Source organism: Vulpes lagopus, chromosome 5 (genome assembly GCF_018345385.1).
Source record: "Vulpes lagopus strain Blue_001 chromosome 5, ASM1834538v1, whole genome shotgun sequence".
Classification (NCBI taxonomy): domain Eukaryota; kingdom Metazoa; phylum Chordata; class Mammalia; order Carnivora; family Canidae; genus Vulpes; species Vulpes lagopus.
Window position 1 is genome coordinate 34,620,928 of NC_054828.1, and position 288,358 is coordinate 34,909,285.

Consider the following 288,358-nt stretch of genomic DNA (forward strand, 5'->3'; position numbering starts at 1 on the left):
ATGATATTCCATGAGCAGAGATGTTTTTTTTTTTTTAAATTTTTATTTATTTATGATAGTCATACAGAGAGAAAGAGAGAGGCAGTTATTGATCAAACTTCTTGTTTACTGAAGACCCATAGGTCTCAAAGTACACTCTTTCAAAATGCAGATGCCACCAAGGGAAGATTTTTGCTGACCGGTGATCTGGCAACAACATACTTGTCCAGATTGGCAAGTGTATTAGTCTGCTCAGGCTGCAAAAACAAAATACCTCACGCTGGGTAACTTAACAATTAGTTTCTCAGAGTTCTGGAGATCAGAAGTCCATAATCAAAGAACTGGCCAATTTGATTTCTCTGTCTCTCTAAAGATTTATCTATCTATTTATTTGAGTGAATGAGTGAGTGGGTGAGCAGCGGAGAGGTGGGGTGAGGGGGATGGGAAAATGCAGGGGGAGGATGGGAACAAGCAGACTCCATGCTGAGTATGAACATGCAGGACTCCATCACAAGATAATGACCTGAGCTGAAACTAAGAATCACAGGCTTAACCAGCTGAGTCACCCAGGTGCCCTCCAGATAAAAATATTCTTGACTGAAGTTTTCTTTTTAAAACAAAAGTAAAAATTTCAAGTATAACAAGGATGTTGAAAAATGCATACATCGAAAGCTTGTACCTTAACTAAGTTCTAATAAAGTGAAACCCTACGCAACTAGTAGCCCAGGGCTGTATCTCCTAACCCCTAATCACTTCCTCACTCCTTGTTCCTCGAAGCAACCATTGTTCTGACTTACGTACCGTAAATTGGTTTTGCTTGTTTATATGCTTCCTATAAATGAAATCCTATCGTATGTGTACTTTTGCATCTGGCTTCTCTTTGAGATTCAAACAGGAGATTCAGATATTATTGCAGGTAGCAGTAATTCACTAATTTTGATTGCTTCATGATCCTTCATTGTGTGAATACATCAAAATGCATCCATCCTTTGTTGATGTACAGGTGGGTAATTTGAATAATGCTGATATGGACATGGTTATACGTTCCTTTTTGGGTGTGTGTGTGTGCATTTCATTTTTTTTTCTATTGGATGCATTATTTTAAAATAGTTTTTCAAAGTGGTCATATGAATTCCCTAAGAACTCATGAAATTAAGTAACTTCTCACATTTATTAGCCATTTTTACTTTTTCTGTTAAGTAACTTTGAATTCTTTACTTTGTGAAATATTGGGTTAAAAAAGTATTGGGTTGTTTCTTACTGATATGTAGAGGTCTTTTTTTTTCTTCTTCTCAGAATGTGAATGAACTCTTTGGTAGTCTATTGCCCTCTCTTTTCTAATTTGCTTTTTCTTTTTATCCTTATTCACTTTATTTTGTCATTATTCATTCTCCTAGTTCACTTGGTTTTATTAAAGTGGAAGCTGATTTCGTTTATTTTTAATCTTTCTTTGTCCTTTTCGTAAACTAAAAGTATTTAAGACAATGATTATTCTTCTGACTACTGTGTTAACTTTTCTTGTTGGTTCTGATATGCAGTGTGGTTTTTTTTTTTAAAATCATTTTCTATATGGTCTGAAATTTAAGTTTGTATTTTCACCTTGAAGCAAGAATTGTTTAAGAAAGATTTTTAAAAACTTCTCTTTTAGTGCATTGGAATCAGAAGATATTGTTTATACTACTTCTACCTTTGGAAATTTATTAACCTTTTGTAACTTAATGATCAACTTTATGGGTCTTAAGTACTTGACAAAAAGACATTATTTATATTGAGTGAATAGAAATTCTATGAGTATTTATATAAAATATCATACAATCCATCAGATTTATTTTATTAGATAAGTTTTTATAACCTTAATTTTCCTTCCTATGTTTGTTTATGGACTGAGATGAGAGTCTGGGACTGATGTGCTCTTTCTCCCCCTACTTCTTTTTAAAACTCCTAGAGATTTTGTTTTATGAGGATTACTCTAGAGCTCATAGATGTTCACATTATCTTCTTTGAGATTGCACCTTTGGCATAAGAAAAATACTATCTTGCCTCTTTGGATCTTTTTGGCCTGAGTCCAATTTTGTGTAATATTCAGGTTATGATTTTTTTTTGGGGGGGTGGTATGAATTTGCCTAATTTGTCATTTTAACCTTTCTGAGAATATATATTCAGCATAGACTGCAACTACATGTTGTGATTTGATCTTAATCTTTCTTTCTTACTGTTGGCCTCTGTACTCTGAGTATAAGTTGTTCTTTGTCAATTTTTTTAAGCTTAAGTGATATCCTTTATCTTCAGCATCATTGTGTCTGTGCAACTTATCTTTCCTCTGTTGATGTTTATAATCACACATGGTCACAACATATAACATCATGTTCTGTTATCTTATACTCCTTTTTGTTTTTGTCTTACAATCCATTGAAGCAGTGGAGACTATGCCCCACTAGTTGTGTTATGATTTTTACAGTAATTTCTTGTTTGGATGAAGTTAAGCTTCTACTAAATTGCTTAAGAAAAGTTAACACAGGGGAGCCTGGGTGGCTCAGTTGGTTAAGCATCAGACTCTTGTTTTTGGCTCAGGTCGTGATCTCGGGGTCATGAGATTGAGTGCCACATCTGGCTGCTTGTTCAGTGTGGAGTCTGCTTGAGATTCTCTCTCCCTCTGCCACTCCCTCTCATTCACGCATGTGTCCTTCTGTGCTCTTCCCTACCTCCCTGCCCCCCAACTGAACACTGCTGTGAAGAAGTTTGAGGCCAGGTTATTTTTACTTTTGAATTTGTGACTGTCTTTTTATGTAACTACCCCCAAAGTTTGCTGTGAAGTCCAGAATTTTTATTAGGATGTATCTTAGTATTGACTGTTAAGAGGCCCTTCTCTTTAGGATACAGTGTAAACTTTTGATAGATAGACTCAAACTTTTTAAGTATATCTTATTGTAGAAATAGACCGCCCAAATGAGAACAAACAAAGACTATTTACTTGGAGCTTGCTCTAGAAGAAAGTTGACAACTTGAGTTTCACAGAGACTCAGAGTTGGACAGAGGAATGGGAAAGCTTTATGGTGCGGGGAGAGAAAGGGAAGCCCTCAGGTGTGCCCTGATTGGAAGAGGGTTTAGGCAGGAGGAAACTTAGGTGAACTAACAAGAAGCAGGCATCCTATGTGATGGGCTTGGGGAGCATATTTGGCTTTCTTTGATGGTTTCTAAATGAGGCAAAAATTGAAGCTGGAAGTTATTAAGTCCTGGTTATTTTGGGCTAATTGCTAAGAGGGTTGTTACTTGTTTTCTGGGCTGCGGAGAGTGAATCAGTTGTATTTTAATGGATAGCCTGGATATTATCCATTTGTTAATGCACTCAATTTTTATTTTTAATTCTTTTAAACTTCCACTTTCTCTTTCATTTCTCATCTTTATATCTCATAAAGTGAGTTCTTTTTTTTCCCTTTTCATTTTTGCCTTTATTTCTATGATAGCTTTACTTATTTAAAGATTTTATTTATTCATGACAGTCACAGAGAGAGGCAGAGACATAGGCAGAGGAAGAAGCAGGCTTTCTGTGGGGTGCTTGATGCAGGACTTGATCCCAGGACTCCAGGATCATGACCTGAGCCAAAGGCAGATGCTCAATCACTGAGGCACCCAGGTGCCCCTGATGGCTTTATTTTTATTTCTTGTACTTCATTCCTGAATGCTACCAGGCCATATTTAATCTTTTCCTTGTTCCATTTTTTTCCCCGAGCTCTTGTGTTGGTGCTTTGTGCTCCTGTTTAATAGGAGGAATTGCTTTATTAGGTGTTTTAGATTTCCATCAGTTTTTCTTCATGGCAACACGGTTCTGTATTCATTGCCACTTGCTTTTATTGATAATTTCTTATTTTTTTTTAACTCTTACATTATCTTACTGTAGGTCCTATGCTTTTAAAAATACTCCACTTGAAAAGTGGCAAGTTATTCTGGACTAACTAAATATGTAAGAGAGGAGCCAAAGCTATTTGGTTGACTTTTATGATCTAGGATTTTGTGTGTGAGCTAATTTAGACTTTACTCAATAAAGACAGTCTGAACTATGACTTTTTATTCTTTATTTACTATTATTTTTAGTGTAGAACTATTTTCTTGTGATGCCATAGACCTAGACTGAAAACATGATGTGATTCTTTACCAAAGCATCCTGTTTCTGGGGTCTCAAAGTTTAAATATCCCTATCCTTCCTATTACTAACACTTACTACACTAGTACTAGTTAGTTACTACAACATTTACATTGTAGTCTGTGTCCCTCACTGTACATTCCTCACTTGAAGAAATGTATGTTGTCTCACACCTCCTGGAAGTTGTAGCTGAGTCTTCCTCTTCAGAATCTTTTCTGTTCCTTCCTACATGGCCCCTTCTCAGTCAAGACTATTGTTTGAAGCTCTAGGATATTTTGGGGGTGGGGTGGGAGTGAGAGTAGGGACCTGAGGTTTAAACTGTCTCCTGGTTTTTCTGAAAATGGCCTTTATTTTTTGATTTGTTCTTGCCAGTTCTGGATAATTTTGTATCATTTCCAGGAAAAGAAGAGAGAAATATTGATTCTTTATCATCATGTTAGATCATTTCAAGATTGCCCCTTAGGAGACACAGGAAAGCTGGCATCTGGAAGTGACTGGGGCTCTCCCTAGGCATGGCTGACTGAAAAGAAGGGAGCCCATCACTCCTGTGGCCAGATCAGTCCCTCTTTAGTCTGATCTGTGCTTCCTACTTGAGCTGGCATTTTTACATCAGAAGTCTTCATTAAAAAAAAAAAAGTCATCTTAACTATAAAGCCTTTAGGGAAAGAAGTTATTATTATTATTATTATTATTATTTACTGTCAATTGGCAGAAGATAGATTGTGAATCAGTGTTAGAGTTAGTATTTGGGGGAGAAATTAGGAAGTAAAGTTTAGACTTTGGTCATGCTTAATGGGTAGCATGTGCTAGAGAACATATTTAAAACTTCTTTTTCCCTTAAATCAACTTTTAAAAAACATTCCAAATCTGGGCTTATAAGAAAGATTGTATAAGAGATTGTAATCACTGGGATGTGAATTTGTGTATGTGAGATTTATTATTTTTTAAAAGAGGCCCCGAGAAGCCACGTGGCCCAGAAAAATGTATCCCTTAGGGACTTCTCTTTCTGCTTGACTTTGAGAGGTCAGCATTGAATCCCTTCAAGCCTGTTTGTTTAGTCTTCAAGATTTTTCTTTCTTTTTTTTTTATTTTAAAGATTTGATTTTTTTATTTTTTAAAGATTTTATTTATTTATTCGTGAGAGACACAGAGAGAGAGAGGCAGAGACACAGGCAGAGGGAGAAGCAGGCTCCATGCAGGGAGCCTGATGGTGGGACTCAATCCCGGGTCACGCCCTGGGCTGAAGGCAGCGCTAAACCACTGAGCCACCCGGGCTGCCCAGTCTTCAAGATTTCTGGAAGCGAGGCAGTGCACTAAGGATGAGTTCTAACCAGTTTTGAGGTGCCTATGAGCTATTCTTATTTGACTCTCACAGTAGTCTTTTAAATACAAAATTTATGAGAATTTTCTGGCTCTACACCCGCCCTCCTCCCCAGTGACAGACCTGTTGATGATTGATAGTAGCTTTGGAAGTCAATACCATCTATTAAGTTAAAGCCTAAGATATGACAATGAGGTTGAGGGATCTTTCTGTCAGTCCTGAACTTTTGAATACAACCTCTTTGCTAAGGTGATTGATCAGAGCTGGGGTCTTTGAGTAAGCCTCAGAGTGGGGGAAAGTGATCAATGTACCCAAAAAGGTAACATACTCAACCTTGATCTTCTCTTTTATGGGCTCAGTTTTTTCTTTTATTCTCTTTTGACATGTCTGAGCATTTTTCCTTCAATATTTAGAATTGGGAGGAAGGGAGTAAATAGACTACTTGGATCTTGAAACTTTGTGCAGTTTAGCTTTTATTCAGAGCTATGCACTCACTGCAAGGTGTGCTTAGGAATAAAATGGTATTCTGATTTTCATTCTGCATTCATTCCTTGTGAATACCTCCCTAGAACTTCGTTGGGAAAGGTGGGGATAATTAACAGAGCAAGAGTTAAGTCATTGTCTTGTCCCTGACCATTGTAACATCACCATAGCATCTGGCACTCCCATTTTAACCTCTTAAAGTAACCTCACTGGGATGTTATAAAGACCAGGGTCATAGAAGACTGCAGGAATGGTGGTGGTGGTGGGGGGCGGGGAATGCCCACTAGCTGGGAAAGAAAATGGTATAGTAGAACATGGGGCAGTGGACTAGAAGAGCCTATGTGTGAGGATGTGACTAGGGAGGGGCTTGGTGGTCACAGAATATTTTTGAAATTAATGAAAGCTCTCGTGAAAACATAAATGTGCTAGTTTAACAATATTGTTTCCAGTCCTTTAGTGCCTCCCATTGCTTACTGGGAGGATAAAATGTAATCTTTTTAGCCTTGTCTTCTGTCTTGTCATATCTCCACCCTCTTGTAGGCACAATGATATTTAATTCCTTAAGATAATCAAATCCTATATTAAGTCCAGGCCTTGGTATCACATGAACTATGCTGTTTTAGAATGTTTGACTCACTTGGCAAATACCTGCTTACCAGATAGTCCCCCTCCCCTTAAATTGTCACTATAGGGAAATGTACTTTTAAACCCACAAAACTCCGGTGTACAACTAATGTTAAGTTTCTTCGTTTCTATACCTCATCGATCTTAACGTCTTGTTTTGCCTAATGGCAGGAAAAGCTACAGTCTTGTTATGTTAGTCCATTAATCTAGTCACTTCTATAATTTTCTCTAATTGAAGAATTAATCATTTCAGATACTTCCCCATTTTGGGGGCCACATTTAATTAGGAGGGGTGCTTGCAAGTTGTCACAGCATTTGGGAAAGCATCAAGTCCCTGGTATTTAACCATGAGATCCCTGTTTCCGAGATAGCTTTTTGGCTTATTTCTGGTCATGGAATCTATAACTCTGGCTTCTGTCAAGGTGTACCATTGTGCTTGGCTGAGGGGCAAGTTCAAGAGAACTCACCATGTTTTCATACCAACCACTGCAGGGCAGTCTACTACCTGCCCTCTGCTTATATGAGGCTTTTTCTGGTCATGTGACATCCACAGGCATGCAGACTTTTTCTTTCACAGCTAACCCCTGGGAGTCAAATATGTAAATTGGTTCTTTAATTATTCTCATTTTGAAGAATTGTCATGGAATAATCTGATATTCTGCCTCCTTTAAGGTTTTGCTATTGATACTTAAGTCTGGGGTTTTAGAACTCAAATCCTTTTTTCTGAAGTTCAAACACTTGTCAATGAAAGTTTTGTTTTTTAACCTGGTTTGCTCTGACAGACTTAAAAGTCTATTTTGAAATTTAAAAACTGGGACGTCTGGGTGGCTCAGTGGTTGGGTGCCTGCCTTTGGCTCAGGTCGTGATCCCTGGATCTGGGATCGAGTTCTACATTGGGCTCCCTGTGAGGATCCTGCTTCTCCCTCTGCCTGTGTCTCTGCCTCTCTGTCTCTCTAATGAATAAATAAATAAATAAATCTTTAAAAAAATTCAAAAACTGAGAATGGACTACTTTATCTTAGTGTTCTTGCTATAAAAATTCTGTTGCTTTTTAAACTATTGAATGTCTCTGTCCAGGGGAGAGTCACAAATGAGATAGTAGACTATGAAGGGAAGTACTTTTTTGAGGGAATGAATCTACCATGGAAGCCTTCCTCAATGTCAGGACCAGATCAAGCCCCCACGGTTACAGGTTGAAATTACATGCTGAGGTGATGTGTATCTCTAATCACAGCAAGGTCCATGTGTGCCACCAAATTGAGTTTCATAAGAAATCTGGGACTGTCTGTCTTGTTCACCACTGAAACCTGAGCTCACAGCGTAAGACTTGGCAGAGAGTAAGTGTTGCACAAATTTTCATTAAACTGTTGAATAATCTGGAGTGAAGGAGGAGATAACTCTAACAGCAGGAGGGTTCTGGTATCAAGGGGTGGGGGTAGATAATGAATGGACAAATGTGGGAAATGGCTGCAAGTAGTTCTTCAAATAGTTGATTGGAGCAGTGATGCTTGAATATTGTTGTGGAACCCATTGGATCTTTGTGCTTTGACTAAATTTTAAGTAGACGTTGAGTTGGGAACCCATTCTGGGATAGTAGTAATACGAACATAATGAACAATGGGGAAAAACACCACCTCTGCATGTGGGTAGCACTATTTGCATCCACCTGGGTGCTCTTTACATAATTCTTGCTTATCGCCTCTCCATATTCCCTAGACATGAACTGAATGTAGTTCTGACTCACTACAGAGGGGGGCTCTGTTACCATGGTGAGGACAGGGCTTTGTAAAGTTCTGTGCCTGTCTGTGCTGCACTGGGTTAGAGGTTCCCTACAGAACCAGCAGGCTTGCTTGAAGAAAACAAATAAGTTAAAAATAACAAGCGGGTAATTCACTTTCTCATTTTATCAGGTTGTCAGGAAATTTGTGTGTGTTGTATGTGTTTTTATAATTTGAAAAGCATTTCTGAATCTTTCTTGTCAGAATTGATTATTTTGGGACTTTAAAAGCAATACACTTAGAACAAAACCAAAAAATCCTGACTTGAAAGCAGATGGTGAGATTTCTTACTTGTTTGATTCTCAGGGAATCCTGGCACATTTTTGGCACTCCAGAAAGAGGGATAATGTCATTAGGGTCACTGTCTCAATTTATCTTCTCCAGAGAAGGACACAAGGAAACTGTAAGCAAGGCTTATCTAAATCTCTGCATGACCCAAGCACCAGAAGTTGGTAGAAGGCAATTAGCTTTGCAAATTGACATCAGTGGTGGAAAAAAAAACCTTTTGTAAGATAGATTCATAGGCCAGAAGGGGACCTTTAAGGCCAGTGACCTAGCTTTCTTCTTTTACAGATGAGGAAACAGACCTAGAGTGAGTTGACTTGTTCAAGGTGACACCATTAACTACTGATAGAGCTGTGATATGATTACTTAAACCTCTGCTCAAACTTGTATTAGCCTACAAACCATATAAGGATATTAAAAATGTAGATGCTGATTCAGGAGATCAGAGACCTAGCCTGAGAATCTGCATTCTCAGATTGCACTTTTGTGCACTTTGGTGATATGTTGACAGTCTTGTTTCCAGGGCAATACTGATTTCTTAGGTAGCAGGGACCTAATCCTAACCCATTCTGGACTACCTCTTTCAGACAATATGCTAGGTTAAGGCAAGGAAGAAGGTTCTAGATCGTCATACACAAGCTCTCACTGGATCATGCTGAGACTGCTCACTAAATAGGGGATGTACTATAAGGTCAGGTTTATGGGCTCTGACTGTTTAGATCTTGCCTTCACCAGATCCTGTCACTGTTTTCTTCTCCCATGGGGCGGGGTCCTGGAAAGATGGGATACCTGTTACTTATGTAAAGAAAAATTGTGAAAGACTCACAATGGATTGTGTGAATCTCTGGAGTCTCCTCTCATTGTCTTTGAGCTGCCTTTTTTTTTTTTTTAATCTAAATTGTGGAACTCAGTGTACTACAAATGATTTTTATCTATAAAAAAATGCAAATGAAAAAAATGTAAATAATATGTATCCCATGGAATGCGACTATTGCCAGGTGGATATTGACCATATCTATCTGTAAATTCATTTCAGCATTCCTGATGGTCTATGTGTTTCTTTGAGTTCTCCTTTGAATTGATTGTAACATCATATTGTGTCACTAATAAGTATTTGACACATGCTTATTTTATCTGTGAACAAGAAGTATAGTTTTTATCCTTTCAAAATTATTGTTCTTAAAAAATCACTTAATTTAAATATCTTCTCCAAAAGTGGGGAGATTGAATCTGCTCTTTAATGTGGCAACTTGGGATTTTTATTTTCAACTGTTGTATAACATTTAGTGTCTTACCATCTTATGGAGCCTCAAGGATTCTAAGTTACTGAGGAGACAACTAAAAGAGAAGTAAATTTATCTAGGGACACACAACGAGGATGTGGAAGAGCAAGGACTTTTCCATTTCCTTATTACTACCTTTTGTTTGTGTGTTCACATGCCCCAGGTCTTCAGTATTGGCCTGATCTATGAAAAGGGGTCAAGGAAAATGAGAAAGGTTTGTGCCCTGTCATGGATCTGTTTGTATCTTCTATTGTCTACCTCAGGCCTGTCACCTGCAAAGATGTAGTGTCAACTAAATGTGTCTCTGAAGCTTAATGTCTCCATGCCACTGCCGATGAGCATGGCCGTGGTGACAGTGATAGCGATGATAAAATTTCTTGGAATGAGTACATGCTTTGGAGCCAGGTTGACCTGAGTGTCAATTCTTTTCTGTTATTTACGGGTTGTCCTACCCTTGACAGAATTGCTTATCCTTCCTGGAAATTTTTTTTAATCTGTAAAATGTAGCACAATTTCGTAGAATTATTGCAAGAAATTTGAGATAAGATGAAAAGCACAGTGTAGTTTTTAGCCGTTATTTATCAAATGTTCTTTTCCCTTCACTTTTGTCATAAAATATATTCATTTATATTCAACTCTGTTTACTCAGAAGAGCGTCAACTGCTCAATGACCTTTATTGGACACTTATTATGAATCCAGCCTTGTGGTGAGGACCATGGGACATACAGAAATGTAAACATTCCCATTCCTGCTTTCAGTGAATGCACAGCCTAATTAAGGAGAGGGTAGTACCAGACCTCAGACAAATAGACCTCAGTGCAGTAAGGTTTGGAAAAGCAAGGCATCTATGAGGGCTAGTATGGGTGATTGTGGGCACATCATAAACAATGGTGAGGTGGTGGGAAGGGACATGGTAGTGGTGGGAAGGGACATGGTGATGGAAGGGAATTGATAAAACTAGAGAGAGAGGATGGTGCTGGGGGATAGTGGAGCACAGATGGGGGAAGCAGATCTGTGCTGGCCTGGAGAGGACCTTGGGTATTGAGCTAAGCTTGAAGGCTTAATAAACAAGTGACAGCCAGCCCCTGGAGGGTTTGAGCAGAGCAAAGAATGTGCTGTGCAAGTCTAGACTTTGCCTTCTGTAGCTTCTTCCATGGGCTCCCTTTGTTGCTCTTATTCTCCCCACACCACTTCTAGAAGACAGATGTCTTCATGCTACTCTGACACTTCATGCTACTCTGACACTGATTCAGAGGCTGCCTTTGAGGAATTAGGAGGAGGAGGCTGCTGTGAGAAGAAATGACAAGTTAAATGCCCCATGGAGGCAGTTCCCTTAGATTTCAGGCACATTACATTTGCTTCTGAGTGTCTACTCTTCTGATTACTTTGAACAGGAAGATGTTATCTGTAATTCTTCATCATAAATCTGTTTAATTTTCTTTTTTTCCTCTGTAGGGACTCAATTTAATGAAAAGGTATAATTTTGACTGCTAAAAAATTGAGCTTCACTGCTCTAGTCAATATTTTTCATTACCATTGTCATTTTTAGAGAAGCCTCTTGATAATGAATTGCATATGAGCCCTTTGTAAGGATTTTGACAAAATTCCATTGGAAATCAAGGTAATTTTGATGGGTCAGGGACCAGAAGCCATGGGCTTTGGGTAAAAGCCAATGAGGGCAAACTTTCCTAATATGGACACCTCATGGCCGAGGGCTAGTGTTGGTGTAGGATACGGTATAGTGGGCAGATCATCAGCGCTGTGTACGTGCATTCCTCGGCAAGTAAAGTGGCAGACATTGAGCCTGGAGCAACAGTAGATAGGAAACCTATACCTGAACCAGGTGTGAGGGGGAGATGGCAGGTCTTTTACAGAGATGAGATACAGAATGTAATTGATGTGTGATATTGATGTAAACAAAGCCAGGATGACTATTAGCCCCTAGAGTGACCAACATGATAATGAAAAATAAAAATAACATACCTATGAGTATCTTGCATACACTAAATTTTTATTCTTATCCATGCTAAAAGGTCAATGTCAATAATCTGATTTATAAGGATAATGACAGATATGGGATTAAAATCCTAATCTTTCTGAGGCCAAAGGACGAGCTCTCCACAGCATGGCACTGCTCTCAAGGAAGACGCTTCTAATGGAAGAGCTCTTAGCTTGAGGTGAAACTATTCTTACCTTGGGATTCAGAGGAGTCCCAAGGAATGGTTTGTACTCTCCAATAATCTGTTTGTATGGGGAGCCAGGGAACTTCTGGAAAAGAATTTCTTGGGAGGAGGATGGGAAGGAATTGAGGGGAGGAAAAGGGAATGAATTAAGTCTTGTAAGCCAGGGTTGGAGTCCTTCAGCTGAAAGGGAGTGCTAGTTTTGAGTATAGTTAGCATGGACGCTCAGCCCATCCTCTCATCCAGTCCTGAAGATATCAGAAAGATAGGGCTAAAAGAAAAGACTGGCCGAGTAATGCCACCAAGGCCACCATATATCATTAGAGGCAAAAGACTTTCACTTTGGGACTTAGTTAGCAAAGTATATATAAAATTCAGGGAGTAGGATTTTTTTTCCCCTGTTTTTTTAGGAAGCTAAATTGGGACCACAGAGTATTTGGAGTGCCGGTAAATTCTACCAAGATGAGCAACCGTTCTTCTCACATCTGAACTGTCCATCTTGGCAGCGGAAAAAAGCCTTTGGTAGGTACCAGCAGGGACAGCAGGACCCTTGTCAAGGTAGAAATGCTAGATATTGGCAGAAAAAATTGAGAACAACTTTGAATTGGGGGGAAAAAAATCTCTTCAGTGGATTTTTAGGTGTTGTATAGTGCCCCCTTCCGGATTGTTTGACTTTCTGAGGTGTGCATCTTTCATTGTCTTTGAACTTGTATGGTTTGAGCACTCTCCATGACCCATATGTGTCTGCCCTGATTCTCCATTGTGATGGTGTAATATATTACTGGTTCCCTTATTAACAAAAATAAAAGTTTTCATACAGATATGTCTTCTATGGGTATGTGACTTATGTTTTTAACCTTAAAAGTTACCCTTTAATAGCTTCAAATGTTTAGCAAACATACCCAAATATCACAGGTGATGGGTCAAACTTATTCGCATATGAGGGTCCTGGACTGTTAAAGGTGGGGGAAGGAGAGGTTGGACTTCACTTCTTTGAATTTCTTCTCTGCCTTTTTGGATAATGTTCTCTCCCTTGCTGGGTAGATTTGAAAGGCTTTTGTGATACTTATTTTTATTTATTATTGGGATGGTTGGGTGGAGGATAAAGTGATGCTGGGAAGCAAGAGCCTTGGTGTGGAGCTGAGGGAAGAGTGTGTGTTTTTGAAAGGTTTTGGATTAGAGAGGCACTCTATGAACTGTAGGTATGAGGACAGTGGATGGGAAAGAAAAGGACCTTCAGGAGATCTATCCCCATCCACAGTATTTAATAAACTCAAGTAAAGTTACTTTGAAAACACATTATGGATTACTAGACCATGTCTCTTTAGCTGTGACCCCCTCTCTGAGTATTCCTCTGCATCAGTCATGGTGATGTTGGCTATGGTAACACTTGGGATGACATGTCCGTGGTGTGCTTTAGTATAAATAGATTTTTTTAAACTAGGAAAATGAACCTGTTTACCATTCAAAGAATGATAGTTTGGGGGTCTTGATTAAAACCTAGAAAACGATCCTATTTTCCTTTTAGCATTCCATTCATAATTATCCATTTTCCTCACATTTTAATAGTGCTCCTAGATGATGATGCCATGCAGCAGCAAATTCTGAATATTTGCTATTGCTTTAGGTCATCTAATTACTAATTTTACTGGCCACATCTTACTTGTTATGGATAAGATCTCCAATTTCAATATTGTTCTTTTCTTGGACTAACCAAGAATAAGTGACTAGGACCATTATTTTTTTCTTGGCAAATCTTCTAAGCTACAGAAAACATAACCTTGGTCTCAAAAGTTTCCAAGAGCGTTAGGAATGAGTGACTCAAAAAAGGAGTCCCTTCTCCGTCTGAGCACCTCCCTTCCTGACTGCATACTGGGGACCAATTTTTATACTTTTGACAAATAACTATGGATCAAATTTGAGAAGAGATCCTGCTGGTCATCAGAAGCATCTCAAGGTTGGACCATCTCCACCTATCACATATGGCATTCCTACTGTAATAAACATCCTTTGGCTATAAGTAATTATGTGAATTTAGGTAATAATCTCCCTAGGTTTCATTTTACTAGTATGTAAAATGAATGGATGATTTCCAAACTATTTTGGAGCTTTTAATGGATTTGCGGCATAAACAATAGTGATGAAGATCTCCGCATAACTCCCCAGTATACCAGAGCCCACTGCAAATCTGGCCATTGTCTTCAAACTTCTGTTTACTAGAATCAGATTAATTAACTTGATAGAGCAGTTCTTCCCACCTGAATACTTTGACTAATTATGGTTTCTCTGTAAAGAAGCCCCAACTCTTAATGGAAATGTGGGTGCCCATGAAGGCCAAGACCAGTAGGCCAATGGAATGACCCCAGTTATTGGGACCAGCCGTTGGTGCAGGGTAGCACTGGTCACTGTCCCAGAAGTGATTCTGGAGGTAGTTTTGAAGTTCCACAGAACCCAAGTAAAAGATCAAGTAGGCATGGGTGCCTGGGATGGGAGAGAAGAGGCCATAGAGGGTTCAGGAAGAACACAAGCAAAGGGGATAGGCAAGATTCCTCCACTCCCTGTCTTGCTTAGGGACAGGATTGGCTGGAATCAATGATCCAGGACAATCCTGGCTTCCTCAAATGTTCTATTGCAGTCTCTTCAGGTCAGCTATACCCACCTGAAACCTGGGGGCAAGTCCAGATCTCAGTCACCTTGAATAGAATCACAACTTCTTTTTCTAAGCCCTCTGATGGTCACTGAACAATGGCACCCAGACATTGAGATGTGTAAATGTTGTTGGAAAACCAACAGTTTCTGGTGATAAAAGAATTGTCTTTCATTTATTGTTCCATCATCTCCAACTCCCAAAAGGGCTTAGCCTTCCAAGAGCACTACATAATTGCCTGCCCCAGTAATAAAGAGGTTATATTCTCTTCCGTTGTGATAGCAACAGAACATTTTTGGAACTTCAGCTTCCCTCTGGCTTCTCCACTGCACTGTGTGTTGGGGAGGAAGACTGGATCTGACTTTCTTTGCCCAGTTCCTAAAATTCCCCTGTACATTTGCTCCAAAAAAACATAGATGAAGGGTCAAAATCCTGTGCTAACTTGTTGACAGTAAAGTTTCTTTCTGGTTTTGCCTGGAAGCACTTGTAAACCACTTTCCGGGAGAATTAGGGTTTAGTTGCTCCAATTGTCTCAGGCTTTTAGAAATACTTGCCTCTCCCTTAAGTCTTACTTTCCCTGTTTGTTTCCTATATTGGTAGCACCTGCCCTTAATTCAGCTTGCCATTCATCTTTCTGCTGGCCTAACCTTCCAGAACACATTTGTACCATCTCTAGGCCATTGGGATTCAGCATAAATTTCTTTTGCAATAGAAAGTGGGTGGGTAGGAGTTGGGAGGTGGTGGCCACTGTCCTTCTCTCTTCAGGTTTCTTTTTCTTTCAGGTCCCACCAGAGGAAACAGATACCAAATAACTTAGCATCCAAAATGGGGATGCTTGAGTTGTCAACTGATAATTATTGATAATTACGTTCAGAAAGCAAGAACAAACCAGAGCCAGCCCAGGTGAACAGAGATGTATAGTCCCACGCCAGTGGACTAGGCACCTGTACTTGGGCCCTTGGGCTTTTTATTTTTTATTAAAAACTTTATTATTCATGAGAGACACACAGAGAGTGAAGCAGAGACACAGGCAGAGGGAGAAGGAGGCTCCCTGCGGGGAGCCCAACATGGGACTCGGTCCCAGGACCCTGGGATCACAACTTGAGCCAAAGGCAGATGCTGAACCACTGAGCCCCTTTGAGCTTTTTATATGCCATTCTGGCTGTATAGAATGTTCTCCCCCTACCCTCCCTGGTTAGCTCCTGTTCACTCATACTTTAAGTTTTAATCTCTAGTAATGACCTTTCTTTTCCCTGACTCCCAATGCTGAGTTAAATGCCCTGCTTCCGAAACTTCCCCTTTGCTATCTAGGCCATCAATGCCATATTGTAATGTTCTGTTTACAGTGAGGTCTCTCCCTCATGAGTATGTACCCAGGACACGGGGATTGCACACTATTAACCTTGTTTCTTCAGCATAGCACATAGCTTGGTGGTTGCAGCTAAGTAAATATTCATTGAATATTCAATGAATGCTATGCTGATTTTTTTTTTTTTTTTCTCTCCTCTCACCCTTTTCTGGTTCCTTTGGTCTTTCATGTCTCCTATAGTATTTGCCTGTATTTAGTTTTGGCTTCTTTCTTTGGTATTCCCCTCCTTGCCTTTTGTACTTCGGTCAAGCTCATCCTACTCTTTTCTCTTCCCTTTCCTCAGCTCTCACTGTGTCCTGTGTAAGATGGCTCATTTTCTTCTTCTACCTTTTCCTCTCTTAAAATGTGCCAACAGTGAGTAAATGGCTCCTTCTCTGAAAATGCACCTCCATGGGGCACCTGGGTGGCTCAGTTGGTTGAATGTCTGACTCTTGATCTCAGCTCAGGTCTTGATCTCAGGGTTGAGCATTCAGGCCCTGCACTGAGTTCCACACTGGGTGTGGAGCCTACCGAAAAAAGCCAAAACAAAAAAAACCAAAACCCGTCCCAAGAATAAGGGTCCCCATGCTCTGTGACTGTGAAATAAAAGGAATGAGAGCCCAGACCTTGTCAGCTTGGAAGATCTCGGCTGCTATTTTGAGTTGGGGATAACTTACTGGTTTTAGGCATGTCTGTTGATGCATCTTTACCTCTGCTACTGTTCCGCTGCAGCCTGGTATTTTTAATGCCAGTAAGTTTGAAGATTGCTGCCAGGAAGATTTCTGTTTGTAACACTAAATTTCTTTTGAATCTTCAGGCATTCTAGATTTGAGACGTAGGTAACATCGTTCCTGGCCTTCTTGGGCATCAATAGTCCCAGACCAAGGGAAAAGGAACTTGTGCGACACAGTTCTTCCTTTAAAAAAAGATGAGGCTGGGTTGGAAGGAGGCTATTTTGTAGTAATTCAATTATTTTTGCCCTGTGCTTCTTTTTAGTTTCCACTTTCTAACTTAGTCATTCTCCCTATGATTTGGGCAATTTTGCTCTTAGCACTTAAATGCTTCCTGCCTTAATTCAGAGTCACAAATCCTATATCTCTGTTAACCTCTGACTTACCTGAGCTTCTTTGCTACCTTATATACTTTAGTTCCAAAAACTAAGAGCTCATCCCTGGTGTACTGGGGCTGGCAGGCCGTGGTCCATGTGAACTAATCTTGTGCATCTCTTCTCAATTCTGCATTTGGTACGTGAAATCTACTCTAAGGGCTGTATTGATACCATGAAAATCCACACCTCGGCAAACTTAGAAGTCAAGGAGTATGTGCATGTGTACGCACATATGCACTTGCCTTGTTATTAAACATTTGCTAGCATTCCATTGACTAAGGCATCAAAATTCTGGCTCTGTGTTGTCCAAAATGGTAGTCACTGGCCATCTGTGGCTATTTTCTATTTAAATTAATTAAAATAAATAAGCTACTTAAAAATAAATGGAGAATTCATTTCTTCCAAGCCACATTTTAACACTCAATAATAACATAGTGTTAGTGACTACTGTATTGGTCAGTGTAGATATAGAACATTCTCGGATAGCCTTGATTAGCTATTCTGTACCTGTCAGACATATGGGGTCATGGTTCAGCCTGAGGGAATAGGGTTAGAATCAAGTATTAATAGTCCCCACAGTAAATACCAACCCAAGGTACCTTACACTATAATTTGTAGGTTAGGGGTCAGGAAACTTTCTATAAAGGCCATATGGTACATAGTTCACTTTGTAGGCCATAGGGTCCCTATTGTAACTACTCATCTTGGCTGTTGCAGCACAAAAGCACTCATGCATAGAACAGACGTGCTCATTTTTTGGATGTACTACCAAAATTTTGTTTATAAAATAGGCAATAGGCCTGCTTTGGCCTACGGGCCATAGTTTGCCAATCTTTGATCTATCTAACCATCTAGTTTCATTCATGGAACTTTAAACATAAATTTGGAAAAACAAATATGGATATATCTTAGAGTTTGGAAACTCTTTCTACTTTTAAAACTTTGTAAAATTTCAAACAGGTGGAACTGAAAAGAATAGTGAATCCCCATGTACCCATCCCTCAGTTTCAATAGTTATCAATACAAAGCACATTCTATCTTGAGGCCCTTTATAGACTCTTCTTTAATGAATGATAACATGCTGTGTTAAAATGGGGACCTCTTTATTTATTTATTTAGAAAGGTTTTATTTATTTATTCATGAGAGACAGAGATAGAGAGAGAGAGAGAGAGAGAGAGGCAGGCAGAGGCACAGGCAGAGGGAGAAGCAGGCTCCATACAGGGAGCCCGACATGGGACTCAATCCCGGGTCTCCAGGATCAGGCCCTGGGCTGAAGGTGGTGCTAAACTGCTGAGCCACCAGGCTGCTTTTTTTTTTTTTTTTTTTTTAAAGGTTTTAATTGGGGACCTATTTAAAAATCATTTACTAAAATCTTTTAATTTATAAAATCCAAACTTTGGATATTTCCAAAAATAATCTTACATTATCAAATTAGATACCTGTTTCCCAGGAGTCCCTGATGATCAGTTGTTCCTTTTGAAAGCCTTTCTGCCTCTGCATTGGGTGACCCTCCCCACCTTGGGAATGTGAGGTAGACAGAATCACAGCATGGACTTGCTTGGAATTAAAAACAAAACAGGCTGCATGGATGCTTCTGCTTCTGGGTATTCTCACAGCCCATGGGCTGTTCTTGAACAAGCCCCCCAATCCTTGTCACCAGGTAGTGACACAGGCAGATTACAAGGCTCCTGAGAACTCAGCGACTGTTAAAATGCAGAACATCCTCTCCACCCCTCCCTTTGCCTCCTTCCCCCTTCCCTCTCTACCCCGGCTTGTGCTAGGAGAGTTTCTCAAGGAAGGACTTTCTTTTGGTAAAGAGAATCCTAGCATCAAGATTAGAGTGGGAAAAGACCTTCATGAGCATGTTATTAAAATGCTAAAAACTAGTCAGCAATGATAAAGAAAAGGAGTTAGAGAAGTGAAGCTGTTTACTCAAGTCACACAGCAGGGTGACAGCAGGGTCTAGCCGGTCTCCTGAATCCTAGTTATGCATTGGCAAGGAAGAGATGCCAGGGAGGGGAAGTCTGTTCCAAGCTGACCTGTTTCTTTCCCCTTTCTGAGTTCTATTCATGTGGGACCTATCTTGCTTTTAACCAGCAACTGGTTGCCAGCTAAGGCATTTAGTTGATGACTACAGATGGTATTAACAGCTTTGGGGGGGGGGGGCGGAAACAGCTTTGGGGAGAAGTGGTTACAATACCAGAGGTATGGCCATAAAAACAACATGTTGATGCTAAGAAATGAGTGTGGCCTTTCCGTTTGTCCTTCCTTTTTGCTCTATCTTCCCACCTGCTGGCTCAAACCAAGCTTTCTGAATGGAAAACCTCCATCCCTCTTCCCACCACATATACTTAGATGCTGCCATAGCGACAGGTGCTGCCATACAGTTTTGTGCTACTGTGGTATAGGCTTCCTGCCCTCAACCTCTGTAACAGCTGTAGCTTTTAGCTGAAATAACGCTTAAGCTTGAACCCAAGTGCGTCCCTCTTTATCTGGACTTGCATTTGAGCAGAAAGTGAGTCCGTGACCGAACTGGCAAACTTGGTGAGGGAGTGATTCCTAGCATCCTATACAGTAAAAATATTCAGCAGATTATGACCTGTCACTGCTCAGAACCCTTCAAAGCCTTCCCATTTCCACTGGAATAGAAGGCAGGCTCCTTTACCCGTCCTCAAGGCCCTGCGTGCTGGGCCCTGCCCACTTCTTCATTCTTCCCTCACACACATTTTTCTTTGAAATGGTGGCTTTTAGTTCCCAGGAGGAATTTTTTACACCTACTATTCCTCTGTCTAGAATACTATTCCTTTTGTTTTTTAACTGACTAGTATCTTCTATTTCAGCTCCATGTCACTTCCTCAGGAAAGCTTTCTATAGCAGATTCTAAATTAAGCCATTTTTGTTCAGCTATGTAATAGGAGTTCTCTTTTGTGTTTTTGCTGATGTGATAATTTTCTCGACCTAGACTGTCTGCTCCATGATGAGAAGGATCCGGTAAATATTAGCTAAGTATGTTTTTTTAATTGTTTCATATCTATCCATCTCACTGTAGTTCCCCCCATCCCAATCAGATTATAAACTCTTGGGGGCCCAAGATTTCTATTTCTCCTGTTTCCACCACAGGGCCTGGTACAGGGCACAGTCCACAGTTGGTCACCTGGAACCCTGTTTTTAAAGTACAGAGAAGGGACCTTGGGAATCACAGCTCAGGGAGAGGCTATTTGTCTAATTTTATAGTTTTCCTACACAGAGTATAGTAGTCAAAAAAAAAAAAAAGATTTGATTTTTTAGAGCATTTTTTTTTTTTTTTTAAAGAGCAGCTACAACACAGCAAAACTTAGAAGTACAGAGTTTTCCATATGCCCATTTATCTGGCACTTGCACAGCCTCCCATCAACATCCTCCACCAGAGCAGTTCACTGGTTACGATCGATGAACCTAAACGGACACGTCATTATCACCGGAAGCCCATAGTTCCCGTTAGGGTTCATTCTTGGTGTTCTACATTGTGTGAATCTGGACAAATGTATAATCATTATAGTATCATACAGAGTAGTTTCAGTGCCCTAAAAATCCTGCATTCCATCTGTTCATTATCACTTCCCCCCAAAAAGCCTTGTGACCACTGATCTTTTAAACTCTATCTGTAGTTTTGCCTTTTCTAGAATGTTACATAGTTGGAATCAAAGAGAATGTAGCCTTCTCATATTGGTTTCTTTCACTTGTTATCTGTGTAACGTTTTTAATATATATATATATATATATATATATATATTTAAAGAATTTATTTATTTATTCATGAGAGAGATTGAGAGAGAGAGACAGAGAGAGAGAGAGGTGCATAGGGAAAAGCAGGCTCCATGCAGGAAGCCCGATGTGGGACTTGATCCCAGGACTCCAGGATCACGCCCTGAGCCAAAGGCAGATGCTCAACCGCTAAGCCACCCAGATGTCCCTATTAAGGGATATATTTATATTCCTATATATATATTTAATATATATTTTTTAAAGCTGTAGTATCTCACTCAGCATTTTCTCAATGTATGTTTCATGGAAGGTCCCTGAGTCTCTATGTGAAAAAGTGATTCATGGTCAATTAGGTCGGAAAGCCTGAGTACCCTTTCCTGTTTTGGGAGAGGCAAGTCCACATTGGCATTATTAGCACTGTTTAACCCACTGTATGCCTCAAAGACTTTTCCAGTAAGAGCTATCTATTCCTTGCCATAGGATGCCATAGGGCTCCATGAAGCCCTTTTGAAACCTAGTCCCTTATTTTACTCCCTCTTCTGTTTGATTCCTCCTCAGGGATGGTGGCTCACTATATTATCTTTACCTCTTCCAGGGGAAATAGCACCAGAAAGCTCTTCATAAAGGAATATCTTAGCAGTACCACATGTTCTATGTCAAATTTAACTGTCCACCTGTTGCTGTGGTAACAACACAAACAGCCAAACACTAGATCACACAAACCAGCAGGCAGAACTAGTTTCTTTTAATAAATTCATGGTTGCCTTGGAAAAACTGGGCACACTGATGCTATGTTAATTTAACATCTTGAAGGAATTGTGAAATGATTAAATGCAGAGTCAGTGGCTAAATGGTTACCAGTGATTTATACTTTTGGGGTAGATTGATGTGTGTGTCTGTCCATATCACATGATCATTGGTCATTGGAATATATGTCAAATTAAGTGGAAACTGGCTAGTATCTACCAATGATGTGTAAGTATGATACTGTATTGATGATATTTCTGTTCAAGTTTGATAACTGGCTTATTCCCACTTCTCATCTAAAGTTGGGACTCCTATATTATGTATTGGCAGTTGCCCCAGGGGATGACATCTGTTGTGTTACACTCCTGAGCACATCTTTTTCCTTCTGTCTGTAATATCCTTCTCCAACTTGACTGAAAAATACTCATCTCTCCAGAGCCAACCTATCTCTTTGTGGTGAAGCTTTGCTTGACTCCTAACCATCTTCTTCCTACAGAACTTGATCTGAGTTTGTTTTAACTCGCATCATTACACAAATCCTAGTCCTGTGAGGTTGTTTGTCCTTTGAGGATAATTACATTGTCCTGTCTTCCTATCCCAGAAATCAGCTCCATGTCTGGCACATAGTAGGCATTCTGTAAACATTTGAATGAATGAATGAATGAATGAATCAAGTATGTAAGGCCTTAAGAATCAGCAGTTAATATTGAGAACATGAACAAACACAAACCTTGGTCATTATTTCTTAGGCTTAATAAGCATCAATTTGATGGACTACTACCTTCTACTAAGGACAATAAACATAATTTAGACTTTTAAGTTTCTACCTACATGAACAAAATAGGCCCCACTACTAATTTGCCTCCTAATAACAAAAGCTAGTTATTTCACACTTTTTTGCTATGGCAAGGTACATGTATGACTGTTGCCTAATTAACTCCATCTACCCTCAGTAGTTCAGAAGTTGTTTATTGATTTACAAAAAGAATTTTAAAGTAAAGCAAGAGTTTTAGGTGTAGGATAACAGTGTAAACATTTGCCTTTTCCTTTTCTGCCATCAAAAAATATGTAAAATTTCAAAATATGTAAAATTTCAAGTATTTCTGTTTATTAGAGATTACTTATAATGGGTGGCACAGGATAAAAAAACTAAAGATTTGAGATGACCGTGATTTAGTTTCACTGAGTTAAGGAGACAAGAGTGAAAATGTTGAAGTTTTTCTTTATGCCTTTCTTCTTCATTCCTATTTTTTTGTTTTTCCTCTTTTCCTACAATAATGTATAAGCCTCATCAGGGCAAGGCTGCTGTCTCTTTTGGTCCCTGCTATATTCTCAGTGCCTAGCAAATGACTGGTGTATAACCGCTTCTCAACGCATTTACATAGAAGGAATAATAGTTGCAAGGTGTCTTCAGAGTAGAAGAGAAGATAGGCCTGAATCAGACTAGTGGCCTTGGTGAGAAGGAGAAAGGGAAAGGGATGATGAGCGATTAACACAGGTACAGAATTGACTGCCCCAGAAAGTAATGAGATGAGAACATATTAGGAGAGGAAGGAGTTAAAGTAGCGACAAAGTATGGAGCCTGATGAAATTAAATGGTGAACAAAGAGAAATGGAGTTTGGAGGGGAAGTTGCTGATCTGTTTTACGCATGTTGAATTTGAAATTCCAGTGGGAGATAATCAGTAGGCAGTTAAAAATGTGAAACTAGAGCTTAGAATAAAAACCAGGGATGGAGATAGAGATGTGATAGTCAAAGCTACAAATGTGATAGACTGTCAAGATAAAGTGAAAAGAATGTAAAGAGTAGGAGCCTCAAACTAAATCTCTTGGGGGACGCAGCCTTTAGGAGGCATGAGGTGAATAACAACTAGAGGTGTGCTCAGTGGGCATACAACTAAGGGAGTGTATACAGTTCAAGGAATTGAAGGTAAGCAAGTGTTTTAGGAAGAACACTTGCTTAATGGTGCTAAAGGCTGCAGAAAAGGACTGGAAAAAGGTGATAGAATTTGGCATTTAAACTTAATATGAAGATAGTAGATTTTAAGGAACTGTGAGTGGGCGTAACATATCTCATATTTTTAAGCCTATAGTAGATATTCAATAAAATACTTGTTTCAAAGTAGAATTAGAATTCACCTCCTTTCCAGAAGTAGCTGTTTTTTTGTTTTGTTTTGTTTTTGTTTTTTTGCTTGACGGGCACTTGGTCAATTCTCAGGAAGCTGCTAAGATTGTAGAGCTCCTTTAGTGAAGTAGAGTCTAGCACTCAGGTCTTCTCAAGTTACGGTTATCTACAGTTGTTCACCATGTGATTCATATGTAGCGTTCTTTTGATGTCTCTGTATGTCAAGATCTAGGCTGCTAAACTAGTCAGTTGGCAGGCTAGATCATTGCCTAATATGAGTCTGATATTGCCTTAATAAATGCCTTTATTGGCATTTACTGGAAAATTCCTTATTTCCTTTGTAAACTATTTCTTGAAGTTTGGAAATAACTGCAAGGGTGGGAGGTGGGTGTGGAAATAAGGCAAAAGGGGTGCAGAGAAAAATCAAAGATGGGCTGCGTAGGCTGCAGTTAGAGGATCTTACCACTAGATGGTGACTTTGTATTGGCCTGATAAACTGCCCATTCACAAGGGGAGGCAGAAAGTCAACTAGAGATAGTTGAAAACCCACCACAATGAAACTGAGAAGCTTTTGTGACGTGAAATGACGTGGCCAATGAGCTTTGAAGTAATAAAAGTTGAGGAATTCCAGTGTCCTCCCAGTTCTGCACAGATGGCGATGAGTCGATAATAATTAAGCATCTCGTTGACAACGGGCAATGTGGGGGAATGGGGAGAAGTTTTGGGAAGTACACAGCCTGCATTCTAGTTCACCTGTTGACCCTTGATGGTGGTATTTGACAAGTCACTTCTAGGGGACTCTTGCTTCACCTATAAAATGGGAGATGCTAATACCTAAGTTGTTAAAGGTGGATTCAGTTTTCTCCAAGATCTGTCCCTGTTTTATCAGTGAAGAGAAACAGAGGTTGAGGTTTAGTGTCCCTTGGAAAAGAGAAGAAAGAAGGGGCTAACGAATCTTGGTCACTATCTTTTTTTTTTTTTTTTTTTTTCCAATTCCTAACTTAATTTTTGGTCAGGTAGATGGAGTCTTAGCAGATTTTTTTTTCTCATTGTGAAAACCCTGGGTATGATTTTTTGCCACGGGATAGAAAAGGGGACAGAGGTAAAGGCTGAGAGGCGACATGTTCTATAATGGCTTTGTGGTATATGTGTGTGTGCATGTGAGTCTACTTAGGTCTAGAGCCATACAGAGAAGGAGAAATGGGAAATGTTCAAAATTTCTGCCTATTACTATTGATTGCTCAGGACAGCCTTAGTTATTTTGAATCCTCACAACAACCTATGGTGGTGGACTTGTGTCCCTGTTTTACATTTGAGGGATTTGTAAGTCTTGTGATGTTTGATATGTTAAAGAGGTATTTTCAATCTCCTCATTATTAAAATGATAGGATTTTTATTTTAGCCTTACTCAGAGGGCCTTGTAGGAGAACTACTTTGGCTGTTTATCCAGAAGTGATTAGGCTTTTAAGCTGATACTATTTCATTAGGAGAAAATCAAGTCTCTAGTAGGGCAAATTTCCAGAAGGCTCAAGTCGAGGCTGCTTTTCCGTTTTCCATAGGATACCTGCAAATGCTAAGTTGCCTTTGGCAGAGAAAAGGAGCTTGATTCTGTCCTCTGTTACCCGGAATTTCTATAATGTCTTCTTCAATGCAGACTAATTAGTGTTCACCAAAAAGTCATTGAAGAAACTGGACTGTAGCCTTTCTGATACGAGAACCTATGAAAGACTCTTTATTCCAGCCATTGTCTACATCTTTTTATTGGAACAGAATACATAAAATTAGAGTAGACTAGGGTTTGATGTAAGGGAGAGAAAGTAACTGATAGAGAGCTTTGGAAGATTGAAAAGGTAACTTAGAAGGTGGATCAGATGAAGGAGGGGACTACGTCCTGGGGCATATGCCTCTGCCACTGAGTCCTTTCAGGAGTTACTGCTTTTGTGCAGTTCTTGATCTCTAGTGCCCCTGGTGAACTTTGATTAAATTAAATGGGTTCTGAAATTCTCTTTTTTGGTTGGAAGATGTCAAGAAAGCTGTGTAGCCTGAGCTACGAGCTGGCAGGTAATCTGGCTCTGCACTCAGTTATTGATACCTTTGTCTTAGAGTGTATTTAAAATAATTGCTCCTGACAAAGTTCTTATTATATGGCCTTAATATACCTGGAATCCCATATGGCTCAGTCTTTGTATGATATTGGCTTTCTTTTCTGAACCCAACTATGGAGATGTCATAGGAAAAAAGATTGGTGGATCTGAACTATTTTCATGAACTGACAGAAAAACTAAGGAATACACCCCCACCTCTGCCACACACACACACGGGGGAAGATGAATGTGTTTGGCTGCCAACGTAGGGGAAATGACAAACTGAAGACGAAGCCCAGCGACATGACATCCAAAAGATTGGCCAGCAGCGAGATTTCTAGTGTGTCCTTTTTGTTCCCCATGTTACTCTGGTGATCCATTGCCTGGCTTTGCGGGCAGGGAAGCAGCAGTACTAGATGTGGCAGGATGGTGTGAAGGCAACTCCAGAGCCAAAGTGAGAAGCCAGTAGCTACAACACCTATATGCTCCCTGAACATTTCCACATCTTGCTTTCTTCTGTCCAGTGGGCTAAGTACTTATACCAAAAGACATCTGTGCTTAGGAGAACATGCCTGGAGATAAAGTAATGAGATGTTTCCTAGAGGTCAAGGGAATGCCTGGTGGTGGTAGGGATCAGGGAATGGTTGAATTTAGAGGGCAACCTTTGGGACTCTCTACCTTGAAGACCACCATCCTTTTATTCATTTGGAGAATAAGCAAAGCCTAAGTTTTTTTTTTTATTTTATTTATTTATTCATGAGAGACATAGAGAGAGAGGCAGAGACACAGGCTCCCTGCATGGAGCCTGACGTGGGATTCGATCCCGGGTCTCCAGGATCATGCCCTGGGCCAAAGGCAGGCACTAAACTGCTGAGCCACCGGGGCTGCCCAAGCCTAAGTTTTTATAGCTGTTCCAGGTAGATATTCTTTGCAAAAGCAGTTGGTAGTCTTCAGGAAATAAAGGATGAGTTTAAAAGGAAAAATAGACATATGTGAAAAAGTTCTATGAGAGAAGTTTAACGAAATGAGCTAAACCAGAGGAAATAGAATGAAAAATAATAATAAATATAGTAGGATATTGAAAAAATAAAGCAAGGAGAAGCAAATATGAATAGGAACCAATTGGAAATATTGAGTACCTAAATATAATTGCTGAAATAAGGCACTCAGTGGATCGACTGCGTATGATAAATGGATACAGCCAAAGGACCCAGAAACACAGAAGGACTAGAATAAGGAATTTCACCAGAAAGCATAGGAAATGGATGGACAGATGGCAGGTTGAGAGATCTGGAGGATTGATGTAAAAATTCCCCTCCACGGAATCACAGAAGTAGGGAAAAGACGCTTGAATGGGAGGCACATAGAGTGTTGAGCAGGAGAGATGACCTCAGACAGAGATTTCACAGTGGCAGTAAAGGATATGAGAAAGAGAAAATTCTAAAAGCCTTCAAAGATAAAAAAGCCTACCACCCAAAAGGTATGAGAAAATCAAATGATAGTCACACTTTATAGGATCATACTTATATATTGTATAGAATCCTATGTATATAATCAACAGCTATGCTAGTTAGGGGAAGTAGTAAATGAGTATCTTCAAAGTGTCAAAGAAAAGACAGTAAAACTATATAAGGAGCAAAATTATTTAAATGTGAGATTGACATACAGATACTTGGGGGCATATATGTCTGTCTCCTTGTAATTGCTACCAAGATTTCACTGTGAAAGAACTTCTCAAAGAAGATGTATTCTGGCTAGAAGTGAAATGACTCTGGGAGGAAGTAATTAAACCCAGGAAGAAGGGTAAGTAAGTAATGGGGACACATACAGCATACACATTATTTTGGGTAAAAAAAAATAAAAAAAAATGACTATGAAATTAGGCCACAATGGATTCACCATTAAATCCCAAAGAATCATGGGATGCCTGGGTGGCTCAGTGGTTGGGCGTCTGCCTTTGGCTCACATCCCAGGATCGAGTCCCACATCAGGCTCCCTGCATGGAGCCTGCTTCTCCCTCTGCCTGTGTCTCTGCCTCTCTTTCTCTCTCTGTCTCTCATGAATGAATAAATAATATCTTTTAAAAAATCTCAAAGAATCAACCTCATGCAGACCAGTTCTCCAGCCACAAAGAAGATGACTTTTCCTTGGAACAAATTCCTAGAAGTAGAAATTCTGAGTCTTAGAATCTGTGCATCTTCAGTTAATAGAGCCAAATGAGTTCTCAAGTTCCACGAATCCCTACCAGTGATTCAGGTTTGGGAGTTTCATTGGAATTGCATTCAGTTTACGTACATTGATTGGGAAGGGGATTGAATGATATCTTTATAAAACGAAAGGTCTCATCGGAGAACATTTTATCTTGGGCTAGGTCTACTCTAAATAAGTTCTATAATCTTTGTGAAAGCCTTGCTGTTAAGTAGTTTGTAGGTTTGGTTGCTATTGTGAGGGTTTCTTCCCCTCTATTGTATTTTCTCATGGTTGCCAAAGGAACATAATCAGAATTCTTTGGTAGACTGTCAAAAAATTGAGATAATTTAATTTACATAAACTAAAATGCAAATCTTGTATGCTGTTTGGTTGGGTTTGATAATTGCTTATGTTTGTGTAACCACCACACAAAACAAACTATCTGTATCACCGTACAAAGTTCCCCTTTGCAAACAACACTCTACCCTGAGACCAGCACTTTGGGACTTATGTCACCACACAGTAGTTTTGCCTGTTCTTGAACTTTATATAAATAAAATTCTTGAACTTTATATAAATAAAATTGTACTTACTCCTTTGTGTCTGGCTTCATTCACCTCACATAATGTTTTTGAGGTTTTTCAATGTGTGATAGTAGTAGTTTATTCATATTTATGGCTGAGTCATATTCCGTTGTTGAAATGTATACCTTTTGATGGAAATAGGGGTTTGGAAACATTTTTTTGTTTTTTATAAATAGGACTGCTATGTTCATTTCTTTTTCTGATGTATTTTACATTTCTTTTGTGTAAATACCTAGAAATGAAATTGCTGGGACATACGGTAGATGTGTTTGTACTTCCTCTCTTTGTTGGACTGTTTATCTTTTTCTTTTTTTGGAGATCTTTATGTATTTTGGATATGAATCCTCTGTCAGTTGTATGTATTGAGAATATTTTCCCCCAGCCTTTGATTTGCCTTTTAATTTTCTTAAGTATTTGAGCAGAAATATTTAATTTCAATCAAATCCAACCTACCAATTTTTTTTTAAATGATTTGTGCTTTCGGGTCCTGACTACAAAGTCTTAGCTGATTCTAGCATCACAAAGATAATTTTATATGTTTTATGTAAATAGCTTAATGTCTTAGCTTTTACAAGTTTAAAGTTATATTTCCATTTCTTTATTGCATTTCAGTGATTCTTAACTAATTTTTTTTCTCCATCTGAAGTTTCTCTTTTATACAAGACACAATGACTTAATACTCTGTGCAGTTTGACTGTCTTGCTATTGATTTTTAAGCAATTAAGAAACAGCTGTTTTTAAAAGAGTTAATAGTTGATTACATTGACTTCTGTTTCTGTGACTACCATCCTTTTTAGTACCCTCCCATTGCCATATGACCTTCTCTTCACAGGTCTGGGATTGTCAACTCTCACAGTCATGGTATTCTGGAAAGTCGACTTTGCCCTCACACTTGAACAACATTGGCAGAAAATAGAGTTTGCATTTTGAAGTTACAGCTGAGTTTTACCAAGTACTGATTTCTGTTAATAATCACACCTTCCTGATTAATTTTCTGTGCCTGACATTCACACCAGGGCCCATACTGGAGCCTGGTTCTGAGTTGTAGCCCTGGCACTAGAGAAATATGAGTCACGTGACATGGATTGGATTGTTCTGCAACACATCTTTGTTTGTTTCTTTTCCTTAAGGGTGTCTGAATTTGGCTAACTCACTGTCTGCAAAGCTCTAATGTTGCCCACCTAGCTACCCGGGTAAGCTTTTCACATGGACCCACCCCCTGTCCTCAGCACAGTGACTGTGCTTCCTCTACTGTATAAACCCTTGTGTGCCCATTCTCTAAGAGTAAAACAATGAGGAGTAACAAGAGATCAGCTAATTAAATCATGCTGAGTTAGACCCCTTTCCCAAGTATCTCTGTATATCAATTAAACTAATATTTGTGGTGTTTGAGTAGTTCTTGACATTTTTCCCCCACACATTCCAACACCTATATCCTTTCCAGAATTAGGACCCTGCCCCTATTTCACAATTGCAGAAACTAAGAATCCTAGACATTAAGTGGTTTTCTGAAGGTCACAGAAAGTAGTGAAAAGTTCAACCTTCGAAATAGGTCTTTGGCCATGTTGTTCCTTGCTCTTTCCATCGTAATACATTTGACTGATAGGGTGAAGATTTTAGGTATTGCAGGATACTAGTAGGGATGTGATTCTGGATTATATCCAGAAAATTTATTTTTCTTAAAACTAGAAGCTTGTACCTTTTTTGACCAGCTTCACTCTTTTCTTCCAACTCTCACTCCCTGCCTCTGTCAGCCAGCCAATCTATTCTGTTTCTATGGGTTTGGCTCTTCTAGGTCTCTTATATAAGTGAGATCAGACAGTATTTGTCTTTCTGTCTGATTTCACTCAGCATAATACCTTTAAGATTCATCCATGTTGTCACAAATGACAGGATTGCCTGTTTCTTTCTTTTTTTCTTTCTTTTTTTTTTTTGTGGCTGAATAATCTCTGTGGGTATGTATCAAATTTCTTTATCTGTTCATCGGTACACACTGAAGTTGTTTCCAAGTCTTGACTATTATAAATGCTGCAATGAATAACAGGGTGCATATATCTCTTTTATTTTCTTTGGATATATATCTAGAAGTGGGATTGCTGGATCATATGGCATTCTATTTTTAATTGCTGGATAGAATTCTGTTTTCCATAGTGGTGTACAATTTAGAGTCCCATCAACAGTGCACAGGGGTTCCCTTTCTTCACATCTTCTCCAGCCCTTCTTTCCTTCCTTCCTTCCTCTCTTCCCCTCCATTTCCTCCCCCCTTCCCTTCCCCCCCTTCCCTTCCTCCCCTGATTTCCCCCCCTTCCCTTCCCCCACCCCCCTTCCCTTTGCCTCCCCGGTTCTCTTCGCCCTCCCCCCTTCCCTTTCCTTCCTCCCTTCCTCCTTCCCTTTCCTTCCTCCTTTCCCCCTTCCCTTTCCTTCCTCCTTTCCCCCTTCCCTTTCCTTCCTTCCTGCCCCCCCTCTTCTGAGAACAGGCATTCTGACAGGTGTGAAGTAAAATTTCATCGTGGTTTTGATTTACATTTCCCTGATGATAAGTGATGTTGAACACCTTTTCATGTACCTATTAGCCATTTGAATGTCTTTTTTTGGAAAAATGTTCATTTAGCTCTTTTGCCCATTTTTAACATTGTTTTGATTGAGTTGTATGAGTTCTTTATATCATTTGGATATTAACCGCTTGTTGGATATGTGGTTTGCAAATATTTTCTCTCATTCAGTAGGTTGCCCTTTTATTTTGTTGATCATTATTTTTTTCTGTGGAGAAGGCTTTAGCTCTATAGTTCTACTTGTTTGTTTTTGCTTTGATTTCTTATGCTTTTGGTGGCATAGCCAAAAATTGCCAAGACCAATATCAAAGATGTCTTTCTCTGTTCTATGAGTTTTATGGTTTTAAGTCTCATATTCAAGTCTTTTGTTTGTTTTAATTTTTGTGAGTAGTATAAAATAGGGGTCTAGTTTCTGTCTTTTATACACAAATATCTAATTTTTCCCGTACCATTTATTTAAGAGACTACTAAACTGAGTTATTCATGATTTCCTGGTAAATATTAGTTGACCATATGTACATTAGTTTTTTTTTTCTGAGCTCTTAATTCTCCCCCTTTGATTTATGTGTGAGTTTTGTTTTGCCAGTGCCACTGTTTTGATTACTATAGCTTTGTAATACATTTTGAAATCAGAAAGTTTGATGCCTCCAGCTTTGTTCTTTTTCAGGGTTGCTTTGGCTATTCAAGTTTTTTGGTGATTACATACAAATGTTAGGATTATTTTTTCTATTTCTATTAAAAATGCCATTGGAATCTTGATAAAGACTGCACTGAATCTATAGATGGCTTTGGGTAGTAGGGACATTTTAAAAACATAAAATTTCTAATCCATGACTGTGGAATATCATTCCACTTGTGTCTTTTTAAATTTTTCATCAGTGTTTTAAAGTTGTCAGTGTATAGATCTTTTACCATCTTGGTTAATTTTGTTCCTGAGTATTTAGTTGTTTTGGATACTATTGTAAATGGGTTTGTTTTCTTTCTTTCTTTCTGGGAAAATTTGTTAGTATATAGAAATACAACTGACTTTTGTATGTTAATTTTTCCATTCTGTAGCTTCACTGAATTCATTGATTAAATCTTTTTTGGTGAAGTCTTTAGGATTTTCTGTAAAATCATGCAAATAGCCAATTTTTCTTCTTCTTTTCCAGTTCTGAATCCTTTATTTTTCTTATCTGATTTCTGTGACTAAGGCATCCACTAGTATGCTTAACAGAAGTGGTAAGAGTGGGTGCACTTGTCTTTTTCTTGATCTTACAGGAAAAGCTTTCAACTTTTACATATGGGTATGAGGTTACCTGTGGGGTTCTCCTGCATAGTCTTCATTATACTGAGGTACATTTCTTCTATATCCAATTTGTTAATGTGTTTTTATCATGAATAAATGTTCAATTTTGACATATATATATTTTTTGCATCTGTTGAGATGAATATGAACTTTAATTTTCAATCTATTAATAGGGTGTATCACATTGTTGATCATGTTGAACCATTCTTGCATCCTGGGAATGAATCTCACTTGATCATGTTGAATAATCCTTTCAATATACAATTGAATGGAGTTTTATAGAATTTTGCTGATAATTTTTACATCTGTATTTATCAGGAATATTGTATCCTTATCTGGCTTTGGCATCACAGTAATATTAGCCACATAAAATAAATTTGGGAGTGTTCCCTTTCTCAATTTTTTTTGGAAGAGTTAGGGATGACATTAGTTCTTTAAATGTTTGATACATTTCACCAGTGAAACCATCTGGTCATGGGTTTTTCTTTGCTGTGAGAAGCTTGTTGTTGTTATTTTTTAAAAGATTTTATTTATTAGAGAGAGAGAGAGGGAGAGAGAGCACATGCAGGTGAAGGGGCAGAGGGAGAGAGAAGCAGGATCCCCACCGAGCAGGGAACCCAGGATGTCTGGATCATGACCTAAGCCAAAGGCAGACGCTTAATGGATTGAGCCACTCAGGTGCCCCTGTTGAGAGTTTTTTTTTTTTTTTTAAGATTTTTATTTATTTATTCATGAGAGATACAGAGAAAGAGAGGCAGAGACAACAGGCAGAGAGAGAAGCAGGCTCCATGGAGGGAGCCCGACGTGGGACTCAGTCCCAGAACTCCAGGATCACAACCTGGGCCAAAAGCAGACGCTAAACCACTGAGCCACCCAGGGATCCCTGTTGAGAGGTTTTTGATTGCTGATTCAATCTCTTATTCATCTATTTAGATTTTCTATTTTATCATGATTCAGTTTTGATAGGTTGTATGTTTATAGGAATTCATCCATTTCTTCTAGTTATCCAGTTTGTTGGCATCTAGTTGTTCATAATTGTGTTTTATGATCCTTTGTGTTTCTGTAGTATTAGTTGCAATGTCTTGTCTTGCATTTATAATTCATTTCTTTGAGTCCTCTCTTTTTCTGGCTTCTGAAGGTAGTCACTTTTGTCAATCTTTTCCAACTTTTGTTAGTCTTCTTAGTTGTTTTCCTGTTTCCTCTTTCATTGAATTGCTCTGGTCTTTAGTCACTTCCTTCTGCTAACTTTGGGCTTAATTCTTTGAGGTGTACAGTTAGGATGTTTGAGATTTTTCTTTTATCTTAATAAATGTTCCACTTAAGACTGCTTTTGCTGCATCCCATAAGTTTTGATATGTTCTATTTTTATTTGTTTAAAGATAATTTTTTTAAATTTCCATTTTGATTTTTTGATACATTGGTTGTTCAGGAGTATGTAGTTTAACTTCAACATATTTGTGAATTGTTTAGCTGTCTAGTTACTGATTTCTAGTTTCATACTATTGTCGTTGGCAGAGATAGCTGATATAATTACTATCCTCTTGAATTTGTGGATACTTGTTTTGAGGCCTGACATCAAATTTATCCAAGAAAATAATCCACGTGTGTTTGAGAAGAATGTGTATTCTGGTACTGTTGGTTGGAATGTTCTGTATATGTCCAAGTCCATTTGCTCTAAGTTTTGTTCAAATCCACAATTTCCTTGTTGATTCTCTGTCTAGATGATGCATTCATTGTTTATTTTTAAAATATTTTTTATTTTTTTAAGTATGCTTCATACCCAGGGTGGAGCCCAGTCTGGGGCTTGAACTCACGACCCTGAGATCAATACCTGAGCTGAGATCAAGAGTTGGACGCTCAACTGATTGAGCCACCCAGGCACCCCAAGTATTAAAATTCTAATTTTTCTTTTTAGTTCTAATAGTATTGGCTTTATATATCCAGGTGCTCCAATGTAGGGTGCATAAATATAATTCCTCTTGACTATTATATAATGACCTTTTTTGGTCCCTTTTAACCATTTTTAGCTTAGTCTATTTTGTCTGCTATAGATATAGTCATGGACTTACTATTGCTATTTTGTTTTCTGACTCTAGCAGATCCTTTATTCCTTCTTGTCTTCCTTTGTGATTTGATGACTTTCGTGGTGATATGCTTTGAGTCCTTTCATAAGCTATTTTATCTACTCTAGGTTTTTCCTTTGTGGTTACCATGAGGCTAAAATAAAAGATCTTAAATTTATAACCTATTTTAAGCTGATAACAACCTGTGCTAGCACACAGAAATACTATTACTCACCCCCCCTGCCAATTTTAGGTTACTGATTTTACCATTTATGTATTTTGTTTGTATTGTGTAGCCAATTACAAATTAATAGTTTAATACATGGGACACCTGGGTGGCTCAGCGGTTTAGCGCCTGCCTTCAGCCCAGGGCGTGAACCTGGAGTTCCAGGATTGAGTCCCACATCGGGCTCCCTGCATGGAGCCTGCTTCACCCTCCGCCTGTGTCTCTGCCTCTCTGTCTCTCTCTCTCTCTCTGTCTCTCTCTCTCAATCTGTGTCTCTCATGAATAAATAAAATCTTAAAAAAATAGTTTAGTACATTTGTTTAACTTCTAAACTAATTGTTAAGTGAATTATGAGTCACCATTCTATTAGACAACCTAACTCTTTGTATTTGCCATTACCAGTGAGTTTTACACATACAGTCATAGATTTTTACAATGTTAATAAGCATCTTCTTATTACCAGTTGAAGAATGCCCTTTAGCATTTCTTGTAAGGCACGTCTAGTGGTGACGAACTCCTGTATGGATGGAATTGTATGTTCCCTTGTCAGTTTCCTGAACCAGTATCTATAAGAAAAAGATGAATCACCTACATATTTTTGTAATCCTGCTGCTTATCACAATGCTTGCTCCCTAGCAGATGCTAAATCAATTTATGTTGAATAAAAGAGCCATGTTTGAACTGCCTTTTTCGTAGATGGAGTAGGCACATCAGACAAGCAAATGGTGGGACAGCCTTTAAGGTAGAGAGCATAGCACATGCAAGGCATGACAGGCCTGAAAGACAAGGCATATTCCAGAAGGAAAGGTTTGAGAAAGGCAGTAAAATAGGGAGTCAGGGAGCAGTTTTCTGAAGGGGAAGACTTCAGAGGAATGGGGGCAGTCTTGGAAATTTTAAGGATTATGGCTGTATGTTGACAAAGTACATGAAAGTGTAAAGCACTGGGAATGAGTAAGTCAAAGCATTGTGAAGCTGCAGTCCAGCTGTGGGGATCCATGAAGATGCTGAAGTCCCCGGGAAGGTGCAGGATTGAGGAAAGAAATGGAGACAGGTGCCAAGGGTTTATGATAAACATGGTGGAGGTCAGTTGAAGGGCAGAGAACAGGTCAGTGTGAATGTGTCCCAAGAAAAGATGATAATACTTGCCTGCCACCTGTGTAGGACCAGGATGATTTTTAGGTCTTTTCAATCCAACTGTTGCTCCCCACTGTGATAGCCCCCAAGTAAGGCCAAATCTAGTTAGAACGTAACAAGTAGGTAGTAGTGACTAAGAAGAGAGTCAACCATCGTTCTTCAGTATCCTTCTCGTCACAGCACATCAACACCCTGCAAACAGCAATCTTCAGGCTTTGTGATATACACACTGGGGGTGAAGTTTACCATGGGAAGGACAAGGCAGATCCTGATTATTTGGGCAGGAGGTTTTATAGCCCCAAGTATCAGCATGTTCAGTGCAGGCTTGGGTGGTCATGTCCCCTGGGCCTATGGACTCTGAGACTCCTTATCAGGGCTCTGTGACATGGCTACCGCAGGGTCAGAATAGGACCTCCCACTGTGGTATCAGGGCAGAGACGTAGTTGCCCAGATCTAGATCTATGGGCACCTCTACCCTAATGTTGCTTCATTTGTGAAATGACTGATTCTGGCAGAGAAAGGGGTCCAGGCCATGCAATGATTTTACTCTTCAAAAAAGTTGACTCTTCTATGGATAAACAAAAATACACATAAATTAAAGGTTATTTCTTTCTTGAGGAAATACCACTGAGTTTTGAAATGTGTTAACCACCTTGGCTCATGCCCAAATATGGCCCATGAGTTAGGGCTGTTTTGGGTTAGAGTATACTTCATGGACTTTATCTTCCCTGGTTTTTGCTGAGCTTAGCTGCATTCCTGTCAGGGTGACCATGTGCTTAGGACCAGGAGGAAAAATGATGTTACGGGGAATTAGTAAAATTCCTACTCACCTGAGTGCTGGGCTTTGCTTTGTGATTCCATTTTTCCCGTTTATTTGATTAAATTTATACCATCAAGGCTTCACCATGACCAATGATCACCAGCTTATGAAAATGCACTAGCTGTTCAGCTGCTGGTCCAGTCATACTGTTAGAGGTTTCTGGTAAAGGCTGCTGCCCTTTATTCATGTTAAGACTGGTGTTTGCAATATCTTTCCTTTTATGTAACTCTAGGAAGGGGATGTCTGGAGACTTGAATTCTAGTTTCACTCTGCCTTCTGTTACCTGGGTGACCCCACATAGACCACTTAACCTCTGAATGGCAATTTCTTCCTTTACAACAAGAGAACCCTTCCTACTTTACAGGAATATTTTGAGGATCCAATGAGCCAATGCAAGTCAAAGTCTTCTAGAACATGTGAAGCCCGCTGAACTTTAAGAGATTATTATCACTGTGGTGTGAACCATTTATCATATCCTTCTCAAAGTGACAGCTCTACCGGAGAGCAGCTTCGCTATTGGGAGGGTGGAGAGATGATGGTAGAACAGGTGAAAGGGGGCTGGGGGAGCCAGGAGGATGAGGTGGAGCACATTGTTAGAGGAAATGAAAAGTGCCTGGAATTCAAGATTTTCTAGTATTCAGTACTAGGATAGGCAATTTATTTACATCAGCTCAGTTAATACTACAATCTTGCAGATATTTTTTCCTCTCACTCCGGCTTGACCTTTTCAGAAGTAAAGAAGACAGAATAATCTGGCTCCCTCTACTTCTTGTCTGTGTCCCTTACTACATTCTCCCACCCTCTTTTCTCTGTTGCAGGCACACTGACCTTATATTTCTGGAACACAGCATGCTCACCCTAACCTTTTGCACTTGCTGCTCCCTCTGGAACACCCTTCCCTTGATACCTTCATATCTCATTTTCTACTTCTTTTCCTGTCTTTACTCAAAAGTCACTTTTTCGGGGAGGCCTTTAAATTACCTTCTGACATTTTATACCCTACCCTGCTTCCTTGATTTGTGTTTTGTCATTAGCACTCGTCACTGTCTAGGATTCAATATGTGTTATTTAGCTTGTATGTCCTCTTACCTCTGCTAGAATGTAAACTTAACAAGGGCAGAATTTTTGATTATTTACCACTGTGTTTTCAGTGACTTGCATGGTACTTGACTTACAGTAGGCACTTGATAAGTCTTAATGGATGGATGGATGGAAATAGAACTTGTGGGCATCTTCAAAGTTAGTTTTTTTTATTTCCAGAAGTAGCCACAAGTGAAATAATTTATCCTTATACCAAATATTTACATAACTGCAAATGCTAACCGTTATAGCTTTTGATTAGACTCTCTCCCACAAGTAATTTCACTCTTGAATTTTGACCTAACCTGTTTATAGAAATACATAGAAGACTAAAGCTGCCTTACAACCTCCAGATATCCTAGGAATACCTGGGCTTACCACACCAGCCAATGCTCCATCAGCTCAAGGTGGATAGAAGTTTTCCTGGGCCATTTCCTGAGGAAACAATACCTTCCCTTTTGGTATTTGGGAGCTTGGGCTGGAAGCATCCCATACTCTACTTGGAACAAATAGAGAGGAGAATTTTGTTGGGATTTCTGAAGGGATGTGTCTTATAAAAGTACTCCCATCACTTTATAGACAGAGGCAGTATATATATATATTTTTAAGATTTCTTTATTAGAGAGCATGAGCACATGCGAGAGCAGGGTGGGTGGTGGTGGGGAGGAGTGGAGGGAGAGGGAGAGAAGCAGATTCCTTTTTTTTAGCACAGAGCCCAACTCAAGGTGCCATCCCATATGAATCTGAGATCATGACCTGAGCTGAAATCAAGAGTCAGATGCTCAACTGACTAAGCCATCTAGGTGCTCAAGGCAGTGTACTCTTAAAGGTATTTATCAAGTTTTCTTCTCCTCCTTTTCTTCTTCCCCTTTCTCCCCCTCTCTGGAAATCAGGAACATTTAGTCATTTGGGAGATAGATTTTTTTTAAAATATTTTTTTGAGACAGGAACCCTGTGGTATGGCTTCTGTGAATGAAACTGAATGAAACAACTTAAAACCTTGTCTACCCAAACTTTATCTTCAAGTAACTCATTAATATCTGGGAAGTTTAAATGACCCTAGCTAATGACATGTGAGGGGAAAATCGCCTGAAATTTCACTAAAGGCAGAGCCAAAATGCTCTTTGTAGCTTATGTAGAATCACTAAAAATAAAATTACTTTACATTCTTCTTCTTTTGTGTTTGTTTATAAGGAGTGTTTCAAGATTCAAGGGATTCTCTGTTAAGAAAAGGAAGCAAGAGTGTACAAATAGAGTGCTCTTAAAATTTGGGATTTAGTACATTTTTTGAGACCTATGTATACAAGGAGATCCCAGGGGCTTCAGATAATACTATTGGAGAGAATAGAATGTTAGGAAGACTTTGGGTCATGAAGAGGAGTGAGTTTTCCTTACGTTTTCTGATGTCTGAAATGAGGAGCCTTGAAGACCTTCAGAAATATTTTCTTATTGCCCATCCTTTAAACTAGGTCCTGGGGCTCTAGATCATGGTATGCAGAATCCTGGGAAGTCCAGAACATGACATAATGACCAATGGGCCTTTCTACTGGGATCTAAGTCTGAGCACATTGTTTTTAGTTGAACTCTTTGCAGCAAGTTGAGAGGGTTTAAAGACTGAGATGGGAAAGTTCTACCCTAAAAAGATACGACCTGAGCCTGGCCCCCTTCCACATTGCCCCTTTATTTAATTTGTCTTGGCTTTCTCTCTTCTCATGTCATCCCTCTTCCTGTCCTTGTACTTCTTTTTTTCTTCTCTTTGTCCCTTTCATTTAACATATCTTGCCTTGAATGAATATTTCTTAGATAATGTTTGATTCCGGTGGCTTCCTTCAGATCTAAGCAACTTCTAGAGTTTGTTCCAGGGAAGACAGACTAACGTGGGTAGGAGGAGCTTGACTATGGACTATGGGTAGAGGGAGAGAGGAGTGAGGGTCGAGAACATAATATAGGAGATGTGAAGTTGTCCTGTGCTTCCTGACCTTAGCCCCCTGGCTTCATCTCATAGGCAAGGGTTTGGGTTAAATCGGGTTGTGGGATGAGATTGCCTACCCATCATTCTTTCCACTGAAGCTTCCCCCTTCCACTTTAGCTGGCAGGGCTGTACTTGCACTACAGACGCTAAAGGTGGCAGATTTCATTTTGCTATCTCTTTTGCTTCCAGGATGGTAATCTGGAATAATAGGTAGGAAGAGATGTTTGCTAAAGGTCTTTTGGGAGAAATTTTCATCCCTTTGAAAAGAGAGACAAAGAGAGGGAAAGACCTATCTTCATTTCTAGATTTGGTCTAAATGCATATGGCATCTGGAGTTGCTACAGTTGCTACAGTTTTGCTACCAAGGGAGAATCATGATTGAACACTGCGAGGATGGCAGAGAAAAACATGGAAAGATCCTGGATCCTTGAGACCACTGAGCTGCCCATCCAAGTCTGGAGCATCTTATGTAATTGGCTTTATTGTTTAAGCTATTTTTAGTTGGAATTTCTGCTACCTGAGCTAAAACCATTTAGATGAGAACTAGCAAGCACAACCTCGTGGTTGGGCTTTAATTTTATGCTAACTTTTAGTTTCTTTAATGTCACATATTAAACAGACAAAGCATTCTATTTACGTGGCTTTCTCCAATGCCGTTTACTATCCAGAAGCTGAAAGTTCATTCCTTGATTGTCTTTATAAACTTTCCTAATAAAATACTTAGTGAATCCAAAGCTTATGGCCATCACACTAGAGTAAAAAATTGGTTTCAGTAATCTTTTTCTGATTTTCTAATGAATGGTATATGATGCTGGATGACTAAAGGCAGAGTGTCCATTCTGATAAGATCTACAGAGTATTGGTGATGCAAGTACAGAAGAGCCTTTCTTCTTGTTTGATTACTCCTTCCATGCATCCCTTCCAGAAAAAAAGGTCTGAAAGGTTCTCCATGTTTAACACACACTGAGCTCTGTAATAAAATACAATTTTGCGTGCCATGCCCTCCCTCTCCCACCAGTACTGTTTCTGTATATAGCAAGTTAAAAATTGTATTAATCTGTGTGCCTGGTTCATCACTTCATTCTCCTCACTAAAAGCTTCTGGATGTACTCATTCAGCCTCTATACTGATCCCTCTGAGGAGGATTGTACATTGTCTGACTGCATCTTAGGCAGTGAAAGAGAATCTGGAGTGAAGATGGAGGGGAAGGTAATATGAGGAGTGAGCCAGGATGGGACTGAAGGAATTTGTGGTAGGTAAAAGTTTGAGAGAGCCATGGGAGCAGGTTCAGGTTGAGGTCAGAGTGTGGGAGAGAAACTTAGGCAGGGCTGCCAGTCACCCAGTTTACACAAGGATGGCCAAATGAGTTATTGACAGTCAGTGTTCATTCTGAGAGATCAGTACCTGGGCTCTGACAGTTAATAATATTTTGAATATCACCTCTGGAATTATGGGAATTGAAAAATCATTGGGAGATACAGGTCCTCTGTGGTGTTAGAGGTTTGAAATAAAAGTTTTATAAAAACAACCTGGGATAACATTTTAATTTCTTTTGGTGTGTGTGTGTGTGTGTGTGTGTGTGTATTTAAAATCTGAATTAGTACTCTGGGACTGAAGAATTACTCCAGGAAGCACAATCTAGAGGTGTTACCTATATAATCATTTTTTTTTTATGGGAAAAGAGTGATTGAGACACTGGACTCCACTGGACTCCAACTGTTTTTATTCAAATACAGGAAATATAGGGTTTTTCCCCTTAAGACTTAAGAGTTTAAAGCACTAAATTTAGCACCCTATAAATATGTTTGCTTTTTTGAGAAAAATCTTATCTCTTACCAGGAAGTGTTGTAGTGATAGAGTGATGGAACAAAAGTCTTATGAGCTTCTCTTGTTGTGTATTTATCTCTAAACATATTCTTGCCTTTCAGAACCACTGTTAAACCAGTGTGTCATCCACAGCTATGTTGTGAAATAATTAATATTGTATCTAAGTTTAAATTTAGCTTCTACTTGCTTGTGATCCAAATTCAGAAACCTATTCCCTTTGGACAAAAACAAGGAAGAAATATAACTGCAGATGGAGCTGGGACAGCCTAATAGTGTGGCAAACTGGTATGCAGACCAGGGAGGAAAATGCTTTCTTTTCATATAGTACTAGACTAGTGTCCTCCAGCAGAAATATAACATGAGCCACAAACATGACCCCCGTATGTAATTTCAAATGTTCTAGTAGCCCTATTTAAAAAATGCAAAAAGAAATAGATGAAGTTTGTTTTAAATACATTTATCTCTATGTATCTGAAATACTATTGTTCTAATTGGTAGTCAGTATTAAAAATTACTAAGAAACATCCATTATTTTATTTTTTGGTACTATTTGAAATCCAGTTGCCTTTTGTACTTCTAGCATGTCTGAGTACGAGCTAGCCATATTTTCAGTGCTCAGTAGCCATGTGTAGTCAGGGGGTACTGTACTGACTACCATAGGTCTAGACTATTTCTAAAAAGATAATCATTCTATTTTTCACCTGATGCTCACAACAGATCAAAATGGTACATAGGCAGAGATGATTACTTTTACTTCTAGCCCTATAAGGACCTCCTTGTTAATGTATCTGGGACCAACTTATGAAATGTTTGCCATAGGGCAAGAAGAGAAAGGATTGGCTTTAACATGGAAAGGGGATACTCAGGAGACTCAAAGCTTTGTGAAGTGGTCATGGCACAGCACTTGAAGATTTTTATGATTGGTATTTATGATCTAGGCTATCCAGATGGTGTCTTTCATGAAAATAGGTATGGAACGTATAGTTATTTATCAGGAACAATATGGTATAATGGAATGTGTTCTAGATCAAGGGTCAGGAGAACTGGACACTGGTCCAGGTACTGGTATGAAGGGAGAAAAGCCTGTTAGTATCCATTTTCTTACCTAATTCTTATAATAAGCCTAATGGGTGGGAATTACAACCAACTCCAGTTAACAGAGGAAGAAATGGAGCCTGGAGAGGTGGTGTCTTGACTTATCATAGATTTAGGATAAAATCTCAGTTCTGATTTTAAAGCTGCTATGTTCTTAATATTATAACCTATATGTATGGCATATAGTAGCTTTATCTTTTGTGAATTAGGGTTCACCTAAAGAAACAGAGCAGGCAGGCATGCATGCATGTGTGTGTGTGATAAATATCTGTTACAGGGAATTGGCTAATTCAATTTTGGAGATTAGTTACGCAAATCCCTGTAACGATGTCATATCTACATTTGATGCTGGAGTCCACAGAAGAGGCAGTGATAAAGGGAAGATGACAAGCATGCTGGAAGCCACAGCATGAGCTGGAACACCATGAGATCAAACTGAGCTCCATTTCCATCTTGTTGCCTCTCACCTTGTTCATAAAAGAATTCTGCAGAAACTAGGGTTCTTCATCATGGAATGAAACACATATACTTGGCCCAGGAGTCAGAGAACCTGAAGGGGAGGATCCAGGGGAAGGTGGAGCCTTGCAGGTCCTGTAGCTGTTTCATAGCAGTGAGCTAAGTCAGCTGATCAGCAACAAAGTGTAAGAGTGGCTAGAAAAATGGCTAGAGCTTCCCTTGATCACTTTTCCCAAGAATCTTCCCTGTGGCCCACCTTGATGGGAAACATAAGGGAATTCTGGGTAATGTAGTTCAGTCTATTCAAGTTGACACATAACAAAGCCACCACATAGGTATTGGGTAAATATTTGTTAAATGAATGAATGAATATTGTGCTGCTTCCCTTGGAAGTTCTTTGGAAACCAGAACATCTAATGCCTCTTATAAGCCAAGCCATTTGGAATCAGTCACTTAATCCTTTGAGTCTGTTTGTCTATAAAACTCCCAAGAACAATCCCTGTTTTCCCTATTTAATAGGACTTATATAGAGATCAGTTGAGATGATCTGAACAAAAGCACTGTGAACGTTATAAAGCATAAAACACAGGTAATGTAGTATTATTTTAATTATGAATGTTGTTACTACTTGAGCTTCCTAATTGATCACATGGAGTAATAGTTCCTGAGCAATTTGCCTTTTAGGTGTACCAGGGAGATTAAATTGGATGAAGAATATAGAAGTACTCTGTCAGCTATGCCATAGCATATACTTCAAAGGTAAGACTTCAATTATCATTCAACACTGAGCTACATTTGCACATAATGTTTTAATTCTGGGCTAAATGGCTTAGAGGGACAAGCGTATAATTGGTAACCCTGGGAGCTGGAGGGCAGTGGCCATTTCTCAGATGGGAGTTGTGGGCAGTGGATAAAGTTTCTGTCCTATAAGTCTGAGCCTGGATTTCATAGCAGCCAAACTTGCTCAGCAAGATGAAGAAATCCCTGCGGAAGTTCTTAGTGAAGATGGCATAGAGGAAGGGGTTGGCACAGGAATTGATGGGATAGAACAGGACCAGGAGGATCTTTGACTTGGACACAGTGATGAGGGGCACCTTGAGGGAGGCAGAGATGGCAAAGAAGGAGATGGGTGCCATGCAGAGGAAGTCTGTGAAGATGAGCATGGCCATGCGCTTGGCAATCTTGGTATCACTAGAGGAGGACACGATGTTGGGGTTTCTCACTGTGAGGTAGATGTGAGCATAGCAGCCACAGATGACCACAAAGGCTAGGACATTGAGCACAAGGAGGGACATAACATATAGTTGTGACACGGGGCTGTCAATATCCATGGGCAGACAGATGCTCACCTTCATGTAGCTGCTGATGCCGAAGATGGGAAAGAGCGCAACTGCAAAAGCAAAGATCCAGCCGAGCAGCATGACCCCGGCAGCGTGGCGGAGCTGCACTTTGCACTCTAGCTGCATGGCATGGGTGATGGTGTGCCATCTTTCCAGTGTTATGGCTGTCAGAGTATAGACTGAGAGCTCACTGGCAAATACTGTGAAAAAGCCAGCAGCATCACAGCCTGCTCCAGTTTGCCAGTCAATGGCATAGTTGTGGTACTGGCTTTTGGTGTAGATATCAACTGATGCTATGAGCAGCAGGTAGATTCCAATGCAGAGATCGGCAAAGGCCAGGTTGCACATAAGGAACCGGGGGACTGTGAGTTTGTATTGGCTGGTAATCAGGATCACCAACACAATGATATTCCCTGTGATGGCCAGGATGCTAATAAACCATATCAAGACTCTGAGAATATCATGCCCCATGATATCTTCACATGGATTGAATGCATCTGGCTTAGGGGAGCAAGTCACATCAACCACTTCATTGCATAAGTCATAGTCAAATTCACTGTACATGTCAAATCCTTTGGCGTAACTGGATTCCTCGTCTTCTGCCAAAGAGATTCTCTGACCCCTAGCCTGAGTCATATCCTCAATTTCTCGTCTTAAAATAGATTTGTTGCAAATCGGATGAAGCTCAGAGCTAGAAAAATACAAAAAAAGGAACAGAATCAGCATCCTGGGTCCGGAATGGCAAATACATCACTGTTTCTGCCCAGGGTAGAAATGATGGGGTTTCTTCCTGAAATTTTTTTTTTCTCTTCTCAGTCTGTCTGCCCTTGAGGCTAAGCTCAAGGGTTAATGGTGCTTACTGTAAATGAACAGAATGACATGTGTATATATTCCTAGAGTTGAATGGCCCACTGGGGAAACCATCTGGCCACAACCTGAATGTGGGAGGAAGGCGCCTGGGACTAGCTACGCTTTGCTGTTAAGTGCAAATAATTTACAGACCTTATATCTACTCCACCCTTTGCCTTTCCCTTTTCTATTCAGCTATCTGTTAATATGCCTGAGTAGGATATAATGCTATTCCTCTACTCTCTACTCCACTTGCTGGAAGATCTGGACTGTTTTCTAACTGAAATGAGAACTTACTTGCTGCTTTTATCTACATGAAGCAGAGAAGCAGAGTCTATGGTCAGTTCCCAGCCAGGGCCTCTCATACAGGTGGGATATCTGCTGATTAGCCCAAAAGGTTCCTCAGGATCCCCTTCTCTATTAGCTTACTTGCCAGGAGCCACACTAGGCCTCAGGTATATGTTGGCCTACAAGGTAAATCTGGATTTTGCATATTAAATAGTTACCTAGTGAGTGCTGAGAGAGCAAACATAGGAATGCAAGGAAGAGTCTAATTCATTCTCAGATTATAACTCATTCCCTGGGGGGAGCTTGGTCTTCTTGGGGTCACTTTCCTATCTTGGTTTTTCCTTTAAACTCAAATGTACAAGAGGCCTAGTCAACAGAATAGAGGTATTTTTGGAAGGGATTTGAACAAAAGCCAAATGACAAATCTTCTACCCATATGGATGGTTAGTGCTTGTAAAGACAGGGGGTAATAGTTCTGTTTTGAAGCAAAGGCTAGAGGAAAAGAGATGTTTTACACTGAGTCTCTTCTGGATGGAAAAAGTTTCACATAAACACAAACTTTCTCCCACTCTCCCTTCCTGAGAACCAAACCCACAGCAATGTTAAGTGACTTTTTATTTCTCTCAAACCCTAACATGATCTCATATAAGTAGGGAAATGAGTGTTAAATCCTTCAAAGAATTCCCCCTCCATAAGGAGAGAGTAGTTGGGGGAGTAGAGGAGGTAAAGTTTGCATTTGATACTGAAGGAGGGATCCTGGTTAAGTGTTACGACATAAGCGGACTAAACTTTTCCCCATCAACCTCTATGAGAAAAGCCCAGGGAGTGTGCTTTCCTTTCTTTATTCCCTTCTGGGAAGTGAATTGAATTGCCAGGAAGTCATTGTCTCTTGGCCAAAGGGTCTCTCTTTCTCTTTTTTAATCCTGGTGATGCCAAAGATAGGAAAGGATTTAATCCTGGATAATGTGTCATCTTTCATTTTAGGGATTGGTTGGGCTTCTCATATCACTCACAGGTTGCATTAAAGGAGCAAAACAATAGTGTACATGTAATTGAAAAAGCCAGAAAAATCTTTTGGTTTTTGTCCAAGATCTTACCAGAAAAGTGAGGCAAAGCTCAGAGATGGGCCCAGGGAGGACAGGACAATCACTGTGGTCCTTCATCTAACTTGTGACTCCTGAACCCTGTCACTGGATTAGTAGCAGCCCAATTGAAAGAATAGAAAGTAAGTAATCTGGTGCCTACAGATGACAATTCCGTTCAGTAAACTAGATCTGACTTAATCATCTAGAGATCGCTTCACTTCCTGGGGCTTAGTTGGCTTCTGTGAAGATTCTTAATGTTGATAATGCCGCTAACATATTTTAAATATTGATGCTTCCCTTTCCTGAAACAGAAATGACCCAACCACATGAATATAGAAAAGGTAAACAATGTATGTCTCTTAGAAAAGGATAGAAACAAAAATAGAAATGAGGGACAGTAGTCTTGCTTCTGCAATACTTTAGCAAATAATAAGCATCATAAAGAGTTGGGAATTCTTGAACCCAGATAAACCAATGAACGGATTCTTAGGATGTGTGTAGTAGAATGGCCCAGAGGCTGGGCTTTGGAAACGAAGCAGAAGGTTTGGATCTAAGTTTGGTTGGTGTTGGTCAAGTTATTTACTGTCTCTGAGCCTCTGTTTTTGCTTCTGTGAGGAGGGAATAAAAATACTATTGCCTTTGTGAGAATTATATGAGATAAAGTTGGGAAATATCATGGGGCCAGGCAGTGAGAACTCGGTGAATATGAGTAATACCAAGAAGATGACAGTGGTTACTTACTGAGTTTATGCTGGGGTCCAGGCCCTGAGTGGGTACTTAGATGTATATGCCACAGTGCACCAATTTAAAATCTAGTTGTAAAGGAAAGGCCTAAATAAAACTGGCATCACAAAATGAGCAAAATAACATTACAAGTTGAGGGTAGAACTCTCACAAAGAGCTATATGGTTCAAGGACAAATAAGGTGTGTTAATAAGGTCTTTTGGTGAAAGAAAGTCCAGGAGGGCTGTTGACCAAAACCTCACAGTCACAAGGACCTAACATTTACATCTTGGGCATTGTTGCCAAATGAGGATTGGAAGGACAATTGCATCATACAACTTTAAACTTGAATCTCATTACTAAACCACATCTACTAGGGTATACAATGAAATGACATCATTAAAAAAATCTTGTAGTTATCTCACGAATATCATAACTATTTTGTGTTTGTGAGTTTGTTAAATATAAAAACTCAATGCTCACTGCAATTTTTGTTACTCTGTTTTGGCATCTCTTCCTAGGAAAGGGTTAGACCTCTCCTTTGCTGTACCAGACAGGCCCTGATGGTAAATTACAATAGGGACCTAGCAAGGATGAGAGCCAGGTGGTCTGGGGGCAATCAAGGAAGGCTTCAAGTCATGGGACAATGTTAGACACACCTGGAAATTTCTGGTTAGGGGGAACCCTGAAGCTGCCTCTATGTAACTAGAGGGTGGCAAGACCAGAGGAATCTGAGCAATGCAGGTAGGTAACATATTCCTGTAGTGTGTTAGCACTGGGCCAGACAGCATATAACATGCAGTTCTTACAATGATCTTGACAACCTCGGAGATTGGTCCTGAAGGGCATTGAGTTCCAGGGTTTTCTTTGGTAAATTGGTATCTTTCTTGCCCTGGCTGGAATAACTTGTCTGGAATATAAAAGAGGCAAACCTTGCTCTTCCACCTTGTAATCATCAGGAAGAAATTCCTGGGCCCTTGAGCTAATGTGTGAGAAGTGTCCGATTCTGGATTGTTTCTCACTGATACATGGTATTTCTGAAAAGTAGCCCCTTGTCTGCAAATGTTTGGAATGGGTGTGAGTGTGGGCTTCTAATTACTTTGAAAACATTTTAGGTATATACTATTCTTTGTTTTGTTTTTATCTTGCTTTTGAGCAGGGGCTAAGTCTACATGGGCGGGTGAATGTGTGTGAAGGTTGTTCAATAGAAGAGACTGTAACATACAGTGAAATGACACAGGGAAGCTCTATGAGTGCTGTGGTGCTATACAAGAGTGCGGCAAGGCATCATCTGAGTGTGAGTGAGTGGTATGGACTGTGTTAGTGAGCTCAGGGGAGGGTGCAGGCTTTGAGAACTCCTCCTACCCAGTGCATTCTACATGCCCTGGATCCTTTAAATGTCTGAAACATTGATATGCAATCTCCAAAAGAGTCCATCTCCACTTTCTCTCCAGATCCTCTCTGATTACCTCATCTTTTTTTACCAGTTGCCTCCTGGGTTTTGTCTCTGTCTGGATTACCCTCTTTTCTGGGCTTCTTCAAATTTGACCAGCCTTGAAAGCCAAAGTGAACAGATGTCCCAATCTGAGTCCTCCCTGTGAGGTGCTAAGATCCAAAGATGGATTAAGGAGTCTTGGAGGGGTTGGGATGTATTGTGTATGTGCGCATCAGTGTCTGGCAGGGCGTTTATGCTTCTCCCCTCCAAAGTTGACTTGTATGGTCCCTGGAACATGTATAGGTGGCAGAGTGTGGGACTTGAAAAATAAATCCATAAGAAAAAAGGGGAAAATACTCATTAAGTATCAGCTATGAGTCAGGCACTATACTTGGTGTTTTTCATGTTGCCTCATTTAATATTTGGAAGATTATCTACCATTGTGGGTAGCCCTCTGCTGTGAGCCCATTTCAAGAAAATTGGAAACCCTTCACAATACTGAAGTTTTGATTTAGAATATGCCTATGGGCTTTTGTCAGGGAGGTCTCTGTAAGTGGATTCACTTCAGGCCACAGATAAATAGAAGTTGCACACCAAGTTCTACATTGGAAAAATTCCCAAGCGGGGCTCAAGGGATGGACATAGGAAGACTCACATTTGCCGTCTCCAGTTTGCAAAGGCACAGCAATGGCTAGGGTAGGTGAGGCTGGCCTCCATGAGGGCGACAAACTTCTCCAGATTGGGAAGCTTTTTCAAGTTGTATGTTGACCTGGCCCGGAACTTCTTGAGATTTTCTAAGCCATAGCTAGGCAGGGAATGGATCCTGGTTCTTGAAATGTCTCTAGAAGTATAAAATGTAAATATAACTTGATTATTATGGACCTAAAATTTTCTGCTTGATTAGCAGGCAAAATGGCAGACACAGTAGTGAGATTCTTACATGGGCGAGGAGGGAGATACCAGTTGATCCAACATACCTCAGTCAGATCAATATGTAGCTACCAGGACATTTGGTTTCCTGGAGGCCTGGCTATTGTGTTTGAATAGGAGGATGTAGATAACAGGCCTCTCAAGATACCTGGATATACTCTCATCCTGCCTGACCTGGGGCTTAACTTTAGCCATCTCTCCTTCTATGGTCTGTCTTGAAATAGGTATCCACTAATTTACATAGGCTCAAGAGATTAAAGCCATTTCCTCCCCACCATAAAGTCAGCTATAAAAATATTTGTGATGAGCTGGTGTAGAACCTGTGGCCAAATTTTAGAGAAGTAAGAAGGAAAAGCACCATAAGGGGAAGAAGAATCTGGTAGGCAGTAGAGGCACCCTTGGTACAAAGTCAAAGGTGATAGAGAGTGGTGGTAACGACAGCCAGACTAGCCCGTGTATGTACCCTGTTCCCCTACCTATTAGATTTGTGACCTTGGTAAAGTACTGTCATTTCTCCGTGTCTGTTTCCTCAGCCATTAAATAGGAATGGTAATAATCGTAGCTACCCCAGAGGGCTGTTGGGACAACTAAATGATTTAAAAGTACACAAGAAACCTCCCGGCCAATGGACAGCACTTAATGACTGGCAGCAATTCTCAGTAAACTTCTCTGTCTCTCGTACATAGTTATTCTTGCTTTGTAGGAGTCTCTGCCTGAGCAAAGCAGAGGGGATCTACATGAAGGGCCCCCTAAAGTGGACAATTTAATCAGGTCCATATCCCTGGAGGGCTCTGAAGTCCTATTCTTTCTGGCAACTGCACCAGTGACATTGGGTACTTTCTGGCAGCATGACTGACAGCTGTAACTCCCAAAACAACCAAGACTAGCCAGTGGGAGGAAGGAGCTTTAAATGGTACCAGCTTAGACCTGTTGGGGCCAGCAGGTTAGTGAAGGAGTGCTTCTGATGGGGTGGTGGTAGCAAGTGATGACCAGGTTGGACTCATCTCAGGACCCTTGGATATACATGGCAAAGTAGAATCTTTTAATGTCTGCATTTCTTATAAGTCAAAGCATTGGGTACTCAGAGCAATGAAACTTGGGTGTATGAAAATATTTTTGCTATGCCATATGTTCTCACAGTCTGGTGAAAATTACATTCTCCAAACCTTGTTGTCATTGCATCATTCATTTGCTTTCTCAAAAATCCTTAATACTTCCTGTTATCCAATGAAACCCACCCCTATCGCTTCTCGGCCTTTTGGCTAAGATCAAGCGAAACTCACCCCTAACTGCTTCTCTATTTGTCACCTCCATTTCCCAATTAAACATAAAATAATGACACCAGTACCTGCTACTGACAGCTATTTTCTCATAATCCAATCTGATTTCTTCCCAACCCCTAGAGAAATACTCACCAAGGTCCTATCTTCATTCTAAGCTTCTCGATTTCTGTTATGTTTTACATGTAAAACATTCATTCTTCCTTGATGAGACTTTTTCATGGCATCACATTCTATTTAATTTTTTCTGACATCTTCTTTGACCTGTATTTTGTTATTCTTTCTCCTCTATCTTTCCTTTAAATATTGGAGTTTCTCCAACCTTAAGTCACTTCTGACTGTATATAATTTTCTCAGGTGATCTTACCCACGTCCTTGGTTTCAGATACCAGAGATAGGCTGATGGCTTCTGAATATATATCCCAGCTCAGATCCTACTTCTGAACCCCAGGCCCAGATAATCAGTTGTCCATCAGACCCCGCTATTTTGATGACTTTCAGGTATTAAAACTGAATTTACTACCTTCTATGTGGGTATGTTCCTCCTTTTGTTTTTCCCATGTCAGCAAATGACTCCTCCATTTCCCCCTGTCGTTCAAGATGGAAATTGGAAGAAGTCCTTGATTCCTCCCTCTGCCTCAGTTGGACATTGGGTTTTTTTTGTCTTCTTAGGCCTGACTTTACATCTGTTTCAAATCAAATTACTCTTCCACCGCTTTAGTTTAAGTCACCTAGACAAAGTCAATATTCTCATAACTATTCTTGTGACCATGGCATTCCTCAGGGTTCTCCAGGGAAATAGAACCAATAGGATATAAAGAGATAGATTTGTTATGAGAATTGCCTCATGGGATTATGGAGACTGAGAAATTCTGTGACATGCCATCTGTAAGCCGGAGAATTCAGAAAGCTGGTGGTATAATTGAGTCCAAGTCCAAAGGCCTATGAACAGGGAGGCCACTGGTCTAAGTCCCAGTGTGGAAAGCCTCAAGAACCAGGAACTCCAATGTCTGATGGCCAGAGAAGATAGATTTTCCAGCTTCAGATGAAAGCAAGTGAATGTCTTTTCTCTGCCTTTTTGTTGTTTTGGGGCCCTCAACTGATTGAATGATGCCCACCCACATTGGGGAATGAGATCTTCCTTTAGTTCGTCTACTGATTCAAATGCTAATCTCTTCTGGAAACAGTCTCATAGGTAGATCCAGAAATGTTTGGGTACCTTGCTGTCTGGGCATCCCAAATCCCAGTCAAGTTGACAAATAAAAAAAAACATCACAACCATCTCTCTCTCTCTCCTTCTCTCTCCAATGTAATTTTTACACTGCAGATTGGCATTTTTACAAAATTATAACCGAATCAAATTGTGGCTTCCTGCTTAAAACTCTTCAATGATTGCCCTGGATGTGCTGTGTGGATCATTTGTCCGGTTTCTCTAACATCCGATCTGTGCCCTTCTCTATGCTCTGCACTGCAGGAGGGGTGGCCTCCACAGTTTCCATTTCCTAGATACCACCTTGTCAGTCAGCTTTCAGTTGGGTTCAGCAAATGAAACTGGTGGGAGACTGGAGGGTAAGAGGAGGAGTAAAAGTTAAGGTATTTCTCATCTGTCCTCCACAGTTTATCTAATGACTCCAACTGTCACTAGATCTGCTGAGGATCCAGCTTCTACTCAATTGGTCCTCAAGTCCTAGATTTAGGACTTGGTTGGTTACCTACCAATGCTCATCCCTGGACTGCTTATCCTCTGCTTGATATTTGCACAAATTTACATTTGAGAGGTAGTGGAGGTAATGGTTACCTTTATGTAATACCTATATATATTTCACTTAATCCTTTCCTTGTTAGTTCCAACAGATTTGGTAAACTTGGCATCTGTCATTCAAATACTTCTGTGTGCTTACTGATTTTTCTTTTTAAATATTTTATTTATTTATTCAGGAGAGACACAGACAGAGAGAGAGGCAGAGACACGGGCAGAGGGAGAAGCAAGCTCCATGCAGGGAGCCCGACTCAGGACTCGATCCTGGGTCTCTAGGATTATACCCTGGGCTGAAGGTGGCGCTAAACCGCTGGACCACCCGGGCTGCCCTGCTTACTTATTTTTTGCTTGCTTATTCTATCACTACTGAGAGAAGTGCATTAAAATCTCCAACTATGTTTCTGGGCTTGTATACTACTACTTTTAGTTTTGTCAGTTTTGTTATACATATTCATATATATGAAAAATTCTAGGTACATACAAATTGAGCAGTTTAAAATTTTCCTGGTGATTTGCATTATATCTAGTAATATTTGTCTCCTAACGCTTTGGATGCTGCTGCTTCACAGGTTTCCTCCCTGACCACCAACTGTTGGAGTATCTGTGAGCTCAGGGCCTAGACTTCTTTCCTCTGTTTTCACTTAATCTGTAGGTTTATTCATCTAGTCTTACAGCTTAAACACCATTTTCTGTTGATGGATCACTTATATTTATCCCTAGACTATCCTTCTCTCCCAAACTGCAGGTTCTTAAATTCAGCTGCCTCCTTAAAATCTCTATTTAGATGTCTAATGGGAAGGCCAAACTTTGGATATTAAAAATCAGACACCTGATTGTCCCCCTAAACCTGCTCCACTTGGCACTTTTCCAGTTGTTAATGTAAAAACTTGAAAGGCATGTCTGGCCCCTCTCATACTTCGTATGCAAACCCTCAGCAGAGTATCTTGTCTTTATTTTCCACATATGTCTGGAACTTAACTTCTCACAACATTCATTGCTATCACCATGGGGTAAAAGGTGTGGTGTTCCAAGGTGTCTTTTCTAGTTACTTCCTAAGCATTACAATTTTCAGAGCTGGGGTTCCTGGAAATAAGAGTCTGATCCAAGAGCCTTTGTCCCTTTGCTAAGTCTTCATTCTCTACTGCTCAATGATCCAGCTGTCGTGGCCTGTTCTCCACTTACACTTCCCATTGTTCCAGAGCTTCTCAACATTCTTTTCTGCCCTAGAAAATCTCTTCTAATTTCTGTCTTCACACAATTGCTACACTGACCATTTCTGCTACTGACACTCACTCTGGTCTCTGTGTCCGATTTCTTGTTTCAACTGGCTTTTCTCCCCCCAACCCCCTCACATGTGAAAGGAAGCAGACTACTCATTTTGTCTAAAACAGTTCAAGGCTCCATCTGAGGAATGAGATGAAGGCATAAAAAAAGTCCTTCAGGAACAATTTAAGCCAGGGCAATCATTACCTGCCATGAACATTTTTCATATTTTTAAAAGCAAGCAATATAAAACAGAGGACTATTTTTTCTAGTTACATTCCCCCCTTGAGTTCAGAATATAAAAAATTCACATTAAATTAAGATTTCTAAAAATAAACAAATTTTTATATCCCATGCTGTGCTCTCTTCTTATCTCAGAGACTGTGGTAGATTAAAGATGACTGCAAATTCTTTACACTCTTCCCATCCAGGGTCTACTTGCCTTCCCTTGAATTCAGGCTGCACTGTGATGTCTTTGGACTATAATAGAGTATGATGAAAGTGTTGCTTTACCAGCTCTGGACCTTGACTTTAAGAGCTCTGACAGCTTCTATATTGGTCTCACAGAGCCCTAAGCTGCCATGAAAGAACTCTGAATGCCCTGAGACAGCCATGCTGGGAAAAGTCTGAGCTGTGTGTAGGGGTCCCAGGGGATGAGACGATCTATGTGTGTGCGTGCGTGTGTGTGTGTGTGTGTGTGTGTGTGTGTAGGAAGGGAGGGAGAGAGACAGAAATGAGCACAAATACACAGGGCATGTGAGTGAAGGGGACCACTTGGACATAGATCCCCAGTCACCTGAGCTGACATCATATGGATCAGTGACAAGCCACCCACATTTCTGAAACAAGATTATGAACAAAATGGAATGGTTGTTTTGAGCCACTAAGTTTATTTTTTTTATTTTTTTAACTTTATTTAAGTAATCTCCAAACCCAACATGGAGCTCAAACCCACAACCACAAGATCAAGAGTCATATATGCTCCTCCAACTGAGGCAGCCAGGCACCTTGCATAACAAACTTTAAATCCATTAAAGAACAATTCTTGATTTCCCCTCTCCTAGCCCCTGGCAACCACAATTCTATTCTCTGTTTCTGTAAACTGGACTATTTTAGATCCTTCATATAAATGGCATCATGCACTGTTTGTCTTTCTGTGATTGAGCCACTAAGTTTTAGGACAGTTTTTATGCCATAATAGAGATCCCAGACTCCCACTGAAGTCTCTGTGATTCTATCCATCATTTTTTCCTTGACTGCCATTAAGAGTGCAATAGCATAATATATTCTGTATATTTTATGCCTTTCTCACCACTTACTTTGTTTTACATACTAGCTCTTGGTATTTGCATTTTATTTTCTCTTTGATGGAAGAGGGCTCCTTGCATTCTCAGCAGTGCCTTTCAGGTAGTAAGCACCCAGAAAATTGTTGCTTTGTTTGGAGAGACTCTGGGGAGTGACACTAAACAAGGGTGAGAAAGGAAAAGCTAGGTCACCCTGGCCAACTGTGATGTCCCCTGACTTCTGGCTGTTTCAAAGAATCTCCCACCTTGTGCTATCTCTTCCATTGTTTTGTATTGCTTGACTCTTCATGTATGTTTATTTTGTCCGCTCAGATTTCAGATGCTCTGAGAGCTGGGATTATTTAAGATACTTTTGGTATTACACATTGTATCTAGCACAGGGCTGGGCTCAGGAAATCTATTTTGTAGATAGTGGTCTGTGGAGCAGAGATGCCTCATTACCAGAATCCTAGTAGGAATGAGAGGCCAGAGCAAGTCTTACTGGAGAGTCATGCTAAAGGGAGAAGCATGCAAGGCAGACTGAGAGAGGAACTCTGGTTTTCAAGGTTGTTCAGCAAAACAGTGCTTCTGCAGCCGGCTATTACATGTGACTGAGAGTATCAAAGGCACCAAGGGAGGGAGCAACCTTGTTGCTAAGTTTACAAGGAGATGGACACGTATGACAGAAGCAGGGGAGTAATATGTTGGGTGGATTGACCTGAATGCCTGGGGGTTAGATTGGGAAGGCTGCCTGGGAAGCTTTGGTGCCTTTCCTCCTGCTACTGTTGCGGAGCTAGCTTGTAGTGCAGATTCCTCCTTCTACAGCTACAAAATACATGAGCTGTTGTCATTAGCTAGAACTAGGTGGCTTCGCAGCTGTGAGGCTAAGGCATCTTGTCAGAGTCCTGGGATCCAGATCTTCTGTTGGTGGATGTTGAAAGGAGGGAGTGGTTGGTGGGAGAGAAATGTAGAGTCACTCACATTTCGGTAAAGCCAGTCTTCAGCAAAGTGGTTCCTGGGTGACAGGTAAGTAAAAGTCTTTATTAGAAGGCTTTACTTAGAGCTTGCTGGATACTTGCTGGAGTGAGTAAACCTGGGACCTGTCAACACTTCCAAGTTTGGGACTGGCAGGAAAATGTTTCTTTGGTACCTCCATGGATTAAGAAAAAACCAGAGAAATTTCTATCAGCAGGGACAAAGATAAGTGGATAGTGTTGAGTGTGGGTTGAGCCTTTACAAATATTCCCACTTTTGCTGTCTGTTCCCCTAAAATTCTCTCTGTCTCTACCTTTTTTCACTGGCTATGATCTTTCTGCACGGACTGGAAACCTAATGTTTGATTTCAATTTCTTCATAAAAGCACTTTTTCTACTTAGGATGCAAATACCTGGGAAGGAGGGATTGAAGTGTGGAGGTAACAAAGTAAGTCTTGAGAACCTTGAGCCTGGCACATAGTAGGTGCCTATAAATCCTTGTTAAGTGCCTTGGAAGGAGAAAGGATTGTAAGTAGGAAGGGAATGAAGTGACTATTGCAGGAAGTCAGGCATAAGCACTCTCTTCCCCACATACTGTCACTTCATCTGTTAAAGTCACTGTATCACATGACAAAGATTTATTGGGCATCTACTCTGTTATTATAGCCGCCTCAGGAAAATTTCTGCAGAGCATGTTGTTCTGGGCAGTAACATTTGTCCCTCGACCAGAATGATACTTGAGGGCAGGCACTGTTTACTTCTAAATCTCTCCATCCCTTACACCTAGCATAGTACCAGATACATAGTAGGTGCTCAATCGACATCTACTAAATGTAGGACATGTACGACCCAATATGCTCAGTGGATAGCTGAGAAGGTTTATTACTGATGTGGTTCTGGGGCTAGTGGGCTGGACAAGTGGGGAGGGCTAGTTGTGAGCTGGTGTTTTTAATCCTTCTCTTTCAGGCTGGTCTAATAACTTTCTTTTTTTTTTTTTTTTAAAGATGTCACTTTGGTTAACATTTCAGCACATGCTATATTTGGCAGTAACTGGTTTTGAGAATTTAAGTCCTGAAAATACTAACAGGAGACATACTGGGATGATGGCTGGCACTAAAGAGATTTGGTCATCCTAAATTGTTTCAACATTGTTAGGGTTCCTGGTTTTGAGACAGAAAGCAAAAAGGAGACAGCTGTCAGTAATAAGACACTGAGTCAGGAGAGGCAGGAGTTAAATTGCACTCTGTGCCCCATTTAATAAAGTATGTTATAGCCAGTGCCACAAATTTGATTTGAACAATTTCTATTTTTCCAGCAAAGATGTTATTACAGGTCAATCATTTCCATAAGTGAGAGCACATTTCTGGTGTATAGTACACTGACAGATGGCTAGAAGACCTCTCTTTCATGATCCCAGGCGGAATAAAAAGGCAATTTACTATCTATAGGACTGTGGGTACACTGGTAATGGAAGAGAATCATTCTTATACAAATAACTCCGTGTTTGAATCTGAACTATCAAATGAATCTGAGCTATAGCCAAATCAATTTGATAAACCATCAGAATATGATTGTACTGGCTCCAGCCTGCAAAGGCAATGCATTAAATTTTCCCCACAGGAAACAGTTACCCAAGGAAACAGCAATTGCTTGATTGCTTAAAACACACACACACACACACACACACACGCCACAAAACTTGAGTGAATTCAGAATATCAGGTGAAAACTTAAGACGGCCACTGATGTTCAAGGTCGACTCCTGAGGGGGAAATGGATATGCTAGGCTTCGCCTCTGAAACTTAGTGGAGTGTGTGTATGTGTGTGTGTGTGCACGTGTGTACATGCCCCTGGCTTTGTCCACATCTATTTCTCTTTGTAGTGGAACATCTCACTCTTGTACCCTCAGGTGTTCAGTGATTTCCTGTTTTTCACTCAACTAAAAATTTTTGCCTTCAGTAAAGGAGTTATTGGTTTGGGTTCCCTTCCTTTAACTCTCTTGGAATCCTTTGCATGCATCTCCTAGGGGACAAAGGACTGAATCTATTGGGAAAGCAGGTTCACCATAGTCAGCTTGTGAGGAGATATTCTGGAGACAGGGTGAAGCTTCCCGATTCCCAGCACTGGCTTCTGGAGCAGTAACATCAGCTTTACCTGGCAAGTTATTAGAGATGCAGGTTCTCAGGCTCACTCTTGACCTGGTGAATCAAACTCTGGGGGTGGGGATCTGCATTCCAGGGTTTTATAAGCATGCTAGTGATTATGATGCATGATCAAACTTAGAACCACTCACAGCTGAGCTGCTTATGGCTGAGCTCTACTCTGGAATTGTCTTCTCTTGACGTATCCAAGATTTGCCTCCTCCCCAGGGAGGAGCTTGCAGCTCATGATTATTGATGAAGAAGACTGGCCAAGTGCCTTTACTTAATTTGGTAAAACTTTGAAGGGCCATTGTAATTTCACAGCTCCCATGGAATTAGCTGAGGCTTCTGTTTCAAATCCATTGCAGTTTGACTTCCCTCTTAGTCTGATGGTATTCCCAGCAAGTACTTCCCACATACTCCACTAGCACTCCCCAGTAAGCCTCCTGCATGCAAACATCCATATCACAGTCTTATTTGGGGGAATGGAACCCTGACTCAAGGCACCATCAAAGCCCTTGCCTGAGCAGCTAGCTACTGTGCACTAAGTGGTTTGCCCAATTTGTACTCCTCCTACTCATTAACCTGTAGCATCTGGGGTGGGATAGTTCTCTGCACACACCAAAATCAGCAGCTCTCAGGTCAGTATTTGGCTGGGGTTGGCACCTCAGGTTGTAGAAGTAAGAAATGGAATAGACCATAGAATCCAAGTTCAGCAAGCAGAGACTTGTAAAGACATCTGCATACTAACCTGAAAGCCCCAGAAAGGGAGGTTTGATGTTAAGGTGATCAATCCTCTTGCCCCTAAAGGGAGAGGAAGAAGGCTAGCACATATTTTAAAAGTTATAGGCTAAGCTTTTGGCTAAGATCATGCACATACATGTATCCTCATGCATTGGGCTGAAAAGACGTGGGCAAGTATTATCACTCTCTACCCTTTTAAGTCATGGCAAGTGCTTCATAATTTCTTTAGTTTTTCTGTAAATGCTATTCACTTCATTCTGGCCAGATATGTTACTTTGGTAAAAGGTTTGAAAAATGCACCTGTTACTTGAGGACTGTTTGTGGAGCTGCTTGTGAAGGTGACATCCGTCTTCCTGCTGGCATTTGTGGCAGGACTGGCTGGGGGATTCATGTCCAAGTTCTCCATTAGACACTCAGATGAGACACATGGTGCAGTGCCGCAGCCTGGGGCCTGCTTATGTACCTGTAGGAGATCTTCTTCTGTGCTCTGTGTACTTATTTACTGGTGTTCTGGGAGTCTGGTGCTCACAATTATTTTCCCTTTCTGTTTGAGTTCACAGCCAATTGTATAAGTTCTTGACATTTGATTAGACATATTTATGTGCTTTAGACAACATGATGTGGTGGGAGTACATGGAACGTAAGGCAGAAGACCTAGTTTCTGGTCCGGACTTTGCCACTTACAGTTCCAGTCTGATGTTCAGCAGGTCATTTTAAATTTCTAGCTCTGGTTTCCTGGATAAGGAGCTAGACTCATCAAATGCAGTCTAATTCAAATGTTCTTTGTATCAGGGTGATTAAGGTGCTATGATTTAATAGTACATCTGGCACAGGTAATATATGAAAACGTATCCCATCATAGGAACATTCAAGATCCTTAGGACTTTCAGGTAAAGGAAATTGATAAACTGCTATTGTGGTGGTCAAAGACATCAACAGCATTGTTTGTTTCTTCCCCCAATACTTGAAGATGAGGAAACATTAAGCATTAGACATTCTATTATGCCTGAGAACTACTTGGTACTTCATCATGACTTACTAGTTTAAGGTTTATATTTAATTATTGTCTGACTCCCTTAGGAGAATATAAGCTTCCTGTGAGGAGACCAAGGCTTAGAGAGGCAAAGGAATGGTTTAAAACCAAGATAGTCTGCTCTGGCCTCTCTACTTTGATCACATTGACATTTCCTTCTCTTGCATGTATTGGCCATCTCAAGGAAGGTATGCTAAAATAACCACTGAACTTTTCAAAGAGGCAAAATCCTACATATGGGTCAAATACATACTCTATCATCAATAATAACCATTTGTGGAGTTTCTCATCTACTGGACACGGTCTTGTTCTAGAGATACATTAGGTTTCAGCCTGAAGGAGAATACAAACTTTTGGGTGAAAAGGAGAAAGTGATGTTGACAGATGGGAGGGAAGGAGAGAAGTAACCACATTTGGGAGCCTATGTTGACTGCCAAATAGGACGTGCAAGGCTAGTGGCTCTCAAATGCCTAAATTGACCTTGGGCAGGCCATAGAAAGATCATTTAGTAAAACTTCAGATTTTTTTTTCATATGTTTATTTCTTTGCTCACTATTTCTTCTTGCATCTGACGTCTTACTTTTTGGTTCCTTCCTTCCTGCAGTACATTCATCAGTAGATGGGGAGTACATCTTGTTGAGAGCCCAAGAAAACACATTTTAAAAGAGTCGGAGATTGGGGTCCCTGCCACCAATCTAAAGGCTGCAGAGTTCAAGGGAAGAAGAATCACTGTTGGCTGTTGCCACACAGGGAAGAGGTGGCAGCAGGAATGACGCTAGTGGAAGGGCAGGGGCCCATGAAAAGAGAGTCTCTATCTCTTAGAGGGAGAGATAGAGATGAGGAAGCAGCACCAGGAGAAGAGGTGGTGCTGTGGGGCACCGCATGGAACCCAAAAGATCTGGATTGAGGCAAAAGGGATCCAAAAATAGTTGTGTGTGTATATCTTTCAGAGGAAGAAACTCCTGGACATTGAAGATGAGGAAGGAGAACTATGCTTTCCCTTCCAGGGAAGAAATGTATAGTGGCTAAGAGCTTGTGCTCTGAGTCAGACTAATCTAGTGTTAAGTGTAGGCTTCAAAATTTGCATGACCTTGGGTGAGTTAGTTAACCCCTCCCATGAAAGTCAGTTTTTCCTTCTCTAAAATGGGAACAATAGCTCCTACCACGGAGGTTTTATAAGGATTACATTTGAAAGTGAATCTTAAGCTTTTAAAACACTGTCTGGGGCTTGATAAGTGCTCATCAAACATTAGTTGCTGTTATATTATTGTAAGTCAGAGTGTAGGTGAGCCCAAAATTTTCCCTCTAAGTCTTTGTAGATGACACAAATAAAAATTGACCTTAATTGTCAGCCCTATATGGGAAGCTTCTCTGAATTAGAGAAAGTTGACTTCTAACTTGTATATGTTAATCTCCAGCACATGGAAACAGGGGAAGCTACTTACAGAATGACTGGTCCAGAGGCTCCGTGGAAAACATCATTAGGCAATTCTTCCAAATTATTGTTATCACTTAGATTCCTGGGGATGGAGTTGAAGAGAGAAGAAGGGAAACACAAAGCCACATAGATGTTACTGTTGTAAGAGCCATTTCCCTCTAAATGGCCTGGAAGAAGAGACAGGGCTACTTACAGCTCATCTAGTTGGGTTCCGTTGAATGCGCAGTTGTGTATTTCTTGAATGCCGTTCTTATTCAGCCATCTGAAATAAAAGGCCCATTAAAAAACCAATAATGTAAGATGCAAACAATACAGGGGTTTCATAATTGGAAGCACTGGGGCAAGGTCAGACATTGCAGGTTATTGGCATAAATAAAATGCCACCCGTAAGGCTCAGGGACAGGAGTCGGAGGGAGACTGATTTATCACTGTATAACCTCGTGTGATGTTTGAAGTTGGCGTTACATGCATGTGTTACCTATTCAGAGAAGAAAAAAAATTAATTTAGAAAAGACCTACTTAGACCTAGCACCTGGCTCCTGTAAGGTCTTCGCACACATCATTAGTGTGCAGAGATGGTGCCATGGGGGGTGGGGGTGGGTTATGACAAAGATCTTTCCCATCCTGAAAGACTGAAATCATACAATTATTGGACAAGTGTTTATAAGACAAAGGACATTCTGTATCCCCTTTCTGTAAGGCCTTAAGCCTCTCACCCATGCTTACCCGTAGCAGCAGGCCTGACTGTCATCAAAAAGTGATCTAATTAAGCTGTCAGACAACCTGAACATCTCCTGTGACCCGCAGGGACATGGTTATTGGAGGTTTGTGGAGGTGGCTCTGGGTTAAGCCAGAAAGGAAGAGAAATCAATTACAAAGACTCTGGGCTGTGGCAGGGCGCAGTAGTGTGAGTGGGAACAGGAGGGGGCTCTGTGGCTGATGGGGGCTGGATGTGGAACAGTCAGCCTGATTGTGCAAAGGACAGTGAACAGGTTTGCCTGGGTAGGGGAGCCCAAGGACACCTTGGGCCGACAGCTCTGCACTGCTGTGCTCCTGGGTGGATCTGAAAACAAAAATGAAATCTAAGGTCGGGAGAGCTTAGCCTGAAGAGCCTTTGACCACCTGCTCTTGATTTGCTGTCAGGTTCTTTTCCCTGTCAGGCTCAGTGGGTTTACAAATAACAGTGTTTGAAAAGCTGACCCAGAGAGTCTCCTGCACATTCAGGACTCTATTTCCCAGCTTGCAATGGGTAGGTAGAAACACAATCACAGGATGTCAGCCGTATGTTTTTTTTCTTCTTCCTGAGAACCTGTTCACATAAAGCAATTCAGACAGGAACAAGGTAAATCTTTTTAAAACATTAGCAACCAGTTGGTGGGTTCTGATGGCCAGGAAGTGGCCACGCACCCCTGCATCGCACCTGCTTTGCAACTACCTGCTTGGAACCCCGCTGTCTAGCCTGCTGACAGCTTTGTCAGCCTTTGCCTGGTAGTAAGTTGCTGCAACAGCTGCTCCTAACCTGTGGGATGTAGATCACTGGGATTTTCAATCAAACACAGGGATCAGAAAGCTTTTCCTGTAAAGGGCCAGGTAGGACATCTTAGGTTTTGTGGGCCAAGAGGCAAAATGGAGAAAACTACATGGGTATTTTATATAGGTACTTATAAAACAATGTTGACAAATGTTTTGACCAAACTTAAAATACAATAATAGAGTACAAGTTTTCTCTCTTTTTTTGGTAATAGAGGCTTACTGAAAAGAATGGATTTTTTTTTCTTTTTTTGGGGGGTAGGATGCCATGTTGCTTAATTTAGGTTCATTGTTAGTGTTCCCCATCATCAAAATGTTCATTTGTAAAAAACAGTATTAGTTCATAGGCTTGATTTAGCTGACCCTTCATCTAACACAATGGGTATGTAAATCCATGTGGGCTCCACCTGTGTTTCTGTAGAGGAGGTAGTTTTCTCTGTGCATATATTGCCTACAAATAGAGGTTACTATGATTAAATATTATACAGGTGAATTTAAAAGAATTACTGTGTTCGGAGTAGCCTTTGTCTCTATGGATTTTTCTCAATCAATAGATGCCATCATATGGTGAGGGCATAGAAGTTTTTGAAGTCAACAATGGATCATTACACAAAAAAAATGATGTCCAGAACTCTGGCCCTGGGGTTGATATTAAACTGTGGCACTCAAACCACTGACAAAGAGAAGCTGACATTTATTAAGTATACTCTTAGCCTCTTAAGAGACGTAGCGCTGGTTTTAAAACCTGATTGTTCATGACGATGACATCCACCATGATGATAAGGGCAACCTGGGCAAAGCATCAGCTAAAGGATCATGGTTTTCTTTAATCTTTAAGTGTTTGTGGCCTCAGAGGAGGCTCAGGAGGCTTTGAAGCAGTGAGGGTACTGGGGGAACCACCCTATTAAAGCTCACTGGGGCAGGCAAGAAAGATGGAAGCCAATTGAGGAAAGGAGGAAATGCTCATGGAGTGAGCCTCTCCTATGTTTGGGATGTGGTGGGAACTGATATACATGGAAATTAATTTTTTTTTCTGAATTGAGGAAATTCTTTTGGCCATAGCTAGATGTTTTCCCCATTTAGACTCTGTAGTTGAAGGGCAGGGGTAGGAAAGGGCTCAGAGACCTCAACATGGTGTACTTTTTTATTGCTCATTTTCTTTTGAGTTACTTTTCAAGTATCTGATAATCCATTGTTATTGGGCTATTTAAAAAAGTGTGTGTGTGCATGTATATACATGTAAATGTCTGTATATATATGCTAAGTGTATTTTTAAAACGGGAATTCATGATTTTGAAAAATGTCAGTGCACGGAAAACTTCATCAGTCCTCAGTGCCATCTAGCCATGCTTCTTTTTTCTGAGCATTCTTGGATGTCCCTAGTGGGAGAAAGTTCCCCTGTATCCAGATGTTGCCCTCAAACTAAGACCAACTGAAGTCTTAAACTGTGTTAAGTATGAATTTTCCATTTCTATTTTCTATGGATTAAAGGCCATCTGAGGTCAAGAAAAATAGATTTTGTTCTCACAAAAGTGAATTTATCCTTTAGAGATGTGTCTGAGAAGTCCTGCTCTTAAGAAAGCTCTCCTCTCTGGGAGAGTATCTTCTGAATTCTGGAGAGCCACATTCTGAGCAGAAGTCAGGGAAGGGAAGCCATGATCTACATATTTCTTTTGTCGATCTGGCTTTGTGAGACTCTGTCTTAAGTTCTTATTTCCTCAGGTTCTTTGCCTACACTTGGGGAGAGGTAAGACCTTTTTAGGTCAGGATCCTTGCCTTTTGTCTTATGTTCTGGACAAAAAGAATGTCAAAATAGAAAACTGAGAATATTAGCCTACTCCCACTTGATGATATATTTTTATAAAATATTTTGTTAATACATTTGCCACATGATAACATTGAGTAACTTTGAATCGCTATTTTAAAAGCTGTTTAGAGCAAGATTTAAAGAAGCACAGATATCCAGGTATAACTGATGACATTTATCACTAGTCTCCTCCATCACGTAGCCTGGCAATCCGTTCACGTTATTTGTGCTCTAACCCCGCCAGGCTGATGTTACTCAGGTACTCCCTATTTCCCCCAGACTCCTTCTATCACTCTTCCTCCTTTCTTTTAATGTTCAGGGCCTTGATTGTTTCCCTTGCTTGCCCTTTTCCTGACTACATCCTACTGACCTATGAAAGCCCCATCTTAGACCTCCAGTCTTGGCTACCTTTCCCTCCTTTAACTCTTCCTTCAACACTCACAACACAGGCCAGTCAGAGTAAATTATTCCTTCTTCACTCTTAGGATAATTGCTTTTATTGTGCGCACTTTTCATTCCGTTTATATTTTAACTCATTTCTTTTGCTTTCCCTTTCTCTCACATTTCCCATGCCCCATCGACTCTTTCCAATACACATGCACATAAATTCTGAATATTATGTGTATTAAGTGGAAGGGTTAGGTATTACTCAGTTAAAATTTTTGTGCTAATACTGTGTACTCTGAATACATGCCTTTGATGTTTAAATTTTTTCCTTCATACTTGCAATTCCTCTGCTGGTCTCTTTGAAACCTTTCCTATTGTTCTTTCTAATTAATTTACATCAAATACTGTGCTTAGCTTTAATCTTCAACATGTCCTCATCTCTCTACTGTTTCTCCCCCTGACTTCTTTTTTGTACTGCTGGGTAGTCTCTGAATGGTGTGACTGCTTTGGAAAGGGAAATTCTTCTTTGGCTGGAACTTACCTTTTGTACATAATGACATGTTATAAACACACACATTGGTACATATTTAAAGAGTGCAGGAGTTTGTTAAGTGGAAGAATAAAATGCTATCCTTACAGATGCACTGGCAGTTACCAGTTTCCCAAATGCTATCCTGTTTATCTAACTTCCATGGACCCCACAGACACCTGGGTACCCCCAAGCCCTCTATTTCCTGGCCATCTTGGGATGGCCGACTTGGGATGTGTCAACTGCCACGCAGGCCACCAGCACACAGGATTACAAAATAGTCCGTTAATAAGCACAGAGTGCATTTAAAAACATTCCCCAAACCCAAGCTTATTAAAAAACGTGATTTTTCCAAGAAAAGGAGAAGTCATCTCACACCCAGCAAGGGGGTGAGTAGGAGCTGTTAGGCATGGATATGAGGGGAATATCTTCTGAATTCAGCCTCCTTCTTGGTCTTTTTCTTTGGGCAACAAAAGCCTTGCCAGGCAATAACTAGCTTTATTGATGCGTGAGTTATTCTGTCCTTCAGAACAGATGTTGCATCACAGGAGACCATCATTCAAAGAGCAATTTTAAATACTTGAATCGCACCACAGAATCATAAATTATTAACATGACTCCATGTTGTGATTCTGAAATGTAAAGATGGGAAATGAGAGAAAAAATACTGAAGCGGAGAGAAATTTAAATGGTGAAATGCCAAAGTCACCCAAACACAAAAGGAGCATCCTGTTATGAGAAAGATGATTAAATGAGAAACCAAATGTTACTCCACTGGAGTTTTTTCTTTACTTACAAAATCATACTTTCAAAACTCAGCCCCATGAAAGAATTTCTTTCAACCGTGTGGATGTTTATATTATCTTGAATGTCTCTAGAAGAAAGTACAGACATATTAGGTATTTATGCCAGCTCCACACATGTGACCTTCCCACATTTAGTTTCCTGGGCACGGTGTGGTCTTTAGCTGAGGCAGCGTTTAAACAGTTATTGTTCTGAAAGATGATGAATTCAAAGTTAGGAAAACAAATGACATAATTTATCTTCAGTATATCAGTTCCTAAAAATGAAATTGCAGACAATTTCTTACATTCTCTTGTCTCTGAACATTTTATCTAATTTCACCATGTTAAGGTTCTGATAGAGAACCTTATTAATCCTTGCCTGTTCAATATGACAAAGCTGCTAAAGTTGACCTTTCACCTCCACACTGGACTTCATTCACCATATTTGGGGCTTCAGCTTCCTCCCATCTCAATCCCCTTCTCACAGACGATTTACTCCTGTTCCCACCCCATGAGTCACAAAAAGTTGTATCATGGATTTTTCTCGTCCGGAATGGAGGGATGGAGAAAGTCTCATTTATTTCGTTGTGTCCCTCATCCTCCCATCAAGCTTCCCTGCTGGGTCACACTTAACAAGTACACTGTAGGTAGAAGTAGTAAACTGACTGGAACAACTTGAGAAATGTTGAGAGCTTCTTTTTCTCTCTGTTTCTCTCTCCCTTTTCTTCCCCCATTTCCTTAGCTCCTTATACCCCTTCCCTACTATTTCCTCTTGGGTCTGTTCAGATTCTTAGAATTTCACTATTGGAAGTAAACTTGGCACTACACATTGCCTTTTTCCCTCCTCTTTGAAAATACAGATGTCTCGAAAAAAAGGCAAATAGATTATCTTGCTAATCTTGCTAACAGTGTGAATTTGTCAGCTGGTTTCTTTATGTCTAGGGTAGTATGAGCATTCAGGAGAGAAGAGGTGAGGGGTAAGACTGGAGTGAAAGGAGGTAATTGTAGGGGGAAGTTATGTAAAGCACTTAGTGAAGAAAGGAGAGACCTTGATTTGCTTCAAGCTGGCTCTGTTGATGATGGTCTTATTGAGGAGACTGCTGACTGTCTCCAAACTGAGCTTAGCTGGCCTTCAGGTAAAACTAAACATGCTTCCTGTTTGCCATCCTACCTCTGCTCACTCAAAGAGACATATTTGGAGGATCTAGACTAAACAATGGATATTATAGGCCATTGAGCAAGAGATCTACTGAGTAAGTCAACACTCAAGGAAAAACTTACAGTAGAACCTTTTGAAGAGATTGAATCTTGTGAACAGCTGGCAAGTGCTTAATACCTGTGTTGGATATTAACCTAGAGAGGGAGACAAAATGAGAATGAGGGAAAGATGAACCTGGTGATCTTAACAGTTGCTATGGTATAAGCTTTCCAAATTCAAAGTAACAATTTTGAGCTATTAGAAAAACCTTCCAGAAAATCCCATAATACACCTGACTCATGCTTTTTCTATTTTAAGCTTGTAACCAAGGTCTAGCAAGGTACTGATGCCTTAGAGAAAAGAAACTTAAACTTTAGGTACAATGCACTCTATATATGTCTATATCTATATATAAATTTTAAGATATGTTAACATGACCCAAAAGCAACTTGTAATTAGATAATAAAATGTTCCTAAATCATCCCTTGTTTCCTACCTTCTCATACTCTTTGGAGAATTGCCCCTTCCCCAATGCAACTGATTCTGTTGAGATCAGAGCATGAAGTTCCATGCTTTTGAACTCCAGTTTATACATATAAGCTAATCCTGGCCAATCAGATTATCTCTGGGTTAGAGCTGAATCCACTGATGCTATCACCCTTAAGAGATACTTTATAAATTTCTATAGCTGAAATCTATAATGGATCCTTCCCAAAGCCTGCTTCTTTTGGCCTGGGTTCCCCAGGAAGCAGAAACTGAGATGAAGCCTGGCCTGTAGGTGGTATTTTTGATAATAAGTTTAGAGAGTTTGTGACATCAGTAATGAAACAGGGTAGAAAGATAATCAATACAGATAAGTTATTGAATTGGCCACTGCTACTGGTTACTGGTCCTTAATGCCAAAGACTTGATTTAGGAGACATTTTTCTTAAAAAAAAAGATTTTTTTGTTTGTTTATTCATGAGAGAGACACAGAGAGAGAGGCAGAGACACAGGAAGAGGGAGAAGCAGGCCCCATGCAGGGAGCCTGATGTGGGACTCGATCCTGGGACTCTGGGATCACGCCCCAAGCCGAAAGCAGGTGCCAAACCACTGAGCGACCTAGGGATCCCAATTTAGGAGACTTTCAAAATGGATTTCAGAACTGTTGTCCTGAATGGGGAGAAAAGGAAGCATTTCTTTATGGACTTCTATTTCCTACTGGTCAAATGTGCTCCCATGGTGTTAATTCCCTACTTGTGGCTTGCATGCCCAGTGGGTGAGGAGACCCAGGATAGGAAATGAGAGGTCTCCAAGGCCAGGCTAGGTGCTATCCAGTTGTACCTCCATTAAGCTGCTTGAAATTTGGGTGGAACTGGCTGCTACAGCAGTGGTAAGGGTTTTCAAGGCACATGAGAGTTGTTGACACTCTGATCCTCAGCATTTCCTTTTGTCTTGTGAGCTACTCAGAATACTTCTAATATCTCCTCATCGCCATCCTTTTTTTTTTTTAAGGTTGCCTTTTTAAAAAAATATTTATTTATCCACGAGAGACACAGAGAAAGAGAGGCAGAGACAGAAGGAGAAGCAGGCTCCATGCAGGGAGCCGGACGTGGGACTCAATCCTGGGTCCTCAGGATCACACCCTGGGCCGAAGGTGGTGCTAAACCACTGAGCCACCCAGGCTGCCCTCATCACCATTCTTTTTTTCTATGTGGCTTACCTAAGCCAGAGTTGGTCTTGGCCACTTGCAATCTAAAGAATCTTCACTGGTACAGTCATCATTGTGCAAAATCATGTATCGTTTTGGGTTTATGATTCTAGAGTAGACTGTGGTATCTTTGCCTCCATATTCAGAGTCCATGAATTCTGCTCATGGCTTGTCTAATGGCTCTCAGATGTTTTGTTCCCCTTTGGTTCTCAATGATCCACATAGATTCCATCTTGGTCAATTCTTTTGATTACTCAACAGCCCTTGATATGGTCTTCTTCTGTTTTGATCAGTTCCTGTTCTTTTCATTTTACCTTTTCCAAAATATTATATCAATGCAATTATATATTATGCAACTTCCTGAACCTGGCTTCTTTCACAAAGTATAATGTGTTTGAGATTCTTCCATTATATTGTGTGTATCAGTAGTTAATTGCTTTTCTCTTTTATTGCTGAGTAGTATTCCAATGCATTATCCATTCACCAGTTGAAGGACATGTAGGTTTCCAGTTTTTGTGATAGTTTTAAAAAGCTGCTTTAAACATCTGTGGTGGTTGGTGGTGTGTGTGCACACATGCATGAATGTGTGCATGTAAGAGAGGGGGAGAGAGAGGTTTTTCTTTTTCTTGGATAAATACCTATGAGTAGGATTTCTAGGTTGTATGGTAAGTATATGTTTAACTTTACTAGAAACTGCCAAACTGTTTTCCAAAGTGGCTGCACCATTATGCATTGCCATTAGCAATGTATGAGAGTTCTAGTTGTTCCACATCCTTTGGTTATGTTAAAAATATTCTTTGAATATAAAAGTAATACATGTTTATTGTGGGAATTATGGAAAACATGGAAACATTTACAGAAGAAAGTAAAAGTCCCCTCTAGTTTGTCTACCCAGATATAGCGTCTGTTAATACTGGGTGTTTGATGTTTCTACCAAAACAAAGTTGCTTTCCATAATCTTTGGGATTCTACTCCAGCTACACAGAAACCTTGCCATAGATAAGTATATACTAGCTTGACACAACCCTATTCCACACTTGTTATTTAATCATACCCATTCTTCTGCTATTTTTAGATCTCATGTGTCTATGTACTATTGCCTTAATGAGATATCAAAGCTAGGACCATATTTAATATTCTCTGACAGTCTATACTATGTGCAGATTTAGAATGTAGTATGTGCTCATAAAATAATGAGCTAATTGGTTGATGTTTCTAAAACATTTCTTGAATCTGTCACCAAGAATGTATAAAAATCCTTATTCAGTTAATTTACTTGTCCGATATCACTGCTATCTGGAGTAATTAATCTTAAACAGAGGCAGGGAAGTCTGGAGGCCAGGAATCAGTAGAACCTATGTGCCAACTCTGTCATGAACTAGACACAACACATTTTATCTCTCCAGACTGGAAAGGATGTGGAGTGCATGAATATCAGGGTAGGCATTCTCTCAGACACCTTTGTGCCCTGCTTCACATCCTCTTGGTCCATCTTTTACTTTAGCCGTTACCATAGCAACTAGCTACCTACAGACTTAACTTGGCAGATACTGGTTGCAGCTATACTGATTGTCTCATTTTTCTGCCCTGGGCTTCTCTGCCACCTCTGAGTGCAACACTTAAAGGAATCTGTTCTACCATTCAGAGGCATGTACGAATCAGGAAGTGCAAGGGAGTTAATAATGCCCCATAGGGCAACTTTTGACCAGTGGTGAACTCCCCTCTTCCATTCTTTGGGTGAAGAATTCTGAAAATTCTGAAATTCCTGAATTGGCTTTCCCACTTTGTTTTCTTGTCCTTAGTCATCCAATCTCTTTCCTTGGGTTTGGGTATAAAAACAAAGTACTCATATATAAGTCCTTCCTCAGGCGTGTTTTAGAGCACCTGGGCTTAGACAAATACCAGCTTGCAATGAATCTCACATTTACATAGATTCCCTGATGGTTGCTATTACCCTTTACTCCAAATCTGTCTCCAGTTGCCGCCCAGCTTGCCCTGTTTCTCTTCCTTCCTTTACTGTAAAGTATCTAGAAAGAGTTCTCTGCATCTGTTGTCTTTCATTTTCTTGTATCCCATTTCTCTTCAACCTCCTCCAAGTTTTTTTCATGCCACATCTCTCCACCAAAACTACTTTGTCATGTGCCAAATGCATCAATCCATAGCTGATAAATCTAATGAGCGATTTAAATTCTCATTCTTTAAACATCTTTCAGGAGAATTCAATACTCTTTGCCAATCTCCCTTTCTGTTAGTTTCTAGCATTTCTCACTCTCCCTTGTTCTTCCTCTTACTCTTTTTTATTTTACTTTTTGACTCCTCCTCTTCGATCTTTACTCTGAGCCGTTTGTCTTTTTTTCTTTATAATCTTGTTAGAAAATCTTATTTCCCATGGATTTAAGTACTATCAGTATGGTGACAATTCATAGGTTCATACTTGACTTCTGACAGCTATAGTTTATCTCCAATTAAAGTTTACTTTATATATTCTTCTAAATGTCTCATTTGACATAACAAACTAAATATGTTCCCTCACCCCTTCTGCCAAACTATTCCTCAATTCTTCCTCATAAATAGCCCTACTATCTGTCAATTGTTTATTACAAATGTGACAGTTAAACTTGATTTTCTTCACCCTCATTCCCCAATATCAATGCATCTCAAAGTCCTCTTCAATTTCATTTCGAAGAGATTTCTTGATTTCATATAGTTTCTTCCATCATTACCAATACCATTCTAGGACAAACCACCACTCTCTTTCCTTTAGATCTCTGCAATAGGCTCCTGCTTCCATACGCATAGTCTTGTCCTTTTCTTTTTCTTTCTTTTAAAGATTTTATTTATTCATGAGAGGCAGAGGCATAAAGGCAGAGGGAGAAGCAGGCTCCCAGCAGGGGGGCCCAACATGGGACTCAATCCCAGGAACCCAGGATCATGACCTGAGTCAAAGACAGACACTCAACCACTGAGCCACCCAGGTGCCCTAGTCCTTTTCTAACCCATCCTTCATACAGCATCCAGAGCATTCTTTTTTTTTTTTTTTAATGTAAATCAGATTGCTTTAGTCCTGCTTTTCTTTAGTTCATTTCCATTATAGAATTTATATTTCTTAGTACTTACTCTTGGACCTTATTTATTTCATTCCATCCTCCCAATACACTTTAGCACCAGTAGCTTTCATTCAGTTCCTCAGATATTCTAAATTCTTCCCTGTTTCCAGGAAGACCCTGTTCCCAGGCTCTATATGGGAGGCTCACCACCCACTCCTTACTTCGTCCCCCTCAACTGATACTTCAGGGGTCAGTTGCAAATGTCATTGTTTTAGTGAAGATCTCCCTGACTCCCAATTGAAATTAAGGCCCCTGATTTCTTCCCAGTATATTCATGTTGTCTTTAGCATTTTTTCTTTATAGCACCCATCAAAATTCTAAACTATACATCTTGTGTTTATTATCAGTTTCTTCAACTAGATTGTAAATGGCATGAATGCAAAAATCATATTTTTCCTGAAGACTCAATGTTGGCACAGTGGTTGGCACATATAATGTGCTTGATGTTTATCAGGCCACGTAATATGCTATGTGCTGTCAGAGATAAAAGAAATAATAAAAGAAATCATTCACTACCCGTGTTCATGACACCTAATGGATTTAACATTATATGGACAGCAACCTGGCTCACTCTCTTAATGAATGAGTATGACTTTTACAGTATTGAGTGAGGGAAGAATTTGATTGTCAATGAGAATGGTACATTATTTAATATCAATAGCATGAGCTTCTGAAGCCACAATACTTAAGGGATATCTATAAATGTCTATAGTTGCACATTGAAATCCTTGGTTTTTATAGAAAATACACAGCAAAATGACTAAAATGATTCCAGTAGTGCTAGGTTTAAGACACTTAAGAAGATCTAGTGACCATCTAGTGAGATGGATTGTTGGTGATAGCTCCATAGCTAAGACTCTCCATAACCCCAAAATAACTCAGGAAATGGAGTTCGGATGAACACTTAGTTTTCAATTCATTTTTCCCCTTTGATCAATAAATTCATGTCTGATGGAGGCTGGAAGTGGGTAATCACCTAGGAGCTCTGTGTCTCAATGGGTTTGCTTTGGTCAAATGACTGTTTGCTGCAAAATTATTTTGATTCACTCAACTGTGGTTTATCTTGGAAAACAGGTAAGGGCCTGAGGGTAAAATGTCAGCAAATTTAAGTTCTGCAAAAGGATCTTCTAAAGAAAAGCTTACAGTTATCCCCTCTCAACAGCAAGTTTCACATTCTGAGCAGATGTTAACACCTTTTATGCCAAACTGTTACTAATCTTTAGGTTACAGTAATGAAAATGGGCACTGTTTCTGTCAGGTTAAACTTAGTGAGGTCTCTTCTATTGCTGGGAACAATTCCCACTATGTGCTGCCATGTAACAAAATAATACACTTGCTTTTTAATAGACATGCTGCCAAACAAGCACTGTAGTTGCCTTTTATGAACAAGTGACCTCACAGCTCTCAGATTCATTGTTGTAAACATCATTAATGCTTTTATTAATCTTTAAGAGTGCTGGTAAGTTGTTTCCTCTAACACTGTATATTTTCTTACTTGCATTCCTTTGGACCATATGCCTTCCTTCCATACAACCTCTGTCCCATCAAAGAGAGGACACCGAAGACCATCCCCTGGCTTCAGAGAGCTTGCAGGTGAATTGAATTCAGGCTAGTACAGATGAAATACTCAGACTGGTCTAGTGCTAAACTGTATGTTATTTATTGTGCATCTTAAAAGTTCAGAGGAGGAGAGAACAATGTGGATTGAACAGTCAAGGAAGACTTCTTGTTGGAAGGAAAGAAAACTAGATTTCTGAGTGAGTATAGACCTTTATTGGCCTGAACAAGAGAAGTGAATGCAAGTAGCTTGACCACAGGAGGAGTATGGGGGAACAGAGGAAGATGAAACTGAAGGTGAAGGAGGAGGCAGTGTCTCAAGGACCTTTCCAACTACGTAGGGGAACGTGGACTTGATGGGTAAGTGACTGGAAGTCAATTTAAGGTGCTGAAAGGGGAAGTAAGACTTGAGGACTCTCTGAGCAGAGGTGGCCAATGTTTTCACTATCCCATAAAAATGGAGCTTAATAGTAGTGGTCAGAACAAACCCTATGCATAACTTACTGAACTGAGAAAAGTCAGGAAGGAAAAACCCTCTCCATCACACATGCTAACCAAGAATGCAGTTCTTTATTCCACCTCAAATCCACTATGGCAGGGAATGATAGCAATTCTAAGGCTGTGCGAATCAGCTCTTTTAATTTGTCAACTGAGGCTGAAACAGAGTTCATGTCAGGGACTGGAGGGCCCATTGAGATGGTTTAGGCAAATTGAATTTAGGAAGGGTATACTGTCGATTTTGTGTTCAGGTTGAGGGTCTTTAATTTTTGCCAAAGCCCATTTTCTAGAAGTTAAGGCTGAGTGTTTGAACTTGAACTCCTTTTTCTACCTTCTAATTGGTTTTCCAAGATAGAGAATTTGTTTGCACCTAATTTGAGTCTTACCCCTCCCTTTTATATTTTTAATTACATTCTTTAATCTCCTAGGTGAAATGAACTTCTTTCTCCTGACCACTCTGAGGGACGATAGTTATCCAATGATGGACAAGGAGAGTAGTCTGTGCTTAATATGTGTAAAGACTTCTTATCTTGAGCTCACTGATGCTGAGATTTCTACTAAATGCAGACCCTTACCAATTGGGAATTTGTATCTTTACATATGTCAGCACTGTATGAGATGCTAGCTAATGTGTACTCTGAATCACTAAATAAAGATTGGTTAGATGTAGAATCCCACCATCTTGGAGTTAGATGGCAGTGTGTAAGAAGTTGTGGTACAATGAAAAGGGATTTGTACTTAAGATTACATATCCTGGGCTTGCATGCCTTTCCTCTTACCAGCTGGATGATACTGAATACCTCACTTGATTTTTTAGAGCCTCAGTTTCTCTGTACAATGACTTTGTGTAAGAAATTACATGAGACAGAGAAAGCCTAGTTTCCTGCCTCTCCCATCTCATACCTTCGAAACCAGGTCCATTTAACTCATATTCAGCTTAAACTCACCTCAATGGAAAATAGACTCCTTATCAATAAGGGGGGAATTTAATGAGCCCAACTGCATGGTTTTAAAGAGCTCAGCCCTGTTAATGTGGCTGTATATTCTGTTTGACCTTAATAATCAGGCTCTGGTCCTATTCTTAGGGCATAGAGCAAAGGTTTTGAAACTAGCATCTCCAATGCTAGAGGATCTGGATTCAAGTCTTGCCTATAACACTTTTTAAGATGTGTGGCCTTAAGAGCATTAGCTGAAGTCTCTAGGACTCTGATCCTTCCTCTTGTACCCAGGGAAATGATAAGATATACCTACAGGAAAGTTTAGCACTGTGTTCAGGCACCATTCTTGGTCTTGCTCCAGCCTTGTATTCCAGTTGAATGGAGACCCTGCATGATTTCCAAGTTCCCCTAGGACCTGGACCATGTCTTGCTTTTTTCTAGTTCTCTTGGGTACTGAAATGCCATTTGCATGTCCAGCCAGATCAGTGTTGTCCCTGTGGGACAATGTTGTCCCTGTGGGATGTCCATGACTCTAGAGCAGGTTCATCTGTTATCTGCTGCCCAAGGCTCCTTGTGCTCTTTTGCAACACCAGAAAGCCACAGCTAATTTCCCAGATTCTTCTTGCCCCCTTTCTCTAATTTCCTTTGGCTACTTATGGTAAATGTGCCTCAGTCAACCTTCTTGCCTTTCTGATTCAGTTTAGTTTCTGGGTCCTGATTATATTATTATCTAGAGGTTTGTTGGTCATCTCAAGGAAAATTACCGAGAAGAGTTGACAAAATTGAAGGCTTAGACATTTTTAACCAAAATACAAGTGATCCAAATTGGTTGCTATTTTCTGTGATAACAAATGACTTCAGAAATAATGATACAGAGCAGATAATTTTTTAAATTAGAGACATTTGATTTGTCTCTCTTAGGGAAAGGTGATGTATTAATAATGAGGAGGAAAACAATGCATTTGAAAGAAATCTATGATATGTAGAGACCATTTAGAAGAAAAGAATAGAAATAGTTAATTTATTATTGAAAATAATGCCTGTCATCATTCATGAAAACTCTCATATTACACATTTAAAAAAATGGAAATACAACTTTCTAACCTGTTTGAGTTTTTTCATTGGATTTTGAGCACACTCACTGAAAGTATAAAACTGCAATATCTTCCAGGTAGTTCGTAGGAACATCTGATTGACATTAGGAAAGAAGATTTACTAGCTGAATTTCATAAACACATTAGTGTAAAAGTGTAGGGTTGAACCACTGAGTATGATGACTCAGGGAGTGTAGCTATAGACTTGTCTTCCACGCAATCTACTTATTTTCATGATATTTGTTATCAGATTTAACAGCCACTGCCGCTGTTTTTCCAGTGTTAAACTAAAGATTAAAAAATAACGAAGCACATCCTATGACATTGCTTTCTCTCAAATATTTTTATTATAATTAGAGCAGATAGGCTTTCTGTGCCATATAAAATGTTACGCAATGAGACAAGATGTAAATATAAAAGCATGTCATTTATTCATCTTTGTTTCATGATCTAAAGTATTTTTTGTGTATATTTAGTAATGTACACATTAAGGCAATAAGGATGTGTCCTTGCTTTTTATTTCCTCCCCGATGGGGTGAAGATTCAAGACCTATTGTCCAATGTATAGGGTATTTTGCTTGGGAAGAGAAGCCTGTAATTCTGAAGGGCTGTCAGGTGGAAATGGTAATAGATTTGTGTTGTGTTGCTCTACATAGGTATAGGATTAATAATAATAATGGTCAACATTTATTGAACATTTCCTATGCACCAGGCACCACACTAAGCACTTAACATCGATTGTTTTATTTATTCCTCTTTTCTACCTTAGGAGACAGGTATCATTACCATCCTCATATCAGAATGGAGGAGGCTCAGCTGATAGAGCTCCAGTAAGTTTCACAAAGCCGCACATAAGGAAGGCAGAGCTAAAGGTTGAATTCACATCTTTCTGACTCTAAAAGTTTGTGCTGTTAACATTATCAGGCTTAGCATAATGACTGATAGTCATTCATTATGAAAGTTACCCACAGAGGAATGAATGGATTGTATCACTAAACACTTGGTTCTTTACCTCTGTAGAGGTGTCCAACTAAATGCCCGGAAGGGTTTCTTCATGAGTGGTGTGACTGTAATTTATAATAAATATTTCATGCTTGTCCCCCCTCCTTGTGCAGAACTTCTGGGTTGGTGAACATGTGGAGATTTGGGGAGAGTGGTGGGCATATAAGCTTTGAATCTTTTCCTTACCCTTGCCCTATGCATCTCCTGAGTTCTATTTCTTTCTAATAAGCTGGTAATCTAGTAAGAAAAATGTTTCTCTGAGTTTGATAAGCCACAAAGCAAGTTAGCTGAACCCAACGAGGGATCATTGTGTCTAGTGAAGTTTGGCTCACTTTCTGCTTCCATCTTTAGAGCTCTGAGGGTGCCCTCTTTAGATTACCACCTTGAGAGGTAGGGTAAGAGACTGAATAACTCTTCTGCAATTGTTTAGAATATGTTAGCCCCAGAATAAGATTCTTGCTCTCAGCTCAACAATTGACCTTTACACATAACCATATCTGGATAGAAAGAAATCATGTGGTCTAGTGGCAAACTGAATCAAGGGAACTAAACTGAAGATAAATATTAGACAAAACAGGCCTGCATGTAAAAAATTAAAGTTTACGATGGGCTAATGTGCAGCTAGCTCTCACTGTTGATGTTATTTGTAGTTTTAATTTAGAGCTTTGTATCCGTGGTAAGGGCATATTTCAGTGTAAGAGGATATCCAAGCTGGTTTTGCCTGAGATACCAAGGGATGAGAGATGCTACATTCTGGTTGCTTGGTTCTTAACTTCTCATGAAAATTGAACAGGAAAATGCTGTAGAGATCTTATGAGAAGGGTTTCTGGGGATGATTGTGAATATACCCTTCCCAGCCCTCTCTGTGAGGAACTGTGGACGTTGCCTGCTGCTTCACATAGGTTGAGAAAATGACTTGAAGACCATGTTGCAGGTTTCTTAGCAGTCTCCTCCTACTTGGGGGACATAGTGACCAGTTTCTGACTTGGGCCAAGTGAGAGGCTGGCTAAAGTAGCAATAGACCAGAGGACTGCTATTTGGGAAGTAACAGAAGTCCTAAGGGCAGGTTATGCAGTCACAGTTCTGACCCAGACTTCTCTCTTTCAGAGGACGGACTGGAAAAGATCTTTGCCTTATACTTATGTAGCACATACGATTGACAAAGCTAATGCATGTTATCTTGTTTGACCTGACAGTGAGTTTCTGAGATGAGCATAATTATGATTCTTGTCTTAGAGATAAGGGAGGCAGCGCTCACAGTGTGAAAAAGAGACAAGGGCAGCCCTGGTGGCTCAGCGGTTTAGCGCCACCTTCAGCCCATGGCCTGGTCCTGGAAACCCGAGATCGAGTCCCATGTCAGGCTCCCTGCATGGAGCCTGCTTCTCCCTCTGCCTGTGTCTCTGTCTCTCTGTCTGTCTGTCTCTCTCTCTCTCTCTCTGTGTCTCATGAATAAATAAACAAAATATTTTAAAAAAATTACAAGAAAAAGTCATCACTTAAAAACAAACAAAAACAACCCTCCCCCAAGAAACCCCCAAAAGACCAAAAACACTCGTATTTCTAGATTCAAACCAGAAAGAATCATGGTTAAAACTTAGCAACTACCTTAAGTGTTAGGCAACGTTGTAAAGGCCTTCCTGTATTGAAGTCCTTTAGTCCTGCCCACACTCTAGAAAAAAAGGTAGTATTATTAGCTACATTCTATAGATAACTGAAACTTTCAAAAGTTGTTTCCTCGACTTGTCTGCTAGAAAGCAGAAGAAATGGCAGGTGAACATGGCACTCTGGCTCCTTTGCCTTTACTGTGATGTTCTTTCCATTATAGCACATTGGCTACATAAGGACTTTTAAAATCTAAAGATCTCTCTAGGTTAGATTCACTGCCAACAAAGCATTGCCAAATGAAAAGCTTTTGGGACCTTCTTAGATGCCAATGTAAGAATAATTTTATTCAAACTACCGATTTGTGGCAAGCAGTTACTATTAAAATGCATAGGGGAATCGCAAAAGAGTTAATATTTTAAACAGTTTGCACCCTTCCTCGCAACTCATTTCTAACATTAATTATTTAGGAAGCTATTTCTTAGGTACACTTCAACTTAGCCTGAGTAGATGATCACAAGTTCCAAATGGCAAACATTAATAAGGTGTCCGTGTTGTGCTCAGAACACTGAGTATGTTCTGTTGGCTTCATCCATGCTCTACACCTTCCCCGCCGTGGTGTGCCAGAAAGTGGCATAACTGGGCTGGAGTCAGACATTCCTGGCTTCTGTTCTATCAAGTACATAATCTCTGAGTTTGAAATCCTCATTTGTAAATTGAGAAAAATACATGCATACTAGTTTTGAGAGGTGGGAAGATGAGATGAATAGGTGTTCAATAAGTATCACTATCCCTATTTCTTGTGTCCCCCTATCATTTTGTAATCCCATTTTGTGAGTTTTGGCAATTCAGTCATCATCTGTGAACCTCAAATTTACGACCTGTAAAATGGAACTATCAAAATATCTCATAGGGATTTTGTAAGACTGTATTACTTAATACCAAGTGCAATCGCTTTTTAAGTTAGGATTCCTGTTACCCACCCCCGTACCATCCATAAGGGCCTCTTCAAGTAAGCAAGTCTTGCTCTTGTTGCTGCTTTAAGCTTTAAAAGCAATCCTATACCCTGTTTCATCTTCTCCCTTTCTTTTCCTTCTTCTCAACAGCTTTTAGACAGAGAGAGGAACATTGTTTTTCTCTTCCTTGTTGTTTAAGGCTCAGAAGGGTCTGGTTGCTTGCTTACAGGTTCTCACTGGCAGGACCCAGGCTGGAACATGGGTCCATGGCTCTTCTTGGTGTCTTGGCAAGTGAATCTGTGTTCACTTGGCTCCAGTGGTTTGTTCTTTGTCCAGAGAGACCTTGATGGGTGATCTTTATTAGGAGGCTCACCTGATTTCTTCCCTGCATCCCACCAAATATCCTGCTCTCTTCCTTACACTGCTATCTTTAAAACCCAAACTGGTAAAGGAGGAGCTCCTCACTACTTGAATGCAACATTTTTTGCAGGGTGTTTGCAATGGGTGAACACATGATTAAACCACAGTAGAACATTTTTGTAATGTCTACTGGAGATGAAAATATTCTTCCTTAGAGCATTTGTCACTTCAGTGTTCACACTCTGGAATGTCCTAATACATTCCTCTGAAAACAGCAGCTGCTTCCCTTCCATTACCCAAACAGACAGTTTAAAACTCAGACCTGCATTTTCATTAAGGGCCTACTATGTGCAAACCCTGTGTGCCCTGTGGGTGCCCAGAGATTAATTAAACACAGCCCTTACTCTGGATTTTCTGACACCAGAATCAGATGGTGACCTCTCCCATCACTTCATTGTTCCCAGTCCTGAGCCACCTGATCTGCTTGCTGGCTGGTGAGTCCCCTGGGCTGCATTGCTTCTGTACTCATGCCTGGGGAGGACATCTTACCAGAGGGACATGTCAAGAGTTTGGGAGCAGGGCCATTCTGCTAGAACATGCCTGTGTTTGCATGTTTTTGTTCTTAGCTGACAACCTATGAACACACATTGTGAAAGAGAAAGATGAGGTAAATGAGAGCAGTAAGGAAAAAATGGGTCCCTCAACAAGGATTAGAGGGAGATAAAAACCAGGTGCATGAGGCCTGCACAGCAAGCATCCTCTAAAAGAAAAAAATGCAGAGTTGAGTGCATTTTTTGTGCCCTGATCTGGGGATTTAGCTATAAGGACAACCTGGTCCCCACCTTGAGAGTAGCACAGAATCTCATAACTAGACTTCTCTTGTGTCGTCCTCCCTCCTGTTCTTGTCCTGCCTGTCCTGCCCAGTGTCCTCTGCATTTTCCGGCTTCCAGGGGCTGCTCCCAATCCTTAGGGAAATTCCTGTGTTAGCTCTAATCTCTTAATGTGTGGCCTCCCCTAGGGATAATTGCAAATCTAGAAGAGTCTGCAAAAGATAAAAACACTCTTTAAACCTCCCAACATTGAGACTGCAGTGGTGGAAGATAAGGCAGCAGTTCATTCTTTATGGAGGTGGGGCCTTGCCTGATGCCCTTCAGGTTTGCCATTGGAGTTGTCTCTCCTGCATGTGCCTGAGGGAGCCCTTGCCAGGGATCTGGCCCTCCCAAGCCAGCTCCAGAGACTGCCAGGTGCTGTCTGCTGACCCCCACTTCTGGTGTCTCCTGGCCTTTGCTGAGGCTGGCTGCACTCATGCGTGAGGGACTGAAGTGGTCTCATCCTATGGGATGCATCCTATGGCCGTCCTTTAGTTCCAAGAGTTGAGTTTCTGCTGTTACTAACTTAAGAGTAAATCTATAGCTGGTTTAAGTTCTTAACGTACCAAAAGGATCTCAGCATTTAAAAGGTCTACACGAATTCTGTGTGGAAGAGGAGCCTGATCTGGGAAATACAGTGTTTGGCAGGATGCTGTATTTTCCTTTCTGGTAGAGAGAATTTCTCCTTCCATACAAGGTTCTTCATGCTGAATCTGAATATGCTGAACTACGGACCGGCAGTGACACTGGAAGCCCCAGATTTGTGAATATATAGTTTAGACACTAAGCACTTGAGAGAAGAGACTTAGAGGACGTAGAGTCCATTTTCCTCTTTTCTTTTTAACCTCTTGAAGCATATTATTTTCATTTTGTGGATGAAGAAACTGATCCTAAAAGGATCAGTCCTCATTATCAGGGGGAAATGGGAACCATTGAGGAAGAATAGGGACGGAGCTTCACGCAACTCATCTGGGACCTGTTTCTCTCTGAACCCTCTCTAGACTTTTCTTTACATCTGACTTCTGGTGATGACATTCAGGCTTTATTTAAAAATTAATGAGGTAAGGACATGCTTACCTCACAAGAAGGTATAGACTATGAAAATATAATTCAGAGACTCTGCCAGTAGATTGAGTATGGTTACCTAAGTGCTTTGGAGTGGATCCCATGGGACTTATCTCTCCCTCTAGAAATCTCCAAACCTGGAGTCTATCATTATCAATTCTTGGGTTTCACACTGCCTTCTCTAGGCCTCTCTTACAAAAATGGAAATTCCTCTAGAAAGAAGAACATCACGACCCCAACATGTTGATGTACACTGATGGATCAAGTAATAGTCTTGCTGATGGAAAGACAAGTTGCTTGTAGGAGAAAACACAGTCAACAGGTTAGAGGAATGAGGAGAAGAGGTGAGCAGTATGAAAACCTCACCTTCTTGATGATCAGGCCTTTGGTCAAGAGAAGGTTCTTGCCCTCCTTGAGCTGCCATGCTCAGGCAGCAACCTCACCCTGAACATCATTTCAGAAGAAAAATCTGACCCTATTTTCCTAGCATTGACAATGGCAGCAAAGTTGCCTCAGCTAGACACCTAACTGATAAAAGCAACTGTATAATTTCCATTGTGCCCATTTTTGTAGTCACGACGACATCCTTAGATCCTTACAACACTGACAGCCAGGGAGATAGCTAATAATTCCTTTCCAATAATCACCAGCCCCTGTGTAAAAGGACTTCTGGCCCCATATGCAGGATGGTTCTATGTGGGAAGTACTTAGGCGAGGCATGGGGGAAGGAAGACTTTGTGGGTTATTAGAGTTGAGGGGCAAAAATCACCATCATCACTTGGGTCCATGTCTGACCTAGAATTAAATCACATAGCAATGATTCTTTTTATATATTTTTAATTTTTTTCAACTTATTTATTTATGATAGTCACAGAGAGACAGAGAGAGAGAGAGAGAGAGAGGCAGAGTCACAGGCAGAGGGAGAAGCAGGCTCCATGCACCGGGAGCCCGATGTGGGATTCGATCCCAGGTCTCCAGGATCGCGCCCTGGGCCAATGGCAGGCGCCAAACCGCTGCGCCACCCAGGGATCCCGCAATGATTCTTTTTAGAACTGTGTCCCCTGTTGAACATATCTCCCCAGTCCTCCAGGTGCCACCATTACTGTACCCTGGAATTATAGCAGCTGCCCCTTAGTAGGTCTCCCTTGAGTGTATAGTCTGTACCTACTGGCCAATCTACAGTCCAAATAATTGTCATCTTTTTGCTCTGCTGCTCAAAATCTTAGAGCTTACTCTTTAGTAGTAGGCCTGAATTCCCCTCTCTTAATTTCTTTTTTCGAATCTTACCAAACCCAGTCTATCCTAATGCAGTTCTACTCCTCAGTGTGTAGCTTCTTTTGAGTTGGGACTTAGTTTCTTCCCCTCCTCTGCCTACTTCATGGTCTTTTCACCTTATATGCATTTGCTCATCTCTTCCCACCCCTCCCTGTCACAGGAAGTCCCTCTTTTCTGTCTTTCCAAATTTTATTTATCCCTTAGGTTGCAGCTAAGTGCTCTGATTACTGCAGCCCAAAGTATTGGGTCAGTCCTCTCATTTATGACCAGTACCACACAGCTCTACAGATGTGTTGCTCCCAGCGATTAATGGATGCCAGCTAACCTTTCTCCACCAAAGACTGAGCAGCTTGAGAGCTGTCCACAGATGTCTCCTATTTTTCTCACAAGGCCATGCCCTCCATCCTTTTTCAACCACCCCCTTTATAAACTATTACTCTCTACTTGGCCTGCATTATCTTTCTTTATACCACTAACAACACCTACCATTATCCAGCATTGTTTCTTCTACTAGAATATAAGTTCCATAAGGGCAGAGGCTTCATCTATCTTGCCATCCTTTGTATACCCAATAACTGCTACAAAGCCTAGAATATAGTAGGACTTCAGTAAATGATTGTTGACTGATTGAATGAATGAGTTTTTATTTATTGGCCAATTCATATCCGAAGTGATGGAGGAGAAAAGGGGAGAACCAATCCTTTCCACTATGTATGTGGCTGCCATACTTCTAAAACTGAACCCTCAGATGGTCCTTTTCCCATCAGAAAAGAGAGCCAAACTTGGCTGTACACCCATAATACTCCAATTCATAGAATTGGACATTCCTGTCCAATTGAATGTCTCCTGACATTCCTGTCAGGAGAGCCCTGTAATCAGGGTCTATAGGCAAGTCCAGCTTACTGCTACAAAATGCATGGACTTTTACTATGCGGCCTACTTCATGGATTGCTGTGAGGTTCAAATGCAAGAAAGTATAACAAAAAGTGTTAAATTGTAAATCAAAATAAAAATGGGAAGCATTAGTTGACCAGCTGGTGGTGTGAAGAACTGGAATTAATTTTTATGGAGATGGCAAGGGATATTGTGGACAACGAGTATTGAAAATAAACGTTAAAAGGCAGAGTTAGGAGCTCTCCAGTAGAACACTGAAAGATAATGGCAGTTTTGCTTGTTTGGAAGACCTTTCTAGATATGTTAGAAGTTCAGTCAGAAGGATGCTTTTTTCCTTTGAGAAGCAAAAATGATGTATTTCCACATTTGAATACTGGTCAGTGGATCCTTTCCGAAAGAAAAAGTTAAAAAAGCTTTCAAAAACGTTAGGAATATTGATGGGGGTGGAATATCCCACCATCATCACTATTGTCATCAGCATCTCAAATGAATCCTTGCCAATGATCTTGAAAGGTAGATATTACTTTATTTTCTTTCTTTTTTTTTTTTTAATTTAAGCATGGGGGAGAACTGTGGAACAAAGATAGATGAAGTCACGTGGACTCTCTTAGCTAGTAAATGACAGGGTCAAGAATTTAATAAGAATTGTTAACACTTATTAAGAATTGTCTAAACATCAGTCTTTGTTCTTAGTGACTTCTTTAATATAATACAAAGATGCAGGTTAATGTTATTCCTGGCTTATAGAAAGGAAGACTGAGATTGAGAAATAAAACCATTCCTTAAGGTCACACAACTAGGAAGGGCAGGAGCCAAGACCTAAGCCTAGACAGGTGGCTCTGGAGCCCATGTACTTCTACACTACTCTGTGCTGCTGCCTGAGTCCCTAGTATCTGTTCTTTGAGATGTCCAACATATGGTTCAACTTTTATAATCAGAGAAGCTATTTTCATTACTCCTACTAAATAAAATGAGGGAGGAATACAGAACAGAAAGTGAGGGATTTAAGGGAAGGATGGGGAAGAAACAGCCTGAGTTGCTTAGGTGAGTTCTAATGAAGACTCTCCTGGAATTATTCCTGGCTGGAGAAAGCAGATGGTGTGGCTGCTGTTAACAGGGATCCTAAGGAGGGTCTAACAAGCCTGCCTGTGAGTAGAAGATGGTTGTCAGTTGGGGAGGGGCCCTACCCAGCTGTGTGAAGGGTTTGCTAAAATGGAATTAGGGCTTATTGAGAAGTAAAGAGCAACATCCAGCTGCCTGAGAATTACATTGACAGGATGCAAAGGCAAGAGAATATTGTGTAAACCTTATTTACAGATCAATAGATAATCTTTCATACACAAAAGGTCAGCTCCAGGAAGGCAGAGCAGTAAAGAAATATAGCCTGCAAATACAATATTGACTTAAAATATGCACCCAGATGAATCCTTTGATGTATATTCTTCTAGTCAAAGTACATTTCTTTATTCATGAGTTTTTTCTAACCAATTTAGGTTCCTCAGTGAGGTATGAAGGCAGTGATGAAGAATGTTGATTTCTAGTTGTCTTGAATTCTGTGCCATCAAATGATGAGCATGAAATGGAATCAATGCTGAAAATTTCAGAACATTTCTCTCTCTCTCTGTGTGTGTGTGTGTGTGTGTGGCAATTAGGATGCTCAAGTCAAATGGAAACTTACCCCTAACCCCTTGTAATTTCCTGCTTTCGTGGCTGTGATAATAAACATTTATCCTGGCTTCAGGAAAATAAACAACTATTCAATCCTTCTGGTTCCCTCTGGATTCCTTCATCCATTTTGTGTTTCTCCTTTGCCTTGAAGCAAGTAGTTCATCATCCCAAAGAGTATCTGAAATCGTTGCCATCCACCTCTACCTGGCTGCTGGATTGTAAGGCCATTTATGACTGCTGCTCAGACACAAATAAGCATGGAAGGAAAAGGAAGCTTTACTGGGCTTTGTTTCCATTATAGACTCTTTCAGATTAGAGGTCCAACTAATTTAGATCCCTTATCAGTATGGAAACTTTTTCAAAGGGCCACAGTCTGAGCCCTGAATAGAAGTATTGCTGGTAGAAGTGCCTCTGGAGTGCAGAGTTGATATGGTTCCCAGGGTCACCATATGCCACATCTGAAGGAAGAAAAGCCCACTCTTGAAAAGCCCACTCTTGGCAATAAGTCAAAAGACTTAAGATGGACAACTCTTCCTCTTAACTTCCTGGTGGAGATCAGCAAGGCAGTGGATGTGAAAGAATTTTACACACTGTAGAATTATATAAATATTTTTTTCAGAGTAATAAAGGAGGATACTTTGACAATGACACAGTTCCTCCAAACTGCATACAAATTCTCTTCTCAAATGCGCTGAGAAGAGTAACCTCCTCTTATGAAAGGATGTGGCTGGAATGGGTCACCTACAGCTTTGTCTAGACTGGTCGGGGAGCCAGGCGGGACTGGGGACTGACTATTCAACCCTTCAGAGTGAGCAAAGGACACAAAGCAGAGGCTGGATTGATGACTGATGGCATAGATTTTAGCTTCTTCCAGTGTCAAAGTCATAGCCTGGCCCCTCTATTTGGTCAAAGTTTCCATTCCTCCCCCCTAGGGCTATTCCTTCTATGCCCACATTTTCCCAGTTCCTCCCCAGATCTAATCCCCTAGAGGGAAGGCTGAGGGTCCTCATTAATATGAGTGAATGGTGTTGACCACAAAGTGTGGCCCAATGATGGGTCTAATTCTGGATCTCTTGATTTAAAACTTGGCAATGATTCCTCATACCTTATTCACCTACTCCCAGCCCACCGTTCTGACTACTATTCATGCTGTTATTATCAAGGGCTATGGAATATGTATGTGAAGGGATGGTTTTCTTCTTGGCTCTATTCTCTGTAGGAGTACTTTTCACTTCACCTATGAGTGGCCGTCATCCTGCCTGCCCTAATGTGATTTTATTCTGTTATTGAATATTCTATGGCTCCCATATTCCACTCAGACTCTTTTTAAGTGTAAAGGGAGAGAAAGAAGGGAAGATGACAGTTGGGAAAGAAAGCAAAAAGGATTGAAAGAAGCCAACTGGGGATCCCTGGGTGGCGTAGCGGTTTGGCGCCTGCCTTTGGCCCAGGGCGCGATCCTGGAGACCCGGGATCGAATCCCACGTCGGGCTCCCAGTGCATGGAGCCTGCTTCTCCCTCTGCCTGTGTCTCTGCCTCTCTCTCTCTCTCTGTGACTATCATAAAAAAATAAATAAATAAATAAATAAAAAAAAGAAAGAAGCCAACTGGGTAGTAGGCACTAATAATTTTCTTTGTATAATTATTATTTCTTCTTCTCTTTCTTTCTTTCTTTCTTTCTTTCTTTCTTTCTTTCTTTCTTTTCTTTCTTTCTTTCTTTCTTTCTTTCTTTCTTTTCTTTCCTTCTTTCCTTCTTTCCTTCCTTCCTTCCTTCCTTCCTTCCTTCCTTCCTTCCTTCCTTCCATGGAGCAGTACAGAAAAAAAATTATATATGATGGCAGAAGGTACTGGATTCCAGGTGGGATACTGATATTTATTAGGTAGATAGCAAAGTTTTCTAAGCCTCCGTTTCCTTATCTGTAAATAGGGTAAGATTATGTCTGTAAAAAACATTTTGAAAATTGTTTTTCAGTATACAAACTATAAATAACTATACAAACAAGAATGCCTGGGTGGCTCAGTCAGTTAAGTGTCTGACTCTTGATTTTGGCTCAAGTTGTGATCTCAGGGTTGTGAGATCAAGCCCTGCATTGGGCTCCATACTGGGCATAGAGCTTGCCTAAGATTTTCTCGCCCTCTCTGCCCCTCCCCCTTCCTGCTTCTGTGCTCTTTCTTTCTTTCTTTCAGATGAAGTTATAGGCTTTTTAAAAAAAATTCTAAGACCGATGCCTTTTTTGTTATGCCATATTTCTTCCACTGTTATGTGTCTAATCCAGGTGTGCCTCTGCAGACAGTATAGCAAAGTCCATTTGGGGAGCCAAGCTTCCCAAGTCTGAAACTAGAAGAGGTCATAACCCTGACTTCTGAGCATGACTGCCTACACTTGTGGGGCATAGTGCAAAATGAAATGCAGGGCTCTTTGTTAAAAACATGTTTAAGCATTTCAAGACAGTAACAGCAGGGAATTAAACACAGTGGGGGGCCCTCTGGGTATGGGGTGCTTTTGAGCATCAAGCCCTATGTGACTGCAAGGGCAGTGAAACTAGCCCTGCCTCTGACAGTAACTCAGGAATTGACAACCTTGATTATTTCTCAGATCCTTTCCAGGGCTCCTGTCAGGGAGAGGAAGTTCCATGTCATAGACTCTGTTCTGTATCTTTTATTCCCTTAGTCACTCAGAACTGAGTGACTGTATTGTATACAATGGCCGAGTGTTGCTCATTGTACCTACTAACTCCAGTTCTTATGGATAAAAATTGAGGATTAGTCAAAGTATCACTAGCAGCTACTACTAATATGAGCATTCACCATGTGACAGGCATAGTGTAAAACTTTTTACATACTTTAAAATGGTTATAAAGTTGTCCTCTATTCTCTATCCTTCCTTGCATTGACACACCTTATTTTGTGACTTTGCAGCTTTTTCCATAAAAAAAAAAAATAAAGTCTATTTCTTTACCTCTTGAATCAAGGCTGGCCCCATGAGTTCCTTTGTCTAATAAAATGCTCCAGAAGAGACAGTGTACTAGTTCAGGGTGTAGATCTCAAGAGGCTTAAAAGTTTTAGCTCTCTGTTGGGACCCCAAGACTGCCATTAGAACAAGTCTTTGTTAGCCTACTGAAATGAGCATCACTTTGTGGAGACCTGTCATCTCAACTGAGACTATCTGCAGCAGCCAGCCACCAGTTGATCTGCCACCAAACTGTAGTTACTTAAGTGAGCTTAGCTAAGGCCTGGCGAAGAGTCCAGGCCGCAGATCCATTCCACAGATCAACTCAGACAGGTGAGAGGCAATAAATAGCTGTTGCTTTAAACCTTTTTTTTTGGCAGGGGTGGGGTTGATACATTATTATGTTATAGTTAACAGATATACATCTATCATTACTATTATTTCCATTCTTGTGACAGGGAAATAAACTTTGAGAGATTAAGTTCTAGCCTATGAAAAGTAGCTAGTGAAGGGGCTTAGTGTGACTTCTAGCCCAACTTTTGTTTTTTTTTTAAGATTTATTTATTTATTTATTTATTCATGAGACACACACACACACACACACACACACACACAGAGGGCGGGGGGGGGGGGAGGGAGAAGCAGGCTCCATGCAGGGAGCCCGATGTGGGACTCGATCCCGGGTCTCCAGGATCACGCTCTGGGCTGAAGGCGGTGCTAAACCTCTGAGCCACCGGGCTGCCCTACTTCTAGCCCAACTTCTTATGTGGCATTTTATGGGGTCCTATCCTAGTACTCTGGGCTCTGTCAGGCACTCAGCTATTTTGAAAGCCATTTAAATGGAAGAAGCAGGGTTTTTGCTGATGGGGCAGGCCCAAAGGATGGAGCTCAAACACTAGGAATCTCTCTGCTGATACAATACCATGTCTATTATTAACTAAAACTCACAAAATAAATCACTGTAATGTATCAAAGAAAAAATGCATATGTGCAGAACAAAAGAGATGATGTCTTTGAGGTCGAGGTCACAGCTAAATGCTAGCACAAATTCTGGCTGCATCTTATTAACACTAAATTATGACTGAGTTCTGCAAGAGGTCCATGTGACAATTCCATTAATGCAAATGGCATGGCTTATGATGTCTGTTTTGTAAATGAAAATAAAAATGCAATTATATTAGTGGAACTCACTTATTAAGCTAAAATAAAATCCGCCGGGGATTCCCGGGTGGCTTAGCGGTTTAGCACCTGCCTTTGGCCCAGGGCATGATCCTGGAGTCCTGGAATCAAGTCCCACATTGGGCTCCCTGCATGGAGCCTGCTTTTCCCTCTGCCTCTCTCTATCTCTCATGAATAAATAAATAAAATCTTTTTAAAAAATCCACCAGCAAGTGTTAACCCACATCTTTTATAAAAAACTGTTGCTCCCCGGAGTAGCAAGTGGACATTTTACTAAAACAGGAATACACAATTTGTTTATAGAGGGGGCACCAGAATATCTATAAAAGTTCTTACAAATATCGTAGGTTGGGAAGGCTCTGAAAGGCATCAGGGTCGATGTATAGCAGGTTGTTGGCCTTTTCAATTCTACTGCAAAACAGAAGAACATGCACATGAACTAACATTAAGAAATGCTGTAGTATTTTTCACATTATACAAAGAGTATATCAGTCATTCACCTACTTATCCATCTATCCATCCATCATTTTAACAAAAAGTTGAGACTGCATGCAGTGCTTTTACTACACCAAACTGTACACACTAAGTATTAACCCATTTTTCTCCCATAACTAATGTCCTCTTGCAACCTGTTAATCATAGCCAAACAAAGCACTGGTTGACTGGGTCCTTTTCACTCAGTACACTGCATCTTGAAACCAGTAAGTGTCTGAAGAGGCAAAGAGGGCAGGGATGAGACTTAGGGAAAGAAAAAAAAAAAGGAAAGAGGCAAAGGAAAACAAAGGTCACATGAAAAGCAGTGGACATCTCTGATTTTAACCAGCACAGTAGCTGGGAATGTGCTGGTGATTTCCTTCCAGCTATAGACAGGTTGCTCTCACAGTTCCTGAAATGTGGTGACTTCTGCCCTTGTTGGCTTTTTCTGTGTCCTGATCAATAGTCTGGAGGTGAGCATGTTCACATTTGGATTCCAACAGAGAGAGGCTGCCCTTTCCTCATCTTGCTGGATCAATGTATATTTGCAGAGATGCTCTGTGTTAATTACTTCCTCCCTGTTTCATTAGCTTTTATGTTGCAGTAACCTGTAGCTACCCAGATCCAAGTGCCAGGTAATTAATTATTTTAAGTACAGTCAGTGCTACATGGGGGTGAGCACCTCTCTGTGCGGGGAAGAGATGAAAGAGCCATTCCATTAGCTCCACTGCACAGTGAACCACAGAGAAGGATGCTTGCTTGATTCTGTCCAGAGGGCTGGCTGTCCTTTGGTTCATTTCTTTGACATTCCCTGTGGGTTCTGAGACCCTGGTCAAAACTCTTTTCCCAACTAAGATAAGGAGAGACCAAACAGAAGAAAGGAAGGAAGGAACAGGAAGGCAATGGGGGAGAGCCAGGGAAAGCATCATTTACAGAGGCTTAATGGTATTGAGCAATAATGCAGGTGGGAGGCAGAATGGGAGAAGGAAGGAAAAGGGAAGGGTAGTCTGCTAGTATGGACAGACCAAGTGCCATTTCTAAACAAATATATGAATTATGTGAATGTGTATATGTATATATAAGCTTGGCAAATGCTAAGATATTAAAAAAAATAATGTTAGGATTTATTTTCAAGTCCTTATCCTGCTGTGGGTTTAGATTAGTCTTGCAGCTTCTCTGTGTCTTTCATCCTCATCTGTAACATTAAGAACGTGGTTTGGTGGCTTTCCTAGCTATGTTCTGTGGGAATTTTGTGAGATATTAATATATGCCCTAGAAGAAGAAACCGTTTCAATGATAGTGGTTGAGAAATCCTTAATAAAATATCCTCCTTGGAGATTCTAAGTATGTATTTGCATGTTACCGATTCTGAGTTTTCCTATAGTAAGTGAATCTAATTTTATTTGCCCAGTGTTTCCTAATCTTATTTGACCCTAGAGTTGTTTACCTTTTTTAAAAATAAAACAATAATTTCCTGAGTGTTTAATGATAAACAGAATATACTTTGGAAAAATTGGGACCAGATAGTCCCCAGTCTCTTCTGCCTTGACATTTTATGATTCTATGAATTAATTTATTGTAATTATAGGCTGGTGTGAAACAGAAATGTACCTGTATGAATACTGACAGGTGTGTAAAATGTGAATGCCAAAAAGAGAAAGCAAATTGGGTTGTAATAAGGAACCAAGGATCGTTATGACATACTGACTCTATGCCAGTTGATGTGTTAGGTCTAATTTATATATACCTCCTTTATTCATCACAGTGATCCTATTATTATTATTCTCATTTTACAGATAAGAAAACTAAGTCTTGGAATGATTTTGTATGTTGGCCAAGATTTTACGGTGATATATGGTATAGGCAGTATTCAGGTGAGGATTGCCTATCTTTATATCATGTGGGGTTTGTTTTGGACTTTAACTCTGGAATAATTTTAAATGAGAGGATGAGATGGAGGTATCTTCAGTTGCAAAACAAGGTCCTTAGGTCTACCACTGAAAAAAATCTGGGGCGGAGGAAGCAGGACAAGACTAGGTTCTGGGCTGGTACCAGGATGGCCAGGCAGAGAGACACAACCATGCCTTTTGGGCAAACTTTGACAATTTCTAGAGATTAGAGACTAGAGCAGAGAGCCTTCCAGGGATGTACACAAAATTTAATGCTATTGCCAACAATCATGAGCAAACCCCACAGGATCTTGCTTACATTTCATGTAATTTGGACAGGTTGGAGAACACGTTTGCCTCTATCACTTCCAAGACTTCATTCTGTGAGATCTCTCTGCAAACAAACAAACAACAAACTGTAATTTAAGTCAGTTCAGTTATACTCCACAGATGGATTTAGGGCTCATCATAGAGCCCCCTGCCTACAATGATTCCTGAGACACACACAACTCTATTCCTTCCCTCAAGGGAGTCAGCTATAATAATGAGACAAAGCTAACATATGAGATGCTAATACTTATAGAACAAGAGAATAAGCTTAAGGTGATGGCTCAGTTAGTTTATAGGTTATTCAGTCTACAGATGTAGCAACTGAGGCCCAGAAACGGAAAGAGAATCGATTAAAGATATTTACAGAATATACAGGATGAAGATAAACTTTAAGTTCCTTAGATCCTGCAGAGGTCAGCAAACTTTTTCTGCAGGGCTAGATGGTAATATCTTTTGGCTTTGTGGGTCATTTGATTTCTGTCACAACTGCTCAATTGATAATGCAATGCAAAAATAGCTGTAGATAACAACTAAGTGTATGAGTATGATTGTCCAATAAAACTTTATCTATAAAAATAGGTGGCAGGGTGGATTTGTGCCATGGGCTCTAGCTCAGTGATGTTGCTCTACACCATGGAGTCAAGTTCTTCTCTCTGCTAATCTAGCTTTGGGAGATGAGAACCTCAATTCAGTCTTTTTTAAAAGGAGCATGACTTTAAATACCTTCTCCCTCCGTACCATAACCTAAGTAGGGGTTGTTACTGCAGGACCCTTGGTCTTAATGTCTTGACCTAAAATACCCAGAAAAGATCTTTCAGGTCTCAGTTTTTTTTTTTTTCTTGCTGGAGTAATTTGAGGACAGTGGAGAGTGAAGTCCACTATGCCAAAGCCCAGAGCTTGAGAAGATAGAGGGTGGCTTAATCACTTAATGTTTATAAAGTGGCTCACAGATGAAACGTGCTATTATTAGGCCTCCAGAGGAAGGCTCATGCAGCTTTAATGTGGCAGCTGAGAGTGTCTCAGGAAATCTCATAGGCAGCATGCATTCTAATTGGCTGAGGCAGAAGCACAGTCGGCTGGCCTGGGTTTTAGCTGAAGAGCTCTAGAAAGGCTCTTGATCAGGGATAAGCCTGGAGGGCAGAGCATGGAGGAAGTTTTAAAGGGGAGATGTGATTATGAGCAGCAGCCATCTCAGTGAGGGGGGGCTGGTGACATCTGGAGCTTGTCAACTCAGTGGTAGTGGGTCACTTCTCACAGGCCCCTAGGAGTGAGAGAAAAGAGCCTTCTTATTCTATGATAGCATTTTTTCATGATTTACCTCATAAACTTATATATTCACAATTTTTATAGTTGAACCATAGGTAAGGGTGGGGTGTGTGTGTATGTGAGATAGAACACGTTGGCCATTTATTTTTCTCCTCTGTCCTATAAGTGGAAAGAATACTGGGAGCTACAGGAATGGGGAAGAGTAGGAAAGGGGTGTTAGACCTAGAAAAAGAAAAAGATGTTAATTTGAACACTTAAAGGAATTGAATGAAAAGGTTGTATAGGGGAAGGGTAAGTCATGGAAGAAGAACTACATGATAGACAGGGCTTAAATCCAAATGGGGCCATATCTTCCAAAAATGATTTCTAGGTTCACTTGCTGCGACCAGTAGGTTTGGTTCAGTACTTATCTCAGCCTAATATTACCTAAAAGGTAGATATTTCTCCTTTCCTTAATTCATGTGCTGAGAGTTTCCTATCTGGATTCCCTCCTTCCCTCCCTCCCTTCTTTCATTTTATCAAGCAGAACTACAAATTATTAGAATGAACAAACCAAAGAACACTTCTAAATTATTTCAGAAGGTAGTTCATATTTTATAGTATCAACTTAAAATATAGGACAGGGTAGGGGGTTGTGTAGGGGGAGGGGGAGCCTTTGGCTGGATAAGGTTTGAGGGAAAGTGAACAGGAGTGGAAAAGCACATCACCGAGAAGTTCAGAGATCTTGTTTCAGTCCGATCTAGTGCCATCTCTAGTTATTTCTATTACATTTATTACATATCTATATTTACCAACTACTCCATATACACTGTCTCTAATCCTTTTGACATGCCTGCATTTTGATCTCCATGTTAATAAAGAGCCACCTCTGACTGATTGCAGGGCTGGAACACTTTCTTTTACACATCCTGCCTCCCAGGCCACCTTGGGCCCAGTGTTTCCACTCCTGTGTATTTACTCAAGATAAATAAAAATGTATGCCTTCCCAAAGACTTGTAGACAAATGTTCATTGCAGCTTTATTTGTAATAATCCAAAGCTGAGGACAACCCAATGGATACACTATAGAATATCCATATGATGAAATACTCATCAATAAAATGGAATAAACTGTGGATACAACATGGTTGAATTTTTTAAAAATTATTTCAAATAAAAGAATGCATACTGTATAATTCCACTTATATGAGGTACTAAAACAGGAAAAACTAATTTATGATGACAGAAATCAGAGTAATTGTCACCTGGGGCCTGGGATGGATGTTGCTGACAGAGAGAGGTAAGGGGAAACTTTCTGGGGTGATGAAAATGTTCTGTATCAAGACTGGAGAAATAGTAACATGAGTATACATACTTGTCTAACTTTTTAAACTTAAAATGAGTGCATTCAGGGGCCCCTGGGTGGCTCAGTCAGTTAAATATCTGACTTCTGCTCAGGTCATGAACTTGGGGTCCTGGGATTGAGCTCCTTGTCAAGTTCTGTGTTCAGTGGGAGAATCTGCTTGTCCTTCTCCCTCTGTCCCTCCCCCTACAGCGCTCTTTCTCAAATAAAATCTTTTTTAAAATGGGTACATTTATTGTGTATAGAACATAAGTTATTTGAAAGGTGACTTTTATGCAAGGGAAGGAGAGGAAATTCCTTTTTGTTTGTGTTTTGAGAACTCTGAATTAAGAGAATTAAAAGAAGAATCTCGATCATATTGTTTGGCTGGAGGGTGGTGTTCAAATCCTAGTTCTATCCTGGTGATTTTGAATAAGCATCCTTCCCCTCTTGTCCATTGCTGCCCCTCATCTGCAAAGTGAGTAGTTGGACTGAGGCATAGTTTCTCAACTCTGACTGTATGTTAGAATCTTCTGGTGGACCTTAAAAAAATTTCCAAAGCCTGGGTCCACACCAATGAGTTGGATTTTAGTCCGGAGTGGGACTCTGGTATTATTATTTTTTCTCCCTTTAATTCTCCAAGCAATGGTGATTCTCATATGTGGGAAAGATTGAAAACTGCTGGGTTAGATGATCATTAAGGTCCCTTTTAGATCTATGGATTTTATCTTAAAGTTTGCTTCAGGAACAAGAAGGGCCAATTTTCCCTTGGTTATTGAGACAATAAATTAGACAAATAAGGTTCTTGGAACACAAGATAATGAGAGATAATGAGGCAAAATAGTAGGAAGATAAACCAGAGATATAACCTGGAATCAGGAGTAAAACAGAGGAGGCACTAGTTAGGTTTAGTTTTTCATAAGTTAAAAAATTTAAACAAAAAGTCACAACATTTCAGATGTTAAATGTGTAGCAAGAGCTACTATGGAAAGTATATAAGAATGTTTGTTTAATACTGATAATTGATAGTATTTTTTATTGTGCATAGCTTCTCTTAATTTTTAGTGTACTATTTTTAATTAGTGCAGTCAGTCCTATCTCCAGTGAGGTTTAACAAAGTTTACCTGAGTTGACTAATATAATACACAATTGTGAGGATCATTAAATTGGTCTTTGAAGGGAGGATGTGGAATTTTTACATCCAAAAACCTTATATAATTAAGAAACCATTCTTTATCTCAATAGCTTCAGTTAAGAATTTTCTTGCAATTGTGACAAATCATTGCAATTGGCACAATTCCAGCGGTTGATGGCATTTTTGTAGGCAACAGGTAAAGGGTTTGTGAGGAGAGGAGAGCTCTAGGGATGTGATAGATTAGCTGTCTCAAAGTGTGGTCTTGTGGCCTAAAGTATTTTCGTAATAATTCTAAAATATTTTTTCACTCTCCTCTATGAGGATACAGTGGAGTACAAGGATTATTCGATTATTATTATGTAATATGGCAACAGCTATAATGCGGAAGCAGATATGAAATTCCATCTGTCTTCTAGTAAGCCAGATATTGAACATTTTTGCAAATAGGTAAGTCCATGGTACTGTACACACTATTTTTTTGGGAAAAGATGGTTATTTTGCACAACGATTATTTGTGTTAACATGTAGGGATTTATTCTCTTAAAAATGGACAAAATGTTTCCCACTTTTTAACTTCTAGTATGGTAAATGTTGGTTGCTATAACCCACATAAACAAAATCTCTTTGGTGTCTTTAATAACTGTAAAGAGATCTTAAAAACAGAAAGTTTGGGAACTGTTCAATGTAGACATTGAATGCAGCCTTTCTTAGGTGAAGAGATCTTGTCTCTCTGGCAAGCTTATTTCTAGAGATGAGGCTTTACTACTTTTCTAGGATAGTGCTTCTCAATTGTTCATGCACAGATGAAATCACCTGGGAATCTTGTTCAAATGCTCCTCCATGGGAAGATCTTGAGTGAGGCTGGAGGTTCTGCATTTCTAATATCTCAGGTGATGGGGATGGTACTGGTTTTGAGGACAAGGCTCTTTAGAAGTGTGGTAGTAACACCCCACCAGACTTTTCTCTACATCACACACATGGTTACATGTGAGAAGCATGATGGAGGAATTCGATTAAGCCAAGGAGAGTGAGGCACTTGATTTTAAAAACCCTGTATCCCCAGTGGAAAGTCTCCCCTTTCTCTCTCATTGAAATTTTCCTAACTTTTAATTCTCACAAGACTTCTTTGATTTGCTTAGTTAAAAGAATTACATTGTTTTGTCATTGCTCATTTTTTTTGGCAGGGCTGTGTGGTCATTGTCTAATTCCCCAACTTGACTTTGAATTTCTGATGGTATCTTATTCATCTATCTTCGTATCTTTAGCATCTAGTGGTAAGTTGGCATATAATAGGTACTTAATAAATATTTAGTGTATAAATGGAGGAAAAGTAGTCTTCAGCTCCAGGAATGGCATCTGCAAAGGATACGACGCTTGTCTTCAGTCTTTATCCATCCCTTTTCTGTAGGCAGCATGCCCAAATTTCAGCCGAGGCTAGCTTGTCTGTGAGTTAGGCATTTGTCCCAGGGAGTTTCACATGTAATACACAGCATAGAAGGGGCATATATATGTATTTGGTCTGCCATACTAGTAGCTTCTGAATGCCTCAAACTCTACTTCTCTGGGTCAAAGCATTTCCCAGCTCCCTGTGGCTCCCAGATGAAGTCTTTGAATTGACAAAACACCCATGGAGGAGGAAACAGCAGAGATGACTGGTATGATTCTATGATTGGGGGTTAGAGAAGTTGACTTTTAAGGTCTCTTCTGGGCATGCAATTCCATGTTTACTTGAAGAAAGGGGAGATGTGCTTGTACGAGATCCTAAGGGTTTTCAGGGCCTTGTCTCTGGAGTGAGTTTCTGAGATACAAATTCTACTCTAGATTTGCATTCTTCTGGTCAGTAGAGTGGTATTTATATACAGGTACACCTGATGGAAGGGGGTGGGGTGTTCAGTAGGAACTTTAGGGAATGAATGTGCATATAGAATTCAGTCAAGTCTAGCTTAAAACTTCGGACTATCATGGAAAGGTATTAATTTGTCAACCATTTTTGCCTGATACTTACTTGTCAAATGCTGGGACTGTTTGATTCAGAGCAGAATTGCTATGGGTTTACAGGATAAGGAACTAAAAAACTGTCACCAGGGGCACCTGGGTGGCTCAGTGGTTGAGCGTCTGCCTTTGGCTCAGGTAGTGATCCTGGGATCCACGGAGTCCTGCACTGGGCTCCCCACAGGGAGCCTGCTTCTCCTTCTGCCTTTGTCTCGGCCTCTCTCTCTCTCTTTCTCTTTCATGAATGAATGAATGAATAAATGAATAAATAGAATCTTTAGAAAAACCCGTCATCAGAAGTCTCAGTGACATCTATGAATAGGGATGTAATAAGACATTAAATACCCACAGAGACTTCTTTGTTGTTTTCTTTTCCTCCCCCCAACGTAGGAGATATTCTCCAACTGGGTCTGCCTTTTCTTTTCCCTCCTCCTCTGACTTTCCACAGAGCATTTTCCTCTAATACATCCAAAATACCCCTTCCTAACTGGGCACATTAGGGGATTCGATTGCATTAAAGTATTTTTAATATTTGCTAAATCAAATATCTTTTGTTTTTAATAACCTCAGACTAAATTTAGTTGACTATCTTCCTTCTCTGAGTCCCTGTGGCCTGGGATCCCCACATACATACTCTGCTGTAGCCCTCACCTACTGTATTGAATTTGCATTCTAGTTTGTCTCCTTCACTAGACAAAGAGGACAGTGACATTGCCTTTTATCTTAGTATTCCTGCTACCAGCCAAATGTTTGCTGAATGAATGAATTATCTTTGAAAGATTATAAAAGATTTTCTACCTTGGCTGTTGCACAAGAAAGCTGTGTTCTTGAAAACTAGCAGTAAACAGAGTATTTACAAATCAAATTGTGTATTAGCACAGGAAGGAAGCTTCTTGTTTAGCAGAACATTGGAGTGAATATTTAAAAGAGTTCAGAATGAATTCAACAAATGTTCAACAGATTTTGATTAAGCAACTTTTGTGTTTCAGGCACTAGGCTGAGTGCTGGGGATCTAAAACATGAATAAAATTTGTCCTAGGTTTTGGCAATCATCTCTAAGTAAGTCTAGCATTCTAGGCTTTCTTTTAACTGGGTACTATCTTTATTTAATGGGCTAAGTCTGAGTAACTAGAAAAAATAAAAAGGATGGTTGGTATGTTGCATTTGAATATAGCTGCAGGTATATGAATAATATACTTTTACATATAGTACATATACTATAATTACATATGTATTACTCATTAAATGTTAAATATGATTATACATAATCTACACAATACATATATACATATGGATATGTATAAATATATAACATATATATGCATATGTGTATATATGTGTGTGTATATACACACATAGATGTCTGTACACACATACATACATATTATGTGGTTTTCAATATTTCTACCCTATATTTACTCCCCAAATTCTTCTGGAAATGTGAATTATAATTTTAAAAATTATAGGACAGGGCAGGTGAAAATTCCAGTGAAAATGCATAGCAGAGAATTTCATAATGATCTCCAAATACATATTTAATCCTCTCATTTAGAATTTCCTTCAGGTCAGATCCAGAGGCTAAAAGAGAGACCTGAGTCTGAATCCTGCCTCCATTTCTTACTAGTTGTGTAACTGTGGGCAAGTTACAGAGTCTCACTGAGCTTCAGTTTCCTTGTATGTAAAGTGGAGTAATGACTGCCTTAGAGGGTTGTCGAAGGGACAAAAATAAGATTGTATGTGTGAAAGCATAATGTTCGTTACATGGTAAATTCCAGGTGTCACCATACCTGCCAGACAGCCTGTCTTCTTGTGGAGTTTAGGACTGAATTCCTCTGCAACTGGGAGATATTGAGCTAGCCAACCAGTGGGCTGGGGAAAATGATGCTAGCTAGCAAAGGTCCTAGGAACAGTTCTCTCAACCCCATCTACAGATTAGATTCTTAAACCAGGTGATATATAGCATAACCCTAATCTTGATTCTGAGTTTTTTCCACAGAGACCTACCATCTGGTCTGTTTTTGGCCTTCAAAAAAGAGTGGGCAGTGCATGAAGGTGCCCCAATAAGGATGTCTCTGTCACTGAAGGCATAACCTAAAAAGGATATTGTTCCCTTTGAGACAGGGTCAATACAGAATGCAACTTATTGTCAGTGTGTGGTAAGGACATTGCCAAAGGGCTCTTCTCCCTTCCTCAGTGGCAGCAGGTAGATGCCTTCCTTTCCAGATATGTCGCATCTGCTTCCTTCCCCTGGGCTTGGTGAGTCTTTCTAAAGATGCTCTAACTATGTCCTCCAGATGAGACAGATTAAAGAACTCTCCATGATTCGATCTGAGACAATTAAATACAACTCACTCTCAAATACATCAACGGCAAATGATTGTGTCCATTATTAGTTTTGTTTTGATTTAAAATGTTGAGTAATTATATTTTGAAGTAATGTATTTCCCTCACTTCCCACAGCAGATGAGGAAAAGGACTAAAATCACAATCATAATAGCTTACTTTGTTTATTATGTACAAAATAGTTTATTATGTAGCTAAATAGTTATGTACTTGTTTGCCAATTTTTCTGTGCTTCAAATCTATTAAATTGCTTAATGATCATAACAACCCTATGAGGTAAGTATCACTCCTAGTCCCTTTACAGAAGAGGAAAAAGAGGCATATAGAGGTTAAACAATTTCCCCAATTACTACAAAGCCAGTAAGTAAAGTTAACCTTGGATATGATCATGGGGCCTCAAAAGGGTGGCAGAAATCAGATAGGCCATATTTACAGTGAGTTGGAAAATTATTTCCACTTAAGAAAATCCTGTTGGAGTAGAAATCCTTTTGGGAGTGATTTGCCTATAAAACAACTGAATACTCCTCCATCCCTCCATGCTGCGTTGTACTAGAGTTCTGGTAAGGCAATATATCAATGTGCAAATTCACCTTTCATAGATAGTCTCAAAGCAGTGACTCATATGATAAATGCTTTTTTAGTATATTCTCTATGCAAGTGTAGAGTATATAAAAAGCAAGAACTGTCTCCCAAGAATAAGCAATTTAATTGGAGGGAAGCAACATGCATGAGACATTGCGAGTGCAAAGTCAACAGAATAGAAGTGGAGGAAAGTGTGAGAAGGATGCCCAACACAGAGCAATGCAGAACAGAGTGGAGAGGAGGGAATCAATACATTTTATTCTTTTTCCTCATATACCATATTTTCTCTCTCATGCCCTCTGAATGTCAGCATTTTTGAGACTCTGTCCTTGTATTTCTCAAGCTTTCCCTGTTAGGTCCTCTCCATTGATGTTTCACATGTTATTGGGACATATTTCTCTCTTAGACCAGAGTCCGTGTATACAACTACCAAATCCATATTCTACTATATGTTCTGTGAGCACTGCATGGACAACTAGTCTAGAGCAGGCTTCTTCCTTTTCTTCCCCCAACTCTCCTCTCTTTCCCAATTAGTAACTCTAGCCAGTAGCTTTGTCATCCCTACTGGTTCACTAGACCAAACCAATGCTTTAAATGTTGGGGTCACCTCTAACTTCTCTTCAACATTTAATAGATCCTAAGTCCTCTCAATTTCTTTTTTTCTGTGTTTCTTGCAAATGTTTTCACTCTCCACCATCATTATTGTAATTATGGCCCTTTGCAATTTCAGCTAGACCACTAGTTATTAACAGTCATGTGATGACTCAGGAGTGGTTTGATGTGGGTCATGAGTCCTCTTTTTGCAAACAATTAAGTGGCCCAGTGATTTGCTTAAAATTTTGGGGTAAATCCAAGGTTATGTATATAATATACAAGAAAATAAAAATGGATTGGCTAATGGAGACAAAGGTGGAGTAAAAAGTGATGCCCTAGGAGTTCATCTCTGCCTGAATACAGGAGGGTAGCTAGTACTTAGGCATGGGAACCATGAGGATTCTTCTTTGTGAAAGCAAATGGAATTAAGAGAGTGATAAAAAAAAAAAGAGAAGGGGGGAGAAAGAGAGAGGAAAGGGGAAGAGATTTTCTGGAGGGAGAATGATATTAGAGCTAGAAGTTTAAAAAAAAGATAGATAACTTTTTTTTTATTCTGTATACCTATTGGGAATTGTTTAAACAGGAATTTATTGAGTTCTAAGTGATGGAAGACAAGGGGTTGGGAAGGTAAAAGGGAGTGGAGACTGTGTGTAGAGAAGAAAGGGAAGGGGTGTTGATTGGGTCACTTGGCTTCAGTGTAGTTTGCCAGATTCAGCAGAGGCAAAAGAAAGGGGGGAGGTAGGAAGGTAGGTCGTGCTTCTGACAGATAAGCCATGATAAATTATCTGTAGAATTGGGGCACATGGAAGTTTGAGCTGTGTAACTCAAGGCTGCAACCATAATAATGATAGTGATGGTAATTAACCTTTATTACATACTGTTGTGTAGCAGGTATAGTGTGAAATGCTCTACATGGGTAATCTCACTAATGACCTTGTTTTATTAAGGCTCTGCTGAATTGTATTTGTCGTAGTTTTCATACACATGTGAATGGCAGTGTGGACCTGGAAGACAGACCTGAATTAAAATTCTGCCTCTATCATTGCCAGTTGTGTGAGCTTAGACAAGTCAACTAACTCCTATGAGACTTAGTCCAGTGGGCATCATTATAACTACATTTTGGGTTTTAATGAAAACTATGGGTATAGTACATGGCATGAAAGAGCTTTTTAGCTGTCTATCAAAATCTATTTTTTCTCTCTTATTTTTGAGTGTATAGCTAGATTACATTTTCTGGCTAATTTTGCTGCTAGTCATAGCCTTGTGTGAATGGCACAAGGCTATGGAATGTGAGCAGAAGTGTTTTATGCAACTGTAGGCCTGGCACATAGCTCCTCATGTGTGTTCCTCCATGTTCTGTCTCCTGCCATCCAACTTATCTGGAGATGCCCAGGCCAACCTTGGAAGCCATGATTAAAGATGGTGAAGCTACTGTTGCCCCAGCATCCCTTTATTTATTTATTCATGAGAGGCAGAGATATAGGCAGAGGGAGAAGCAGGCTCCTTGCAGGGAGCCTGGTATGGGACTCGATCCCAGGACCCTGGGATGATGCCCTGAGCCAAAAGCAGGCACTCAACCGCCGAGGCACCCAGGCGTCCCTGCCCTGGCATCCTAAATAAAGGGCTGAGGAACACTACTCTGGATTACTAGGTGACAAAGAAAGAAAGTTATTCTTACAGAAGTTCTTTTTTTTTTTTTTAATTTTTTTATTTACTTATGATAGTCACAGAGAGAGAGAGAGGGAGAGAGAGAGAGAGAGGCAGAGACACAGGCAGAGGGAGAAGCAGGCTTCATGCACTGGGAGCCCGACGTGGGATTCGATCCCGGGTCTCCAGGATCGTGCCCTGGGCCAAAGGCAGGCGCCAAATCGCTGCGCCACCCAGGGATCCCCAAGAGCCCCTGACATTTTGGAATTTGTTGTCCTCTATCCATTCTAATACCAGACTCTAGCACCCTACATGGTATCTAGTAGGTTTGCCCAACAAATGCTCCTCCTATCAGGGCATGTATTGGTTTTCCATCTACCATCTGGTGAAAAACTGGGTATATATGCTAAGTGTTTAAATTTTTGTTGGCTATTTAATTAGAAGTCATGTAGGAGTATTGCTTGGCCATACTGGAAAAGACAAACACCTCAAAAATTCCCCTCAATATTAAGTGTCTATTTGATCTCATTTACCAGAGACCTTTATTAAGCCCAGTGATACAGTATTTACTACCTGTGATGGAGTTTGGATGGCCTGTTACTGTGAGCGCACCAGATGGCTGCTCCTTCTTGAATTATAATCCCTTGGTTTTTTCTTTTCTTTTTCAATTATGTCATGAAAGAAGAAATACCAGCATGACAGAAAGAACAACTTTTTAACAATGGGGACTACTAAATCCATTAGCACACAGACCCTGGGAGGGGTGTTCAGATTAAGAAATTTGAACCTCTAGCTCTCTAAACTCCAACAATGTGGAACTGCATGAAGCAAGGTCTCTTGAATGGGAAAGAGGAAGTCCTTCATCGCTTTGTCAAATCATCGGAACTCTGAGACCCGTCTCCTGTAGTAAGATGTTGATAAGGCCCTCTGTACCTAAGTATATTTCATACTCAATTCTTTGTAGTTGGTCGGGCTATTGAAGATCATATGAATAATGTATGTCATGCAGGAGGAAAAAAAAAACACAGTGTTATGCAAAGGTTATGCTGCTTACCATTATTTTTTATTACTTCACTGGAGTCAGGAGACCTAGGTTCTAGTCTTGACTCTGCTGCTAATTAACCACTCTGCTTGAGTCAAATCAGTTACCTTCTCTGGGCCTTTGTTCCTCATCTATAAAACAACACTGTTGATCCAGATGATCTCGTGGGTCCCTTCTAGCCCTAGAATTCAGTGATTTTAATTATTTCTGTGATTCTGTTATTAAAAGGCAGCCAGCCACATCGTCAGCAGTCCTGCATGACAGCTGGCTTCTGTTTCTAACAAGCTGGGGTGAAGGGCTCCACGGAGCTTCCTTCTTAAGGCACCTTAAGCTCTGTGGGGTAGCCAGCAAGGGCCATTCTTTCTGATCTTGGAACAAGGGGAGAAGGTACCTCTAGTCTGAGCTGTTATTCTCCTGAAGATGGTCCTTGTTTTATTGTCAGCCCCGTAAGCCAGTGTTGAATTTCTCCTTTTCATGTATCCTGAATCTTTTACCAAAAGAAACACTAAATATGTTGGTGCATGTGTGTGTGTGCGTGCACGCATGTGTGAGACAATTATTACAGGCTCTCCTGTACACTTCTGCCACCGTACAGCACCCCAAAAGCTTCCTTGAAAATTATCTCTGGGATCTATTATACCTTTTTTTGTTTGCTACCCTTCCCATACCTATAACATAATTTGCCCTTCCCCAAATGGCTCTCATCTTCCTTCCAGTCTCTGTTTTCACTCTGTAATTCATAATTACTCTCCGTTTTATGCCCCACCATTTTCCACCTCATTAACTCTTATTCTTGGCATAAAAGTGCCTCCTTTATGGGATACAGTGAAGGAACAAGAAGGAATTCACATTTGGCCACTTCTGAATTTGAGTTGGATTGATTCTTATTTTCGCCTTTGGAATGCACAAATGTAGCACCCTTAAAAGCATCCTGCATGGAAAACTGGTACCATCCTGCCCTTTGCTACATTTTCAGAATTTCTTTGAATTCTGAAATTTAGGGTCCCATTTTTACTGACTACATATTTCATTGATTTTATTCATTTTCTGAGCAGATTTCTCCATCTTACATCAAATGGCAGTTGAAAGCACTACTCTAGGGCTACCTTTGCCACATGTTGGTACTGAAAGTGTCCCTATTTTTACAGCAAAGGGCTGTATAGTCAGGAAAAAGGAAGTAAGTCTTGAAAAAGAGATTCCTATTTTATAAGACTTTGGAGATTTTGCCACTGCCTGGAGAAAAATGCCATCATTTTAGAAAGTTGAGGAGGAGAATGGACTGTCTTTTGATCGGAGTCTGATTTAGCCGGTTAAGGGCACCCAAGATTTTGAGAATCATCAACCTAGTTCAGTATATATTCAGGCCTTTTCTATGGCTTGGAAACCTTTGTTTAAACAAAAACTTAGCAGCAAAACAAATAATGATGGGATTATTCCTGTTGAGGTCTAGGATGTTGGCTGTGGGGCAGAAGAAAAGAATGCATATTTCCCCTCTCTCTTTAGCAACTTCTGGGGGAATTTTTGTACTCCCATGCATGTCTGTAATTTGTGAAATGCACATTTGTCCTTTACTAATATAACATCTGGTAACAAGATCTTGTTAGGAAGATGTCTTTTAGAGAATGTTTTTTGTTTTGTAGTATGCCTAAAAGGAGAATTTTACGGTATCAGCAAAGGAAGGAAGGCAGGCCCTTGAGTGGTTATCTTTTAGATTTTCATGTCCTACACATGCATCCTTTCTTTTTTTCCCAGAGTAACAAAGGAACAAGAAGCTCTATTTACACAGGTAATTAATAACTGAGCTGGTCTAGGTGAAGATGTTCTTTATGATAAGAGTGCATTTTCATTCATCTACTTAAGCATTTTTTTGCTGAGGCTGTAGACACTGAGTCAAGGCTAACTAGGAAAAGGGATATGTATGTTAGGAACTAGGCAACAGAGCTAGTATTGTAGACCCATACAAGTACTCATAGATTCATCTAGGCTGTGTGAAGCTGGCAAAGTTTTTTTTAAATTCTCTGAGCCTCTGGGGCACCTGGGTGGCTCAGGGGTTGAGTGCCTTTGGCTCAGGTCATGATCCTGGGGTCCTGGGATTAAGTCCCACATCAGGCTCCCTGTGGAGAGTCTACTCCTCCCTCTGTCTGCATCTCTGCCTCTCTCTGTATGTCTTTTGTGAATAAATAAAATCTTAAAAAAAAATCTGAGCCTCAGTTTCTTCATACCTGAAGTGAGGACAATAGTATTTACCGACAAAACTTTGTGAGGACTAACTACTAAATAATTACATGTTAAGTATCTAAAGCATAGTAAGTATTAAAGAAATGTTTATTATTATTTTGTTCTAGAGTTTAGTGACTATAAATCCCTGGAGGTCAAGGGCTTTGTTAAATTCATAGCTTGTAACCTCTGCACCCGGCAGGCACTCCACAAATGTGTGCTGACTGGACAGATGACATCCACAGGATTTGAAATCCTTTGCTTTACATTGATTAAAGTAAACTTTACCCTCACACCTAAGTAGCAGAGCAGGAAGGAAACTCACCAATTTTAAAGGCAACCTTTATAGTTTTCTCCAAGGAAGCCTTCTCTAATCCTTGGAATTAAGACATTTGCTTTCCTCTGAGCTTCCCCAGCACATTCCTTGTGTCTTTATCAGAGTATTTTATATTGTTGAACTTGTAGTTACTTTGGCTGTGCGTCTGTCTGTAGGCTCCCAAGGGCTGGATCTATGGCCACTGTCACATTCTCAATAGTACTGAACCTATCCCATCATACACAGAGGGATTTCATTTCTTTTGAGCTGGAGGGAACAGACGTTAACAGTGCTTTAATATTTTTGGCACCAAATCTCAAATTCCTCTGTAGACCTCTTCTTCAGACACACTGAAGAGAATACAATTTCTGCCTTTGAGGAGCTTCTAATCTAATATGAAATTGTAACATTGTCTTCAGTGCAACTGATTCCAGAGCTTCCTGTTGAACAAGTGATTGTTGATTGTCTAAACTGGTGTGAAAGAAGGAAAAGCTGTCATCTCATGAGGAAGGAAGAATAAGTACAGAAAGGTTTGGTGATTTGCCTAAGGCCATATACCAAGTTAGAGAAGTGGAAGCTAGGACTGCCAACTCTCATCTCACAATGCAGCATCTTTGTGTTAATGATCTCAAACCTAATTTTTAGCTATGAATAGTCCCCTCCTTCCTGCCTGTCCGTGATACTTTTTTTCCCTTTTCCCCTAAAAATGTAAGTTTTCGGAGGAAAAGAAATACATTCTGACCAAATGTGCTTTTGGTAAAAATTCTAGGACCAATTTATTACATCAAGTCCTGTTTTAGATTTCAGAATTCATTTGAATATATTAGTTGCACAATTTGTATATTTTCCTCTGTCACCAACCACAAGCAATTTCCCCCTTTTTAGGATCATTGTATCTTTATTTTTTTTTTATTTTTTATTTATTTATTTATTTTTATTTATTTATGATAGAGAGAGAGAGAGAGAGAGGCAGAGACATAGGCAGAGGGAGTAGCAGGCTCCATGCACCGGGAGCCTGACGTGGGATTCGATCCCGGGTCTCCAGGATCGCGCCCTGGGCCAAAGGCAGGCACTAAACCGCTGCGCCACCCAGGGATCCCCGGATCATTGTATCTTTAAATGTAAGACTTAAGACACAAGAATTACCATAGCAACTTGCTTTCCAATTAGACTGCAATTGCTGACAATCAATACGATCAGACAAGGTCAGTGATGGAATATGCTCTGCAGTATTTAAAGGGAGCTGGGGAGGTGCAGGGACAATGAGGAAATGAGAAAATTATTGGAAAATCTTTCCCTAGAGTTGAGAGTGAATCCTTTATTGCCTGCTGCTTCTGGAACCTAAGGAGATATCGTATAGTAGCAAGAGTTTATAATCTGCCAACAAGAACAAGGGAACAGAGGCAGAAAAATGCTCACTTTTTTCTTTCTTCTAGTTCCCAAAACTTAACAGGACTGAAAATCACCAACTTGAAAGGGAGGATAAATAATAGGAGAAAGGCGGGTGTTAATGAAGAGGCAAATGCAGGGGAGCTCTTTCAGCTCAGGGAAGGGAGGTTATTTGAGAGTGAATGGGACAGCCCACAACCAAGTTTGCCTAGTGGCTCATGAGAGCAGAGCTTGGGTCCGGGCATCATAGGAAGGGAGTTGGCCTTAAGCCCTGCATCATCTGAGCCTGAAGTTTCAGTGACTTCCTGCCCGCTACCCTTCCCTGTAATAGTCTCTGCTTTAAAGACAACTCATTCACCTCAAAGTGTCTGTTTCTGAAAACTGATGACAATCTTGATTGAGGAGGAGGGCATCGCATTGATTGGGGATGATGGAACGCATAGCTGAAGTATTCTGGGACACAATGGAACACACAGCTCAGGTAATTTCAGGCAAAACAGAGCACATAGCTGAAGTACTTTTGGAGACTTTGGGAATTTCTGGAGCCCCTTAAATCACATTTGTGACCTACCGTGATTTCATAGAGGGCTCCAGGACCTTACCCAGTCAAGGAAAAGATGAAATGAGGTCATTGTTCTAGTGGCCAAATTATAGATGCAGCTCAAACATAAGGTAGCATTGTGGAAAGCAAACATAAAGTCACGCTATCTGGGAGCATTTGTGTTGAGGAGACAAGAGCCAAGGTCCAGAGCACTCAAATGTTTAATGTCCAGGAAAGCTTGGACTAAGTTTCTGCCTGATGCTCCCTTTCCCTCTCCCTTCCCCCTTCCCCAGTCATTCTTTGCTTGAGAACTGAGTACGTGGAAGCCAATTCTAAGATGGGAGAGGATGAGAATGGGCTCCTGAGAGCTGGTGAGTTGAGGCCCTGTGTTACCAGAGTATTAGAGCATCACCTGATGCCAGCAAGATCCTGAGTATTTAAGGAGAGCTAACATGCTAAACCTGTGGTTAGCATTCCCAAGTATGTCTCCTCCAAAGTCTCTGTGGCCCTTGAAACATCTTTATTAAAAAAAAAAAAAAGATTTATTCATTTACTTTGTGGGGGGGGGGGAAGAAGGTGAGAGAGAGAATCTCAAGCAGGTTTACCACTGAGCCAGGAGCCTGACATGGGGCTCAATCTCATGACCCTGAGATCATGACCTTAGCTAAAACCAAGAGTTGGCTGCTTCACCGATTGAGCCACCCAGGTCTCCCTTGAGACATCTTCAGAACAAAACCATGTCTGTAGGATCAACAGCCTTGGTTTTAGGTTCCTGCTTTGTTACAGTGATATGACATGGGACGGACTCTTTACAAATCTTATGTGTGAAGTAAGTAAACAATTCTCGCATCTACTTCATATCATCAAAATCAAAATTAAGTGATATTGGTGAAAGGATGTGTTAAACAGTAAAGCATTAAACATATAACCATGTTTTTGAAGTGATTAGAAGGACTATCACTGCTGTTATTACTATTATTTTTCTTTGAGGATAACCCCACTCCATGCCTCATTCTGTACTCCTTTTCCTCCTTTCCATTAGGCTTTTTCTCCTTACCATTAGAGATAAAACTCATAACCAATCTAACAAATTGACCGGAAGCTATCACTATACATCTAGTATTTCTATCCTCCAGAGAAATAGTGAAATTTAACATATAACATGATGCTGGGAGGTAGAATTTAGGCAGGAGTGATGAATGTGAGAAGCTGAATTAACTTAAAATTCTATTTTGTGGGGATGACCCCCTCCAGTGCCCCTCACCTAAAGCTGCAGATGGGGTACTACTTTTACTTATACAGGTAGCTATTCAGTGTGACACTTGACATGTTTTTAGTGTCTTCAAGCATTCATACTGGTCTTTATAGGCTTTATATTCTATACAAAGCATTGCTCTTTTAGAACACGGGGTGGCTATATTAAAGATAAACTGTATTCTAATATGTTGCTGGAAAGACAAATCACAGGATTATAGGAAGGGGGAGAGGGCAGAAAAAAGTAACAATATCCTAAGGAGGTTCTTATATGCAACTTGGTTCTGTTGGCATGGCTTTCTCAAGGGCTTAATTTGATTTCACACTGCCTTTCATTTTCAAAGGGTTGTTACCAGTGACAGAAGGGACCAAGGAGAAGGAGAACTTTATATACATTAACATCATGCCCGTCCAAGGTGCAGAGCCATGGGGTGTAACTCCTTACCAATACCACCAGGAAGTCATTTTGGATCACAGAGAACTTCGTAGTGATGCCTATGTTGACTTTAACCACTCGTTTACCCTACTTACCCCAAATGGGATTTCAGGCTGTGCATGTACCCTGAATTCTAGTCCTCTATCAAAATGTGTTAATCATATTAGAAAATTAGAGAACTACAGAATTTCCCAGTGAAAGGACGAAAGCATCTTAGAAATCATCTATTTCAACTTCTTTTGGAATCTAAGGCCACAAGAGAGTGACTGTTCTGTATCTGCTCTAGATTACATGGGTGCTGGTGGTTTGTATTTCTGAGCATCAGCTTTGGTATATATATATATATATATATATATATATATATATATATATAAATATTTTTATTTATTCATGAGAGACACGGGGGGGGGGGTGGGCGGGGGCAGAGACACAGGCAGAAGGAGAAGCAGGCTCCTTGCAGGGAGCCTGAAGTGGGACTCGATCCCAGGTCTCCAGGATCATGCCCTGGGCCGAAGGCAGCGCTAAACCACTGAGCCAACTGGGCTGCTCAGCTTTGCAGTTTAATAAAGGATTGCAATTTTTAAACCATGAGTAAGATGAGCATTTCAAGCACCTTGGCAGGCAAGTAGGAGAGATCTTAGAGCAAATAGGGCTTTAGATATTTCTTAATTCACAAAATGTAGAACTTGATGCATCCTGTTTCAGGTGAACATCACCAGCAAGTTCAGGCATGTAGCTTTAATTTTAAAAGTTGAGCAACACTTATTTTCCTCCCATTCTCAATCTCATCCTACCACCTACAGTCAGTGCAGACAGGTAGATAGAGATTATATATGCTAGATTGCAAAGGTAAACATGTTACCATGTATTTAAGAATCTCTGCTGTGGACATTAAAAACCTACTTACCCATTTATATTAAATAGACTTTCAACAAGGTTAATTGCTATTCATATTTCCTACCAGAACTATATCTCAAAATTGTCATGAGAGAAACAGTGGCTGATGTTTTGCTGCTCAAGAAAATTATTTCCTCCTTCTTCAGGGGTGTGAAACTTATTATCACCAAAGAAGAATTTACTGTTCTTGACCTTTATTTCGTCATCTCTACTCATCCTTTCTTTTCATTATTTGTATATTTAGTCTCTACCCTATACTTAAACATGTTGAAACTTTGAATGTCCCCCAAAGATATACTCAAAAAGGCTTGTAGACTCTCTTGCTAAGCATTCTTGCTACCAGCCATCAGTTCAACATTATTTTACTTTGATATCTCAGCTTCTCAAAAGCTGGTTAAACACTTAAACTCTATATTCTCTTATGGTTCCAGGAGTCTAAAATATGATTCTTGCTAATGCTTGTCCCCCCAAAACAAAGACCTCATAAATGCGACCTGCTTAGGAGCTAGTGGAAGGGAAAGCTGGAATGGGATTTGTATTGCTAGAGAATGGGGAAGGATGGAGAAAGATGGAACCAACATGAAAGCCAAACTTAGAAGGGGAGCAACCAGATACTCCTCTGCCCAATCTTTGAATCATCTTCTCTCAAATAGTACCTTTCTGTAAACTAGTAAAGCCAGTTTAATGCTATTTTCTAAACAGGGAAAAGGATCAGGAGTCAGAAGAACTATGTTTAAGTTTTCTATAAAATAGCTGTTGCCCCTTTGGCTACTAACTTAAATGTGGGCTGAGTATTCTCATGATTCATGTGAAGATGTTAATACCTATTTATTACTTTTCTAGGATGCTGTGAGGATCAACTTAGTAACATGTGTTGAATGGATAAGTGAACAGTAGGTAGAAAAGTGCTTTGAAAAGTTAACTATATTTTTTAAAGGTAAAGTATAAAACTAAAGCAGTCATAATATTACCTGGCTTTGGACTTGCTACTGTGGTATGAATCATCTAGTTTGTGATTGGACTTAATTACTACTATTAGATCCATTATCCCAACCCCACCTTCTCATCCCATAATTTTAAGATACCTGTTTCTGTTTTAAATTCTCAGCTATCCTCACATGTAAACACGACAGGATTTAGCTTGTTCAGTTTTTGGTGTTGAATGCATTCTTTCATGTTTAGATATTGTTTATGTGGGATAAGCCCCAGTTTGTCAAGGCAGAAGGTAATCTAAACTAGATCTTCCATTAAGATGTTGTTACCTCCCTCTAACCTCTTCCTGTTTTCAAAGGAGAGCCAGGAGAGGGTAATAGACTATTACAAAGAATGGAAGAGTAATGTTGGGAGTTCCAGCTATTAAGGAAATCAGAGAGGAGGGCTTCCTTACCTTCAAATACATAGGAATGTTGGATAAACATTTACAAAATAGCTAATTGAGAAACAATGAAAGTGACTCCACCTCCCAACCTGGTCAAAATGGTCAATGTACAGAGGAACCAAAGAACCAAGGAAAAATTCTAATCAGCTTAATAACTGGGTCTTGGAGCTTCAAAACCCACTTGGGAAGATGAGCCCAAATTGCACATTTGTTTTTGAGAGGCACTAGAGCTTAATTACCTGCATAAAGTCAAGAGTTAGGAAAAGTGCACATAGAGAAATGGGGACTCTAAGATTGCACTTCATGACTGAGGAAATCATCAAAGAAGTGGCCTAGGCCCTGGGTAGAAATGGTCACCTGCAAATATTTAATGCCAGGCCAATGACATATGATTATGTGAATGAGAATTCATACCATCCACTGGGTTCAGTGAACTCAAGCCAAGAAATTAATAGAAAGATCATAACAAAACTGGAGAAAATGAAAATGCTCGATGGCAGCAAATGAGAAACTATGTGTTTGGGTGTTTCTATATCTAGAGCATAGGGCTCCAACTGAACACACCTCATCCCTTCTAAGATGGGCTGAGGGTAAATGCTATAAATCATACAAAGAACACACTAGAGAGAATATTTATACCTCAATGACTAAGGATTAAAATAAGACACTAAGTGATTTAATAAGCATACTTGAAATGTCTAAAGATAAATGTCTGGAAGTCTTAAGATATAACAGGAAAGTGTGGAAAAGGACAATGTTTTAAAAAGAACTACTGTGCGATGCCTGGTGGCTCAGTGGTTGAGTGTCTGCCTTCTGTTCAGGGAGTGATCCTGGGATCAAGTCCTGCATGGGGCTCCCCACAGTGAGCCTACTTCTCCCTCTGCCTATGTCTCTGCCTCTGTATGTGTATGTCTCATGAATAAATAAAATCTAAAAAAAAATTAAAAAGAACTGAAAAATACTGATACAAGAGCATGCAATCAAGATTATTAAAAACTCAGTAGATGGATCAAGTAATGGACTAGATTATTGAAAAACAAAGGGAATGAATTGGAAAATAGATGAGGCAATCACTCATAATGTAGGTCCCAGACAAAAAGATGGAAACAGCAATGCTAAGTGAAGAGACATGCAGAATTGTATAAGAAGTTCCAACATAAATCTAATGGTAGATTCACATGAATGATGAAGAAAGAATGATGAAGAGGGTAGAGATAACAATGAAAGCTTTTCCAGAGTTGATAAAAGAGGAAATTTTGAGGAAACCACTAAGCCACAAGCATAAAAAATTTAAAAAAAATCCTTACTCAACAGTGAAACTATAGACAATATCTTAGAAATTATCAGAGAGGAAAGACAGACTAGTAGAAAGTAGGCTGACACAAACTTCACAGAAGCAATAATACATAGTAGAAGATAATAGAGTTCTTTGCTGAGTAGAAATTCTGGTCAACCCAGGTTTATAAATTCACCTAGACTATAAAGAATTCAGGAGGGGGCAGAGAAAACTTTTTCAGACACATAGAGAATGAAGAAAGCTTAGAAGTCTTAAATGTGAAGAACAATTAAACAATTTTCATCAATAAGAAAATGAAACCCAGAAGAACCAGAGTTTAAGAACAAAATCCTTGGAAAAATGTTAGTAATGCTAAAAAAAAATTTAAAAAATTAAATTAAAAATGGGAAGTATTTTTTTTTTTTTAAGTGCTAGACAGAAATGACATGGAAAATTGCAAGGAGGAGACCAGAATTAAAGCATTTGGAGGTTCTTGCGGTCAGGTGGAGCAAAACAATGTTATTAATTTGGGAGTTTGATAAATGTATTAAAAATGGTAAAGTAATAATAAAATAACCTGAATAGAACATCCAAATTCCAGAACAGTAGAGAGGAAAAAGAGAGACTAAAGAAATTGTATGGTGACTTTTCAAGCACTAATAGGAAAGGTTTTATTATATGTGCATATATGTGTGTATGTGCTGGATGCTGAATATTTTTCATAGCTTACAAATCTATTTTCATTTAATCCTGTGTGTGTGTGTGTGTGTGTGTGTGTGTGTGTGTGTGTATGGTGTATATGTTGTAAATGAAAGCAAAGTTTCAACACATAGACCTAGAATGACAAATTTTCTAGGTTATTCCTTTTGTAGCAAGTATAGTTGTATATACTGCTACAGTTATCAGATTATCTCTGAGAAACCAGGCTGCAGGTACAGGCACTTCTAGGGGACCTTTTACATGTTATTTTCTGGACAGTTTTTGAAGGAGCCCAAGATATGCCATTTTGTGTGTTGCCAGGCCCTGACATCTTTTATATCAACTTTCCTCTAATGATAGTTAACATCCATTAATAAAGACAGCATATCACAGATCCCCTTTCAAAAAGGACTCTGTCTAGAACGCTTTCCATACTCAGCCTTCATGGAGGCAAGTTCAAAAAGGAAAATGATTCTCTACTCTCTCATCTTCCTTCCAAAATGATTAACAAAATTGTACTTTCCTTGTTTAAGAGCCTGTTCAGTGTTTTCTTGTTGTTTTTTGTTTTTCCTTCTGTATTCTGTAAAGTTTTATGTTCAAACTAGAAGTGAAATATTCTTTTCAAGTTCCTACTTTTCTCCCAAACTGATCGTTTTTATGTATTGCAGTCATGGATGAGTTCTGGTCTTTCTGAATTCTGGTCTTGCCCTTGTCTTTAATACTTTAACAGCCATCTATATCCTCCGAAACATTTTTTCAGCATACAGCTATGTAAAAAAAAGTAGGTTACAAAAGAACATGTGTAGTATAATCTCATTTTAATTTTTCAATCTCATTTTAATGAAAAAAATGTGTGTCAGCAGAGGAAAAAATTGTAGAAGGCCGTCCACCAAAATGTTAACATTGGGTATATCATTGTTGAATTACATAAACTTATTGTTGTTTTTAACTTTCTCCATTGTTTAATGTTTTTTTTCCAACAGCAAGCCTGCATTGCTTTTATAGTCAGAAAAGGTTTCTATCCTAATTATTAAAAACAGAAAACTAAACCATTTTCATCAGACTGCATTCCTGGTTGCACTGCTTGGGTGATTCTATAGGTTGCCAAAAGAAGGGAGACAGTATGTAAGTACACAGAGCCTTTGAAACAATATATGCTGTGGTTTGAGAAGCTACTTGAAAAGCAGTTGTTGCCAACTCTGTTTCTCCTATTCAGTTGCAGTTAGGTTTATTTTAGGAATAAGCCCACTTCTGTGGTGGTCATTGAGCTGTCATAGAATGGAAAACCAACATGAAAGTTGAATATCTTATAGAATGCTACACCTCAGACCAGTGCAGTAAGTCTTAGAATTCTGAAGCACTCCTTATCCCCCTTATCTTGTTATAATATTTCTCCCTCTATAAAAAAACCTTGATTTTTAAAAAGTTTTAAATTTAAATTCCAGTTAAGGTACAGTGTGTTATTAGTTTCAGTCTGTAACATAGTGATTCAATAATTCTATTCATCACCTGGTGCTCATCTCAGCAAGTGCACTCCTTTATCTCCATCACCGAGTTACATGATTTTTAAGAAGTTTATTGCCCATTGTCTATCTCCTGTTCCAAGAATCTAAACTCCTCAAAGGCAAGCTCCTTCGTCTCTTTGGTCAATGTTGTCTTTCCAGTGTCCGGTGCACTGCGAGTGCTCATTAAATACATGCTGAAGGTAGGAGTACACACTAAATGGTTACATAAATAGGGAGAGAGCAGTGGTAACACTGAAGGCTGGGCAACAGTAGAAATGGGAAGGTAAGAAAGGGGGATAACATGGATACGGGGACCTGAGGAGCCTAGTCTGGCTGTCACAGACGATATTTGGAGGTGAGTAGTATCAAAGCTGGGTGGTTGGGCTGGAGAGAAATGCTAAAAGGGATTTGAAAGTAAAAAGGAGCAATTCAAAATAAGGAGTGAGCACACTCAGGGGATGTGCTGAGAACAGTGACGATTTCCTAACATGGTATTAAGTTAGGGCTCTGCCACTGAAATGGAGGGAATAGTCTCTTTCCTTGATTTACTATAAAGGAAAAGTGGATACTGGTATAAAATTCAGAATAAGAATGGGTGATGGTTTCTTTCATTGTCTGTCTGTGATAATATTACCTGAGTCAAACACTCAGGGTTTAAAGGCTTTGCATTTGAAATCATTTTCAATTCAAACCACTGGCTATGCAAGACAGCTATACTCGTGCAGAAACAGAACATTTAAGGAGATACAGACCTTTTTATTTAGCTTCTCTGAAACTCTAATTAAATGAAATGGATCTGTGCCTCATGCTTAGCTCTGATTTTTTTTATACAATGCATTTGAAAGGCATACCGTGGATATGTATTTGAGCATTTTGGTGATGCTAATTTGTGATGAGTGCGGATAGAAATGAAATTCACTCAGTATAAAATGTTTACATGCTACAGTGAGCACGCCTTTGCTGTTTCTGAAGAGACAGCATGCCTTTTTGCTTAGTCCACCTTCTGAGGGTGACATGTCAGGGAGTTCCTCCTGCCATGGAGAAATCTTGTTACACTGGAAAATGGAAATTGTAATTAGGATGGGCAGAAGAGATCTGTCTTTTTTCTAGAATGTGCATGTCTTTTAAAAGATTTCCAAGGTTCATGAAAAACTGTTTTAGTCCTCATATTATCTTGGATTAATGGCCCTAGAGGATTTTGTTTTATTTTTTAAAATTTTCAATTATTCAAAGGAATACCCAAGATGGTAGAAACGATTGCAATAAAATAATCTAGAATTGAAAGAGAATCTAAAAAAAAAAATAAATAAAAAAAAATAAAAAAAAAAAAAAAAAAAAAAAGAAAGAGAATCTAGTCTGAGGAGTCCTAGACTGGGGAATGTATTTTCCCTTGAGATTAACCTTTGACATCCTTGCTTGAAGGGAAGGGGTAGACTTCCTCAACCTAAAAGGAGGGTCTAATCATGAGACATTTAAGAAGTGAAGAGGAAGAAAACATACTGGAGAAATGGTGCAATGATAGTGGCTTAAAGTACATTAACCACTTTCCCACCATGTCATAGCAATTGATTTTGGAAATATTTCCAGGATGTTGGCAAGGCAAGCATATTTTATATTGTAGATTCTAGAGCTGGTGCTTTTGAAATGTTTCCTTCCCAAGCTTTGCTCAGTGGCCTGATTATAGGACATTTAACTTTTGAATTAAAGATGATCATCTATTAAGAGTGAGAATCAGGCCAGATTAGATATCAATAGGGACACGAGGAGATTTTGAGTACCAAAGAAGGAATGATAGAACAAGTAAAGTGTTCAAGTAGTTTAGATAATCCTAAAATAGGGTTATCAAAGCAGTGTGGTAAGTCTCAAAAAGGGCAGGGGCAATTTGACAAAGAGGGAGTTAAAATTTATCAATGCTTTTTATAAAGACCTGAAAAATTCATTGCCATCAACATGGCCACAAAACCCACCAATGTGTTTGTTACTATATCTTTTGAAGCCTTTCAAAAGACCTAGTTTTGCTTTTAATAATATAGTAGTCAACATTGGAATGACAATTTTCTTTTTTCTTTTTTTAATGGCTTTAAATGTGGCATATTAAGCTGGAAAGAACTAAATGGATCTGTAAGTTTGGTTATCCCTGGACTCTGGGAGAGAAGCTGAAACAGGTTAGGATGAAAAACACAGAGATAATGAGGAAGGACTGAGGAAGGGGCATATTTAGTTTAGAGAAATCCTGCCATTTGCATTAAGTATAAGATTACCAAGAAGCAGAGACTGGCTATTGTGTTGTGTCGCCCATGGGCTCATTGACCAGCTATAGTCTATTTCTTATCCTGACATGGACAACATTTTATGAAAAAAAGGCAGAATAGATCATATCTTAGAGCATTTAAAAAGCCATACCAAACTTTCTCATCTCCCTATAATAGAGAAAACTAGACTCGAGAAAGTAAGCATTTGCTTGATTTTTCTCAGAGGAATCGGGAAAATACAATTGTTCTTTGGGTAGGAGCAGAATAGAATATTCTCCTTTCTGACTTCATTCCTGCACAAGTTCAGGAGAGCACTAAAGAACTTTTACTTTGTTCTCTGGAGGGAGAATTACTTGGAGCTGGGACATGTGGTTGTACCAGATTATCCCACTTGTGGTTTGTCATGTCTATCTGTGCTTCTGACTGGGTTGTAGTAGTAGTAGTAGTAGTACATTATTATTTACACCATGAATGTAATCTACAAAATTGGAGAAATTGGACAGTGAAGTCCCTGAAGTGATTTTATATGTGCCCTAATCTGACACTGTAATTGGGGTGAGAAAAGACGATATGTATAAATCTCCCATTTCCTTTGATTCTACATAAACCCAGCCTAAGGGATATCTACTCTGTGGAGAGCTGACCTCTTTAACAGTGATTCCTTTAAAAAAAAACAAGAGTGGCTCCTCCAAATCAGTGACACTAAGCAGTTTTAAATGTAATTTGTGTCTGTCTATTGTACACAGACCATTACACTATCAGGACATTGATGGACAAGCACCTAGCATCTTATGTATAGGATCATGGATGGGACATAAAAGAAGTTAATATCCTAGTGAATTCAGGTGAAGTGCATGGAGCTTCTTTTCTTCTCCATTTGGAACTTTCAGAGCTCAGTGGGAGCCCATTGTACATAATGTGATCAAAGGACAAAGACTGTGGAAGCCTGCGGAAGCCTGCAGACCTCTTTAGAGAGACGTCAGATCCCCAGTATGACTTTGAATCTAATTCATTCATATCTGCCACTCAGAAAATTTTCCCCTCTTCCCTTTGATTATGGAAATCCTACTGTCTCCATAAAAAGTTCCCTGGTTTTTCTGTTCTACACTGGTCTAACTCCCATCAATTTGAACTGCTTTCAGCACCCAAGGTCTGGACAGCAACATTTAGAGGCTACTTCTGGTTTATGTCCTCTGTTTCATATGAATTCCTCTTATTTCTATAATTACATTACAAACTCCTTAAAAGTACTTTTTAAAAAAGTTCTTACCTATTTATTTGAGAAAGCAAGAGAGCATGAGCAACTGGGAGGGTAGAGGAAGAGGGAGAAAGCAGACTCTCAGCTGAGCAGGGAGTGCCATGAGGGGCTTGATCCCAGGACCCTGACAACATGAACTGAGCTGAAGGCATATGCTTAACCTTTTAGCCATCCAGGTGCCCACATCACAAAGTTCTTGAGGGTTAGAACGAAATCTGATTTTTCTTTCAGGTCCTAATATGGAAGACTGACTGAAAGAAGAATGGATAGATAGTTTGATAAAAGGAGCTTAGGAACTTCTAATAGGAATGAAGCTGAGAGTTTGTGATGTGTTGTTCTTTCTGATTATACAAAGTCATAAGCAGGTGGGGGGAGATTCTCATTTCCAGTTGGTGAGGAGCACCTATTCTGTTTATTACTGTTCCCTCCAGGAAGTCTCTCACCCTCCCACCTTCCCTCATTTCTTTTATACACCACACTTAAAATTAGAGGCATAACCTTGTTCAAGAATGTGCAAAACAGGAACATGGTAATGAACTCTTGTTGCTGCTATAAACTTGATGAATGGCTTGTAGAGGAAGGGCATTAAATGGCAATCTCAGTCCAGTGATTAGCTCTGCAGAATTCCTCCCTTGGAACTCACACAGACCAGCATAGCTTTCACTCTACTCTAGGTTTCCTGTGAGCCCCACTGGTTGTGCCACGAATATTTTTGGGTCTTGGCTGGAGAGGGAAAGGAGGAAAGAAGCCTTCTTTGTTTCCTTCCAATGTTCTCACTGCTTTCTTCCATCTCACTTCCCTGAACTTTACTCAGAACTCTAGCTGTGTTTCTTCTGCATGAAACCTTTGGCGCTATCTTGACCTGCACTTTCTCTTTGATCTTTGCCCATTTAATATCGCCAGGACATAAGTATTCATATTTAGCCCCCTACTTTTTTGCCTGAGATGCAAGTTTTCCCAGGTGAATCATATAATGGGTTTGCTCATGAAATAGTTGTGTGAGAGTTGTGTTTTTCAGTGTCTAGCTGTGTTTATAGAGCACCAACAAAGGGACTTTCAGAAACTGAGACAATACTTTGATGAGTGACTAGTTATACTAAAAAATGAGTATTATTTTAGCTGTTAAATTTGATCTGACAGTGACAGAGTAAGATAACTTTGTCCCATTATCTATTATTTGATTATAGCAATGGAGCATGTGTTTTTTGTATCTTGTTCCATACTTTTCTCTAATTGTGCCATTTGTGCTTTATTGATAACTACTCTAGAGCAGGTACTGTGCAGGATCCATTTCTCTCGGATCCTCCTTAATACAGTGCCTTACACAGGACTAGTATTTTTTAGATCTTGTTATTCCATATGGAACATGGATCAGCAGTGCTGGCCTTACCTGGGAGCTGGTTAGCACTATAGAATCTCAGGTTCTACCCAGACCGCCTTAGTCAGACTCTCCACATTTGATCTTCAAGTAATTTGTGCACATTAAGATCTCAGATGCTATGGCGTAGGAGATACTTAGCAGGGACTCATAAAATGCTCATTGCATTTAATTAAAAGAAACATCCTCTCTTGCAGAGATGAAATCCTATATCTTAGCTAAGAAGTTCTTGTTGAGTCTACTTGTTACTAGGATGTTGATTCCAAGGAGAGCAGAGAAAAGTAGGCAAAAATAGGAAGAAAATGAGTCTATAAATGGAGTTGACTTAATTTTTTTCCTTTAAAAATAATGTTTAAATGATATAACTTTGGACAATTTTTAATAACATACCTGATTGGAACATTGATTCTTTGGCTTGAAAAGACAAGTTTTGCACTTGGAGTTTCACTATTTGGATCAGATATCTGTCCACTTCTAGGGCATTTTTCTTTATTGCCAAGTGCTCAGTACTGAGTGGGAAGTAGGAGAACACTGAGCAGAAACACCTGCATATGAGGGTATGTACTTGACAGAAATACAAGGGTTACTTTTTTCTTCTGAGCTGGACTCTTTTTATATCCTGGACTGAAGGGACCATAAGACTCTTAAGATGTAATTTCTCTTTAATAAAGGAGAGGCAGCATTACAACCAGGAAAACATTATATGGAAAAAGTGCACAGAATGTGGCATGGGAAGATCTCACCTGCATGACCTGCTAGCTGTTGAACTTAGACCAATTGCCAGACTTCTCTGAACTTCATTTTCTCCCCTGTGGGATGCACACAAATACTTGCCTCCATTGCCACTGAAGAGTGGCATGGGAGATTAAGTGAGATATATGTATATGAGGCATTTTGAAATTATAAAATAGGTAACAAATGTAAAAATATTCAAACTACTACTGCCACAATTAGAATAAATGAGAGCTCTGTGAATTTGTGTAGGTCTACTCTTTTCCATTAGAGAGAAAGAGTATCATTCTCCTGTATCATATGTGATCTGGAGTACCCTTCTTGTACTCATACATACTATAGAATAATAAATTACTGGGTAAGCATTGGAGTCAGAATGCCTGGGTTCAAATCCCAGCTCTATCACTTATATGTGATGTTGGGCAAATTACATACCCTTCTTGGCTTCAATCTCCTCACTGTAAAACTGGGATGATAATTAAATAAGTGAATGCATGTAAAATGGCCTATCTCAGTTTATGACAAAATAATAATTGAACAAGTGACAGTGATTGTTGTTGCTGATCACTGTGGGAACTCCTTGAAAGCAGGTACTGTGTATCTTTGTCTTGATTGCTCAGAACATCTAATAGTGACTGGCCCATAAGCTTCATCAAATCACTCTCTCATCTAATTAACATGTGTATTGTGGCTCAAGAAGAATTTGAGGAATTATTGACTGATGGATGGATTATACTTCTCTAGGTTTGCTTGGTCTGAGTTTCCCTCAAATAGAATAAACACAACAGCACATATACCAGTCAGAAGGTGTTGCCGGCTTGAGGAAGCTCATTAACTCTACAAGCCTCATCCTCACAGGTGTTCAGGGAGTGATGGAATTCACAATCATTTACTCTGTGAACCCTGATAAATCACTTGATAGATTAGCTAGTGTCATCCATCAGCCTGCACTTGTCTTGAGTACTTGACTAAAGTCTATAAATCTCTTCCCTTTAAAAAGGCCCAACCGCTGATCTCTGATTTGGCTTCATTTCCTTGAAGTTAGTATGGAACTTATTCTCTACTCAGGATTTTTTTCTTATGGAAGTTGGTGCTACAGTAAGCCACCATCCTGTTGCCCCCAAAAGCAAATGTCTGCTTTATCAAATGAGAAGTCCTATCTTCAGGGTCTTGCTTGGTTGGACTGAGAAGTTGCACGTATGTATGAAAAGTAGGGAAGACAATATAGAGAAAGGTATAATAAAAGGGCACACTTGAAACAGATACATAAAGACTGGCACCTCAATTTTTAACATTCACTAAAGGAAAAAAAAAAACAGCTTGAGTTCTCCTTCTGGTCAGTGAGTGAGTGAGGGAGCCCATCCTCAGCAGATGGAGTCTTGAAAGCATTAATGTCAGTCTAATTACAGGAAGCTTATCCTTCCTTCAAATTTCAGTTCATGTACACATGGGCCTTGCAGTCTAAACAAGTAAGCCAATCTGGATATGATTTTTTCGTGAATTAAAGCAAATCTCCCAAAGCACATGTGCCACATTGACTAAAATTGCACCATTAGCAGTTTAATCCTCCGAAATAGGTATTAGCTACTTCATGTCTTTTTTAAATAGGCAAATTGTCTTGGAAGATCCAATTTATTAACTCCTTGAATTTTAGTGGTAGTACTTTCTTTGGATACCCTTATTTTTACTGGGAAAGAATAATAAAAAGGATTAAAATACTGAGACCCTATTTGGGGAAAATGTTCTGAAAGACTGGGAAAGAATCCAAGGGGTAGAGATGGCAAATTCACAAACTTCACCTGCTGTTATCCTTCTATTGTGCCCAGCCCTGTGCTTGGTGCTTTGAAAGAATAGGAGAAGAGAGAAAGGCAAAATCAGTAGTCATTGTGTAGTTGAGCTGAGTACCATGGATGGGAAGCAGAGCAAATGGTCTCTCTTTATTATTCATACCTTGCATTTGTATGCACTTTTAACTTTTCAAAGCACGCTCACATCCAAGTGCAAATTGCATGTTTATAAAACACTTGGCATCAACAACTGCTATCTCCATGCCCAGACTCTCAGGCCCACTGGGATGGTTAACTTCTACTTTATTCATTTAGGCCCCTTTGGCATTTATCCCTCTTATGCTTTTCCTCTCAGCCTGTTTAACTTCTGGAATGGTCTGAACTATAAAAACACATCTCTGATCATTTGATTTCCATGTAGGCTGGCCAGGGTGGAGCCAAGCACCACAGGAGAGGTTTATGAAGTATAAGATTCAGGTAGTTTATTTGTCGGGGGATGGGCAGACAAGTGGGTCCATATTCTATTTGAGTCTTTTACTGTTTAAAGCATCTTATTAAGTCATAAACGGTCCAGATGGATGTGGTTCTGACGGGCATGGGCTAAATGAGGAAATAAAAATAAGTAGTTTGTGCATTGATTGGAGCTTGCATTTAGATTGCATCTTTTTATTTTAATACCATTCTATTAAAAAAAAAAAAAGCCTAGCAGGAATCTCCAGGGCAGAGCCAGGAGGCTATTTTTAACTTGAGTATTATGCTGTCTTAATTGTATCTTCTCTAGTAGACACAAACATTGAGTTACTGGCAGAGAGGGAAAAAAAAAGCCCCGTTCATTTTCTGGTATATCTGTGAGCACCGACAAACATAACACATTTGAAAGTCCCTCCCACAACTTGCCTTGTCAAGAAAGGTCAGAAGGGCAAATATGGCTAAAGCAGAAGTCTTAAAAGATAGAGAAGATTATACTGCTTGGCTCTTGATTAGAAAATAGAAGAAAATTGCATTTGACAGCAAGCCGGAAAAGCCTTGTTTTAGTAACCTCTGTCAAGTCTTGCTACCTGGAATGGGAGTCTTAGCTGCTGAATGAGAGATGCCAAGTGGAGGTCACCAGGACCATGAATGCCTTGAAGTGTCCAGTGGGTGGAGGATCTTAGAGATGGAATATATAAATGACAGCATATCCATGCTTTCCCAAGCAAGCGAGTATCTGTAATACACATCTTTATTACTATATGGTAATTCACAATCCTGCAGACTAAATGCCTGTATCTTTTTCTCTATCTCCAACCCAAATTTATATGTTGAAGCCCTAATCCCCAGTGTGGTGGTATTTGGAAGTGGGAATTTGGGGAAGTAATTGCATGAAGTCGTGGGAGTAGAGATCTTAGGATGGTGTTAGTGCCCATAGAATGGGATGAAGAGACCAGCGCTCTCTTGTGGCCATGTGGGGATAAAGTGAGAAGGCAGTTATCTATAAGCCAAAAACTGGATTCTCACCCAAACTGCCCATATTGGTACTCTGATCTTGGACTTCTATCCTCCATAACTGTGAGATACAAATCTTATTTAAGCCATCTAGTTGTATTTTATTATATCAGCTCAAGCAGACTAAGACAATTTTTTTTTCCAGTATTCCCTCCTATATTTTCATCTATATTTTTCCAGTATTCCCTTCCAGCATAGAAACTACACTATCTTCATGAATAAAGCATAAGGGACTGAGATGTGGAGAGTTAAAAATGAATACTGTGTTGGGGGAATCCATAAAATCAGTACATCTCAGTAACTCTGTTTCCCCTATTACACTTCCTCTCCCCCCAACATATAAAGAAATCAAGGCAAAACCAAAATAGGCAAAAAACCTAAGCATATAAATATGAAGATAATAAATTATTCTCTTTCTGAGCTGGACAGCCATTAGATATTGTAGAGTTTATTTTAAGGACCCACCTAGAAACAGTTGAAATAAGGGGACTTAATAGGATTACTAAAACCACATCAACCCAAAATGTGTCAAAAACCCAGCTTCTTGTATTCTTGGTTGAAGCAATAAATACAACAAAAATACTTATTTTTAGAATATTTATGGAGAACAGGAAATGAGACAAGGACTTTAACCTTCTAGACACTAACTCATGTGTGACCTGGGTCAATTATGACAACTTAATTGGCCTAATCTTACAGTTCCCAACTGCTGACTTAGTTAATTTGCAATTTAACAGGGAGTTCAGTTTGTAAACCCTTGGACCTAAGCCAGTCTCATCAAGAGCTTTACCCAGAAATGGGTTGGCACACTGGAAATTGAAGGCAAAAAATGCTGCAAGAAGAGGTTTATTCCCTTCTATGATTGTCCCATTAGAAAATGACTCTGTGTGTTCTGGTTTATGGAAGTTCCAAGCACTCTGGTATAGAAATTCTCTCTTCTACTTATAAATGGGATCAAAGAAAGCTTTCACAGCCATAATATTTCCCTTGGTCACTCTTATATTTTAGTAGAATGATTCTGGAAAATGGTAGATACCAACAAAAAAGAAGCCTTGGGTAGCAGAAAGGACCAGACTACCTTGGGTTCAAATGCTAACTTTACCATGAAAGGACCTTCTGATGCTGTTTAGTTGCTTAACCTTGCTTAATGTTAGTATTCCTGCTTATAAAGTGCAGATGAATGGAGATGTAATATCTAAAACTAGACCCAAATAGGTACTAAATAATTGTTTCTTTAAAAGCAACTTTAGGGACCCCTTGGTGGCTCAGTGGTTGAGCATCTGCCTTTGGCTTAGGGTGTGATCCTGGAGTTCCCGGATCAGGTCCCACATTGGGCTCCTTGCAGGGAGCCTGCTTTTCCCTCTGCCTGTGTCTCTGTGTCTCTCATGAATAAATAAATTAAAATCTTTAAAAAAAATAAAAAGCAACTTTATTGTAGTGTAGAGTGACAAATAATAATATGCACTCGTTAACTGTTCCAGTTTTTAGAAGTGGATATATTTTGTAACAACCACCACAATCAAGATATAGAACATCTTTAAAAGCCTAGTAAGTTCCGTGTTCCCCTACCCAAACAATCTCTACTATCACTGTTGGCCCCATGCAGCTACTGATCTGATTTCTGGCACCACAGTAGATTTTCTTTTTTGGGGATTTCATATAAATAGAATCATATGGTGTATATTCTTTTGCATCTGGCTTTCTGTTTTACTTGGTATATTGCTTTTGAGATTTATCCGTGTTGTTGTATTAGCAGTTGTATTTTGGAGTAGTAGTTTGCCATGTGGGGAGAACACAATTTGTTTACCTCCTGACCTGGTGATGAGTCTGGGGTTCTCCGTTTTGAGCTATATGAATAAATCTGTTAGGAACATTCTTCAACAAGTCTTTGGGGTAGACATATGTTTTCATTTCTCTTGGGGAAATGTATTATAAGAAACTGTCAAACTCTTTTCTAAAAAGATTGTACCATTTTGCATTCTCACCAGATGTGTATGAGAATCTCAGTTGTTCCATAACCGATCAATACCTACTATTATCTACAAATAGAGATGAAAATCCTTAACAAAATACTGACAAAAGTCTGTGTGTGAATGATACTTAAAAAAATGCAAATTAAATCATTGAATTGGTTGTTGACAATAACCCATTTAATTCCCATGATCAACTATGACACTCAAACTTGTCCCCATAACCTCTAAGGTACTCTACGGTCTCACCCCCAGCTGCTGCTTTGACCTCATCTCCTTCCACCCACCTTTTGTTTGTTCTTCAGCCACAATGTGTAGACACACTACATAGGTTTATGTTCCTTCTACAAACTGGATTAAGACTTAAATATCATCCACCTCAGGACCTTCTTTTTTTAAAGATTTTTTTTATTTATTCATGAGAGACATGGAGAGAAGGCAGAGACATAGAAGGAGAAGCAGACTCCCTGCAGGGAGCCCGATGTGGGACTCAATCCCAGAACTCTGGGATCACACCCTGAGCCAAGGCAGACCCTCAACCGCTGAGCCACCCAGGCGTCTCCACCTCAGGACCTTCAACAGTGAATATACCTTAGAATCATCAAGGGAGCATTAAAAAAATTATCAGTTCTTGGCCCCACCCTAGACAAATGAAAAATCCCTGGAAATGATAGGCCTGTAGATTATTTTAAGAGCCCATCAGGGGATTCTAAAATGCAATCTGAGATGAGAACCACTGAACCTCATTTATCCTTTTCATGCCCAGGGTTCATATCCTTCTTCCCATTCAGGGGTCTAACTCTTCCAACACTGGCCTCCAGTTGTTAACCTGTTAGCCTAGTACATCATCAGCCTACACCTCCCTTGCTTTACTCCAGTAGGTGGGACTCAATTCTTCTTTGCCTATTAACTCAGAAACACAGACGTCTAGGGTAGGAACCAACATATCTTATCTAACAAGGAGGTGCCCAGGGAGGCAAAGCAGATTGGAGCTCAGATTTCTAGCAGTATAGTTTTGCGTGCCTGATTTTGTTTCCTATTATGTGTGTTTAAGTGAGTCCAAAGAAATGAGAAATTGAAGGATCCTCAACTTTGTTTTTTTTTTTTGTTTGTTTGTTTGTTTGTTTGTTTGTTTTTAGCATATTTGCACCAATTCTCATTTAATAAATTTCTTCTTCTAGAAGTCCCTCTGTTAAGTTAACTTTTCTTTCCCCAGTGATCTGGGAGTGGAGGCTGAAGTGTTAGACTAGTGTTCTCATTTTTATATGTAAATAAATCACTTGATTATATTTTTTGTCCTTATGTTATCATGAATATTTCAAATGAATTTTATATGGTTCATATTTATGGCTTGGGAGCTATTTCACATTTTGGCTCATTGCCGTCTCATCTGCATATACCATATCTCAGCTGATGTTGATTGGTCTCATTTACATATTCATCATGCTCCTATTTTCAAAGATATTTTGTTATAAACTGGCTTTTCTTCCCCCTCCAGTGTTATAATAGCACGTAGATGTGTTTTTAAATTGCACTCATTTCCATACATAATTTTTCTGGTTACCATAAATCACCACCTTGTCACCTACTCCCCCCACCCCATTCAGTGTAATCTTCACACTTTATACCAAGCTGACATATGGCTCTGAAGTAATTAAAGACAATGTAAACAGTTTACAGTGCACTTTTGCAAAGCCACTTCACATTGCAGAGAGTTTAATGGTTGCTTTTCCCCCAGACATTCCCAAAGCAGTGAAGAGTAGGGAGGTTTGAGATAGCGATGCTGACTAAAGCTATGGTGTGAGCAGCGATCATTTCATTTCTAAGAAAGACTTCTTTCTCTTTGGACTCCTTATAGAAGCAGAGGTGCTGGGTTGATGAAAGAGGAATCACAGGCATGGGTTGGGCAAAGTAACAGGATTCTTTAAATCATTCTGAAAGGACGAAGAAGGAAGAATCAAACAAATCCTCAATCACCCAGGCCACAGAGACTTGTCTCTTGGGGTTGAGAACAGGACTAATTTTCTTTTTCAACATTAGTTGTTTGCCCACCCACTAGCATCTGGTCTCTACTATTTTTCCAGCAGTGGCCTCAGGGTTTGTTAGTGGTTCTCCCTCTCCCACTCCCAAGTCCATGTGGTTGGGGTGAGTATTTTCAGCTCTAAGAATGGAACCCATTAGCCAGGCCACAACCACTTGGAGCAATGGCCTTCCCTTAGTTGTAGTGGTTGGTCCAGGAATGGTTGTGTGATCTGAACGAGTCATTCTAAATCTTAAGGCTTTTATGAGCTTGAGCGAAAAAAGAAAAAAGGTCGAGTCTTTCAAGGAACTCAGGAGATGCACAAGCAGAAGTGCTGCTGGTGTCTTGCCACCAGGCTAGGATGAAAGGCTGAAGCTAACATAGTTTAAGGGAGACCTGAGTGAGATGGAGAGGCTAAGTCCTAAGGGCATGGGACCTGAGTAGAGCTGTTTCTAAAGCCATTCCTCGTCTCTGACCATCATATTAAATGAGCCATTAAATTTTCTGCTTTTCCTTAAGCTATCTGAGGTTTATTTTTCTTTGGTCTCTCAAAATAGAAAGTGTCCTAACAAATATGATGTTTGTATTACTTACTTTGAACATATTATCTTGTGCATTTTCGTCCTGTATTACATTTTAAACTATAACTATGTAAGTGCCTAGATCATAGTAGATTCTCAGCCAGTGTTCTTATGCTTATCAACTCCTACATTATCACTATCATTTATATTATTTAGTATTTTTGTTTCTGAATGTCTTGTTTTCCCAATTAATCATATTTGTTGATGCATTTTTATTCATACATCTATCAGTTACTTATTGTGCAAGGCACCAAGGATCCAATACTGAGTAAAAGCAAACATGTCCTTGGACAGTACAATAGGGGAGTTTGAAATTAAATGATCACATAAATAAGTGTAATATTGCTAAAATGAAAGACAGCGCAGAGACTAGTGATGGCAAAGTGTATGTAGTAGGGGGTCTTGCCGTAGTTGGAGAGGTCAGGAAGGGATTTTCTAGGCTAATGACAGTGGCATGGGAATCTGAAGGATGGGTAGGAGTCAACTAAATTAAAAGCCAGAGTGGAAAAGATTTTCTAGTCAGGAGGAACAGCATGAACCAACTAAGGCTCACAGTAGGCAGATAACACAGTACATTTTGTGAACTGATAAAAGGCTAATCCAGCAAAAGACAGACTGTGAGAGGATCTCATTTCTTTTTTTCTTTCTTTCTTTCTTTCTTTCTTTCTTTCTTTCTTTCTTTCTTTCTTTCTTTCTTTCTTCTTTCTTTCTTTCTTCTTTCTTTCTTCTTTTTTTTTTGTGTGTTAAGAGCAGTGGTAAAGCATGGCATGTATGTGTATGTAACAGAACATATGTGGAAGGTAACATGATTAGATAGGAATTTAGAAAATGTCACACTGGTTGCCATGTGGAGAATGCATAGGAGTGAGTGCGGAGCTTACTGGTAGATAGGGCAGCGCAAGTAGATAACCATTGCAATTATCTAGGGAAATACTACTGTATCTGGAGAAGGAGGTAAGTGGACAGATTAGAGGTATAGCAAGGAGATAAAAGCAGTAGGACTTGGTGTTGTACTTTAATAAAAAGTTATACTCTGACCTCACCTTTAAAGAACAGTCAAGGGATCTGGAAAAATTGTAAATTCTAAATACAATCTGATAAATGTCCTATTGATAGTATGGACACAAGATCATGTTTTGGAAGCACTGAGAAAGTCTTGCAAAGGCTTTACAGAGGCATAAACTTTTAATCTGGACCCTGGAGGACTAGCAGGATTTCTTTTCCAATTTCAAGTGAAGTTTTAGGCAGAGGGCCAGCATCTACATGAGATGAGTGTGAAAGTATATTTAATAATGAATTAATTCACCCGTAACTATTGTTTGATCCTGCTATGTACCAAGCATTGTCCAAAGAGCCAGTCATCACACTCTAAATAAGTATGATGCCTGGTAATGATAATGCTTGGGAAATGGCAAATTTTCTGTCTGATGAGACTGTGGGGAATGCAGTACACATGGTGGAAATATAAAAGGCTTTGTGTTTTGTGCCAGGCACTTAAGACTAAATCCTATGGCAGTGAGACTCCTTCCAGTTTCTTCTGCAAGAGAGTTTGGGCAGTGTGGGTCTGGCAGCAGGGAGCTAGGGAGACTGGAGCTGGGGTAGGTGTGACAGCCTCATGTAACAGGCTATCTAGGTGTTGATGAGACTTCAGACCTAAGAGCATGTGATCGCAGCAGGAGTGAGAGAAGGGCTGGATTCCAGGGATGTTTTTAAGAAAGAGTCAATAGGACTGGAAAAGGATTTGGGTATAACAGATAGAAAGTGAAGGGATATTTTGAACTTTCCTGTTTGGGAATCTAGGCAGGTGGTAATGTTGGGCAATATGGAAAGATGATAAATTTAAGCTTAAAGACAATGAGCTAGTCTGGATATATTAAACTTGCACTAGTAGTTTGATTAGGTAGAGATGTTTAGGAGTTTATTTCAAAACAAGAATTATGGCCTCAAAAGAGAGATGGGAGTGCAGTGAAGGTCCAGGAGCCCTCATAGTATGACATCTTTTGATAAATAATATAAAAAGGAAAAATACAAAAAGAGAAAAATATAAAAAGGAAAATGGCCGAAATGGAGCCCTGGAATATCTGAATATTTGAGAGGCAGCTGACGAACAAGAAAGTTGGAAAGAACTGTCTATGGAGTAGTCTGGGAGTCTAGCAGAGTGGACAGAAGGGTGTGGTGTCACTGAAGTTAAAAAGGGAATAACTATTAGGAAGAATGGCAGGAATAGTCAATGACATCAAAAGCTGCGTGTAAGTTAAGTACAAAGAACACAAAGTAGAAGTCACGAGATCTGGCAGTTCCATCATTGGTGTTGGGATCTTTCATAGTATAACTACATGGTGTTAGAGAATTTATGGTCCAATAGCAAGAGGGCTGGCTGAGGAGTGAGGGAAAGGAAAGGACAAGGGGGCAGTTCACAAGAGTGGGAGTGGCAAGAAAGAGGAGAGGTAAAACTGCCACACATGCAGAATGAATGAAAGGGATTTTATGATTCATGGAGAGGGAGATATTGAAGAGGAAGCCAATACTTACTAAGTTCAGGAAACTGACTAAAAACCAGATGAAGAACAGAAATACAGGGGGTAGGTCAGGAAAGGAGATGAGAACTCATCACTGACCAAGAACAGAAGGTGAGACAATGGATAAAGGGAAGCATAGAGACTGAAGGGTACAGTCTATTTAGAGTTCAGTTCGATGCCTGGCCTTCTATTACAGAATGTTTTTGAAGCCTTAGGACATAAAAAGTGTTGGGGAAAAAAAAGAGATTGCTTTAATTTTATTTCAGGCATCTCACTGTGTCAGTATGGGCTGATTAATAAAGATGTGAGCTAGAAATGGACAAGCTGTGTTTGAGGAAGTTAAGGTGTTTTTGAGCCAGCTGCCCTGTCTCTGGGATTATTGTATCAGCTCAGTTTTTTTTTTTTTTTTTTTTTTTTTTTTTTTATCAGCTCAGTTTAACGATTTATGTCACTACTGGAAGGTCCCGTCTGATGCTGAACACCCAATAAGGAGTCAATTACACCTGCTGGATTGAATTTGCTTAAGGTTGGTTATTTGTAGTATCTGGTCTTTCTGTCTTTAGAACAATATCTATGCACTTATAGGGCTGCATGGGGACAAGGCATATCTGATAATTGACATTTTGTTCATGTCCCTTCCAGACAGGGCAATGGCTAACCCATCCAGGAATACATCTTGAGCAGAAAGCTCTCCAATCCTATTGGATCTTTGTTTCCTTTGGTGAGCCCGGCTCCAAAGAGTGCCCCATCTCTCAATTCCTGTGAGCATCGACTGTCCTCAAAAAGGTAAACCTGGAAGACGACAGGTTTTAAACTGGGCTCTCATCCAACTGAGGATCCTTACACTTAGAAATTAGAGATCACAGAAGTCATCTCCTTCTTTTAAAACTCCTTCCTTAACCCACAGATGGGGAAGCCAAGGCCCCAAGAAATACACTGATTTATTCAAGGGCACACAGTAAGTTTATATTAAAGTTAGCTCTCTGAAGTAGGATTCTGAACATCGTCTTCCAAGCAGGTGATGTAATTGCTGGGACAGATTGCCACTCTTTCTGCTTTATGTTTCCTTCATTAATGGATTTCTTTCTTGCTTCCTCAGACTTCAACAAGTATTTTTAAACGAGGGTGAAAGAACTGAGAGAAAAAATTGAGTGGCTTTAAGAAAGAGAAATGCATGTGACCTGGGGGGTTGCTTTCTTCTTACAATGAAAAAAAAATTGTTCCCTTCTGTGTAATCCATCTATCTGTTGCTATATTTATTGGTGTTTAAGTTCTGGCCGCCACTGTGGTGAAGAAAAGATTTTCCTGGCCCTTGAGGCCTGGGAGATGGGATCAAGAGCCTTCAAAGGAAGAGTGAGTTACTTTAAACATGGCAGATTTTATTCTGCTTTTTCCTACTGTGCCTCATTTTGCAAAAAGCCTACTTGGGGAGACCCCTCCATTAAACTAGTTCAGTAAGGAGTGAATGTTTGCATTAGCAAAGGAGTCTTCTCTTCAAAGGAAATCTCCTTCAGTGCTCTGAACTTTCCTAATGCTTTTAAATGTTGATAAATCAGTTACCACTTGTCAGCATGGCTTGGAAGAGAGAAGTCTGGAGAATCTCAAACACAAATGTTAGGCCCTGCTGTCAATTAAAAATTAATCAGAAATAATAATATCCCTGAAAAAGAATGAGTATCAGCAGAGAAAATTGGCTTTGGTTTATAAAAGTTACACTCACAGGTACTTCGGAGCAACACTTTAGAGAAGAAAAAGTGAGGATTGCTTAGATTGATCTTATGTTCATTTCAACAGCTGCGCTCTGAAAGATTGCCCGTTATTAGGAAAGAAAAATGGGATGGGTTTTCTGGCTTCTAAGCACAGAACACCACCCTGGATGTGATGTGAGGCTGCTGCCCACAGCCCGGTTGAGGCACTCACACACACTCACATTGTTAGGTACGTACATTTTCTCCAGGTCCCCAAATCCAGAAAATGCTCCTTTTGGGATGACTCGAAGCTTGGTGAGGACAAACCTCCTGAAAAAAGAGTGAACATAAAATATCACAGCCTGTTCTTTCACTGATGGGCCTAATGTATAATATCAGTCAACAGCCAACATACACTAAGTGTAGTCATTTTAGTAGTTGTTGCAATTGCTTTTACATGATCTCTCTTCATCCTCACCACAAAACAGTGACCCTCATTTTGCATAAGAAGAAACAGGTTTAGTGAGGTTAACAGATTTGCCCAGGGTCACTTGGCTGATCAATGGCAGAGCTGGAATATGAACCCTCTCATCAGTGCTCCATGTTGCCCCCTGTAGCCTTCTGCGAGGTCCATTCTCTTTTTATACACCAACCCCCCAAACCTCTTCTCTTATTATCATTCTTAGTTGACCTTGCTTCCTATTTCAAAGAGAAAATGAACCCAGTACAAGAGAACGGTGTTCATGCCCTCCCGTGACTTGCAGCCATTAAATCATCTGCACCTGTGCTTGTACACCCTTGCCTTCCCTCTCATTACCATGCACGACTGGGACTTTGGACCTGGCTAAGAACAGCCCCTCCAATCCATATCAGACCTCTTCTCTCTTCTAGTAGAAGTAACCACTATAGCAATTTTCCCCCTTCTTGTGTACATTTTATTTGGCTATTTTTGCTTTTCTACTGGATCCTGCCCATCACTGTACAAACATGCCATAATTTATTTCATCAAAAACAAAACAAAACAACCCTCTACCCTTAACCTCAGCCACCTTCAGTTTTTGCCTTTTCTTCTACTTGAAATATTTGTCTAATCCTGCCTCCAAATTTCTTCCAATGGCTCCTCATCTCAGTCAGGAAAACCCCACAGTATATACAGTGATGTGTGGGACCCTCTGGCATCTTCCTACTCACCCTTTCCATGGACCCTCTACCCTCCATTTTGATAGCTTTCCCCTTATCCTGTTCTCATTGCAGTACTCTCTCTCGCTTGTTCTTGGACTTGCCAGGTTCCTTCTTGCCTGTGTTTCTACCATTTGCAATTCTCTCTGCCTCGAGCGCTCTTCTCTCAGATATCTTCATGGAAGCCCCATGGCTTCCTCCTTAGCCTGCTGTTTGCTCAAATGTCACTTGCTTAGTGATACTTTTTCTTACCATCCTATTTAAAATGACAGTCTCCCCAACTTAGGCCCTGGCCCCCTTTCCTGCTCAGATTTTTTCTTCACAGCACTCTGACATGTTGTATATTAATTTTTTTAATGTATTTGTGTATTTATCTCTAACCTATAACTAGAATACAAACTCTGTGAGGGCAGGAATTTTTGCTACTGTATACCAAATGCCCTGGAACATTGCCTGGTATATGACAAGTACTGAAAATTTTTTTCTTAAATGGCTATTAATCAGTCTAAGAGTTCTAATCTTGAGGGTGGACTTATAAGTGATCCTTCTGGAATCTCTACAATAGTGAAACACTGAGGATTTGGGTAGTTGTGCAAACCTTCATTGCTTCAATTTCCTGTTACTGATGTTAGTGAAACTCCTGTTACAGATAAAGTTATTCACGCAAACAGTTGTTTATTTTAACTGCCTTTGGCTGTCATGTACACCAGCTCTATGGGGAGGAAGCATGGGAGAAAATCTTAAGCTCTGGAGGAGTTTATATATGTGGAAAGGTAAGGTCAGAAACTTTGGAATCACCAGAAAATGGTTGTGGGATACAGTTGATGTAATAACTATAAATATTATGCAAGTATCAAAGTGAGAAAGACTCCAAAGGACATATATATATATTATAAAAAAATTGGAAGAATTGGATGATTTTGAGCCTGGGTCTTAAAACCATCAGGTCATACTAAAGACATAGTCTATAGGAAACCATTTAGATAAAAAGGGATCTCAATTAGGATGGGGGCAATGTGTCTGGAAGAGTGTCAACTCCTATCTGAAAAGAACTCCTATCTGAAAAGAACCAAGGTCAAGATACTTATTTAATCTTAGTTAACACAGACAAGTTCCTTTTGTTCCTATTTATTACAAGACAGAGAATAATGAAAACAAACTAGAAAAAAGCAAATAATAAGTCAACTACATAGTGCTTTTTAATTCAGCCCTAGTAGCAGACACATTTTCTAAAATTTCAACACCTATCCCGGTACTAAATGTTTCAAACTTATTAACATAATTAAATCTTATTTTGAAGATTAAAAGTCTTGACTTCCGTTTCTTGAAATGTTATAAACTAGATAACCTGAAGATATTTCCACTAAAAATTACCCAGGAGTCTTCCATAAGTCATAACAAATATTGTTTTAATTGGACGGTTGAACTTACAAGGAAGTATGAGAAAATCCTGAGGGGCTCAAAGTTAAGCAACTGAATACCAGTTGGAACCCTGAGGGTAAACTGAAGGCAAAGTATTTAGGGAGGAGGTCAATTTCTGACTTGGTAGCCAAGTGCTTTGTGTTTTGATGCTAAGGTGTTGGGTGAGATGAGATAGAGAAGATGAAATGCAAAGATTTATTTCTGTGTGCTATCTCATGCAGTCTAACAAAAAAAAAAAAAGATGCAGAAAATGGAAGACAGCCAATTCTTAATGAAATAATGTCTGGAATTTTCTGTAATTTATGAAAGACATAAATCCTCAGATTTAGAAATCTCAATTCCTAGGAAGGGAAACAAAAATAAATCTACTGCTAGATACCTGTGAATTGAAACTGTGGAACCAAAGAAGAAACTTTAAAGATATTTTATCCGCAAGGAAAAATAATTAGAAAACTTCGTAAAAATATCTTCAAAATTATTAGAGAATATAACTGCCAGTTTAGAATTTTAAGCATACAAATGTGAGGATAAAATAAAGACCCTTTTAGACAAATTTGATTAGTCACTAATGAAATTTTAGCAAAGGAATTCCTTTAGAGAAACAAGAAAATTTAACCTAGTAGGAAGGCATGTACACACACAGAAAAACAAAGAATAGTGAACAGAGAAATTAGTGCGCCTTATTGAATATAAGTAGATTTTAATAATGTTTGGGAAACTTACCTATTCAATAAAGAACACTGGAAAAAGTACTGACCGAGAACTAGGTCACAAAGCAAATTAGGATAGAACAAATAACTTTGTTTGACATGGTGCATTTAAATTAGAAATTTAAATTAAATTAAAAATCAGTTATAAGGGAAAATAATTAACAGCTGCCCTCCCCACCACACGTGTACAAACATCTAGAAAGTCAAAACTGAATCAAACCAAAACAACCCCCCCCAACTCTTTTAAGTCAACGCAGGCCAAAGAAGAAATTACATAATAATTAGTAATTGTTTGGAATTGAACTGTAATGAAAATACAACATGAAACTTAATGGGATGCACCTAAACCACTACATACAGAGAAATTAATAGCTTTAAATCTTTATACCCAAAAAGGAAACAAATAATATGGAAAAGGCACAAGCTACCTTTCCAACACAGGAAACTAGTGAAGGAACAACAGAACAGTGAAACAGAAAACTAGTAAGTCAATATTTATTCAACTTTTGGCTGGAACTTAAGGTACAAACTTAATATGAAAATTGGGGAAATAAGGGACTGTTGATAGAGATGTTTTGAGAAGATGAACACTCAGCTGGACATTACAACTTGATGTATAGATGGAGTTTGTTTATTCTATTCTAGTTTCACTTATTATAAGGTTAAGTTTCTTCATAAGTTTGTTGCTAACATGGGTAAGGAGCTTTCTTAGAATACTGAAAGGTGGGCAGCCCTAGTGGCTTAGTGGTTTAGCACCGCCTGCAGCCTGGGGTGTGATCCTAGAGTCCCGGGATCAGGTCCCACGTCGGGCTCCCTGCGTGGAGCCTGCTTCTCCCTCTGTCTGTGCCTCTGCCTCTCTCTCTCTCTGTGTCTCTCATGAATAAATAAAATCTTAAAAAAAAGAATACTGAAAGGTTTATTAGAATAGTTTCAAGAATTTTGACTTACAACTTTAAAAATGACTGTTAATGGAAAAGTGCATTTATCTGACTATTGGAGGAAACCATTTATCACTTAAAATTGCAAGCTCTACTTATGTGTTTATCTTGACCAACAACTTTCTCATAATTGATTCATTATGATTTTACTGATATAGCTCTAATTAATAAAATTGTGTTCAGATTTTTTTAAAATCAGGAATATTAGTAAAGGCATTATTTTTGATGAATTTTCATTTTAGAAATTTAAAGAAACAAGAATCTAACAGACTAACTTCATTCTATTTTTAAAAAGAATTTTATTTATTTATTCATGAGAGACAGAGAGGCAGAGACATAGGCAGAGGGAGAAGCAGGCTCTATGCAGGGAGCCTGAAGTGGGACTTGATCCCATGATCCTGGGATCACCACCTAAGCCAAAGGCAGATGCTCAACCACTGAGCCACCCAGGTGCCCCTAACAGATTAACTTTAAAACATATTTCAAAATTTAACTGTGCCTTGAGAGAAAAAAAAAAAACTAAAGAGAATACAGAAAAAAATAATAAAGATAAGAGTAGGAATTAATGATTATAATAAAGAAGATCAATAAAATAAGTTAATTTTTAAGAAAGATCAATAGAATAAATATCTGTTCACTTTCATCAAGAAAAAAAAAGTCATAAAAAATGGTGCTTACGACATTAGTTGACACAATGTTGCATTTGTTTCAGGTGTACAACATAGGGATTCAACAACTCTATATGTTTTGCTGTACAAACCATAAATGTAGCTCCCACCTGTCACCATAAAACACTATTACAATACAACTGACTATAGTCTCTATGCTGTACCTTTCATCCCAAAGACTTACATATTTCATAACTGGAAACCTATATCTCCTACTCTCCTTCACTCATTTTTCCTTTCCCCTTTTCCCCTCCCTTCTGACGACCATTAGTTCTCTATATATATCGATCTGTTTTTACTTTTTTTTGTTCATTTGTTTTTTACATTCTACATATAAGTGAAATTATATGGCATTTATTTTTCTCTGACTTAATTTCATTTAGTATAATATTCTCTAGGTCCATCCATGTTGTCACAAATAGCAAAAGTCCTATCATTTTTTTAATGTCTGAGTAATACTCCATAGTGTCTGTGCATGTGTGTAATATGTGTGTGTGTGTGTGGGGAAATTCGTGCACACACACATATTTATACACATATGCATCCATTTTTCCCACATATTTTCTACAGTGGCTGTACCAGTTTATATTTTCAGCAACAGTGTGCAAGGGTTCCTTTTTCTCCATATCCTCAAAAGTACTGTTACTGCTTGTGTTTTTGATTCTAGCCATTTGGACAGGTGTGAGGTGATACTTCATTGTGGTTTTGGTTTGCATTTCTCTGATGCTTTAGTGATGCTGAGCATCTTTTCATGTCTTTGGATAAAAGTCTATTCGTGTCTTATGTCCATTTTTTAATTTGATTATTTATTTTTGGTGTTGTATAGGTTTTTAAATATATTTTGGATATTAACTCCTCTTTGCATATATCATTTGCAAATATCTTCTCCCATTCAGTAGGTTGCCTTTTAATTTTGTTGATGGTTTCCTTCAATAAGCAGGCTTTAAATTAGAGGGCCCTAGGAACAATTTTAAAACATTAAATTTGAAGAATCTGACAGTATGGATAATTTTCCTAGAGATATATATTTACCAAAGTTGATTAATGAAGATAGAGAAAAACTGAATAAATCTAAAACTGTTAATAAGTTGGGCTGGTATTTTAAAGTCTATCCACACAAAAATAAAGTCAGAATCATATGATTTTAGAAGTAAATTATGTCTTTTTAGAATAATAGAAAATCTCAATATTATACAAACTATTCCAGAAAATAGCAAAGAGGGAATTCTCTACAACCCATTTTCTGTGGCTAGTATAATATCAGAAATAACACCAGACAGGGACAATAAAAGAGCAGAAAGATTAGGCCAATTTCACTTACTAATGTAAAGGGAAAAAATCTGAGATAATATAGTGACAATATGTACTCAATAGAAGCTAAATAATATAATGCTGCCAATTTATGTCCTGGAATTCAAAGGTTGCTAAATATTATAAAACTCTATTAAGATTTCCACATTGGGAAAGGAAAAGAGGCATAGAAAATATATTTTATAAAAGTTTACTCATGATAAAACCTTTTGACAAATAAGGGAAGGGAGGAATATTCCTAATCTGTAAGGGGTAAAAATCTATCAAACACTACAATAAATACCACACTCAATGGTGAAATGTTAGATATATTCTATTTAAAATTAGGAATGAGGCAAGGATGCTTGCCAATACTTCTTCCATTCATTATTGTGCTTGATGTACTAGCCTAGACAATAAGAGAAGAAAAAAAAAGATATCAGTATTATTGATGAAAAGCTGTCATTATCTATAGGTAACATTATTGTCTATATACACAAAAAAGAACTCATCTTCAATCTGAGAGATCAGCAGTAGAACTAATAAAAAAGTCTAATAAGGTAGCTGGCAGTATAATTAGTGCACAAAAATAATTTGCATTCTTATTTCGAAGTATATAAATTATTATGACCATAACATTTATATAATAAAAATAATTTTAAAAAGACTTAGGGTCATATGGAGAATAATGAAATACTTAGCTGAAAAACATTTTAAAAAAACAAACCATGAAAAAACAAACAAACAACCAAACCCTGATCAAACAGAAATGCCACATTTATAAATGGGAAGTCTCTATATTGTGAAGTATTGGTTTTAATCCACGTTAATATATGAACTAAATAAATATGACACATCTGAGAGGCAATAGTTTTTTGTTTTGGTATGTACGTATGGAAATTGATTAGCTGACTATTACTTATAAGGAAGAGCAAATTTCAAAGAACAGCTAAAACAGTTTTGAAGAGGTAAAACAAGGTTAGGGGAGTGGGCATGCCAGGCAATGTAATTTTTAGAAAGCTAAAGTGATTAATTAAAATGCTGTGATATTGACAGGGATTAAGAAATAGGCCAGTGGAAGAGAATAAAGAGCACATTTATAAATCATAAACAAAAGGAAATGGCAAATGACAACATAGCACTAAAAATTAGTGAAGGAAAATGTGGATTAATCAACAAGGGGTGCTGGAACTGTTGATTATCCTTGTAGAAAAAGATAACACTTTTGCTTATTATCATATTAAAATCTCAATTCCAGGCTTACTAAAGATCTAAATGGGAAAAGTCAAAAGTTTAGAACTTTTAAATGAAATATAACATTCTATTCAGAATGCTCTTTTTTCAGAATACTTTTATTTTTACTTATTTATTATCAGTATCTTTTTTTTTTTTTTTTTTAGTAGGCTCCATATCCAGTATGGAGCCCAGTGTGGGGCTCTAACTCACAATCCTGAGATCAAGACCTGAGTCCTGATCAAAAGTCAGATGCTTAACTGACTGAGCCACCCAGGTGCCCCCTGTTCAGAATACTTTTTAAAAGGACACAAAACAATAAAAAAAAAAGTACCAAAAAATAAAAAATAAAAAGGACACAAAAACTGCACACCAAAATTGAAAAGTTGAGATATTTGGTTATATTAATTAAATTTAACCTTTCTGCTAAAGATAAAGATAAGCTATAGACTAGGGAAAGATATCTGTAACACATAAAACTAACACAGCGTTTGTATCAGAATATGAAGAACTTTCAAAATAATGCAAATACAACACAGTAGAAACATTGTCAAAAGATATGAACGGCAATTTGTATAAGAGGAAATGCAAACAACAATAAACATATGAAAAGACGCTCAACTTCATTAGTAATCAGGAAAATGCAAATTTAAACAATAATGAGATACCATTACACATCATCATGTTGGCAAGCATTAAAAGGAAAACTTCACAGTAAGGCTGCTGGTGAGGCAGTAGAAAAACAGGGCATTTTCTACACTCATGATGGAAGGGTAATTTACTACAAGTACTTTGAGTAGCCACAGGGCAATATGTGTTAGACAGAAATGCCTTTGAAGTGAGCTATTCCATGTCTCTCTGCCATATGTGTACCTGGAGATAGGTAAAAGATTAATTACCGCAACATAATTTATGACAGTAAAGAAACTGGAAACGAATGTCCATAAACAAAAGAATGAATAAATATTAATAAAGTATTGTATATTGACACAGTGCTAAATTCCAAAGCAGTAAAAAAAAAAATGAACTGACTAGTGCATGAAACTATCTGGATAAATCCCCAAAGAGAAAAAAGGTGTGTATACACACACACACACACACACATATATATACAATAGGTACAGTATGTGATTTTGTTAATAAAGGTTAACATGCAAATTAATACAATATATTGTTGCATATGAATCCTATCTTTTGTTTCTATATTTTTCATGTTTTGACAACTTGGGGTTTTGCTGACTCTGGAGCTAATTCCTAGAGATGGCAAACAGCTGGCCTAGGAGTATGCCTTTCATATGCAAATTAACCAGTCCAGAGTCTTTAGGGCCAACTACCTCCTTTTAGGAGCCCTTCCCCTCTCTCTTCCAGCACCAATTACCCCAGGGCAGCCTTACACCCCAGAGTCCTTGAAAATTATTTAAACCAGAAGAACCTAAACCTGCTTACCCTGTTTCATCCATGGAAGCCACAATAAAAACTCCTGACATGTTTTCCCTTCTGCCTCCTGGTGCTTCCCCAGGGAAGTGTGGGCTCTGTGAGTGTAACAGTATCTTTTCAATATTACTCCTCTCCTGATCTGTTGGCCTCACCATTTCTGAATAATAATAAAACTTGTATTTTAAAACATACTTAGAGATACACATATCTTTATCAAAAGGAAAATTCTGAGAACAATCAACACCAAAATAGGCACAGTATTACCTCTATAACGAGGAAAAGGAGTGGGGTGCAGCCCTATCTAAAATATTTCATATTTTTTAAAAAAGATCTGTACGATTAAGACCAAATGTTTTGATTCAGCAAAGCTGAGTATCTTATTGAGTGTTGATTATATTATTCTCTATACTTCATACTTGAAATATTTCATGATTTTTCAAGATTGAAATCTTAGCCATGTCCAAAGCATCATTTATTTGTTTTTAAACAGAGGGAGCAATTCGAAAGTATCATCATATTGTTCTTGTCAGATGGCACCTTTCCTCTGTAAGGGGGCATAAAGTGTCTGAATGATTTCTGTAAAAAATGCACAATTCATCAAAACGGCTCTGAAAAGAAAATTTTCTTCACTATATTGCAGGTTATTTAATGTCTCTTCCGTGATAAATGGAGTAGGTGGGATTTACTTTTTTTCTTCCTTGAAATTGGGAAGCTTTAGGATTCCCTTGAACTCTGTCTCTGTTACAAGCAATTCATATCTTGGGCAGTCCATTCACCCTTGGCCAAATTTAATTTCCCTTTTTGGCTTAAAGGAGAATGGTTTAAAAGATCCTATAAAAAGCTTTCTGGCAGCCTGGAAAACAGCCAATATTCTTTTTGAGAAAGCTGCCTTTTTATGATGGCCCAAGTGTAAATGACACGGGGCTCTGTGTTCTTTGAATTTCACACAAGTTTAAAAATTAAAGTGAGAACAGCTTGGCAAAGGATATACAAAAAGAAATTGATCATCTTCCTGACCTCAAAATGCCAAGAGTTTTTGAGCTTCACACTCTTTAGATCAAACTCTTACCCTAATTAACTTTCTGGGAATGTGTTTGAGAAAACTATCCAAAGAGGTAGATTGAACTAAATGAGCAAATCATCTGGAAAAAATAGATTTTAAGTAACTTGATTTGGCTGTTTACCATGATCCAGCAGACAACTCTACCACTGTCCAAATTATGTGTGCATCTAATTGGTTGCATTTCTCATTTTGTTACACGTGGGTCTTGAGGACAGGGGGGCAGGAAATAGCAAGACGGAAGAGTTGAGAAGGTAGGAAGGGGTGGTTTTCATTTCATTTGACTTTAAATTACTTTGTTTTTCTAGAACCTCTTCACATTTTGGCATCAGTCTTAACTGCCTAGATGTGAGGTGTTCTGTAAATACAGGGAAGTGGGTTCAGCTGGCATTAGCCCTTCACCCACCTTCAGGCTTTATAAGCGAATGCCAAGGATTCACTGAGGGCTGCAAAGTCTCCCATGAGGATTTCTTGGGATAGAAGTGTCACTGTTCTTTGTGTCCTTCTCCCATGGTGTAGAGGGTGTGCTTGTCCTTCATCTTAAGCCAAATGTAGGAAGTAATAGGACCAATTAAGGGTGTTGACATGCATTTCCTGCAATTTGGGGAGTTAGACTGGAACACGATTCCGGTCTGACCTCTAAAAGTAGGTATCCAGCTGCTTTTGGAGAGAGATGTAGTTTTATAGACAACAGTGTGAGTTTCCCATGAGCCAGACCTAGGGCCAGCAGAAGAGAGCTGACTGCTCACCCTGAGGAAGATGGGCTTGCCTGAATAGTGAACTGATCCCAAAAGAGAGCCCCAAGTGTAGGCTGCTGGAAGCCAGTGGGAGGAGGAATTGTTCTTCAGAAGATGGAGCCCTCCAGCGTGAGGGAGGTCCCATCCATGTGATCTCCAGTGAGAATAAGAATTGGCATTTGAATATCTGCCTCACCCAGAGGGTCCCAAAGCCAGATGGCCACTGTGGTATCAGAGTAGGATCCAGTTCCTTTCCCTCCAGCTTCCCTCCCTCCTAGGCCCAACCCAGGTGAAACTAGGAAAAGTGACACCTGGACAGGAAGGAGAATAAAGAGGAAAAAGGAAACTCTTCCTTCCTCAGTCGGGGAAGCAGTCTGTAGGATTGGACTTTCATTTCATTTATGAGGAACATCTATGATTGCCCACCCCAAATTTCATCTGTGGTGAGGAAAAATGAGTCAGAGAGTGGTTTTGCGTTGGCAGGGGTAGTGAAGAAGAAAGTTACTTTCCAGTTGGACCCTACTGAATCCATCTTGATAGACGGATTTTCCCCCCAAGTCATCCTGTGTATAATTTATTTGTGAGAGAAAAAGTATTAGGAACTTAAATAGGGCAAGGCATGGAGAGGCATGGAAAATATTCTTATTCCTCCTTTCTGTCCTTTGTTAGCTCTTATTACATAGGCTGATGATGGGCAATTTAGGACAGCGTGGATAATTTGGTTCTCCCTTTTGGCACAGTTTGTGATAGCCAAGAAACATTTTCTGCTCAGGGCCCAGCCACAGTAATTGTCTACATAACACCAGAATGGCTGGCTACAGGAGGGGAGATGCAGTTGTCTTCAGTTTCCATAGACCATCTATTCAGTTAAACTTCCAGATAATCTTTCTGATGTAGACCCTGCCACATACCATTGTGTCAAATCATGATGTACAATGTTTTCTTTAGGAGAAAAAGTTTGTTTACAAGATAGAAGCTCATGAGGCAGGCACCACTCCAAATCCAGCTCCAGTGACACCTCCCTGTCCCCTGAGTCTGTCTGATTTCCCCTCAGCAACCTCCCCAGAGTGGTGATTCTTCACTTTTATCATCTTCCACTGAACAGGGCTTTCTAATAGCTATTTTGAATCTGCTCTCCTTTTTTTTTTTTTCCCCATTTATGTCCCCTTATCTCAACATCTGTGCTGGGCTGATAAAAAGGATGTAGGCGCTACTACTAACTGTATATCACTGCTGACTTTATCTCCTCCTCTGCACAACCTCTACACCAAGGTTGTGGAGACCTTTTTTTTTTCTGGCTCCCTCCTCCCTTGTTTGCATTGAGTGGTTATGGAATTACTTTCTATACCACATTTTATCACCTGTTCACTTTCATTTTATCACCTGTTCACTTGCATCCTCTTACCTGAATCTGATACCTGATTTATAGCCCATTTATTTGAAAGCTCAGGATGAGGAAGCAACATGATGAAGAAAAAAGATCATTAGGGTAAAAAATTAGAAATCTGGGCTGTATTCTGGCTCTGCTATAGATATGTAAATGACTGAGAAAAGTCAAATCCCTTCTGTAAAGTGAGGGGGCTGGACCAGGTGATCTCTAAGGCCCTATAAGATAAATTTTACAGGGTGGTTATATAGTAGAATCTTCAAGTGGTCTCCCGTTTCAGTCATATTCTGTCTTAAAGCAAAAGAGATAATTTTATGTTAAGCACTCAATGTGGAATAAAGCCCATCCTAAGGGGTTACTGAATAATTGCTAGCCCTCCTTTTTCTCTAGTCAAGGTCAAAAGCACTTGAGCTTACCCCTTCCTTCCCACCCCTCTGCCACCACCCAGGCCAGACCATCCTCCCTTCTATGAACCCTCATGTCTGCAACCTTGGCTGTGACCTAGAACAGGTTGTCCTCCTCTTTTCTCTACTCTCCAATCTGTTTCATCTACCATGATCAAAATACTCCTCCTAAACACTACTTGCCATGATACTCTGCTACTGAAAAGCAAGACAAAAGGAAAAAAACCAAAAATTAAAAACACACAAAGCCCCTTCAAGTGCTTGACAATACCTCTAGGAATCTTAACTAGTCATCCATCTGAGGCACTCCACTACCTATCTCCGTTTCCTTTTCAGTGAAATATTCTATTTCCAGCGGTGAGCTCAGATCTAGCCATGCCCTCATCATAAATAAACTGCTCTGTTGTATTTTTACTAAAATCTAAGTCTATATCCTACCTCCCTAAGTATATGGAGTGGTTCTATAGAATAGGAACTATGCCATTTGTCTCTATTCCAAAGAGCCTAGTTGGTACTTTGCATATTTCAGGTATTAATACATATCGTGGATTGAGGAATGATGTTTACACTGCCAATAGCTTTAAGGTTAAGGCATATGAGCATCTCATACTGTGAATAACATAATATTTGTCCTTTGGAGTTATTCCAGCTATATCAATCAGATTTGTTCAAAATAAAATCTAGAGCATACATGAGTGATGAGAAGGAATCTAGCTTTCTAGGAATTTATTTAATAGACTTTTGGTGAAGAATATATAAAGGATTTTTCAGGATATTGTAGAACAGTTGGTATAAAGTAAAAACTGCAAATTATTGGCCCATGAACGGAATCTAGCTCAAGACATGTTTTGTTTACCCCACACAATATTTTAAGGAAATTTGACTTGGTTGCCAGCATTTTAAATTGTGAAAGTTCATCTAAAATTACAGATTTATGGCTTCTCTTGAAGATTAAGAGGATCTAGTAATACTGGCCTACTTTCCCACATAATTACAACTGGCTACAGTTAAGTGATGGCTGATGCCTTAGACATGACATAAGCTACTGGTTGGTTAAACTCCTTCCTGGTCTACTCTTGTGTCTTGTGCCTCAAGACTTTGAGTTTGGGATTTCTGGTATCTGAAAAAGTAGTCTGAATGGGCTTGAAATCTTTAGAAACGGGTGGTTCTCAACCTTGGAGGCATATTAGAATCACCTATAGGCAGCCCGGGTGGCTCAGTGGTTTAGCGCCGCCTTCTGCCCAGGGCATGATCCTGGAGGCCCAGGATCGAGTCCCACGTCGGGTCCCTGCATGGAGCCTGCTTCTCCCTTTGCCTGTGTCTCTGCCTCTCTCTGTGTGTCTCTCATGAATAAATAGATAAAATTAAAAAAAAAAAAAGAATCACCTAGGGGAGTTTTAACATACTCCCCTAAACTTCACCCTGTGGTGACAGGGGGAGGCACAGTCAGGCATTCTTATTTTAAAAGCTCCCCCCACCCGCCCCAGGTTATTTCATGCGTGGTGAAGATTGAGAACACTTGCTTTAGAGGGAGGCTACAAACCAGCAGCAGCAGCAAGTTTCTCTGATGAATAGTTAGGGAGTTGGCAACTGCCTGTGGGCATGATGGGAAAGGTTTTTAGAAAGCTGCTTTTATTCCCAATCCCCCTCCTCTCATCATAAGGTTGAGGCATACTCTAAACAGTTCCTTATAATCTAGGAGTTCTTTATAATCTACATGGACACATCATCATGATCCATTGGAAAGCAACACAAATAGGATGTGTGCACATTCTTTTGGAGACTTCCTTCTTTAGTCAGTGGAACTTAAGTTTTTGGTACTGGGACTGGATCAGGTGGACTCTACCTCAGAAAGTGTGTAATGCAGTGAATAAGAGTAATGTTTATCATATGAGACCACTGAACAGGATTGAGACAAGCCAGAGAGGGGAATCCAATGTAAGGGACTAAAGGCAGATCTTGAAATTCAGAAAATATCTATTTGTTCTTTTGACAAATATTTATTGTGTTCAGGCTTATTGTGTTCTGACACTGTTTCAGGCCCTGATGACATTATGGTAAAAAATACAAAGTGTTTGGCTGAATGAGTTTATGTTCCAGATAGGAAAATAAGGAATGGGAAATGATTGCGAAAAAGGTACAGTTGCTTGAAATGAGAGGAAGGTCAATTATGTATAAATTTACAGGATAAAGGAGAAACATTAATTTGTTTGTTTATTTAAAGATTTTTAAAAAATTTATTCCTGAGAGAGACAGAGGCAGAGATATAGAGGGAAAAGCAGGTTCCCTGTAGGGAGCCAACTGAGGGACTCGATCTCAGGACCCCAGGATCACAACCTGAGCTGAAGGCAGACGCTCAATCACTCAGCCACCAGGCATCCCAGGAGAAACATTACTTTAAAATTTCCATGCATACCTATGCATAGATAGATAGGAGGGGAGGATAGGGAAGAGAGAGGGAGAGATAGACACAGACCTATGTATGGTTACTTATTTACAAATTATTTATTGATCACCTACATGACACACAATTAGGTTTATGAAAAAAAATGGTGGTAAGAAAGATGCATTTCATGCTCTATCAATTTTATTTCTATCGACAGAGATATATATGTCATGTAATCATTACAGTACGGTTTGTGTAGTGATGATAGTGGTCATACTTAGTGTTTGCTGTGTGAGATCCTATGCTAAGGATTTCATTTGCATTATCTAGTATCCTCAGAACCACCTTAAAAAGCAATTATACTTGCATGTACTCACAGACGAGGGCCTGAGTTAAGAGTGGTTTAGTAACTTGATCAAGCATACAGCTAGTAGGTGGCAAACCAGATTGTTGAATTCAAGTCTGGTCCCCAAAGACCATGCTTACTCGCTCTCTATTGACATACAAAGTTATATTTCAGGCGTATAGCATACCAATTCAATAATTCTATTACTCAGTGGTCACCCCGACAAGCGTAGCCCCCCCCGTCACCAGACAATGTTATTACGATATTATTGACTGTATACTGTATTTCATCTCTGTGACTTATTTGTTTTATGACTGGAAGTTTGTCATACCTTACCTTAACCTATTTTTCCCATCCTCCCAACCCCCCTCTCCTTTGTCAACTATCAGTTCTCTATATTTAGGATTCTGTGTTTGTTTCATTGTTATTATTCCTAGAATCTACATATAAGTAAAATCATATAGTATTTATCTTTCTCTGACTTCTCTCACTTAGCATAATGGCCTCTAGGTCCATTCACATTGTCCCCTGGCAAGATCTCATTCCTTTTTTATGGCTAAGTAATAGTCCTTTGTATATTTATATGACATCTTCTTTATTCATTCATCTATTGATGGACACTTGGGCTGCTTCCAAAATTTGGCAATAATGCTGCAGTGAATGTAAGGGTGCATATATCTTTTCAAATTAGTGCCTTTTCTTTGAGTAAATACCTAGTAGTGGAATTATTGGATTGCACGCTATTTCTGTTCTTTTGAGGAACCTCCATACTGTTTTCCTCACTGGCTGCACAAATTTATATTCCCATTAACAGTACATGAGAGCTCCTTTTTTCTACATTCTTGCCAACACTAGTTCTTTCTTGTCATTTTAATTCTAGCCATTCTCAGAAGTGTAAAATGGTATCTCATTGTGGTTTTGCTTTGCATTTCTCTGATGTTTAGTGACACTGAGCATTTTTTCATGTGTCTGCTGGCTATCTGTATGTCTTCTTTGGAAAAACAATTCAGGTTTACCTGTCCATCTTTAAATAGGATTATTTGAGGGGGGGGGTTGGTGTTGAGTTCTAGGAGTTCTTTATACATTTTTATGTTAACCCCTTACTGGATATGTCATTTGTAAATATCTTTTCCCTTTTATGGTAGGTTGCTTTTTCATTTTGTTGATGGTTTTCTTTGCTGTGTGAAGCTTTTTATTTTGGTATAGTCACAGTAGTTTATTTTGGTTTTGTTTCCTCTGAGGAGACATATTCATAAATAGATTGCTAAGGCTAATATCTGAAAGATTACTGCTTATGTTTTCCTTTAAGAGTTTTATGGCTTCAGGTCTCACGTTTAAGTCTTTAATTCATTTTGAGTCTATTTTTGTGCATGATATAAGGAAATGGTCCAATTTCTTTCTTTCTTTCTTTCTTTCTTTCTTTCTTTCTTTCTTTCTTTCTTTCTTTCTTTCTTTCTTTCTTTCTTTCTTTTCATGCAATTGTCCAGATTTCCCAGCACCATTTATTGAAAAACCATCTTTTCCCCAATGTGTATTCTTGGCTCCTTTGTCAAAGATGACTTGACCACATACACATGAGTTTATTTTTGGGCTTTCTATCCTGTTCTGTTGATCTATGTGTCTTCTGAGCCAGTACCACAGTACCACATTGTTGTGATTACTACAGCTTTGTAGTCTATCTTGCAGTATAAGATTGTTCTTCCTTGTTGCAATTGCTGTAGCAATTGGGATCTTTTGCAGTTCCATTAAAATTTGGGGATTATTTCTAGTTTGGTGAAAAATGCTGTTGATATTTTGATAGAGATTGTATTTAATCAATAGACTGCTTTGGGAAGTGTGGACATATTAACAATATTCTTTCAATTTATGAGAATGGTATATTTTTCCATTTGGGTTATCTCCAACTTTTCTCATCAATGTCTTACAATTTTTAGAGCACGCGGCTTTCACCACCTCAGTTAAACTCATTCTTACATATTTGATTCTTTTTGTTGCAATTGTAAATGGGATTGTTTTTAACTTCTCTTTCTGTTACTTTGTTATTAGTATACAAAAGTACAACAGATTTCTATATATTAAATGTGTATCCTGCCACTTTACTGAATTCATTTATTCTAATAGTCTTTTGGTGGTGCCTTTAATGTTTTCTATATATAATATCATGTCATCAGCAAATAGTGACAGTTTTACTTCTTCCTTACCAGTTTGGATAATTTTTATTTCTTTTTCTTGTCTGATTGCTGCAGCTAGTACTTCCAGTACTATGTTGAATAAAAGTGGTGAGAATGGTTATCCTTGTCTTATTCCTATCTTCGGAGAAAAGCTTTTAGTTTTTCACCATTGAGTATAATGTCAGGTGTGGGTTTTTCATATATGGCCTTTATTATATTGAAGGATGTTCCCTCTAAACTGGCTTTGTTGAGAATTTTTATCATGAATGGATGTTACATGTTGTCAAATATTTTTCTGCATGCAATACATCTCAATAGATCAGATAGTTTTATGCTGCTTCTTGTTAATATGATATGTTACATCAATTTGCAAGTATTGAACCACCTTTTCATCCTCAGGGCAAATCCCACTTGATTATGATGAATGATTCAGTTGATCATTGAAAGATTTTTGAATGACTATTGAATTCAGTCTGTAAATATTTCATTGAGAATTTTTGCATTTATGTTCATCGAAGACACTGGCCTATAGCTTTCTTTCTTTCTTTCTTTCTTTCTTTCTTTCTTTCTTTCTTTCTTCTTTCTTTCTTTCTTTCTTTCTTTCTTTCTTTTTTTTTTGTAGTATCTTTGTCTGGTTTTGGTATCAGGGTTTTGTGGGCAGGGCTGGTGAGGTTTTAATGAGAGTATGAGTTTTAAAGTGGGATAAATGAGAGCAAAACAGGTCTGGGGCTTAGATATTGATCTAAAAAGCAGTAAAAGTGGTAAGCAAATCCAAAGTGGGGAAACTGTGCTAGGAGTAAATAGAGAACACAAACCTCAAAAAAGTGAAAAGAGATTTTACCACAAAATTCTCTGATGGCTGGTCTTACTAAATTAATTCTACATTGGGTTTTTGTTACTTTAGATTCTGGATTTTTGCTCTGGATACAATTCACAGCTGCCTTTACTCTGTCAGAGTGAATAAACAGAATTCCACTTTAATGACTCACTAGGGTCTCAGTATCTGATAACATGGCAAATAGATTTTTGCCTCTGAAGCCGTTCTTTTGGTCCCTTTGGTTAATGTCAACCTGACTTAACTGTGATTTTTATTGACAACATTTAGCTCAAAATGCAATAATGAAAGGTGACTGTCACATAAAGGTCAGTTTGGGGCTACTTCTGCTCAGATATAGAAGGATTAACTTGGGATAAATCTCCTGAAATCTGTGTGCTCTGACTGTGACAATCACTGAGAATGAAATCACAGGAACACTGCAAGAGAAGCCGATCACTGCTCCATGAACCAAAGATAAATTTAAGTCTTTTGTAATGCACTGTAAACCAATTTCCATTTTCTATTTAGAAGTTTCACACATTTAATCAGAAAGCATATGTGTTGAATAATTATCTTTTACTCACTGTGTGCAGTGCAAATGTCGAATGTTCACATGAACTCTGTTAGAGACAAATAGAAACTATTTAAAATAGATTCAGAGAAAAGCAAATAAGACACTGCTCAGAAGGTAACCTGTCTCCAATCACTCCTAAGATAATACATATTATTTATTATAGAATTTTGAAGAATGATTTATTTAGTCTTTAAGGTGATAAGCTGATAATAACTAAACCTAATCCTGAAGAGCAACATGAATTTTGACAGAGGGAGAGGTTTTGTGAAAAATTTAATTTCCTCTGTGGGGGCGAGAAGAAAGCATAATTTAGCATTGTTTCTTTTAAATGTGGATCAGAGATTTTACTAGAAATCAAGAAAATCTCTTCTTTGTGTCAGAAGAATATAAAGTAATACTAAGTACAATTTATGCTTCTCTAAATACCAACTGCTAGCCTGGAGCTGATCCTGGATAAAGAGTTCACATGCTGTAAAAGAAGCAAAATGTAATTTGTCTATAATACTTAATTGGTAGAAATAAACAGTAATGGTCAACAGAAACACAAGGACTTTTTCCTTCTTTAAGAAATACTGAAATCTATAAATGATAATTTCTAGAATGACTGTAGCAAAGCAACAGCTTTGCAACAATGTTATAATAGTATTGATACTTTGTATTTAACAAAAAGACTCTGTTGCCCATTTCTGGAACACTGGTATATTTCATGTTACTCCAAGATTGAAATCTGTGTCTCCACAACTTGACATTTTCCATTTTGAAAACACCTATTGATCTAAGAAATAAATGTTCCTGTTAAACAGGATCTTTGCACTAATTGAAGACCAAAACTTGCTGGTTGGATGCATACCCACACAGCCTCCACCAGACTTTTCTGGTTCTGAACTGTGCAAAAGACATGATTCCTTGGCTAAGAAAAGTGAGGAGAAGGGACAGTGAACTAACATTTATTGAGGACTCAATAGGTACAGCCATTCATTGCTCAAGGCTGTTAGCCACATGATATTCTTACTTTTAATTCTCCCTGCAGTGTAACAAAATAAGTTTTTTTTTAAAAAATTAATACATAGTACAAATGAGTGTGTGTGTGTGTGTGTGTGTGTGTAATTCTATATATAGGTCTATGTAAACCACCCCTAATGGTTCCACCTAGGGGTAACCACCCCTAATGGTTCCTGTGTTTAATGAAACACTCATCTTTGGAGGGTTATCTCAGAAGACTATGGCAACTTTGGAGTTGCGTTGTATGGCAGCTGTTAATACAGGGAGAGCATGAGCAGGATTTTAAGCTCTCTGTTCTAAGTTTGGTATTTGGTCAACCTCTGATTTCTCCAAGCAGAGCACATAAACCAATGGTGGCTAATTTTTTACAGGAAGAATCCAGATTCCTTTGAGCATCTAATGAAAGGTTTTTGGATCATTTGTTTTTATTGAGTTTTGAGAATTCTTAAATGTTTTAGATACAAGTCCTTTATCAGGCATATGATTTGCAAATTTATTGGGATTACCACTATAATTAGGATACAGAACTCTTTCATCACCAAAAATTCCCTCTGCTGCTCCTTTGAAGTCATGTATGACTTCCTGCACCCCGACTTCCAAGCTCAGGCAACTACTGATCTGTGTTCTGCTGTTACGTTTTTGCCTTTCTAAAATGTCATATAAATGGCATCATACAGTATAGGACCTTTTGAGAGTGGCTTTTTTTTTTTTTTTGGTCAAAATAGTTCATTTGATATTCCTTTATTTGTTGTGTAGGTCAGCTATTCTTTTTTTATTGCTGAGTAGTATTTCATTATAGGACTATATTGGCAGTTTACTCATTCACCTATTGAAGGGCGTTTGAATTGTTTCCATTTTTGGATAATGAATAGAGCTACTATAAACACTAATGTGTGGAGTTTTGTATAAATATGCATTTTCATTTTTCTGCGATAAATGCCTAGGAATTAAATTGCTGGATTACATGGCAAATGTAAATTTAACTGTATGAGAAACCCCCAAACCGTTTTCCAGAGCAGCGTTAGCATTTTGTCTTCTCACTTGCAGAATATGAGAGTTCCAAGTACTCTGCAACCTTGTAAGCACTTGGTAGTATTAGTTTTATTTTGTTTTTAGCTGTTCCAGGAAGTATAAAGTTTTATCATACTGAGGTTTAATTATTTCCTTAATGGCTACTGTTGTTGAACATCTCTTCATGTGCTTATTTGTCATTGGTATACCTTCTTTGGTGAAATGTTCAAATTTTTATCCAACTTTTTTTGTTGTTTTCTTTCTGTGGAGCTCTGAGATATTAAAAAGATATTGTGAATTCCTGCTGTTTCTAAGATAGATAGTTTGCAAATATTTTCTCTCAAATCTTTCATTCTCTGGACAGTGTCTTACACAGAGTAAAAGTTCTTCATTTTGATGAAGTCCAATTGATTTTTTTTTAAGGGTAGTGCTTAATGTCATGTCTGAAACCTTTGCTGAGTGTTCTACTATGAATGGATATTAGATTATTTTCAAATGCTTGTTTATGTATTAATTAAAATAATCTTGTTTTTCTTCTTTAGTCTTTTAATTAGAGCCTGTGGATTGCATTGTTTGATCTTCAAATACTAAAGCAGTCTTGCAGTCTTGGGATAAACCCCACTTGGTCATTGTGTATAGTTCTTACTATATATTGCTGGATTTGATTTGCTAGTATGTTGTCAAAGATTTTTCAGAAGTGTTTGAGGGATTTTGGTCTATAGTTTTCTTCTATTGTACTTTATTTACTTTTCATATCAGAGTAATGCTAGCTTCATAAAATGAGTTGGAAATGTCAATTAGATCCAGTTGGCTGATGATATTGTTCCTTCTTCTATATCCTTATTGATGTTCTATCTACTTGTTCTTTTGAATACTTAAAAAGGAGTGTTGAAGCCTCCATATATAGTTTAGATTTGTCCATTTCTAATTTCAGTTGTGTCAGCTTTTGCTTCATGTATTTTTGAAGCAATGCTGTTAGGTGTATATACATTTAAAATTAAGTCTTGACCCTTTGTCATTATGTAATGTCTCCTGTTATTTCTGGTAGTTTTCTTTGCTACCAAGTCTGGTATTAATATAGCCACTCCAGATTTCTTTTGATTAGTGTTTGCATAATATAGTTTTTGTCATCCTTTTATTCTTGACTTTCCTATAACATTAGAGATGGTCCCTGACTTAGGATGGTTCAACTTAATTATTTTTCAATTTTATAATTGTGCAAAAACAATATGCATTCAATAGAAATTATACTTCGAAGTTTGAATTTTGATCTTTTTCCAGGGTAGCAAAATGTAGTACATGAATGAAAATAATTATAATGAAATGTGATGAATGCAGTGATAGAAAGAAGTATAGAATATTAAGGAAAAAGCAAAGATTGGACACTTGATCCAGTCTTGGAGTGATAGGGTCAGGAGAGATAGAGATGGTTTTCTGGAGGAAGTGATGCTCAGGTGGAGTCCTAAAGAGTGAGTACAATGAAACCAGTTGAAAGGGAGCAAAGGAAAGAGAGAGATTTTAAGCAAAGGGAAACATTTCAGGGAGGTGGGAACTAGTACACCGTCTTCAGCAAAAACAGGTGCCAGACTTTGGAAGACCTATGTGCCGGTTTATGTAGATTATATTTTTGCATTTGAATGCTGGAGGAGGGCCCAAAATAGAATACAGTAGAAGAAAAGGGATTAAGAGGAGGGAATAATGTTTGAGTGTGTGTGTACAAACATATGTATCTCCTCCTCCTCCTCCTCCTCCTCCTACTACTACTACTACACACACACACACACACACACACACCAGCAGGACTTGATGTACCATTTGAATACATGGAGTGTGAGATGGAGAAGAATCATGGATATCCTATATTGTTTAGAAGGTACCTCTGTGAGAGCTGCCTGTTTATTGTGGGTTGAATTGTGTCCCCTCAACAAGGTAGAAGTTTTAATATTTTGAAAATAGGATTTTTCAGATGTAATCAAGTTAAGATGAGAGGCCTCCATCAAATATGACTGATGCCCTTATAAGAAAGGGAAGTAGAGACAAAGGGGAGAGAATGACATGTGAAGACATAGAGACACTCAGAAGACAGCTGCCTGAAGACAGAAGCAAAGATTGGAGTGATGTATCTATATGCCAAGGATTGCCAAAAAGTGCTTGTCATCACTAGAAGCTAGGAAAGAGCTTCCTGAGACCCCTTGGAGGAATATATACCGTAGATACCCAAATTTCAGACTTGTAACCTCCAGACCTGTGAGAGAATAAATTTTTTTTCTGTTCTACTCTGCCAGTTTGTAGTACATTTTATGGCAGCCCCATTGAAGCTAAGACAGTGTCTAGTGGGCAGTTAGCTGTCCAAATCCAAAGCTAGGGGAGGGAAAGAAGTTGTAGAGATGTGTATTTATAAGCACTAATAATAAAAATGGTAATAGCTATTTCTTCTCTGTGAAAGGCTCTGTTCTAAGTCTTTTACATAAATAAACTCATGTAATCTTCACAACAAACCCATTAGGGATTTGTTACCTATCGCAAATTTTTAAATTAGAAAGCCAAAATACAGAAGGTTCGAGTGACTTGACTAAAGTCATATAGCTAGAAAGTGATAGTTCCAGAACTCAATTGTAGTGACTCCCAGCTCTAGCGTCCATGCTCTGGATACTTTGCCTTTCTGTGTGTTGAAGTTAATTGAAATGAAAGAGAGTGTGCAGTTATACTCTGTGGCAGACATTGAGTACTAGCTAATCAAAATCCAGAAATTCACAACTTCTTTCTTCCTTGATTTCTTCGATTTCAGAGGCTACAACAAACTAAAACACTCTACTGCTTAGCTATTCTTGCAGCTTAAGGTAGCCATGTAAGACATTTCTTGTGATAGTGCTTAAGGATTCCCCTTCTGAAAATAAAAATTAACATCCCAAGTGTAGAAGGTAGTGTTTCTCCCATCACCCTGCTCCAGTCTCCCTTCCTGGAAGATAGCAAAAAGTGGCAAGCACATCAGTGAGATGTGGTAAGATAAGAACTCTCAAGTACACTTTGGATTTGATTATTGGGAGGTCATTCATGACCTTCCAAGGAACGATTTCTGTGAACTGTTAGAGAAAACATTCAGATTGTACTGAATTGAAAAAAGATGTGGCAATTTTTTTTTTTGTTGTTGTTGTTTTGTTTTTTAAGATGTGACAATGTTAAGGAAGGAAGCAAAGACAACAAGCCTAAAATCTTTCAAAAATTTTGAATGATTTGGGAAGAGATGTTGGAGGATAGCTAGAGGAAGAGGGAAAGTCAAAGGAGAGCTCCCCTTCCCTCTTTGTGAGAGACACAAACATGTTTAGTCAGGGAAGGATCACGTTTGGGTATGTGTGGTACAGTGAGATCCCTTCAAAGTGGGAGTGGATGGGGGTGAAAGATGTTAGAAGAGGGGCTGATCTTGAACATGACTGAAGGACCGTTGTCCAGCAAGACTAGAAAAAATAAAATAGAGAAAGGAGATATTGTAGTTAATTCTCAGGTAAGAGAACGAGTTATTGAGGGGAAAGATAAGGCAGATACACTTAATTTTCTATATACTAAATTATACAGGGGGCAAGGCCACTGACTTCAATGGTTGAGTGGAATTTTAAAAAGGCATGTGAGGAGAGTGAGTAATAAGGATTGGCTTCTGGATTAAGAAAATGGATAAAACAGCTAACCAAGGACAGCTAAGCATGATGTGTAGTTAGAGAGGAGCACATGTAGTCCAGGACTGTATTTTTGTTGTTGTTTTATTGGCCATTTGCCCATGTGTGTGCATTTCTACTCTTAGTGCACAGTCTCTTGGACACAGAGGTGAAAAGTTTGAGTTGTAGCAGTTAGCTAGAGCCATCCTCTTTCATGGACTCTCTTTCCTTTGGTTCTTTCCTGGGGAGATGTGGGGATAGGATGGGGTGCAAAGAGCCAAGAATTCTGATGAGAGAATAAAGTAAAAGTCCAACCAGATCTGGATAGAAAAGGGAGGAAGGCTAAGAGGTAGGTGATATCGTGGAGGAAAGTTAAAGGGTCATGTGGTTGGAGTTCATCCAGGAGGTCAGAATCAAGAAGTGTGCTGAGAGCTGGTAAGATAGGAGGCTGTGGGATTAAATGCCAACTGTGATGGGCCAACTCTGGATAATAAATGAAATGAAGATGTGCCCTGGAAATGACTGTAGAAGCAAAATGAGGGTCTTCAGAGTTATCGAGCAAATAGGAGGTTAATTGTTGAATGAGTCAGCTACATGGACATGGAAATCTAAGATGATGTATCAAGTAGTATAGCTCAAAATCTTATGTCAAGTTTATTGGATGTAACAGAATATTATAGATTTGTCATGTTAATTCCAGCATATAAATATTTCCACAAAAATCCCCATGATTATTAGGCTCTCTGCCTTCTAAATCATTGGTCAGACAGAGAAAGGACAGAAAGGCATGTAGGGATCATATTGTAAAGCTTTTGTTCTAGGTCATTGTTGATCTACTTTGGTTTTCCTCATTGCTTCCCTAAGGAGCCTTTTCAGACAGCATTTTTCCTCCTAATCTTCCTCTCTTGCTCTTCTCATTCTCATGAAATTTTAATACCATAGATATACTATATATCTGTTCATGTACTATATGTGTATCTGTTCTTTATACATAAAAGGAGTAAAAATTGCCTCCCCTCACCCTGCCAAGAACACATTTTTGCCTCCTCAGGAGTAATATCATCCCATTGAGAAGAAATGTTCAAGGTAAAAGAGGAAATAAGGGCCACTGAGGAATTATATGGAAGGATTGATACTGAAATGTTGGCATGGCTCCTCTAATTGTCAGGTCCTTTTCTCTGTAGAAATTACAAGATCATACATCAACTCAGGCTCACATAAAATGTAGGACTTGTAATTCTAACAACAGGGTTAAATGACAGGATTTAGAGACAAAGATAACACCTGCTTTAGGTAAGACCATATAGGTCCACTTCTGCCCACCGTTTGCAAAGTTGCAAAATCAGAAACTGCTTTGTAGAGCCCCTTGTGACAAGAATGGATGTCAGCACTGATCTTGGGGCAGGGGCCAAGTAGTACCTAACAATCTCAGGACAGAGGGCACATTCTGAGATGGCATCCCCACAGTACTGTTGGCCTGCCCCTAACGGCTGGCTTGTCAGTTGAGAGAGGCTCTGCTCCTGTCTTGTTAAATGATGGTGAAATGGGAATAGCAGGAGTTTCTAAGTCAGTGTATCTATTAGTGGAATAATAATCTACATAATGGCCAGGATTTCTCTCTCACGGTGTTCAAGAAAGCCCACACTCACCACTACTGAGGATGCAATTTGGAATTAAGACAGGTCAGTTCCAAGTTAGATGAGCAGGGAACACCAAGAACTGTCTTTTTCTTTTAGAGTGAACGGAGTACCCACTGGTTTCCCCCCAAGTCCAAATGCCATGGGTTATTTTAAGTAGGGCAAGCTATGCTTTTCTTATCCCTTAAAGATATATTGAAAGAACTTAGCATTATTATGGCAATTTCAGTTTGCAAAAGCTGGGGGCGGGGGGGACATGAGAGTATCGGTGATCACACCAGGGAGGAGAATAATATTAAAATAAAATGCAGACCAGATTTGAAGATCCCTCCAATAGATAAAACTGGGTAAACCACATAAGTGAAACTTAATCTAGAGTATTTTGTGAATGTAAGTGAAAGTTAGGTTATTTCTTATAAGTGCTTTTGATAATCATAAAGGACACTTAAGTCATCTTCTTAAAATGATATAAGGTGATCACTTTTAACCAATGCCCTGCCAGTATGGAAATCTCCATTGCAATAACCAATGGTCGTAAAGGTTTAATTATGTCTTCATTTTCATGTTGTAGGCCACCCTGTGATGTCATACTAGTTTCAGGTATGAAGTATCTCTGTTTGTGAGCACTTTGCTCAATAAAATAGTGATGTTGAGTAAAGCTCTCTGAATTTTCTTTTGACAACAGAAAATAATAAATCCTCACATGAAGAAAGCAAACCCTCAAATGGAGGAACATTAGAGTAGATGTAATGCCCGATGACCCCTCCAAGAAAAGAGGGGTCCCCTCAGTCCCTGAGGCTGGCAATTTGGATTTCTCCCATGTCCCAGCAGGCCAATACAATTAACAGGCACACTTGGACTTTCTGGTCAGCCATTGATATTTCCTTCCAGTGCAGACAGAGAATTGCACTGAGTAGATATGGGTGGTGCTAGGGAGAGGCTGCCTGGGTCAGAATTCTTTGTGAAGGATGAAAGGGACAGAAGCTTGGAGGTTCCTTTGTTGGTCAGAGTTCAAAACAAGTCACCACAGAAAGTTGCCCTGAGAGCCATTCTGCTTCCATTCTCTTTTACATCCATCAAGGCTTTTCTTTTACATAGAAAAAGGGGAAACGTTTAAGAAAGAGAAATGTTTCTGTTCAGTCTTTGCCTTCTAGTCTAACCTTGACAGAAGCAAGTCAATTTGCAAAGTTAGTAAGGGGAAAAAGGTTTGCAGAAAGATACTGTGTTCCAAAGGGCACATGACGTGGTCTCGGATTGGTGAATTCCTTGCATATGAGGAAGACTGGAGCAACTTCAGCTTGGTCTTTTTGCTCCTGTCTCCCTCTGACTGTCGTCCTCAAAGAAGTAAAGTATAAAGAGAGGAAGCAGTCACCAGGCAGTCCAGCTGGTCCAGCTCTGCTTGACTCCCAGGTACCTGAAGCTCCTCAGGTCATGGTGCAGGAGATGAAGAGAAGAAAGAATACATCTGTAGCAGAGACCAGCTTTCCAAAAACTACTTGGGGCATGTGGAGGGTGAGAAGGGTTTGGCAGTGGAGATTGCAGAGTTAAAATTTAGTAAATTCAGATAACAGATAGAAATACCCACTTTGAGTAGGAAAATTCACAGATACAAAGATATTGCGGGGGGGGTGGGTGGGGACCATCAATCCTACATGGGGTTAGGGCAGGAGATTGGGGTTTGGGACCAGTCACAATTTGTGCTTCTCAAAGAATTAAAGAGTAACACAAAGCATAAAGATTGAGTGTATTTTTACCAGTGCAACCTGGTTTATCTGAATTCCAAGAATAGCCTTGAAAAGAAAACAAAAACACCCAACAGAACAAACCAAAATGTCCAAACCAAATCAAACCAAACCAAACAGAAAACAAGAACAGCCAATACTGAAAGAGCAGGTGCAGTTTTCTCCTCTTCACCTTTTTGTGCTGGGGGAAGTGCTACTAGTATTTATATGTCTTCTTCATGATTTGTTGGCAAACCCCTCCTTAGCTTCCTCTACCAATTGCTGCACCCCCAGTACTGACTTACTCCTGAGACTGGCTGCCCTATTTCCTAATTTCAGTGGAAGGGCTGTGGTCCCAAGAAACCTCATTTTAACTCACTTCACGCATTAGAAGACCAGACACTTTCCCTTTTGTGCTTAAAAAACAAAAGGTGGCCATTAAACGTTAAAAGTCAGGAGGCTGAGAAAAAAAAAAAAAATCAATGGAAAAGATTTAAATAAGAAAAACAATGGAAGTTTCTGCTTTCTTAGAGACCTGAGGCTCTGCAAGCTGACTCTCCTCGTTGCCTGTTGGTTCCCAGTCCCCACGTGTCCCATCTTAGTCTCAACACTGATACATGCAGTCTTGCAGGACAAAGCACTGCTGTCCTTGTGAGCTGTGCTCCCCTGGCAGCCAGCTGGGAGTTGCCAGACTCAAGGCCACCAGGCAGACAAACAAAACCCTGGAGGAGGTGTGTCTGGATGGACTGACCTTGATTCACCATATGGGGCTGGCTGGATCTTCCAAGTGAAGGTGGGAGTTGGAGAACACTAACTCAGAGGAGTTACATGGCAAGCTGAGGATACTCATCCCTAGCAGCATTTAGCAGGCTAGACCTTAGTGCTAAAGAGAACTGTGAAACTTTTAGCAAACCACATAACCCCTCCAGATCTCATTTTTCTCCTCTGTAAAATGGGCATATGGTCATTTGCTCTGCCTTCTGACCAGGTCATTAGGAAGACTAAATGAAGCATTATTTAGTAACTACTAAATACCACACAGGTGTTTATAGAGATGCCTTCCTAGTGTGATTTCAGGAGTTTGTAAAGATAAGGCTCTCCACCTGTCCACGTCTCCTTTCTGAGCCCTAGAGCTTAAAATAGCTTGAAAGGGAAACAAGTCTTCATGTTTAACAAAGAAATGCTATCTGAAGTGCACATACTCCAGGGAGAAGATGTGCAAGGACACATTTACACAGGAATGAATGACTGCCTCACAGATGTCTGGAGAGGCAGATTTGATACGGGGAGGGAAAGAGAGTGCTCCTGAAGTTGGCTCAAGGATAAGGATGTGGGTGCATAGGGAAGGATAGAGATGAGGGGAAGACAAGATTCTGAGGATAAATGTCACCAATTTTACAATTTGGCTTGAGGCTGATCCTGCCACTCAGGGCTTTTTTTTCAGACATACAGATTGAAATTATCAAGAAAAAAAGAAAGAAATGGTTTATCCCATCCTGCTCTTTGGGAGCTTTTATGCTGTGTAAAGAGACATTGTATTAAACTCTACCAAACCTCAGGCCCATTGGCATTGAGCAACATTCTTGACACCAAATCTTTTCACTGGCCATTACTCACATTTTGCTCATTAGGACTCACCCAGATAAATAACCTCAATATAGTTAATTCTCTGAGACATTTCTTGCTTCATCATTTTACCTCTCCTTGAATCTGGAGCTTCCCAACTCATGTGCCACCTCACACTGGTGGGTACGAGGCTGCTATGTGCGTGTAGAATGGTGACTCTTTTGACTCTCTGGGCAGTGTGTGGGGTCCAGGGCAGGTTCTCAGCTAAAGCAGTCTTGCCCCCGACCACAATGAGCCATTCGTGTGTTATTCTGTATGTGCCATGATGTGTGCCATGACATTCTGTTATGCCGTGATGTGAAAAAAAAAAAAAAAAAAAAAAGGAGGGATCCCTGGGTGGCGCAGTGGTTTGGCGCCTGCCTTTGGCCCAGGGCGCGATCCTGGAGACCCGGGATCGAATCCCACATCAGGCTCCCGGTGCATGGAGCCTGCTTCTCCCTCTGCCTCTCTCTCTCTCTCTCTCTCTCTCTCTCTGTGACTATCATAAATAAATAAAAATTAAAAAAAAATTAAAAAAAAAAGGAAAGCATCACTCTAATCCATTTTCTAACTGTAGAGAGAAAAATGAGCCAAAGAAAAATTTCTAAATGCAAATCCTACTCTGTCATTGCCATTCAATGACTCCTTATTACCTATAAAATAAAGTTCAGACTCCTCAGAATGACAGTTGTGAATGCGTCCTTTTCGATCTGGCTCTCCTTCATCCCCCAGGCCCCAGTTCTGATCACCTCAAGCTGCTTGCTGTTTCCTAAATGTGTCATGCTACTCTTATCTATGTTTTTTTTTCTCAAATATTGTTCCCTCTGCTCCCTTCCTAGTTCTCAAGAGATTTCTTGACTTTAAAAATCCACTCCAGTATCACTTCATCAGAGTGGATATCTTTGACCTCTGACCTTCTTAGGCTCCTCTAGGCCTTTTTTCTTCTGGAATACACATACTGCCATGTACATACCCATAGTACAGCCCTTGTCTTACTCTTGTGATCATTTGCTAACCTGGCTGCTTACCCCATTATAATTAACCCCTGGAGGGCAGGCTCTGTATTCATTCATCTTGTATTTTAAAAATAATAGGTGTTTAGTGAGTATTTATTGGAGAATAATCGATCCATCTGGGATGGTACAAGAGAAAACTATTGAGTTTTCAAATGAAAACTGACCAACAATGGTTAATCACAAAATTCTTAATAATAATTACTATCTTTTTTTTTGTTGGGAATCTACTGTGTGGCAAAGACTGTACGGGAGTCTTTATATGCCTGCTTTGTTGTCCACTTGATAACCCTGCAAAGGAAGAACAACTAACCCCAATTTTATAGGGGAGGAAAATGAGGTTGGGAAGCAGCTAGGTGACATGTTCAAGTTCACACAATTATTTAGCAGCAGAGTTGAGTTTCAAGCAAGGTACTTTTGACTCCAAAGATGGAGCTCTTTCTTCTCCCTGCCCTAGCAATGTATATTGAGATATATTTTTGAGTACACATTCCTTACCTGGATACATCAATACGTATCAGAATGTGAATGTATTTGCTTTCCAAGTCTCATATACCTTTTGTCTTTCTCACTCCTTGCTCTGCTCCATTCTGACCACTGAACCCCATCTTAGGACTTTGGTATTTTCCGATCTGGTTGTAAAGCAGGGAGATGGCTGGGGGTGGGGGGATCATTAAATGTTGACAATGTCCTGTCCATAATTCTCCTGCCAAGAACCCATTACATAAAAGCTGAGCATGGAGGTTTTCAGAAATGGGAGCAAAACAAAGTGAGGTGTATCATAGAGGGGCAATAAAGAGACCTGTGCAATTAGTGGCATGTGTGGCATTTGAGAACACTGAGACTGAGTAGGAATAGAATGGCAAGTTGTGGCCTGAAGGAGATAACTGTGTTGGGGAGAATGATGAGGAGGGGCATATATGGAGAGTTAAGAGAGTCAAAATGTTAGATACCTAACTGGAGGTGGGGCATTGAAAAGTCATGCATGCATTCATTCTGTAAACATTTATAAGCCATCATGTTCCAGGAAGGGAACAAAGGGATAGTTATAAAAGTTGGCAAGGAAGGGAAAATGGGACAAATCTAGGTTTAGATACATAGACCAGGCAGTGAGAGCTGGTCAAATAAAGGGAAAACCACCTGCCATGGAAAGTTTCCTGCACCTGTCACAGTCCTGTACAGCTCAATATCAGTTTTTTCAAGAAGCCCCTCTGATTCCCCAGAAATGCATTGCTTTCTCCTTCATTTCTCTCCATGTCGGGGAGATGAGAGGCAACTGTGCCACATTAAGAAAATGAAAATCAAAATTCAAATTAGGAAAAGGATAAGGTATTCTTCAGTAAAAAAAAAATAAATAAAATTTTTCCAGTTCTAGGAGATATGTTTAGGTGGGACCAGAGTTAAGGAGTAAAAAAAAGGATGAAAAGAAAAGGATGTTAGGATGACCACATGGGCCAAACAGGTGACAGATCACCTCAGATTACCTGACAGGTGGGTCATGACAGGTGTAAGAACAGGCTAAGAAGAGTGCATTTGGGAGCAGGGTTTGCATGTTGATGGTTTGCAGAGTAAGTCAAGAATTCTCATGTTTATGTGTGCTTCACCCTTACAACTGATTTAATCCTTCAATAACCTGTGAAGTAGGAACAATTTCCATCCTTATTTCATAGGTTAAAAAACTGAGGAACAGAACAAATAACTTTTGGGAAGTGGCAGCCCCAATATCTGAAAACAGGTGCTCTGGCCCTAATGCCAACTTGTAACCACTTAATATGCCTTCATATGCTTCTGCTCATTAAATTCCCTACTGTAGCTGTGACGCTTAAATTGTAAGTTATTTATTTCTAGGTGAGTTTATGACATTCATCAGGATCCCATAAGAATAAATTAGCTGGCACAGTTGAAGGAAAATAGAATGGATGGAAGTTCAACATCCAGTTAGTTGTTAGTTGACTGCATATTTGCGACCCTCTAGATTTTCAGCCTCTTTAGGATCAAGGGTCTTCTTTTCTGTCTTATAGCAGATGGTATAGATCTTTGCATAAAGCAGGTGATCATAAATGCCTATCAGCCAGCTCAGTTTTAGCACTTCTGTACCATTTCTTTTTTTTTTTTTTTTAAGATTTTATTTATTTATTCATGACAGACACAGAGAGAGAGAGAGGCAGAGACGCAGGCAGAGAGAGAAGCAGGCTCCATGCAGGGAGCCCGACGTGGGACTCGATCCTGGGTCTCCAGGATCACACCCCAGGCTGAAGGTGGCACCAAACTGCTGGGCCACCTGGGCTGCCCAGTTCTGTACCGTTTCCAATCAAACTAGGGTTCCTCAGAGACAGAAGCTCCTCTGCTACCCTCCCATGTGTGGGGTGGTTGCCAGGAGACAGCTGCCCGGCCAGGCACAACATGTACAGCCCCCAGCATGCTGGTGGGGCTGTTCAGAGTACTGGCTTGGACTTAAGTCGAAGAGTCACCCAGCCAGGGATGATGCAGGAAGGAGAAATAGGTTTTTGTCATGTTAAGGAACTGCCATTTGGCTAGGTTGCTCTTAGCAGCAGTCTAGCCTGCCCTTGTGAATACACAGTGATTTCTTTAAATTAAAAAAAAAAAAAAAAAAAGGAGTCCTGAGTCTTGTTTCACGTATAGCCTTTGGCCATGGAACTTAACCAGAGGCAGAACCAACCCCTGGGGACCTGTCTTGTCCCGATTAGTTGTCGCCATCCTGTTCTCATGTCTTTAGGACACGCGGGAGCCCATGTTCTGAATGTGTGAGCGAAAGGCAGCCCCGGAACGCCTCTCTGACAAAGGGCCTTTGTATAACCAGCCATTATTTTATCCCTTCCCAGTGCCTGTTCTGCCTCTTGTTCTTTTTCGGCCGGCCCTGTGAGGAAAACAGGTGAGGGGAATTTTTGTTTTAATCCACTGTCCATTCTTCTCCCCAGGTGTTTTTGCCTTTAAAATGCCTTTGGTCTTTGAATTCAGACCGATCATAGTTTTTGCTGAAAGAATAATCATCTACTTGCAGCTCAGCTGGTCACTTTATTTCTCTGGCCAGCCAGGGAAAGTATTATTATTAGACAATTTCTCTTCTCTCTGAGGGGAAAGAGCAATGATCTGTTCCTCTGTTCAGGCCTCAAAAGAAGGTGAAAAATGTACTTTTTCTGGTGGCTTTTGTGTCTGAACATCCCACACAGTGGAGGAGGAGGCAGGTTTATTGATTGAGATCATATCTGATGAGGCCTCTCCTGGTACAGCTCTGCAGCTGGTGCTTTCCATGGCTCCTCAGCAAGTGTGCGTTATGAGCTTTCGCAGAAGGCTCCAGGAACCATAACGGGAGCATTGGCAGGGAAAAATCTCCATATTCTCTATCCACTCCTGCTGAGCTCGGATTCTGCAATGTGTCTTGTTTAGTTTAGTTTTGGCTTTTTTTCCCCTTACTAATGATTACTTACACCTGAACAGTACATTGTCTTTACAGAATGGTTCTATGTGGATCATCCCAACGGATTCTCATAACAGCTCTGTAAAACAAGTGGGGAAGGCACAATTACCCCCACTTTATGGAAGAGGAAAGTGAGGGAACATCGTTTACTTGGGTAATATGGCTGTCAAGTGATAGGGTAGCAACGAGAATCTTGTAAACATTCTTTTCACTTCCTTGTGTCACTTGTAGAAAAATGAGATCAATGCCTTGGTTATGTGTGTGTGCACGCGCTTCCTTTAATTGAAGACCTCAGGTTCATTAAAGAGAAAATTCCCATTCTAATCATTACATTTTCATTCATAAAACTGCAAGCAGGGACTCCCCAAAGTGCTTCAGGATAAAGTAAGTGCATTTTAAGAAGAAGGTGAAATTGCATAAGGGAAATGTAACTTTTTTCTTATAAAATATGTACAAAAATATTTATGGATAAGATAATTATGTCTGGGGTTGTTTTTAAAATAAGATGGTGGAGGAGGTTGCGGAGGAAGGTGGTAGACCTAGATAAAACAGGATTGGCCATTTATTGATAATTGTTGACGCTGAGTCTTAGGGACATTGGGGTTCTTATGTTAGTTTGTGCACATTTTTGAACATTTAAACATCTTCATGACAAAATGCTAAATATATAAAGATGCACTGTTGGTGGAGGAGCCCCTGCCTTTGGAATCCTCAAGCAGAAATAGAAGATCACTTGGTGAATGTGTTAGGCAGAACACTGCATAAGAGATCCCCAACAATCATTAGAACCAAATGCTGACTGGCATTGGATTTTTATTTCAGTGAGAGAAACTTCCTAATACTCAACTACATAAAGGGGATGGTAAATCCTTCTTGCCCCTATAAGCTTGTATTACTGTTTTTTTTTTTTTTTTTTTTTTTTACTTAATTTTTCAAGTTGCGCCAAGGTATTTTGATGAGACAGTAGTGCTGTGTGTTTGAAAGTTTCATTAATGCAAAATGGGCCATTAGGGATCTAGCCCCGGAAATTTTTATTCCTGAGACAAAATCCAAATGCCCAGTTGGGAGAAAAGCAGTCAGAGGAGAAGAGAAAAGCCTCCAGGAGTGTTAGAGGGAAAGAAAACAGGCTAGTTGGTAGATCCTGTTTGAGCAGCAGGAAGCAGGGGCTGCAGGACAGCGCTGTGGGAGCTGTGACCTGAGAGGCGAGGTGAGAGGATACAGTTCAGCAAGGGTGCCCTTCACCGCCAGCCTTAACTACCGGTGACCTTGAGGGGATGCCAACACCTCCAGACGTGTGATGCTGGCAGCTCCCAGAGCCAGTTCTGCCTGACAAGGCTAAGCCTTTTTAACACATTGTTTATTCCGCCGGCAAAATATGGGTTGGAGATCTCCGTGCAGATGGCCTTACGTGGCTCTGCGCAAGTCTGGTAGGCATCAGGGGGTGAGAGGCTGAGCCCTAAGAAAAGTACATTCTGAGCCCCTGTGAGTTGTTGTCTCCTCAGTGCCAAAATGGAAAAGAATGATTATTTATGAAAATAGTTCATCCAGCAATATCCCTACCTTATGTTCCAGGGAGCTGTGGATTTGCACAGACAGGGAGAGAACTGATGTTAGCTCAGCAGGTCAGGAGACCAGATTTAAATCGAAAACCATTCAAGTCTTTTTGTTTGTTTTCCTTTTGCCTATATATTGTGTGTGTGTGTATATATATAAATATGTATTTTTTTCTTCTCCCCTTTAACTCCAGGATGACTAAATACGACCTGTGAGAACACAAGTTTGTTTCTCCTCCTCGTCTCCCACCGAGTTTTTTTTAGATTTTATTTATTTATTCATGAGACACACACAGAGAGAGAGAGAGAGAGAGACAGACAGACAGACAGACAGACACAGGCAGAGCAGGCTCCATGCAGGGAGCCCGACGTGGGACTCGATCCCGGGTCTGCAGGATCAGGCCCTGGGCTGAAGGCGGCGCTAAACCGCTGAGCCCCCCGGACTTCCCCGCCATGTAGTTCTAATTGAATGGAATAGTTCTGTTAGAGATGTGGCGGCTGGTTTTCCTATTTTGACAATGATATTCTGTAGGAGGTGGTTTCTGAAATAAAACTGTGCAGAAAAGGATTCCAGAACACACTGAGGGAAGCCTACAAGCTCAGGTACACAGGGCTGGACACGTTGGTAGCAAACTCTGCATTTCCACTGATGACATGTAAAGTGCCTTAAACGTTTCACACCCATCATCTCCCATCATTCTCAAGTCATCTGGGAGCTGTCTCAAGTAAGTCTTTACCCCCATTTAGAAGAAGGGGGTAAGTCTTTACCCCCATTTAGATTAAGGCTTAGAGAGATGGGGGGAAAAAGGCTTAGAGAGATGGCAGACTTGGGTAAGTGCTCATTTTTTACCAGATTCCAGGTCCCATCAGCAAAGCACGCTGTTATTCCAATCAGCAGGATGGTTATACTCTCATGCCTCTCTCACTGCAGGCTTGCTTTCCAGCAAAGCCATCTTTTTACTTCCCTCCTTGGTTACCAGAAGGTGACACAGAGACCACTGTGCCCATGAATAACTCTGGAACCCTAGCATCACCACACTGCCAGTACAGCCACCTGCACTTAGGGAAGCTTTGCTGAGTCTCACATCACAGGGCTGAGTGCTATCTAAATGCTAAACGTGATGACTGGGGATAATCAATTCTGTATCCTGGGGAGCCCCTGTGGACTCAAACATCCATTCTAGACCAAGACAGTATTCTCTTAATGCATCGCTTTGACATAACATGTCAGAAGCACCGTGTTGTATTTTCCTTTGTTTATGAATCACAGTTGTCTTTGGGGAAGTGCTTTAGAGGAAAAAAAAATCAACGAGAAGGTTTGCACGTTAGCTTGGAGTCCCATGTTCAAACTTTGGCTCCAGTACTTAACAGCTGTGTGACCTTAGGTAAGTGAGTTACTGTTTCAGAGTCTCAGCTGCCACAACTATAAAAAAAAAAAAAATAAAAATAAAGTAAGAAGCCTCAGAGGGTTACTGTGGTACTAAAAAGGAACTATGCATGTGAAAATATCTTGGAAAGTGAACTAAGGTAATAGTGACAATCACAATACGTTATACTATTGAAGAAGTAAGAATTTGGGATGGTTTCTCTCTCACTTGGCCTTAGGGAGCCTGGGGCATCCTCAATGCTAATAAAAGCAGAGATTTGGGCAGAGGAGGAGCATTAAAAACATACTAGGCTCAACTGAATATTGTTACAATGATCAAACAAGTCTTTGTCTTAAAAACAATGTAATGGAATGAGGATCTTTTGCAAGTTAAAAAGATGTACAGAAAAAGTATTATTACCTGATGCTAAAACACAAAGGACTAGAATTTGGTTAAAAAGTTGATTTGATCTCTTTTCTGCCTTTAGAGAATGATCCAATGTTAGCCTGATTCTTAGTGGACAGCACGTGCTAGGAAAGCAGTTAGTTTCCTCACATCCCAAACTGATGAAGAGAAAAAAACACCTGACTTATATGAAGAAGGGTAGATAAAAAGACTTGGCCACAGCATGACCTTTCACAGGGTCTAACCAGCACATGTGGAGGGTTAAGAGCAGAGAGAGATCATTGCAGCTTTATGCACCTCCCTGATACCTCTAGATATGCTTTCAACACCAACTTTGAACCTAGCACTCTGTGCATGTGCCATATGACAGTCACCTGTGATAGTTATTATGATCTCACACAAGGTCAAAGAGGTACGGTAATCATTCACCCCACATATACTTACTCAGCACTTTCTAATGTGCCAGACACTATTCTAGGTTAGTGGAAAGAGGGAAAAGCAGGGCTGGCAATGGTCCTGATTTGTGTGGACTATGCAATCTGGTGGTGATGGTAGCTTGGGTTCAATACTAGGGTGAAAACGAACATAGTGCTGTTACTAAGAAGATGAGAGAAATGGCAAGGTGAAGCTTCTCCTAAAGGTGGTTTACTTCAGACAATCATTATTAATGGCTAGGATTTGAAGCTAGGGAGCCACACGCCACTAGAGACAAAATCCCCTTAAATCGTGCTGTATTATATCACTAAAAGGGTAAAGAAACCATGCTCTTAGGATCTGCTGCTCACGTTGTCCCATTAGTAAGAATCTGCTTTTCACTCTTTAGTTTTTTTTTCACTCACTGAGCTGATTGATAGAAGCCCTGGCTTATGCCCAGTTTGAGGGCTAAAATAATTGAATATGGTATAGTTGCTGCCCTCAGGAACCCTTTGTCTGGGGATGAAGAGAAAACTAGTTTGGTGTGATAAGTGCAATGAGACGGGTACGGGAGTGGCTCTAGGACCCTAGAAGAAAGGTCAGTTCATGGAACTGTGGGGCCTTCAAGACTCTTCTGGGCAGCCTGGGTGGCTCAGTGGTTTAGCACTGCCTTCAGCCAAGGGCCGGATCCTGGAGACCCAGGATCGAGTCCCACGTCGGGCTCCCTGCATGGAGCCTGCTTCTCCCTCTGCCTGTGTCTCTGCCCCTCTCTCTCCCTGTGTCTCTCATGAATAAATAAATAAGATCTTAAAAAAAGACTCTTCTGAGAGGCAGGACGCCTGGGTGGCTCAGTGGTTGAGTATCTGCCTTTGGCTTGGGTCATGATCCTGGGGTCCGGGGATCCTGTACCACATCAGGCTCCCTGTAGGGAGCCTGCTGCTCCCTCTGCCTATGTCTCTGCTTCTCTCTCAATCTGTCTCATAAAAAAAAAAAAAGAAAGAAAAGAAAGAAAGAAAGAAAGAAAGAAAGAAAGAAAGAAAAGAAAAAAAGACTCTTCTGAGAGGCAGTAAATCTGTGTCAAATCCTATAGGTTGCATTTGTGCTACAATAAAAATGGTAATCAAGGCAGAGGAGGGAGGGACAAGACTTGTTGGCAGAGGAATCATCTTATACCAATACCTGCAAATAAGAGGAAACGTGGCATTTGCCAGGAGTGGTAGCAGACTCCTCATGGGCAGAGAGAGAAGAGTGAGGAGTTGGCAGGAATGGAGGCTGTGTATGAGCACTGTCCAGTCAGAAGGCCCTTGTTAAGCCATACTGTAGGCTTTAGGGAGCCCTGAGAAGTATCAAGTGTGGGAGTAAGATGATCAAAGCTGAGTTTCGAAGCTCCCTTCACTACTTTGTGGAGAGAGAGACAGAGAGATGAGACTGAGGCAGGACAAGATGATGAATTGAAGGCTCTGACAAGTGTGTTGCCCAGAAGCAACATGATGAGATCAAGGCCATGCCTTTAGAGTGAGACAGGTCCAGGGTCTCGGTCTTGGCTATGCTACTTACATGCTGTGTGTGCATCCTCTGAACTTGAGTTTGTCTGTAAAATGAGGGTAAAATAGTGATTCTATTGAGGTTGTTAGGAGGATTAAGTGAAATAATGTAAATGCGTGTAAAGTTCTTGGCGCAGTACCTGACACACACTTAAGTACTTGATAAGTGATAGCTGAAAAAGTAAGCCAGAATTTTTTCATGACCTCCAGTTACATGAGCAATAGGTTTTTATGCATCCATGTTCTGCTACCATATGTGTTAGAGTAATGCTCTGAGTTCAAGACTGTGGTCTCGTTGCCTAATACCTGCTTGCTTTGCTTCAATCAGAAGCCAAAACAGACAAGAGAACAGTCTCCCTGCCCTGTACTATTTCTGCCCAAGATTGATAAGGGTGGAAGCATTTTCAGTCTGGCTAGTTCCAAGAAGAAGAAAAACACATGAAAAAGTAAAGCTGGAGAGTGGGAAGGTTTGTTTCCCGTTTTCCCAGGCCACCACGTAAAGCATGGCCTGGGCACTTCGTGAGCACCTAGTGCTAGCTAGGATTGCTGTCATCAGCTTGGTCAGAGTTTGGAGGCTGCCAGCCTAGAATTGGGCCAAGAAAATTGGTTGATGGGAGAAATTGACTTTAATTTTACATGAAAGTAATTTTACTACTTAGAGTGCAAATATGGGAGTATGTAGCTTCTGTGTATAATACCCTTCCAGGGTTCTGGGATAATTTTGGCAGATCAAAGCAACCTCCTCTCTCCCTCCTCCTCCCTGCCCCCCACCCCCCCACACACACCTTTGCATGTCTGATAGGCCATTGAGGGAACTTCCCTGAATGGGACATACCACCTAACACCTTCAATCTGGTAGGACTTGCTCTGGCTCTGAGTATCTGCATAATAGTCTACTGGTGACAAAGTGGAAGCAAAGAAAAATTAGTTTATATGTGAGTGGTCATTTTACCTTTTCTGGAATCCAATCTGATTCATATAAATGAAAGTTGCTTCTGTTTACCTATGCTGAAGGCTGATCAGAGATCTAAAGAGTATTTTATTCCCCATAACTGGGATGTCCTTATTGGAAGAATTGGCCAGTGCAGCTGAGGAAGAAAAAAGGTTCAGTGATACTAACAACCTGATACATGTGTAACAATGAATTAGATTGAGTATGGAACCAAGGAAAAGTACTTTAACTTCTTCACTCCCAGCTGTCTTTCTGTGTTTCAAATTTCTTATAGGCACCCATCTCTACCTTCACTGTTTATTTTGCTTAACTATTCTTTTTTTTTAAAGAAGGTTTTATTTATTTATTCATGAGAGACACACACACAGAGGCAGAGACACAGGCAGACGGAGAAGCAGACTCCCTGTGGGAGCCTGATGTGGGACTTGATCCCAGAACCCTGGAATCATGACCTGAGCCAAAGGCAGATGCTCAACCACTGAGCCACCTAGGTGCCCCTTGCTTGGCTATTCTTGAGAGTAAATTATTTCATCCCAACTTTCACCTGGTCTCATCCTCACATTTTTATTCACTGCTTTGGGCTCTATTTTGCCTCACAGCAATGCTCACCCATTATAGCAAAGAGCTAGAAAACCCAGTGCAAGGGATAGTTAGAGCATTATTTTAGGGAATGATAAAGTGGAACTTAGCAAATAACTTCTGAACACTGGACTAGGAACTAGGGTGACATACGGGTGTTGAGATCCAGATGACTTTAACACTTACAGATTTAGAACTGTTGAGGCCTAGCTGTTGAGTAGGTGTGCAAAATGCCAGCTGTAATGATTGGGGAGTGAGAGACTGGGGCAAGAAGTCCAAGACTTTAGAATTTGCTTTTTACTACAGTATGATTTATTTCTATTATGTTGAAGTTTGAAGAAATTTAAGCTACATATATTAGAGGATGTTCCATAAGCAAATAATACATTGTTTGGCCAGACAAAAAAAAGAAACACCTTTAAAAATTTTTGTTTTTGTTTATTTTTGTTTTTATTTTTTGGTCCTCTCAATCACCTTCTCTTCTCTACAAAGTTCCATGTTGGAAACTTGAAATATTTCCTTAATTTCCCTTTCAAATCCACTAACTCAAATTATGCATACCTGCACAGTTTAGTTCCTTTTTGTTGCAACGGCAAATGTTTTGATTTGTTTTGTTTGTAAAAAAATCTGTTAGCATTGAATTATCTTACGGGATTCTTGTGCTAATATTAATCAAATATTTATAATAAACTGTCACTGAAATTCTGGGTGCCATACATTATCGTTGGACACTCTTTTTGCAGCTGTTAGGATTATAAGAGGTGATTTTCAACCTAAAACAAGTGGACAGAAGTATACGAATGGAGCAAAGAGCCCACACTCTAGGTTTGTGTCTCATTTCTTAGAGTTGTGTGAACCGTCGTGTTGCACACTCTCTCTGACCCTTGGTTTCCCCATCTGCAGACTGAGACTAACGGGAGTCTCTCCATCATAGGGTCGCTGTGAGGATTAAATGAGAGAGTGATGATGGCACAGTGCAGTGACAGGCACATAGAGAGGCCCAGAAATGGCAGCTCTTTGGAGAAGAAGGAAATAGAATTCTTTATACTAGGTACAGAATTTCATTTTCTAAATCGGGATGGTAGTGGAATTCATTATGAATCAAAATTTGGGGGAAATGTATTGTGGCTCCCTGAGGATGAATACTGATGAATTCTGGTTTCTGTGTTTGGACACAATGGCCGTTTGTGGTTAACTGACTCTTTAACATAACTCAGGGGAGAATCTGGCGCTTTGAAGTCTATAGATGCAGGGATGTAATAATATGTCTTCAAAGAGCTAGAATTTGTTGGTTTAAGTAACAATAGCATTCTAGCAGTTTGTAGAATCAAGAGGTACTGCGCTATTATTGAAACAGGATGGACTTGGAGCCACACACACATTCTGGGGTCAGACCCTGGCTCAGTAACACACCGGTTACACCATGGGCAAATTATACAGCATTCCTGAGCCTTATTCACTTCTATACCAAGACACCGTATTTCCAGCTCTCTTACAGGAGTTATTTTAAAAACACTTAGGACAAATGCTGACCTATATAGCAGGTGCTGGGCAAATCTTGGTTTTTTCTACTCTGCTTCTACATTTTAAATTCCAAACCAATGGTATATGGGTACAAATTAACCGGGTATTAGAATATGAAAGCAAAATGCATTGCAATGTATCAGGAGGCCATTGGTGAATTGGGGTTTTTCTTCTTGGCTTACTACATAAGCAAGAATGGGAAGTCCTTGTGAGGCTTCCAGACAGTGAGTGATAATGAACCGAATCATTCTACTTTTCACGGTCATCCTTTGAAGGAAGACTTGCTGAAGTGTTTGACAAGTTATTCTGGTGAAGTTCTTGTGTGTTGGGGTCTAGGGACTATATGTCCGTAGGTCAGACATGGTGCTCAGCGGTTTACATGACCTACTTTTGGTCTTCACAACAACCTTGGGTTTGGATTCTATTTTCATCATTTATAAAGTGAGCAAATCGTTTAACCTCTCTGACCTCCAGTTTTTTATTAGTTCAGAATGATAACTTCTATCTTACTGCTGTGGTTCAAATGTTTGTGTCCCTTCCAAATTTTCTTGTTGAAATTCTAACACCCATGGTGATGATATTTGGTGGTGAGACCTTTGGGAAGTGATTAGATCATGAGAGGGGAGCTCTCATGGATGGGATTAGTGCCCTTAAAGAGGAGATCCCAGAAAGTTCTTTTGCCACTTCCACCATGGGAGGTTACAGTGAGATTGTGCTGTCATCTCATCTGTGGACCAGCAAGCAGGCTCTCCTCAGACACTGAATCTGCTGGCACATTGATCTTGGACTTCTCAGCCTTCAGAACTGAGAGGTGAATGTCTGTTGTTAATAATTCACCCAGTCTCTGGTTTTGGTATTGTTCTAGCAACCCAAATGTCCAAACTAAGATGCTTGGACATTGTGAGAACCAGATGGGATAATGCCTGTCACAGTGCTCTGTAAATGTTAACTAGTGTTAAGAAGTAGAAGAATTCTCAGGAACAGAAATCTGAATTGTTCTGAGGTCTCTAAAAGTCCTTAGTGCTGAACATTGCTGTAATTGAGAGCAGCACAGGAAGGGGACTAGTTATTTTGGGGGTACATATTATTCCAGATACTCTGTAAGGGCTTTTGTGTACCTGGCTGAAATTCTGGGTATCCGTGATAATCCCCTAGGTAACTTTGTCTTTTGTAATTTCTAAGTTATTCTGAATGCCTCAGTGCTATGAAAAGAGCAGCTCAGGGACAGAGGTGCATGGATAGCAACCCAAACTCCTCCAACGTGAAAGTTCATCATATGAAGACAGAGGACCACCACATCAAAATTTTCAAGTCTTGCATCTTTAATAACAAAGATCTTTTTTTCTTTTTCTTTTTTTTTAAAATTAATTTTTATTGGTGTTCAATTTACCAACATACAGAAAAACACCCAGTGCTCATCCCCTCAAGCGTCCACCTCAGTGCCCGTCACCCATTCCCCTCCAACACCCGCCCTCCTCCCCTTCCACCACCCCTAGTTCGTTTCCCCGAGTTAGGAGTCTTTATGTTCTGTCTCCCTTCCTGATATTTCCCAACATTTCTTTTCCCTTCCTTTATATTCCCTTTCACTATTATTCATATTCCCCAAATGAATGAGAACATACACTGTTTGTCCTTCTCCGATTGACTTACTTCACTCAGCATAATACCCTCCAGTTCCATCCACGTTGAAGCAAATGGTGGGTATTTGTCCATAAAGTGGCATCTTTTCTCTGTCTTATCCTTTCATGATCTGTGTCTTCAGGATAAAAATGAATACCCTTTCTCTTGAACATGATTCCTTTCCAGTTATTCATTTATTTGAGAAAATTTTCATCCAAAGCCCTTCAATCAGATCTCTTTCTGATTTCCCCTCTCCAGTGCCTGCTTAGGCAACATTCATGCCTCTGTAAATTCTCCTAACTAAGGAATCAGAGCCCTTGCTGTAGCTTATTTTCTTTTATCCACTTCTTGGTGCTTTAAAAATCCTGGCATTGATGGTATGAGAGGTGAACTCTTTCTTTCTCAGCTTTGGGATAAAATATGCTTTGCCTAAAGCATGCTCTGAGCATTTTCCTTTGTACCTTCAAGATGGAAAGAAAGAGTTGAGAATAGACTGACAGACCCATGTGGGCATGTTCTTGGCTTACACAGGAATGAGCAGGTGCCTTACTGATTATGCTGACAGAACTGTCACCCTCCAACTGCAGGGATGGGGGATGGCCCTGGCTTCCTCTAGGAATGGATCCACAGGGTTACTATAAGCTTTTGAAACAGTGAGCCAGCTTCCATGGTTATGACGGTTGGATCGTCTTTGACTTGTCTCTTGCTTTCAACCCCGTTACTCAGAAGTCTGATTGCTTCTTCCTTGGAAAATTCTGTTGGATTCACCCTTTCTTCTCCATTTCTAGTTTTGTTCTGGTCAAGAGTCTTATTCACCTCGTGACTGAAGAGCCTCTGCTCTGTTTCCTTCTCACCATTTGTCCCTTTTCTAATTTGTCTTGGACACTTAATTCAAAGAAACACTCTGAAAACATGACTTCCTGCTCCTGCTCTAGGACCCACAATGGCTTCCCATTGCCTGTTATAGTGAATCTACAATCCTTTATGTCTCCTTTAAAGTCCCTCCTGGTGAAGAGGACTCGTTTCTGCTAAAGACTAAGATCCAAAATTTGAGGCTCCGTTCTTAGCTTTGCCAAATTCTGGTCCTAGATCTTTGGGAAGGTCCCCTCACCTCTCTGGATCTCAACTTCTACATTTATAAAGTGAAGGATGTAGTAGATATGTTAGAGTCTATCTGCCTCTCCCATTATCAACCTATTCTCTAAGAACTGTACTTCTTTTTCCTCATTTCCATCAATCTCTTCCTCCCTCTCTTTTTCTCTGCCTTCTTCCTTTTTTCACATTTTGATTTGTGGTTAGAAAAAAGCCCAGAGCATGACAAATTTTAGTGACTTATTTACTTGGGTAATGTAGTAATATAGAGAGAGACTCTATCTTCCGTATCATGTCTGTAAAACTAAAAGGAGTCATGCCCTCCAAGCAGTCATGCCCTATTGCTGTTTGGGGGAGAGGGTGGAAAAGGAGAGAGGGGATTTGTAGAGGCACTGGGACTTTGCCAAGGGGGAGGACAAAGCAAAGAGGAAGGATACAGAACGTTGATGATAAAAGGAACAGACCTACTAGTTAACTTCAGGGAAGAGAGAGTCTTCCCTGCATCATCATCACTAGAAAAGAGGGTACATGGTTTATATTAGTAGCTAGAAGGAACTTATTTAGCTATTTGGAGGCATTTTTAAAAGCTAATCTTGAAGTATAATGTAATCATCCAGAGCTCTTCAGTTTTGTTTTTTAAGCATAAGATTTTAGTGTTAACATTCTAAGGGCAAGGGACAGACAGAAGTTTAGCCTGGACAGCATCAGAAAATAAGAACATAACACCCAAATCAAATCTTTAGACTGTGGAATTATTTTTCAATGGATAAAGATCTGTTTGGCTAGGTCTGTCTCATAGTCTTCACCTCCCCCACCCCCCCCCACCCCCACAAGGCTGTTTCTGCTGCATTTTTCCGCATCTGGAGAAGCAACTTCATTTTTCTAGTTGTGTAGGTTCATGACCCTGTAACCATCTTTGACACTGTTTTTCCTTACACCTCATATTCAGTTTGTCAGTGATCTTACTGTCTCTGCCTCAAAATAAGCCCAGAATCTGACCCTTTCTCATTATCTCTACCATTCCCACTTTCAGAGGAGGCATCATTCCCTCTCATATGGATTATTGTAATAGCCTCATAACTAGTCTTCCTGATTCTGTCTTGACATCCTTCAGTCTCCTTTTTTTTTTTAGAATAGGTTACATTTTTTTTAAATTTAAATTCAATTTGCCAACATATAACACCAATGCTCATCACATCACGTGTCCTCCTTAATGCCCGTCACCCAGTTAGTTGCCCACTCCTCACCGACCTCCTCTCTGGCAACCCTTCATTTGTTTTCCAGAGTCAGGAGTCTCTCATGGTTTGTCTTTGTTTTTTTTTTTTTTTTTTTTTTGGTTTGTCTTTGTCTCCAATTTTTCCCCTCTCAGTTTCCCCTCCTTCCCTTATGGTCCCTTTCATTATTTTTTATATTCCACATATGAGTGAAACCCTGATAATTGTCTTTCTCTGACTATTCAGTCTCTTCTCACAAAAGTAATTCTGTGAGAGCTGGAATTGGATCACATATCTCCCATGGCTTGCCATCCCACCCTGAATAAGAGCCAGTGTCCTTAAAAGGGTCAACATGTCCTTCATTGCAAACTTTGCTGTGACTCTCTGACCTTATTTTACGCTATTATCTTTTCCAGTCACTCTGACCTTTTTTGCCATCCCTTGTACATGCAGGTGTGTCCCTGCCTAGGGTCCTTGCCCCTACTGGCTCTACTCCTTCAGTCCTCTTCCCTAAGATGTTCCTGTATTTCAATCCTTCACCCTCTTTAGGTCTTGACTCAATTGGTTCCTTCCTGAAGCGCTTTCTGGCCAGTGTATTTACCACTTCTGACCTTTCCTACTTCCTTTCCCTGTTTTATTTTTCTTAGAATGCACCACCATCTAGCGTAATTTACATCTAACTTACTTTTCATGTTCATTATCAGTCATCTACTATGAAATATAAGCTTCATAAGAGCTTTTTATCTCTTTTTTTCAGTCTTGTTATCTGCTGTATCTCTAGCATACAGAGCATCGTCTGACACACAGTAGGCAATTGGTAGGTTCCGTTGAATGAATGGGTGAACTGGTGGTCACCAAGCTTTGCTTCCTTCTTTCTTTAGAAAATGATATTCAGTTACTTGAAGAATTTAAAGTCATCTACTGCCTCTAATTTGCCGGACTGTTGGGTTTGAATATTAGGCTTAAACAAAGAAAGCCAGGAACAATCACACACAGACGTTTGAAGTGGCCCTCACTCTGTCTTTCCACTAGCTATAGTGGTGTGGATGAACTGTTGCTAACAGACCTAAAGACTAGGAAATGGCAGATGACTGGTAACTTGTTAACCTCTTTGCCTCTCCATCTGGGGCAAGGTCTAGAGAGCAAATGGTCAATAAGAGGACCCTGGTCCTTCAGCTTATTCCTGCTGCCACTTAATCATGACAAGCCAAAAGAAAGTGGCTAGAAAAAAAGAGGTAGGATTTTCACTATGTGTGGGAGATTCCTAGAATCACAGATGACAAAGCTGTAAATGGTTTCTAGAAGCAGCAGTCTGAGGAGGACAGTGAACAGACATGAAGCTGATTTAAATATTACATGATCGAACAACCTCAATAACAATTCATGCCAGGGCTCCATCCTGTTTTCTTTCTGTTTAGTGGAGATGAACATGACTTTGGCAATCACTGTGTTTAGTTCTGTTACTTTATAGAGAAGTAAACTGAGGCTCAGAAATGTTAGATGATTTTCCTAGGTTATACAATTTCTCCTAGGTTCTATAATAAAGTGCCAATGGGACGAGAACCAGAACCCAGGCCTCCTGCCTCCAGCCCCTAGGATCATTTTACTACTCTTTGATTTTTCTTGTCCTATGAAATACGGCACAGGAAGTGGAACTTGAGGGTTATAGGGAAGGCCTGCAAGCCTGCCCCAAAGGGTGGTATCCATCCTTTATCTCTGCTTTCTGTATTCACCAGAGAGAGAGAAAGTCTACCTCTGTCAAGCTGGGAGAGAAACGGTGAGCAATATAGGATGATCTGGGTAAACTTTAAGGAAAGAAAGGTGGGGAAAGGTGGAAAGTAATGATCTTGGGTGAAAAAGATCATGGAAATATCAGAGTATTTAAAAGAACATAGATAAGATGTTGCAAGAAATATGCACCTTGGGGAAAAAAGAAAATAAGAAATGGAATGGAACAAGTATACACATTTAAGTTACCTGTATTAATTAAAAACTGATTTTCAATAATGTTCTCTCTTATTTCTGAAACACTTTGCTTCTCCCTCAACAAAGACCACTACACACACACACACACACACACACACACACACACACGCTTCATCTTCCCTTATCTAAATTATTCAAGGTGCAGGTCTACTGCCATCTACACCATGAAGCCTTCCTTCTCTGATCCATCATGTCATCTGCAAATGCTGCCTGTAGTATCTTCTTTCTTTGAATTCCCACAGGACTTTTATCTCTTGTGGCACCTGTGATTTGTATATGGCTTACTCAGATGCTGACTTGTTAACTTCCTAAACTCAGATGTGTGTCTGGTTAGTCTTTTTGTGCTTCACAGTAACTACTTCATTGCATGCTTAAAAGATATTTGTTTATGTTTTTAAAAAGTATTAATTTATTCATGAGAGGCAGAGACATAGGCAGAGGGAGAAGCAGGCTCCCTGTGGGGAGCTGGATGCGGGACTTGATCCCGACCCTGGGATCACGCCTTGAGCCAAAGGCAGATGCTCAACCGCTGAACCACCCAGGCATCCCAAAAGATACTTGTTAAATGAATGAATGGAAACATTTTATTAAAGTAATAATAATAAAATTAAAAGTATTTAAAGAGGATATTAAACACACATATGAACAAATGAAACGATAGCTAACATCTTGAAAAACACTGCACTAAAAGCTATACTATGCACAAAAGAAAGGAACCCAAAATCACAAGTAAAGATGAAAGAATGGCAGGAAACTTAATCCTACAGAATGTTCTACCAAGAAGACTTTCCATCTGCATTCAGGACAAGAGCTATGGTCAACCTGCTGCTACTGTAACACAGATAACAGGAGAACACAGAAGTAACAGACTCCTATTTGACTGCTACCTTCTTTATAAGGGAGAATAGTCCTGGAAAGTGTTGAATAGGCTTTTGTTGTATCAGAAGTGAAGTTTAGTATATGAGAGGAGGGAAAGGGAAGAGCGAGCTGCTTCAGCTGAGTTTCTACTTCCAGACAGAAAAGAGTAGCGTCTCAAGGCTCTGGAAAGACTTGGGTAAATGAAGAGGAAACTCTTTGATCTTTGAAGAATTATGAACAAGGTGTTATCAGAAGACTGGAGAGTAACAAGTAACGATCCTTTTTTTTTCCCAGGAAGATGGAAAAAGGGTATAGAAACTACAGACCAGAAAACATCAATTCCAGTAATAATTTCCTCTAGTATTGGCAATTTAGAGTTGGGTGAGGTACTTATAAATAAGCAGATAAACAAAACTGAAAATTATTAGAAAATAGAATCATTAGAAAATGAATCCAAATTCATGAAGAATGTGACATGACAGTCCTAATTTCATGTTCTTATGTAGGTAAAGCACCTGAATCTTCTAGAAAATTCATCTATTTCCTTCTTACTTTGACTCATGTATTTCAAACTCAGCTCAAATTCATGTCCCAAACTTTACCTTTATCTTTACCCTATCCATCCTCTGCCAGTCTGCTCCTCACATAACCCAGTAAATGACACTACCGTCCACTTAGTTGCAAATCCTGGACTTGGGTGTTATTGTGCAACTGGCCTCTTCCTTACACCTCATATCAAATCCATCATTCACATTTGAGGATTCTGAGTCCTTATTTGCCTCTCTGTATCTATAGCCATCCCCGATGGCTTGATTCCTGTCTGATTCCCAGTGAGCAGAGACTGCTAAATAGCTACAAAACCGTATGTAATGAGTTCTGTTTGTTCAGAATCTAACAAGCTCATATGGTCAGAACTAGAGTAGTGAATAATTAGAATCACTTGGGTTGTTCTGATTTCAATAGGATGATTAGAATACCTCTATGTGCAGGGCTTAGTGGAGACGTTTGGTTACTCTTCACTGATGGGAACACAAAATTCAGAGGTGAGCAGGACTTTGGTAGGCAGGGCAGGGAAATAATGCCATGTCAGGATTCCTGGTCCATCTGGAGGTGAGGGCATAGCATGGTATCCAGCATTGACTAGGGTCTCAGTCCTAAGGTATTCATCAAACATTTTCAACGTTATGGGGCTATGCTTTGGAATGTAAGGGATAGATAAATATAAATACAAAATTGTGTACTATTTTAAAGAAGGCTTTGCTTTATGGCATTCCCAGAAATTAGAACCTTGAAATATCTACAAGGCTCTGTACCATATGTCTGGCAGATCTACCAAGGTCTAACTTCAGGTAACCCAAGAGTTGTGAAATTTGGATGTTTTCAAGTGTTTTAAAAAAGGAGGTTGGAACAGGTTTATAACTTTAAGTTCTCATTAGAGGAAATAATTATCCTTTCTTATCTTTCTCCATTTTTCTTAAAAAGGTACTCTCCTTTCTTAAAATTCTTATTTAAACTATATTATAAACTCTCTTCCTCTACTCCCCGTGATGGCTTAAAATGATTAGGAGTCTTGGGGTCTTGCTTCTTGGGTCCAATCCTGGGTATGCTACTCGGGCAAATTACTTAATTGCTTTATGCCTAATTGCTTTATCTGCAAGTGAGCATAATAGCAGGCCCAGCCTACTTGGTTACTCTGAGGAATAAATGAGATGATATAGTGAAATACTTGGAGCACATAGTAGGTACTCCGTACATGTAAACCCAATTATTTATTTATGTTGTTATGATGTCTAGAGCCTCAGCTCTCTCCCACTTTGCTATTGTCTTTGCAAAGTCATTTAACTTCAGTCTTCTCAAAAGCCAGGAGGACTCTGGATCATTCCGAGTTCTGGCTTTGATTTGCTGGTGATTAGGACACCTTGACTTTCCTTCTGTTTTCATGATAGCTACTCGGCCAGTCAGTCCAGAGAAGCTCAATTCAGTTCATTCCAATCTGATCAAATCCAATTCAGTTCAACTCATCAATTGAGTTTAGTGCAATTCATTCGTTTCATGTATTTAACAACATCTCCAGAGGTCTAAGTCATGCATAATGCTTGACAGACCTAAATCAGACAGAAATAAGGCATGGAAATCCTTGTTTTTGAGGGTTTTGCAAATGTGAATGCTTTCTGTAGCTTCACATCTTTCTTAGTGGAGAGAAAATAAGAAAGAGATTATCCCTTTAGGGGCTTAAAGGTCTTTAAACAATCTTGAGGTAAATAACATGTAGCCAAGATCCAATTGCTGGGAAATGCAGTTCTGATATCTAAGTGGTTCTAATTATTCTCTACTCAAGGGGTGGGGGCTGGTTCCTAAAGGTTGACAAATCTTCCCTGGAGGCTGCAGCAGACAAGTTACTCAACTTTGCTGAAAATAGGAGGGTGGCTGTTGCTGGGCTCAAAAAGCAAAATAAACAAAGACTGGGCTTTTCTATTTACTCAGAAGAAATTGATTTTCCCTGGAGTGTCACTTACCCCATAATGATTATTGGAAGGGAGACAACTTAGAGTAAAATAAAGACAAAATTAGATGGGTTACGGATCAGTAGCTAATTTTGACTGCTCGTCTTGAAAGCAGAGTTAGGAAAATACAGTAAATGAGGAAGCAGGATATATGAAACATCTTGATATTTTTTCTCTAATCACTCATTCATTCATTTCATCTCTTTTTTTTTAAGTTGAGGGTCAACAGACAAAATGGTAAATTCAGGTTAATTCTAGAGAAAGTTGTCTAGATCTAACTGGAGCCTATTTGCTTATTGTGTAAAAGAATAAATTAACCTAATGTTTAAATAAGTTTCTCTGAAGGAATTATTTATTTTAGGAACATGTGGCTTTAGATGCAAAAATCTTTCAGGCATAATATGATCTCAGCTGTTCGCCACTCCAGGCACTTGAAACAAATAAATGAATAAAAAACTAATTCTGTTTGAAAAAGGCTTCAAGTGACTTAAGTAATTTGTATTTCTCAACTACAAACTAAAGCAGGGTCTAATCTGTTCTACATTCAGTTATGGACAGTTTTGAAGCCTTTTATTGCAACCCAATAATTTTCTATGAACTGCACCTTAGTCCTTTTTACCCAAACCTCCACAGATTGTTAAAAGAGAACTTCATTTTCTTCCTGTTAGATAATATTTCTTGAATTTGAAGATCTAGAATGGAAATGCTCCAATTCCCACCCCTCCACACACACACACTCACCTGAGTATACTCCTGGCACATTTCTAGAAACAAAATTGATTTAGAAGCAAATACTATTTCCTTCAGGAGAAGAAAGTCTTTGATTTGCTGCTGTGTGCCTAGCTCTCCAGGTGTTCTTTCTACCCACCATGCATTCTCCTTTAATGCACCATATACTTAAAGCTTTTTTAAAAATCCAGCATACTTCTCACTTTTTTCAAGAAAGTGCCCTATGTGTAATCCCAAACATAGGGATTTCTCCCTTCAAAGAGCTTATATAGTACTCAAATTTTGTTCTGCTTATTCTATCCTTATGTCATCACATGATAAACTGAAAAGCCTTCTTCTGTTTTTGTTTTGTTTTGTTTTGTTTTTGTTTTTGTTTTTGTGAATATGTATGTGTGTGTGTGTGTGTGTCAGTTCTCTTTAGCTATGTTAAGAGTTCGTGTGTCAGGGCTGTATCTTTGGCTTTTCTATCCCAGCAAATGGCTGTGTTCACAGAAAGTGTTCAATAAAGGTGTGTTGCTGGAGTAGCAGGATGTGAATGATGTACTGCGTGGTTTAGGGTCTCAGTGATTTTTCTGTGAAGATGCTGAACTCAGGATTTTGATATTCTTTTGGCTTGTTTTCCATCTGGGACCATTGCACACTCTCTCTTGCTGAAATTACTTAAGTCAAATGGTCAGGACTGTAAATACACAGGGAGAAGGTCATTTTGTCTCTATTCTGCTCAGGAGAAAATAAATCGGTTCTTTTCCTGTGATCTAACAAACTGAAGCAGACCCGGAAAGCATCCTTTCAGTTGTAATTCTATTTCTACCTGTTTTGTACACCATATCACAGTTTTTAAGAAATAGTGAGGCCTGGTAGGAAGATCAGTTGTTAGTGGCCTTACTTTGCAGGTAATAGAGCCATTACCATTCACCAAACCAATATTTAGGACATGCGTACTGAATTATTTAAAACTAATAATGAACATGAAAAACATTAAAGTAAAAAATGGGATGAAAAACTTCATTGTAATAACATTTATTTCCCCTGGCTTGCCCAACTGTTCCCTTTGTTCAAGGTCACACAAAGAACCTCAGAGATGATAATCCTGAATACCCGACTGCTTTCTTGCTTCCATCAACAGCCCACTCCCCTCTGTTTTGCTTGGTCAAGAACATAGTGGTGAAATTTGACTTTGAGCATGACAGAGTGGGGAGCTATGCTGATCTACTCTGTAGTGAAACTGGTGCAAATTATTAAAACAAAGAAAAACAACAATAACAAATATTCAAAAACTTTGGAAATGCTCTTAATAGCAAAGGGCAAAGAAGGAAATATATATTTAAGAAAATCTATGAAAAAGGCAAGAGACTGGAGCATTTAAACCAAAAAAACTTCTTCTCTCTCCTCTTCTCTTCTGTCCCATCTCAGAAAGGTAGAGACTTTACTCCAGACTCTTAAAGCCAAGAACATAGGATTTCTTCTCTTTCCAGCTATAGGGCCCTCTTCCCCAGAGGAGCAGGACTTCAGTATATCTTATTCTGCCTCCAGATGTCTGCTGCTGAGTTTTTGTCCAGGCAAATGCAGTTAAGATGTGGGGCTTTTTTCTTCTTGCCAAACCACACTTGTGAATCAGAGGGCTCTGTCTTGGGTATAGCCTGATGAGAATCCTGGGGCCCCAAAAGCTCTCGCCTGGGCTCATGAGATGGTGGTTCTATGGTAGAAGAATCAAACTGAGAGGATCTTAGGCTGCTACCCTACCTTCCACCAAGTGCTTAACTCCTAGAATAAGGATCTCAAAGAGAAGTTGCCATTGAATCCACTCCTGGTTTCAGAGCCATGGCTGAGATTTTGCCTAGGGAGGTAGGGGGAAAGCGGACTGCAAAACAGGTATCTGGTATTTTCTTCCCAAAGGAATGGACTATATTTGCAGCAGAGCATGAGGTTTAAGCCTAAGAGCATTTTTAAAAACAGTAGAGGTGTGGTAAAAGGCAATTGAGAGATTCATGGATCTAATAAGTATCTAATGTAGACTGGCTAGTTTGCAGGACAGAACTAGGAAAATAAGACAGCTGGAAGAAGCCCTCTTGAGGTCAGAACAAATATCAAACACTGACCTCAGAAGTGATTTATCTGAGGGAGCCACAATTTGATTAGTCTGTAAAGAAACCTAGGTCTCCAGGGGATTGTTGAAAATGATAACACTGTCTGCCTGCAAGTAGTATAGGTTAACATCTTGATGTGGTCAGGGAAAAGTGAACGAGAACCCTACCAGTACCACTTTCTTCCCAGGGTGAGTGTGGGTATATGCAAAGCTGTGCCTCCCTGAGAACACTGGGGTCTTTGATTAAAATAACCCAGTCAGTCACTAAATAAATAAACAAATAGCAAGTCATGGTGGGAGAATCAGTACCCAGAATACTATAAATATGTTTACTAAAATATTAACTTCCCACAAATCATGAGGCGTGCAAAGAAACGGGAAAGTATGACCCTTATACTGGAATATAAGGCAAATAACGGAAATTGATTCTGAGAGTAACAAGATGCCAAATTTAACAGAAAAAGATTTCAAAGTCATTTATAAATGACTATTGTAAATATGTTCAAAAAAGTAAAAGAAAGCATGATTAAAGCAATAAAGTACAATGACAATATTGCATTAAATTGAGAATATTAATAACGAGAAATTATTTAAAAATACATGAATTAGAGTTCAACAGTACAATTGAAATTTTTTAAAAAATAAGAGGACCTCCACAGTAGATTTAAATCTGCAGACAAATTAGAAAAAATAGATCAATAGAGAGTATTCAAGCCAAAGAACAGAGAGAAAGAAGAATGAAGAAAAATGAAGAGAACCTTAAAGCAATATGAGCCAAAAGAAGGGGCACCAATATGTGTGTAATGAGAGTACCAGAGAAAGAGAGAAAGGAGAAGAAAAAACATTTAAAGAAATAATAGGTGAGAATTTCCCAAATTTATTGAAAAACAATATCCTATACAGTTAGTAAGCTCAATAAACTCCAGTAAGATATACACAAGGAGACCTGTAAACAGACACTTTACAGCAAAAATGTTTAAAGTCAAAGAAAATGAGAAAAATCTTGAAAACAAAAGAAAAATGACATTACTTGCAACAGAACCTCAATAAAACTAGAAGCTCACCCCTCATCAGAAACAATGGAGGGCCTGGGATGGTAGTGTAACACATTTAAAGTGCTCAGAGGAAGAAAACAAGTCAACCAAGAGTACTACATCTATAAAAGCTATCTTGCAAAAATGAAGGCAAAATAAAGATTTTCCAAGATAAATAAAAACAGAAAACTTGTTGCTAGCAGACCTGCCTTACAAAATACTAAAGCAATTTATTCAGACTGAAGCAAGTGGCCCCAGATGGTAATTCAAACCCACACAAACAAACAAAGCACTAGTAAAGGCAATTATGTAATTATAAAAGATTGTACAAATGCATATTTTTTCTTTTTTTCTTTTAACTGGTAGGAGATAGAGCTATATAGGTGTAACATTTTCTCTCTCATTCTTGCTTTCACACTGGAATTTAGCATAAACCCAAAGCTGATTCTGATAAGGGATATATGGTAAACTTTAGAGTAATTGCTTTAAAAATATCTCAAAAACAGTGAAGAATGGGATGCCTGGGTGGCTCAGGGGTTGAGCATCTGCCTTCAGCTCAGGGTGTGATCCCAGAGTCCCAGGATTGAGTCCTGCATCGGGCTCCCCAAAGAGAGCTTGCTTCTCCCTCTACCTATGTATCTGCCTCTCTGTGTCTCTCATGAATAAATAAAGTTGAAAAAAAAAACAGGGAAAGAAATTATTAAAGAAATTAATATGCTATCTTAGAAAAGGTCCACTTAATGTGAAAGAAAATTGTGAAGGATGAATAGAGGAACAAAAAAGACATATAGAAAACAAAAACTCAAATAACAAATGTAAATCCAACTACATCAATAATATTAATGTGAATAAAGTAAACAACCTAATTATAAGACAGAGATTGTCAAATTGGATTTAAAAAACATGATCTCACTATATCTTCTAAAGGACAAACATTATATTCAAAGACAAAAATAGATTGAAAATAAAAGGATTGGAAAAGATATATCTCGTAAAGAGCAGCCTCAGGAAAGCTGGAGTGGCTACACTAATACCAGGTAAGTGACTTTAAAACAGACAAAAAATTTTCGTAGGCATAAAGAGGGATATTTTACAAGGATAATAGTGTCAATTATCAGGAAGATATACAAGTATAAACATATATACACTTAATAAGATGGCATCAAAAGACATGAAGTGAAACTGACAGAAATTAAGGGAGAAATAGAAGATTCAATGAAAATAGCTGAAGACTTCAACACCCTACTTTCAATCATGGATAGAAAAACTAGATAGATCAACAACTGTATAGGACACGTGAACACCCTATTAAAAATTAGATCTAATTTTTTTTAAATTTTATTTATTTATGATAGTCATACAGAGAGAAAGAGAGAGGCAGAGGCACAGGCAGAGGGAGAAGCAGGCTCCATGCGCCGGGAGCCTGATGTGGGATTCGATCCCAGGTCTCCAGGATCGTGCCCTGGGCCAAAGGCAGGTGCCAAACCGCTGCGCCACCCAGGGATCCCTAAAAATTAGATCTAAAAGACATGTCCAGAACACTCAACCGCAATAGGTACAGATTCTTCTCCAGTGCACATAGAACATTCTTCAGAGTAGGTAAGACGGTAGGCCATAAAAAAAAAATCTTCAATACATTTGATCAGTTAGAAATAAAGTATGTTGTCCAACCACAGTGGAAAGAAAGGTGAAATCAGTAGCAGGAAAAAAAATTGAGAACTCACAAATATGCCGAAATTGAAGACTGTATTACTATTCCCAAGTAAAAAGGGAAACAGAAAATACTTTGAGAGGAATGAATGAAACTCATGAGATGCATCCTAGGGCAATGCTTATGGGGAAATTTATAGCTGTAAATGCCTATATTAAAAAAGACATTCAATCAATAACCTTCCATCTTAAGGCACTGGAGAAAGAAGAGCAATCTAAACCTAAATTGAGAAGCAAGAAAATAATAAAAAGTACAGCAGAAATTTATGAAAGGGAGAATAGGAAAAAAAATGAAACCTAAAGTTGATTCTTTGAAGATTAAAAAAAAGGGCAAAATTCAGTTAGAATAACGAAGAAGAAAGAGGAGATTCATATTCAGTTAGAATAACCAAGAAGAAAAGAGAGGAGATTCATATTACTAGACTCAGAAATGAAGGGACGTTACTAAAGGGGCATTGACTTTATGGAAAACAATAAGGAATGCTATGGATAAGTGTATGAACATCAACAAATTAGGTAACAGAATAATTGGGAAATTTGTTAGAAAGATGCAACTCCTGAAACTGACTCAATAGGAAATAGAAAATCCAAACAGATCTATATCAAGTAAAGAGTTTTGAGTTAGTAATTAAAAAAAAAAAAGAACCCCAAAGAATATTCCATACCCAGATGGCTTCACTATTGAGTTCTACCAAATACTTAAGGATTAATACCAATTATTGACAAAATCTACTAAAAAATTTGAAGAGAACATTTCCCAACTCATTCTATGAGTCATGTATTACCTTCATATCAATACCAGACAGATATCACAAGAAAAGATCTACAGATCAATATGTCAAAGGAATGTGGATATAAAAACCCTCAACAACATACTATCAAATAAAATCCATGTAAAAAGAATTATATATGATAATTAAGTAGGGTTTTCCCAAAAATACACATTTGGTTTAACATCCCAATGTTATAATGTCACACCTCATATTGATAGGATAAGAAAGATTATACGTTTCAACTGATACATAAAAAAGTTTTTGATGAAATCCAACATCCATTTTTGCTAAAAAAAAATTCACAACAAACTAGGAATAGAAGGGAACCTCCTCAACACGATAGAGGGCATCTATGAAAAATCTACAGCTAACATTATGCTTAATGGTAAAAAACTAGATGGTTTTCCCTAAGATCAGAAACAAGACAAGGATGTGTACTCTTGTTACCTCTACTTAAAATTGTACTGAAGATTCTAGGTGGGGCAAGTAGGCAATAAAAAGGAATAGAGACAGAGTAGAAAGGAAGAATTGAAAAATATTTCCATTCACAGATGACATGTTCTTGTATATGGAAAATCCTATAGAATCAACTAAAAACCTCTTAGAACTAACACATATTAAGTAAAGTTACAGGTTACAAGATTAATATACAAAATTCAGTTGTATTTTTTTAAATTCAGTTGTATTTTTATATACTTGTAATGAACAAACTGAAAAAATTAAAACAATTTCATTCATTAAAGTATCAAAAAGAAAAAACAGTAAATTTAATAAAAGTGTAAAATGTATAGCTTTAAAACTATAAAACGTCATTGAAAGGAATCATAGAAGACCAAATAAATGGAAAATCATCATGCTTATGAATCCGAAGACTTCACATCATTAAGATGGCAATATTCTCAAACTAAGCTACAGATATAGTGTAATCCCTTATCAGAATCTCAGCTGATTGCTTTGTAGAAATTTACATGCTGATTTTAAAATTCATATGGAAATGCATACCAAGCAATTGGGCAAAATAACATTGGAAGACTCATACTTCCTGATATGAAAACTTATTAGAAGGCAAAACTGAGCATGACTAAACATGATAGTGTGGTACTTACACGAGGATAAACATACCGATCAATGGAACAGAACTGAGTATAAATAAATACATCACTCTATGGTCAACTAATTTTCAACAAAGGTGCTAAGACCATTCAATAAGGAAAGAGTAGTCTTTTCAACAAATGGTGCTGGGACAACTGGATGTCTACTTGCAAAAAAATGAAATTGGACACTTACCTAATAGCATATACAAAAATTAATCCCAAATGGATCAAAGGTGTGCATGTAAGAGCTAATACTGTAAAACTCTCAGAAGAAAACATAGGAATAAATCCTTATGATCCTGAGTTTGGCAAGCGATTTTTGGATATGGATATGATGCCAAAAGAGCACAGATAATACATTTTTAAAAATATATATTGGATTTTATAAAAATTAAAAAAAAAAACCCTTGTACTTCAAAGGACACTGTTAAGAAAGTGAAAAGACAATTCACAAAAAGGGGCAAATGTGCAAATTATATATCTGACTGGGGACTTGTTTCTGGAATGTACAAGGAGCTCTCACAACTCAATAAGGAAAAGACAACCCAATAAAAAAATGGGCAAAGAATCTGTATAGATATTCAGTAGCAAAGAGATACAAAAAGCATATAAAAATATGTGCAACATCACTCCTTATAAGAGAAATACAAATCAAAACCTCAATGGGCTATCACTTCCTACTTACTAAGATGGCTAGAATAAAAGATGCCAGATAACAGTAAGAGTTGATGAGGATGTGGAGAAATAGGCACTTCATACACTATTCTAGAGGAATGTAGAATGAGTCAGCCTCCTTGGAAAACAGGTGGTTCCCTAATATATTAAACATCAAGTTACCATACGACTCAACTATTCCACTTCTAGCTATATACCAAGAGAAATGAAAACACATGTCCACACAAAAACCTATACACAAATGTTTAAAGTAGCATTATTTATAATAGCCAAGAGGTAAATAATCCAAATGTTCATCAACAGACAAATGATTAAACAAAATGCGGTATATCTATACAAAGGAAGATTTTTTTTCACCATAAGAAGAATATTGATACCTGTTAGAACTGGGATGAACCATGAAAATAATATGCTAAGTGAAAGAAGCTAGTCACAAAGACCTTGTATAATTCCATTCACATGAAAGTTCATAATACAGAAATTTAGAGTCAGAAAATAGATAGGTGGTTGCTCAGGTCTGGGTGGAAGAGGCTAGGTAGGAGAGTAATAGATGAAGGATAAAGGATTGTCTTTGAGGTGACAAAAATGTTTTGGAATTGACTATGATGATGGTTGCACATATCGGTGAGTATACTAAAAACCACTGAAATGTATGCTTTGAAAGACTTGTGTGCTTGTGTTTTATCTTAATAAAGGTGTTTTTCAAAAGCAGGTGAAGGTAGAAGGAAAATAGCAATAGAATTTTAATGTTATATTATCTAGATGTGTCCCCTTGGGTGTGAGGGGATGTAGAGGTGGTAGTGGAGGGTTGTCTGTCCTTTGTGGGAGTAGAGAGGTATGTTTCATCAGGAAACCAGACATAGAAATTTGTATATTGTAGATTTAAAGTTTTTGGTTTTGGAAATAGAGGCTAGATAATACCTTTAATTACCCACATGAACTTAGGCAAGTCATTTCATCTTGCTTGGCCTCATTTTTCATTCCTAAAACAAGGAGAGAGAGAGAGGAAGTGTATCCTCTCTAAAGTTCATCTAGCATAAAAATTCTCTGATTTGAAAAGCAAAGTAGATTTGCACAGGTGAAGACTTGACAGATATAGAATTTTATTTTATTTCTTTAAAGATATTATTTATTTGAGAGAGAGTGTATGAGAAAGAGCACAAGCAGAGGGGATGGGCAGAGGGAGAGGGGGAAGCCGACTCCTGCTGAGCAGGGAGCCTGACTAGCAACTCCATCCCAGGGCTCTGGGATCACGACCTGAGATGAAAGCAGATGGCTAACTGAGCCACCCAAGTGCCCTGACAGACATAGAATTTTAAAAAGAGAGTAAATAGTTTTTTGGTCTCTACCACATATATTCGGTTGTATTTACTACCTTTCTCAACTCTCTAGCTCCTCTGGATATATATGGAGGCCTATTTGCCTAAGTGTAATCTTGGTTAGCTACATCTTATTAAATCAGTTTCCTAAAATGTATTCTATGGAACACTTAAGGGTTATGTAAAATTGGAATGCTTCTGAGAGCCTTTAATATGTTATATGCAATGTGAATCTTTAGGATGAGGATATAGCATGCAGTTTTCACACACCTATTTGATCATGGAAGACTTTTTAAAATTTGTTTTTCCTTGAGTATCTTTAAAAAAGTAGGGTAATGTGTAATATACATTGAAAAATGCTAGAGCAGAGGGCTAGCCTTCGAAAGCTCAAGATACTTCTCTTCCAAGAGGATTTTATATTTCAACTCCAGAATCTTAGAAAATAAGAAAATTATGAAGGCTCTCAGGATTAACTGATTAATTGTAGCATGCAACAAGTAGTGAGGGAGATATTTTGGGTAAACTGAGCCAGCTTGGTGCTTCTCAAATCATATTACATAAGATGTGGACTAGTTAGAGCAACTTGCTCTAGACTTCAAAACACATCCCAGATGAGACAACAGAAGTATAGTCCTCAAATCTAGAAGAAATCTTAGAAAAGAGGCTGTGAGGTCATATGAGATCACTTAGGAATTTTTTTTTTTTTAACTCTGTGGAGCTTTTGTAACATCATCAGCAAGGTTCATCATTATTATATGAGGACAATTTAGGGAGTATCTACAGAGCTCTCCAAGCTTTTGTTGAGCGCTCCATTTTCACATAGCATTCACTTTTGTTAAGCCTCTACAGCTACAGGAGATCATCTACTTAACCTGCTGACAGTTAATTATTTCTGAGGGACTGTCTTCATAGAAAATGTGTAAGGGGCAACAGAGAGTGGAGTTAGCCCTGCCAATCACCTCTCCCACAGGCACACACAAATCGCTCAAACGGCTCTTGACCATTATTAGACAACTTCTAGTTATTTTGCAATTTATCGCTGGAAATGGCCATTGACATTTACTTTTCAATCCTCCTTCTATTTATTTATGACCTTGCTCATTCATCTTCTGTCAGGTATGTCCTCTCTCTTGAGTAGTCATTGAGTACCCAACCCTGGATGGCTATAGGAGAGGGTTGGAATGGTGGCCCTCGGAGGGCTTATCGTATTTGAGAGACAAGATAATATGTAAGTTTTACATTATGGATAACTCCAGAATTGTGCATTTTTAAACTCAGATAAAGAGTTTAGATTATTTTTCTTTAGAAGTTCAGAACACAGGGGGTCCTCTTTGTCTTTCTTCAAGGTTAGTAGAAAGACTGGGCATCTTTAAATTAGATTTATAATATTAGGAATATTAATTTCAGTTATGACACTGAGAAACTAAATAACTTTGGGCTAGTTCTTCAATTACATTTTCTTTATTTCCAAAATGGGAACAATAATAGCTACTGTACAACACTGTTGGGTGAAGTATTATGAGAAGTAAACAGCGTGGTGATATATGTAAGGCTTGCTAGATGTTTGTTGCATTGTGTGTTTCCTCCTAGTTTTTATTTGCTCTAAGGAATTTTCATTTATTCATTCATGTATGTATTTTTTAAAGAGATTTATTATTTATTTATTTTGGAGAGAGACCGAGCGACCTTGCAGGGAGAGGGGCAGAGGGAGAAGGAGAGATAGAATCTTAAGCAGATTTCCTGCTGAACATGGAGCCTGACATGGGGCTTGATCCCAGGATCCTGAGATCATGACCCAAGCTGAAATCAAGATTCAGTCACTTAATCAACTGAGCCACCCAGGTGCCCCTATTCATTCATGTATGTATTGAACATTTTTTTTTTTTGAAAAAAAAGAAAAGGGTACTATGCTAGAGAATTGCTGTTATAGCAGAGTGGTCAGGAAGACCTCTCTAAGGAGGTAGCATTTTGGTAGACCCTGGAAAGCTGAATATAATGAAGGGGGGGAGGAAGAAAAATGAAGGGGCGGCGGAAGACATTATAGACAACAAAATGCAAGTGAAAAAAGACTTAAGGTGAGAAAGAGCTTGGTGTATATAGGAAGAGCAGAGAGGGGCCGTGGGTAGCTAAGATTAGTGGTGATGTGCATGTTGTACATGATATGCACTATGCCTGTGGAAAGACAGGTGGAGGTCAATCATCAAGTACCTTGTAGGCATGGCGAAGTATGGAAGCTCCAACAAGGAAGGGATTTTGTCTGTTTCACTCAATATTGGATCTCTAGCACCTAGAACAGTGCCTGTCATGGAAGGTAATCTGAAACACAGGTTGAATACTCTTTAAAACTTTATCTAGTTGCTATGTGAGGACTGGATTGTAACTTTGAATGGAACGGAACCAGGGGATGGAAGAAGTAGGGACTCTTGCAGTAGTTCAGGCGAGAGTCAGTGGTAGTTTTAAGTAGAGTGCTAGAAGGCAAGATAAGAAGTGGAGACATATGTGCTATGTTTTAGGGGTCAGATCTCCAGAATTTAGTATCAGATTGGATTTGGGCATGCTGGGGAAATTGGTGATACGTGCATTTCTATAGACGATGGAGTTTGGGGATTATGAGAGATTTAGCAGAGGGCGATTAATTGTACTATTTTGTACATGTTTAGTTTTGAGATGCCAGTAAGTGATGCAAATGGTGATGTCAAGATTTTAGCTGGGTATCATTTGTCTGGTACTTCATGAAGAGGTCAGGCACAGCACATACATTTTGATTTTACATGAGGTGATATTTAAAGCCATGGACTGGACGAGATCCATGCAGAGAGTACAGATGCACCAGAGAAAATGTCCAGATAAGGCCTGGGAGCTCCAACACTTAAAGATGGGGTAGCAGTAAAGAACTGAGCACACACCAAGGTCTGGCATGAGATATGGGAGGAATGTTAGTGTGGTGTCACAGATGCTAGAATTTACTAGAGAAAACTGTTCCAAGCAAGAGAAGGGTCAACTGTATGGAGTATTCCTGAGAGGCATTTAACATGTGGATGGGAGAGAGACCATTGCATCTGGCACCTGATTTTTGTGGCATTCCTCTTACATTCAAATTTTTATATTTTATTTGAAAAAAAAAATGGTATAACCACAGTATAAAACACACTGAAAATAAAGAGAAGTTCATTGGTACTTGTGACAAGAAAATTTTCAGTGGTTCCTATGGGAAGAGAGACAGATTGCGTGGGTTGAAAAAGGAGGGAGGATTCCTGAGGAGAGATGGCATAGTAAACAAATAACTAAATAACTATTTGTTTCTTCTTCAAGTCCCACTGAGAAGATGGTAAGCATTTTCTTCTTAAAGGCATAAAGCCACAAAGCCTCCTAGATGCTGGTTAGAAAGGTAGACTTTCAGGGCCCAGTCCAGCCTCACTGCCCCAGAATCTGAATTTTCCCAATATATTCTTCTGATTTGCTTATACATTAAAGTTTGAGAAGTACTGACTCGGCAGATTCTAGACAATGGACTCCTAAACCGATGTGATTTACCCTGTACAATCCCTAAAACACTCAGGAATTGGAGGCATTGGTGTCCGTAGAAGTGGGAGTGGGGAGGAAATAGGGTCAGGTGTCTAAAATAAGGAAGATTGGTAGAAAGATGAGTCAGCCTTACTTCCTGCTTGGAGCAGTCAGGTAAGTGCTTCTGTTCATCTGAGCAAAACGACAAAGGTTAATTCTTTAGAGAGAGTAGAATTAATAGCTTCTGGACAGGAGGACCCCAGAGAATACTTATGACAGCTGAATGCTGAGACCCTAGTCCTTTTCCTTAGCTACCAGAATGCTGCTATAGGGCTTCACCTTTTGGGTAGGAGCTTGGGAAAGTCTTATCCAGGGAATTTGACCAACCCAAGAGGGAGATTTAGATACTGACTCAGCCATTTGTTTCCCTCCCTCCCTCCCTTCCTTCCTTCCTTCCTTCCTTCCTTCCTTCCTTCCTTCCCCCTTTGCTGTTTTTGCTCTTCCCCTGGAATCTTACTGGAGAGCTCTGCTTCCAGGGCTACTTTGTAATTTTCCTATCTGGCTATCATAACTGTTCTTTTTCCCGTTGTCTCTATTATTTGTTTGGAGAAATCAGATGCCATTCCAAAACTGTATGTTCTTATTGAAGGAGGTCAACAGATTTTCACAATCAGGGTCCTGATAAGCAATTTTGCTACTGTATGTAGAATTTTAGTGGCCTCTTTGCTGTTCACCATATTCTCATACTTGCTTTAGTTGCCTTTTCAGTTTGTTTTCTAAATTAAAAAAAGGTGTTTCTTGTTGCATTTTCCACTGTCTCTCCCCCACTCCCAATATATTTACTTACAGAAATTCTGCACAACTTGCTCACAAGAAAAACACCAATTAAATGAAGGTTTCTTCCATTCCTGCCTTGACCACAAATTAGCTTTGGTGCATATGTGGCAGTGGCAAGGGTGTGGACTGACTCTTAATACTTGCTCAGGCATTATCTGATGATGTCATGATCATTCTTTTTCATTCAGTTTGTTTTCTGTTTCTAAAGCTAACATAGGTATGCAAAATGGTTTTAAATTTACACAAAAAGAAAATTGCTTACAAGTTCAAGAGCACTGAAGGATTCCTTCTTAGTGTCCCCCTTTTGCCAAAGTTGAAATTTTTAGGTTGTGTCATTTTCAGAAGAGACATCTGGGCTTTGTTGAGACTAAGTCTATGTGATTATTACCAGATTTCAGACACTCAGCTTCTCTGGGGGAAGGCTGGTATACACAGTCTGCTGATTCATATACTCCTTTAACCTACTCTCTCCTGGTGGCCACATAATAGTATTCATGAGCACAGCCGCTTTGGGGAAAATTATAAAGTTGGCAAAGAAAACAGTGCAGATTAAGTTTTCCCTTTTGGTGCCATTTTCCACCTTCCGTATTATTCTCTTCTATCTCAATTCAAAGGACCTGATTCCTTGTATTTGCACAATTTGAAAACTTCCAGTCACATTTAAAATGGACATCTGTCAGTTAAACCTTACCATAAATTTGTTGGTGTTCTTTTGTCATTCTCTTTTATTTGAGGTCCATGTTCTCCTTGTAAAACAAAGCAAGGATTTTCTGACCTTTTAGAGATTAGACTGTTGTGGAAGTGGCCCTGCATAACTCCTGAAATCAACCCTAGGTGGTCAAAAGGGCAAATCTAGATGGGTCAGACAGATGCCCATCTTTGCACCAACTTGCCTCTGGCATCAAACAGGCAAGCACCTTCTAATGAGAAGGTGGCTTTTACTGGGCATCGATATCTTCCAGTTTGCACAATCTATGATTTCAGGTTGCAAGTTACAATTAATTGTCGAATGATCGAGTTTGCCAATGACTATTCTGGGCTCCCAGAGGGGATTTTGATTTTGGTGAAAGGGAGGAAAAATAGTATTGTCATTATTTCTTTGATGTTATTTGCTTTGAGCAATTCCACGAGAATAGGCACCATGCCTCTTCTGTTGATTTCTTTTTCCTGAGAGCCCAGTATAGTGCCTTGCACAAATATAATCAAATATTTGCCAGAGAAAGAAAGCTTCATGAAAAATAAGCATCTTTGCTTTGGTCTCAAAATCTGAATAATCGTGAAATAATATACTTGATGTTGGAGAAGATAGTAGTATTTGGGTAAAGGATTAAAAGACGAATCTGGGAATACAAATTAATGGATGAAGCAAAGAGTTAAGGAGATGAAAAATAAAAGAGGATAGGAGAGTTAATCTGAGGCCAAATATGGAAGACCTTAATGTCAAACTTAGGACTTTTGTCCTGAATCTGGGTATTAGAGCCCACAGGGGAATGAAATGAGAGCACGAGCTCAGAGCAAAGAGCTAGGAGGGCAGAAGGCTGGAAGTATGGTAACCTATTCAGAAGCTGGTACTGGGAGATGGTGAGAACACATGCGTAAAGGCAAGCCTGTCTTCCAGGGATGTGATCAATCATCTGAACCAAAATTCAGCAGACTTTATCAGAAGAGATGGAGTATTTAAAAACTGAGGCCACTCCTGAAAAGTCTAATGCTCCAGGCTGTGGCCCTTCCATATGATGAGGCTTTCTTTTTTATGCCCTTCTTGTTTTGGGAGGACCATGGATGACATGTTCCATACCTTCTGTCAGCCCTTATTTATTGAGTTATAGTCATTGTTGGAGATGGGATTTCCCACAAATCTTTGTTTAAAACTCATTGCCAAACTGAAAACAAGAGAGAGAGAATTATCTGTGTGAAGTTTCCTGTGGTTCATTTCAAAACAAAACTGTCTACTGAGCCTAAAGGAACCCTGTTCAACCTGTGCCCCCCAAAACCCCACAACTGAAATCGCAGGACTTTAGAAATTACACACCTGCTGGACTCTGAGACCTAGAAAAAGCTTGCTGGCTTTGGGAAGTTTGGTGCCTATAGATGTTTGTCAAATCAAAGCCTTTTAGAATTGAATGAAACTTTAGCATCATTTTTCTTCAAGCTTCTACCAATCTCCTGATGACTTTTCTTTTTGATACCCTCTATTAATCGATCTCTTCATGTCACTTAAACTTAGATGAGCATTTTGGGCTCCTATTTTTTAGAGGTTTTCATCAAGCTTGGCATTAGGAAGATAGAAAAATTGGCTCATGCTGTTTATTTTCCACTATTTCTGACATAGGATTCTGTGATAGTTCAGTGTTAGCTCTTGCTGAAAAGGTCTGGAGAGAAGGGATAAAAGAATGGACTCAAGCTTCTCCGAAGACTAAAAATATCATTGAGTTCAAGGCTATGGCAAGGGTTGGTTACTTTATTCTTTTTCTTTTTTGGGGGCAAGGGGGCTTCACTTGAAATTTTTCAGATCAGTTGGCATATTCCATATGAAAGAACAAGGTAATGGCATGTTCAGGTCAGAGACAAAACATGCTCTGAGATACCTCAGGGGGAGGTCAGATTAAGAACAAACATCCAGATCTCATTATAATCCGATTCTAAGCAATTAAAAATAATTACTCTCTTTCCTAGCTGACCTTGTGGGATATATAAGCTAGAGTCTAGTCTAAATAAAGCTAAATTGGAGAGTTGAAATCTAACAGCTTAAAAATATATAGTTCAATCAACCACAGTGACTAGATAACCCAATTAGTGGCTTTGGGGAAAGATAATCAAAAGTTAAATGAATTTCCCATTTAATGTCAACTGTCTTACTTCTGAAGCTTAGGCTTCTTTAGTAGAAGACTTGGGTGAGGAAGGCCACCTTTACCTTTAGGGTAAACAAGGGACTTTATCATCACCAAGCTAGTGGAATTTTGCTGTCTCAAACCTCTACTCTTCAATTGCTGATAATGACTCTGTAAATTACAGCTCTCAGCCAATTCTCAGGGTAGAGTTCATCTTGTATTTGTAAGGATTCTTTCCTTGCGATATAATTTCTACTTTTTCCCTTTAAAGGTACCACACTGTATAGCTCTCCCTTTAGTCATTTTTTGGATTCCTCCATGGGGAATATAAATCTTCCTTACCCCCAGCCCAATTAAATTCCAAATTTTGGACATACACATACCATTTCTCACTAAAGCAAGTACAAGATTTTGTTTCAAGAGAAAGGATTATGTATGCATTAGCACGAAAACTGTGCTGTTTGTTTCTTTAAAAGAAATATCTAAACAAGACAGTAGGAACCTCCGGATATGGGCACCAGGGGCAATCTGCACAGTGGGGTGTTTGGTTTTGATATCCAGATAGAACTACAGTAATCAAAGTACATCTGGGGAACACAGGAAACCTCACATTCAGTGTTTAGAATCTGACCTTAATTGGCAAAAATTATATTTCTTTGAACATTGATGCCTGGCTTAAAGTGATTTTGTTTAGGCAATGTCATTTATCTTTTCAATATTCTTGTTAGATACAGAGAGGCAAGTATTATTACTTATGTCAGGAGAATTGAGTGATGTACTTAGAATACAGAATGTTCAACTTTTAACTTAGGAGACTTTGTTTCTGATCTTTGTATCTTTCTGAATAAATTAATGGATTCTAGAATGACATACAGGCATTTTCTTAAAACAAACACATAAAAAAGACAAGGAAAATAAGAAAACTATCAAATCCTATAGTAGTTCACCACAGGGAGAGCAATAATCATCTTTTATAAGAATCTTTTCCTTAGTACTGAGGAGCGGAGCAAATAAACAGATGTAATTCCCCCTGATTTATTGTATCATTTGTTCTACATGTAATTGAGGGCCAAGAACATACATTGCATTGAACCAGGAACAATAAAGAATAAAAAAGAAATTTTCATTGCAGTGGAGGAAATAGGACACACATGAAAAAATAAGGACAAAGGAAGATGAAGTGTGAAATGAACTGTACTAGCATTTAGATTAAATACAGATGAAGTAGTCAGAGAAGACTTCATCAAGGAGGCAACCTTGGAGCAAGATGATGATAATAAGTAGGTTGGATTTCAAGAAGCAAGAAGGAAGAAACTGAGCATAGTATAGACAGAAGGCATAACATGAAGACACAGGGAAGCAGAAATGCACAAACAGAGCTTAAGAGTGAGTCTGAGCTTTGCAGAGTTGAGAGCTCCTGTTGGCGAGCAGTGAGAAGCAGTTAGAAAAATGAGCCATCGGGTGATTTGAGTGGGGAAATCATAACATGGTGGCAATGGAATTTTATAGAGAAAGATTCAACCACAGTGTGCAGGCTGATTTGGAGAGGAGAGAGAAATTGGTTGAAAGGGATAGAGTAGGACGTAATTATACAATCCTGGCTTTAGTTGTTCAGGGTCCAAACAGATGATGGCAGTAAAGAAAGAATACGTAATGGGGTGCCTGGGTGGCTCAGTTGGTTGAGCATCTGAATCTTGGTTTTGGCTCAGGTCATGATCTTAGGGTCTTGAGATCAAGCCCTGCTGCCCTGCTTTGGGCTCTGTGCTTAGCAGGGAATCTGCTTGAGATTCTCTCCCTCCCTCTGCCCCTCCCCTGTTGCATGCTCTCTCTCTCTCTCAAAAGAAATAAAATACTTAAAAAAAAAAAGAATTACTGGTAGTAATATGAAGAGAGTTTGTAAAACTGATTGGATGTGGGTAGTCAAGAAAGTGAGCCATAAATACTCAACAAATCAGAGTCAGGAGTGGTTTTACCAGTTTTATCTTTCCTTTCTTTACTTCAGTATAAGTAATAACTAGTTTCGAGTTTCCATGTGGCTATAATCTTTAAAACTTTCTTCTTCATGAGAACATACTACATACTTAAACAGCAGCTTTCCAGGCACAAAGCACTGAAAACCCCAGCCAAAGGTTTGTCTCCAGCTGATACTGAGCACTGGAATGGGAGTCAGGAGTTTCAGGCTACAGTTCAGACTCGACAAGGGATTCATTCTGGTGGCTGGGGTTGAATAGACCAGACTGTGGATTAGTCTTTCTGAAAATGTATTCTACAGAATATTAATCCCAGAATATGCTTTTAGAGAAAAAAAATTACACAATTAAACTTATTTACAAACATCAGAAGCCCTATTTCCCTTTTGAAGATCACAGAACTTTATTGGCACAACAAAAGTCATCTGTTTTGCCATACAGTGCTGATAACATCCCTCCGAACTAAGAAAAAACTAGAGTAGCTCCTAGCTAAACAATAATCTAGGATTCTGGAAATAAGGTGAGTGATCTAAACCAGAGCAGCAAAACAAGAAATATAAGCCAAAGGGATAAAATAAAACAAAAAGTATATATAAGTAGGTAATTAAAAGTAAGGCTGGTCATTTGAGATTACAAGGAGATACAGGAACTTGATATTGAGGAAAGGTGTCAATACAGGCAGCCTATGGTAAAATCTCAATACAGATCTCTCTGTGTCAATGGAGACCACCAGTATATGTTTTTCTCCTCTTCATATTATGGTCATCTGACCCTGCTGAAGAAAAAGATAGCTGCACCTGTACTGTCACTTAGAGCTAAAATTTCAGATTTTGAATGGGTGTTCACATTCTCCTTAGAAATTGTAACTCCAGGAAGAATAAAGCAAGATCAAAGTGTCCTTTCTAGATCCACTGACTGCCTCCAATTGAAATGGAGTTTCTAGGGTAAGTCAGAAATCAAAATTCCTTTGACTGTGGTCAGAATGAAACTTCCCTGAGTTCTTGGCAAATATTGAAAAGCCTAAAAGAACACATTTTCTCACTCAGAAAATAAGTGCACAGAGAGTAAGTGCTCCAGCCACTGGAGGGAGGCAGAAATTATTCTTATGTAAGTGGGAGATTATAAACTATTTCAGAGTTACAAAGATCTCTATATTACTTGAAAGCATTCTCATACCTATTGATTCACTTGGTCATCATGAATGCCCTCTGTGGTATTTTTTTTCCTAGTGTTTTACAGATGACAGCAGCAACAACAGCCATTACCACTACCTGAGAGGCATTGCCCTGGGTGTTAGGTATTCATTGTCCCATATAGTCCTCATGGCAACTCTTTGAGAAAGGCTTATATTACAATTTCCATTAAACACCCAAAAGCCCATGTGGTACAGCAAAAAACAATGTCATAGCCTGGGTTTGAAACTCAGTCTCTTGGATTCTGAAGACTATACTATACCATCTCTGACTTGTCAAAAACTGTAAAAGGCCTGCTTGTGAACATTACCTTGGAATTCCCTCCATTCCTGACCCAGCTCACCTAGTTTAGTACTTTCTCTATGGTGCCATGTTTCAGGCTGCCTCAACCCTACTTAAGTCAATAAGATTTAGCTGGTTTTAGCTATAGTCTAAATGAGAAGTGGGTAATCTTTAGCCTGTGGGTCAAGGTGGGCCTGCCCTCTGTTTTTCTATGGCTCATGAGCTAAGACTACTTTTCACCTTTAACATTAAAAAAAAAAATCAAGACTATTTTGTGATATGCAACTGTTATACAAAATTCAAATTTCAGGGGCAAAAATAAAGTTTTGTTTGAACACAGCCATGCTTATTCACTTACGTTTTGTCTGTGGCAGTTTTCCTACAACTGTGACTGTTGAGTAGTTGCAGTAGAAACTTATGGCCCATAAAGCTTAAAGTATTTATTAGTGGCTCTTAACTGAAAAACTGCTGACCTCTGGGCGAATTCTAAGGGACATTTTTGTTTGTTTGAAGAGCAACAAATGGAGGGAGTCAGAGGCTTTCATTATATACAGCATAGAGAAGAGGTAGGAACACAGGCTCAAGTTTGGATCCCAGCTCTGCCACCCAGGAGCCACAGGGCTGACAGTATCCAGGTTATTGAATATTTGGGCTCTTTGATTTGCCTCATTTGAAAAATAGAACATTGACGCCAAACTTGCAGTTCTGTTGTGAACTTTTAATAAGGTTTTATGTGTAAAGCTTCAGGCAAATGGTATTGACCCTTCAAGTAAATGGAATCTACTTGCCTGTTGGTGGTACCTTCCTGTTGCTTTGGTGTTAATATGTTCACGTGGCTGGGGAATTAGAAATCTCTAGTGATAGCTGGTATATATATAAAATGAAAGTGCTGCAAGGTAGATGGATTGATAGGATAAATTATACATGGTAAGATGTAGCAATTGTTTTCCCCTGGGTGAATCTGACAAACAATGATGCTGTGCTGTGTTGATGGATTAAGCAGTTATACTCAATGGAGCCCTGCTATTCCACCCACCTCCACCTGATATGATCATCATTAAAGCCAATACCCAAATACAGAAGGCTGCAATGTGAGTTAGAAATTCTTAGCCATTTCATCTCTCCTCTGCCAGTGTTGCAGATAAACCCAATCCAATCCCTTTAAAAAACAAAAATAAATAAAAGTAATTGTGCTTTCATTTTAACTCAACATCTGAATTCTAGTTCACTTGGCATTTTATCTGCTCTTCCATGATGAACAAACCTCAAAAATATCCTCAAATAATTTTTTTTTTTACATCTAACAACAAAAGCAATGTTTATCTTCTTTTCCTCTATATGCCCAGAAGATTGCAAAGCTAAACTCTACAGTGGCCCAATTCACACTCTATTAGTGAGTATGTAGAAAAAAAGAATTTTCTCGAGACTAAATATCTGGGGACGTCTGGGTGGCTCAGTGGTTGGGCATCTGCCTTCGGCCCAGGGCATGATCCTGGAGACCTGGGATAGAGTCCCATATCGGGCTTCCTGCGTGGAGCCTGCTTCTTTCTCTGCCTGTCTCTCTGATGAATAAATAAATAAAATCTTTAAAAAAAAGACTAAATATCTGGGAGAACTTTAGTCCTCAAAACTCCCAAGCAACTGTATTCATTCCCGGGAGGGTTGGTGAGCAGGTAGGGAATGCCAGTGACAGGCAAATTCTTTCTTCTCCTTCTTCTTTTTAAAAAGATTTTATCCATTTATTTGAGAGAGAGAGTGAGAGAGAGCTTAAGTAGGGGAGTGGCAGCGGGAGAAGGAGAAGCAGGATCCCCACCAAGCAGGGAGCCCAATGCGGGGCTTGACCCAGGACCCGGTAACCATGACTGAGCCAAAGGCAGAAGCTTAACTGACCAAGTCACCCAGGTGTCCCTCCTCTTCTTAGTTTTATGCAACTTTGTCCTCTGTGTATATACACTTAAGCAAAGGGTTCACCCAGAGCTAGCCTCTGTCAAGCGTGACAAACACACTTTCTCCTATAATCTCCTTCTAGGTTGCAAAGTGCTGTTGAGCAGAGACATGTTTTAGTCATTGATGTTAGGATGAATTATTTTTAAAAAATCATACTCCCCTCCCACACTATACACACATACTCCCTGAGGTTTGGGGTTTGAGAATGGATTTTCTTCTTTTCCTTCCCCCCTACTTCCCTCCTTTTCTTTCTTTCTTCATGTTTTCTCAGAGACTGGAAAAAAAAATCTCTTCTCATAAAGAGATGTCAGAAAATAGATGGCCTAGTGCAGAAGGGGGTTTGGGATGGATGAATATCACTCTAAAATTAAATCTTGTTAGGGGTTGTCTGCTCTAGCAGTTAGTTGGCACTGCTTGGCTCATCGGAAAACATCAGAAGTAGAGAGGTAGAAATGGTTATGTTTGTGAGGGAGCTCTATCTTTTAGTATGAACAACAACCCAACCAAAAAAGCTGTATTAAAGCCCTTTAGAAGTGAGGAACCTGAGGTTCAGAGGGGTTAAACAATTATTCAAAGTTGCTTAGGAGCAAGTGACTTCTTACAAGATTTCAGGTGCATTGACCTTCTCCTGTTTTTGTAATGACTTAATAGACCAGACTGTGCATAGGCACATTCTTCCCCATAATAAGGAATAGTTGTCTCATTGGAAACAGTGTAGACAAAATGCAGAGCTGACTGGTTAGCCACGTCTGGATAGACAGGACTTGAGATGTCCAGGGGAAAAGGATCAAGCATAACTAACCAGTGTGTAACCATGGAAAGTCACTACCATGTTTGAGTGTAGCTCTGGTAATTGTGAACTAAAAAGAGGACCATACTCTGTAGTCAAATTTAAGAGTCATCCTTGGCTTTATGAGACCAAGAGTGAAACAGACCTCCAGAATAGTGGCTTCTATTTAAAATCCTTGTAATAAATACAGTGACTAAATCTGCAACTTCTGAGCCTAACAACTTGCTAGTTCTTAGGGGGAAGTAGTAATTGGACAATCAGAATTAAGGTTTGGGGGAAAGAACGTAGACTATGAGTCAAAAGGCTTGATTTCTTGATTTGTTCCTTGACTCTGTAAGAGTTTGGACAAATCTCTTGACTCTCCAGACCCCAGATTCCTCATTTGCAAAATGAAGAAATAGAGTGAAATGATGTCTAAAATCTTGTCCAACACTCAGTCTATAAACTTCCTATTAAAATAACCAGTGAAATTCTAACATTGTGAATTGTATTTCCCAGCTATATGAAAGAGTATGCTGTATTTTTCCTGCTCACTCTGTCTCCCCTTTTCTTTCTTCCATTTTCCACACTTCGTCCTCTCTCCTCCAGCCCCTTTTCCCCAGGAAACAGAACCTCAGTTCGGGTATTATTTCCTGATGCCTCCAAAGCAACAGTGATTCGTGCCTTCTTGAAATTCATTGTCCTTAGGAGACGTGCTGTATATGCCACTTAACTCACAACTGTCTTTCTGCCTCCAGTTCCAGGTCTTCAAAGTTTCCACTCTTTCTTAGTTTTACTTTTCTGGTTTCACCAAAGACCGTATGGAAGCCAAGAGCAAATACGTTGAAAAGACTCAAATATCTTCTTTTTCTCTTTGCTTTCCCCACTGTCCTTTCCTGGCGGCTGCTGAGACAAACTCTCACTAAGATCTTGGGAGAGCTGCAAGCAGGGTGTTAGGCTGGGGGAGTTTGTTTTACTTAACTATTTCTGCCCTAACCAAAGGCTTATCAGTCTAAATGTGAAAATAGTAATAGCACACAACTCACAAATGCCAGCCCCACCATTGTTCCCGCTGCCTCTGATACTCACAGTTCGATGGCATTCCTGGGCAGGTCAGAGGGAATTTCTGTCACCTTGCTCTCTTGGCAGAGGAAAACCCTGTGAGAGCAGTGACAGATCCGATGATGACATCCTGAGCCTAAGCTCAGGAATGCCAGCAAGAAGACCAGGAGCAAGGCCATACTTATTCATCCATCCACCTGCTTTCTTCCTGCATCTGCAGAGAAAAATCTCCACAGATTTCAGAAGCTCCACACAGCGCCCTTATGAGAAGAGATCTACCGGGGTCACATGACCCACCAGGGGATGTGTGTGTGTGTGGCCACTTTCAGACAAATAGCAAAATTCTTGTGTGCCAGTAGTGACTTCCGGGGCAAGATAAGCTACGCCCTTATCCTTCTCTATTGGATTTCTTCCACCCTGACCCAAGGAAGCCAGCAAATAGAACTTTGATGTGTGTCTGGAATTATTTACATTAATTATACTGTAGAAGTGTCCCTGCTGATCACTATTCTCTTTTCAAGAAAGCAACATGATTGACTTTCTCCAGAAAAGACATGACTCACATATGATGTGAAATACCAGTAAGAATGTCACTTAGTGAGGGGTGGGGACCCATTTACAGTCTTGGCATCCACATCTTTCTTCCTCCCATAAAACTGAAACTTCTGGGTTGTAGTCACAAGTCCTCTTTCTTGCCCTAACTAATAACTAAAAATGGTGTTGCTTAGAAGACAGGTGGGTGGGCTAGACAGGTGGGCTTAGAAGACAGGTGCCCTGGGCAGATATCCCCACGTAGCAGGCACCTCTGAGGGGGCGTCCACAGAGAGAATTGACTTCTCTGAGTGATTTGAGGAACGGGCTGTCTTTTCAGTTGAATTTAGGGGACATTAGCAGTGCACCCTCTGTTGTGGATCCTTTCAGGCTTCTCTCATTTTCAGGTTCAGAAGATTGCCTCTGCCTTTGGGACATTGGCACAAATGAATTTATCTAACCTGTGCTTTTAAGTGCATTTTAAATGGCCCCTGTAGGTGAGAGTCCTGGCACTTTGGCATTCTCAGTTGGCTTGATGGTACAGGATCTGGAAATGTTTGGTAACGTTTTCAGTAAAGTGGCCTTCTACTTCCAACTCCAGAATCTATGATGATTATTTATTTATTTATTTATTTATTTATTTATTTATTTATTTATATTTTTTAAAGATTTTATTCATGAGAGACAAAGGCAGAGACATAGGCAGAGGGAGAAGTAGGCTCCATGCAGGGAGCCTGATGTGGGACTCGATCCCGGGTCTCCAGAAACATGCCCTGAGCCAAAGGCAGATACTCAACCACTGAGCCACCCAGGTGTTCTCTCTCTGATGATTTAAAGGCAGAATATTCTCTAAGATCCTGTGTACAATTTATTACTTGCTAAAATTAGTTTCAACACTATCTTTAAGTAATTAGTTGCATAAGATTGAGTTAGGTGAAAATACTAAACATGTATATATTTTTCCTTCTCCTCCCTCCCTCTCCCCAACTCATTGAAGAATAATGACTTACAATGAAAGGATTAAATTATCTTTAAGGGAAAAACAGGAGCAAGTGACTTTTAGGGTGAAATTGTCCCCTAGCTTTTTCTGGGAGCAACTGATTCATTTTAATTCCAGTACTGGAAGATCAGGTTAGTATTTATGTGGACTTTCTATGGATCTAGTTTTGCCTAACACGAATAGTTAAATTATTATACTCAACAATCGATCCACAGAATAATAGTCTTTCAGGTATGGAAGGGCTTAAATGCAATCACCCAACTAATGCTTAAGGTTACTCTAAAATATTCACAGTAATTTAAAGGGATTTACCTACCTATGCTTGACTAACTCCAGTGACAAAAAAACCCAAAAACTCATTACCATTTGAAACTCCCACCCATACCCCTGCCTGACAAATCTCCACTTAGATTTGTAGAACTCCAATTGTAATTAAATTAGACCTTCTATAACGACCACAAATCTTTTTAAAATTGCAATTTTGATTTTAAAACTGTCATATTCACAACTCCTAGAAATATAACTATAAATAAATATAACTTATTAAGCAAAATAATAGAATAGAACCATGCCACTGCATCTATTTACTTGCTCCTTTCAATTTTCTCTGACGTTTCTATGCCTGGAAGTGACCACTAATGTGAATTTTGTATTTAATATTTTTAAAAATTTTATCACCAAAGTATGCATCTGTAAACAATGTATTATGTGATTTTGCTTGTTTTCTAATTTTATACAAATCATATCAGCCTTTAAGTAGTGTTTTGTTACTTGCCGTTTTAAACTAATTTGACATTTTTTCTTTTCATATTTTTAAGTTTAAATTCAATTAATTAACATATAACTTATTATTAGTTTCAGAGGTAGAGGTCAGTGACCCATCAGTCTTATATAATACCCAGTGTTCATTACATCACATGCCCTCCTTAATGTCCATCACCCAGTTACCCCATCTTCTCCTTCCCCTCTGGCAACCCTCAGTTTCCCATGGTTAAGAGTCTCTTATGGTTTGTCTCCCTTTCTGATTTTGTCTTGTTTTATTTTTCCCTCCCTTCCCCTGTGATCCTCTGTTTTGTTCTAACTACATTTTTAAGAACCACCCATTTAGGGTAGCCCTGGTGGCTCAGCGGTTGAGCGCCGCCTTCAGTCCAGAGAGTGATCCTGGAGACCCAGGATGGAGTCCCAGGTCAGGCTCCCTGTATGGAGCCTGTTCCTCCCTCTGCCTGTGTCTCTGCCCCCCTACCCCCGCCCTGTCTCTCATGAATAAATAAATAAATAAAATCTTAAAAAACAATACAACTATTAAAAAAGAACCACCCATTTACTGTGTTATATGTAGCTGTAGTTAATTATTTTTCATTACCTATAATATTCCATTGTACGAATTTGCTACATTTTATGTCTTCATTTTTATACGATCTCTCTCCTATGGTCAGAAAAATATTCTGTTTTTTTTTTCTAAAAATTTTATAGTTTTGCCCTGCACATTTAAGCCTTTAATGTGTTTGATAGTGATAATCGTGTGTAGTATATGAATCAGGAACTGAGTTGAAGTGTTATCCAATGACACAGGGTTTTTATTCACATGAGTAAACAATTATCCCAGAACCATTTATTGAATAGGCCCCTTTCCCCTCTTATCTGTAAAAACTATTTGTCTCATATATCAGTAACTATTTTGCATTGATTTGTGTTTAAGCTCTTTTATAGTCCATTGGCCTTTTTATCTACCACCTGTGCTATACTTAATTACTTGAAATTTAAGTTTTGATATGTTTTGATATATATTGTAAGAAAATACCTTTCTCTTATTTCTTATAGTAGTATCTTGCCTATTTTGGACCTTGCTTATTCCATATGAGTTTTAGAATCAGCTTATTGAATTTCTTGAAAAAACTCTGATAGAGTTTTCTTTGGAATTATGTTAACTGTATAGATTAATTTTGAGAAAAATCATCACCTTGAAGATATTAAGTCTTCCTAATTGTGGTTTATTACCATCTTTCTGGGGCCTTCATTGGTGTCTTTCAATAAAGTTTGATACTTTCTCTATAAAGGTCTTAATATCTTAAAGTTATTTCTAGGTAACATTTACATGTCTTTTGCTATTGTAAATAATACCAATATTTAAAATAACACTTAATGTTGGTTATCACATTGTGAAAATGCAATTGACTTTGGAATATTTATCTTATACCTAATTGCTTTGCTACATTTCTATATAGAATATCAGTCACATCTAAACAACCACATATATATAATAGGTGTATTATATATGTAATAGGTATATATGAGTCTATTTCTTCTTTAATTTCTTCCTTCCTCCCTCCATGTCCTTCTTTCTCTCTCTCCTTCACTCTGCTTTTAGTATTTTCTTTGAAATATTTTTAAGACAATTTTATATTTGTCCCTTTTTATTGAAGTGCAATTGACACACAGTGTTACATTAGTTTCAGGTGTATGACATGATTCAACAACTCTGTATGTCATACCATGCTTACCATAGTTGTAGCTGCTATCCTTGACAACACTTGTTAGCTTTTGTCTTTTTGATATCAGCCATTCTGATAGGTATAAGGTGATAGCTCATCGTGGTTTTGATTTGAATGATTATTAGTAATGCTGAGCATATTTTCATATATTTATTGTGTATGTATGTCTTCTTTGGGAAAAGATCTAGTCAATTCCTCACCCATGTTTTTTAATTGGATTGTTTCTTTGGTGTTGGGTTTTATAAGTTTTTAAAAAATATATTTTGGATATTATCTTCTTATTGAATATATCACTTACAAATGCATTCTCCCATTCAGTACAGTGCCTTTTCATTTTTTATGGCTTTCTTTGCTGCACAAAAGTTTTTTTTTATTTTGACATAGTCCCAATATTGTATTTTTGCCTTTGTTTCCTTTATCTGAGAAGAGTTACCTAGAAAAATGTTGCTAAGGCTGATGTCAAACAGATAGATTACTGCCTATGGTTTCATCCAGGAGTTTTGTGGTTTGGGGTCTCATATTTAGGTCTTTAATATGTTTTGAGTTTATTTTTGTGTATGGTGTTAGAAAGTAGTCCAGCTTCATTCTTTTACATGTAGGTGTCCAATTTTCCCAATACCATTTATTGAATAGACTTTTCCTCCATAACATATCCTCTTTTATCATAGATGAATTGACCATAGAAGTGTGAGTTTATTTCTGGGATCTCTATTCTGTTCCATTGTTTTATGTGTTTATTGTGAGCCAGGATCATACTGTTTTGATTATTATAGCTTGTAGTATAGCTTGAAACCTGGAATTGTGATATGTCCAGCTATGTTCTTTTTTCTCAAGATTGTTTTGACTATTTGGGGTCTTTTGCAGTGTTTCCTATACTTTTAAGACTATTCCTTCTAGTTCTGTGAAAAATGTTACTGATAATTTGATAGGGACTGCACTGAATCCATAGATTGCTTTGGGTAGTGTGGATATTTTAGCAACATTAATTCTTCTAATCCATGATCATAGTATATATTTCATTTGTATCATCTTCAGTTTCTTTCATTAGTGTTTTATACTTTCCAGTGTACTGATCTTTCACCTCTTTATTCTTTTTGGTGCAACTGTGAATGGAATTGTTTTCTTAGCTTCTTTTTCTGTTACTTCATTAGTAGTGTATAGAAACACAACATATTTCTATATATTAATTTTGTCCTCCAAATTTATCAAATTCATTTATTAGTTTTAATAGTTTTTGAGATTTTAGGATTTTTCTATATATATTATCATGTCATCTTCAGATACTGACAGTTTTACCTTACCAATTTGGATGCTTTCTCCCCCCTCCTCCTCTCTCTCTCTTTTTTCTTTGGTCTGATTTCTGTGACTAAGATTTCTGGTTCTATCTTGAATTAAAGTGGTGAGAATGGACATCCTTGTCTTTTTCCTGATAGAAGAAAAGCTCTCAGCTTTTCACCATTGAGAATGATGGTAAGTATGGGTTTTTCATATGTGACTTTTATTATGCTGAGTTATGTTCCCTCTAAACCCACTTTGTTGAGAATTTTTATCATGAATGGGTGTTAAAATTTGTCCAATACTTTCTCTGGGCCTAATGAGATGTTCATATTATTTTATCCTTCATTTTGTTAATGTGGTGCATCCTATTGATGTGTGAATATTGAACCATCCTTGAATCCCTGTAATAAATCTCATTTGATCATAGTAAATGATTCTTTTAATGTATTGTTGAATGTGGTTTGCTAACATTTTGTTGAGGATTTTGCATCTATGCTCATCATAGATATTGGACTGTAGTTTTCTCTTCTGGTAGTGTCTTTGTCTGATTTTGGTATTAATGTTATCAATATTTTAGTATTCTCTTTAAAATTATTTTATTTTATTTTTAAAAGATTTTATTTATTTATTCATGAGAGACACACACACACACACACACACACAGACAGAGACATAGGCAGAGAGAGAATCAGGCTCCCTGAGGGAAGCCCAATGTGGGACTTGATCCTGGGAATCTGGGATCATGCCCTGAGCCAAAGGCAGATGCTCAACCACTGAGCCACCCAGGTGTCCCTCTTTAATAATATTTTAAAACAATAACATACCTTTTAAAAATCTTAAAAAAATATCTTGTACTGTGTATTTCTGTCCATTTTTTTATATTGACCAACACAGCCAGAATTTGCTCTATTTTATTAATCCTTTCAAAAGACTTACTTTTGCGGGGATCCCTGGGTGGCTCAGTGGTTTAGTGCCTGCTTTTGCTGATGTCCTTATTTTCTTTCTACAATTTTTGTTCTTATTTCTCTCCATTTTTGGTTTGCTCTGGTTTTTGGTTTTTTTTTGTTTTTTTTTTTACCTCCTATTTGATGTCAGTTCATTAGTTTTCCAGTCTTCTTCTAATATATACACTCATACACTTGGGCTGTAAATTTCTCTGTAATCCTTGTCTTAGCTCTATTCTACAAATACTATTAGGTAAATTTTTCCTTATAGCTTAGTTCTAAATATTTTTCAATTTTCAATTTGATTTCTACTTTGGCACATAAGTAAATAAGATGCACTCTTTTAAAATTTATGAACTACTAGAAAGATTTAATTTTATCTCTTTGTTATTGACCTCTAATGCAATTGTATAATAGAGAATGTGGTCTATGTTGGTTTTTTCCCTCAAATGTGTTGGTACTTGTTTTATGACTTAGAATGGATGATTTTTGTAAATATTCAGTGTGAACGTGAGAAGAACCAATATTCTCTATTTACTTATTGACAAGTTCTATATTTGTCCCATAAGTCCAAAATATTCTATACATTTACTAACATTTTAAGTTTTAATTTATCTAGTTGAGGAATTCCAGTTGATATTTCATGGGATGGCAAAACTTGTCCCTGTATCCTATCAATTTTTCTTCATGTATTTTTTTTAAGGATTTTATTTATTCACGAGAGACACAGAGAGAAAGAGAGGCAGAGGCACAGGCAGAGGAAGAAGCAGCAGGGTCCAGGCAGGAAGCCCCATGCAGGACTCCATCCAGGGATCCCAGGATCACGCCCTGAGCCAAATGCAGACCCTCAATCACTGAGCCACCCAGGCATCCCTCTTCATGTATTTAAATGCTGTTTGGGGCTTGTAAGTTAAGAGTGGTATACCCGTTTTTTTTTTCTTTTTTTTTTTAAGATTCTATTTCTTTATTGATGAAAGACAGAGAGAGAGAGAAAGGCAGAGACATAGGCAAAGAGAGAAGCAGGCTCCACGCAGGGAGCCCAATGTGGGACTCGACCCTAGGATCACACCCTGGGCCAAAGGCAGGCGCTCAACTGCTGAGCCACCTGGGTGTCCTGAGTGGTATACCTGTTGAGTTGAAACTTCTATCACTTTATAGCATCTTACTATATTCATAATATTTTCTGTTAGGGCCAGTTTTATCTGATATTAATATAAATATACCAGCTTCTCACTTGACAAATATTTTTTAGTATATTTTTTCTACCTTTGTGCTTTCAACCTTTTTGTCATTATGTTTTAGGCATATCTGTTATAACTACTTATCAACTGGATTTTGTGTTTTTTTTTTTTATTTTTTTTTAATTTTTATTTATTTATGATAGTCACAGAGAGAGAGAGAGAGAGAGGCAGAGACACAGGCAGAGGGAGAAGCAGGCTCCATGCACCGGGAGCCTGATGTGGGATTCGATCCTGGGTCTCCAGGATCGCGCCCTGGGCTGAAGGCAGCGCTAAACCACTGAGCCACCCAGGCATCCCTCTTCATGTATTTAAATGCTGTTTGGGGCTTGTAAGTTAAGAGTGGTATACCGTTTTTTTTTTTTTTTAAAGATTTTATTTATTTATTCATGAGCAGCACAGAGAGAGAGAGAGACAGAGACACAAGCAGAAGGAAGCAGGCTCCCTGCAAGGAGCCCAACGTGGGACTCAATCCTGGGTCTTCAGGATTATACCTGGGCTGAAGGCAGCGCTAAACCACTGAGCCACCCAGGCATCCCTCTTCATGTATTTAAATGCTGTTTGGGGCTTGTAAGTTAAGAGTGGTATACCGTTTTTTTTTTTTTTTTTTTTAAAGATTTTATTTATTTATTCATGAGCAGCACAGAGAGAGAGAGAGACAGAGACACAAGCAGAAGGAAGCAGGCTCCCTGCAAGGAGCCCAACGTGGGACTCAATCCTGGGTCTTCAGGATTATACCTGGGCTGAAGGCAGCGCTAAACCACTGAGCCACCCAGGCATCCCTCTTCATGTATTTAAATGCTGTTTGGGGCTTGTAAGTTAAGAGTGGTATACCGTTTTTTTTTTTTTTTTTTTTTTTTTTTTTTTTTTTTTTTTTTTAAAGATTTTATTTATTTATTCATGAGCAGCACAGAGAGAGAGAGAGACAGAGACACAAGCAGAAGGAAGCAGGCTCCCTGCAAGGAGCCCAACGTGGGACTCAATCCTGGGTCTTCAGGATTATACCTGGGCTGAAGGCAGCGCTAAACCACTGAGCCACCCAGGCATCCCTCTTCATGTATTTAAATGCTGTTTGGGGCTTGTAAGTTAAGAGTGGTATACCGTTTTTTTTTTTTTTTAAAGACTTTATTTATTTATTCATGAGCAGCACAGAGAGAGAGAGAGACAGAGACACAAGCAGAAGGAAGCAGGCTCCCTGCAAGGAGCCCAACGTGGGACTCAATCCTGGGTCTTCAGGATTATACCCTGGGCTGAAGGCAGCGCTAAACCACTGAGCCACCCGGGCTGCCCTATTCACCTGCTTTTATGAGCTGGTAAGAGATGGTCCTAGCACATCCCTGGCTATTTTGTACCTCTTGAATTGTCTTCTTGTCAGGGTAATCCCCAGTTCTTACAGCCTTCCTTATTTGGCATAGCTTTGCATGTGCTGCAGTTTATCCAGATCTTCACTTTAGAAAAATCTCCAACATGGGCTGCTTTACCTCAGTGGCTGAAGCCTAAAGTGCTGTTCTGGGTTGTTTAGCACCATCATGAGTTCTTTGAGCCCTATGAATATCTGGGCAGAAAGGAAATGTTTTAGGATGTGAATATATATGGCATGGTCTCAGAAGCAGCTATCTGGTTTGTACTCTTCTAAAGTGAAGAGAAATGGCTACTTATATCTTAATCAGAGGAGTGAGCATAACAGTTGTGGCAGCAATGTTTGGCAGTGGTATTGGAGACAGAAGGGAAAGTCCTCCTCTAATACAAAATGGAGTTAGATGTGGAAAATGAGACTTTAACAGCTTACCAGGAGATTAGTGGTGATAAACCTGAATTAAATGACTTATTACTGGGTGTTCAGTCCTGAAAAATGGTGTGGAATACAGATCTTTTCCTACTACAGTAAATCTCCTACTTGACCTTTGTCATCCTTTTAATCACGTCACTAGCTTCCCTCATTTTTTCTTTCATGTATTCTGTTTCATGAAGAGCTGTCTTTTGAGGTCATTTGCTGGTTCTTCCTTTTATCAGAGGACTTTGTATTTGACACTGCCTTTGGGTTGTCCAGATTTCCCTGTAGATTTTCTAGAGATCAAGAATTATGTAAACATCAGGTGATGATAATTATGATTATAACTTGTCGCAGGGATGGACTCAGAAATTCTTTTAGGAATTTCTTAGGAGCTCAAGGTCCCTTTTAGCTTCCTGATTTAATAAGTTAAAGTTTCTCAAATCTCAAAGACCTCAATCTCAAAGATGAGTTAGTAGCCTGCCTTTGCACCATTAGACTGGAGGACTAAGTACAGTTTCTTCAAGCAGATTTACACTATGGTCTCCCACAATGATGTACAATTCTTTGCTGAGGAAGGTTTTGTCACAGGTTAGAAATTTGAAATGGCAGATAAATTGGAAGAGCTAATTGCCAAGCCAATTTTCTTTTCGGAGCATTCATGTGAAGATAGAGTCTCGGGGGTCAGTGGGAGAATATGTTAGAAAGATGTCCTTATGATGGAGAAAGTAGCCACATAAATAATGAAGTCCTACAAGCAAAATTATAAAGTGAGGTGAGGTAGAAATATTTGTACTAGAGACTCTTCTGCTAAAAGAGAACTAGATATAAATATAAGATGATATTGTTTCCTCTTTTATGTATGCAGTTAGATTTTGATGCTTAATTACCAACCCCAAATCATCATGTCTTAAGACAACCATTTATTCTATTCATGGTTCTGGGAATTAACCCTTTGGTCTGGGTCCTGTTGAGTAGTTCTGGGTTTGCCTCAGTTCATTCATATGTCTGTAGTTAGCTATAGGGACAAGTGGGGCCGCAATGGCCCAAGATGGCTTCAGGTGGGGTCTCTTAGCTCTGATCCACATAATCACTCATTCCCCAGAAGGACAGCTTGCTGGTATTCACATGGTGACAGTTCAAGAAGTTCAGAACTGGCACACCATATCCTCTATTGCGGTCTGTTGGTCATGCCAATTCACAGGGCCAGATCAGCTTCAAGGGCTGGGGAAACAAGACTTGTCCTCTTAATGACAGAAACACAAAGTGATGTGCACACAGGAGTGGAAATAATTGCAGCCACTTTTGCCAACATTTACCACAGGCACCTAAACATTTAGAGAGGACATTATTGCCTATGCTAGGTAATTTTTTTTTCCTTATTGTTTTCCAAAGTACAGATTAGGTCAACTAATAGGGATACTGACAATGATAACATTGCAGATTCAATTTTCAGCTTTTAGTAGTTTGTTCAAGTTTTAAGCATGTTGTTATCCCAAGAGAGAAAATAGTGTTGGCTGGCCTTTTTAAAACTATGATGTTATAAAATGACCAAAGATATTCCCTCTTCAGAAATCATATTTGGTAGTTGTTTGTTTTTTAAAAAACAAATTACTTTTCTCCTTTTATACATCATTGTGCTGTGATTTCAGTTGTTGATGTGACTCCAGTGTAGCCTTGCTATAATATTACAGGCCTTAGTGAAGTATGCTATGAGATTCACGGCAGGAATACAAATTCTATGTGATAGGAAAAGAGCATGAATGTATAGCTGGTGAATTTTCACTAAAACATGGTAATCTTTGAATACTAAATCTTGCTTAGCAACATCCTTGAGTCCACTTTGTCAATATTACAATGTTAATTATAGTTTCTGTTATACTTATTTTTTAAACATTAGGCTTTGTTTTTTTGATATTTTACTGTTCTGTAATATAATTTGTAGTGAGAATTATATGGGATTATTTAAGCAAAGTACAGCACTACATATGGGCCTAGGATACCAGTTCTGCAACCAGTCATACATGACCTGCTGGGCCATGGTACCCATTTTGCATATGGAGACAGGACATTTAGGCCACAATATTAATGAACCCTCTTGGATTGAGCAGTGCACAACTTGCACAACTGCACCTGGTAGCCCTGTACTGGGGACTCTGAGTGAGTGCCAGTGAGGAGTGTTTGACCTGGTGAGGATAAGCTTCTTGGACACTGGCAGAAACTGAGAAGAGACACTTGATAGAGCACTCAGAGAAAGGGGAGGTGATGTATCCTTTAGGATTCCATGCAGCCAATTGTTTGTATTTCCTATAATTAAGGTCAGCAAAGAAAGGAGCAGTAGACTGTGGTTGGGAGACCTGGGCTTTGGTCATAGCTTTGTCACTACTGTGGGATCTTGGGAGATTTTCAGTCATGTGGAAGTTAATTTCTTCTCAAAAATGTGAATGTGAACATGTAACTTATGGAGCTCTTGTGAGGACAGGAGAGACACATGTGCAAGCGCTGGACATGAGTCTGGGGGGGAATGTGTGATGTTCTCTTCATAGCTATTGTGGTGAAAGGGGAGAAAAATAAACTGCGTATCACTAGAAGAGCAAATCTTTTTAATGACAAATTTCCAGTTTGTTTATGTGGTGAAGTGGCTTGTGGACAGCTTTGGTCACAAGATTGTTTAAACCTGCATGCCTCCTCCTTAAACCCTGCCTGAGCCAGTCACCACAATTATGCCATTGGCAACAGGAGGCTTCATTGACCCTGGTTTCCCCTTTTAGACTCTTTCTCGCAGTCAGGACTTGGGGAGTTCAAGGCTGAGTGTGGGCAGAGAGATGATGTACCCTCCCTGACTTATCCTTGACTGCTTCGGATAACAAATGAAGTGTACGGTCAAATTTATATCAACAAAAGTGTTACTATGATAGATGGAGAGGCATTTTTGTAACTTGATGGGCAAGTTGGTGCTGCTTTTGAGTGAACAAAGTAGATTTTAAAATCCTATATTACTTAGTTTCTCATAGAGACAAATAAAAAAGGCTTCATCTCTTTTAAAAACAAAATGGAGAAAATCCGGGCAGCCCGGGTGGCTCAGTGGTTCAGCACCTGCCTTCAGCCCAGGGTGTGATCCTGGAGGCCTGGGATCGACTCCCATGTCGGGCTCCCTGCATGGGGCCTGCTTCTCTCTCTGCCTCTCTCTCTCTCTCTGTGTCTCCCGTGAATAAATAAATAAAATCTTTTTTTAAAAATGGGGAAAAGCCAAATCCCATTTTAGTTACTGCAAATGATCTTTGTGTCATGGTTTTGACGGCTAACATTTCTAGGTTTTACAGTAAAGGCAGACATTGAAAGGGAGCATGCTTAGGAAAAAGGGCATGTGAATCTAGAGCCCAAGCTTCCTGTGTTCATACCAGACAGAGGCTCAGGAGACAGGGTGATGGTGACAGTATGGAGTCCCTGGTTGGATCACAGGAAGTTTCATGAGAAAGTTAAGGTAAATGAATGTTCTCAGGAATGCTGGCAGGTAAACCAGTAAGATTATAAATATACACCTGTTATCTACCAACATAAGCCCTAGGAGTTGGTGTATACCAAAGATACTGCCCCTTCACTTGAGGAGGTAAAACATTTAATTACAGTAATGTGAATATAGCATTCTTCAAAAAATTTCTAAAATTTGAATATACTTGACATACAACATTACATTAGGTTTAGGTGTACAACATAGTAATTTGACACATTTATCTCTAATGCTATCCTCACCACAAGCGTAGCCATCTGTCACCACACAGTGTTAATGTGATACCCCTGACTATATTCCCTATGGTGTACATCTCTTCCCCATGATTTATGGATTCCATAACCGGAAGCCTATTATCTCCTATTCTCCTTCACTCATTTTTCCCATCCGCATAGCCCCCTTCCTCTGGAAACCACCAGTTCTCTGATTTATAGTTTTAATTCTGCTTTTGTTTTTATTAATTTGTTTTTTAGATTCCACGTATGAATGAGGCTATATGGTATTTGCTTTATTCAGTCTGACTTTAGCGTAATATCCTCTAGGTCCATCCAAATTGTTGCACATTGCACAATCTCATCCTTTTTAAAGGACCTAATATTCCATTGTGTGATATACTACATCTTCTTTATCCAGTCGTCTCTCAGTGGACACTTAAGTTGCTTACACAAGTTGGCTATTGTAAATAGTGCTAAAATAAACATAAGCCAACATATATATTTTCAAATTAATGCTTTCATTTCTTTGGGTAAATACCCAATAATGGAAATATTGGATCATGTCATATTTCTATTTAAAATTTTTTTTAAAGATTTTATTTATTTATGCATGAGAGACACACACAGAGAGAGAGGCAGAGACACAGGCCGAGGGAGAAGCAGGCTCCCTGCAGGGAGCCCGACACGGGACTCAATCCTGGGTCCCCAGGATCAGGCCCTGGGCTCAAGGCAGAGGCTAAACCGCTGAGCCACCAGGGCTGCCCTATTTTAAAATTTTTTGAGGAACATATTTCCTTGGTGTTTTCCATATTGGTTGCTTCAATTTACATTTCCACTAACAGTGTAAGAGGTTTCTTTCTCTCTACAACCTCATCAATATTTGTTGTGTTTCTCTTGTTTTTGATTTTAGCCATTCTGAATATCACATTGTGATTTTGATTTGCATTTCCCTAATGATTAGTGGTGGTGAGTATCTTTTCATGTGTTGGCCAATTGCATGTGCTTGGAAAAATGTCTGCTGAGGTACTCTGCCCATTTTTAAAACAGGTGGTTTATTTCTTTGATGTTAAACTGTATACATTTTTTTGGATTTTAACCCCCTAGTGGATATATCATTTGCAAATGTCTCCTCACATTCAATAGTTGCCTTTTTGTTTTGTTGATGGTTTCCTTTGCTATTACAAAATCTTTTTATTTTGATGTAGACCCAATGGTTTATTTTTGCTTTTGTTTTCCTTGCCTGAGAAGGCATATCTAGAAAATGTTGCTGTGGCTCATGTTAGAGAAGTTACTGCCTTTGCTGTCTTCTAGGATTTTAATGGCTTCAGGTTTCACATTTAGGTCTTTGATCCATTTTGAGTTTATTTTTGTGTATGGTGTTAGAAAGTGGTCCAGTTTCATTTTTTTTACCTGTGGCTGTCCAATGTTCCCATTACAATGTATCAAAGAGACTCTCTTTTTTCCCACTGTGTATTTTTGCTTCCTTTGTCATAGATAATTGATCATATAAGTGTGTGTTTATTTATGGGATCTCTGTTCTAATGTTCTGTGTGCCAGTGCCATACTGTTTTAATTCCTATGGCTTTGGATTATGTCTTAAAATCTGGAATGATGATACCTTCAGCTTTCTTTTTCTCAGGATCACTTTGGCTATTCAGTGTCTTTTTGGTTTCATACAAATTTTAGCATTATTCTAGTATTGTGAAAAATGCTATTGATCACTTGATAGGGATTACATTGAATCCATGGATTGTTTCGGTAGTATGGACATTTCAGCAATATCAATTGTTCTTCACTTCACAGGAATGTAATCAAGAATTAAAAGATAGCGTTAATACTCAGTTTCAAATTATGTATGTTTTAGTGCTTGAGGAAACAATGATTTTAAGATGAGTCTGCATAGCTGCAGATTAGGCAATTTTCTGAGTTACCTGGTTCTTGCACCCACTTATACATCTCAGTCAAACCCTAATTAAACAAAATATTTTAAATATCTGTATTTAGGTATATGCAGTTTATACACACCCTTGAAACATAACAGCATTTTAGGGTAGGGCTGCTGTTTAGGAAAGCATGAGTGCCAGTTGCCAGCAATACAGCATTGAAAGCTGGATACCCAAGGCCTATTTTCTATTTTCATTCTTTGGAATGAAGAAAAATAATACTGACATTCCATTATTTATGAACATGGTTAAAGAAAAGAGAAGCAGTGAAATTTCACTGCCTTCAAAAATTAATTTATTTTGACTCCACGTAGGGCCGCATGCCTTAGCCTCACAGCGATATCCCCTTCCCTGCAGATACCTCGGGCAACCCCAGTGGTGTGATATTTTGATGCTTTCTAGGGCAATGGAAAGAGCCAGCAGGCAGGACCTGGTCATCAGTGTTTACTGGGCTTGGGAGGCAACTGATTACTTGATCAGGAATGTCTTGAGGGCCTGCTTTGTGCCTTGCACCATGGAATGCTGAGTGCTTTGGGGAAAACTGAGGTATAAAGTGGAGACTGTCCTCAAGGGAATTGCTGACTCATAGGATTGATAAGAGTAAGGCATATAAAAATAGAGACCCATTTATAAGACATAGAGTGTCATCTACTAAATTGTTCAGAATTTAGATATAGGCTATAAGAAGTTTCTGCTTATTTTGTGCTAACTTTTCACTAGATCCCAGGCTAAATATTTATATAATTTCTTATCCTTATACCAACCCAGTAAGGCAGCTCTGATTATTGTCATTTTATGGATGGAAAAACTAAGACTTAGAGAAGCTAAGTGAATCTGCCCGAGGTCATACAGCCGATAATGGTAAGTCCAGAACTGAAGTGCAAGTGCAGTAGCTCCAAAGCCAGTGATCCTCTGCTTAGGAGCAGCATTGCTCTGGAAAGGGGGTAGATAGCCCAGGATGGAACCAGAAGCGTCAGGCTGAGGCTGGTTGACTGGCCAGCTGACAGTGTGATCTCTGCTGGACTGTGCTCAACTGTCCTTCCAGGCAAGAGGGGCTCCTCCCTCTGTTGCTTTGGTGACCATGGAAGGCCATGGTCCCTCACTTGTTTCTGCCATATGGTCTTGCTTAATCATGTCAACTTCCTTGTGGCCAAATTATCTGCACTAATGCTACATTTTTATTTCTGTGGCTCTGATACAGCTGAAAATAGCTTAGTTTTAATGCCAGTGTTTGCAGTGAGGTTTTTTTTTTAGACATTTAATTCATCATGTAAACTAGGACAAATTTGAGAGTAAAAGGAAACTCTGTTATAAGTATGCCAGGACTATCCTGGGCATTCATAGTTTATGATCACCCTACCAATATGGGATTGAGGTGTATAATTGACATGGAAATAAGATCTGCATTACTCAGACATGAACATCTTCAAAACAGGGGACAGCCATACAGAAGTGAATTTCCTCTACCATAGCAATGGTTATCTCCAGGCTGAATGTGAACTATGTCTGTCAACCTTTACTTACCCCTACTAAGCCAAGGCAGCTCTGATTTATCGTGTCAGAGTGACATTGTTATGTGGAAACCTCTTGCTTACTGCTGAAGTTAGTGAATTTGGGCTGTTCTAACTTACAACAATTAAAGAACTTATTCTTGAAGGCCTTTGAATATTTTTGCTTAAAATTTATAAACTGGACTGTAACCAGAGATGATGGAGTTTCTCTTAACAGGTAATGTAACTGAAGACATTACATAAATCTGGAAAATAACACATATTGCTGGTCTGGGGCTCTAAAGAAGAGGGCTGAGGAATGGGGAGGGAGAAAGGAAGTAAGGAAAGGAGGAAGAGAGGGAGGAGAGTCCAGGTGGCTTTAAGCCAACAAAATCCAGGAATATCTTCCAGTTTGACCATGGATTTGTAACCTAGACCCCTCCTCCTTTGAATCCCTGACCTTCTTGTCATTTGTTCTCTTTGGACTGACAAATGAGTGTTGATTTGTGACAGTATCATTGATCAAATGACATGTTGTCTTGTGTTATGTCTGGTAATAAAGAAACATAAAAATGTTTCTTGGATTAACTTGACAGTATCAATTTAGAAAGTAGCTTCCCATCCAAAATCTTTCTGGGATTGACAGAAAATTTCCTTTGTCTAAAACCTGAGTGTTTTTTTATTACTAATGCCAAAAATAATACTTGTTCTGAGACCAGGCTCCTCAGTATCTAACTACCCTTAGTGCAGGGGAGGAGGGTTTCTAGAGATATCCCTGATAAAGTCAACATTTCTTTGGGGCCTCTTATTTTATGTTTTAAATCCATGTAAATTTTATATTGGTTTACAATACCCATGTTTTCGTGGCTTTACTATCAAATTTTCTAAAATATTTTTAATAAGAGCCACAGGCAAAGACAACATGCCATTTTTATTTGGCTCTATTGCATTACCTCTGGCATCACACCACATCCTCCATTTTGAGAGCGAGAGAATAGAAAACTACCAACAGCAGCTGACAGCAGGGAGGAATTCATTATTTTTGGAGTCATACGTCTAGAATTTTGATTGTAAAAGTCAAATAAAAACCTGGACTTTATTTCAAAACTTTTTTTCCCCTCCAAACACTTCAGAAGACCAGAAACAGAGTATGAGATAAAGAAGTTACTCTGACAGTGTTACTGCACACAGAATGGATGTGCCAAGAGGCAACAAATAGAGAATTATCCTACTGCAATCATACTGACCCGGTATAATCTGAAGTAGCTCTTTTCTTCCACATGGCTCCATCCCTCCACCCCTACATGTTCATTGGCTTTTATCTGAAGGGTGGTTTAAAATTTGGGATTTCAGGATACGGTAAGGCTAAAGTAAAAGTGTGGTATTTTATGTGACTTGAAATTTGCCTTTCTCTTTTTCTTGATGGAGATGTGTTTTTCCTTCTTTGAAGTAGAGAGAAATGGGTATGAATTTTGGTATACTTGAAGCAGACTTAAAAAACCAATATACTGGGATCCCTGGGTGGCACAGCCATTTGGTGCCTGCCTTTGGCGCAGGGCACGATCCTGGAGACCCAGGATCGAATCCCACGTCAGGCTCCTGGTGCATGGAGCCTGCTTCTCCCTCTGCCTGTGTCTCTGCCTCTCTCTCTCTCTCTGTTTGACTATCAAAAATTAAAAAAAAAACAAAAAAAATATACTTTCAAACAGTTTTGACTTCATGATAAAAACACAGTTACCCTCAAGATGAACCTGTCAAATTAATAAACATAATATAGGACTTTCCTATACCTTACTGTCAGCATCCTAAAATCAATAACAACAAATAGAAAACAACAACAAAACATGAATGACATCCCTAAAACCAAAATAAAACACAGTAAAGCTGAAAATGTTGATCACATTAAAATAAAAAAAATGATTTTAGAAAACATTTCTCTATTTCTTTTGCATTTTAAATAAATGTGTTGATGTAGATATTCAAATTTATTTTTCACAGTGGAATCCTTCTGCACTTATTTAGTCACTGGAATTTAGTCTTGTCACAGGAAATATTTTCGTCCTAAGAATGCATCATACCATTCCCACTGTCTGCTCTGAGGATGATTGAAAACTCCAATGTCATATCAGCTATATGAATGCGCTATTCACTGCTCACTGTACTGAGTCTCTCCTATGTTTTAGGCCCTGGGCTTGCTGCTCAATAATTGAAAATGAATGAGACACACTCCGTTTCTTCTAATACCATGGTTTGGAGTAGAAAAAGTTAAGGGGTGCTGGACTGTGTTAGGTTAACTTGGCCAAATCTGAGAACTACAGCTAATTTCCCCAGGCAACTTTGCCTGGCTGCTCTTTCAAACAAACAAATAAACCCAAAAACAAAAAACAAAAAGCTTGCATGCATTTTGGCTGACAGAAATGCAGCAGACTCTCTTGCTTTTAGAAGATTTTGTTGTCAACTGTGGCAATGGACAGATATAGAGGTATCTGGTAGGTTCCAGTTTGTTCTCTCCATTCCTCCACAGCCACCTCATCTTCAAACAGTGGCTGTTGGCCCACTACCAGGTGCTTGGCTGGGGACCCATCAAGTCTGCAGCTTTGCAGAGGCAACTTCTTCCTCAGAGGGGGACAGTTTCCAGAGGCTTCTTCATGAGTTCTCCCTTTGTGGTCCAACTTTGGTGACTTGGATTTTTCTTTAGGCTCCTATTGATCCTCTCATACTTTGACTGTTTGACTAGTGACTATTGTTGTAACTGTTCACGTTCCCCTTCCAGATCATCTCTTTCCAAGCTCCTTGCCTATTTGTGTAGCCTAATTCATATAATAAACCCCTTTTTCCCCATGGTACTGGAGTGGATCTGCTTTCCTGTATGAATCCTGTTTAAACCACTGCAAGAGGATGTTGTAATGAGAGCAGGTAGTAGGCACAAAGGAAGATGAGAAAGGAATGGTGTCTCACCCAAATTGGGTGGTACCTCGGGCATAGTCCAGAAGGTTACCTGAGTGGGCTGGCCTGGGAAGGTAGAGTGAGGTATTCCATAGAGATGGCATACAACATTTTGGGGCTGCAAGTAATTCTGTACAATCAGATCATAAGTTACATGTTGTAAGGTATAGTGGGAGGAAAGGTTGGAGGGAGGAGACAGGAGCCAGATCATAAAGTCCTTTCATGCCTGGCCAAGGGGTCTGTCCTATGGATAATATGGAACTCTGGAGTACTTTTAAGCAAGGAAAGGATCAATGAGATTTATTTTGTAAAAATTCTCTGGCAGTTATGTAAAAGCTGTTGGGAAAGAATCAAGACTAGAAGTGAGAGGACCCAGAAGGAGGCTTTTGTATCAGTCCAAGTTAAAATACAAACAAAACAATCTGGGCTCATTAGTGCAGGGGAAGAGCAATTTGAGAGAAAGAGGGAGCATCACTCTATAACGGGCTGAAGGAAGAGGTTTGTGAAAAGCTGAGAAGGAAGAGTCAGAGCAGTTAAGGGGGAATTAGAAAAGAGTGAGTGCAAAGGGGAGGGGAGGCCATGAAGAGAGCAAAGTGGTCAAGAGTGTAATGAAATCTGAAGAATAGAAAATAACCCATTTTTAAAAATCACATAGATATCATTGGTAACCATAGGCGAAGGAGTTCTAGTTATGCTTGTTTTATTACTAGCCTTATGGACGCTGAGAAAATTCTATTGCATGTGTAGTGAACTTCTGTAGTTAAGGGAACAAAGCGTTCTTAGCTCCAGTGATCACCTAATTTCCCTCATGCACAGAGTTTACATCCAAACATAGGAGAAAATGCACTGATTAAGGTCTCAGGCTCCACCACCCCTCTTACCCCTCAAGAGAAGTCAATTCGGACTCCTGTAAGTGGTAAGCCATTTAAAACCTGTCAGTAACTTGTCAATAACTTGAATAATGATGAGAGAGAAGTGGGAAGAGAGATGGCTTTTCCTAAATCTGATGCTTGCTTTATTTTTGCCTCTTCGATCAAAAATCATGTTTTCCAGTTTCTCTGAGTGAGCCATCATCTTTCTTCATGAGACATGATGGAGGGTGATTCTTCCTCAGTGTCTGCTGTAGAAATTCTGGCTGCTGCCATTGGCCCAGGTGACCCAGAGAAGAAGTTAAAGCCACTTGGCCATGTTGATGGGAAAGATCACAGAGGCTGAAACCCAGAATATAATCATCCTCTTCCTTACTAGTAGATGAAAGTATTGTATAATACTGTCTTTGCTCCTTTTTGACATTCAGCTCACAGAGATTCATGTTTTCATTTGCATTTTCCTAATGTCTTAACAAATGTTAACTTGTTTGCTTTTTTTAGATTTCTTCATTTACTTAATAAAGAGTGGGATAAACCACAGTAGGCATGAAGTTACCCATGTCTCGTAGAGGCTGTGACAAAGGCATGGTTTCTGCTATGTCATTGCCCATTGCTCTAGGTTAGCCAGTGGCTTGCTACACAGGTGGAACAATGGAGGCACCAAATTCTTTCCTCTTACACAGATAGAATACACACTTGGAAATTACTATTTATATTTTTACCTCCTACTGGTGAAAGACAGCCCTCTTAATCTGCCTACCATCCCTTCACCCTCCCAATAGACATGCCTACTAGATTTTAAGAGCTTTGAAGACAGAGACTATGCTTTGTTTACCTGGATCTCCAATTCCAGGCATTGCGTCTGGCATATATAAATAATAAACATAGCTGGAAAGTCCCATTTATTTTGCTCCTGAAATGAGTGCAAACTAGTCATGTTTCTTGTTCTAAATTTTAGGAGTCGGTCTTTCTCCCAAGTTTCTCTACCAGGTGGGACCCCAATGAATGCTTACATGTTCTGCAAAGTCATTTGTTACTTTGTCCACCACGTCAGCCTGAAACCATTGTGCTCCCAAATGCCACATTATCATGTTGCCTTATAATGTTACCTCATAGTTCATTTCTGCAGATTTCTAGAGCTCTTCATTAAGGATGGGCACTGTCTCTTCCATTAGGTATTCAAAAGCACAGCTAACACCAGGCTCATCTAAAGATTGTTGGTGGAATAGTGGAAGGACAGCTCCAAATTTAGTATGCACCGTTACAACCATTGGCTACTTCTGGGACCCCTGGCACACATCCCTGAGCCTGTAGAGGGTTTTATTTCCCTTTCTAATACAAATAAATACACATTCGTTTCAGGGAACTTTAGGAAAGGCAGTTGAAATAGTCAGCAATATATTTCCCCAAGTCTGAGATACTCAACTTTAAATCAAGCTATTTAAGGAGCATCAATTATCAATTCTACTTTAGAACAATTATCTGAATATTTCAGGTCCCAGTCTGGCTTACGATAAATGCAACCAAGTTACCTAACCAAAAATATGCAAACTTGGGCCTACGTGATCTGCATTCACATTTGTGGGAAGATCAGTTTTCTCTGAGAACAATTCTTGGCATTAGTATTTACATTTTCTTTGTGTAAAGGAAAGGTCTGCCCTACTGGTTTCTCCCAAACCAAGGAAGCTGGCTTCAAAAGATACTAACAATTTCTAAATAGAAGTTTTCCCATTAAAATAAATGAAAATATTTAAAGCTTGTCTTCGTTGGTACCAAATTATATAAGTATTTGTTAGTAAATGGAATTTAGGGTCCTTTGATTAAAAAAAATACCTTTTATGTTTGCATTTTAAACCAATGGCAAATAGAGCAAATGGCAATAGAGAAGTTAATCTAAAATTCTGCATCATCAGCAGTAATGTTGTTGTTACTATTTGTAAGATGTTCCAGCATTATATTTTAATAGAAATGCAAAGTGCCTCTTGATTCTTCCTTTGTTCTTGTGCATTCTCTTTTTTCTGTAGTTATAGTAATGTGGGAATCTCCTGCTGCTACAAAGTGGGTTTGTGTGTTGCTTGGATAAGGTAGTGTGTTTTAATGAGAACAGCATGAACCAGTAGCCCAGGAATCATGGGTTTGCATTCTGGATCTATAATTTCTTTCAGTGAGGTCCGGCAAGTCAATTCATTATGCTACAGTTTCTTTACCTATTCAGAGGGTGATGAGGCTTGTCTCATTACAAGGTCAGATCTAACAAGCTAATGTAGGGCTCAGGTCTGTTGTTTTCCTTACTGATAGATCTTTCATGGAGAGACCTGGGCACTGGGAACAAGAGCATGAATGTTGATGTGACTTAAACAGAAATTGGGGATGTGTTGAGGGTCCAAAGTGCTGAGGATGGAGTTTCTGGGTGTATTCGAGAAATGACTTTAGTACTTAGGATTTTCAATAGTGGAGAATCCTTCAAGGAGCTCAACCACTCTCTATGCACTGGATGTTGGGAAATTAGGAACCATCATCCATGTTTTTCAAGCTAGAACCCATGGACAAATGTCTCATAAGAGAATTTTTTAAAGTTTGTGTTGCATCTCAGTGATATTCTGATAAATTAACAGACATTCTGAATCATTTTAAGATCATAACATTCCAAGAACCACCACATAATTTCCATGTGGACATTTGCATTTGTTTTCAAATTTTTTTTTTTTTACTAGAGGAAGGTCAAATGACATCAGAGAGTGATGCACTAATAAGGATTTCACAGGAAGAAATGTGATGGGAGAGCTGAACCATCAGAGGGCCCAAGGGCAATATGCATATCACACTTAAAACCATAAGCTCTGGGGCGGGCAATCTCAAACTGCACAGATACCCACTACAGAATCCATCTTTGAATAAGCCAAACTGTCACTGCTCATTCACTGTAAGCAGCGCTAGACACATGAAACGAGACCTGCTTCTGGCAATCAGGGTTTATTTAATGAAAATTTCAATAATGTTACAATCATAACCACCTTTTCAAGCAAACAAGACAGCATTACAGAGTTATCAAATGACACTTAATTAAAATTGACACTTGAAGATTGTTTGTTGGCAGCATTTTGGAAACATGTGAAGTCTATTTATTGTGAACCAGCGAGCAAGGCCTTGAAATAATTAATAACATACTCATGCTAACAGGCATTATCTGAATTACTGAAGCCAGAATACATGTGATAAAAAATTATTAAATGCAAAATCTGGGGGAAATACATCGCAATACAAGCATCCATTCAAAAACTGGAAAGAACTCAAATTCAAAAGCTCACCTTACACATAAAGGAACTAGAGAAAAAGCAACAAATGGACCCCACCCCCAGCAGAAGAAGAAGAATAATTAAATTTCGAGCAGAACTAAATGAAATCGAGACCAAAAGAACTGTGGAACAGATCAACAGAACCAGGAGTTGGTTCTTTGAAAGAATTAATAAGATAGATAAACCATTAGCCAACCTTATTACAAAGAAGAGAGAGAAGACTCAAATTAATAAAATCATGAATGAGAAAGGAGAGATCACTACCAACACCAAGGAAATACAAACGATTTAAAAAACATATTATGAACAGCTGTACGCCAATAAATTAGGAAATCTAAAAGAAATGGACGCATTCCTGGAAAGCCACAAACTACCAAAACTGGAGCAGGAAGAAATAGAAAACCTGAACAGGCCAATAACCAGGGAGGAAATTGAAGCAGTCATCAAAAACCACCCAAGACACAAGAGTCCAGGGCCAGATGGCTTCCCAGGGGAATTCTATCAAACGTTTAAAGAAGAAACCATACCTATTCTACTAAAGCTGTTTGGAAAGATAGAAAGAGATGGAATACTTCCAAATTCGTTCTATGAGGCCAGCATCACCTTAATTCCAAAACCAGACAAAGACCCCACCAAAAAGGAGAATTACAGACCAATATCCCTGATGAACATGGATGTAAAAATTCTCAATAAGATACTAGCCAATAGGATCCAACAATACATTAAGAAAATTATTCACCATGACCAAGTAGGATTTATCCCCGGGACACAAGGCTGGTTCAACACTCATAAAACAATCAATGTGATTCATCATATCAGCAAGAGAAAAACCAAGAACCATATGATCCTCTCATTAGATGCAGAGAAAGCATTTGACAAAATACAGCATCCATTCCTGATCAAAACCCTTCAGAGTGTAGGGATAGAGGGAACATTCCTCAACATCTTAAAAGCCATCTACGAAAAGCCCACAGCAAATATCATTCTCAGTGGGGAAGCACTGGGAGCCTTTCCCCTAAGATCAGGAACAAGACAGGGATGTCCACTCTCACCACTGCTATTCAACATAGTACTGGAAGTCCTAGCCTCAGCAATCAGACAACAAAAAGACATTAAAGGCATTCAAATTGGCAAAGAAGAAGTCAAACTCTCCCTCTTCGCCGATGACATGATACTCTACATAGAAAACCCAAAAGTCTCCACCCCAAGATTGCTAGAACTCATACAGCAATTTGGTAGCGTGGCAGGATACAAAATCAGTGCCCAGAAATCAGTGGCATTTCTATACACTAACAAGGAGACTGAAGAAAGAGAAATTAAGGAGTCAATCCCATTTACAATTGCACCCAAAAGCATAAGATACCTAGGAATAAACCTAACCAAAGAGGTAAAGGATCTATACCCTAAAAACTATAGAACACTTCTGAAAGAAATTGAGGAAGACACAAAGAGATGGAAAAATATTCCATGCTCATGGATTGGCAGAATTAATATTGTGAAAATGTCAATGTTACCCAGGGCAATTTACACGTTTAATGCAATCCCTATCAAAATACCATGGACTTTCTTCAGAGAGTTAGAACAAATTATTTTAAGATTTGTGTGGAATCAGAAAAGACCCCGAATAGCCAGGGGAATTTTAAAAAGAAAACCATAGCTGGGGGCATCACAATGCCAGATTTCAGGTTGGACTACAAAGCTGTGGTCATCAAGACAGTGTGGTACTGGCACACAAACAGACACATAGATCAATGGAACAGAATAGAGAACCCAGAAGTGGACCCTGAACTTTATGGTCAACTAATATTCGATAAAGGAGGAAAGACTATCCATTGGAAGAAAGACAGTCTCTTCAATAAATGGTGCTGGGAAAATTGGACATCCACATGCAGAAGAATTAAACTAGACCACTCTCTTTCACCATACACAAAGATAAACTCAAAATGGATGAGAGATCTAAATGTGAGACAAGAGTCCATCAAAATCATAGAAGAAAACACAGGCAACACCCTTTTTGAACTTGGCCACAGTAACTTCTTGCAAGATACATCCACGAAAGCAAAAGAAACAAAAGCAAAAATGAACTATTGGGACTTCATCAAGATAAGAAGCTTTTGCACAGCAAAGGATACAGTCAACAAAACTAAAAGACAACCTACAGAATGGGAGAAGGTATTTGCAAATGACATATCAGATAAAGGGCTAGTTTCCAAAATCTATAAAGAACTTATTAAACTCAACAGCAAAGAAACAAACAATCCAATCATGAAATGGGCAAAAGACATGAAGAGAAATCTCACAGAGGAAGACATAGACATGGCCAACATGCACATGAGAAAATGCTCTGCATCACTTGCCATCAGGGAAATACAAATCAAAACCACAATGAGATACCACCTCACACCAAGTGAGAATGGGGAACATTAACAAGGCAGGAAACCACAAATGTTGGAGAGGATGTGGAGAAAAGGGAACCCTCTTACACTGTTGGTGGGAATGTGAACTGGTGCAGCCACTCTGGAAAACTGTGTGGATGTTCCTCAAAGAGTTAAAAATAGACCTGCCCTATGACCTAGCAATTGCACTGTTGGCGATTTACCCCAAAGATTCAGATGCAATGAAATGCCGGGACACCTGCACCCCGATGTTTCTGGCAGCAATGTCCACAATAGCCAAACTGTGGAAGGAGCCTCGGTGTCCATCGAAAGATGAATGGATAAAGATGTGGTTTATGTATACAATGGAATATTCCTCAGCCATTAGAAACGACAAATACCCACCATTTGCTTCAACGTGGATGGAACTGGAGGGTATTATGCTGAGTGAAGTAAGTCAATCGGAGAAGGACAAACAGTGTATGTTCTCATTCATTTGCGGAATATAAATAATAGTGAAAGGGAATATAAAGGAAGGGAAAAGAAATGTTGGGAAATATCAGGAAGGGAGACAGAACATAAAGACTCCTAACTCTGGGAAACGAACTAGGGGTGGTGGAAGGGGAGGAGGGCGGGTGTTGGAGGGGAATGGGTGACGGGGACTGAGGCGGACACTTGACGGGATGAGCACTGGGTGTTTTTCTGTATGTTGGTAAATTGAACACCAATAAAAATTAATTTAAAAAATAAAAATAAAAAAAATAAATTCCATGCAAAAAAATAAAACAATATTAAAAAAAATGCAAAACCTGACCTGAGGTTCCTCTTTCTCCTATTAAAACCCACATTGATGGTCTAGTTTCAGCGGAACAACACCCTTCATCACATTAGTTATTAAATGTTTTTAATATATATGTTTGGTTTTGGTTTCATGATTTTAGAAGGGAGTTATATCTAGTTTTATATTCACATTTTAATAAAATTGTGATAAAAGTAAACAAGTCAGTACCAGAGGTACACAGGATATTTTTTTGTCTTAAAGGAGTCTGTGCATCTTTCAAATTTGAGAGACATTGTTATAGGGGTTAAGTGCATAGAGTTTGAAATCAGACCTGGGTTCAAATATGAGCTTTGGCACTTTAAACATATGTGTGTAATTTATCTGAGTTGTACTTCATTTTCCTGACTTGTTAATAGGGTTATAATATAATATTAATAATTATAACAACAACAATAATACCTTCATCATGTGGTTAGTGTGAGCAATAAAAAATGGTTTTTAAGATTATGATCTCTGGGACATAGTATGTTAGCCATTATCACCATTATGATCATCATTATAATCATCAATATCATTCATTTTTAAACTTTAAGGGACCCAAGAGATGGCTAAACCAGTCAAGGAGATGAGTTGCTGGAGGAAAAGCTGCTGGGAGCCATTACTATTAAGGCTAGTAAGTCTCTTAAGGATTGCTGGGCTGGAGCAGCCTCAGTAACCCCCCTAGGGAGTAGCTTTCACCAAAGTAGCAGCCAGGTCTCCAGAAGCAGGTGAAGTTGTCAGTCTGGTAAGAGTTCGTTACCTGGAGGTATCACCCCTCTGTAACAATCCTAGAGCGTGAATCACCTTTGAGAAAGAAAGCCATGGTTCAGTCTCTGTTGTCTCTTTGACTATTGCTTCCAGAACTTCCTTGATGTGCTCAGCATGGCTGCCTGCCCTGTGTTCTCATAGTTACCCCTTGCACCTGACCCTTCATATAGTTTTGCTGGTGTGGGTTCTCTGATTTTGCTCAGATTATGTCTGTTGTGGCCATTGAAGGGACATTCAGCCTCATGTATTATTAGGTTGTCTGGGACTCCTATGGCTGTCATTCCTTGTGGGTTCCCCCAAATCCAAATAAGAGAAACCAGAGACTTTCTATGGAAATGAGATAGCAAGTGGTAGCATTTCATAGTATAAATTCTATTCTACTGTTCTCCTTCTTTAGTGTTTGGAGGTTTGTGGAAATATATCTGAGTTAAAGAACTAACAGAAGTCCTGATCTTGGGTCATCCAATGGGGTTCCCTCAACTCTAGGTTCCCCCCTGCAGTTGTTGGATCACAGGTTTATCTGGTTTGGTTCAGGCATCTGAGAGCTACTGACTGGCGCTTCAGGGATGGGCAGCGGACACCAGTGGGTAAATCTGACTTGGAGAGAAAGGAGGCAGGAGCCTGTAAGGATAATGGAAGAGAAGAAAGAAGGCAGGCTGTTTCAGCTTTGGGACCTCACAGAATGTCTGCTGCATGATGGATTTTTTAAAAAACCATTTGCAAAGCTGGCTGAACTTCCATAGAAAGCCAATCTAATTCCTTATCATGTGATCTGCTGCAAGCTTTGCTGATCTGGATACCTGGTTTGAGTTGCATTAGTATGTAGTATACATATCCCTCTCTTCCCAAATCTACAAACCCCTCTGGACAGCTTTCCCCACTTCTTTTTTCCTAGTGCATCTCAAAGCCTTTCTGTGATCCCAGAGAGCATGAATTATTCACTATATATAGCATCAGGCTTCAAAGTGTACTTTTTAAAAAAGTAAAACTGCCTAAACCACCCAATGCGTTGCCTCTACCTTCATGCTCATTAGCTGGACAGCATATTTAGAATCATTACTCACCTTCCTTCCTGGCTAGCTCGCTGCTCATGTGGGTTTTCTTCCCAACTCACCTGACCTCAAAAAGGTAACAGGACCTCATTCTGTCCTATCTCAGGTATGACCTGTCCAAGGCTATAGCTTACGTATATAGTCCTGTTCCATGTTAATAAATCTCATCCTTTACATTTTAAAGTAAAGGAAAGATCACAGCTGGAAAGATGTCCTATCTTTCTCACAGTGTCTGCTCAGCTGCAAATTCAACTGACAGAGGTATTGACCACCAATCCTCGTGCCTTCAGCGTTTATTAAGATTTAGGAAGCACCCATAGCTGAGGTCTGCATTCCAGCACTACCCTCAACTAAGTGAATAACTTTCCACTGCTAGTGTAACTTCCTGAGCCTCAGGTTCCTCATCTGAAACAGGATACGTACCCAGCAGTATGGTGGAAGTTAGAGACTTCATGCATACCTAGCACTTAAGCATAAAGTTCTTAATAAGTGGTGTAAATAATTTATTTAATCAATGGCAGTTGTTTACTTATGATCTATGGTCTAGGTAAATGACCTCTTGACCCCTGCTCCAGCAGTTGCAGCTATGCCATATACATCAGGTGTTAGGAACTCAGGCTCTGATATTTGTCAGATTTGAGTTCAAATCCTATCTTGGACACTTGGCCCTGTGACTTTGGGCAATTAATTTTACCTGTGAATCACTTCACCTCTCTAAGCTTATTTCCATATATGTGAAATGGGGACCACAGAAGTGCCAGCTCAATTTTTTTGGGGGGGTGATTGAATGAGATATTTGGATATAAAGCATTTAGTCCAGGGCTTGACATAATACGTTTTAAAATTACAACTTAAAATTGCATTTTATATTATACATTTTTATATTGCAACTCATATGCATTGTCTGGCTATTTTTTATTTTCACCACTACTTAGAAAAAAGGTTGAAATAAATGTTGAGGGAGGAGAGAAATGGCCACAGGCAAAGTGATCTGGTGTTTTCCAGAACAATTTATTTTTTTCCTCATTTTATTGTGAAGAGTTTAATATATACAAAATAAAAATGTAACATCTATGAAGTATGAATCAGAATACTAAAAAAATCACGAGGGAAAATACCATGAGGAATAAAAAGTTACCTAAACCCTTGAAACTTCTATGAATTTTCCTGATTCTGATTCCTTGCCTTCCCTCAGAGGTAATCTCTGTCTTCATTTTTATTGTCTTTTCTTCCTACTGTTATGGAAGTAGGAATATGTATGTATGCATTCTTATGTATGCATTCTTAATGTATTGTTTAGTTTTGCTTCATTTTGGGCTTTATGAAAATGATAACATATTCTCTCAATTACTATCAAATTTGCTTTTCTCATTCAGCATTAAAAAAAAAAGATTTACTTATTTATTTTTTAAAAAGCTAGGGAGCCAGGGAAGGGGCAGAGGGAGAGAGAAGAATCTTAAGCAGATTCCCGGATGAGCACGGAGCCTCAGGCAGGGCTGATCCCATGACCCTGAGATCATGACCTGAGCTAAAATCAAGAGTGGAACACTTAACTGAGTGAGCCACTCCAGAGTCCCTCATTCAGCATTTGTTTTTAAAATTCATTCTTGTTGTGTGGAGCTGCTAGGTTGATTATTATTATTATTATTATTATTATTTCGTAGTTTTCCATTAAATTAAAGTGCAGAGGGATGCCACTCAACACATTGGTTGAGTGTCTGCCTTGGCTCAGGCCTTGATCCCAGGATCCGGTATCGACTCCCACATTGGGCTCCTTGTAGGGAGCCTGCTTCTCTCTGTCTCTGCCTCTCTCTCTGTGTGTCTCTCACGAATAAATAAATAAATAAAATCTTAAAAAAAATTTAAAGTGCAGAAGAGTGTACAACTAAGTTAATCTTTCACTTATCAGTGGATATTTGAATTGTTTCCAGATTTTTTTCTGTTAGGAACAGAATTGCCATGAAAGTAAACCTTGCCATATGTATTTGCTATGATTCCCTAATTATACTGTCTAGTACGGTAGCCACTAGTCACTTCTGGCTACTGAGAACTTGAAATGTGGCCTGTCTGAATTGACAGGTATATAAGTATAAAATATAAGTAGTAAAAGTACAAGTATAAAAATGGATTAAAATGTAAGTATAAAATACACGCCAGATTTTAAAGATTTAATACAAATAATGTAAAATATCAAGTTAACATTTTTTTATATTGATTTCAGGTTGAACCAAGATTTTGGATATGTTGTTTTAAATAAAATATATTAAATATCTTACTAAGAATAATTTCACCTTGGGACACCTGGGAGGCTCAATTGGTTAAGCCTCTGCCTTTGGCTCCTCTCATGATCTCCCAGTCCTGGGATTGAGCTCCTCATCAGGCTCCCTGCTCAGACAGGAGCCTGCTTCTCTCTGTCCTTTTGCCCCCTTTTGCCCACCTCGCCCTCACTTGTGCTCTAGGGCTGTCTTGTACTCTGCACTGTCTCTCTCAGATAAATAAAAAAAAATCTTAAAAAAAAAAAGAATAGGTTCACCTTGTTAAAAAAAACTATAACATGGCTATAGGAAAAATTTACATATGTAGCTAGCATTTAATTTCTATTGGACAGCATTACTTTAGAGTATAATTAGGATATTCTTCGAAGTGGGACTTCTGGGTCATAGGGTTGTGTTCATCAACTTTACAAGATATCATTTGTACTTTGAATTGGTTGTACTGAAGTCATTGTGCTGTTATTGAACAACAAGATTGATAGCTAGTTTTAATAGGTAATAGCTGGTTATCCATCATAGTAACACCTAGAAAGGTGCAAGAGAAGTGTGAAAAAAATCTGAATTTCCATTATTGGCGTATAATCTTCATTGCTCCACATTTTTGTCATAATTGGTATGGTCAGATTTTTGAATTTTTGTTATATTAGTGATTGTGAATCATATTTCCTTAATTTTGCAGTTCTCTGATTACTATTTAGGATGAATATTTTCTGACCTATTTATTAGTCATTGGCTTTTCTTCTGAGAAATGCTTGTTAATATCTTGTGAAGATTTTTATTTGTGGTTGTATGCCTTTTCCTTATTGATTTTTTGAAGCTATTTTTAAAAACTTTTGTTCTGATTTTTTTTTCACAGGTTATGGCTTCTATTTTCATTTTCTTCCTGGAATCTTTTGATGAATAAAAGTTCTTAATGCAGTTATTAAAGTTAGTTAGGTCTAGTAAAATATTTTCTTTTTATGGTCAGCCCTTGCTTCACTACCTTGAAGTCATAGAAATAAATTTTGATGTTTTGCCTCTTACATGTAAGTTTTCAATCCATTATGAATTGATTTGTGTGTTTTGTGACCTTAGAGATAGAATTTCAATTTTTCTGTATGGCTAACCATTTTTTTCTAGCATCATTTATTAAACAGTTCTTCATTTCCCTACTTGTAATGCTACATCCATCAATATGGCAAATTACATCTATGTAAGACTGTTTCTGGGTTCTCTTTTCTGTTCTATTATATTTGCCTATCTTCACACTAATTCTCATTATTTTATTTATTATAGCTTTATGATAAATCTTTTTCTCTGATATTGCAGGACTTCCCTTCTTTGAGTATTGGCTCTTCTTGGCTTTTGGTCTAACATAGACATTTTAGAATTAGCGTGTTGAATTTCTTTTAAAAATTTCTTGGGATTTTGATGAAACTGCAAACTATAGGTCTCCTTAGGTATAATTTGCATGTGTTCGTGATATTTAGTGTTCCAGTCCAAAATAATTGTGTATCACTAACCTCATTATTTATTTAATTACTCATTTATTTAATTATTCAATGCATTTGTTAGTTGTATTCTTAGGTAAAATACATATGCTTACATTTCTGTTAATATTCAGAATGTCTTTTAAGAACTACATTTTCAACTGCTTTTGGTATAGAAAAATTCAGTTAATTTTATACCACTCTTTAATTATATTTCAAAACTCTTATAAAAGCTAACATTTTGTTTATAGATTCTTTTCTGATTTTCATTGTAGGTAATTATACAATTCTTGAATAATGAGATTTTGTGTCTTTCAGCCAGTCCTTCCATATCTTACTTTTTATTCTTACTAAAATCATTAAGACCTTCAATATAATGCTTAATAGAATATGTTTAGGGACGCCTGGGTGGCTGGGTGGTTGAGTGTCTGCCGTTGGCTCAGGGCATGATCCCCGTCCCGGGATCAAGTCCGACATGGAGTTCTCTGTGGGGAGCCTGCTTCTCCCTCTGCCTATATCTCTGCCTCTCTCTCTGTGTTTCTCATGAATAAATAAATAAAATCTTTTTTTATATAAATTTATTTTTTATTGGTGTTCAATTTGCCAACATATAGAATAACACCCAGTGCTCATCCCGTCAAGTGCCCACCTCAGTGCCTGTCACCCAGTCACTCCCCACCTCCCCACCCACCTCCCCTTCCACCACCCCTAGTTCATTTCCCAGAGTTAGGAGTCTCTCATGTTCTGTTTCCCTTTCTGATATTTCCCACTCATTTTTTCTCCTTTCCCCTTTATTCCCTTTCACTATTTTTTATATTCCCCAAATGAATGAGACCATATAATGTTAATAAAATCTTAAAAAAAAAAAAAAAAACAGGGGTCCCTGGGTGGCGCAGTGGTTTAGCGCCTGCCTTTGGCCCAGGGCACGATCCTGGAGACCCGGGATCGAATCCCACATCGGGCTCCCGGTGCATGGAGCCTGCTTCTCCCTCTGCCTATGTCTCTGTCTCTCTCTCTCTGTGTGACTATCATAAATAAAAATATATGTATATATTTAATAGTGAGCATGCCTACCTTCTTTCTGATTTTTAAAAGATAGTTCCATTGTTTGAATATTCCAGAGGATATTTTGTAGGTCTTTGGTGGACACCCTTAATGAGGCTAAAGGACACTAAGGTTTTTTGCCATTTTCCTGGAAACTTTAATTAGCAACGGATGTTGAATTTTTATTAAATGGTTTTCTGCATTTTTAATATAATTGTTTGATTTTCCTCTTTTAATGTTAATATAGTAAATACTGTAATAGATTTTCTAAAGTCATATTAGTTTTGCATCCCTGTGTTAAATGCAATTTGATTGTTACAAGATTTCATTTTTAAACACCGTGGAAAATTATTTGCTATTACTCTGTTTAAGATTTTTGCATCTATGTCCAGTCCTTATTTTGCCTAATGTGTAAACTGCATTTGATGCATTTGGCCATTCTGATTTTCTTTTCTTTTTTTTTTTTTTTCCATTCTGATTTTCTTCTGCATGTGTGATCACTCTTCTGTCAGCAATGCTGGTTCCTCCTTAGCTTTCTGACTCTCATTGTGGGTTGACCCCCCGCCCCCCATCCCAAACTCAATCCTTGGACTCTTCCCTTTTCTATCTACTCATTCCCTTGGTGATCTCATCTAGTCTTACAGCTTTAAAAACCATTTATATCCTGATGGCTGTCAAATGTATACCTTTTGCCTGTACCACTCCTCTGAACTCCAGACTCATATACCCAGGTGCTTATATGATCTCTCTTCTAAATGTCTAACTGACATCCAGAGGTTGATACATCTAAAACTGAGCTGCTATGCCTCCCACAGCTCTCCGCTTTTGATTTCATCCTTCCAGTTGTTCAGACTGAAAAACTTTGGAGGCTTGCTTGACTCTAATACCCTGCATCCAACTTGTCACACATGCCCTTGGTTCTACCTCAAAATAAAAACCAGAATATGGCCATTTATTTCTTACCATTTTGGCTACTACCACTGAATTCCAAACCACCGTGATCTCACTGAGTTATTGCAGTGGCCTCCTGACTTGTCCTCTTGTATCTGTTTGCCTGTTCCATCTATTCATAATATAACAGAGTAATATTATTAAAATGCAAATCAGATAAAATCCTCTTGCAATATTATCCTTTCTCATTCACAGTAAAAGGTAAAATTTCTTAGAGTGGCCTAGTTGGCCATCCCTCTTTGGCTCATCTCCTACTACTCCCACCATTCTCTCCCTCAGGGGTATTTTGCTGGGACTACAGACAAATGGTCTACCTTATTGGAACAATAGAGGCATAAATTGACCTCAGACTTTCTTAATTTTCTGTTTCATCTGCCTAGAATGCTTTCCCTCCAGGAACCACACTACTCCCTCCATCACTTCCTTCTGGTCTTTACTCAAGTGTTCTTTCTCAGGGAGGTTTGCTCTGGCCTATCTGTCTGAAATTGATACTCTATCCGCTCTAATTTCCCTACTTCATTTCCAGTTTTATTGTTTTCCTCCTTATTATTGATCATCTAATATACTATTGACTTTATTTACTTAGGTAATGTCTTTTTCTAGGAGAATATAAGCTCCATAACATCTCTGTTAACATAAGTATTCCATGTAAGCTTGAAAATAAAGTGTTAGTGCAACATTTTTCATATTATTTACTATTGAAGCTTGTTAATAATGGTATTTAAATCTTTTTTTATGGGTACTGATTTTTGGCCTGCTTGATCTGTAAATCACTCAGAGATGATTTAATACCTGACACAGATTGATAGATTTGTCAGTTTTTCCTCACAGTCCTTTCAGTTTTAGTTTTACATGTTTTGGTTTATTTTAGAGCAATAAAAATCTAGAATTATTACATTCTCCAGGAAACTTAAACTTTTTTTTCCATTATGGTATGATCTTCTTTAATTCCAGTTTCAGACATAGAGAAATAGAGAGATATATGATTATAAATATATTTGTGCTAAGGCCTATTTTGACTGGTATGATTTAGATGTACCAGATATCTCTGGCTAATATTTGCCTAGTGTATTTATTTCTTATTTTTATCCTCAGTATTTCTCTGTCTTTATGTGTGAGTCTTGTTTCATCTAAAAGGCATATATTGCTTGATTTTTTTGTAATCAAGTCTGACAGTTGATGCCATTTACCCACAGATCTCAGTCCATTCTCATTTATTATAATATCTGAAGTTATTTTGATTTATTTTTACTATCTCCTTTTCAACATTCTATTTGTTCCACTCTCTTTGCTAAGACTTTCCTCCTTTCTTGGTTCCTTTTGAATTGATTGAGCCCTGCCTCCCCCGCCTCCCCACTCCATTAGCCACCATTATCCATCCCTCCTCATATGCCTATTTGATCTACTTCTATTTTTCATTTTTGAAATTTTAACATTTCAAAGAGTGTTACTTCTTTGTAACAATCCATATTTAATATACGTAAACCTAAATGTAATTGAGCTTTACTCTCCTTCAAAAATATAAAAGCCTTAGAATAATTTTCTATATATTATAAGATAAATTTGTAGAAATAATACATGGACTGTATGACAGATATGAAGGGGTAAGAAAGCTCCTCAGCTTGTATACTCACTCACTCTTTCCTGTATTTTTCTCTATAGAATTTATAATCATCTGATTTTATTCATTTATTTATGGCCTGCTTTTTCTATACTAACATGCAAATTCCACAGGTATAAGCATTTTTTACTCTTTGTGTTCCCTGGATCAAATAGCAACTGCTTCAATAGGTGCTCACCAAATATTGTTAAATGGATGAATGCTTGAATGGCAAACACACACTCCAAACTTACATCACATTGCTGCTTTGCTTTTTAATACTCTTATTTGTTTTTACACTCACTAATTATCTTACTATTTTAAAAGTAATGTTTATTATTATTTTGCTTATTTTGTACAATAACTGTTTACTTAAATCCACATGCTTAGTATTTTACTTTAGCCACTATTCATCCTTAGGATAATTTCTCTTTGATTTTGAATAGCAATTTTTGTTAAGTGTAGGTCTGTAGGTGGCATACTCATTTTTTGTTTTGCTTTGTTTTATGTGAATATATTTTTATTTTATTTCTGTCTTAAAAGATACTTTTTAATAGGATACAAATGTAGATTGACAGTTCTCACACAGTTTAAAAGTATTTGAAGATACTCTTCCTCAACTTTCTGACTGTTCCCATCAAAAAGTTAGATGTCAATCAAAATGTTGTTCCTTGTACCTAGCCTGACTTTTCTCTGTGGTTGCACTTAACACCCTCTCTTTATCTTTGCTGTAATTTGATTGCATTGTAACTAAAAATGGATTTTTTTTTTACTCTTTTTGGGGTTTAATGACTTCCCAAATCTGAGAGTTCATGTCTATCATAGATTCTGGGAGACTCAGACATTATTTCTTTGAATATTATCCATTCCTCATTGTTCTTTCTTACTTCCTTCTGCCACAGCACTTAGATAAGTGTTCGTCTACTGCACATGTTCTTAACCTCTCTTTTCTATTTTCAATCTCTGTTTCATTCTGTTCAGTTTCATTATATCTGCCTTCCAGTCAGCTTCTTTACAAAGATGTCTATTCTAGTGTTTAGCCCTACAATTGCATTTTTTATTTCAGTGATCATCATATCTTTCAATCCTAAGAGATGTATCTGAATCTTTATCAAAATATTTAGTTGATTTTTGATAATCTCCTGATATTTATTATTTTTGTGTCTGCTTTTATTTCTTAAATGTAAAGTCTGTGCCTCTGATTTTCTTTATTTGTACTTATACTGGCTTCCATTATTTGTAAAAATGTAAGGATCCCATGCTGAAGTGTTTTCCTCCTGAGAGATGTGCCTTTGAGTCTTAAGGCATCTAGGCATGCTACTACAGAACCAGGTTTACTTTAAAGATTCCAGGTTGTGGTTTCTTCAGCTGAAAAAAAAAAGTACAAATTCAAACTCAAACTCATGTGGATCTCAGGATTCACAGCAAAGGACATGGCACATCCTTGTTTTTTAGCCTCTACTGGGTGGGTTTTCTTCTGATTCACTACATATACCCCTTCCTGAGCGCTTGCTTTGTGTGGAGTGATCTAAGATCCAGTGCCCTGTTATGCACATGCACAAACTTTATTTACCTTCCCCTCATCTGCAGATGCTCCAACCCAAATGGATCTCTGGATGTGTCATGGGTATGCTACAGCTACAGTGCTGACTAATCTTCCCAGACTCACATTCCCATTTTTTTCTGAGCTTCGTTTACTTTATTCTAGGTTTATTCATTAAATTATAAAGGCCCTTAAATGATATTTTGTCTAATATTTTGACATTTTTGTAACCAGCATATTGTAGGATTTCCAATCTGTTATATTGGTGGAAATCAAATTGTGGAATAAGCTTGTGTGATAGGCTTTCCTGGAGACATATTGTCATCTACCAGGACAGGAGGAGAGTAAGATAATTAGTCCTGTCTATATGCTCTGTGACCATGAGATCATGGAGACCAGACCAGATTGTTTGGTGTCTTCCCTCAGTCCTGTGACTTGGAATCTTTTGTACCTTCAATTGCTCTTCTACGTAATGCACTCCTCTGTGGCTCCACATGAGATATTATGTGGTATCTGGAGTTAAGCAATGATCTTGATAATTCCTGTTGATTCAAAAGCTTACTACATGAGGTGCCTGGGTGACCCAGTTGGTTAAGCAACTGACTTTTGATTTTGGCTCAAGTCATGATCTCAGGGTCTTGGGCTCTGCCTCGCATCGGGCTCTGCACTCAGCACAGATTCTGCTTGTCTCTTTCCCTTTCTTCCTCCTCCCACTCTCTCTCTCTCTCTCTCTCTCTCTCCCTCTCAAATAAATAAATCTTCAAAAAAAACAAAGAAGGCTTATTACATTTTAAAGCAGCCAGTACTCTAGGAGCCCTGAAGAGGTGGTTGTTTCTTCTTTACAGTTCAGGAGCTATGGTTTTTTTTTCCCCCCCGTTCATCTGAAGAGATTATAGCCCACCAGAGAGTATACTATGAGCATCAAATAGTGTGAAATTCATATTTTATTGCTTCACAAATGGCTATCCTAAAGTTTATCTTTATTGTCTTCTTCCTCTATCTTAACATTAGAAAAAGTTTTCAGTTAAATGTGGGGTTTTAGTAATGTTTTAGGTAAGCACTTCCCCTGGCAACTACTGGACATCATATCCTTTCTCTAGGGCCCAGCTTGGTGAGGTTTTAGAATGAGGCCAAACTGATCAGAAGGCCATGGTGGCTGAGCTGACCATTCAATACAAGAACGTAGCCAGTAGACTAAGAGAAGTGCCAGAGAAGCCATAGTCCTTTATCTGTGATGTCTGAGACTTGTGTTTAAAAGCAGGTATTCAAGAAAAAGTCAGAATCTTCGAAAAATGCATGTAAAGTAAAGCAAACTAAGAACTCTTAGCTTAGTCCAGGTATTAATTCTGTATTGGAAAAATCAATTGTGCTTTATTTACTGAGCTCCTCAAAAGATCAGTTCCAGTTTCTCTGATCGAGGATAGTAAAAAAAAGTTTACAACTGTGAAGATCATAGAGGAAGATGGAAGAGTTATAACACATAAGGCAGATAATCATGTAATGAGACATTGAACTTAGATAAACATAGAAAAACCATAAGAATTCCTTTTGCTTGAGCAATTTCAATTCCTATCACTGTATTTTACATTTTATTTTGTTCTTTTCAAATCTGTATTATTCTCTTTACATGTTTTTGAATATTTTTATTTCTGTGATTTGAAAATACTCATTTTGGGTATGTATTTGATATTCCAATTGAAGTTTTGAGGAGGATCTGATTTTGCTGACTCATTTATGATAGACTGTCAACTCATTTATTCCGTAATTGGGATTTGAGCTCATTTTGGAGGGTGTTTATCTGTAGAAATCCTGTGTGACTTGAATTGAGGATGTATCCCTATGGGGTAGTTTTTAATTTGTCTGTGTCTGTCACTTGAGAAGCGTTATTGGTCTAAGACAAATTTTATGCTAATTCCCTGGCCTTCCCTGCTGAGTTCTTTGGGATGCCCCTGCTGAAGTGAGACAGGAACTTGTCTGTGTGGAAGGAGAGAGAAGAAGCTGGACAGAGTGCTGTGGGAGTCACAAACAAAATGGGAAACCAGCAGGAGACAACACTTCTCTGATGATGTGCTGGCACTTTGACATTGCCTGCAGGAGATGCCCAACCAAAATGCCTGCTATAGCAGCATTGCTGACTGTATTTCTGGTTGCACAGATCCTAGGCATTGTTCACAAAGCCTCAATTTGACCCAGCTGTCAGACAACCACCCAGTCCCTATCAGTTGGCTTTGGCAAGAAATCCTGGCATATTCAAATTATACAGTAAAAGTCTCTCCCTGTCTTCTTCCATTCCCCTGGCTATCTCTGTGTGTCCACTTATTTGTTCCTGAAAGGTAGATGAAGGGGTGCATTTGCTTTTTCTAGTAGCCCATCCTAAAAGGGCAGGTCGAGGGGTTAAAAATGCTTGCATAGTTAACGTGTGCTTATGTTTTTGGAACACATCTTCTTCTTTTACTCTTCCACTCTCTGCTTTTCAGCCTGACTCCCAGATCTGTCTTAGTGGGTTATATTTGCAATGGTCAGAGTTGCAGCTGTCCAAGGCAAACAGACGAAGCTGTGTTTGAACAAGCTGCATGGTCACACCCTGTTGCAGAAATGGCTGCAGTCCATGGATGTTGCTTCCTCAGAAGTTATTGCTGCTGCCCAATCCTCAATGACAATTGAGCTCATGTGAGAATTTTTTCCCAGATGTGGTGTGGGACAAGGAAATAGCTGAGGTTGTGTAGGTATCCACCAGCCAGCTTTATAACTTAGGGATTCTTCCACCTGCAGAGCTGCTTTTAAGCTCAAGGGAGGTAAATACCTATAACTTATCTAAGCGTTGATTGTCAGATGTTCATTGAGTCACAAAAATATCTCAACATTCAGATAAATATTTTGGTGGTGGGTATCATGGTATGTGGGGATAGGAGAACAGAAGAGAAGGCATTCTCTTTCACTGGCTTCCATGCTTTGCTTTCATGTGTGCTGTGCTTCTACTTCCTCAATCATCCAGTGCCACAGTATTTTAGCAGGAAGAAAGTTTAATTTTTTATCTTTTATATAAGAAATCTTAATTCTGGTACACAGAAGAATACATAAGATAGAGGCAAGACTAATTATAGATACTAAGTAAGCAAGTAGCTTGTGAGTCATAGAGGAAACTCATGGATTATTTGTCAGTAACCTGTCAGACACAGTAGACCTAGCTAGAATAAATGAAACATCTGTGTGTTGAACATACGTCAAAAGGATGGAACAAACAAGAGGGTAATTTATTGATAGAAGATAATGGAAGGCTAGGTAAATGTTAAATATCCCAAATCACAGGTCACACGACCTCTGGATTGATAGCTATATCATGTCTGAACTGGTTACATACATCTGTGCCAGCTTGTGTGTCCTTTTCCAAGGCATACAGTTTTCCTGCTTGGAATGTTATTGGCTGTTTACTGTTACAGTCAGGAGTAGTTGTCCCTGTGTCTTTACAATAGAAGCAGCTCTGTCTGTATATCTTCCTTGTTCACCCTCCACTCTAGTTCCCATAAACTTAGTGTTGCCCAGAAAGCGGGGTGGTGGAGAAAGGGGAGAAGGGAAAGGAGAAAGCAAAAGAAAGATGAGGAAAAGTAGGGCATTTGATCACTGTGTAGCTCAGGATTGAGGAAGTGTGGAGCTTCCACCTGTTTGTACCCTCTCCTAGGTGTATTAAATTACTCTTATCTCTTTCTCATTGTTTATCATTGTATGATTCAGTTTGGTCTCTGAGTCTTTACGTTCTATGTTTTCTGAAACAGACTGCTGGTAGTGTACTTGGAGGATACCGAGTTAGAAGCTACTAAAGCCAGTGTTCCCATTTAACATATAAAACTTCAGGCCAATAGAGGTCAAGGGAGGTGCTTTGATCTCCTAGAGAGTTAGTAATTGTTTGGGAGACTGATAGGATGCACACAAATGCCTTTGTATCTCTTTACATGGGTTCTCTGCTTCCCAAGATCTTTGGGCACATGCCCTGAATTTGAGTTATTACTGAAAGAAAATTCAGTTGTTCAAGTTCCCCTTTAAGCCAAAGCCTTTAGAGAGAGCTGCAATAGGTGCGAGCAGTCTCTGAGCATAAGCATAGACTGGGTCCTGAGGACTTTGGCTGAGCATAGGGCAGACAGAAGGACATGTGTGCCAGCCACTCTCTGCCCACAAACAAGCACCACCTGAAGGTGCCTGCAGAACAGATCAGGTGAAGAAAACCCATTCCTTTCAGCACCACTGAGGAATGGAATGGAGATACTCTCTTCAGTGGGGAACTCTTCAAAGGGTATGGAAAAGCACAGGTTAAATTTAGGGAGGAAGGAAGGCACTCTACCCCTAGATCACCTCAGCCTTGATTCTTCTATGTGTCCACACTTCTTCATGCCCTCTTAGCTGACATCACTGATGCCTTCTGCCTCCAGTGTCAGAATGCTGCAGTAGCTGATGAGCCCCATTCATCGTCTTGCCTCCACACTTATGATCACCTGCCTGCCTACTCACTGCCTTCTATCCCTAGGCCACTTGCTGGTGCCATAAATGAGATGATCAAAACAGATTCTCTATCTTCAGAGTTATGCCTGAGGTTGGGAAGGAGGTGAACAAGTGACTTCATAAACTCTAAAGAGTACTAGAGAAGAGGGCTGCACTTTGTGACTTCCAAACCTACTTTATAGGGTTTAGGAGTACTTATATAATAAGGAGCTGTCAGTATCTCCCATGGAACTCCAAATTGCCAACAAGCTGGCTCATTGGGAATCCCTGAACTTCTACCTTAGTTTCCCTGCTTATTGCTCTACTTTTTGTTGGATATTGAGCCTTTGTCTGATCATCATGCTACTTACCCTGGACTCTGCAGTGCAGCTTACAGTTCTCTGAATTTTTCTTTTTTCTCAGCTAAGGTCCTATATTGATAGACCAATCATTTGTACCTCTTTGACTTGGAGTTTTGCCTCCTGCTCCTGGCGCTGTATTAACCCCTGCTGGCAACATGACCTTTGACATTATTTACCTAGAGGGGCCACTCTGCTAGCTGGGCTGCCTCTGTACCAGATCAACTTCTGAGATGCCAGCATAATCCCTCCCTTCCTCCCCAATTTTGACACTTCACCTTCAAAGTACTTCTCTAATGTATCTCATTGTGTACACACAGAGAACATATTTCTTTAGTAGGTTCTCTGTTTTTCCTAAAGATAAACTTTACCCATTCACCAGGGTGGTCTACTCACTACTGTGCCTCTTTTGCCCCTGCTTCCTAATTCCCCATGTATAGGTACACACCACATGTGTTTAGTGGCCTTTAAAGCTGTGGTGTCTTATTTCTCCAGTTCCACTGTAGACTTAACCAAATGCATCGACCACACATTATGCCCAACATAGTCTCCTGCTGACTTTCTGAAATACAGCCTCAGAGGTTAGAGAAGTAGGTCATGGCCACTTTTTAACTAGGATTAACTCTATTGCTTGCCTTACACAGTGGGGGCCACACATGTGGTCCATGAAGATTATTCAGAAGTGTCAATCTCTAGTTCTTATCCCCCAATTCAAAGATGCAGATTATGTATCTGCTGTTAGTTTGCCCCTATTTTGTTCATCCAAGTAGAATACGGGCAGGAAGTTGGTCTTAGTAAGAAAAGGCCATTGCTCCTCACAGCTTCTCTTCTTTATTTGCTAGCCCCTAAATGATAATTTTAAAGTACACTTTCATTACTCTTTCTTCTCTATTTCATCAGTAAGGAATTTGGGGTGAGAGCTGCAGGATCAGATAACGAGGACACTGGGAGTTCCATAAGGTTAAACGCCTCAGGTGTTAAGGTTGTGGACATGAGCTATATAAGTCTGTTCATGCCTGCTCTGTCCAGGTTAGCATAGACTCGTGGGTCTTTGGTGGGGGTTGGCGGTACTGATGCTATCTTTTCCGAGGAAACCATCCCTACCACTATAGTCTGTGATCCCAGTAGAACTTCCCATCCTAGCACTTAGCCTTGCTGGCCATTAGAACGAACATGTGACCAAGATCAGCAATCTCTGTATATTGCCTTATAGTATCCATAGTGCCTAGTTGAACTAGAGAGCGGAACCCTGCCTCTAAGTTCCTGGACTAGAAAAAGTATGAGCTGAGGTCCAACTCTCCTGCCTTAGGAGGAACCATTGCTTATAGCAGGGAAGAGTGAAATCAGAGACAATCAGAATTGAGAGATTGATGTACAAGGAGATGATTGTGCCAATGTTAACTTCTTGTTTTAGCTCTCCATGTCCCAGAGCTGCTCTTATTCCTTTAGCTGTACTCTTGTTTCTGTGAGCCTATTCAGTTAAACAGGGCAATAAGCTCCTTTTAGCATAAGCTAGTTTGTGTTCAGTTTCTGTTATTTATGTACAGATTCCTAAAAAACCAGAAATTAGTCAGTAGAGGTGAAGCATTACAAATATCCAGCCCCAGAATTCTGAACTGGTTGATTTTAGGAAGAGTATCTTTTTAGGATGGTTATTACCTAGGCTGGGAAATTGGAATTACTGTTATGTAATCTCACAGCAGATGGTTGAATGATTTTCTGCCATCTTTTAGGGTCATAGACCAATTGTACATATCAGGACAGGATCTGTAAGGACTTGGAAGATGAATATAGGGATAGCAGGAGGAATAACCACTCTTATGGTTATCAAGAGGCTCTCATAAAGTGAAAAGTCTTAGGACCAGCTGACATGACTCAAAACATAAAAGGAACAGTGTTCAATAATGTTCCAATGAGCCTTTCTACTTGCCATCAGAATCTTTCTTGGTCATCTTCAAGCTCCACCTCCTGCATAGTCTTTCCCAACTACTCAGTGATTCATTTCTTCATGTAATCATTCAAATATTTATTTAGCACTTACTGCATGCCAGAAATTGGGCAAGGTGCCAGATGGTTCTACTGACCCTACTGTTGCTAGGACATGATTTGCTAGTAACATACTTTATTTATTAAAGTTGTCATTTAAAAACAAACTAAAAAAAAATAAAACGATAAGTCATAACCTAAACCTATGGCAGCTCATCAAGGTCACGTGATTTTCCCATAAGAGGAACCACAAAGAGCAAGATACACATTCATCAACATTAATTGAGTGCATGCTATGCAAATTTGATATGATTTCTGCCTTTGAGCAGTTCATAGATTCCTGGGAGGATTGTTAAGTCAACACAGTGGGATCATGGTGGATTATCAGGAAAACCAGCTGCTGGGTTCCCTTTATAGGGATTATATTTTCATTCTTTCTTGAAACCAGATCAGGCCAGAGGAAACTATGATATATTCTGAACATTTGGACAACTACCAAAGCTACAAAATCACCTTGTGAATGGGATGAAATCTTTTTACTGTTGAGTAAAATTCCTCTGTGGGGGTTGGTATATTCACATTACATCCCTTACTTCTCTGTGCTCTTAGAATACGATTACTGAGAGTCAACTATAATCATTAGATGAATATGTAAGTTTATGATTTCTTTCATTCATTCATAAACTCATGCTATGTAGCAAGCTGTGTACCAGGTGAAATCAGAGGCAGGGTAGAGCTGAGAGTGAGTAAACTTAAATTGTAGATACTGTTTGGCACTGAGTGATTGTATGATCTTTGGTGAGTCATGAAAATACTCTACATCTCAACTTCTGTATTTGTAGAATGGGGATTACAAGATGATCCAGGAACATAAATGAAATAAATACCTATGAGTCCATAGTTATATAAATAAAAGATCAGATAAGTAAATGAGGAAAAAGGAGTAAAGAGAAATATTCTGAAAATACATGTAGAAGAAATTAGGGAAATAAGATCACCATTAGGTAATTGCTGCAGTTAAGATCCACAGGTGAATGTTAAAAACAGTGAGCAAAACTTTAAGGAGAAACAATATTTGCATAGCCTCAAAGTATCTCCTCCAGATATTTATTAAATGCTGTGGTGGTTCTAACACCTATACATATTATTTTGCCATTCCTCCTTCCAGGAGCATAATTCCCCTTTGCTTGAATGTTGGCTGGACTCAGACTCACTTTACCAAAGAATATGGAGAGGGAAAAATACCACTTTGCATTGGAGAAACCTGGCATATCCGACCTTAACCCCTAGATCAAGGTTAACATCAGCAGTAACAAGTTATATTGATATCATTTACCTCATATGATGTAGTGAAAAGGGCACCTTGTTTCTGTGATATCTGTGGTATCCTCCCTCCCCAAACCCATAACCCCAATCTAAGCATGAGAAAATAGACCAAATTGGGAGGGGGAGAAGGGGGTACTCTATAAATACCTGGCCAGTATTCTTCAAATGTGTCACAGTCATGAAGAACAAAGAAAAACTGAGAAACAACCATAGACTGGAAAAGTTTAAGGAGAGTAAATGCTTAATGGTATGTTGGGGTGGATATTGGAACAAAAAAAAGTATTCTGTAATACAAAGTTTTGTGAAATCCGAATAGAGTTTATAGTTGAGAATATTGCACAAAAATTAATTTCTTAGTTTTGACAAGTGTACCTTGGTAAAATGTTAACATTGGGAGAAAGCAGGGTAAAGGATCTATATGAATTCTTGGAGCTATTTTTGCAACTTTTCTGTAAAATATATAATTACGTCAAAATAAAAAAATTTAAAACTGTACCTCACAAAATTGTTTAAAGAACTGCAATAATTGAAAATAACGTAAAAAAATATGGAGTACTGTACTTGTGTAAAATACAAATTTTCTTTTTATATCTGGGGGAACAGAAATAATAGAGATGGTTGCTGGCTAGCACAGGAGATGAAGGAGAATATTTTAAGTGACTTTTTAAAAGATTCTAAATCAGTGTCTAACTCCTACTTGTTGGAACATCAGCTTCATGAAGGAAGAGCATTTTGTTTTGTTCAGGGCTGGTTTCCAAGCTCTAGAACAGTGCTTAGCACAGAGAGGGCTTGATAAGCATTGTTGAATGAATGAATAAATGAATGAATGAATGAATGAATGCTGTTTTCCATATTGGTCATGAAGTGAAGTAGAGTTGGAATGTGTTGACAGTAGTCAGAAGAGATTATAAACCCTAAATAGTGATTACGATGTGGGAGACTAATCCGAATCCCAGCCTGTTTAGTAGGGATCAGGGGTAAGACTGAAGACAGAGCAACAGAGGGTTCTCAAGAGGTGAGGGAGAAGGTGAGGGAGATATCTTGGGAGAACCAGTTAAAAGCACCCAGGAGGGAAAGAGCAGCTAAAGTACAGAACTTGAGGTGAATGAGGAGGGTCTGGAGCAGCTCTCAGAGCCTTTAACCTTTTCCAAAAGTTTAGGACTGTTCCTTACCATGGTCTTAGTTCCTTTGAATAGTTGCCTGAATGTAAATAAAGTCCCCTTGTTCCTGCTAGGGAGGGATGTGCCCACGTACACGACACCCTTAATCCCAGAACAGTTAGAATTATGGATTTCTGCCCTCAAATTTTAGTTCCAGTTTTTTAAAAAAATATTTTATTTATTCATGAGAGACACAGAGAAAGAGGCAGAGTCACAGACAGAAGGAGAAGCAGGCTCCATGCAGGGAGCCTGACGTGGGACTCGATCCCGGGACTCCAGGATCATGCCCTGGGCGGAAGGCAGACGCTAAACCGCTGAGCCACCCAGGGATCCCCAAGTTCCAGTTTTTGAATGAAGCATTTTATAAACTCACTTGGGGAGAGGCAGAGAGTATATTTCACGTGCCTTGGTGTAGTTGTCTGAATTATACAGACCGATGTGACTTTCCGAGTTGGGATGTGTGGTTGTGTGGTTTACATAGCTAAGCAAAGCAAAGTATAGATCGAGGCAGGCAATTCTTTAATTACAGGGAACTTTTAAACTGTGTTTTCTAGCAGCCACTGCTTCCCAGGGCGGGGGAGCACATTCCACAGGACAACCACTTGTTGGGCCACATTGCAGTGTTACTTGGTGAAGGAGACCCTGTCCCCCACAGAGCCCATAACAAGGCCCTAAGGAATGTTGGTGCAATTACCTGAGGCACCACAGAGCATAGAGACGCCTGCATGTCTTTCCCGACTCATGTAACACAGGAAAATTAGTTCTTTCTTTGCCTTTTTCAGATTGATTTGATTTCTCCTAAATTTCCCAGGCTGAGCTCTATAACATGGGCTAAGGCTAGCTTCTAGGCCAATGACCACTACCGTCTAGTTGTAGTTTCCTATAGAAAGTTAGTTTTTCCCAGAGTTGGTAGCTCAGCTGTTTTATATCATAATGGGGTAGAAAAATGGCAGGCAGGCTGTCAAACCTGATGCAAATGCTATTTTATAAAAAGTGGTTTAAATTGGCTGAAGCTGTTTTTAGACTGATCAGTTAAAAAAATATGTAGGGCATCTTTCTGACTTGCAGAAACATAGCTCCCAAGAATTAGATTTTTCATTATATACTTTGGAAGAGGTTTGTAGGCGGGCATAGGATCCTCATGAAAACTAGATGAGGATTTGTTAATGTGGGAATATGTAAATTCGATTCAGCCTGCCCTCAATTAATAAGAAGGGACTTGTGAGCCAAGTGGGGAGAAAGGGAAAGCGATACTAGATACTAGAATGAATATACTTGCATCCTCTGAAAAGCTTTGTTCTTGGTTTCCCCAGGGCTATTCTGAGTTGCAGGAATTTTGCCCTAAGACACCACAGGTAGATTCCTTTAGCTCCTTGGTATTATAGTTACTCTCATTTTCAGCAGGAACAAAAGAGGGAAGTGGTATTTTGACCCTTGATAAAGGGATTTCAGGAGTAGCGGCTAGCAACTGGGGGAAGTTAACTTTATGAGTTCAGTGAAGACAGTTCCCTTGAGATGAGCCAAACCAGAAACTCAGAATTTCACTAAGCAACTTTGGAGTTTGTGCTTTATATTGATAGTCTGGGCTGCCCAAATGCCTTTCTTCTGTTCAAATCCTTGCTCTCAGCCATGTTTTTTTTTTTTTTTTTTCTGGCTTAGGGCCAGTCTAGTATCTAATGTTTTTTAGTAGGCTCCGTGCCCAGCAGGGAGCCCAAATCAGGGTATGAACTCATAACCCTGAGATCAAGACCTGGGCTGAAAAGTCAGACGCTTTAACCAACTAAGCCACCAAGTGCCTCTCGGGGCCAGTCTAGACATAGTAAGTGTGCTGACCCTGCCCACCCAGGAGACGTCACGGCACAAAATGTGGTTGCTGCCTCTCCTCTCTCATTGTGCATTTAGGCTCTTTGAAGCCCATCTCTGGTATTAATCTAGATGAGACATCATATTCAACACACTCGATCACATTTGATAAAACATAAAGTAGATGTTGGGAATGTATGTGAAAATGAGGAATATGTAAAGAGCTACCTTTGCATCTCCTCCTCCTGCTGACTACCAATAATTCTAGTTAAGTTTAGGAGTGACTAGGTGGCTGAGTCAGTTAAGCATCCAACTCTTGATTATGGTTCAGGTCATGATCTCAGGGTCATGAGATCAAGCTGCACATCTGACTCAGTGCTCAGCAGGGAATCTGCTTAAAATTCTTTCTTCTTTTCCCTCTGGTCCTCTTCCCCCCTCCCTGCGCTCTTTCTTTCTCTATAATAAATAGATAATTTTAAAAAATTCTAGTTAAGCATATTCAGTATTTCTCTTTCTTCCCCAGATTTACTCTAAGACTTAGAGGATAAGGGATTGGGGAAGTGGAGTGAGGAGGAACAGAAGGTGATAATTAGATTTTGAGGGGTGCCTTCAGGTGGTGTTGAGAAGAGATCTGATAGCAGGTACAATGCATGCAATTCATGCCATGGAGAAGGAGAGAGATTTTAGGAAGTATTGAAGTTCACTCAAGTTATTTTCGTGGTATTAAGTGTTAGGGAAAAATAAGAATTGTACCTGAATTATTATTTTTTTTAAATTTTGGTTGAGTGGTCCATGTTCTTTGACTACAATTCCATTTTGGTATCAAACCATATGAATCTGCAGTGTTATAAGCACTATATTTGGTTCAACCACTTGGCCAATCCATGTGTATTGTTGAGTGTCTATTCTCTATCTTCTATGAGACAAGTAGGATTTGTTGTTTGAGCCCTGGAGGAATCTACTTGGGAAGATAAAAGATAGGAAATTTTATAGAAATGTTAGTTCTTTACTGTGTTGGTTGTTTACTATGGTGGAAAACCCATATTACAACAAGAGAGAGGCTAAATCACACAAAAACTTTAATAGTAACTGTTTCTTGCCATAGGTAATTTCATTTTTGTTTGGCTTTGCAATGTATCTGAACTCTGGCCATCTCCTTCCTGGCCTTTCTTATAATATTCCAGCACTCTTGTTTGCCACATTTAGGTTATTTTCCTCCCTTGATCTTGTACATCTTCCTTAATTCTGACTCCTTGCCTTTGCTCAGGGTTTCACCATCACTTAGAGACATCCTGTTATCATTCCTTCGTCTATTTGCATCCTACCCATGATTCATGGGAAGATACAGGGTCTGAAGGTGTATGAAACTTTTTCAGGTTCCCAAATTCACCAGGATCTACCTGTATTCATTGTATTCCCTTTTCAAGTGTTAGTTTACTTTATGCAGCTTAGTAATTAGACTTGGAGAGATGGAGGAACTCTTAGAGAGTATATCTGACCAGCTCCATTTGATTTTTCAGATGATGCAACTGAAGTTACAGCGATATGATGTTACTAACATTGGGAATATATGTTAACGTTTATAAGCTAAAAATTAGTACAAAAATAGCAAGTATTATTCTTGTAGTGGCAAAGTTATATCTGGGAGTCAAATCCTCTGACTCCTTCCTGCTTTATCCATTATTTCAAGCAGCCTCTACTAAATTGCTATCTGCCCAGTGTGAGTTGGGAAATCAAAATTTAGATGGAACCATCATGTGGCACCCACAATGTTCCAGGCACATTTGTTATAAATACTCTGTGAGATAATATATCACGCTCATTTTTACAAATGAGGACACTAGGCCTCAGAGAGGTTAAAACATTTGCCTAAGAATGTACAGAAAGCAATAGAAGCAATATGCAAATGTAGATCTGCCCAACTCAAAAGCTTGTGTGTTTTCTCTTTTCTCCATTTTTCAGTAAGCTCCATGCCCTGTGCAGAGCCCAACAAAGAGCTCAAACTCAAAACCGCGAAATTAAGACCCGAGTGGAAATCAAGAGTCAGACACTCAACCGAGCAAGCCATGCAGGTGCCCTATGTTTTCTCCTTCCTTCTTACTCTGTTTTTTTAGGCAGAGATGGGTTCTTTTCTCTTTTGATTCCTCAACACTTATTCTGTCTTTGGCCACAGTGTATGATCAATCATGATGTTCTGCTTCGTTGATGGCTAAGTCCCCCATGGGAAGTCTCTCTGAACTTTGTCTTTTTCAATGGGTAATTTCCAAGGATGATCCATCCCACAAACTATTTTCTAATGATCCACAATCATTGAAATAAATCATCGGTTAAAAAGAGCTTCATATGCAATGGCTTTCTAAAGAAAGATGTGAGAATTTGGCTAAGAATTTTGAAGTCTTCAGCTGAAAGTTAACTCTTGAAATATATAAGACAATTCAGCTTATTTTTTAATGAGTGAATTCTGCATGATGATTGCCAAGAACAAAAATGAAATCTGAGGCTGTCACAACCCAAACTGATGTGAAGAGTTGCTTCTTGCCATATCACCAGATAGTAGATGCTAACAGGAACTCTCCTGGACAACACATAGATAGCAGTGTTCTGGGTACAGTGGGCTTTGGTCAACTAAAGAGGTTCTCATATTTCCAATGTCCATTCTCTCTCTGTCTCTCAGAGTATTCTCTTATTGAGCCTACACATTTTTTCTTTGGGCCTACTCAGCTGGCTTCATGAGATGCCACCTTATGCTGAGGCAGCCCTAAAAATGTATTAATGCTACACTTCTAGGGTAAATCTGTTCTTTAAGAGAACTAGTAGATACATAATGCTTTCAGGCCTAAAGAATGAATATAATTTAGGATTCCTAGTGGTATGAAAGGCTGGTGGAAAAGTTGTTGTTGGCTGAGTATCCATACATATGAAGTGGGGGAAAGGAGGGAGTGTATTTTTTTTAATTCCTTTTAGGTCTACGGTAGTAGCAATTGAATGCCATGTATTGAAAATGTACCCTAATTTGTAAGAGGTAGAAGGGCTGTGAGCTGAAGAGATAAGGAGAAAATTTCTAAGTTAAGGAGGTTCATGTTAAGACCAAAGTCATTTTGCATTACGGCCCTCTCTCCTCTATAAAGTCCCACTACAGATATTACTGTTTGTGGCTGTGAGTACGTTTATGCCTTTGCCATTTGTTTCCTTCTGTATCACTCCTGTTGATTCAGCAGCAGCCCCGTATTCACCTGGCCTCCACCCAGCATTCTTGTATTTTCTTTCATTCTTATTCTGGCAACTACTATGAGTGATTTAATCTCAAATGGTAATCTACACATTCAAAGATGACCCTCAGGCATACACTGTACATAAGAGGGTAGCCTTCATCCAATTTTACCTGTCACTACCTATCCTTTTCATCTAATGACGTGAGAGTCTATTTGCCAAACAATTGCAGTTTGGACTGTGGTTCTGAAGAATGTCATTGGCAGATAGGTTTATACGGCCTCTGGGGATAGCATCTCTTGCTGGCTCTCCTAATGCTCCCATGTGTATTCTTTTCACTGCCAAAGTGTTCTCCCATTCATCTGAACCATCAACTTTCCCAATAAACTGTCTTTTAAAATAGCAGCCATTGTCTTTCCGTGTCCCCTGAGGATAGAAATGCTAAAAAAAAAAAAAAAAAAAAAAAAAGCTTTCTGTTCCTATAGTACACAGCTACTGAGAGAAGAGTTCTTGACCAGACCACATCTATTTCTAAAGTGGTGTTACAGAACCCTGACTAATTACAGCAAGGGCAGGAGGGGCAGTATGATGGCCAATTCCAGTGCATTTTCGTCCTGTAGGTTGGAGGGTTTGTTCAGTTGATGTCTGTCACAAACCACTTATTCATGTCTCCTGGTGTTCTCTGCAATGTCTTGGCTGCTGAGGGACTCTGGAGTAATTTAAGACCTAGTCTTGCCCTTAAAGAGTTTACAATCAAGCCATCCATTCAAGATTATGTATGATATACCTCTTATGTATATTGACACATTGTGTCAGGGCATTAAGTAGTGTCGTTGGGTGGTCACAATACAGTAAGATTAGTTTTATACAAAACATTACACAATGTCATATGCAAAAAATGACACGAGTACACTATAAATGTTTAGAGGCAAGGATTATGTAACTGTTCCACAAGTATACCAGAGTTGCTCTTATTTTTTCTTTCCCATCCTCAATTTTGCTCCCCTTTTCATCTTCAAGTAATGTAATTTTAGCCAATAAAACTAAAATATCAATCTTTTATTTATCTCTTTTCCCTCCACTTTCCCAGCCAGATTTGTCAATTCTATATGATAACATCTCACAAAATATGCCTTTCCTTCTCTTCACTGCCCCTACCCTCTTCCTCAAGTGCATCTCTTTTCATTTGCAATTTGGGTTCTTGCAATAATTTCTACGTGATTGATCTGGATATAGCTGCTTCTTCATCTAATTCATACTCTACACTGCTATCAGAGTTACAATTCTGATTTTATTTGACTTTTATTTCTTTAATTGTTCATAGGAAAAATGTTCAACTATAGAAGCATGACATATAAAGACCTATACCAGCGACTAGCATTCTTTTTTCTATAGAAAGTAAGTAAATATTTTAGGCTTTGTGGGCACTATAGTCATTGTCACAACTACTCACCTTTGCCATTATAGTGCAAAGCAGCCACAGATGATACACAAACAAACAATTGGACATTGCTGGGTACCAAAAAAAGCTTATTTATGGACACTGATAGTTTAATTTCATAGAATTTACATGTAATAGTATCCTTCATAAGAAAGATAAAAGAAACAATATCATTCTTTTGATTTTTTTTAACAAGCTAAAAATGTAAAAGCTATTCTTAGTTTATGAGCTGTACAAAACAAATGGTTGGCCGGATTTGGTCCACAAACCAAACCATGGCCCTTCTTTGTCTCCCTGATGTATCATTACCTCCACTCCTTTATCTTCTCTCCAGTCCTTTGCTTCTGCTGCAACTGACTATTCACCTGTTTAAGTACATGTTACATTCTTTCATACTTCTCTTTCTGTGATTTTTTTTTTTTTTTGACATTTGACTGTCCTTGAGTAAGAGTATTCAATACTGGATCTTAGGGAATTTTTTCATATCCTTGAAACCAGACCATGGAGCATTTGTACTTCATTTTCCAGAAAGTTATGCCCCTGTGAACATTCAATATTATCTCCCAAATTATCAAGAACAGTGAAGGGCTGATATTTTATGCTGTTTGTGTGGTAACTTGCTTTATAATGGGAGCACCTTATAATGTGATATAGTATATCATAATAAGATCTTAATTCACAAATTTCAACACCTTATGTTAATATTCATTTTGTACTTAAACCTTTTCTTTTAGAAATGAATTAGGTGGTCTCTTATAGTGTATTTTACTACCTTTCAGTAAAGGCTAAAAAGTAGTCTAATGACAGAAAACAAATGCCAAGTTATACTCTATGGTGTACATTAGTGTCTTTAGCTCTTTGTAAAGCTAATGAACGACCAAATCACCTTTGCAAAGTGGTTGGTACTGTGAAATACATGGGTTTCTGGGTTGTTATCCAGCCATTGGAACCAATTTTAAATGTAGAAACATGTAGATTCTGTCCAGCCTCATTGATGTCTGATGATACTACTTAATATTTATATCATAAAGGTGCCCTTTTTAAGTACAGTGTGTTACAATACAATGTTTTTATGTTGTCAAATCTCTGGAAAATATGCTGGGTCGGAGGAGGGGCAAGATGGCTGGAGTTGGGTCCCCAAGTCACCTGTCCCCACCAAATTACCTAGATAACCTTCAAATCATCCTGAAAATCTACGAATTCGGCCTGAGATTTAAAGAGAGACCAGCTGGAACGCTACAGTGAGAAGAGTTCGCGCTTCTATCAAGGTAGGAAGACGGGGAAAAAGACTTAAAGAAACAAAAGGCCTCCAAGGGGGAGGGGCCCAGGAGCCGGGCTGAGGCCGGGGCGAGTGTCCCCAGGACAGGAGAGCCCCGTCCCGGAGGAGCAGGAGCTGCACCAACCTTCCCGGGCGGAAAGGGGCCCGCAGGGAGTTAGAGCAGGACCCAGGAGGGCGGGGATGCCCTCGGGCTCCCTGGGACACTAACAGGCACCTGCGCCCCGGGAGAGTGCGCCGAGCTCCCTAAGGGCTGCAGCGCTCGGCGGGACCCGGAGCAGCTCGGAGGGGCTCGGGCGGCGGCTCTGCGGAGGGGGCTGCGGGGCGGGAGCGCGGATCCAACAGCGCAGGCCCCGGAGCACAGGGCGCCGGGACACAGCCCAGGATCCGGCCTCCCCCCGGGACAGGCAGAGACCCGGAGGGCCCAGGACAGCGAGGACGCTCCTGCCCGGAGCTGAGCAGATCAATGGCCCCGCCCCGGAGCCTCCAGGCCCTGCAGACAGAGAGCCCCGGAGTTACTGCAGGGGCTGACTCCAGGGCTGCAGAGCTGGCCCCGCCACTGTGGCTGTTCCTCCTAGGGCCCCACGGGGTAAACACCCCCCACTGAGCCCTGCACCAGGCAGGGGGCAGAGCAGCTCCCCCAAGTGCTAACACCTGAAAATCAGCACAACAGGCCCCTCCCCCAGAAGACCAGCTAGAGGGACCAGTCCCAGGGGAAGTCAAGGGACTTAAAATATACAGAATCAGAAGATACTCCCACGTGTTTTTTTTTTCTTTTTGATTTGTTTCTTTCCCCCACCCTTTTTTCCCCTTTCTTTCTCTTTTTTTTTCTTTTCTTTTATTCTTCCTTTCTTTCTTCTTTTTCCTTTTTCTCTTTTCTTTCCTTCTTTCTCTCCTCTCTTTTTCTCCTTTTCCCAATACAACTTGCTTCTGGCCACTCTGCATTGAGCACAAGGACTAGAAAGAAAACCTCACCTCAAAAGAAAGAATCAGAAACAGCCCACTCTCCCACAGAGTTACAAAATCTGGATTACAATTCAATGTCAGAAAGCCAATTCAGAAGCACTATTATACAGCTACTGGTGGCTCTAGAAAAAAGCATAAAGGACTCAAGAGACTTCATGACTGCAGAATTTAGAGCTAATCAGGCAGAAATTAAAAATCAATTGAATGAGATGCAATCCAAACTAGAAGTCCTAACGACGAGGGTTAATGAGGTGGAAGAACAAGTGAGTGACATAGAAGACAAGTTGATGGCAAAGAGGGAAACTGAGGAAAAAAGAGACAAACAATTAAAAGACCATGAATATAGATTAAGGGAAATAAACGACAGCCTGAGGAAGAAAAACCTACGTTTAATTGGGGATCCCAAGGGCGCCGAAAGGGCCAGAGGGCCAGAATATGTATTTGAACAAATCCTAGCTGAAAACTTTCCTAATCTGGGAAGGGAAACAGGCATTCAGATCCAGGAAATAGAGAGATCCCCCTCTAACATCAATAAAAACCGTTCAACACCTCGACATCTAATAGTTAAGCTTGCAAATTCTAAAGATAAAGAGAAGATCCTTAAAGCAGCAAGAGACAAGAAATCCCTGACTTTTATGGGGAGGAATATTAGGGTAACAGCAGACCTCTCCACAGAGACCTGGCAGGCCAGAAAGGGCTGGCAGGATATATTCAGGGTCCTAAATGAAAAGAACATGCAACCAAGAATACTTTATCCAGCAAGGCTCTCATTCAGAATGGAAGGAGAGATAAAGAGCTTCCAAGACAGGCAGGAACTGAAAGAATATGTGACCTCCAAACCAGCTCTGCAAGAAATTTTAAGGAGGACGCTTAAAATTCCCCTTTAAGAAGAAGTTCAGTGGAACAATCCACAAAAACAAGGACTGAATAGATATCATCATGGTGACACTAAACTCATATCTGTCAATAGTAACTCTGAACGTGAACGGGCTTAATGACCCCATCAAAAGGCGCAGGGTTTCAGACTGGGTAAAAAGGCAGGACCCATCTATTTGCTGTCTACAAGAGACTCATTTTAGACAGAAGGACACCTACAGCCTGAAAATAAAAGGTTGGAGAACCATTTACCATTCGAATGGTCCTCAAAATTAAGCAGGGGTAGCCATCCTTATATCAGATAAATTAAAATTTACCCCGAAGACTGTAGTGAGAGATGAAGAGGGACACTATATCATACTTAAAGGATCTCTCCAACAAGAGGACTTAACAATCCTCAATATATATGCCCGAATGTGGGAGCTGCCAAATATATCAATCAATTAATAACCAAAGTGAAGAAATACTTACATAATAATACACTTACACATGGTGACTTCAATCTAGCTCTTTCTATACTCGATAGGTTTTCTAAGCACAACATCTCCAAAGAAACGAGAGCTTTAAATGATACACTGGACCAGATGGATTTCACAGATATCTACAGAACTTTACATCCAAACTCAACTGAATACACATTTTTCTCAAGTGCACATGGAACTTTCTCCAGAATAGACCACATACTGGGTCACAAATCAGGTCTGAACTGATACCAAAAGATGGGATCGTCCCCTGCATATTCTCAGACCATAATGCCTTGAAATTAGAACTAAATCACAACAAGAAGTTTGGAAGGACCTCGAGCACGTGGAGGTTAAGGACCATCCTGCTAAAAGATGAAAGGGTCAACCAGGAAATTAAGGAAGAATTAAAAAGATTCATGGAAACTAATGAGAATGAAGATACAACTGTTCAAAATCTTTGAGATGCAGCAAAAGCAGTCCTAAGGGGGAAATACATCACAATACAAGCATCCATTCAAAAACTGGAAAGACTCAAATACAAAAGCTAACCTAACACCTAAAGGAGCTAGAGAAAAAAACAGTAAATAGATTCTACACCCAGCAGAAGAAGAGAGTTAATAAAGATTCGAGCAGAACTCAATGAAATCGAGACCAGAAGAACTGTGGAACAGATTAAAAGAACCAGAAGTTGGTTCTTTGAAAGAATTAATAAGATAGATAAACCATTAGCCAGCCTTATTACAAAGAAGAGAGAGAAGACTCAAATTAATAAAATCATGAATGAGAAAGGAGAGATCACTACCAACACCAAGGAAATACAAACGATTTTAAAAACATATTATGAACAGGTATACGCCAATAAATTAGGCAATCTAGAGGAAATGGACGCATTCCTGGAAAGCCACAAACTACCAAAACTGGAACAGGAAGAAATAGAAAACCTGAACAGGCCAATGACCAGGGAGAAAATTGAAGCAGTCATCAAAAACCTCCCAAGACACAAAAGTCCAGGGCCAGATGGCTTCCCAGGGGAATTCTATCAAACGTATAAAGAAGAAACCATACCTATTCTACTAAAGCTGTTTGGAAAGATAGAAAGAGATGGAGTACTTCCAAATTCCTTCTGTGAGGCCAGCATCACCTTAATTCCAAAACCAAAGACCCCACCAAAAAGGAGAATTACAGACCAATATCCCTGATGAACACGGATGCAAAAATTCTCAACAAGATACTAGCCAATAGGATCCAACAATACATTAAGAAAATTATTCACCATGACCAAGTAGGATTTATCCCCAGGACACAAGGCTGGTTCAACACTCGTAAAACAATCAATGTGATTCATCATATCAGCAAGAGAAAAACCAAGAACCATATGATCCTCTCATTAGATGCAGAGAAAGCATTTGACAAAATACAGCATCCATTCCTGATCAAAACTCTTCAGAGTGTAGGGATAGAGGGAACATTCCTCAACATCTTAAAAGCCATCTACGAAAAGCCCACAGCAAATATCATTCTCAGTGGGGAAGCACTGGGAGCCTTTCCCCTAAGATCAGGAACAAGACAGGGATGTCCACTCTCACCACTGCTATTCAACATAGTACTGGAAGTCCTCGCCTCAGCAATCAGACAACAAAAAGACATTAAAGGCATTCAAACTGGCAAAGAAGAAGTCAAACTCTCCCTCTTCGCCGATGACATGATACTCTACATAGAAAACCCAAAAGTCTCCACCCCAAGATTGCTAGAACTCATACAGCAATTTGGTAGCGTGGCAGGATACAAAATCAATGCCCAGAAATCAGTGGCATTTCTATACACTAACAATGAGACTGAAGAAAGAGAAATTAAGGAGTCAATCCCATTTACAATTGCACCCAAAAGCATAAGATACCTAGGAATAAACCTAACCAAAGAGGTAAAGGATCTATACCCTAAAAACTATAGAACACTTCTGAAAGAGACTGAGGAAGACACAAAGAGATGGAAAAATATTCCATGCTCATGGATTGGCAGAATTAATATTGTGAAAATGTCAATGTTACCCAGGGCAATTTACACATTTAATGCAATCCCTATCAAAATACCATGGACTTTCTTCAGAGAGTTAGAACAAATTATTTTAAGATTTGTGTGGAATCAGAAAAGACCCCGAATAGCCAGGGGAATTTTAAAAAAGAAAACCATAGCTGGGGGCATCACAATGCCAGATTTCAGGTCGTACTACCAAGCTGTGGTCATCAAGACAGCGTGGCACTGGCACACAAACAGACACATAGATCAATGGAACAGAATAGAGAACCCAGAAGTGGACCCTGAACTTTATGGTCAACTAATATTCGATAAAGGAGGAAAGACTATCCATTGGAAGAAAGACAGTCTCTTCAATGAATGGTGCTGGGAAAATTGGACATCCACATGCAGAAGAATGAAACTAGACCACTCTCTTCACCATACACAAAGATAAACTAAAAATGGATGAGAGATCTAAATGTGAGGCAAGATTCCATCAAAATCCTAGAGGAGAGCACCTTGGCAACACCCTTTTTGAACTCAGCCACAGTAACTTCTTGCAAGATACATCCACGAAGGCAAAAGAAACAGAAGCAAAAATGAACTATTGGGACTTCATCAAGATAAGAAGCTTTTGCACAGCAAAGGATACAGTCAACAAAACTAAAAGACAACCTACAGAATGGGAGAAGGTATTTGCAAATGACGTATCAGATAAAGGGCTAGTTTCCAAAATCTATAAAGAACTTATTCAACTCAACACCAGAGAAACAAACAATCCAATCATGAAATGGGCAAAAGACATGAAGAGAAATCTCACAGAGGAAGACATGGACATGGCCTACACGCACATGAGAAAATGCTCTGCATCACTTGCCATCAGGGAAATACAAATCAAAACCACAATGAGATACCACCTCACCCCAGTGAGAATGGGGAAAATTAACAAGGCAGGAAACCACAAATGTTGGAGAGGATGTGGAGAAAAGGGAACCCTCCTGCACTGTTGGTGGGAATGTGAACTGGTGCAGCCGCTCTGGAAAACTGTGTGGAGGTTCCTCAAAGAGTTAAAAATAGACCTGCCCTATGACCCAGCAATTGCACTGCTGGGGATATACCCCAAAGATACAGATGCAGTGAGACGCTGGGACACCTGCACCCCTGTGTTTCTAGCAGCAATGTCCACAATAGCCAAACTGTGGAAGGAGCCTCGGTGTCCATCGAAAGATGAATGGATAAAGAAGATGTGGTTTATGTATACAGTGGGATATTACTCAGCCATTAGAAACGACAAATACCCACCATTTGCTTCAACGTGGATGGAACTGGAGGGTATTATGCTGAGTGAAGTAAGTCAATCGGAGAAGGACAAACAGTGTATGTTCTCATTCATTTGGGGAATGTAAATAATAGTGAAAGGGAATATAAGGGAAGGAAGAAGAAATGTGTAGGAAATATCAGAAAGGGAGACAGAACATAAAGACTCCTAACTGTGGGAAACGAACTAGGGGTGGTGGAAGGGGAGGAGGGCGGGGGGTGGGGGTGAATGGGTGACGGGCACTGGGGGGGGGTGACGGGATGAGCACTGGGTGTTATTCTGTATGTTGGTAAATTGAACACCAATAAAAAATAAATTTATTTTTTAAAAAAAGGAGGATTACACCCCCCTTCCCACAAAAAGAAAATATGCTTGATCTAGTGGATCATATTACCCATTCTGAATCAGATGAAACTTTAAAATGTCTTAATATGATATAGCATTAGTTATCCATGCTACCATAAGAATTTACCACCAAATTAGTACTTAGTTGGTGAGAAGTCAGGGTGTTACTGGATCCTCTGCTGAGATCCACCAAGGCCAAACTCAAGGTATGAGCAAGGCTATATCCCTAACTGGTGGATCAGAGGAGGAAACTGTTTCCAAGTTCATTCAGATTTTTGGCTGAATTCAGTTCCTTGCACTTGTAGAACTGAGATTTCTTTTTCCTTGCTGGTTTTGAGTCAAAGACTGGTATTTGCTTCCAGAAGCCCATGCTTTCTGAATGTCCCCACACATGGCAGGTTGAGCCCTTTTCCTACTTCTCACTACTTCTCTCTTTGCCTCCAGGCAGAGACCACTCTCTCCTTGTGAGGGCTCATGTGATTAGATTTGGCCACCTAGATAATTGAGAAAAACCTCCCTATTTTAATGTTAATAACCTTGATTACATTTGCAAAGTTCCCCTTTCTGTGTAGTACAACATAATCCAGAGTCCAGGGATCAAGGCATGGACACCTTTGGAGTGCCATTCTGCTTACAAATATTTTTACTATTTTATTTCTTGGTGGCTGGAAAATTTATTAGGTTAACAGAAATAATTAAACAATAACATGAAAATAACTGTTTTATTTATTGTGGAATAAAGATCTCCACATTACTGCCTTTATCACCTCCATAAACTCTCTCTATTTCAGACTTCTGTCTCTGATGTAGAAGAGGTAATGAGCAGGCATGACAATAGGTACCAAGGGTTAGTTTATAGAAGCTTCTGGTTGGTCAATGTTCATCTCAAAGGCTAGAAGCAACCCTAGAAATAGAGCTTTTTTCCAAGTTTTTTCCTTTTCTGCTATCACAAGGATGGAATGAGAGAATCCTCTAGCAAATGAAAAATTGACTTCTTAGGTATAATAGTAACTAACATTATGTCATTTGTATTTACGAGGCTGTTTAACTCTTCACATACACGGTTGTTTTTGACATTCACAACAATTTCGTGACATAGACGTTCTGTCCGATATTATACAGCTAAAGAGACATTAAAGAAGTTCAGTGAGAAGCCCAAGGCTTCTAAGTGGCAAAGCTAAGATTTTTTAAAAATCAGATGCAAAGGCTCTGAAAGACAGGAAAAAAAAGTGCTTATTGAAGTTTATGCATGAAAATATTGTGAGAGTTTATAAGGCTTCTTACCAAAAAGAGCAATCTTCTGCCCCTATCACTCCCATTTCACCTCCCAAAGACAATTGCTTCCAGTTGTTTTATTTGCCTCCCTTCATAACTTTATATAACATGTGTATACTACTATTTCTTGATTTTTCAGTTTTAGTACTTGCCTTTGGAAGATGAGAATTTAAGTCTTTCATTGCCTTGCCTCACTTCTTAAAACAAATCCCATTTTTTTCCATCTTGTCATTTTGGACATCTTTTGGGGCATTTTTGTCTCACTGTTTCTTCTCTTCTATCCTCTCAATTGAATTTTTATTTGCACACTATCAGTTTTAATTTCCAGGTTTTGCTTATTTCATCTGAATGCTGCTTTTGCATATTGTCAATTCTATGAAGATATTAATGATATATTTATATATGTATATTTTTTTCCCCAAGTTTTCTCTGTTTTGACTTCTGCTTTTCAAGTTGTTTTTTATTAGCTTTCTGCCAATTTCTGGCTCTCTGCTCATATTTAAGATAATGGAAGCTCTGTTGGGAGGACTGGTTACTTGTGGACTTTCTTGGATGGTGTCATAATGGGGAATCATCAGTTTTGTAGCTTGGACATTTTCTCTGGGGCTGGCCAGATTTCTAAGACTAAAAGCATTCTGAGGACTTGGTAAGGAAAGAGAACTTCCAGTGGTGGTAGTGGTAAGTATTTCAAGATTATATATGTAGACTTTCACATTTTCTCCCTTTTCTTCATATCACATTCCTATTTTTACTACTGCTTTCTGTCCTCTAGAGTAGAGACCCTCTGTTTTCTTCTCCAGGGAATAAGTCTCTAATCTTCTGATGGAGTATACATGTTCACTGAATCTGAGAGATGACCTTGGGATTTAAGTGCTGTGTAAGCAGACTTTGATCTGTTTGTCTCGTTTGGAGCCACATCTTTACATCCACCCTCAGAGGTGACAGGATGCCCTTGCTAAGATTTTTGTAGGGTTCTGCGCTATAAATCAAATAGCTGCTCACTTGCGTTCTCTACTTAATTTAGGATTCAGCATTTGGGGTTTACTCTTGAGCATCTGCCTTCCAACTTCTATAATGTTGTAGCTATTGCCTTCCGTCCTTGTATTTGTGAGATTATACTTTTTAAAAAGTTGTTTTTCTATCATCTCAGTATGTTGTAAAAGGGAACAGAGGTAAACACTTGTGCGTACTCTGCCATCCGCCATCTCTCACTGGTGTCTGTGCCAATTGCATTATTGATTTGGGTGTGTTGTCCTGTCAGGGCCTATTCAGTTGACATTGGCAGTTTGAATTGTTCATTCAGATGAGCAAATAAGAATCAAGGGTAAGAGCAATACACAAGGGCCTGACTTACTCCAGGGTCTCATGGAGTACACTGGTGTTGGGTATAGATTTTTCAGATGCAAATATCAACACCTGCTATTCTTTCCCCAACAGTAGCCTTCAGAAGCAGTTCTAATGCTGCCACTTAGCTCAGCTCAGCGAAGGCTCCTACAAGAAGTGTGTAAATTGTGGTTGAGTGCCCTCTAGACTCTTCAAGGAAAAGGACTAGAGACATGTCTTTCTAATTGTGTCCCCTCAAGAAAGAAGAAATCCAATTACCTGCACAAATCCAAGCATTAAAGGAACATACCTAGGTTTTTATCTCCTCTGCAGTAACTGTGCCATTGACAAGTTACCAGGGATTTCTGAAGGCAGATGGGAAACAAATGTTACAGTAATAGGCGGCAGACTGTGCTTTAATTTGAAAACTCTTAGTTCTCTTGAATTGTGCTTTTCCTTGAACTGACCAGTTATTTGGTAACTACTCACGAAGCACTAGCTTTAGGCCAGAGTATGAGGCTCATGGTGTCAGAACTCAAAAGACATGTGGGGTAGTAACTACCACAGCGCTTGGCATTTCTTCAAACTATTGACCTCAATAAATATTTGTTAAAGTGAAAATGTAGTAATTTCTTTCAAATAGTCTGTTCACCAAACAGCAAGGCAAAGGCATTTTGTGAGAGCACACAGAAGAAGCTTCAGGTAGGTCAGAAACCTAGAGTACTAATCAGGTGAAAATTGATTGTTAACCTGACTTCCCTCCTATGCATGCCTGAAAAAATTGACCAATTTAAGGGGAAAGTAAATAATTGCCTCGGAAAATGTTGTGCAAAATATTCAAGGCATTGAATGCTGTTTGGTATGGCTGGACATATCAGGACTGCATATTCGGCATCCCAAATAATTCTGTAAATAAACAAGAAAAAAGTCTGGATCCTAAGGCCCTCATGTCTAAGTTGGATATTTTCTCTTTTGTTTCTCCGTGCAATAAGGATATAAACTTGGGCAATAAAGATATAAACTTTGGCTTGCAAGTATTGTATATAAGGTAATTCTGAATAAACTGTTTTGACTAGAGTAGCTAAATTGTTCAGTCAAAAACCCACTTCTATAACAGGTTTGGGTGACACATTAAATCGGGAATGCCTTAGTTTCATATATGATGAAATGGATGTATTCACCCAGTTATCTTGTCATCATGTGAATACAGTAGTAATCTGGGGATCAATTTATAAAATTAATGTAAAACACTCAAGGAATTTTGTACCATGTATCCTTTCCTGATAAGTTTAGTCTTGAAAAATAAATGCTATCATTCAAAGGGAAATATTTAAACTGTTTCAGTATGTGTGGCAGGTACAGTTGACTTAGCCACAAACTCACCTTTCTACTGGTGGTACATTTCCCAGACCCTCTTTTCCATTGATCTCAAGGGAGGTTCTGTCAATAGGAGACCTTCATGGAGTATTAGAAGGCAAGAGGGCAGTAGAAGCCACAGAAGTAGCAGTAGGGTCACGGTTCTTGTTTAGTACCTTCATTGGCATCAGCAACAAGTGTAGTCCCTTGGGTTCCTACAAAGGCATTAGCAGCTTCTTGATCTGTGCAGTCAGTGTACCCTCCCTTTTTTGCTTCCTGAGAACTTCCAGTACTTTTCTAACTAATATCTTGCACTAAATCTCTTTCTCCATGGCTATGTAGATAGGTTTCTGTTTACCTCCTTGGGCACTAATAAAGAACAGAATTCCTTAAAACTAAAATTGGAATTTTCCTGTGCCTTTTGATTAAGTGTTCCATGATTTCTAGATGTTGGCCTTATGCTCTGGTTTCTCTACCTCTTAGTTTTCTGGGGAAATTGGTTTAGTCCTATTGGAGGTAATTTCTATAACTATATAGATATTATTTCTATATAATCAAATAGTCTTCAACCTTATATGAATATACCACATTTTATTTATCTACCTTTCTATTATTAGTGTATGATATTATATATTTAAATGGTATGTGGGTATGTGTTATATATAATATATAACACAAAAATATATATTATATATTTAAATGTTCTTGATTTAGTTATCTATTGTAGCATGTTCACCCAAAACCTAGTGGCTTAGGAAAACATTTTATCTCTGTTTCTGTAGATCAGGAATCTGGTGTGGCTTAGCTGAGTCATTTGTCTCAAGGTCTCTATCAAGACTGCAGTCAAAGTGTTAGCTGGTGCATGGTCTCATTTGAAAGCTTAGCAAGCAGAGGACCTGCTTTCAACATGTGGTTTTCAATAGGATTCAGTTCCTCATGGGCTGTTGGACTAAAGGTCTAAATTCCTCACTAGTTGTTATTCAGAAGCTGAGTACTCATTCCTCATCACATGTATTTGTCAATAGGGGAACTCACAACATGGTTTGGTGCCTGGCCTTATCTTAGAAAACAGGAGGGAAGAAGGGAAGAGGAAAGAGGAGAGGAGATAGAGAAAGAGAGAGAGAGAGAGGAAGGGGGATTGAAAGAGAGAGAGGGTCATAGTCTTTATAATCTCATTCAGCAGTAAAATCCCATCACTTTTTCCATATTCTGTTTGGTAGAAGCAGGTCACTACATCCAGCCCACACACAAAGAGAGAGGAACTACACAAGCACATGAATACAAGAAGCTGAGGATCATTTGGATCCATTTCAGAAGATGCCAGGCAGATCACTATTCTAAAGAAACAGTATATTCCTTGATTTTTGCTTCAGTGCTTAGGAAAATATTGATGATAGTTGGGCCTGTATATAGTATAGAGACAGCAGAATTATTTAGTTTCAGTGACTATGCATATAAACTTACAAGCAGTAGTAACAGGCAGCCAAACAAATTAACCCACCTGCCTTTTCATTCTGGAATATATATTTATTTCTTGAGATTGTAATTAACACATTGGTTACTAATTATATATTATATGAAATCACCACATAAATGAATCATCCTAGCTGTTACTAGCTTATCTGAGAGGTTTTTCTTCTTTAGTTATAAAGAGGATTTTAGGATCTTCAAGTCAGCCTCCACTCTGGAATCATGCCCTAATGGCCACAGAAATGGAAAACACTCCACCTGCAGACTTTGAGATAAAATAATCCCCATTTCCAGGGGGTGTGGAAATGTCTGCTTTTGATGGGATTTTTCAAAATTGCATCATGCTTGCACTTCAGTTTCTCCCCCAAATCTTGATAAATAGCGAAGTGCTCTCTTTGGATAGGGGCAAGTTTCCGCTGTTAAAGACATCTGTACAGCGACCCTGTACTATCTCTTACAAGTCCTGCCAATGCTTTTATCATTTCAAATCTAAAAAAGGCTTAAAGAGGCTTCGTTAAAACCCTCTCTATGAAAAGTCAAAATCCTTCAATAAGTCAGAATGAGATGCAGCTATATAAAGACACGGCAGTTACATTATTTTCCAGGTAGGGAATGTATTGGCTATGCTGTACCACATTACATTTGAAGAAGAAAGTTTTATATAAATCTGAAATATCAAGCATATCAGCACACAGATTTTAAATATACGCATTAAAACATTTGGTGCAAGACTTTGCCCTGCATGAAAGCAGAGATAGATTACCCAGGTGGTGAGATTTGAAGAGCAATAGGAAAACCAATATACCCTAGACAGACTCTAAATCCACTTTGACTCTGATACCTGGTATTCTGTTATTTAAGAGCCACTTCTATGGATCAACTCATTGTTCCCTTTCCAAATGCAAATGCCTCTGTAAAGAAAAACATGTAATTAATTTTCAGAACTCAGTACCTTTGGATAAACTAATTAATTTCTTTTCATAGGACTGTGCTTGATGGATGGCAGAAGGTAGGGGGAAGGAATCTCAGTACCTTCCTCAGGCAAGTGGATGGAGAGTGAGCATCACAAGGCAGTTAAGTCATTGGGAGCAGATGGCACACTGGAGGGGGATAAGAAAACCCCATGAATCAAATATTTATTTGTGTGTCAGATACTGTGTAAAGTATGACATATACCTTATATAATCTGATCCCCACACCTCCCTTGCATGGTTAGAAGTGGCAGAGCTGGGATTCAGCCTCAGCTCTGACTCTAAATACAGTATCCTTTTAATCACACTTTCTCAGAATAACTCCAAAATTTAAAGTGGGAAGCCCCATAGATAGAATTGGCAACTTACTTTCTTAAGTGTATGTATGGTGAAAGAGAGAGCCATCCTACACTGGGAATGAGATGCCTGTTACTGTGTTGAAAGAGATCACATTTGGATCCATTTCTCGGTCCCATGGAAGATGTTTGTTTGGTTATCTTAGAATTTTTGTCTTGCATGCTTCAGGCCATTTGGCATAGATGGCTGAAGGGAGCTGTGAGGGACTGCATTTGCTTATATGATTCCTTCTCTTCCTGCAAATGTCAGACCAAACTACATTCTCAGAGGCAGAAGCAAACAATAATTGATGTTCATATTAGTAACCCTAAAACATCAAGAAAATGTCAAATTGTGTTCAGTGTCTCTCTATATATAAGAAGACAAAAATATGCATCTATTTTTCAGAGACATTTTTAATGTGTTTATTTTTTCTAAGTTTTGGTGTCTAAATCCATTAGTGTCAATTCATTCCTTGACATGTTGCTTAATTTTTAAAAATGACTAAGTGGTGTTTGGAGTGATTCTCATCCTTAAGGATTTCTACTCTTATTTATTCAATGTATTTATTAAGGACCTACTGATGTTGGGTAGAAGTCTAGAGGCTACATATAAAGCACTGAGCAAAATCATATAGATTAATAAGACTTAAAAAAAAAAGATAGGATAATTTACATACTTCTAGTACTATAGGATTCCAGGGAGAAGGGAAAACATGGAAAAGAAGCTTTTGGGAACTCTGCACTTGGCCAAATAAAGGCATATTTTAATTTCCAGAAGGGTTTAAACTTTAATTTTAAAAAATTAAAATTGTTGTTTGGATTACATGTCTTTCTCCCTAAGGATACCAGCCTAATATCTACAATCCATCCATCCATCCATCCATCCATCCATTCATCCATCCATCCAACAAATGCTTAAGGTCCTGCCATATGCAGGATAATGGCTTGGGTCTTGTTAATACAATGATGAACAAAAGAGCAGACCCTGACCCTCATGGGAAAATTTACATGTTGCAATGTTGGTTTACATGTTGGTAAAGAGGAAAGTAAAGCATTATATGATAGCATACATATTGAAAGACCTCTCTTGGAGATGACATTCATGCTTGAAACCAGACACATGAGAAAGAGAAAGGCAACTGAAGATGTGAAAGAGGAACATTGCTAGCTCAGCATTCAGCCTTCACAGGGGCCAAAGGTGAGGATGAGATGGCATGTTTAATAATGGAAACAAGGCTGGCATGACAGATGCATTGTGAGGGAGGATGGCAAGCATGTGGGGTGGGAGACGTGGGCAGGATTTAGCTTGTCCAGTGCCTTGTAAGCCACAGCGAAGAGCTTGAGTTTTATTCTAAACCCGAAGGAAGCACGAATTGATTTTAAGCAGGGGGTGATTCAACTTATGTTTATAAATGTCATTTTGGCTGCTTTGTGGAGAATGGCTTGGAGAAGAGGGTGAGAAACTATGAGGAGGCTTTAGCATTCACAGGCTTTGCGCTTGGCCAAAGTAGCAGATCATAAACCTGGAGTCAGTAGCACTAACTTGCTTTCTTTTGCCTGAAACACTTACTCCTCTTTTGGTTTAGAGACACTGCATCAACTCTACCTTGGCAGATAACCTTTCTCTAAGGACCACTCTGACTCAGTTGACTGTTGAAGCCGGTATCCAGTTTAACTCAAAGTGGGGTCTTTTTTTTTTTCTAGCTGTTGAGTGGTCTCTTCTTTTCCTTCTTTTCGTTATTGTTGCTACTGCTATTGTTGCTATCCTTTCCTAGCCTTCCTTGATTCCTCTAGGCAATCTTTGTTATTTCATGCCACAACTACTCTCCCATATTCCAGCTCAAAGAAGAAGCTTTTCATATACTTAATCTTGTTAATCAAGTCAAAATTTACATACTGTCCACAGTATGTACTATGTAGAGAGTAGAAGAATAGAAGAAATGGTTCTCCTATGATAAAGGAGATTATATCATGCTCAACATTTAACAATATATATAACATTAATATAACATAATATAACATTAATATAACACAAGGAGACTGCTAAGTGTGAGAATTATGATTGCGAAGGGCGTGTGAGTTCAATTGATGTTGAGGAGGTAACATCCCAGGTCAGAGAAGGAGGCAGTTGTTCCAGGTTGGAGGAAAGTTTGCCTTGAATTGGCTTACCATGCTCAGGGGCCCATTTCACAGCCTATAGGTAGAGTGAGTCCTGCCCTTCCTTCAGAGTAGAGAGAGGAATAGATGTCAAGGATACAGACTCCCTAGGCTGTATAGATCTATTTGACTGTCATGACAAAACACCATAAACTGAGTGGCTTAAAAAAGACATTTTCTTACAGTTGTGGAATTTCCAAAAAAGTCCAAGATCAGGATATCACCATGGTCAGTTTCTAATGAGACCTCTCTACCTAGCTTTGCAGATGACCATCTTTTCATTGTGTCCACACATAGCAGAAAGAGAGAGAGCAAGAGAGCAAGCTCTCTGGTATTTCTTCTTATTCCAGTTCTAATTCCATCATGAGGGCCACCCCCTCATGACCTCATCTAAAGCTAATTACCTCCTATCGGCCCTACCTCCAAATACCATCACATTGGGTTTTAGATCTGCAATATATAAATTTTAGGAGATGCAAGTTTATAACAGATTGTATCAAGTCTTCCTGGAATATGTTATCACAACCTTTTATGCTTCCCTTTCATAGGATGTATAAAATATGCATACATATGTGATTATATATTATATGATATAAAGTGTGTGTGTGTGTGTGTATATATATATATATAAATTTTGTGTATGTCTCTTCTATGAGACCAGGCTCCATAAACACAGAGACTGAGTCCTTTGCTCATTATTTTATCTCTGTTTAAATGATAGGTAGCTGGGCAGCCCAGGTGGCTCAGCGGTTTAGCGCCACCTTCAGCCCAGGGTGTGATCCTGGAGACCTGGGATCGAGTTTCCTGAGTAGAGCCTGCTTCTCCCTCTGCCTGTGTCTCTGCCTCTCTCTCTCTCTCTCTCTTTCTCTCTCTCTGTGTGTGTCTCTCATGAGTAAATAAATAAAAATCTTTAAAAAAAATAAATGATAGGTAGCCAACACATATCGACTTAATGAATATGTTTAAATTTGAAATATGGTATAAATTTATATTTAAGCATTTTGTGATTTACACGTTGAGATTCTGCAATATTTAACTTTTTACAATGGAATATATTGTAATGCGTGTAATACATGCTAAGAGAATCCATGTAATGCATGCTAAGAAACTTCGAAAACATTGACCTATAGAGTTACCTGAGTGCCTCTCTATAAAGTCCTCTATCATTTGCATTATGGGCAAACTGACAGAAATTTATAGTGTTACATAAAACCTTCTGTGGCTTATATTTGATAGCTTTTATTACAAAAATAACTTTCAATGCTTTGGGCCCAGAAATCCTAGCTAGGAACCTGGGACTTCTTATAATCTTGTCACAATCTACCCTCTGGTTTTGTCACCTATTCTCCTTCAGTCTCTTGGCTCCACAGACTGTTTACCAGTTTGTTTCAAAAACCTGCCCTGTATCTTGGCCCCTGTTACCTTCCTAGCCTCATTGATTGCATTCTGTGCTGAGCTTTTCCCAAGGCTTTATATATATATATAAAATCCTATTTAATTCTTTAAAGGATCCTAAGAGGTAGGTATTATTTTACAAATTATAGCTGAAGAAATTGGGGGTCAGAGAAGTAAAATAACTTGCCTAAAATGACCCAATAAGTGGCAAACTCAAGTCCCTATCCCAAAGCCGATAATTCCCAACGTGATACCTTCACTTCTGAAAGGCTCTCCCAAATTTACCTAAATTTTCAATGCTTAACTTGGGTTGTACTTCCTCTTTATCTCTTCAGTTGATTGAATCATTCCTTTTAACATCAAAAATAGCTACTGTTTGTTGAGTGCCTACTATATGGTAACTTCTGTTAAGCTCACATATAAATTATTTTATTTAATCTCTCATTGACCTTATGAAATTAGTATAACATTATTGTAGATGAGAAGCTGGAATCTGATAGAGTATCTTGTTCAAGGTCACAGATCTATAATATTTCAAAGAAGGGATTCAAACCCCTATATATATGGCTCTAGAGCCAAAGTTTTAACCTGCTTGTCATAATCTCCAGCTTTAAAAGTATCACTTTCTAGTTATGGGAAAATGTATTAATGTGAATAATTTGAATGAAGTTATGCTGATTAAAAATAATGACAAGGTGCAACCAACATAAACAATGCAGACCCACATAAAGGAGTATAAACTGCAGCTGTATTAGTCTCCTATGCCTGCTGCAACTAATTACCACAAATTTAGTGGCTTAACACAACACAATTTTATAATCCTACAACTCTGGAGGTCAGAAGTCCTAAAATCATGGTTTCAGCAGGGCTGCATTCCTTCTCAAGTCTCCGGAAGGGAATCTGTTTTCTTGTCTTTTCCAGTTTTTGCATACCGTCTGCATTCATTGGCTTATAGGCCCTTCTTCCATCTTCAAAGTCAGGATTGTAGCATCTTCCAGTCTTTATCTCTGACTCTTAAAACTCTCTCTTATAAGGACTCTTGTGATTTTATTGGACCTCTCTGGTTAATTCAAGATAATTTCCACGTGTCAAGATCTTCCATTTAATCAAAAGTCCCTTTTGACAGATCAGATAATTAGGTCATGGACATTTTTTGGGGGGGGCATTATTCAGTTTACCACAGTGGTGGTGGTATGCAGGACCTTTGGCTATCAGGGGCTGGCGAGAGGGGGATAAGGACTGATTTTTTTGGACCCATACTATTGGTATTTTTGTTTTAAGGAAAGGCAGAGAGTAATGTTTAATCCAAAGGAAAAATGTCTGATAGTGAGATTTCAGGCACCTGCAGCATTTAAAAAAATTTAATAGGTAAATAATTTCCCATTGTACTAACACAAAACATCAGCCTAGGAAAATTACCACAGAAATTTCTCAGCAATTTCTTACTAAGGATAAGTGTGGTAATCAAATATCCTCTTTGTGAATCTCTTCAATCCCATTGAAGTGTTATGAGTGGAGACATGGTCAGATAGCAGGGCAGGATAGGCCTAGAGTTCCTTCAGCTGAAATGAGCACACCTCTTTTCTAGGTGGTATAGAGATGGCATCCAGGTACCTGACTTGATTATCTGGGTTTTCACTGCAAATGGGTTAAAGGACTGAAACTAAATTTGTGTTTGGTTGAATATCATTCCATTGCTCCATTCCATATGATTCATTGAAATGTAGAAATGTTTCTTTTATTTTTTTAAGATTTATTTACTTATTAAAGTGAGACAGAGAGCATGAGCGGGGTGGGGTGGGGTGGGGGGGTGGAGGGAAGGGGCAGAGGGGGAAGCTCCCTGCTCAGCAGGGAGCCCAGGGCAATGCAATGCTCCATCCCAGGACCCTGAGATCATGACCTGAGTTGAAGGCAGAAATTTAACTGACTGAGCCACCCAGGTGCCCCTGGGGGAACATTTCTAAAGACAATGCAGGGAAAAGGGATGTCCTCTAGGAAAGAAGAGAAAAGGCTGCAGAAAGACCAGTAGTTCTGAGTAGGGGAGTCAATGGAGCATGCGATTTTTTTTCACCTTTAAAGAGGCACCACTTCCATGATCTTCTCTTTGTTCCTTTTTCCTCTTTAACATCATAATCTATGGTGGTGGCCCATGGTACAGGTGCTTGGGACAGGAAAGGTAAGAGATGGAGAAGGATTGACAATGTGTATTGATCACATGACTTAGAAGTCAAATGGTTAAAGTGGAAACACAGTTGCTACAAATCAGATTGTTATCCTGGATGTACCATGGCATCTGTTATTTCCACATGAACAATACCTTTGAGAGCTGGGCTCTAAACTTGGTTTTGCTCTTCCGCTCCCAGTTCAGCAGTACAGTCAAGATTCCACAGCACAGACGGACTGCAGAACGTTGAATTTTTTTTTTAAAATCTTACTGAAGTATGGTTGACATATAAAAAGTGGTTTGATTACCATACTTTTATCCCAGGTGGGGAATTAATGAGAAATTTCTGTAGGAATTTTTTTTAGGTTGGTGTTTGTGTTATTATAATAGGAAATTACTTACCTATTGAATTGTACACATTTAATGAGTATAATTTCATGAGTTTTGGGATAAGTATACACCCACGAAACCATCATCACTACCCAAGCTGCAAATATATTTATCACCTCCCAAAGTTTCCTTCTTTTCCTAGTAGTAGTAGTAGTAGTAGTAGTAGTAGTAGAACACATAACATAATATCTAACTTCTTAGCAAATTTTAAGTATATAATACAATATTGTTAGCTCTGGGCATTATGCTGTGTAGTAGATATCCAAAACTTATTTATCTCATATAAGTAAATGCTGGATTTCTTAAGGCTGTTAGACTAGCACTCAGAGCAAAGATATAGATGTAACTTTAGCATCTTGCAAATAGAAATGCAAATTTCTATTAAAGTAAAGAAAGTGAATAGTGGGCATTTGCAGAGTAACCTGAAGGAAGTAAATATCTTTAGTGAGAAAATTTTAAAATAGTTAATCCAACTATAAGGTATTTTGTGAGTTATCTGGTTAATTGCAGTTTATATCTTGTGTGTATATATATATCTTTATATACACATGTAGTGAACTGGTTAAAACACCAATTCTTGAGGAATGTTGGCTTAACAAGATGTATTTAAGTTTCAAGATGTTACATGTTAACACTTTACGCTCTGGGGAAAAAAATTGAAGCTACTCTTTCCGCATTAGATCTGCCTCAGCCTGCATAACCTCTCCTTTGCATATTTACCTTATCCAAGCTGACATCCACACTGATGTGTTAGTGCCAACGTAACCCCCATTTCAAGAGAATTTGCTTTTAAAAAGAGTCTGAAGTAAATGATACTTTCTACTGTAACTAATACAGAATTGCAGGCAAAATTAGAGAACATATTTGGAAAAAAGGGATTTCCTCCTACAAATAACCACCACTTTTTTTTTTAACCACCACATTTTATAGTCTGGTATCCCAATTCCCCTTACCATGAAAAGGAATTTAAATGCCGCTCATTTCTCTCTCAGTGTAATGTCTACGTATTTTTTTCTAAAGTCCCAATGTCTGGAACACATACAAACCTATTAACAGTTGACTTGGGGATGGACTTCCAAAGGTTGGTTGGCCATCATTTCCCAGTGTTAGGGCCAGGGCTGAATCAGCAGCATAATACCCTACAAGCCCTGGAACATCTGGAACAACAGCAGAGGTGTAAAGGCAATAATTTTTCATGGCCAGATCTCAGACTAATTCAAACACAAACAAATTCAATCTGATGATAAATTCACTTGGCTCTTGCTCTTGTGTTGGAAGCATCAAGTCCCTGCCAGCACAACCAGTATGGCTGAAAGGAGAAAGTTGAAACAGCATTTAGATGGTACTAATACGGCTGCAATATAATCCTTTCCCTGGTTTCAAGTCTCTGCCTGCCAGGGCTCTTGGCCACCATCCCAGGGCTTAATTGCATTTTGCAAGTAGCCGTAGTGCACTTGCCACTCTATCTCCCTAACTAATTTCAGGCACAATCCTCATATTCAATTCAGTAAAAAGGAACTGCAATACCTCTGACAGAAAAATGGAAGTGTTACAAAGATTGGCTCAATTAAGGGAATAGCTGGTTTGGAGAGTAAAATAGGTGGACAAATCATAGCCTTGAAGTCTAGAATTCTATTTTTTTAATGAAAGCAACATAAAGGAAATGGTTAAGATTTGAGACATTAGTAATGTCTCAAATGATAAGATTTGAGACATTGCTACTATTTATTGTTGATATATATTTTCAAGTGAACTGGATTTTAATTGGAATTTGGCCTTCAAGTAATTGAGGGGCAATGAGGCTTAGTGGAATAAGCACTGGTTTCATTCTGGAGACCACTGGCTGTAGGCCAGATGAATGGTTTGGATCTCACCTGTGCTAGTTACTAAATGCATGCACTTGAAGAAGCCACTTGAAATTGCTGTATCTCCATTTTCTCATCAACATATCAAGGATAAGAAAATATTTCCCTTTCTATTTTTTTTTTTTTAGGATTTAAAGCCTTATATTAAAATGTAACTAGTGACTCTTTCCAGTAAGTAGTTCTAGTAAAATAAATGGATATTTAGCAACCACAGCCATCTGTAAAGTTGTGAGGAAGGCTGGAGGAAGGTGACAAAAAGCATGAGTTTTGTGAATGTCAACATTATAAACAAAAAGAATGCATTGGACATTTGACCTCCTTGAGCTAATTCTAATTAGAATAGGCAACCCCATATTTCCCTTAGGCTACAGTGCAGTGGGAAGGGAGTTGCTCATATACCAACTGACATCTACTGAGCTCTTACAGTGTGCTTGATGCTAAGCTAGCCATTGTGGGTATTATACAACGTTCTAGTCTCTGTCCTTAAGGAGACCACAACCCAGATGAAGAAGCAAGACCCAAATATCATGGGAATTGGACAAGAAAATATATACATACAAGGTGTTGAATACATATTTTAAAGGCAGTATGAAGTCCTAAGAGGAAGGAAAGAAAAAGAAAATAACAGTTTGAAGATGTTTCTGGATTTGAATAGGGCCTATGAGGTAGGTTAGAAATAGGGAAAAGGTTAGATGTTTCAGGAGAGGGGAACATAACCAATTAAAGTAAAGAGGAGGGAATAAGAATGATGAAAAGACAGGTGGCTATGTTAAGTAAAATGTGATTCATAAACCTTGTCACAGCTCTGGTGTAAGCAGATATGTTACTCACCAAAAAGGCATCATGCATTTAAAACCCACACCAAACAGTAACTCATATAACTCGGAAATGTCTGATTCTTTCTAAAAGACAGCAGGGACTGTGGATAAACAAAGCTAAACTGAAAATGATGAGAACAAATGTAGAAGAACACACGAAAATAAAAGGACCAAATTTAATAAGGGCTGGAATCGGGTGTCAAAGTCAAAATAGAGAATCCAGAGTTTGAAATCAAGGAGATGAGGCCAAACAAGAGCAGAATCTCTAGAGAGAGAGGGTTAAGAGGGCCCTGACCTTAGTCTCCAAGGCCAGGTAGTCATGAACATTTGCTTCTATGAGCCAGTAGAAGACTTTCGAGTCTGACTTAAAGGAGCCTGGGATGGGGGATTGGATGGGAGGCCATTAGATCGATAATAACTCTCAGTAATTCTGTATTGCAATCCTGTTCCCCTAAGATCCTAGTCAAAGGAAGAAAATCTTATGCCCAAAGAACCACAGAAACTGAAAGAGGTCATAAGTAAGCCTACTTGTTTTATTTGAGATAAATTGCCAATACTAATAAATTTGGAGGACTCTGGGGAAAATTGACTCCTTAGGCGGGAAGAAAAAAATCATTAAAATCAATTTGATGTTTGAAATGTCAGATTCTGACTTCCAATAGTTATATAGAGAATGTTCGTTGTAAAGGATGAAATAGTAAAGTATTTGAGATAATGGGAGAAACTTAGGTAAAATTGACTTTTCAAAGCAAATCCCCTAGAACAAGTATCTACAGGATAGTCTCTTACAGATTTAGGAATTCTCTTTGCAACTTTTTCCAAAGAGACCAACATTCCCACATGGGATATCATTGCAAAGGTAATGGTTGTAGTGTCTGTGGTATTCTTGTAACAACCTCAGCCTGAAGACCAGTTTTGACAGAAACAAAAAGGGGAAAACAAGCAGCAGGAAACTAGTTACAAAGGCCATCACCTTAATGAACTTTATTAACAAGTTTAGAGAAGTCAGGTCAGAGTCTATGAATTAGACTGTTGCATAAAAAAATGATATGGATTAATTAATCTCATTAACCCTTTAGTTTTGGTACCTCTGGTTCTGTCTTAGCTTACCAGAAAAAAAATAAAGAAAAAAGAAATTATGAGCAGACAACAGAGCAAATTGAATTAGTATGTGAAAAAAATCTAGATGCTTACCGCATGCCTTAAACCAAAATAAATTCCAGATGGACTGAAATTTTAAATATAAATAACAGAAGCTTGAGAGGACTTGAAGAAATAGTGAATAATTACACTTGGTAAAGGAGAACTGCCTAGGCATAGCCCCAGCACAAAACTCAAAAGGGAAAATATTGATAGATCTGATAACAAAAAATGTTAGATTTGGTAAGGCAATTAAACCCACAGATCCAACTAAATGACAAATCACTATTTGGAAAAGAATTCACAATACATTTGACAGATAAAGGTTTAACTTTCTTAATACAGAAAGAAAGTTTGCAGGTCAGTAAGAGATGCCAACTCCAAAAGAGAAATGAAATAACTATCAAAAAGCATGTTCATCATCACTAGTGATGAGATAAATTCTAATCTGATGAACAATAAAAAAAGATATTTCAGCTTTGAGATTATAAAAGAGAAATACCCAGAGTTGATAAGGGTATGGGAAAGAGACAATCTTATACACTAAAATAACAATGGGTAATTTTATTTAATACATTCTACATGTGTCAGACCCCATTTTACATTTCTATGTTTATTTTCCCATTTAATCTTCAGAATAACTCTATGAAATAAGTTTCATTATGTTACCTATTTTTCAGATGTGGAAATTGAGACTTACAGGGGTTCAGTAAGTTGCCCAGCACCTTCAAACAGGGGTCATTAAGATTTAAACCCAGCATCTACCAAAGAGGCCGTAGTGTTATTCATCATTATGAGCCTGTCTCCATTTAAGGGGAATATAAATTAATAATACCTCTCTGGCAGATAGTTTGACAAAAAACACTTTAATTGCAAAATGTTTTTGTGCTTTTACCTAAGCATTCCTCTTTTAGGACTACAATAAATGATGTGAGAAGGGTGCAAAATTATATGCTTGATGGTATTTGTTACAGTATGGCTTGCAGTAAGATGACAACTCAAATATCAAAGATACAGGAAGTAACAAAGTAAATTTAAGGGACATCTATACAGAAATATTAACCATATATTAAAAATGAACATGTATAAATCTATTTAGGGTCAGGGAAATACGCTTCATTTGAGTTCAAAAGGCC

General features: G+C 39.1%; 1 protein-coding gene across 2 annotated transcripts; it reads right to left on the reverse strand.

Annotated features, from left to right (window-relative positions):
* Positions 1-43,974: 43,974 nt before the first annotated feature.
* FSHR (follicle stimulating hormone receptor) lies at positions 43,975-210,301 on the reverse strand. Of its 2 annotated transcripts, XM_041756706.1 has the most exons (10): positions 210,150-210,301; positions 135,117-135,188; positions 93,349-93,423; positions 91,003-91,077; positions 68,049-68,120; positions 66,779-66,856; positions 61,923-61,991; positions 61,737-61,811; positions 49,541-49,726; positions 43,975-45,196 (listed from the first exon to the last, which is right to left on the reverse strand). In XM_041756706.1, the coding sequence occupies exons 1-10, from the start codon at positions 210,299-210,301 to the stop codon at positions 43,975-43,977; spliced, it is 2,076 nt and encodes a 691-aa protein (XP_041612640.1). The 2 variants fall into 2 exon arrangements, with proteins under 2 accessions (XP_041612640.1, XP_041612641.1); XM_041756707.1 differs by lacking the exon at positions 66,779-66,856.
* Positions 210,302-288,358: the final 78,057 nt, after the last annotated feature.

What these genes read in the sequence shown, in the direction of transcription:
- FSHR (XM_041756706.1), bottom strand. Translation starts at nt 210,301, where the DNA reads ATGGCCTTGCTCCTGGTCTTCTTGCTGGCATTCCTGAGCTTAGGCTCA. An exon ending in TTTGGGGACCTGGAGAAAAT is followed by an intron (nt 93,424 to 135,116) that starts GTACGTACCTAA and finishes GTTTGTTTGCAG; the next exon opens with AGAGATCTCACAGAATGAAG. An exon ending in AGTTTTGAAAGTATGATTTT is followed by an intron (nt 61,992 to 66,778) that starts GTAAGTAAAGAA and finishes CTTTTATTTCAG; the next exon opens with ATGGCTGAATAAGAACGGCA.